This window comes from Hyaena hyaena, unplaced genomic scaffold (assembly GCF_003009895.1).
Source record: "Hyaena hyaena isolate Hyena2069 unplaced genomic scaffold, ASM300989v1 scaffold_673, whole genome shotgun sequence".
Classification (NCBI taxonomy): Eukaryota; Metazoa; Chordata; class Mammalia; order Carnivora; family Hyaenidae; genus Hyaena; species Hyaena hyaena.
The window spans coordinates 399,084-687,441 of NW_024081308.1; the positions used below are offsets into that span (position 1 = coordinate 399,084).

Genomic DNA, 288,358 nt, shown 5'->3' on the forward strand with positions numbered 1-288,358 from the left:
GGACCCTGCTCCCGTCAGGTTCCGGGGCTGCTGTCCCCGGCCCACAGCCTCCAGCACCTACCCTTCTCGCGGTAGGAGCGCAGGGCGGGGTTCAGCGTGGAGCTAGCGGGGCTGTACTCGGGGCGGGGCCTCGGGGCGGTGGGCGGGGTTTGGCGGGGAGCGGACGGCCTCGGGGCGGGGCCATGCTTGGCGCAGGTCGGGAGGGGTGCGGCTCGGAGAGGAGGGCGGAGTTAGGGGCGGGACCGGAGGGGCGGGTAGAGGGGCACGAGGCGAGGAGGAGTCCGGTTCTTCCAGGGGCCCAAATCCTACCCGGGGGAGGGAGGGAGCTGGGTCCTGGAGGGGCTGGGCTGGGCTCCGGGAGTGGCTGGGAACGGGATGGGTGGTGGAGAGGGGCGGGGCTCGGCGCTGGGTGGGGGGGGGGAGCGGGATGCGCGGCGGAGAGGGGCGGGGCTCGGGGCAGGGCCGGGGCGGGACGCGGGACGCGCCGCGCGGCTTCCCCGGCCGCGGCCCGCTCCCTGCCCTTCCCGCGGGCACAGCTGTGGGGTGGGTGGCGGCCGAGGCGCGGAGTGGCGAGGCGAGGAGGAAGCAGTACGGAGCCAGGTTTCGGGGCGGCGGGAGCCGGTGGGGGTCCGGCGAGGAGGGCTGGAGGTGGCGGGGCCCGGCGAGGCCACGATGAAGCCGAACGGCGAGGACGAGGAGGCGCCCGCCGGGGGCCCCTGGGAGGAGTGCTTCGAGGCGGCCGTGCAGCTGGCGCTGCGGGCGGGACAGGTGAGCGTCGCGGCCCTCCTCCCCCGCGCGGCGGGGTCCGGACGAGCACAGCCCCAGCGGGCCAGGTCGCGCCGGGCCAGGCGGCGCGCCGGCCGTAGGACGCCCACTCGGAACTTGGCAGAGTCCGAGCAGAACTCCTGTCGGACGGAAGGAGATCTTCCCTCGGGGCTCGGGAGAGCCGGGCCCGCACGGCGTGCGGCCGCGGGGCGGGGGACAGCGGCCGGCGCGTGCGGAGTGGGTCCGGCGCGGCCGGACCGCGAGCGGTGGGCGTCTGGTATCCGCGGACCGAGGGTGCTAGGGCGCGATATGGTGAAAGAAGTCTTTGTGTTTGTTTACTGCACAGACCGTCCCTCTCCCTTCTCCATCCCAGGAGCCGGGGGAGGTGAGCACCTTTCTCCCGTGGCCGGGGCGGCCACCTTTGGAGCATGCCTGACACGGCCCCTCTCCTTCGGCCGTGTTGAGTGTCTAACTGTAGGTGACTAGACCTTTGCGTTGGAGAGAGCAGGGCAGAGTATATGGGCTATGCAGTCAGCCCTAGAATTTAAAAAGCCCTCCCAGGCTTGAATGCCGCAGCTGTTTGTTTTTTACGGACCTTCGAATAGATCCTGTGGCCAGGACGTGGGTGTGGTGGCCTCCGGGTTTAAACCCCTGCCTCCGGAGATCTGGCCCGCTCGCTGTTTGATGGTCTTTCCTCAAGCAACCTAAATCTATACCTACTTGGGCCCAACACCCGAAAAGTGGTTCCATTCAGTGTTTGGAGGAACTTGTTAACGATGACCGAAGAAGGATGAAAATCAAGCAGCAGAGCTAAAAAGAACCTGCCGCTTGAATTTGAAAAGAGAGTGCAGCTGCTCTTTTCTCACTTTCATTTTTGCGTCTCGTTCCCCACGTTTTCCTCCGTACCCGTACCCGAAGCGCGGTGCCTGACACATTGTAGACTCCAAGTCCTTGTGCAGTGTGAATGGATGGTGTTGGTGCTCCCAGGACGGCCAGGGTCGGGTTAGACCGAGTGGGAAGGTGGCTTATTCCTGCCTGGCTTGTTAAGGTACATGGCTCTGTTTTGGTGATTGGAGGGTGAAGGTGGACAGAAGTAGCCGCGGGAGCAGATTGACTTTTTAGATCCGAACAGCACTTTCTTTTTCAGGTCTAGCAGTATGAAAATGCGCTGCTGGTTTTCCCTAGGTGATAAAGCCAGGCTGTTTCCCAACCGACTTGTCACCTGCACAGTGGATAGTGCTTCACCTTGGTATGAATCCTCTAATCCTCTTTAAAAGTTCATTTCAACACTGAGTAGACACATTTTGTGTTGGAGGGCCCTCCCTCTGTGGTTTTAAGGATGCACGATTCAGCCTGTAGGGAAGGCATGACTTAAAACGTGGGTTGCGAGACTTTATCCTTTGGCTCTGTCCCCTTCCTAGAGGAAAGGGAGGACCCCCAAACCTTAAGTGCTAGAATGCTGAAGTTTGTAGCTGCAGGACAAGCATTCTTCCTGGAAAGCATATCGACTATGTACAGGGAGCACTTGCACCCTCCCTCCCAGGCCCCCTCACTTCCTTTCCAGAATGAGCATCATCAGGATATTTAGCAACTTTTACATTCCACCATAAAACTCTTCTTCCTTGAAGCTTTAAGAAGCCAGTTTAGGATTTGGACACTACTGTGTAAGCCCTGGTGAGTTTTCAAATGTAGATCCCTGAAGAAACAGAAGGGTTTTTAAAAGATTTATTTTGTTTGAAGAGATGCTGACATAGAACTTGCAGTATGGTAGGCACAATTCTCAGGGTCTGATTAAGAGATATCTTAAGTTTTAACAACTTGCCAATAACAAAACAACTTTTTTTTGAGAGTGGGGGAGGGGTAAAATAAAGATTCTGCCATTAGGAGTCCGGTCAGGGAGCCCAGAGTCCTGGGCTCCCTCTTGGGCATTATGTGATGCTTCCTGCCTGCCGGGCAGTGGAAGGGAGAGAGTGGCTGGAATGGTCTATGGCTGGAACAAACAGAAGCCACACAAGGTCACTGCAACCTATGTAAAGTGGGCCAGATTGTATTATTAATGTTCTCACAGGAACGGGGTGCTGATTGGAGAAAATCTGGCCTTTAGCCAGAGAGCCCAAAGAAGGCTGAAAAGGTAGTTGGTGGCGATCCTTTTCTGAGTCCTCCTTAGCTAAAGGAGTGTTTGGCACAGTTACAGTGGCCTTGCGGCCCCACATGCCCACCCCCTCACGGGTACCCTGCATTCGGCTATTTTTAAAAATTTTTTTAAATATTTATTTCTGAGAGCGAGAGAGAGAGAGCAGGGGAGGGTCAGAGAGAGAGGGAGACACAGAATCCAAAACAGGCTCCAGGCTCTGAGCTGTCAGCACAGAGCCCAACGCGGGGCTCGAACTCACGAACCGTGAGATCATGACCTGAGCCAAAGTCGGACACCCAACCGACTGAGCCACCCAGGCGCCCCGACCCTACATTCTGCTATTTTAAGTCTGCTTCTCTCAGCTTCTTGCAAGACAGCTCTGTGCGCTGATTTCCCAAGTCTGGGTTCTTTATGCTGAAATATACGCTATAGATGTTCATATATGCGTATTGATGTTCTACCTCCTTGGGAGGTAGAGGAGGGCCTCCCAAGAAATAAATGTCGCTGCCCCTCATCTTTCAGACATTGGTTTGGGTCAGAGCAGCCCTACACACTTTGCTGCCACCTCCCTTTGCCCCATCCTGAGATGTCTCCACAAAAGGAACCTGCCCCAAAGGGCTGGCTGCCCTCACCACCCAGGCCTCCCCGCCTCCTCCTCCTTTCCCCTTCCTTCCCTGTGCACCGCCCATTCCTGCAGGGCCCCACCACGCATGCTGGTGCCACTGCAGCAACCCAGTGCCCAGCCCTCCCTGCTCTCCCCCCCCACCCACCCCCCGCCACCTGGCTGCTGGGCTTTGGGGAAGGGAGTGACTTGAGTCCCTCCATTATCACCACCGCAAATACAAATAGTAATAGTCATCGGAATGGGTGTTTGTCATCTTTGATGTGTGAACAGAAGTATCTTAGAAAACTAATTGTCCCATAGGGGTAGATCCAGGTTTTGTTTGGGCCTGAAAGTCAGACAATTTAGGAGCCCTGTTTAAGAAAAAGATACAAAAATTACAAATTCAAAATGAGGTGTAAACACCGTTTAGAATAAAAAAACCCGCAACGGTATGAATTTTAAGATGCTAACAAATATAACAAAATACATAAGGGGCACCTGGGTGGCTCAGTTGGTTAAGTGTCCGACTTCGGCTCGGGTCATGATCTCGCGGTTCGTGGGTTCAAGCCCTGCATCCGGCTCTGTGCTGACATCTAGCTCAGAGCCTAGAGCCTGTCTTTGGATTCTGTCTCCCCCTTTCTCTGACCCTCCCTTGCTCATGCTGTCTCTCTCTGACTCTCAAAAAATAAATTAAAAAACATTAAAAAATTTTTAAAAATACATAAAAATAATTCTTTAGCTGCTTCTCAATCTTCTGTACTACTTTTCTCACTTTTTTGGCCTCCTGCTCTTTCAAATGACTATGATTTTGTAGTACTTTCTATGAGCCAAAAGGAGTATAAGTTCAGGCTTTCTAGTAGCACGACTGATTGGAATTGATTACTGATGGTTTAGAAAAGTTTATTTAGTCTTCAAACTCATTATGGGTAGGGTTATACACATTTTTAGGATTGCCATCAGATTTGAGAATCCTGTCGGTTTTCTTTTATATGTTGTGAGAAGATACAGAGGAATTTTCTGCAGACTGGCTTCTGGTTCCATATGGTCGCTTATTTCTTTCCACGGTCCCGTGTGCTAGTTGACGCCGTGCACACTCACGTGCTCCCCTGGCCCCTGCCCTTTATGTCACCATGCCAAGCCACTCGGCGTGGCGCACAGTAGAAGCATTTCTGGAAGCCATTCCTATACAGGATGGCTAATAATAACTTACAGACAAATGTGACTGCAAACCCCGCAGATATATTCCATCAAACCCAGAGTAAATTTCATCTCCGCTCAACTTGCCTTTAGCCAAAAATGCCAGTACCCACTCCGGTGCCCCCGGACACAAAATATAATGGAGGTCACAGTGCAAGGAGACAGCAGTTATATCTGCAGTTAGAAGAGCTGACTGTTGCAGACTTAGAAAAGGTGCTCATGTGTGATCGTGTGAATGCTTTGCTAAGGTCCTTCGCGGAGCCTCAGGGAGCCTTGAATCCTCCGCTTCATTGAAGCTTTGCAGTAAATTTATCTCTGCTTACTCTCCATCCTCTTTGGTTGGCCTTACCTACCCAAAGCCCCGGCTGGAGAAGTCAGGGTGTTGTCCCCAGAGCCCTGCGCGGACCAACCCTTTGCCCCCCTCCCCGATTGAAGTACTTGGCCTTTTCAAAACACATTGCATTTTCCTGCCCTTCTTATGCTCCTTGAAAACCATACCCTCCCTCCAGGGTTCAGCTCCTCAACCCTTTCCTTCACGGACCTTCCTATGTGACTCTCCTCATCACTCCTGTGCTGCTTCCCAGCTTTGCTCATCTCTAGTCTGGTTGGTGTGCCTTCCCTGCAGAGTGCCCTGAATGTAGACGCTCTTGTGTCCCCTTCTGGCTCCCCAGAGCAGAGAATGCACATCGGTGGGCTCTGACCCAGTATAACCCCCCTGGTCCGGCTGGCGCTGCCAACGCAGTGTTGTTTTTGATTTGTGATTTTAATTTTTATCAGATATAGCCTACAGGGAATGTAGTAAGTGAAATGCCCCCGAGGAGACTGTTATGAAAAACAGCAGTGCCCTGTCCCCTATCGAGCTCATCCTTTTCCCCAGAGATCACTGCCTTCAATTTTCTGATATTTACACGTCTTCTGAATCACAGGCTTCCACCGTTCCCTCTGGAGTTGTCTTAGGCACTGCATTTTATGCTGTGAGCTGCATTTCCCGGTCGGTTCCCTCGTCATCCAAGCTCACCTTCTGTTGACTATACAGTTGTAATGCATGGATGGGTTGGATATTATAGTTGTATTACATATTTTCTTTCTCGTGCAACATGTCATTTCCTTTAAAAAAAAAAGTGTATTTTTTCATTTGCTTAGCTTTCTGTGTATCTATCAACAGTCATCTTTGAACTTCCCAACAGAATTTTTAATGATCTCCTTAGGGTTGTTAAACTCAACAGATTCATGGCTATAGAGAAAAGGTCTTCACTGTCTCATGCATCAGAAGCACCCGGAAGGCTTGTAAAGGCAGACTCAGTCCCATCCCCAGCGTTTCTGACCCACTAGGTGAGGAGCAGGGCCGAGAATTAGCATTTCCACCAAGTTCCCAGCTGATCCTTTGGGGCTGCAGGCAGCACTTTGCGAACCACCGCTGCATTTTGTTATGTGAATAAATGACTGTTTATTCAACTCTTGAGGAAACTTTGGACGATGTCCAGTTTGGAGTTATGGATTAATGTTGCTATAAACATCCTTGCCTGTGTCTTTTCGTTTCGTATGTATGCCTTTCTGCTGGGGATATTTTAATAATAGGAGTGAAATAATTGCTGCGTCATCAGGTGTGAAATTCTGCCAGGTCATTTTCTACAGTGGATATACCAATTTACACTCCTGCCAGCACGGGGGAGGGTTCCTGCTGCTCCACGCCATGGTCAACACTTGGTATTGTCTGTCTTTTCCATGGCAGCCAGTCTGATGGGTTAGAGGTGGTATTTCGTTGCTTTAATTTGCATGTCCCTTAATGACTAACAAACTTAGGTGTCTTTTCATGTGCTTCTTGGTTATCTCTTGTTTTTACAATGGTGGCACTGAAATGCTGATTGCAAATGTGTTCATCCACTGAACAAATATTTATTGAGTAATTCTGGAAAGGTCTGTACCTTTACTCTGAGTATGGTAATGAGGTTCTGGGCAGTCCTGTGTGGGGCCCTACAGGGTGATAGGGAGCTCACCATGGCTGCTGTATGGGGCCCTACAGGGTGATAGGAAGCCCATGCTAGCTGCTGTGTGGGGCCTTAGAACGCCCCTGGGGATCAGAATTGGATATCTGATAGGAAGCTGTTCACATAGTCCAAGTGAGAAATGAGGGTGGATTGACTGGGCTATAGTGAAGAAGGTGGTAAAACAGATGCATTTCAAAGGCTGAACTGCCAGGCTTGCTGTTGGATTGAGGCAGAGTGTGAGACCCGGAGAAAAGGCAGGGATGCCTTCCAGGGTTTGGGCCTGCAAAACTGGTTGAATGGATTTGCCATCTCCAAGATGGCGAAAGAGCAGGAGGAACAGGTTTGGAAGTGGAAGTCAGATGTGTTTCGAGCACGTCCAGCTCGAATTGCCAGTGGATTTCTAAGCGGAGGTGTCGGAGTTTGTATCAGAGTTCAGGGGACAGGTTGAGGGTGGAGACACCAATCTGGGAGCCCGAGGTCCCGGGATGAGGGTTAAGGCCAGGTTCCTGGACCAAGAGAAAGCAGGTTTGTCCACCCAGGGACTCCACCTTAGGGTGATCCCAAGTCAAGCTCCTGGATTTTCTCTGGGAGATTCCCAGATGTCAGTATGTGGAGGTCTCGGGTCACTTGTTTCTTTCAGAAGAGACTCCCTACTCCTCTTCCACCAGGACTCTGGAGGAACAGAGGTGGTGGGTGACGGTTTCCCCACTTCCCGCCTCCCCTTGGCCCCATGTAGCATTTTGTGCCTCAGGTCCAGGCCTCCTGTTCCTGATTAGCTCCACAGCGGGGTCAGCCTGCACTTACAATTGTAAAACTTTTGCCAACGTTTGAAACCTCAGCCAAGACAGAACTCCTGAGAGACAACTGGCAAACGTAGAGTAGCAGCTGCCCTCTGTGGGGCACATGTGGTCCAAGTGCCCTGGGCCCACCCCTCCCTGACCCTGTGTGTGAGGCCAACTGCCTTTATGTGCTGTTGTAAGGAAAGAGGCATGTTTCTTATGCCCATTTTGCTAACAGAAGCTGGGGTAGGGGATGAGAGGGAGCACTTTGTTTCAGAGGGATTTGCATCTGCACTGGCATTTGGAGTCCTTGAAATCCCCCATCTTACTAAAGGGATGGAAGCAAAGACTGGTGTCACTGCCACGTGAAGGTCGATCAGCCTCTGTGGCCCTGAGATATTTACTTGCTCACCCAAATGAAGCACTTGTTAGTGGAGATTACAGTCTTTGGGGCTGGGGAGAGAGTAGGCTGAAATCTTACCACTTAGCCAGAGAATGGAAATGACGCTAGTGAGTTCCAGAGCTCCTACCCCACTCCCCAGCCTTAGGAGTGGGGGGGGGAGGGGGGAGGCTGAGCTCTTCCAGCTAGCCTGAGGTTTAGAGAGAAGGGGATTTTTGTATCCAGGCTCTCCCCTGTCTCTCAGCCTCATCAGGCTGGAACTGAAGGCTGGCAGGCTCGCATCTTTCTCCCATGGGAGATGGGGAAAGAATTCAGCTGAGTAGTGCTGTCACATCCTTGTAGCTAAGCCAGTTTCAGGGTCTCTGTGTCCACTGTCCCAGCAGTGCCTGGGTTCCCTAGGTGGCGCACTCAGTATGCAGCAGACATTGGAGGACACCCCCGGCCCCGGCCCCAGCCTCCTGGGACAGCAACTTAGCCGATGATCACAGTAGCATGTAGTATGGCTGTGGTGGCAGTCATCTCAGGCCTTGGAAGATGGGGGTCAATTTTCTGGAAGAAATTTACACCGTGGTTGTAAAAAGAGCAGCAGGATTCACTAGAGAAGTTGGGTGACAGGCTTGGGAAAGGTGAGGGTGTCAGGGCAGAGGGAGAAGATGGACACCCTGAGGGGAGAAAGCCAAGACGGCACTCAGGAATGGCAAGGAGGGCACGTTGGCTGAAGCTGAAGTTGGAAGAGGAGGGTCAGGCCAGTGGCTGGGCAAAATCTGGTGGGGGGGGCTTGAGGAGGCCCTCAGTGGACGGTGGTGTTGCAGGGTCATGTTCAGGCTCACCAACGTGAGTCTCAGTGGTGGTGTTATTAGTGGCCTTGGCCATGAATTGTGAGGTGAAAGAGGCCTAGTTGTGAAGAACCTATGGGCTTCTGGCGCCGGCAGCTGGGTGCATTCCACTGCCTGGGACTCCATACCCAATAGGGATTCAGGAGTCCCTGAGGGGTTCGGCTCTGATCAGCGTCAGAAGATGTGGAGCACCTGCCATGGAATCCCTTTCCCTGCACTTCCAGCTGTGATCTTAGCAACTTTCCCCATTTCTTTGTGCCTCAGTCTCCTCATCTGTAACATGAAAAGATAATTATCACTACATTGGAGTTATTTTGAGGGTTCACTAGTTGGTACGTGTGAACTGCTTGGAATGGTGCTGGGGCAGAGTGGGCCCTCAGCAGGTATGAGCACCAGCAGGGTGACGGCGGCGTGGCCAGCAGGCCACAGGCGGCGGGCTCTGGGGAGCAGCCCCTGCTGGCGGGGCCCAGCCTGCCATCCTGGACGCACCTCTTGTGAGGAATGGTCTGAGGTGGGAGGGTCAAGTGACACAAAAGGCAGCTGAGGTGTGGGCGAAGGTGTCCTCAGGATGTGGCACATGAGGTGGCCAGGCGCCTGGCGGGGCTGATTCAGAGGAGTGCCAGGGTGCAAGGAAGGCAGTGGGTGACGGTAGAGCTAGCAAGTTGGAGGAAACTCGGCTGTGAAGCTGAAGAGGGAGGCAGTGACACTGGAGAGCTCTAAGACTTGCTGGCCTGTGAGAATTCGGCATCCATGGCCCACATCTGCTTTAACCAGCTCCTCCTCCTTCCTGTGATTAGGTTCATTTGTGAGTTATTAGCAGATGTTAACACCGACCCCTGGGCCACAGGATAGCCACATGGAATTCACTTTGTAGGGTTTATTGATTGTCCTGTGTATTCGGATTCTCCAGAGAAACAGAACCAACCGGAGGCCAGCAAGTCCAGTTTGCAGGGTGGGCTGGCAGGCTGAAGACTCGGCCCAAAAGCCATAGGCAAGAAGAGCCATTGTTGCAGACCAAGTCCAAAGATAGTCTGCTGGAGACCTCTCTCAGAGAAGGATCAAGTCTTTCCTTCTATTCAGGCCTTCAACTGATTGGATGAAGCCCACCCACATTACAAGAGCAGTCTGCTTTGCTGGTTAAAATGTTAATCTCATCCAAAACACCCTTGCAGAAAAACCCAGACTACCATTTGACAAGACATTTAGGGCACCCCATGGCCCTGTCAAGTTGACTCATAAAATTAACCATCACATCACACTCACTTGTGTTCACATATGTCTAGAACCTGAAGTGTATAGTCAGTATCATCAGGACTGCACATCCAGTAGCCACACTTTCCCATTCCCGACAGCGGAAAGCCCTGTTGCCTATTAGAAACCCGCTTCTGGCAGAGTTTTTTGGGTGTGCTGGTCCCTGGGTTCTGGAACACACACAAGCTGCTCTGCAGTTATGGGTACTAATTGTATGGCAGACTTGGGGACCGTAACACAGAACCAAGATGGTGTAGAGACAAGAAGGAGGCTTTGGGACACATCCCCGAATGACACCTCTGACACTGAAGCCAATGGTGTCCCTTGTTTTAGATTTGAAATTCAGGCGTCAGTGACTAAAGGCTCGTATTTTATATATTAAACATTAACAGAATGTTATCTGGAGGGAAAGACCCAGGCCAGGGGATCTGGGAGTGCATGCCTAGTTAGTGAGTAGCTGAAAAACATTAATTAAAAACCAGCATACACTAACTTACTGATGGCAGAAGGAACGTGTTTACAGTATCTAAGATCAGAGACAGCTGTGGTAAAGGGCTTAGCGGGGAAGTGTCCCACAGCCTCGCAGCCACCCCTGTAGATGGGACTATGGTGAAAGGCAGGGGCTGTGTGAGTCTACTGCTGATTGATTGGAGAAATACAGCACTCTCTCGCTGCCCTTCCTTGCAATGGAGGAACATTTAAGAATTAAACCTTTCTTATTTCTTATTTTAGCATCCCATTTGAGATCTGCCCATTGTGTACAAGGTTTTGGATTTTGCCGTAAGTCATTAAGCTCTGTCAGGTATTTGCTCTCAAAAATAACAGTGGTGCAGGTCTTTGTGTACATAGAGATCATTTTGTGTCCCTTGACCATGACCTAGGGTTCCTCATTTAGTTCTTCCAACAACCCAGTGTCTGCGGTGCTGCTGTAATTACAGACGAGGAAACAACGGCTCCGGGAAGCTCAGTGATGCCCCCCACGGTCTCCCAAGTGGAGCTGGAATTCAGATCGCTGTGATTCTAAACTGTAGGTTTATCATCTGTGCTCCCTGCTGATATTATGAAATGGGTGCAAGTAGGAATTGCATTCTAGACCGGGGGATTTTTCATATGCCTTTCCTCCCCGAAGAACTAGCATTTCCAAGTCATTGGTGACTGAAAGGCGAGTTCGGATAGCTTTCCCAAGGTGTGGGAGTCCACTTGATGAGGGTGCAGCGTCCCACTACAATGCATATTGCCTTGCTGGGCCTAGAGCCTGAGGGGCAGTGTGGTGTGGAGGGCTGGGTCCTGGACCTGCCAACATGAAAGGCAGAGCTCCTGCCCTCCAGACACTTACCATCTAGCCAAAGAGGCTGGATGTGCTTTATAGTGATGAAGCAGTGCGGTGCATGCAGTAACTGAGCTGTGCTGTCGGTGCTGTGGGAACCACTGAGCCAAGAGGAAGGGCCTCACCCAGGGTGAGTGGGCGGAGGGCTACACAGGCAGTTTCCTGGAGGAGCCGGGCATGAGCAGGGTCCTCAAGGACAAATGGGGTTGGCCCTTGCAGGAGGAACGTCCCGTCCAAAGACAGAGTTGCTGCAGAGCGCGCAGCGGAGAGTAACCGGGCACGGCAAGGGAGATAGGTGCTGCCCAGGCTGGCCACAGACGTCCTCACACACAGGACCTGGGGCCTGCCATCCCCCCGGAGGCGGCGTGGGGTGGGGCGGGGAGAGGACAAGTCACAGGGAGTGCCAGGAGATAGATCTGTTTTCCGGAGAGGCTGCTGTGCTCCGGGTGGACAGCGCTGCAAAGGGGCAAGGCAGGAGGTTTGGAGGCTGAGCAACATGGGCAAGTGAAGGCAGGCAATGTGAGAAGGTTAGCGAAGTTCTGGGAAATAATTGAGAAATGGGATCTATGTATCTGGGTGTGTAACCCAATGAGAGGGAGGAGCTAAGGTGTCCCAGTGGATGGGATCCAGGGCCTGGAGGAGCAGCAGCAGGGGACAGGGGGCCGGGCCGGCACCGCATCAAGTTGCCAGTGAACACAGAGGGCGGTGTGGCCTGCTCTGCCGCTAAAGGACACGGGGACATTCAAGCTCCATGGCTTTCCTTGTGACACATGCCCACATCGAAACAGTCATAGCGAAAGTCATAAATATTAATAGACATAGACCAGAAATATTTTGAAAAAGAACGTGATTCGACCCCTTTCTCCTGAATACATAAATCTCCCCCTTTGTGTGATTTTGTAGCTAGGGCCTGGGTCCTCTGGAAAGTGAGCCCAGATGACATCAGACATTCCCCAAACTGCCCACACAGGTCCCTGAGCATGCATCTCCTCAACATATGAGAGTTGTGTATAGTTTGGATCTGAAAGACCAAATGTATACATACCAGGGCAATTAGATATGGCCTCCCAAGGGCACCAGCAAAAAAAAAAAAAAAAAAAAAAGTCTTCCAGACTTTAGTTACCTATGAGCTCAGTGTGTAGCAGCCAAGAAATCTTCATTCCGATGTCCACCAACACCTGACTGTGTAGCAGCCCCTGTGTAGGCCACAAAATTCACCGGTGGCGGGTGGATACCGAGGAGGGTCTGATGGGGCTTCTTCACCGCATGCACTGACGTCAAATCCCAAGAGGCCAGCTGTGTGGGTTTGCGGAAGTGCCCTAGCAGCACACTGAGAGGGTGAGTGCCCTCCCTGCTCTGCCTGCAGATGTTGGAGACCCATCATAGAGGAGGTGACATCTGAGCTGAGTCACCAAGAAAGGGAACACACGGGCCAGAAGAAGGCTCGTGGTTCTGTCAGAGGGGAGGCTTAGGCTGGAGCCTAACCGTCATGGCGCAGGGAGGGGAGGGAGATGGGAATGTAGAGGTTAGGTGAGGCCCGTTTGTTAGGTTGGTGGCTTGGCTTCCTTCACAGACCAGTGCCAGAAGCGAGGCAGGTTTCTTTCTTCCCCACAGCAGCCCCGGCGCTGGGAGGTGGGGCTGTGTTTCTCCTAGTCACCCAGGGACCCAGGTTCCTTAGCACTTGTTGCTTTAAGGAGGTGTTCTCTTCCCACGTGACCAAAGCTCACCTCTCACCCCCACAGCTACGTCACCAGCTGGTGGCAAAGGGGAAAAGGACAGGAGGGAGTAGTGTGCAAACAGTGGCCTTTTACGGGTGTGACTCAAGTTGCACGTAGCCCTCTGTTCACATCCCAGGACAGGGCCACACCTACCTGCACGAGAGGCAGAGAGGTGTGGACTGTTGAGCCTTGCTAAACTTGGGCCTTCTGTCCCTGAAAGGAAGAAGAGGATACTGGCTATTTGGGATTAAACAGTCTCCGCCAGGAGACCAACTCTCAAGAGTATGGTGTGCCACCTTGGGGGGTTTGTGTCCTCAGAGTGCTGGGGAGCCCCTAAATGCTTTATGCTGGGAGATGCATGATTAAGGTCAGGGAGTTGGCAAGCCCTTCTGGCTGTGGTGTGGTGAGTGGACAGGGGGCCATAAGGTAGATTCAGGCTGGCTCCAGGAGGGGGGACCCGTGGACGGAGGCTGGAGGAGGAGACTCCAAGCACATCTTCACTTTCTCACAGGACAACCAAAAACCCACAGTGAAACAAAACGAAGAGACCAAGGTGGTCAGTGTTTAGACAAGCACTAATGATCCCGTTGGAAAAAATGTGCAGAGTCTGTTCAAGCAGTCTCATGTGTACTTTCTTCATGACTCAAAGACTTCTGTGCACCTACTCTATGCCAGGTACGGTTCTAGAGGCTAGGGGTGTGGCAGGGAACCAAAGCGCTCTCCCGGGGGAGACGTACCATCAACAAAGGGACGCGTGAGATGATTTCAGATGGCAAGAAGTTCTGGATAGATTAGAAGATATAAAGTCCCTGGAACAGAAAGAGATTTGGCTAGGACCGGCCAGAAAACCAGAGTGGCAGAAGGATGGCGAGATTGGGAGTGGCCTATGGGAGGGGACGTTTGTAGGTCTGTTTTTCCTGAAAGCCGTGGCAGTCTTTGCGTGGTGCTGAGCATTGCAGTGATAGGAGCTGATGGAGGTTTAAAAATCGTTCTGGGGGGGGGGGGGGAATCGTTCTGGCTTCAGCACAGAGGCTGCAGGGCGCATGGTTGGAATCATAACCTTGAACTGTATGAATGCTTGCTATGCGTGCGGGGTGGGGGCAGGTGTAACGTGAAGCTTGGGGCCTGCGTCCTCTCAGGGTGGAGATCCTAGGACTCCTGTGTGGTGCTGGGTCAGAACATCCAGCCCCCAGGAGACCCCTCCTCATTCTGGGGTTTGACACCCTGCTCTCAGCCTGACACTCCGACTGCTCCAGTGTGGCCCCTGCATCGGTGTCACCACAGAACTTGTCAGAAATGCAAACATCAGACCTCAAACCCCACACCTACTTAACCACCCAAGTTTTCACTTCAGCAAGACCCCGGGTGACTCATGCATAGTGAAGTTGGAGAAGCATTGGTGGCATGTCCTCTGGTCTGGTCTTCCTCTCTCCCTCCCTCTGCACGCACACACACCCCACAAAAAACCACACAAGCTCCCTTCATACCACCCCACACACTGCATACATCATATACACATGAACCACACACACATCACACACGCACAAACATAAACCACACATCACATACACAAATACATCAACCACACACATCACACATGCACATGTATAAACCACACAGACATTGCATACATGCGCATATAAAACACACACATGCACATATAAATACACACCATGCCCCTCCCATACACATACCACACTAAATTGCCATACAAAGTGCAAGCTTACTGCCAAATGGCCTACAGATAGGAGGTGTGGACTAGCCCAAAATTCAGGGATCTCTGGAGGACAAGGGCAGATGCTCCATGAGCTAGATTTGAGAAGTTTCCAGCTTATAAACAATGAGCCCATGGAGATTTGTTTGGTGGGAACTTGCTGTGTGCACATTGATGTTTTAAGGAGATTAGCCTGACAGTGCTAAGCAGAATGCTGCAGACAGAAGGGACGGGAAGGCCCCAAATGGCAGACAGTCGGAACCAGCACAGAAATGTTAATGGGTTATGCATGAGTGCTATATGCATTGTCTTTCGCATTATTTACAGAATCACACTCCACGTTTTCTGTAATATGTATCCGTTTGCAACCAAGAGGAAAACCTGAACAAAACCTGTCTAGGCTCAGTGCTGTTTGGGCCGCCTCTAGGATAAGGGCAGAATTTGAAGATTGCTCAGTGTCTCGGCGTCTCCTGCTTATTCTTTAAAATTCCATCTGAGGTCCTCTTCCTCTCTGCAGACTGGAGGGTTGTCTCCTCCTGCCCTCCTCCCCTTCAGCACCGTTAGTACGAAGCACAGACTGGCCGTGAAAGGCACTCGGGAAACATGAAGGTAGAAGGATGAGTTGAAGGATGTCAAGTCTGTCTAGCTGCATGATTGGTGGTGCTTTGGAAAGAAATACAGGATCTTGGGATGATAGCCAGTGTGGGAGGAAAGGTCTGAAGTCGTTTTCAGGTGTCCTGACTTTGTCATCATGCTGAGGGAGCCACTGAGCCGCTACAACAGACAGCAATGAAAAAGAAAGGCCTGGGCTGGAGAAGGAGTGTTTTTTATTTCACAGAGTCAACCGGCTCCTTCCCACAGTGTCCTGTGACTGATTAACCATTCCGCACACCTTCCTGTTAGGGCTGTCCACGGGTTCCTGGAGCCAGACTGGGCCAGGCTGGAGGCGGCTCCAGGAGGCTCCCTCCACACCTCACCTCTGCATTTAGCCGCAGCAGGTTTGGACCAGATGTGCCGGGGCTTGCACATCCACGGAACCCACCTGTGAGCCCAGAACCGGGGATCAGTGAGGTCCTGGCACCTAAGCCAGCCCATGTGCTCACCCCCTTGGACAGTCAGGAGCGCCCTGACCAGAGCATCAGGGAGAGTGGGACCCCCTGTTGGTGAAGTGCCTCCTAACCTCTCCCAGGCCTCAGTGTTTGAGCATTTGTAATCTGGATTCAAGAGCATAGTCCATTCCATGCGATGCATAAATGAATTAGGGAAGATACATTTTTACACAGAAACCGAATTCCCGGGACTCTCTGGGACAGAGGTGTCAGTTACATAATCTTCCACTGGATGACGCTTCATGCTCTTGAGAACCACCATGTTTCTCTTTTCCTTCAAAGAAGAATTGCTCCACAGGCAGGACAGGATAGCTTCAACCAATGAACCTATCTTTCTGGTGAAAGAATAGCAGGTAGTTAGGTTCACTGGACGCCCAGACGGTCTCGGGTGTGATGTTGAGTCCCGAGGCCTGCCTGTGTTGGAAGCAGCTAGTGGCCCTCACACCCACGCCCGCCACTCCTTTGTTCAGAGTTGCCCACAGGAGGTGGGACTGCCTCTGTCTGGGAGATGAGGGAGCTCGCCAGTTTAACCACCTCCTGTACTTTTTATGAACTTTCATTTCAGATCATCAGAAAAGCCCTTTCTGAGGAAAAACGCGTCTCAACCAAAACATCAGCTGCAGACCTCGTGACAGAAACGGATCACCTTGTGGAAGGTTTAATTATTTCCGAGCTGCAAAAGAGGTTTCCTTCGCACAGGTAGGTGTGTTGGTCGGGAAGACACCCCAGTAACATGCTGCCAGGGTCTGACTTGGAGTGCCAGGGCGCTGGTCTCCGGGGGGCAGACGTGAACAGGGGGCCTTACCATCTGTCTCCAAAAGAGCATGGTAAACACACAGTTGTTTTCATTCATCTTAGTGTCATCTTGACGACCCTCATGTCAATATGTTACCTTACAAATCCTGAGAAGGGTCTACTTCCTATAAGGTGCCCAGGGGAAGTGCTCTGCTGCCCTTGGCTGAGCCACTTGGCATATTTCTGGAGGGACTTGGAGCAAGTAATGTTCCCTGCTTGTGTCTGCTTGGAGGCCCCCTGCAGATGTTCCAGGATGGACATGGCCCCAGGTCCACAGGCTGATGGTGCACCCCTGCCGGGACTCAGTGATGCATCCTCGCCTGCCAGGCCAGGCCAGCAGACCCAGAAGGCCCTTATGAGGACTCGACTCTCCTCTCTAGACCAGAAGTTCTTAACCTTTCTTGTGTCACCATGTGGAGAATCCAATGCAAACCACTAATTTTTTCCTCAGAAAAGTTCAAATATGTATGCAGCATTTTGCATCTAGCTCCAGGGGAACCCTAGACCTCAGAGGAAGACTCCCCTTGAATTCTGAGTGGGGCTCAGGCCCCTCCTTCACCTCGAGTTCTGCAAAAGAGAGTTGGAAAACCATTGCCTTGGATGGGAGGGGTCCTTCTCCTCACAGAGACTGGAATAGGGGATCTTGGATTTCTGGGTTTGGATCTCTATGATTGCGGTAAGGTTCCAAATTTGATGGGCTTACACAGCAGGGACCTGGAAGGTGGCCTCCCTGAGCATCCACGGGCACAGGGTATGCACAGTGGCATTTTCCCCCATGAGTGATGAAATGAAAGAAGGGACAAGCCAGCCTTCGCACATACCTTCTTTTTTCCCTGTTGTTTCCTCCTAGCTGGTTAGGTCACCTCAGGGTCAACAACTCTTGAAGTTCTCTCTGCCAGTGGGTCATGTTTGTTTTGTGTGAGCGTCTCTTGTTTCCTATTTCCTTATTCAGCGTGAAGTCAGGATTCCTGACATCTGTTAGAATATTTATAAGCTCTAAATGTTTATGATTTTCTTTTAACATTTTGAAGTATAAGTTAAATGGCAATGTCAAAAGGATTCGGTGGATTGCTTTTATTCTTTGAGAGGAAAAAGGCTGCAGTAACCAACCAGCTGTTTCTGGTTGAGGAACTATTTTGGTTCTTGAAGTTTCTGTGGTATTGGTCCAGGTGGCTGCGGCAGAAGTGAGGGCTGGCTTGGTTACGTGGTGAAGGCCTGGAGGTCACTGCAAGACCAGACATATTGACGTTATCAGGGCTTGGCTTCTGGCGTGTTTCAGTTAGAACACTCTTGACAAACTGAATTCTGAAATCACATACCTATCGTACGTGTTAGCAGCAGTTGCTGAGTGTTTGGGTCCACTCTAGCAGACTCAGGTCAGTATGGGGCATGGATTCCATTTGTACAAGGTGTTATTTAAATCTTTGTTGCTACATATCCCAGGATAGAGGTCAAGGTGTTATATCAGTAATTGTACCTCCCTCCACCCCACGCCCCATCCCTGCCCCCCTCTACCCTGCAGCCTGGCGTTGCCGGAGATCACCAGACTCTGAAGCCCCTTTGGAAAACCATTGACGTAGAGCAGTGGTCCCTACCTAGGGTGTACTCCAGGCCCACCTAGGAGCTTCTCCAACCTGCTAATGCCAGGCCTCCATCTCTAAAAAGGCCCTGGGAGATGAAGATGCACATACCTGACCAGGAATCCGTGATTTAGGGCGGATGGTTCCCAAACTGTCATGAGCTAGAGGCGGCCAGCCTGTGAGGGATGAGCCGTGGCTGCCCCGTGGTAAGCCCCGGCTTGTTGCCACCTCCTTCTCAGCTCTGAGGGCAGCGCCTAGGGCGGGCGGCTGGACGTCCTGCTTCCACTCTGCTCAGTTTGCCTAGAAAACTCAAATAGATGGAATCATTTCTCAACATATCTAGGCTAGGTTTGGTGTGGTATTTTTGTTTTTTTGTTTTTGTTTTTTTTTTTTTGCCAATGATTAGGATTTAAAAGAATTTGGGAGCATTTAATTTTATTTTAGATCACAGACAAATTGATAAATTTGCAATGAGAAAAAAATTACATACACATTATAAACAAGTGTACTGTAATTTTTCTGCATTCAGAGTATTTAAATATATCCCTTAAATAATTAGCATAAAGTTGCCTATGATCCTTATTTAGGAAGGACTCCCTGTTATTCTGAACTTATGCTCATCCTCATTTTATGTCTTTCATGAAACGATATTAAAGATACATCGCAACTGTTTTGTTTTTTAATAAAATAAGAAACAACTTGGTGTAGACTCCATGCTTTTATTATCTAATTGTACACATTTGTGAAACCCAGAGTCTGGTCCCTGATCTGTAAGACAGGAGTACACTAAGACAAAGAACTGTGAGACTTAAATTTGCTGCTGCCCGTGGCTCTGGCAGATCACCCCAAAGTACTCAGGGTCTCAGCTTTCTCTTTTTTTTTTTTAATTTTTTTTTAATGTTTTATTTATTTCTAGGAGAGAGAGAGAGACAGCGTGAGCAGGGGAGGGTCAGAGAGAGAGGGAGACACAGAATCCGAAACAGGCTCCAGGCTCTGAGCTGGCAGTCAGCACAGAGCCCGACGCGGGGCTCGAACCCACGAACCGCGAGATCATGACCTAAGCGAAAGTCGGACGCTTAACCGACTAAGCCCCCCGGGCGCCCCAGGGTCTCAGCTTTCTCATCTAGGACTGAGGAACCCAGCCAGGGTCATCGTGTGGTGGTAATGACAGAAAGCAAGCCAGCAGGTTGAGGCTGACAGGTAAAGCACAGCATTGGCATGGACCACAATCAGCTCAGTCTCCATCCAGGCCTGCCTTTGTTGGGTGCCTAAACCTGTTTTTAGCTGACGATTTTTGAGTCAGATCCAAGTTCCACGACTTTGGAAATCTGTAGTAGCACCACTGAACCGTACTTATAGCCACCTCGTCCTTGTCCTTGTGTCTGGATTGGCACAGGCGAAGAGAGGAGAGCAGCCTGAGCTGGTTGGTGCACCCAGCTGCCTCCTCTGTCCCAGGCTGGGCTCCCCTTGGCAGGACACGGCCTCAGCCATCATGGTGACTCCCCTGCCCTGCAGCATGCCCAGTGTGCGCTGAACTTGGAAGATGGGCGTTTCTGGCCACCACTGGCTAGACACGCGCTCTCCGCCGCTTTCCCACCGTGTTTTGCCCTGGGTGCCCATTGTCCTCGGGCAGCAGAGCCTGCTGTGATGCTGGCGAGGCCCAGAAGCATTAATTGCCTCCCTAGTGGACCGAAGGATGACCCTGATCTTGTCACGGTGTAGACAAACTAGCCAGAGAAAAAAGGCCTAGATTCCCTTGGCCATCAAAATTCTAAGAAGGGTTTGTTAGGACTGTAAGAAAAAAACGGCAGTCGAGTTATACAGCAGAATGTATCGTTCTAGTTTGTTACCAAGCTTTGAACCTTATGCCAGGGGCCGTTTTCCTCTTGTACGTTAGATGGACTTATGAAAAGGCCCTGGAGCTCCCTACAGTTAGGTGGATTGGTTTTTTCTATTTATGTTAAGGACTTTACATAGCTGTCCCAATGCTTTTATTAAGGTCTCTATGATTTCACACCTCCATGTGTCCAACTTGATGTCCCTGTGGAGAGCTGAAGAATGTTCTCTCCCATTCTGTAGGTACTAGTTTCCCACATGTGGAAAATCAGGTTTTGGTGAATAAACTATAGCCCTTCTCACATACCAGGGAAGTATTTGGGGCGCCTCAGAAGAGTGGACATGGTCCAAGGCCCTGCCCCAAAGTGCTGCCTGCGGGCAAGAAGCAAGTAGGGACGTGACAGACACTCCTTGCACCCCCGTTCACTCGGGCAGTTAAGTAGAGAAGAAGAGAACTCTCTGGCACGAATAGTCAACTGAAAAAATCTAGGGCTTGGGGCGATTACTTTGAGTGATTCCTACCAGAAATGCTGTGCATAACAGAAGCTGTGCCAACAGAAGCATTGTGGCTGCTGCTTTAAACAGGCTGCCTGGTGACCCCCTGGACCACGTCCATCCCACCCCCTGGCCCCGCGTGGTGCACTGCAGGCTCTGCTCCCTGACTCAGGTGTCAGCTGCCCGTCCTGCAGAAACTCTCTCTCCTCTCCTTCCCAGGACACGCCAGCAGTTGGCCCTCCCACTCTAGAAGATGCCCACTTCCCACTTAAATCAGGTTTAAAAAGGAAGAAAATCCCACATTCCTCTGCAGTTTCTGGGAATTTATATTTGGATGTGAGACCTTTCCTTTTTTTGAACATTTATTTATTTCTGAGAGACAGACAGAGCAGGAGACGGGGAGGAGCAGAGAGACAGAAAGACAGAATCTGAAGCAGGCTCCAGGCTCTGAGCTAGCTGTCAGCACAGAGCCCAATGCAGGGTTCGAACCCACGAACCGCAAGATCATGACCTGAGCTGAAGTCAGACACTCAACCGACTGAGCCACCCAGGCACCCCTAGTCCTTTCCATTTCTATCCTAGTAATGTCTTCTCACTGCTCTATGAACCTTGTGCCCAATTGAAGATTTCAGGGTGTGGGTTCCTCAGGTGTCTCACTCGGTGCTCCCCAACCCCAGTGCCCTGCCTCTCCTGCATGGGTTTCTCCAGGGGACAGTGGCTAGGGGTGGGGGGTGGGGTGGAGTGGAAACACTAACCTGAAACTGACACACATTCACTCATCATACACACTGACAGGTTTCAGATACTTTATCCGATAGGGGGGAGGTGACTCTGTGCGTACCTGTAGAGCATGAGTTTCATAGTTTTCCATAAAATGGAAAATGATGGATGGCCCCAGAGTTGTCAGGGGACCCTATGAGTTACAGGGCATGTGACATCAGAATGCACAGCGCTTGTTCCTCCTCAAGTGTTACGGACGAGAACGACACTGGAAATGCGTCTAGTGAGAGTATAGAACTGACTTTTTAGTTTTTTGAAATTGCATTTAATTTAAATTATTTGCGTGTAAACAGCCACAAATAGCTAGTTGGTACCGTGTGGGGCAGAGCAGTTACAGAGCTTTCTGGCTCAGCCTTTTATTTACAGTATGATGTCCGTCTCGGCTGCAAGTTCATTGGCACGTATTAGGATAGACGCACAGCTCTCTGGAGCACGTAGAGGCTGCTCTCCTGCTCTGGCCTCTTCAGGCGCTAAGCAGTCGCCTCATGACCACAACTGACCACGTATGAGGTGCCAGCAGGAGGATGTGCAATGTTTCCGGTTTTCCACTCACGTATCCTTCTTGATAAAAGCATATTGTCTTCAGGCCGCCTTTTTCTCTGTACAGACAAGGGCAGAGCATGAGAACCTGACAGGAAACCCTCCACGAGGCCTTGCATTCCTGCATAGAACAAGTGTCTGCTCAGCGCCTGCTGCGGACCAGGCCCTGGCGACACGGCGGGACACGGGGCAGAGGCCCCACTCCTGGTGAACCTGGGCTTGTTACATGACAGTTGGAGACACGTACCAAGCACTCTGTGCGCCAAGCCCTGGTGTGTGAGTTTCAGATAGGACGTGTTCTTGACTCTTGAGAGCAGCTCCAGGAGACCTGAGCAGAGACTGGCTCTGCAGGGACACCGGCTCAGAGGTGGCGGCCGTGATGCATAAACCAGGCTGTGGCGAGCCCGTGTGGATGGATGTTGGTGGGGGGGCGGTGAGGACAAAGGGAAGAAGTAAGGGCGCCTTGTCTTCTTGGCCCGAGCAGCTGGGTACTTGATGGTGCCTTTTGTTGAGCCACATGTGAAGAGGGACAACCAGGAGCTCCCTTTTGCACAGGTTAGGTGTTGAGATGCGTTTTTCTTATGTGGGTTCCTGACAGGAAATAGATGGCTTGCTCAAGCGAGGATGGCTCAGGAGGGCCTCTCTACAGAGGACTAATTATAAAGGAGGGAGCCGGGGACAGGGGTCCACTCTAGCCAGTGCAGGGGGTACACAGCCTCAGTCCTGGGTGCACGTGTTCTTACCAGTGTGAAGGAGAAGGTGTGGCCCACCCCAGGGCCTCTAGGCCAGAGGCCAGGATGGAAAGGGCCTCTGAGGAGAAATGGGAGCTCCTGTTGAGCCCAAATGGTGGGTGGATACGGTTGTCACCTTGTCTGCAGTGCAGAGGAGGCCAGGCTGGGTCCAGGCCCGGGAGAGGTCAGCTGTCGGTGACGTTCAGTACCTCAGATCAAGTGAAGCAGTCCACCCCAGCTACAGCACTACTGGTGGGAGAGCAAAAGCCCGAGTCCTGGGCCCTGCCCCCTGGCCAGCATTCCGCATGCTCTTCTCTGTCATTTGTCGTCAGCCTTTTCTCCTCCAGACTAAAGTTAGAGCAGAGTCCAGCCTTTGCATTATAAAATCTATTCCCCAGTATTCTTTTTAGTATTTCTCTACCTGACCCCCTCACACTCCTTGATGCTTTCCCAAAACTCCTATGTTTAGGTGTCACTTCGTGTGTTCTAAATCCTGCCAAGGAAGCTAGCAGACAGAAAAGCAGATGGTCTCTTGTAGATTCTGCCTCTGATCGACCCAGAGAAACCATCATGAAATCTCTTTGATGGGTCTTCTTTGTCTTTGATGGGACCAGAAGCAGTTTGAAGCGCTGTGTCTTGAGTTCCTGGCGAGTTTTCTCAGGCTGAGCTCCCGCCCACCACAGGTTCATTGCAGAAGAGGCAGCAGCCGCCGGGGCCAAGTGCGTGCTCACCCCCAGCCCCACCTGGATCGTCGACCCCATTGACGGCACCTGCAACTTTGTGCACAGGTGAGCATAAGCACGGGTCAGCCCCATTCAGGCGCCTAAACCTTCCTCAGAGCCCTCTAAGACTTTGTCTTTTCCAAAGCAGCATTTTTTGAGGCCGGGGTATGTGAACAAACCTCTAGTAGGTTGATAGTCTCATTAAAAATGTGACCTAGTATTGATATTTTTAAAAAATAAGGTTTTTCATATTATTTTCCTTACTGTGAAATACTCAGAGCACGTAGGGAATCTTCATTTGTTTAAAAATATTTTGTTTCCCGTCTTTAAAATGGTTTAAATTAAGAAGGACCCCTTAAGGAAGCCCCCGGAGACACAAGCAGGGTTATAAGGCAGGTGCGTGCAATCCAGCAGCTCAGGAGCATGGGCCTGGACGGCAGCCCCTGAGGGGTAGCCTTCCAGAGCTTCCCTCATAGACGGGAGCAGGCCTCATGCTATGGTGAGGTGGATCAGGAACCCACCAGCAGCGGCAGCCTGCCGGGCCTAATCTGACTGAGCAAATAACAGCCAAAGAGCAATCGGTTTCAGGGAGGTCAGAGAGGCCCTTGTGGAGAGGGGAGTGAGCTGCAGAGCTCAGGGAGGGGATAGGGATGTGGCCTTGCTCCAGAACCTCTGACTGATGGGATGGGCGTCAGAGGTGTCCGAGGACAGAGGGCACTGAATTTGACACGCTTTCCACGGACGGTTGGTTCTCTGACGTGAACATGCACAGGGCCGCCGGAGAGCTGGTTGGCACAGGCTCTGGGCCCTGCCTGGGTCCCTGTCCAGGTTGGGTGGCCCGGGGATGTGACTCCGCACAGGCAAATGGGCGACGCCAGCAGTGTGGGACCACACTTTGAGAGCCCCTTCCACAGACGGCTAGGAAATACTCCCGTTTCCTTACGTAAAGTGAAAAGCGTGAGCACAGCCAGACTAGGGGGACTCTTCTCTGTGTTTTGGCTCAAATGGTGAGTTTATGTGTAAGTATGTAAAGTAATCCTGATCCGTCATGTCAGTCATCATCCTTTTCCTAACCCCTTAACGCCGGTTGTCTTGAGAATTTAGTCGTGCCCACACATTGCCTTCTGAGGCAATGGAATAGTGCCATCTGGTGACAGCAACAGTGTCACCAGACTAATTTGAACTAAAGCATGACAACCCCCCACCCCCACCTGGGGCAGGGATTCGCATAGAGCCTCCGGTCTCCCCTTGTCGGTGTGTTTCACCGAGTGGATCTCCTGTTCTTCTGTCTCACTTGTCATCACAGTGTGCCGGTAATGGGGACAGGGCGGGCTGGGCCCCGTCGTGTGGGGAAGGCCACACATCCACCAGAGGGCCTCTCGTGGGTCCCAGCAGTTGCTGGGCCTCGCAGAGCATGGAACAAGAGACAGCTTAGAGAAGAGCATCCTTTAGAAAACCAGCTGTGGTGCTGGCTGTCCGCTTCCAGGACACGTTCAAGGGTCACAGCGTAGTGATTCCTGTGGCCTAAAGACATGGGACGCCCGTGACCACTGCAGCTCAGACAGGATCTGTTCATTCCTGTGTCCGACAGCGTCAGGGCTGAAGCACGTGGGAGAGAGCTTTCTAAATTACCTACAGCGGAGCCTGGTGTGCGGCGTGCTTGCCCAGCGAGCCACCCACCAGACGGCCATGCCGACTGCCGCAGCCTCAGCCAGGGCCCCCGTCTGTGTGGGACTGCTTTCCTAGTTTTCCTGGAGGTTAGCAGTACCCAGCTCCTCCTTCCTACCTGCTGGTAAGCTCTGCTGATCTGTACATAAAAGAGATTTTTTCGAAGAGGTACAGCAGCAACAAAATCACAAAACAAAAACACAGGGAATCTGCGATGTCACAGCCCCCCTCCAACAGCTGTGGCCCACACCCGCACAGGAGCCAGGGAGAGGAGGGCCATTGTTGTCACCCAGACCTGACCTCTGGGTGGAGGCTGCGATGCCTCCTCCTGGGGGGCCCCTCCTCACCTCAACTGGGACGTGGGTCTGGCCTTTTGGGAGGTCCCTACTGTCCCTTTATGTCTCGGAGAACCAGCAAGCTGATTATCAAAACCCCTCTCTGTTGGGTACTTGATGGTCATTGTTGAATTACGTCAGTCTTACATGACTTTCCGAATACTGCTTTCTTTCAAGGTCAGCTATCTTACAACGTGGTCAGTTAAGCTTGTTTGTCTTGGAAGCAGTTAGTGAAATGGTGGGAAGTAATTTTTTAAACAAACGAACCCACCCACACTGTAGAACGATCCTTCTGTGCCTCCGGCGACGATGCTACATAGCTGCACAGAGGCTCCTAAGAGTTTGCATGAGATCGTTTATGTCTTAGAGTGTAAACCATTCTGTGTTTCTTTGCAGGTTTCCCACCGTGGCAGTAAGCATTGGATTTGCTGTAAACCAAGAGGTACGTCGCCGGTGGGGGTCCCCCCTGGCCAGTGGTCCTGAGCCCCCGGGGTCTGGTTTAGCCTCTTCCTTTTTGGGATCGATCCCAGTACTCCTGTTTTTCTCTCTTTGTCATGTGCCCTAATCACGACTAGTAAATCCAAGCATGTATTTTTCAAATCCAGGAAAGTAAACAAGTGAAAACTGGTTTTGGAGTGTGCAGGTTTGGGACTCCATGGCCAGCCCGCCCCCATGGTGGCCGACCCTTGTTCCTACCATGGTCTTTCTGTGAGGCTGCTGGAGAAGCATGGAAGGGGAAGTTTTGAGCAAACGTCCACGTTAGTTTCCCTCTGACCCCTGGGGCGTGTGATCTAGTCACACATGGAAGAAACTCCTATTTTTGGAGGACATTTGTAATCCCGGTATTTCATTAGTTCTTCTTCATCTCCCTCTAGCCAGCAGCATGAGAACGAGGCCGCTGCAGGGTTCCCATTGCCCAAAGAGCGAGGCAACATCTAGGCCCATAGGACGCATAGAGGGCGTTAATCAGTTTAAGCCGTAACACTTAGCACTTCCTGTCACCACAGTATATTTACATAGGACTTGGGGTTTGTTTTTTCCAAAAGCAGCCGTCCATCAGAGCACTGTTTTCTCATCTTCACCCTCAATGCTAGCATCTGTTCCCTAGCGTGGAGACTGAGAGAAGTTTGTATCCGTGTGACAGTGCTTAAGGTGAAGATACGTAAGAATTTTAAGATGGAAATCTGGTTGAGTTACGTGCTCACTTGTTTCTCTGCCAGGTGTCATTGAGACCGAAGGAGGCTGAGCAGTAAGCTCAGAGGGTGACGCTCATGACCACATGTCAGTAACTGGGTTTGGGGGACAAACTGCTGTGGGCGGGCAAGGTCTCTGAGGGCAGGGCCCGCGGCCCCGATGGGCCTGGTGTGAGTGACTGCACGCAGGTGGTCTGGGCTGGTAGTGGAGGGCTCTGGTCAAGGGCGGCACCCCAGCCTTCCTCACCCTTCCCTCCTGCCAGCAAAGGCCTCCAGGCCACCCAGCCACCCCAGGGGCACGGGGTCTAGAGGCTCGTGTGGTTCTAGGACTACCCTGATTTGGGAACCCCCTGAAAGCTAGGGTGGGAGGTAGGGAGGAAGATAGGGAAGTATTGCTGGAAGGCTGGCTGAACGATCCTCCCCAGAAACAAACCTTCTTCCTGCATTGTTGGGGAGTCCATTCCACAGTGGTCGAGCTGACCCCAGACTAGCTGAGACTCTCCCAAGAGATTTGGCCTGGGTCTTTCTTCATTTTCCAAGGGAATGAAAACATGGCCAACCCCCAGACCACACATAGCTGCTTTTGTTCACCCCAACTACTGACAAGTTGGTAGAAGAAAGAAGGCAAAGAACGTGTGTGTCAGGCAGCATTTTTTCCCACCCTCACCTCTTATTTTTACTGTACCTAGTGGGAGGCTGCCATCTGAGGCCTTTGTCACCTGGTTTACTCCAGCTGCAGTTTGGCGCTCTGCCTGCTCAGAGATGCGCCCCTCCTTGGTGAATCACCTCTCCCCCTGGGCCGTCCTGGACATGTGATTCTATCATCAGCTTTCCAGATGTATTCCTAATTCTTCACAAGTCAGCAGCTTGGAGGGTTTCCTGTGGGGATTAGTCACGAGGAGCCTTCTCCACCCCCCAACCCCCAAAACAGAGGCCTTTCTGAAGAATTAAGTTTTTTTCAATAGCTTCCAGTTACTCATGCTTGATTATGATGTTAATTTTTAGCAAAGCTGTATTAGTTTTAGTATATTTTTAGAGCATGTCATTTTCGAAAAGACCGTTTGCTTTCATGTCCAGTTTTGAATGGAGACACTGATGTGTTTTAGTTCCCTTTTGTAAGGGAATTTCCATCACACTGGTCATAACACCAAGAACACCTTCCCCTTTGAATTTCTGTCTTATTTTCTGTGTCAAATAAGTGAAGCATTTTTGTTTTCCATCCCGCCCCTGTACCCCACAGCTGGAATTTGGAGTGATTTACCACTGCACAGAGGAGCGGCTGTACACGGGCCGGAGGGGCCGGGGTGCCTTCTGCAACGGCCAGCGACTCCGGGTCTCTGGGGAGACAGGTGGGGCTGCGCGCGGCTCGTCTCAGCTCATTTCAGATGGAGAAATGTGAATGGAAAATGCCAGAATCTCCATGCTGGGAGACAGTGCTGGAAATCTCCTGCTGAGGGTTCAATTTCTTTAGGGACATTGCGTCCCTGATGACCTGGAAATCGAGCCAGTTCTGTGTCTTAATGTTTTTGTGGATGTGGCCAAGAGCTTTAAATAGTCTCTTTCTGTTTTACACTTGCATCTTTCATCTTCAGTGCTCAGAGAGACCCAGTCACCAGTGTGGTGTGGCCTCTAGCAATCCAGGGACGAGGGCAGGGTCAGAAGTACGCTCTGGCCCTCAGAGTGTCCAGGTAGAGGTCAGTCATCCAGATGTCACCAGGTTGACGTCACCCAGGTGCAGTCTGTGGCTTGCTGGGCATAGACTGGCTGCCTGCCGTTGGCTTCGGGGTCTGTGAGAAGACGGTGGCCATGGGAATGAGCCGTGTGAACACGTGACGTTTCCACACACCACAGCTGTGTCTCCAGCGGCATTACTCCTAAGGCAGAATCTCAAGGACAGCCAGTAGCTTTTATAAAGCAGCTGTGTTGACGCTGAAACTGCGCAGAAGTACGTATCCTTAACAATAAGCTGGTTTTGGTTTTTTGCGGGCTTTCCCGCCTTGCTCTCACACTGATTCAATCCGTGATATTTTATCGCATTGTGGGACAGGTACTGTGGGGGCAGAAACAGAAGAAGAGCCACAGCCTAGAAGCAGCTAGGTTAGGAGACTTTGAAAGCTCCCTCATGTCCATGTTTGAGTGTGAAAAGGTAGAAAAGCGCAGTGGCTGCTAACTTGGAACTTGCACATCTCTGCAGCAGGACGTTGTGAGGTGCCCTCCCCCTCATGGCTTCCATCTGTGAGTGTCAGCGCTCTGCCTTTCTTCATGGGCCTTAATTCTGCCTTTTCTTCCTCCCTGGGTGGCGCCTGTGTGCCTAGGTGGCCTCAGAGGCAATGAGAAGAGCGGGGGGGGGGGGGGGGGGGGGTGGCTGGCCCTGCCCTCCCGCTGCTTCTCACTGAGTGAGGAGAATGAGTTCTCCAGCTCTGATCTGCAGCCCGAGGACAGCACCACCATCAGGGAGCCCTCTGTGCCTGCAGCCCCGTGGGAAGACCAAGGGGGCTCCCTGAGGCGCCCATGAGGGTCATGAGCATGCCCGGGGAAGTGGAACGTCATGCAAGGCTTCAGACAGACGTGGGACCAGCAGGACACACTAATCATTACTGCTTCTAAGTCACAGAGAGATTCCAGAACAGCTTCCAGCCTTGCCCCATGTCTCCCTCTCTCCCAGAAATGTTTTGTTTGGCTGTGTAAAGAGTAGCACTAATTGTAGGTACACACGCCAAGAGGTAACCACTCCGGCCAGATTGTGTAACTCAGTAGTGAGGAAGCATGTCATTAAACATGCTTACGTGAACTTTGCTCTATATTCGTTTGATTAGAACACTCGGCTCCATTCACACACACTTGGCTTCCTGGTCGGTTGCCTACGTGGCTCAGTTGTGCATGACTATCTCATGTCCTCAGAGGGGCTCTCAGACCCACGTGCGCAGGGACATAGGGTCACCTCTACATCTGGCCCGTCGTCGGCCCTCCGGCCCCGTGCAAGCCTTGTCACAAACCCCCTCTATAACACAGCTGGGACTCCCACTTCTCTCAAAACTGCCCAGGTTCTGGAGCCCCCTTTTAAAAAATTGTGACTTACAAAGAGTCCGATGTAACTGCTTTCAGTGGTCATTTTGTACTTGTCGGGTGCCTAGATTTCTGTGGAGGCGACAGAGCCATCATCTGTTTCAGTCCTGATTCTGCCACCTTCGGTGTGAAAGCCAGCTGTCACTAAACCCCCCCCCCCCAAACCTCCACCCTCACGTGGTAGGTGGGCTGGTGATGACGGTAACTGAGGATTCAGTGCAGCCCTACAGAGAAAGCGCCCAGTAAAATCCCTGGCACACAGTACCCAAAGATGAGCATCGTTACCAAAGGAAAAACTTCAGTCTTTGCACAAAATCATTAAAGTCCATTGTGAGGATCGGGGTGCATATCTGGAGGAAACAGGACACGCACCACTGATCTTTCTCCTTCCCTTATTCCGATTACCTTTCCAGAATGTCTTCCATTCACAAAATAAAAAAGCAAAAAGAACCATATCAGATGGGGTAAAGGATTAGATTGAGGCCAGAGTTTCCTGAGTACCTTTTTCTTGACCTCCCACCGTGCAGAATTTAAGACCTGTACAAAGTAGAAAAAGTACAGTGAGCCCACATGACCCACCACCGTCCAGTATTGTCAACTCGGCCACCCCTGCTTCATCCATACCCCCACCCTGTTCCCACCACCACGAGCAAGTCCCTGATACAAATCCCAGACTTAATATCATTTCCTAGTCGGCATTTCAGTACGCGTCTCCAAAACATACGCGTGTTTCTCTAAAATGCGTTATCATGCACACCTCTCAAAATTGTCAGTCATTTCAAAAGTCATTAAATATCCGGTGTACAAATTTCCAGTTGTCTCATCCTGTGGAAAACAGCTTTTCAAGGCCCCACTCAGTTTTCAGGGCTCCTTGTGGCTCCTGGTCAGTCTTCGTCACTCGCCCTCTCCGTGGACAGAGCTAGGAAGTTGTCTTTAAATATGAAAAACATCATGTGTTCATACTGGTGTCTTCAGTTCATATTCATGACTACAAGGCTGTCTCCCTAACTCTTTGACTGGTGTCTCTTCTGCCCACACTGGACCCCATATGCACAGTGACGTGGGGAATGATACATTCAGTAATGTCACACGATCACTTTTCCTCTTTATCCCACAGCACACAAAAGATACCAGTTTCTGAATAGTGATACTAGCCAACTGTCAAGAAACTTCCCCAGAGCCCTTGGAATGATGTTTTGTGTTGCTTTGCTTTGTCTTTTCCAGTCTACAGAGTGGTTCTTTACTCCCTTTGCTTGTGAGAATAACCTCTTAGATACATTTGCTACACTTTGTTTTTAATTTGGGAAGACTACCTTTTTAAAAATTGATTTTGTGTTGTAACTAACTATACAAAAAGCTACAGTGTTACAAAGTCAAGTCTATAAAACAAAGTGTATTTCAGGAGGTGTGGCTTCTGTCCCTGTCCTTCACCCTATTCTCAGTCCCCTGTAGAGACTGCTGTTTAAAAATGATTCCATTGCTTATTTTAGGTGTATTTTTTTTTTAAATAAGTGCTGCTTTGTTTGTTTTTATTCTGTCTTGATATAATTTTTGGTATTTAGAAAGTTTCTATTTTTGTTCCAATAATTTCCTTTATCTAAAAATGTTTCTATTCTGTCCTAGTCCTCTCTTTTTTGGGGGGTTATTGTCTCTTGGTTCTCTTTTCTCAGTAATAATTCTTAAGTGAGCTTGTAACTCTTCTTCCCTTTCCTCATAATGTACTCCAATACATAATTAAAACACAATAGTTCAGTTATGACAAGGCCATTGGCTGCTTATTGTACTAGCCATACCCCCTCCTCATTACCTTTCCACCCCCGGAGGGTTGTGCCTGTGTGTTGACAGGGCAAGTGGCCACGTGTATGATGCTCTCACCCCAGAACTATCAGTTAGTGCATAGTCTTGGTTCCACTAATATACTTAATATCCAATAAGTATATTAGATGTGGTACCCGCACCAGTCCCATGTGCTGATGGATCTCCATTGGGTGAAGCTCAATGGAGCAGCATTCCCCACACTTTTGATCCTATTTATACAACCAAAAGAAATGATTGAAGACCCCCAAAGAGCTTTCCTTTATGTAAGTTATACCTATTGGTGTTCATGTATTTGGAAGTTAAGCAGAAACTTTAAAAATACTTATTAGTTTACTTTTAAAAGAACTCATTACATGTTAACATCAGTACTATATATTAATGAGAAGCAACCATGTTTTCCAAAAACAATTTTTCATGATTGGCCTTGGTTTACACTTTTTTAAATCTCTTTGTAATGTCTGGCTTAATCAAAGACAACTGGATTCTAAATATCAGCTTCTGTATTCAGTCTGTTGTAATGTATCACCTTGATGTATGAAGAAGATCTCACTTTACACAGCTGAGTAGTTGGAAAAAGTGAAGAATATTTTAATAGACTTTCAGATAATTGGGGATATTCTTCTTTGATGCCACACCAAAACTCACGAAATGGTGGTTTCTTAAAGGTTAGTCACAACATGAAACATAATGACATATTGATGAATTTTTTGGTACTCTGTGACCGTGAAATCCACTGGGCAGGTCTCCTACTTTGAAGGGATCTTTTGCTCATGAATGATTTTGTAACATCATGCCTTGGTCACTTGGAAAATATGGGTTCACTGAGATTTTCAACCACTTTTAAATGTTGACCTGTTGACTGATTTCATCTTAAAATACTAAGCAAGTTGTACTCATTAGTATTACCACTCTTATGAGAAATCTTTAAGTGCTGGGAAGGTGTCACGCTTTTAGGTGTAGATACAAGCCTTCCCAAATCCCAGCTTCTGCTTCAGACCTTGAATTTTATCATTGGCAGCCTTAGCACTTGAAGTCATGAGCTCACTGCCTTCATCTTCAAAAAAATCTATCCACCTCTGAATAGCTTTGGTTTAACTAAGCCCTCCACCTGTACCTCCCATCTCATCAGACAAAATATTGAAAAGACACGTGCTTAGGTTTGAGACTTAATATGATTCATAATTTTTGCAACTTTTTCATTCTTAAGTAAAACTGACCCATTTACCCCCAGAATGTGAGTGTGGCAGAGAGGACTGCCCTGACCCCCAGAACGAGGCGTGCCCTGCCTGGCTGTGTCTGCTCTGTGCAAATATTAACACAGTGAAAAGGGCAAATAATGTCTTCGTTTTATTAAGAAAATGATCGTAACCTCGCAGACTTCTGGAAGAATCTCAGGGACCACACTCAGAGAACTTCTCCAGTTGGTTTCTCAAGGAGGCCTCCTGGGAACAACATTCTCTTTGTTCTTACATGGGTGTCCGTAGTAGCTTATCAGTGGCTTTTATACCTGGAGATCCAATCTTCTGGTAACAAAACACATGGCTCACATTTTCTTGTGCTGAGTGTCTTGAGTTGTCTTCAACATCTTCTGGCGTAATTATGTTGCTGAAAAGTCTAAAGATGGTTTTGTTTTCTTTCCCTGATAAGGGAGTTCAGTTGTTTGCTTGAGTGCCCAACAGACTTTTTTTTCTTTTTCTTTCAAGTCCAGTAATTTTAACAGAGGATAGCCCAGTGTTTGTTTCTAGTCGGTTTTCTAAGGACATCATGGTACACCCTTTCAATGTAGAATTTCAAGTCCTTTTTTTTTTTTTTAAGTTTATTTATTTATTTTGAGAGAGTGGGGGGAGGAGCAGAGAGAGAGAGAGAGAATCTCAAGCAGGCTCTACCCTGTCAGCGCAGAGCCCAGTGTGGAGCTCAGACGCATGAACCTTAACATCATGACTTGATTAAGCACCAGGCACCCCTCAAGTCCTATTTTTAATTTCAGAAAAGATTTCTTGAATTATAGTTTTTTAGTATTTGTTCATTTCCAAATTCTTTTGCTTTTCTTTTATCTTCTGGGTCTTCTGTTATTATTATGTTGGGTCTTTTCTGCTTATCTTTTCTATTTGTCACTTTCTCCTTAATCCTTTTTACTGGTTCCACTAATTTTTTTCACCCTTCATTTCTTATAAAGTACAATTTATTCTGTTTACTTCTACTTTGTTCCTTCAGTTTAATCTTTGCTGAAATGCTTTCTTTTCTAATTTGTTCCTAAGTTGTATCCCCTCCACTTTCTAGTCTTTCTAGTTAGGCTTTTTTTTTTTTAGGCATTCTTTATTTTATATAAAGTACTTCTGTTTTGTGGACAAATCTTTCTTGCAGTCCTTGATTAACTGGAGAGATGTTGTTCTCTTTACTCTTTCTTTCCATGTAAGCGTGGGGGGGATTCACCCGTCATTCTTCTTAGTTACTTATTTCTGCTTGAAATCTGTATTCCTAAAATGGAATACAGGCTTGTGGAGGGTGCAGGTGGGGGTGAGTTCAGGACATTTCTGGTAGTTTTGTAGCTCTAGAGTTCTCTCTTCTGTTGCTTTCTTGATGTGTTAAAAAACCTGGCTTTACCTTAGGTTTGTTTGTTTTTGTTTTTGTTTTGGCTTTGTTCTCCTTAACTCTTCCCTGGATCTTATCTTTCCTCCACTCGTATTATTCCTACCTAGTGAATTTGGAGTTTACTCCCAGTGCTGGCCCCTTCCCATAAGAGGTCCTGGTAAGTCAGTTATGAGAGATCATAGGGGTGGTGGCTTCCTCCCTTCAGCCCTTATCAGGCGTCTGGTGCCAGGGGCTCCTGAACGGGTGCGTGCGTGGCCCCTCTCAGCGCACCTTTCTCTCACCTTGGCCCACGCTGGCTTCCAGGGAGGGGCCGCTGCAGCCCAAAGATGCCCCCTGCTTCTCTCTTCTTGATGCCACCTGGCCTTGTAGCTGTTGGTCTGCCCCACCCACTTGTATTTTGTGGTCTGGATGCACCTCGTGGATGTAGGCTTTTGTAGATGATGTCTACAGTTTCGCTTTCTTCTCTCCTAGTTTGCTTGGCTTCAAGTTCCAACCCTGTGTCCATCGAGCCCCCTTTCCCCACACTCTGCCTCTCCCCAGCCCCCACCAAACCACCAACCTCCCATCTGTCTAGTACTTAGGTTTTTTAAGTTAAGTAAAATTTTATTTTCATGTGAGTAGCTCTTAATGGTCTGTAAGAAGTCTGAAAGAATTAGGACATGTGTGTAAAAATACCTGCTGTTCTAAATATTGTCATGAGAGGTGGGGGGGGGGGCTCTGTGTTCAGCAAAGCAGCTTGTGTTCATGGGGGATTTTCCCCAGACTTTAAAGCAAACTCGCTTCTCTCTCTGTGAGTACATATTTCAGCATATACAGATGACTTCTCTTACCTTTAAGTTGTAAAATTTCTCTTATGGCAGCAATATTCTATGATACTCGGGGTATTTCACCCTTACTCAACCAGAACAAGGGTTTTCAAACTGTTGGAAGTCTATTAATGGACAATTTTTTTCACCCTAAAATCTGTTCATTAAAAAAAGTATATGGAGATGTCCTACTTCAAAATCTATTAGATTTTTTTTTATTGTGGTAAAATATATAGAACATAAAATTGTCATTTCAAAGTGTGTAATTCAGTGGCATTAATTACATTTACAGTGTTTTCCCACCACCACCACCATCTGTTTCCAAAATTTTTATCTCTCCAAATGAAACTCTGTACCCATTAAGCAATAAGTCCCCATCCACCCCCCCCACATACCCATGAAGTCACAGAATGTTTTAAATTACAAAATATATACATTACCTTTGGATTGAGTTAAAATAGTATGGTAAATATAGTATAAAGGGTAATAAAATGCAAAAATCATAGTGATTATGGGTAACTAGTTAGAAATAACCATAATATAAATATTAAGTAGAGGGGATGGTTTTATCTGCCTTAAAACTGTAGAAAGCATTTTGCCTGTAGGTGGCAGCACTCAGGCTTCCTTTTTCCTTGTTCCTCATTTCATTTGGGAAAAAGTGTTTTAGCAAGAGTGAGAAAGAATGGACACATTGCAGCTAGAAGAGGAGGAAAGAACTGGATACAGTGATATCTCTTCCCAAATTTAAAAACCATAGGAAGAAATGCTGTCTTTCACATAATCACTGGACAAGCTTGAGTTGAAGTCCAGGCCTCACCACCTAAGGGCCACAGGACCGCGTACTGGTCACCTCTCTAGGCTTGGTTTCTTCATCTGTGAAACACAGGCAGCAGTGAGATAGTGAATGTCATAGAGGAGTGGAAGCATAAATGTGTCATGAGTGTAATAGAGGAACAGAGGCATAAACAGCAAGTGTTTGGCATGGGCCTGTCTGGAGAGAGATTCAGAGCTTGGTAAATGTGAGCTACTGTTTCCACACTTCGCTTAGTGAAATAGCCTTGTGGCACTTAGTCTGAAACCCTCCGCTCTTCCTGCACCAGCCCTGCATGCGGGGTATCTGCTTGTCTGGGCTGGTACTCTCAGGACTTTTCCACTCACCCTGCAGCCAGCCCACCCCTCTGATGAGGACAGACTGGGCCAGGCCTTGGCCTGAACAAGTAGTCCTATTTTTTTAATGAGGCATAATCACCATATAGCATTATATTAGTTTCGGGTATACAACATCATGATTCAACCTTTGTGTATATTGCAAAATGATCAGCACAGTAAGTCCAGGTGACATCCAAGTAGTCCCATCCTGTGGACCTGATTAAATGTAGGTGTTTATCTCCCCGTTGAAATTGTGTGGCTTTCTAGTTCCCGACGGAAATTCATCAATGTTTTCCTTAATATCCTACCAGTGTGACTGAGATCCTAGAGCCAGGAAATGCCCTGAATGTACGGATATTATCTCTCTTGATCTTGGCTCTCTGAGAAAATCACTCTTAAAGTATAACCTTGGAGTAAGGGAATCCTGTTCGGGTCTGGAAATTAGTGCAGGATCTTATCTCAGTGCAGAGGGGGCGGTGGTACTACTCATACAGCTTTTGGGGGGGAGGCAGTTTGAAAAAATTTTTCAAAATCTTAAATATGCATACTCTTTGATTCAGGAATCCATTTTTTTTTTTTTTTTGAGACATGAGCAGGAAAGAGGGGCACACGGGGAGAGAGAGAGAAAGAGAGAGAGAGAGAGAGAGAGAGAGAATGAGAATCTTGAGCAGGCTGCACACTCAGCACAAGCCTGATGCAGGGCTCGATCCCATGACCCCAGGATCATGACCTGAGTGAAAGTCAAGAGTCAGATGCTTGACCCACTGAGCCACACAGGTGCCACCAGAAATACCTCTTATATCATTCTATCCTGAAAATACTATCAATGTTGGTGCACAAAACTATAGAGAAAAAGAGATAGCATTGTTTATAACTGCAGGAATTGAGAATGCTTATCGGTGGGGGATAGTGGAGCCAATAGCAGTTTTTCTGTGGGAATAACATGTAGTCCTTACAAGTAGAGAATGATGGAGAAAGATGTACGTGATATATTGTTTTATCAAAAAAGCAAGGAACAGAATGAAGTTTTTTAAAAATACAGTGTTTGGAGTACCAGAGTCGCTCAGTCATGTGAGCATCTGACTCTTGATTTCGGCTCAGGTCATGATCTCGGGGTCATGGGATCCAGCCCCATGTTGAGGTCCGTGCGGTGTGGAGCCTGCTGAAGATTCTCTCTCTTGTTCTGCCGCTGGTACTCTTTCCCTACCCTTTGTCTCTCCTCTTCTCTCTAAAAAACTAAAAAAAAAAAAAAAAAAAAAAAAAAAAAAAAAAAAAAAAAAAAAAGAATACAGTGTGTGTGGGTGTGTGTAAGATTTGAAGTCAGATAAGGAAATTAGGAGCAAGATCAGACAGCATACCCTGCTTCACTTCCGTTTTCCCCGGCGGCCTCTTCTAGGACCGCTCATTCTTTTTAATTTAACAGTCACTTCCCAAATTTTGATATGTTATCTTTCAAGAGTGTTTTATGGGCACCTGGGTGGCTCAGTCAGTTGAGTGTCTGACTTATGCTCAGGTCATGATCTCATGGTTCATGAGTTCGAGCCCCGCATAGGGCTCTGTGCTGACAGCTCAGAGCCTGGAATCTGCTTCGGATTCTGTGTCTCCCTCTCTCTCTGTCCATTCCCCCCACTCATGCTCTCTCTCTCTCTCTCTCTCAAAAATAAACATTAAAAAAACTTTAAAAAGAGTGTATTTAACAAAAATATTTGTCATTCAAGAACTCATCCACCCCCCAAATAATGCTCTTATACATAGTTATTAGATTCTTACACTAGCCAACCAAATTCTACGTAAGTCAAGTATTCCTTCCATAACTTAAAAAGTGCTACTGATTTAACAAATTGGCTCAAACAAGAAGACTCTTTTTTTCTCTTAAATAGTTTATTGTCAAATTGGTTTCCATATAACACCCAGTGCTCATGCCAACAAGTGCCCTTCCCCATGCCCATCACCCCCCTTCCCCTCTCCCCCACCCCAATCAGCCTTTAGTTTGTTCTCAGCATTCAAGAGTCTCCCATGGTTTGCCTCCCTCCCTCTCCCCCACTATTTTTCCCCTTCTTCTCCCCCATGGTCCTCTGTTAGCTTCCTCCTAATCCACCTATACATGCAAACATATGGTATCTGTCCTTCTCTGCCTGACTTATTTCGCTCAGCATAACACCCTCAAGTTCCATCCATGTTGCTACACATGGCCAGACTTCATTCTTTCTCATTGCCATATAGTGTTCCATTGTATAGATAAACCACATCTTCTTGATCCATTCGTCCGTTGATGGACACTTAGGCTCTTTCCATGTTTTGGCTATTGTTGAGAGTGCTGCTATGAACATTGGGGTACATGTGCCCCTATCCATCAGCANAGACTTCATTCTTTCTCATTGCCATATAGTGTTCCATTGTATAGATAAACCACATCTTCTTGATCCATTCGTCCGTTGATGGACACTTAGGCTCTTTCCATGTTTTGGCTATTGTTGAGAGTGCTGCTATGAACATTGGGGTTCATGTGCCCCTATCCATCAGCACTCCTGTATCCCTTTAAACAAGAAGACTTTTACCAGTGTTTCCATAATGCTGGTGTTTGCGGAAAAGTGCTCATTGCTTCCGTGACTATTTATTGAGCACCTACTGTGTGCCTGGTTCTGTTGAAATTTTATCTCCAAAAGAGGTCTTCTTTCCTGCCCCTGGGGAAAACGCCATCTCAGTTTGCAGCCCAGGGAGGGAATTAGGAGGTGAGCTCGGGCAGTGACCTGTCCACGGGGATCCTGGAGCCATCCGGCCCCACGGCCCCTTGTTTTGGGCAGAGCCCCTCACACACACTGGAGACGGGGGAGGCACGTCATTAGCTCAGCTCCGGTTCTGGGCGTGCCTGGCAGGGAGTGATTCAGACCCCTCCAAGGCAGGTAGCTTTGATGTGGAGCCCAGCGATGTTCAGAAAGTGCTTAAAGTAGAAAATGAGAGCCTCTGGTTTAAAAGGGGAAATAGATATAGAGTGTGTCTCAGAGGAGATGGCCCTCTCACGGCCCTCTGGTCCCTCAGAGAGTCTTGGTGTTGACGTAGGATTGGGCCCGTTGAGTGATATAACTTGTGGAGTCTGTTTTTCCTCTAGTTCATGGAGGGACTTTGTTCTGTTATCTGAGTGAATACACCTGGTGCAGCTGACTCTGCTCAGCCCGAAGGCCTGACCAGACATGACAGACTGAATTGGGTTGTATTTGGGTGTGTAACAAAGCAAAAACAAACCGCTCGTGATAACCTACCTGTGAGTCAGGCAGGGGAAGGGAGCCCAGACACATCCCCTGGCACCCACGGGCCAGCTTCCTACTCCTGTCACAGGAGCAGTGTGGTTGGCCTGAGCTCCTCACCACTCCACACTGGGGTGACCATACAGCCCCCGCCTCAGCCTTCCTTACGCCCAGTAGGGTTACTCCTGAGAACTCCCTTTCCAAAGACATCCTGCTTTCTCTTCAGGGATGCTATTTCCGTCTCCGTGATCATAGCAATTAGAAGAAGATTTTTAAAGACAGATTTATTTGAAGCTTTTTTAGTCGTCATTTTGTTTTTATTTATGACTCAATGATGGTGATTTTCATTAGCCACCTGACTCTTCCAGGTTCTGCATGCTAACTATCCCTGAAAAGAGAGAGACCTGAAAATCTGCTCCCTCTGAAATCTGAAACAGGAAGCAGCCTTAACAGAGTGATGAGGAAATAGGTGTGGGTTTTGTACATTGCTGCACAACTGTCGGAAAAGCCTCATAGCGCAAACCACTTAACGGATGGTACTTGTTCTGAGAGGGAAGGAGAGGCTGATATTTGAGGTTTGCTTCAGAGGGAACCCCGAGTATTCAGTTAGAACCAAGTCTTGATTTTTCTGATCATGGGGCATTCTTTCTACTGCAGATATCTCCAAGGCCTTGGTTCTAACGGAAATCGGCCCCAAACGTGACCCTGCCACTCTGAAATTGTTCCTGAGCAACATGGAGAGGTTACTCCACGCCAAAGCTCATGGGTATGACATTTCAGTTCCCAGAACATCCCGGAACCAAAGGGGAAAGTGCCAAGCACACAGTCTTGCTCACACCTCCCCAGGGAAAGAGGAAAAGATCCCGAGTGATGGGAGGTGGCGTGCATGAGCCCCATGTAGAGGCCAGGAGAGCCATGTGCTGCTCCCCCCACCGGTGTGCTATCTCGTGCTGGTGTGCATCTTGTGTGGTCAGCTCTTAGGAAGGCGATAGGGGACCTTTGTTCCAGAAGCCATGTGACTGATCTCAAGCCCCACAACCAGTGAATCCTGTATAGGCTTAGAGCCCTTCGTAAATGATACCACTCCAGCAAATGTTTAGGAAAAAGAAGTCCTAACAAGTCCACGTGAATCTTCTCCCACCTCCCACCCTTCCTAGGTCTGTGTTGTACCTGCTAGCCACATGAGGTGATTTAAGTTTAAGTTAAAGTTCAGTAGAGTTAAGGCAAGTTCTTCGGTCGCACTAGCCACATTTCAGGTACCCAGCAGCCACAGGTGGCTGGTAGCTTCCACGTTTGCAGAGCCTTTCCATCCTCACAGAAAGCTCTCTTGGATGGCAGTGCTCTCCACCACAGATCTTGAATCTAGAGAGCTTACTAGAGCAGCTCTGTGGCTCATTTTAATGACTGGGAATGCCCACCAGAGGGTTGACTTTGGATGATGTCAGCTATTTAAGAGAAATCTGACTTGTGCACAGCACCACTCACAGGAACCTTTGCCCTCTCCCCTCTCTTCCAGGGTCCGAGTGATCGGGAGCTCCACCTTGGCACTCTGCCACCTGGCCTCAGGGGCTGCGGACGCTTATTACCAGTTTGGCCTGCACTGCTGGGACCTGGCTGCCGCCACAGTCATCATCAGAGAAGCAGGTGGCATCGTGATGGACACTTCAGGTGAGCCCCTCTGACCCTCAACCTGCTGTCAATCCTCAGGGGAATGACAGCAGACTAGAGCAGTAACACCATCAGACCCAGTGTCCCCCAGTCTAGACCTGGTAATGCCACCAGACCCAACGTCCCCCAGAAAGGACCAAGTACCACAGACCCAACATCTCCCAGACTGGACCAAGTACCACCAGACCCAACATCTCCCAACCTAGACCAAGTACCACCAGGCCCATCATCTTCCAACCTAGACCAAGTACCACCAGACCCAACATCCCCCAACCTAGACCAAGTACCACCAGACCCATCATCTTCCAACCTAGACTAAGTAACACCAAACCCAACATCCCTCAGACTGGACCAAGTACCACCAGACCCAACAACCCCAGACTAAGTACCACCAGACCCAACATCCCTCAGACTGGACCAAGTACCACCACCAGACCAAATGTTCCCCCTACTTCCTCAGACTGGTCTATTGATGAGAGACCATGTGAAGATGTTGGAAAAATAGTGGGCTAGTGCCTTCTTGGCTTTTCTGCATTCCTACACTATGCCTCTAGGCATGAAAAGAAACCCCAGGATCAGGATATGGCCAGATAGGAATAGCACCACCACTGTACACTTAACATAACATTTGGTGGTTTTCTAGCATACGCATTCTGCCCCACCAAATCTGATGAGATAGGCAGAATAAGCATCGTGTTCCCCATTCTATGAGGAGGAGGCTAGCACCCCCCCACACACACACCCTGTAGTTCAGCATGGGGTCAGCTTGGTGTACAACGTGAGCCCTGTGAGGTTTTTAGGAGAACAGACTCAGAAAGGTGACTTGTGTTCCTTCTACTTCAAGGTCATCATGTCCCAGTGACTGACCCCCTGGGGGTGAATCCCATAACATATCTGCCCCCATAACTCCACTCAGCTTCAGGCAGACCCCTCATCTAACATTTAGGAATAAGGAATCTGAGACTGGGTGAATATTTTTAGATCCCTTTCTCTGCTTTTTAGTCATGACTTGTTAGCCAGCCTGCACCAGGTCACTGCCCAGACAGGTCCCACTCAGACCCGCTGAGTGAGGACTTCCATCCATCACATGGGGTCCCCAGTGCCACCCAGGCGGCAGACATTTGAGAATTGCTCTCCGCTGTGGTGGTCTAACCGATCATGTGAACCTCAGTCCCAATGGCTGGACCTTAGCCTCCATTCCCCCAGCACAGCCTCGACTGCTCCCTTCCTGGGGCAGCAGAGGGGCTGCTGAGAGGCTGCACCCCTGCTTTGGCCGGGCTAACGTCCAGACCTCCCTGTTTGGTCCCGCCTCCAGCCTGGCCCGAGACCTTGGTTTTCCTTGGAGCAGGCATGTGCCAAGTTGCCATTCAGGACTGTTCTGCCCTCTCCAGTAACTCGGGCACCCTCTCTCCTCTCTCTGTCCTCAGGTGGACCTCTCGACCTCATGTCTTGCAGAGTGGTGGCTGCGGGCACACGAGAAATGGCGACGCTCATAGCTCAGGCCTTACAAACAATTAACTATGGGCGGGATGATGAGAAATGAAAGGGAGCAGAGGGGCAGAGAAGTGTGACCCGAGGACCGGGCCCTCCTGGGAACGCTGAGGCTGGCGGCGAGCCCCGGAACAGAGATGCCTCCAGCAGCCAGCACATGTCAGGCGTCTCTGACCACCCCCACAGGGAGGTGTTTTGCTAAAGTATGTGGCTTTCTGGTTAAATCCACGTCCTTCACCCGGATTCGGTGTTTAGCTGGTGTCCCACTTTAATCTCACATAGCCTTTATCAGGTTAGTACACATTCTTCAATCAGGGCCCAAACCCAAATCTCGTGTGACGTACATATTGAAAATTGAGTCGATTTTTTTCCTCCAGAGCGTAAATCTCAGGTAATAAGGCAACTGCTAAGGAAGTGGACTTGTTCTCAGGCCCTCCCCCATGGTACTTCAGAATGCAATAAATCAAAATAATAGCGCTCTGCCTTTCTGTTTCCCTCCATGAGTGTGTCGCCTGTTTCCCCAGACAACCCACAACGCCCACAGCTGTAGATCCGGGCTCTTCGGGAAAGTTCGCACATTAAAGCCCAAAGATAGCAGTGTTTGCTGTCTGTCTGCTGCTTTTGATAAGCACTGTGAAAACTACCTTAGTAATTACCATGTGTTAATAGATAAAGTGAGCCGTACAGACATCTTAGGAATTTATTTGAGCAAAAAACAACTCAAATCAGGCAGCACCAAAGCAGAAGTGGTGAGAAGTGCCCCGTCCACGGGAGCTGGGGAACAGCTGTTCTAGAGAAAAGGCCAAAGGAAATTCTCGGTTGGCGGTAGCTTAAAACCTCTTTGGCTGTTGGTGATGGGTTGTCCTTAGGTTCACTCTTGTAACCTTAGGGTATTTACAGGCTTACGCTTTGGTTTGCTTATGCGGTGCTATGGCATTAGAGCCACTTCCGTCTGATGGCCTCCTTTTTAATTGATTTAACAACCCCCCCGCCCCCTTTCTGGTTATCCTGTCGTACATGAGAGATTGCCCCAAACTTTGGTCTTAGCACCACTCTCTGCCACCATCAGAGTTCAGTCACTCTCGTCTCACTGTGAAACTCCCAGGTTATGATGTCAGATCCGTGGAAGAATTGCTTTTGCTGGTTTTCCCAGCGTTCGCCTTGTTTTTTGTTCTCCACCCACACCGAGACCATCTGCTGTGCCAGTGGCTGGGAGCACACACGTAAGACCTTTGAGAGAACACAGCACACCAGATTGCCCGTGATACTGACGAAGAGGAAGGTAATACCAAGCGACTGCAGTATACTTCTAGCCGTGGCTTCCATGAACCCAACCAGTTGCTATCAAATAAATCAAAGAATGTACCAGAATCAACCTGTATAAGCCAAGGAGCATGTTTGTTAATGTCTTGTACTGGAATTTCTACAAAACCAGAGGTGTTGGCCTAGGTACAGCAGGAAGTATTTGCTGTGGCACAGACTCCCCCAACAAGTAATCTAAAGCAATTCTATTATCGAGGCACCTGGGTGTCTCAGTCGGTCAAGCATCTGACTCCGGCTCAGGTCACGATCTCACATTTTCATGAATTTGAGCCTCGCATTGGGCTCTGTGCTCATAGCTCGGAGCCTGCTTCAGATTCTATGTCTCCCTCTCTCTCTGTTCCCCCACTGCTTGCACTCTGTCTCTCTCGCTCTGAAAAATAAATAAAGATGAAAAAACCCTTTTTTTAATAGTTTATTGTCAAGTTGGTTTCCATATAACACCCAGTGCTCATCCCCCCAAGTACCCCTCTCCGTGCCCATCCTCCCCTTCCCCAACCACATCCATCAGTCGTCAGTTTTTGTCAGCATTCAAGAGTCTCTCATGGTTTGCCTCTCCCCCTTTAATGGCAATGTCATGGGGTGCCTGGGTGGCTCAATTGGCTAAGCATCCGACTTCAGCTCAGGTCATGATCTCACCATTCCGAGTGTGAGCCCCGCATCCGGCTCTATATTGACAGGTCAGAGCCTGAAGCCTGTCTCAGAACCTGTCTCCCTCTCTGTCTCTGCCCCTCCCATGCTCATGCTGTCTCTCTCCCTCTCAAAAATAAATAAACATTAAAAAAATTGTTTTAAAGCAATTCTATTTTCTAAAACCACCTCAGCAGGAGAGCCCCTAGGGACTTTTGTTGTGCAGCCAGGACATTAGCAGTAGACGTGGCAGTGGTTGCCAGAGTTAAGGGTAAGTTTCTAATCATACTTCTGTTTGTAACAATTCCGAGCCAAGGAAGAAGGGACCTTCCAAATGATGTGCCTCCAGAGGGGTTAGCGGCTGCTAGTAAACTTCTCTTTGGTAAGTTCAGGAGAGTGGAACAATGTGGAGTTTTCTGGGGTGTTATGAAGGGACAGTGGGACAGTACTTACAGGAAGGGTGCATTGTCCTTACGTCCTCCAGACAAGGAGCTTCCCAAGCATGGAGGCCGCTGCCCAAACTTCCACGTGTAAAGGTGTAGCCAGGAGGTGCATGGAGGGCTCCCCCAAGTATTAGCATTCATGGAACCATTGCTCCATATAGAGGCATTAGCATCATTCATCCAAGACTCCAATACTGCATTATCACATATTAAAAGACCACCCAAATGTACTGGCCTAACAGCAAGCCTACAAATGGTCTGGTTGACACCCACTGCTCTGTGGCATCTTTTATGTGTTTATTCAGTGGCTCTTGCTGTCCCCTTCCAGGATTGGAGTAAACTGAGATAAGAAACAAGGATTCATAGATCTAGTATTTTAACTTTATAAAAGGGACCTGCAGAACAGTGGCGGCATACCATGGTCCTCAGGATTCCCTTCACAACTTGATTTTGTTTCAGCATGACAAATCCAGCAGTTAGTTTAGTTTCCTGAGGTAACTATTGTTTGTGAAATCCTGTCTTCCTCTGCATTAACAGACAGAAAAGGCAGATAGCAAATAGGCAAAGAGATAAAGGTTTCATGCGGGAGGTGAAGATTGGATCCATGATCTTGAAGAGCTGTTCACCTCAAGCTGTCGTATGCTTCTGAGGAGGAACCTCTGGTCAGTTTCAACTTCACATCTCCAGGTGGTATACGGTTCCAAGAGCCTGGAGGAGCCCTTTCAACTAGGAGCTGTGGCTTCAGGGTTCAAATCCCTGAAGTTGAGCTGGCATCTGGGTAGTGGGGAGAACCTGGTATGGTCCCTTCCAATGAGGTTCATGGGCAGTATTTCTGAGGTGTCGTTTCCAGAAGACCTACTTTCCAGGTTCTAAGTTGTGGAAGGTTCAGCCAGCTGTAGGAGAGCCATGGAAAGCTTTCTTTTCCTGGTACACTTTGGCATAAGGCATTAAACTTTACAATACTGAGTCACATCAGAATTTATGAGTACAGTAGACACGTGGCCTATCATCAAAAGCATAGGTCTTCCTGTTGCTGTTTCATGAGATATTAATTTGGGCTTTCCCATAAGTGCTGATCTAACTGTCATCAAAACCAATGGTAGACCTTTTTGCCTGGCAATCAAGTTAATTCTGCAAACTTAGCCAGCTTCAGGTTTAAGATACCATTTGTTCACTCAACTTCACCAGATGACTGAGGATGGTTAAGATGATAGTAATTCCACTGTTTGAAAGCAACCATCTTATTTGTTTAATTATTTGCCTAGAGAAAAGAGTTCCCATCACTGGAAATCTCTCTGGGGGATACCCTCTAAAGAAAATATCTTTTCTAAAAGTTTCTTAGCCATGGTTGTGGCATTAGCCTTTCTGCATGAGAAGGCTTCAGTCATCCTGAGAAAATACAAATAATTACAAGGACATATCAATAACCCATTGTAGGAGCAATTGAATGAAATCTATTTGTAGATGTTCAAATGGCCCAGTAGGTGGTGGGAATGCTCCATCCAATGAGCCATCTTAACGGCCTTTCCAGGGTTAGAGACATTGCTCATGAACCAATTATGCAACTTTGGAGCACTCACCCACCAATTCTTTTTCACAATTTGGGTCATTTTTTCTGTGCCCTGATGAATTGCAGAATACAAAGCTTCTAGTAATGGCAATTTTAAGGGCTCAGGAAGAACCAGGAGGCCATCTGGGCCCTCAGGGTGTCCTCTAATATAAAATTTGTACCCTCGGTCTCAACATTTGTTGTTCTAGTTCAGGTGCCTGATTTTGTCTTTTATATAGACTATCATAAATCATTTGATTAGAATCAGTCTTACAGACTTTATTCAAGTAGTACAGTGGAAGAGGTTAAGTGCTGGCTGATTTAGCATGGAAGCCTGCTACTCGGGTTCTGTTTTCTAGTACGAGCTTCATTTTTAATAGTTCCAGTTCAGTTAGGCAGTAGAAAGGCAGACAGCAGTTCATTTACTCAGAGTAAAACCCAGTTTTGATTAGTGAGGAATTCTCTGTTTCCATAATGTAGCAAGGTCAGAGATCAACCCAAAGACACATGTGCTATCGCTATAGGTGTATGTGCTATCACTATACATGTTTACTGATTTTCTGTTGGGTAGCCAACAAGCCTGAGTGAGGGCATGTGACTCTGCTGGTTGCAGACTTAAAATGGGGAAGATACCCTTTCGGGTAGTTCATACCGACTTATTATAGCATATCCTCCTTGATACCTCCCTTCTGCATTCTTAACATAGGACCCATTGACGCAGAGTATCAAATCTGGGCTTTCTAATGAATTGTCCTATAAGTCATGCGAAGGGTCAGCAACTGTGACACCACATGTACACATTTATGGGGCTCTGTACCATCACCAGGCCTGCGCAGCAGAGTTGAGTGAGTCACAGCACTTAAGACGGAGGTTAGAAGGTAGAAGGAGAAGGCTCTCACAAGATGCTCATCTACTTGCTGAAAGTGATCAGCTGATCAAGGTGTAACAGTACTGAGCAGCAATACTACAGTACTTGTATTATGTCTGAATACCAGGTCAGCTGAGGCTTCCATCAGCTTAGTCACTGTGGCTCCCACTTTCCCAGTTTGGACGTGCTCCGGCTGCCAGGTCTGACTGTAAGCTGCACTCACCAGGTCTGTGTTTTCCTCCATGCTCTTGGGTTAGAATTCCTAGAGCCTGGTTATCCCTCCCATGGACAAATAAGATGAAAGGGACTAGTGCATGGGGTTCTAAGTCTTTGGTTAATTAAGTCTTCTACTGTTAGTGGGAGCCCTTCAGTAGCTTCTGGTCTTTGTAAATATTGAGACAATTTAGGCAGAGGTTCAGAATGATCTACTAGGATTTTTATGGGTTCAGTGCTCTTCATTTTGCCTGTGTTGGTTGAGGAAGAAGCTTCTAGGCATGTAGGCACTTCTGAGAGATCAGGGCTTTCACACTTTCAAGTCTCAATTTCATCAAGTCCTGCTTGCAGAGAGCAGAGCAACTCAGGTCATCTCTCCTTCTGAGTTAAATTTTATATGATCCCTCAATTTAAAAAAATTTTTTTTACTGTTTATTTATTTTTGAGAGACAGACAAAGCGTGAGCAAGGGAAGGGGAAAGAGAGATCTGAAGCAGGCTCTAGGCTCTGAGCTGTCAGCCCAGAGCCCAACACGGGGCTTGAACCCACAAACTATGAGATCATGACCTGAGCCGAAATGGGATGTTTAACCGATTGAGCCACCCAGGCTCCCCATGACTCCTCAATTTAGAAAGCTTATCTCCTCCTAACAGGTTTGCTGGGGCAGTGCCATGAAGAGGGAATGTACAGTTTCCTGGAAATGGCCCTAATATCATCTGGACTGGTTTAGATACAGGTACCCTTTGAATTTGGTTAGAGACCCCCTAGACTACAGAAATATTTTCTTGATTCTGAGGGATTTTTTATTTTATGAAACTGGATTTATAGTTGATAAAGTTTAATGTAGACCCACCAACACTGTAAAGGATTCTCCACTCATTTTTTAAAAATGTTTATTTATTTTGAGAGTGCACATGTGAGTGCTGGGGAAGAGCAGAGAGAGAGAGGGAGATAGAGAATCCCAATCAGGCTCTGCACCATCAGCACAGAGCTCAACGTGGGGCTTGATCTCACAAACTGTGAGATCATGACCTGAGCCGAAATCAAGAGTTGGCCACGTAACCAACAGAGCCGCCTATGAGCCCCTCCATTAATTTTTATCTTTATTTCCCCTTGCTAATTTCGAGGTATCATGAGGAGCAAATTATTAGAGAATCCCTTAGAAATCCGTCAATGCTGGTTAATTATTTTGACAGTGAAATTTTTAAAGACTTGCCCCCATAGAAAAACAGTGTGTATTAATAGGTGGAAATCTACAAAATGATGGGTTCAGCAGGGGGCATTCCTTTTTTCAGTGCCCTGATTGTTTACACTGAAGGAAGACATCTGGGGACAGAGTATTCCTGAGTTCTAGGTTCTGGCCTGAAATGAATACATGGAGGTCCTCGGCCCTTGGAACTGTTGTAACTCTAGGGCCACAAGTTCATTGGCTCTTTAAATAGTATCCTGGCCCTAAGGTTTTTTCAAAATGTTTAACTAGGGATCTGGGGGGTCTGGAAGGCTCAGTCAGTGGAGCATCTGACTTCAGCTCAGGTCACGTTTCTGGATTTGAGCCCCACGTCAGGCTCTGTGCTGACAGCTCGGAACCTGGAGCCTGCTTTGGATTCTGTGTGTCTCTCTCTGCCTCTCCCCTGCTCACACTCTCTGTCTCTGTCTCTCTCTCAAAAATAAACATTTAAAAATTATTTTTAGGGGCACCTGGGTGGCTCAGTCAGTTAAGCATCCGACTTCAGCTCAGGTCATGATCTCACGGCTCATGGGTTCAAGCCCCGTGCCAGTCTCTGTGCTGACAGCCAGCTCAGAGCCTGGAGCCTGTTTCAGATTCTGTGTCTCCCTTTCTCCCTGACCCTCCCCTGCCCACACTGTCTGTCTGTCTGTCTCTCTCTCTCTCAGAAATAAATAAAACATTTTTAAAAATTATTTTTTAAATGTTTAGTTAGGGCTGTTAATTCAGCAAGAAGAGCCACTGCTCAACCCAGCGTGTGCCACTTTATTAGGCTGCTTTTAGGCTAGAGCCCTGTAATAAATAAGGAATTCGGGGCATTTTCTGTGCCTGCATTTAATGAAGAAGAAACAGAATGTTTCACACACACAAAAAAAAGTTTCCAATCTTGTCTGTAGTCTGAGACTGGTTTGTCCTTTTTCTGTTTGCAAGACTGAATGATAGAGGCCAGTCTTTTGAAGAAGTGCCTTATTAATACTTTCAAGTAGGTCTGGGGCTATTTTTATAGTGCATTTTGGTCCATCCCTGGCAGAGTAATTGTATGTGGGTATTACTTAGTATTGCTCCTAGCAAATTCTCATTTGGCTTCACCTACCCATTTCCTAATGCCATATGAATAAATCAGTAGAGATTCAAGAGCCCCAGATCATAAGCTCCAGTCAGAATTCCAAATTCCTTAGGGTACCTGGCTGGCTCAGTTGGTAGAACATGCAGCTTTTGATCTTGGGGTTGTGACTTCAAGCCCCATTTTGGGTGCAGAGATTGCTTAAAAATAAAATCTTGTTTAAAAATTTTCCAAATTCCTCATAAAATTTTTGAAGACTCCCCAAGAGTTTGGATAATCTTTGATAATGGCCCCAGTTCAGCCTTTGACCATGGAGAAAAGTGGTTAGATCTGGTATTCCAGGGTCTGCAGAGAATCTTCCTCTAAAAGGCATTGATTTAGGGGCACCTGAGTGGCTCATTCAGTTGAGCATCCAACTCTTGACTTTGGTTCTGGCCATGATCCCAAGGTAGTGGGATCGAGCCCCACATTAGGCTCTGTGCTGAGCATGGAGCTGCTTAAGATTCTCTCTCTCTCTCTCTCCTCTCTCTCTCACCTCCCCTTCTGCCCCTCTCTCCTGCTTGCACACTCTTTCTAAAATAAAAAGGTTTTAAAAGGCATTGGTTTAACCTCTAGCTCATCTTCAGAGTGAAAAGGCAATTGAGTGAAAGGATTCATAGATTCAGAATATTTGGGGAGGGGAAGGTACAGGGAAGAACACTCAGACAAGTTAGTCAATGTGCACTTATTTGTAGACTCACCACCATTACTGCTTAAGCTTTTCACTTCCCTTTTGTAGAGAATCTTTTAAAGAAACTTTTCTTTTATTCATTTAGTTTCTTAGGAGATTCTGCATACAAATAAAGAAATGCATTCCTTTGTTTTGGACAAATTTGGAACTTTCTTTTCTCTAGAGCACTTCATAAATGGATAGGCTTATCTAGGTTAAAAATTCCCAACTGTGACTACCATAATTCAAGATAATCTTGGGTACATATAGGTAACCAGGATTCCCAGATGGAGGAGACCCAGATTATTTGGACTCAAAGGCACCCATTTTTCTCCCCTCATCCCCTTATTCCATTAGACCTTGGTCTAGACCCAGTCCAGCTTAAGTTGGACCTGGTTTGACCTTGGACCTTGTGTGGTTTCTTCTTTTTTAAATCAGCCAATCCCAGACCCAGTCTGTAAAAAGAATGCTCAAATAAATTCAGGGAGCTCTTTAAAGAAAAAAAATTTTTAATGTTTATTTATTTTTAAGAGAGACAAAGCATGAGCAGGGGAGGGGCAGAGAGAGAGGGAGATAAAACCCGAAGCAGGCTCCAGGCTCTGAGCTGTCAGCACAGAGCCTGATGTGGGGCTTGAATCTATGAACCATGAGATCATGACCTGAGCCAAAGTCAGCCACTTAACCAACTGAGCCACCCAGGCACCCCTCAGGGAGCTCTTTTAAATGTGAAAACTGCAGAATTTCCCCGTAGCCTCCAGATATAGTGAGTAAACAGTGAGCTCACTGGGGCTGCTGGTGCTTGTGTTTGGTGGCCCCTTGCTCCTGGGGGCCATGGAGAGGTGGAGCGTCACCTTTGGATCATACTTCTGACACCAGAACTGTTAAAAGTTAAACTGAGACATGTTCAATTTTTAGAAGAGTTTGAGTAAAAATGGATTCCAACCATGCAGTACCAAACCAGAAGTGGTTAGGAGAGCTCCGCTGACAGGAGCTGGGGGGTAACTTTTACAGGGAAAAGGCAGAAGCAAAGTGAGGAGACATTGGCTGACTATAGCGTAAGGCCTAGCTGGCTGTTTGTGAGTGGTTGTCCTTAGGTTTCACTTTTGTAACCTTGAGGCAATTACAAGGTTAGTGTTTGATTTGCTTACATAGGTGCCCTGGCATTAGAGCCACCTCAGTCTGATGGCCTCCTTGTTTCATTAACCTAATACATGTCAGTATTTGAAATCCAAGACATGGGACAGACTGAAGAAAAATGAATAACTCAAAAACATATCTCCAAAATTATGCTGTTCTTGTGATCCATTTATTTAATTAGCAGAAATTGTATTTTCTGGGCTTCATTTTTCCCTCTGTAGGAGAAAGAATTATGCAAAGAATATTCACTGACCAGCTAGCCAGGTATCTTTTCTGAAATTTTAGAATTGAGAAAGTCAGTCTTTAGATGGAGGAGACTGTAACCCACCCTTAACATTTTCTCTCATGTTCCTAAAGTACCATCAACATCGACAAATACAGAATATTTGAGGGCCTCCATGGCATCTGCTGTCTCTGGCTCCTAAAATTGAGAGCTTGGCCTATACAGTAACCCCATCACTTTCACCAGACTATACCGCTGGGGAGTCCTCAGCAGGCCCCAGGCCAGCCCCCAAGGTCTCTCCTCTCTGGACACTGGTGGACCCTTCACTGCTAACTCGTGCATGCCACCCGCCTCTCATAGGCCTACCTGCATGCAAGCCCCAGCTCACTGCAAATAGTAGAGCTCCCAGTGGACTTCCCCAGGGGATTATTCCCTTCTGGAGTAGATTATCCAGATGCCTTACCGCCACTTCCGCTTGGGTTATTAATTGGTAAATTAAAACTATCAAAAAGGAGTTTCCTTTTCTGATCTGAATGGGGTGACCAGGAAAATCCCCAAAAAGTACACAGTTGAGGGGCTTGGATGTTTGAGGACTGGGTCTCCTTTGGGACTAACGAGTCTAATGTGTACAGGGGCCCTCACTTTTGATATCTGCAGGAAGTCGGCACATGGCATGCAGAGCCATAGAACTTCAGGGTCAAGGGCCAAATTTCTCCACCCCTGGGAGTCTCGAGTCTCCTGCACGCCCTGCTGACCAGTGTCCAGTGTCTTGCTGACTCCCAGGAGAGTCACGCCGTTCCTCCAGAGAGCACACCTACACCAATATCTTTCAGATCATTAAGTTGTCCTTTCTATCTTCAAGTTCATTTTGGGCAGCTGAAATATGTCAGCACTTAGCCAAGATTTTTCTGAATGAGATTCATTTTAACACATTTTGAAGATTAGTGACATAAATGGAGATAAGCTACTTTAGCTAAGGGGAGCAGGCCGTGTAGATCCTGGTGGGGGGATGAGCAGATGGGGTTCCTGGAGAGCTCAGGACTCAGACTGATAGAATAACTGACCAGAACAGAGCTTTCCCATTCCTACTAAAAATGGTTATGTAAGCAAATGAGACACTTTGTAAATTTAATTTCTAAGTGGCATAATTTTCTTTTTTTTAATTTTTTAATTTATTTTTAAAATTTACATCCGTTAGTTAGCATAGAGTGCAACAATGAGTTCTGTTTGTTCTCCATATTTAAGAGTCTCTTTTGTCTCCCTCCCTGTTTTTACATTATTTTTGCTTCCCTTCCCTTATGTTCATCTGTTTTGTATCTTAAAGTCCTCATATGAGTGAAGTCATATGGTATTTGTCTTTCTCTGACTAATTTCACTTAGCATAATACCTTCTAGTTCCATCCACATAGTTGCAAAGGGCTAGATTCCTTTCTTTTTGATTACCAAGTAATACTCCAGTGTGTGTGTGTGTGTGTGTGTGTGTGTGTACCACCTCTTCTTTATCTGTTCATACATTGATGGACATTTGGGCTCTTTCCATACTTTGGCTATTGTTGACAGTACTGCTATAAACATTGGGGTGCACGTGTCCCCTCTGAAACAGCGTAAGTGATATATAGTTTTCCAACTTAATTTACTAAGTTTTCCAGAGGACATGACAGTCATTTTTTAAAATTGCTTTAGTGAGTCCCCTCCCTAAAATATACCTCATGCCATGAACCACCCCTGCCATCATCATGGTAACAGGTTTCTCTCCTCAGGTGCTGGACCTAGTTAAGCAGACACTTAATAACTTGGATGTGAAATACCAAAGATGCAAGTTTTGGGGCTGTCAAAGAGTGGGAGTGTTTTTCCACTGCCTTTAGGAGAAACCTGGAGGGGTGCCTGGGTGGCTCAGTCAGTTGAGTATTGGACTTCGGCTCAGGCGCAGTTTGTGGGTTCAAGCCCTGCTTTGGGCTCTGTGCTGACAGCTCAGAGCCTGGAGCCTGCTTCAGATTCTGTGTCTCTCTCTCTCTCTGCCCCTCCCCTCTCACTCCCTGTCTCTCTCTCTCTCTCAAAATAAAATAAAGACATAAAAATTTTAAAACATTAAAAGAAAATTTTTAAAAAATTAAAATTTAAAAAAAAATGAGGAACCTGGAGAAAGGCTAATACCTCAATAGGCTTCAGATATGTGTGTGAGATCATTGCTTTATACAAAAGCGCCAGGGGCAGAAATAAATGATATTATTATGCTAGAGGCAGGCTCAAAGGATAGCGGCCCCACCATCCTTGCAGTGATCGTATCCATACTGAATATATGTGAAGGCCATGGTTAATAAAAGCAAGCACCACTTACCTACCCTCTTTGTTCTCCAAGCTTCCTGAAAACTGCTGTGCACTAAGGAAAGTTGCTCTTTCACCTGGTCTCAACATATGTGGTGTTGGAAGAGACTGTCTGGTGCCCTGACAGTGATCATTTAAAAACGTGTTTTCCCTAAGTATCAGCCTCCTGATCTGTAGGTTACATTTGCATGTGCACGTAGACAACTTTTAACTCTTCTTATACTGTCTCAAGGGAACCTACTTGTGATATGAAGATACCCTTAAAATGAACCGTAAGGGGGCGCCTGGGTGGCTGAGTTGGTTGAGTATCGGACTTTGGCTCAGGTCATGATCTCACGGTTCATGGACGGAGCATCATGCCAGGCTTTGCCCTGACAGTGTAGAGCCTGCTTGAGATTCTCTATCTCTCCCTCCCTCTGCCCCTCCCTGACTAGTGTGTGCACATGCTCTCTCGCTCTTTCTCCATCTCTTAAAATAAATAAATAAACTTAAAAAAAAAAAAAAAAGAACTGTAAGGGAGCCTTCCTAGAAACCCACATGTATTGGAAGGAAAAAAGAAACTTAAAGAAAAGCAATACTTTACCATAATGTTCATTATGTTATTTTGAACATAAATTAGTATCTTTTAGGCATATATCGGTGACCTTGAAAACACTGACGTGGATTATTGAGCATAAATTTATAATGATTAAGGATCAAGGGGAAGTGTACAGAAGTGTGGGTAGCCCACTGGACAGGGATCAGAACTGGTTCTGTGTTCAAATTCTGACTCTGTACCAACTAGCCACGTGAGCTTGGGCAAACCACTTAAGGAAGCCAAGGCCCCGAGTGGGCCCTAACACTTGCGCATTAACGTTCTCCAGGACTCTTTCCAGATTCTGTTCCCTCAGCCTGTGAACTAGTAAACACCACACCTGGCCAAAGTTCCCAGCAAGAATAAAGAAGTATGTGTTATCCAGCTGGGATAGCAAACGGATTTTGTTGTGAGTCACTCGGGGCTTTTTGTGTGTTTACATAGGTTCACCTTGTGAATGCTGTAGCTTAATCACATTTTGTAATAGTTGTGTCTTTGAAGATATGGAGCCTACTCCACATCGGACCACCCTCAAGAAAACCCAGAACTGGTCTGAGTGCTCTGTCCTCATGGGCCTGGGTCCCCGGAGCTTGTCAAGCTACGGACTAGTTCCTGAAGCACAGTACATCTTTGAGGAGACTAGGTTTTCTCTCACCTCTGGAAACAGCCTAATTTGCCATTTTATCATCGTGCTGCATGGGACTTTCTAATAAATGGCATAACTTTTTTGAATGAAGGTTTAAAATATACGCTCATGTTTCACTAAATTGTTTGCAAGATTTTATTTTCTCGGGATATGCCCAAACCGTTCTGAGTATAAATGCACACAAGAAGCTCCTTATGTTCTTCAACATGATTTTGCGGCATAACATTCATTAATCATGTGATGTCTTTAAGTGTCTACTGAAAGGTTTCATTGGAGAAATAACTCTCCACAGGAAAAGCTTGGAGAGCACTCTACAGGCAGCATAAAACCCTGGAGGATGCACCCTAAATAAATGGCCGCAGGCACCTATTTGTTTCTGCATTCTGCAGTTGCTGAGAGTCCAGAGCTGGCTTTGGTGAGCTTATGGCCTGAGCATTGTCACCACCTCTTCAGGAGAAGTGGAGAGAACCCCTGGAGAACAGGGAGGTGCCCGAGACCCATAGGCCAGGTGAGGGCACAGAGCCCCGCCCACCGTGGAACCTGACACCCAGATGCCACTGCCAAGATCAGCCTCCCAGAAGCCAAATGAGCTGCCTACTTTGTGATCTTCACAGTCAACCACACTGCTCACCGTATCATTTTGACCTCCTTTCAAAATAATTACTCTTACTCTCTGATGATCTAGCCTGAAATAAAAGGGAAAACATTTGTCTTGGTACATCACTAAGTGTCACTATCCAAACCAGAAATCAGGAAGCATGAGTCTGGTCCCAAGTTCACAATAATGTAGCTGTGTAACCTTGAAATCACGTCCCCCCCTTTCAGTCTTTGGTGAAATGTGTAACGTGGAACCTGTCCAACCCTCATCCCAGTTTTATTGTGAAGATGTCACAGGACATTATGTGAACGCATCTAGGGCTATGACATGCCAGGTGATGTTTTTTACAGTTAAATATTCAAGAGCGAAAGGATCACGTCACGGCCAAATGGAATGGTGCAACTATTGAAGAAAACTAGAAACATTTAGTCTGATTACACTAGAGCTTAGACAGCCCTTTGCCTGACTTATTAAACCATTTATGATCAGCTCTATAATTATTCTGCACCCAACACCCGAGGCAATCTCAGAAAATACCTCCCCTCGCTTTCATCAGTATTAACCACATTAAAGTATACAAAACACTTTAATCATCATGCTTTTTTCCATGTAGGCAAGGTATAAATAGATAGACAATTTTTTAGTGTTTTATTATTTACTTATTTTGAGAGAGAGCAGGGGAGGGGCAGAGAGAGAGAGAGGGAGACAGAGAATCTGACGGGGCTCAATCTATGAACCACAAGATCATGACCTGAGCCAAAATCAAGAGTCAAACATTTAGCCAACTTGTATTTAGGCGCCCCTAAATACAACAGACTCTTAAAAGCATAAGCAAAGACCAAATCAGTGGCCTAAAAATGTGGATGGTTTCCAGAAGCACCAGGCCCTCTGAACCAACACCTTGGGCTCCCAGTAGATGGTGGGAACAGCAGGGGCCTGTGGGCCGGGGGGGGGGAGGGGGTAGTGACCAGCTGGGCGATCCCGAGCTACTCATGGAAACTCTCTGGGCCTCTCTGTGAAACAAGTTAAACGGTGCTGCTCCCAGGGTCGGGCAGATTATATGAAATCGTGTGGTTGCATCAAACAGATGAACCAGAAGCACAGATAGACTTGCAGAAGCCAGAACAGAGAACCCAAGGACAAGGTCTTCCCACTCAGCTGCTTTGACCTCTCTGTGTGCCGCAGCCCAAGTCAGGCTTCCCTTCCTGCTGGTGAGTCCTCAGAATGGAGTGCCACTCAGTCACCTCATCAAGACCTCCTATAAAGGACATAGGGAGACAAAAACCTGGATGTCTGGGTCGTTCTGTACGGCGTCCTCTGGAGGTCACCTTGAACACTGGTGAGTTGTGTGGCTTCCCGGCGTTGGCCCTGGGTCCCCCCTTCCCCCACCCCCGGTGTCGCTCAGTCATCACACATCAGCACAGCAGCAGCCCCATGACTGATCCAAAACACCATGCTGGGCTGGACAGGCCAAAGAGCCCAGGCCCGGAGTTGAGGGGAAGAGGGAATCGGATGGATGGGGGCAGCAGGTGGGACATGACTCCGGCCTCGGGGAATGCTGTGACTCAGAACATGCAAGTTCCTACAGAGGGAGCACCCCAGCTTCCTCGTGTGGCGTGTGGCCCAGGCTCTTGGAGGTCAGAGGTGCCTGCCCCTGCTATTCGTGTATCTCATCCTAACATCCGCCTCTGGCTTTGCTTCATCTAGGGCAAGAGTGAAGGCCATTCTCAGCAATCAGACCGTCGACATTCCAGAAAATGTTGACATCACTCCGCAGAGACGCGCTGCTGTTGTGAATGGCCCCTGAGGAACCTGCAGGGGGACTTTGATCACATCAGTGTAGAACTCCATCTCCTTGGGGAGAAAAAGAAGAGACTCCAGGTTGACAAATGGGGCGGAGACAGAAGGGAACTGGCCTCTGTTCGCACTATCCGTAGTCACGTACAGAACATGACCAAGAGTGGTGTCCTGGGCTTCCGGGAAAACACAAGGTCTGTGTGTGTTTACTTCCCCATCAGCATCGCTATTCGGGAGAATGGTTCCCTTGTTGAAACCTGAAATTTCTTGGGTAAAAAATATATCTGCAGGGTTTGACTGAGGCCCGGCAATGCTTGTTCAGTATCTCAGGCCCAGAAAGAGGAGTTAATTCTTGCAACGACATTGAACTTGTATCCAATTCAGCTGCTCTGATTCAGCAAGTCACAACAGAAATAAGAATATCAGAACGTTTGGGGACGGTATCTGTTTCTAAACAAGAAATAGTTCGGCAGATGGCTAATAAGATTTAAATTGTCCAGCTGCAGAAGCAGGAAGATGCTGGACGATTCCTCAGGCTTATTTGTGGTATTTTATTTTATTTTTTAATGTTTTTTATTTATTTCTAGGAGAGAGAGAGAGAGACAGCACGAGCAGGGGAGGGTAAGACAGAGAGGGAGTCACAGACTGAAACAGGCTCCAGGCTCTGAGCTGGCTGTCAGCACAGAGCCCGACGCGGGGCTCGAACCCACGAACCGCGAGATCATGACCTAAGCGAAAGTAGGACGCTTAACCGACTAAGCCACCCAGGTGCCCCATTATTTGTGGTATTTTAAAGACGCAATAAAAGCTATGTCTTGGGGGCACCTGAGAGGCTCAGTCAGTTAAGCATCCAACTCTTGATTTTGGCTCAGGTCATGATACCACAGTTCGTGGGTTCGAGCCCCACATCAGGCCCTGATGCTGATAGCACGGAGCCTCCTTGGGATTCTCTCTCTCTTCCTCTCTTTCTCTCTCTCTCTCCCCCTCTCTCTCCATCTCTCAAAAATAAATAAATAAACTTAAAAAAAAAGCTGTGTCTTGATGTGAGGAAAAAACAAACATATGTCTCCATAGCTTTGGAGCCCCTACCCTCCCGTGCCCAGCACCAAGGGGATCCAGGAGTGGGCTGGCAGGAGGCGCTTGCACAGGGCTCCCGCTGCACCTGTGAGCATCAGTGCAGGCTTCCTGGAGGAAGTGATGTTGAATCTGAGTTTGAGGCAGTGAGTGGAGGTTAGGTCAAGAATCAGGGCGGGGCATTCCCGGTGGAGTGAGAGCACTCACCACGGGGTTGCCACGAAGGAAGGCTCTGAGTGCCGCCTGGTTGGGCAGGGGCATGGTGTCACCCAGGAGAGGGACAGGAAGGTGTTTTTCAAGATGCCGGGGCCAGGGGCACCTGGGTGGCTCAGTCAATTAGGCATCTGACTTTGTCTCAGGTCATGATCTCAGTTTGTAGGTTTGAGCCCCACATCGGGCTCTGTGCTGACAACTCAGTCTGGAGCCTGCTTTGGATTCTGTGTCTCCCCCCTCCCACCCCCCCTGCCCCAGCCCTTCCTTCACTCTTGCTTGCTCTCTTTCTCTCTCCCTCAAAAATAAATAAACATTTTTAAAAAATTTAAATAATAATAAATAAATAAGAAAGAAAGAAAGACACCGAGGGCAGTTCAGAGGGCCTTGGGCACTAAGCAAAGCAGTGAGGACTCTGTGCTGAAAACACTCAGTACTTTTGTCATGGGACAGGTTAGCATGCCTACCAGAGAGCTGCTTGTAATTTCGAGGTGAAGAAAGGGACCTCTCAGGCAGGTGGTAGGTTCCATGAGGCAAATTCATCCTTCATCGGTCGTGCGACAGGGTTATCCTCTAGTCAGTAGGATGATCTGACACATCTATGCATAAAGTAACTGGGGACTTTGACAGCGTCCCCTGGAGTCTTGTTCAACCTAACAAGGGAGTCTCCCAGGTGGGGGCGGGGGAGGCTTAGGAATCACCTGGTCCAACCTCCTGCAGAAGTGAGTGACCTGGCCTCTAGTCTGCAGGTCCCACCGGTCACTAACCTTACGGTACACTGTAGGTATGCCTGACGTGTTCAACGGTATCAGTCAATTAACTACCCCGTCTGCTTCCGCTCAGGGCCAATGCTGTGCACTCTTCCATCCACCGCTCGGGTCCAGATGATCTGACTCAGCGCAGCCATGTCTTCTGTTCCCTTCCCATCCCTTGGGATGGCCTCGCTTCTCACCCCGGAGCTGGCCAAGTGCTGTGCACATGTGGCACCTGGACCAGATTCACGAAAACCATCCCAGTAAGGGTCAGGATGATGAAAAGCCCTTTCATCCTTGTTTGGGGTTTCAGCCTCCAATTGCTGCTGACCAGAAGTGTTTCCATGTTGTGACTTCTTGGTTCTTTGGTTCTCAAGTGCACCATCAGCAGGGTGCCCCCAGCGCGGTTCTCTGTGCCCCTGGGCCTGGGGCTTGTACTCTCGGCAGCGGCTCTGGGTAGATCTGCGCCCCCTGCTGTCCGCGGTGGTGAACTGCGCGGTGCCCGCGTTCTTAAATGTTGGCGCCCTGCAAAAACCATTTGCGTTCAGAGTTCACCCTGAGCCCTAGGGTGTGATTCCAGATGTTTGTCCCTGGAGGGCAGGCATGCTTAGCCGCTGTGATCTCCCGTATCCATGATGGTGTGGACACAGGATTTAGGAATCATGACAGAGCAAATGTCATCATTCTGTGTAATATGACATAGCATGTGTATAACCAAAAAAAGTCAACATATTTTTGACATACGTTTGGCCATGGCCAAAGTAAAGATACGATGTAAATTTTAAGTCCAATTAAAAAACAAGATGTAATTGAACTAGCTCATCCAGAGTTTAATCAAGTTTTTGACAAGAGATTGTTTTGTTTTTCAAGGCTGCAATAACAACTTTAGAAAAGCCATTTAATAATTTTTAGGTAGATTTAAGATGTAATTGAAGCTATACTTCTGAACATTGACATGCGCAGTTTTGTGATGGCAAAGAGTGTTGCGATTAAGTATTTCAAGGTCAGGGACCCTGGCTTTTATTTTTTCGACATCTTCCCAGAATAGAAAACAATCTTAATTCAACTCAATTCAACATTCTAATCATCATTTATTTAACACATCCCAACAGCACTACTTACTAGCTGTGTAAGACCCGAGGCTTCTTATGCTCTCTGTACCTGTTTCATTCTCTGTAAAATAGGTAATAATATTACCTGCTCATAGAGTGGGAAGTAAATGAGATATATCCATTCCTGGCCAGATTGAGGGCTCATGTGAAAGGTCTGTTATTATTTTTACATTAACTATGGTTAGGTTCTGAGCTGAGTGCTGGGGTTATGTATAATAAGACATGATTCCTATCCTCGAGAAGTTTACGATTTGAAGTAAAGATGGACACAAACAGCCGTATAAGATTATAAATTATCACTGCTGTACAAAGCACAAGAACAAGGTTCTGGGGGACAACAGGCAGGAGAAGTATATTACGTTGGAGGGGAAGGACATCAGAGGGTTTTACAGGATGGGTTACATCTGAGCTAGATCTTGAAGGATGAGTTAGGATGTAGAGAAACAGCCTCATCAGAAGAAAGCACAGGAACAACAGTGCTGAGTCATCATGACAGAGTGTAGTAAATTCAGCGCCAGCCAGTGGTCAGTATGACCCGAAGCCGGGATATAGGAGTGGGGGTGGCAGGCAGGGAGGCCAAAGAAATTATCTTAATCAGTACCGAGCATCTGGTAAAGGCTTACCCAATGCCAGGCACCACAGACTGGAAGAAAATCACAGGCCACCAGAGCCACGCTGAAGACTGGGTGATTTGTCTTATAGACAATGAGGCACCATCAAAGCTATCTGAGCAGATCCCTATCTGCAGAAGGACGAAGCACACAGAAGACTCTAGGTACACACCTGTTGGATTAAATTGAACTGGATGGTGGTAGAGTATAAATAGTGGCAAGTCCCATACAGGCCTAAAAGGTATAAACTTAGGGGCGCCTGGGTGGCTCAGTCAGTTAAGTGTCCGACTTCAGCTCAGGTCACCATCTCCCAGTTCACGGATTCGAGCCCCATGTTGGGCTCTGTGCTGACAGCTAGCTCAGAGCCTGGAGCCTGCTTCTGATTCTGTGTCTCCCTCTCTCCCTGATCCTCCCCTGCTCACACTGTCTGTCTCTCTCTCAAAAAATAAACAAAACATTAAAAAAAAGAAATTGGGTAAAAAAAAAAAAAGGTATAAACTTAGTAATGAATAGTTCAAATGGACTTGATACCCAGAAGGAATAAGTAGGTACAACATTCAAAACACATGGCTTTAGAATCAATGAAAACTATATAGGCAAGTAGGGAAGCAGTTTCTATCAAAAGTCACTGCTCTACAAAGCTGGAACATAACAAGTATAGAATATCTAAATGTAGTATCTTACATAAGAGACTCTTTTTTTTTAAATTTTTTTTAATGTTTTATTTATTTCTAGGAGAGAGAGAGAGAGACAGCATGAGCAGGGGACGGTCAGAGAGAGAGGGAGTCACAGACTCTGAAATAGGCTCCACGCTCTGAGCTGGCAGTCAGCACAGAGCCCGACGCGGGGCTCAAACCCAAGAATTGCGAGATCATGACCTAAGGGAAAGTCGGACGCTTAACCAACTAAGCTACCCAGGTGCCCCACATAAGAGACTCTTAAATATGGAGAACAAACAGAGGGTTTCTGGAGGGGTTGGGGGAGGGGCTAAATGGGTAAGGGGCATTAAGGAATCTACTCCTGAAATCATTGATGCACACTATGCTAACTAACTTGGATGTAAAATTTAAAAAAACAATAAATTAAATAAATGTAGTATCTTATTCCTGAGCCAGTAGGGAGGAGATTAACTCTCAGGCTATGACAGGAAGCAGTCATTCTGGGGCCATGGCTGGAGGCGATGTGCATTCCCCTGTCCGATTGGAAGGAAATGGGGAAATGGCATTTCCAGTGGAGGCTAAATCCCTAACTTCCCAGCCTGTGGGTGCACCTGGAGCCGGTTTCGCGCTCTCAGGCAGATTTGTAAGGTCTTGTTTGCTGTACCTGTGCTGGGCCTGCGTGCAGGGCCTGCAAAATGACATACATTGGCCACAATCTTGTTTTCTCCAGAGCATTACAAAATATACAGGCTTGCAAACCAATAGACGTGTGTATGATCAGTGCTTCCCCAGGGATATTCCCAGACCGCCCGTGGACAGCTATGGCTAGCGAATATGCAGAGCGTAGAACGTGAGAAGGCTGTCTGGGGCGGGGCAAGACAGAGGACAGCAAGCAGTCGAGAAAGCCAGTCGTGTGGGCAACACCCTCTCTGGGTCCCACAGCGCCTGGGAGAGTGGAGCGTCTGCTGCCACCGCCTCCTTCTCTCCAGCTTCCTGCTGCACCTCCGGGAAGAGTGGAGGGCGAAGAGAGGAGCCAAATGGGGCTAGGAGTTGTTGCGTAAGAAAGTTAGAGCCACCACTCCTGACAGTCCAGAAGGTCTTGTCTCTGGGCACACGCAAAAGATGACCTTTGCTGTCTTTTGGCTTGGACTAACCTCCAACTCGATTTCTGCATTGCCTCCAAAGGCACATTTTGGGCTTTGCGAAAAGCATAGGCTTTTGTTCCCACAGGGTCACTGTCGGGATTCAATGCTTAGTATGGGTGTCATAGGCTGTTACTGCACTGGCCTCTGATGAACTTCTGGTCAGCAGCAAGGTCAGTGCAGAAAAGGAGGGGAAAAGTGAAGCAAGACGTTCTGTGCTACCCTTTATATTTTTTAAAACACTGGGGCACCTGCTTAGCTCAGTCGCTTGAGTGTCCAACCTGGTTCAGGTCATGATCTCAATGGTTTCTGGGTTGTTTGTTTTCTTATCATTGAGTTTGAGAGTTATTTATTCTGGATACAAGACCTTGATCACAATATGTGATTTGCAAACATTTCTCCAAATCCATGGCTTGATTTTTCATTTTCCTAACGATCCCTTTTGAAGAGGAAATGTTCTTTGATAGAGTTTAATTTATCATGTTTTTTCTTTTATGGTTTATAACTTTGATGTCGTAGCTAAGAAATCTCTGCCTAAGCCAAGCTCAGAGCATTCTTCTCCTATTTTATATTCTAGAAGTGTTATAGTTTTAGGTTGTACATTTAGGTCTATGACCTAGTTTGAGTTAATTTTGTATATGGTACAAGGTATAGATCAAAGTTCATTTTTTCATATGGATATCCAACATTCCAGAATCATTTGTTGAAAGACTATCCTTTTTTCATGGACTTCTCTTTACGCTTTGTTGAAAATCAGTTGACCACATATGTGTGGATCGGTTTCTGAACTCTATTCTGTCTCATTTGGATTGGTGTGTCTCTCACCAATACCATACTGTCTTGAAGACTGTAGCTTTATTACAGAAGTCAGATCGAGTGAGTCTTTCAATTTCATTCTTTCTCAAAATTCTTTTGGCTCCTTTGACTTCCCATCTAAAGTTTAGAATCATCTTGTTGATTTCTAAAAGAAAACAATCCTGCTAGCATTTTGATTGGGATTGCATTGAATCCGTAGATCAGTTGAGGGGAATTGGCATCTTACCAATACTGAACAATATTGAACCCACAAACAAGTTGTCTGTTCCCGTTTATTTATATCTTCCTTGATTTCTTTAATCTGTGTTTTGTGGTTTTCAGAATACGGGTCTTAAATGTATTTTGTTAGATTTTTACTCAAGTACTTTTTGTTGTTTCTGCTATTTTTTATTGTGGTAAAATATATACAATGTAAAAATTTACCAGTTATAGCTCGAATTTTCAATTTCTTAAGATGAATCTTAAGATTACTGTTTGAGGGGCACCTGGGTGGATCAGTTAGTTAAGTGGCCAGCTCTTGGTTTTGGCTCTCAGTTTGTGGGTTCAAGGCCCATGTCAGGCTCCCTGCTAACAGCTCAGGGCCTGCTTAGGATTCTCTCTCCCTCTCTCTCTGTCCCTCTCCTCACTTGTGCTCACTCTCTTGCTCTTTCTCTCCCTCAAAAATAAAATTTAAAAAATTAAAGTAAAATAAAAAGATTATTGTTTGATAAGCAGAACATTTTAAAATTTAATGAAATCCAGTTTATCAAATTTTTGCTTGGTAGTTAGTGCTCTTTGTGTCATGTCTAAGAAATCTTTGTCTACCCTAAAGTTGCAAAGATTGTTTTCTATTGTTTTATTCTAGAAGTTTTATGGTTGTGGCTCTTATATTGTGATCTGTGATCCATCTTGAATAAATATTTGTAGATGGAGTGAAATATGGGCCAAGCCTAAGTTTTTCTATATAAATAGCTAGCTGTTCCAGCCCCATTTGTTAAAAAAAAAAAAAAAGAAAGAAAGAAAGAAAGAAAAGAAAGAAAGATGTTCCTTTTGCCCACTGGATTGATTTGGTCCCTCAGTCAGGGTTACCTTTCTTTTAGGATTTCTCCATAATTAGGTCTGTATATTTACAGAAGCAATTGAAGAAATTTGGAGCTAAATTTAAAAAAAACAACACTGATTACTATTCTGAATTGGTAATATATGTATGTGGTCTAAATTAAAAGGTACAAAATTCTAGAGGTACAAAAGATTATAGAATAAAAATTAAATTCCCTCTTCATCTTTGTCTCTCTTATCCCCAGTGCCATCCACTAGCAGTGCAAATGCCACTAGTAGTTTTCTGAGCAACTTAAAAAGATGGGCTTCATGTAAGTCAACATTGAGATTCTGATCAAGGCCTGTGAGTGTGTGTGAGTGTGTGCACATGTGTCTGTCACAGGTACAAAGTATGATTTGGGTATTACAAATCATTCCTAGCTCGTTCTAAGGGACTCACCTATTACACCATAAGCAGCACTTAAGAAATTTTTATAGACTCTATTTTTTTCCCTTTTCCTCACTTATATAGATAAAGACAAATAAGATATGACTGAGTTTTAAGCTCACAAATAAGAGGTGGCAAGCTTTTTTCTTTCCTTTTCTATTTCTGGCAATATTTATTGACCAACTCATCAGATCCATATACCAAATGGCTATCAGAAATTGCAAATTTAATAGAAAAAAAGTGGAGGGGTTCCAGAAGCCAATAATAATTAGGATACATCCATTAAAAAATAAAAAAATATTGCATGTTGTATATCAATTATGAATGCAATCTGTAGACAACAACAACAAAAAAAACCCAGTGAATTCCTGGGCTTTTTTTCTCTCCTTTAAGTTATTGTCATCCACTGGCATGATCTTTGAGATTCCACCATCACAAGTGGGCTTCATTATAAAGTGGAAAGGAACTGCCTGTCGCTAAGCCAATCCTAGGTGTTATGTAATAATGAACTAGAGAAGCTTTGGAAGATTCTGCTTTAACACAATTCCTTTTATTGTTGTTGATTATTATTAATTATTATTATTATTATTACCACAATGAGTGTAGTCACCATGTGTCACACGCAACGTTGTTACAATGTTATCGACTCTGTTCCCTATGTTGTACTTTTCAGCTCAATGATTTATTTATTTGTTTCATAGCTGGAAGTTCCTACATCTTAATCTCCCTCACCTATTTCACCCACCTCCCCACCCCATCCCCCTCCCCTCTGGCAAACACTAGACTGTTCTCTGTGTGTAAGAGTTTGTTGGTTGGTTGGTCACAACTTCTTTTTTATGAAAGCGCCCCCCTTGTCTGAATGCTTGGCCATTGAATCCAGATACCTCCTTTAATGAATGCGCTAATTCTAAAGTGAAAGAGCTTGAAACACAGGCTTTATTTAATGCGCTATGATAAATAATCCTCCAGCGTCACAACGGTGTCCTATTCACACAAGGTCTTGTTTGTTGTTCTGGCGCAGCGCTGCAGCAGGGCTTGGCCCAACCCCCTACAGACGAGAGAGTCTGTCCCAAGAACATTACCAATCCCACAAGGGGGCTGAAGCCCTGAACCCTCACAGCTGGTGCGCTCCTCCCGGCAGGGGCCTCCCGGAGTCCCAGACGTGTCCCAGGTGTGAGTCCCCTCCTCCCCAGCCAGAGCTCCGCTCCCCATCTGTCCCCTAAGTCACTGAACCATGCCAAGGAGGGGGCGATGGCAGATTTCTGATCGCGACACATCACCAGACCGGGTGGAAGGAGGATCATTCCCGCCAAGTGGAGGTGGAGGCCCCGGGGGAGCCGCGGGCTGGTGGCTGCAGAGGGCGAGGACCCCCATAGGGAAATCACAGGGCCACTGCCATGGAGGGGGGGGCTGTCAAGTCACGGGAAGCTGCAGCCTTGACTGGGTGGTGCACCAGGTGGGTCTGTGCAAGCCGCAGGGAGCTTATAGGCCAATGGAGAAAACATTTTACATGATACTGGTGTTTGCCAGAATACATTCCCTGAAGCAGAATGAACAGATCAAGGGTAACGATCATTTTTTTCATGTCCATGATACATGTCCTTGAATTACTTTCCGGAGAGACGGAACGATTTATATGCCCATCAGCAGAAAGAGTATAAATTCCTATTTTACTGCACCTTCACCAGGGCTGGTTTAAAACAACAACAACAACAAAACAAACAACCGTTGCTAAAGGACAGGAGGCAGAAGGTGGCAACTGCTTCTTTTTTAAATTTATATTCCTTTGGTCATTAGTGAGTGTGACATTTTCTTAAGCATATACCTCACAAGTCACTTGCTTTTCCATTTTTGAAAACCTTTATTACATGCTTTAAAAAGGTATGCTTTGGGGATACCTGGGTGGCTCAGTCGGTTGAGCGTCGGACTTCGGCTCAGGTCATGATCTCACTGTTCGTGGGTTCGAGCCCCGTATCTCGCTCTGTGCTGACAGCCTGGGGCCTGCTTCTGCCCCTGTCTCTGCCCCTCCTCTGTGGGTGCTCTCTCAAAAATAAGTAAACATTTTTAAAAGGCACATTTTAAAATAAGTTTTGAAGGAAAGCATAAGTGACAGCTATTAAATTCTATTGTAATGATGACAGTTTAACAGAAGCCGGAAGAGGGGCTGTCCAGGGAGGCCTTCCAGCCAGTGCAGGAGGGACACAGAAAGGGCCCACAGAGGGGCCAAGAAGCTTGCAGGCATGTTGGGAATAAGAAAGTGGTATCTACTTGAGAGAGAGAGAGAGAGAGAGAGAGAGAGAGAGAATCCCAAGCAGGCTCCACACCCAGTATAGAGCCCCACTCAAGGGCTCAATCTCACAACCAATGGTGAGATCATGACCTAAGCCGAGATCAAGAGCTGGTCACTCAAATGACTGAGCCACCCAGGTGTCCCTCTACTTGAATTTTTAAGTGTACGTATTTTGGGGCACCTGGCTGGCTCAGTCGGTAGAGCATGTGACTCTGGATCTCAGGGCCGTGAGTTCAAGCTCCATGCATACCCTAGGAGCCAGTGTTCTCATTTCTTGGTGTGATACCCCCGAGGAAAACACCCATGCACACAGGATGCATTTATGAGAGTGATTACTTAGCACAGCGCTGTTTCTACTCACGAACAAATGAAAACAGCTCAATATTCAGCAAGAGGGGAAATGCTGAGAATAATATGTTTTATCTGTGTTGTGAGACATTATGCAGCAGTTCAAGTCTCGGGTGGATAGATACATACTAAAACAGGAGAAACTACATATTGGTGAATGAAAAAGCAAGCTGCAGAGCCTTACATATAATACAACACCATTTATGTAAACAAACATACAAAGTAATACTTGTATATATATAATCACATAGAAAACGGCATAGAAGGATTTGCATGGGACAGAGGACCTAGGCAGCAACAGGACCAGAGCTGGTGACGATGGTCTGGGATTTTGCCTCTCTGTAATGTTTTAACAAAAATGTCTCCTAATGACAAGGTATTTGTGTATGACTTGTAGACTTAAGATTTCATTAAAACCTTTATAAGAGACCAGGACACTTTGTATAAAGAGTCTGGGGCTGGGGCATCTGGGTGGCTCAGTCGATTGAGTGTCCTACTCGATTTAGGCTCAGGTCATGATCCCAGGGTTGTGGGATCGAGCCCCACTTAGGATCCTCTTTCCCTCTGCCCCTCTCCCCTGTTATCTCTCTCCCTCCCCCCTCCAATAAAATTTCAAAAAAAAGAAAAGAGAAAAAAGAGTCCAGTGCTGATCTCTATAGACATGTTGTTGATGATGTCGGCACATCTCGTTGCGAAAAGCAGAGCTCTGCTCTGCCCTCCTGCCCAGTTGGGAAAGGCAAGGACTACTCACCCTGGAATTAGCCAAAACACAGGCTTTTTTGGGCACTTTCTTCAGACAGAAAAATTCAAATCAAAGTCAGCAGAAAAGAACATCACCTTTGTTCCTATATTTGGAAGGAAAAGAAACATCCACACCCAGTAATGAGGACAACCAACCTGAGTGTCAGGGAGGCACTGGGGACCAGTGACCCCAGGCTGTCCCCAGCCTGCTCACCGAGGGCCAGCCTGGGGCTGCAGGGATGAGCCATTCCTCCCAGCTGAACAGGCCTGCAGCCTGCGGCACGTGGAGCCCCACAATGTGGGTTGTTTATATGAGACTTTCCGGAGAAAAGGTCTATAGCTTTTGTCAGCTCTTTAAGGGATCTGGAACCCCAAAAGGGTGAGAATCACTGCCTCGGGGTGACATGGTGTCACAGGCAGGCGGTCACTCAACATTGAGGTTTTCCTACAGGCTACACAACGAATCATGAAAACCTTAATGTCCATTCCAGAACTCAAAGGCACTTTTACTTTTAATCTGGTTGGAGAAACAGTTGTCCAGACTGAGGACTCCTCACTCAGATCCACAGCTCCGCCTTCAGACGCGGCATGCAAGGGAGATGAATCTTCACTCAGCCAGTTCTGAGTCACCGTAGCTAAGCCTCAGGCAGGCTTGGTGGCTGGTCTGGGGTCTCACTCCCAGCAAGTGGCAGAGCTGGGGCACACCCCGCAGCATCCCCGAGAACTGTAGAAAGACTGTGCTCTGGCTTTCCAGACACCCCTTCCATACCAGTGGGTTCGGCAGCCCTGGGACTTTAAAGTGTGAATTGGCAGATGGACCATCCGTAGCCCTGCCCTCCTCACTAAAAATGCACCTGCCTCATTTTTCCTAATTGTGATTCCTGGTCCCATTAGTTAAAGCGTGCAAAAAAGATTGCAGAATCGACCACAAGCACTACTCCCTGGTTTTATGAAAATTCACCTTGAGTCTTTGTTACCCGGCTCATGACCAAGGCAGAGTTCTCTGTGTTTGTGACTTGGTTTCAAAGGCACTAGAACCCCAGACCCACACTGGTGGAAATACAGACCTCACATACAAGCACCAAATCACATCTGCCCGCTTGTTCCTGAGAGAGGACATCTTTCCTTCAGAACCATGTGCCTGAGATTTGCAAAGTCTTCACTCTGTTCAAATGTGTCTCCTCCCCACAATCCCTCTGTCCCTCTGCTCTGCCCTCCATCCAACTAAATGACCCACTTCATGTACAGTGGGCCATGTATTTCATGCGCCCATGTCTTTAGATGCACTATTTATGCCCCTTGGATGGCTCTTCACTTTTTTCTAGATAACTCCTCCATACTGTCAAGACTCAGCTCCCCTCTCTGAAATCTTCCCTGCTTTCTAAGAGGGAAAAAAATGTGTGCTTTCTTTACAACCCCCCCAGCCCATGGCACCCTGTGCCATAATTGCCTGTGGACACGTCTGTGCCCTCAGAGTGAGCTCCTAAAGGGAGGGTAGTCTCTTACTCATCTCAAAAGCCTAGTTCCAATGGCAGAAACTGGAATACACAATGTAAATCTACTTGGTTGTAATAAAAAATGAGCAAACTACTAATTTATGCAACGATGTGGATGAATTTCACCAACACAATCGGGAGCAGATGAAGCCAAGTATAAAACAGAAGTTGAGGGGCGCCTGGGTGGCTTAGTCGGTTAAGCGTCGACTTTCACTTGGGTCATGATCTCGCGGTTCGTGGGTTCGAGCCTGAAGCCTGTTTCAGAGTCTGTGACTCCCTCTCTCTCTGACCCTCCCCTGCTCACGCTGTCTCTCTCTCTCTCCTAGAAATAAATAAAACATTAAAAAAAATTTTTAAAAATAAATAAATAAAAGAGAAGTTGATGGGCACAGAGGAGGACTCTTGTGGGGATGAGCACAGGGTGTTATATGGAAACCAAACTGACAATAAACTATTTTTTAAAAAATTAAAAAATAGAAGAGAAGATCCTGTAGGATTCAGTTTATCTCAAATTCAAAAGCATGCAAAACTAAGCTGGGGTGATAGAAGACAAAATAATATTATTGCTGGGGTGGGGGCTGGGGGGCTACTGCCAAGAAGGAGCAAGGGGGAGCCTACTGGGTGTTGCCAATATTCTTTATCTTGATCTGAGCATCCTGTAAACACACAAATTCTATGAGTTGTACAATAAAGAATGGTGCACTTTACCATTTGCATATTATTATGCAATATAATTGTTTTTAACTTTAGAAAAAGGCCACCAGTGCCTCCCATTAATGAAACCAATTAGAAGCCAAAGGGCAAGGCACTGCTAGTGCAATCCCAAGGGTCAGCATCCTGGAGCCCGGGGCTGGGCAAAGAAAAGTAGAGAATGGGTTGGGGGTGGGGGAGGGGAATAACTAATGTGATGCTCAGTAAATGTTTGCTGAGTGGGACAGCAATCATTTACACCTTAGCATAAATAAATATATGGTGTGTGTGTGTGTGTGTGTGTGTGTGTGTGTGTGTGTGTGTGTTTCTAACAGTGAGCGTTACTGGGAAGCAATATGGAAATAAGAGAACACTGGACACTTTGGTTATGAGAAATAGTGGAGCAAACTGAAAAAAATTCTTTGCCTTCCTGACAGTTCTGCAGAAGCCCCGGTTATGTGGTCAGTAGTCTGAGTTAGCTCTTTCCCAGGGCTCAATTTCCTTATCAATGCCATACGAGGACCTAACACTTGTTACGGATTGACAGCTGACAATGTATTTCAAAAGTTTATCCCAATTAACCCTCATTGCAACCCACTGAGAGTTGGTAAGGAATACAGATGGTCAGAGTTATTAGAAATAAGGAAAGTGAAGCTCATAACAAGAAAAGAAATACAGAGAAAACTTGCCCACAATCCCAGAATCTGAAAGTTGCAAGGCCAGGGTTCTGACCAGGTGTTCATTGCTTTATCCACTTTGCTATAAAAAAACAAAAACAAAAACAAAAATATCCCAGGAATCGGGTTAGATGCTTGCCCAAGTTTCTCTGACCTTTAAGCAACTATGTTCCCCATAAAGTAGCCCCGATAAATGAGAAGCAGCTTCCGTACCAGGTAGTGACCCTCGTGGCTGGGAGCTGAAGTCCAGCTGTCCGGCACCTGCATCGCGGGGGCCCCGGCACCCACACTGATGGCGCACTCTGGCCGGTGCCCTGCGCCTGGCCAGCCTTTCCCTTACAGGACTTGATCCTCCCCCAGCGTGAGAAGAGAGAGGCAACTCTGTATCCCAGAAAGCTACCGCCTTTTAAAGGGCTGGAATTGAGGGACCGTTTCGTTCTTAACCTGCTCAAGAGATTTCTGCTTTGATTTTGTAGGTAGGGCTCCGTGGAATCCCTGACATGCCCCTGCCCCTTCTGAGGTCCCAAGCAAGCCGCCTTGCATCTTCCGGAATGGTTATCAGTGCAAGCCAGACGCCAACAAAATCTCGCTCAGCCCTGGCTTGGTTTTTCTGTTGCCTCCCTTACTCTGAAAAAGTCTCTTACCTATAGCTAAAGGATTGTTCACAGAGTCCAACGGTCCCTTTACTTCTCCATTCTAAATACCCTTCTTCCTGCCCCCAGACGCTCAGGATAGAACCGCGAAGCATCTAACAGGAAGGGGGGCCACCCCCCGCCCCCACTTCTCGAGAATCTAAAAGGGCGCGTGTCCAGGTGTCTGCGGCACCTCCTCGCCTTGCCAGCGGGCTTGCTGAGCTCAGAACGGGACGTCTATCGGGGGCTGCAGACCCGGCGCCCCCCAGTGTGGCCCTCGAGGTAACTCGTCCCGCACCCCATTCCACCGCCCCCCCCCGCCCCCCTGCCCGTGGGCCCCGTGGGTTTGAACACAACACATCTGCCCTTTCCCAGCCAAAGCCACGCTGCAGGCTGGCGGATGTCGCCCACTGCCTCACCTCTCAGAACGCGCAAGGCCAAAAGGCTAACGAGGGCCATCAGGGGACCGCCGTCTGCAGCGGTCCGCGAGCACCGCTTCCCCTCCGGGGGCCCCGAACTGGCCCTGACCCGGCCTCTCCCAGGCGGCGAAGCCGTGACCTTCCGCAGCCGCGAGCCCTCAGCCAAGGTCCTCGCCCTGCGCGGGGCGGGACGGCCCGGCCGGGGCGGGGCTGGCGGCCGCGCTTTAAGAGGAGGGCGCGGGCGGCGGCGGCCGAGCCTGTGAGGGGGACCCTAGCGATGGAGGCCGCCCGGGACTACGCCGGAGCGCTCATCAGGCGAGTGCCGCGCCGGCCCGGCTCGGGGCCACGCCCCGGCCCCGCTCCCTCCCGCGCCCCGCATCGCGGAGCGCCCCGCGCCCCCGCGCCACACACTCCCCCGCGGCGCGCGCGCTCCGCACCCCCCTGCGCCCCCCGCCCCCCAGCGCCCTGAGCGGTCTGCGTCCCCCGGTGCCTGGCTTCTCCGTGAGTCCCTCATTTCCCTGCGTCTCGCGTCCGCCGCGCGCCCGGGATCCCCCAGCACCTCTTGCGCCCCGCAACCGGTCCCAGCCCACACGCGCTGCAGCAGCTCCGGTGCCCACGCCTTCAGGCTACGCGGGCCGGCAGAGCCGGAGCCGGCCGCGCGTCTCCTTCCCTCGTCCAGCGGCCGCAGGTGCCGGGTGCGGCGCTCCCGAGGCGCGCGGCATCCGCCGCACAGGTGACAGCGGTGAGTGCGGGAGCGGCTGACGTTCTTGCTGCTGCTGCAGCCGCCGGTGCCCCTGAGGACCCCTTCCTGGGACACCCGGGCGACGCCTCCACGGTGCTCCGGCACCGGGCTTCAGGGGGACCTCCGGGTCGCGACGGGAGCTGGGGCGCTGCTGGTGGGGACGCTCGGAGGCTTTGGGATGGTCCGGGTTTACCCCTAAAGGCGAGCGCGGGCTCTGGCTCCAAGGGGAGGGAGTGACCCTCGGGCTCTGAACGCCTCCCGACCCCTGCTTGATGAGCACACCCGGGCTTGTAAGGGGGTGCCTAGGGGGAAGCGCGCCCCCTCCTCGCCGCATCTGAGAGCGCTGACGCTGCCCGGGGACCAGGGACCCTCTGAGGCTTCTTAGTCTTCGCTCCCCTCCCGGGCATCGCCACCCGCTGCGGGCGGGGGCGGGGGTTGAAGACCCCGAAACACTTCCCCCCACCCCCACCCAGCTGCCATTCATCTTTATATCTCGACATACCCAAACCCGTCCAGGTTGATAAAATCCTACAAATATTGCATGGAAGTAATTTTTAAGTAGATTTATGGAAGGGAAAGTGCTTCTCTGAAGACCTTCAAAGTACTTCAGAAAGGATCGAGAAACCCTTTTGAGTTCCTTAAAATGCGGGTTTTCAGAGGCGACGGATCCCATTTGTGCCAAATGGCAGGGTAGGTTGAAGGGGCAAGGTGGGGAGGGAGAATCACCTTACAAAACTAGTGTGATCTATAGGGGGCTGAACTTGCTGTGTGCTATACTCAGGGTTAGAAAAAGAGCTTCCAAAAATGTAAAGGTGGTCTGTCCGAACAGCACTGGCTTTCTCTTTTAAAAACTAACAAAAACGAACAAACAAAAAAACCGAAGTCAGATAGTAAGGAACCAGGGAAGGTGGGAAACAGACTTGTTTCCTGCATCTTGACTAACTCATGTAAGCATAAAGGTAAGCCTTGGGTTTCTTTGCTGTTCTTCTCTTCATCCGCCCCCCTCCCCCCCATCCCAGTCTCCGGGGATAACAATTGTTAACAGTTTAGAATCCATCCTCCACACTTCTCCCCCTCAAATATGCAAATGTACCCATTCTGCCACTTCTGTGAACCCTGAAGAGGTGGCAGGCTGATTTAAGGACTGGTAAGAAGGCAGGAATTCCCAGCTGGTATTGCCTGGAGGGGGGGGGAGGAGGCGGCAGAACCTTCGGAATTGAGGCTGACCTTGCCCTTCCACCTGATCCCTGTAATAGGATACCGCAATCCAAAATGCATCTGTATGAGGTTTCCACTGGGTCACTGTGTATGAAAGGGACTTGCTTGTGAAATATTGGCAAATCAAAGCATAAGGAAGTGTTTCCTCAAAGACACACTCCTTCTGAGCTTGGCAAACTCTAAAAGTGAGTGACTATTTGTCAGGGACACACAGTGCAGTTCTTTGAAAAGTCTACCTGCTTCCAAACTAAACTGGAAGAAAATTGACCCATATTGTTGAAAGGAGAACACTGTCCTTCCCTGCCCTTCTTTAAAACCATGTAAAGGCTGAAGACCCATGTGAGCCACAGACAGGGTGAAGGCCATCTTTGTTAGTTACAGACTTGCTGCACTTTTGTCTCCTCCGTGTTCCTTAATATAAACTAGCTGGCCTTAACTCTGTCTTTTATTAGTAGATGATTGCATTTTGCTAAAGAAATAACTTAATCCACATATACATCTTTTTTTAAAGTCAGCAATTCTAAAGTCTTAGGCTAGTCATTAGTTTGTTAATCGTCTGTGATCCTTCGAGGCCTTCGTCATGGTGAAAGTCATCTGAGGTCTCTCAGCAGAGCTCCGGACATCAAGGATGCCCACACCAGTGTGTTATCGCCATAGGCAGCGCTGCTCAGCCTTTGTGTGTATTCCGGATAACATTCATGCCGACCTTGAAGTTGTTACAGAGCTGATATATATTATGCCCTGTGCAAAATCACTGCTTTTGTTGCTATTTTGTTGTACATCTTTCCTTTCCTTGAACAAGGAACCCTAGGTTCTCTATAACTGGCATTTCAGTACACAGTTTACCACTGTCTTTGTGACAGAAGCAAGGAACTGCATTTTCTACAAGTAAATCTCCCAGGTTACGGATGCTGACTCCTTCCTGGGTCTAAACTGTTATTTTAATAACATTTCCAAGTGTTCAAAGACTTCACGGTCCTATACCGAACATACTCTTACTACATCAAGCATTTCGATAGGTTGGTCAAGGCACAGGTGTGAGCCAGCCGCAGTCGCTGGGGAGCAGACGTCCCGATGTGTGTAGCCTGTAACGTGGCTCCCACGCTGCTGGCGAGCAGGAAGCATCACTGAGGCCATCGTTCCTCCAGCTCCTGCCTTTGGGCTAGACCCTGATACTGTCCCGACCGCTCCCTGAGACCCAGCCAGTCCAGAGAACGCTTTTCAATCCTATTTCTCTGCATTGCTGTATTTGACGCCACCACTTCCTTTCTTAACGTGCTCTTTGTCACTAGGCCTTGATGGTAGTGCGTGGTTGGCTTGTCATACCTGCGTGTTCACTTACTCTTACTTTCCACCTAACAAGGAAATGGGGGGGGGGGGCCCTTCTCTCCAAATATTCCTCGGGGCAGTACCTTACGGGCCTTACAGACCCGCCTCATCGCTGCTGAGCCCCACATGTTTCTCTCTGGGGGAGGCTTTGTTCCCAGGCCTGCGCTTTTCCTCTTATTCCATTTCTGGGATAAATATCAGTCCATCCGGTGGCATAAAAACATTCCTGTGTATAACTCGTGGAGGCTAAATTTGTTTTACCGGAGTGAAGTTCACCTCTGCTGTCCGTCTGTGGCCTGTTGCTTTATTTGCTACACTTTGATAAGTTGTGACTTCCCAGTTCACTTGGAGAAAAATACAAAGGCTTCTCTGTTTCCCTCACTTCTGGGAGCTATGCCTCTTCACAGTTTTGAAGAATGTTCTATGAAGCAGACTTCTCTTTTTGTCTTGATTTCCGCGAAACAATCTATTTCCTCGAACAGCCTGTTTCCTGGTTTTTCTTTTCCTTCTAGTGAGCTATTTCCTTCATATGGTTGTCTGCACTTGCCCAGGGATGGGAGGGTGTCTAATGTGTGCCGTATCTAATCCAAGCCTTCTCCGAGCTCCGGTCTCAAGTTTGATACATTAAAATATTGAGGGGAGAAGAGCAAGACATTTTAGGCCTTGCACTAATAGCCAGTGACATAAATTACCCTATCAAGAGGACCAGGAGTGAGTTGGATCAATATGTTGCTTTGTTCATTTAGCTAGCTCGTTAGCCTTACTGCTCCTTTTAGCTGGAGCAAAGTAAACACTCATGGGGCACCTGAGTGGCTCAGTCATTAAGCGTCTGACTTCGGCTCAGGTCATGATCTCACAGTTTGTGAGTTCGAGTCCTGTGTCAGGCTCTGTACGGACCACTCAGAGCCTGGAGCCTGCTTCAGATTCTGTGTCTCCCTCTCTCTTTGGCCCTTACCCGCTCACACTCTTTCTCAAAAATAAACATTAAAAAAACTAAACACTCCTATAATAGTTATTAAATAGGGTTAGTGTACATAAAATTTCATCTAACTCCTTTTTATATTATCTACAAGATGTCTGGGTTTTATATAATTTGACACATCAAATCACGCATCCTCTTCCTTAAAAAGAATGGCAGCGTTTAATTTTCATGCCTTCAAGGATGTTTTTAGGTGTGCTCCGTAAGCCTTTTCTCCCACAAGTGACCCAGTTCCTGGTTAGAAAATGTAATGGGTAAGAAGAACGATAGACTGCATATCCTTTTTTATTGAGGTTGGCTGTCCTGAGGGCGACGTGGAGAGCGAGGCCCAGAAATGACAGCCAACACTTATCTAGTCAGAAGTTAAAAGACAATAGGACTTTGTATAATCAACTGTACTGTGTAACTGGAGCCCTGGTGCTTACTGAGGCGTGATAGTTCACATTCAATGAGGAGCTACGGGACCACAACTAACTAGGTCAAAGCTACTCATGCCCTCAAGGTGTGCCATTGGCCTCTAGCACCTGGGCCTAAGACTCCAGGACATGAACTTTGTTCTCCCATTTCTCTGATTTTTGTCCTAGCCTGCCTTTTACTCAGTGAATAGATCCCATGCCAACAGCAGGCTAGGTGCTGTGGGGAAGTAAAAAAAAAAAAAAAAGGCATAGAAGGCATAGAAGAACCCTGGCCTCAGTGAGTACAGATTCTAGAAGGGCTCGTGGATCCTGGCAAGGAGTTGCTGCCTTGCAGGGGGAAGAGAGGCTCTTGCTGGTGAGGGTCCAGGGTTCCCCTGCAATGTAGGAGGCTTTTCACCTTGTAGGGCAGGCACCGTGGTGCAAAAGTGGGAGCTGGATTCAAACCCCTGTTCTAGCACTTGCTAACTCTGACCTTACTCATTTTTTTAACTTCCTGAGCCTTACTTTTATTCATCTGATGTGCCTGTCTTGTCAAGGTATTAGGTAATGCACTAATGCACACGAGTCTGGCATAGAATAGAACTATTCTCTCTCTCCTCCTCCTCCTCATACGGATCTCACCATTGAGTTTAAGTTTCGGGTGCTATGATTAGGTTGCCAGCATAGCCAGATTCTAAGGGTAAAGCATCATTTGTAAAATCCTCACTGTCCCATCTAGCAAATCACCAGACATGGGACCGTAAGTGGGTCTGCGGCACCAGCTCAGCAGAATGTGGGCATCTGGTCCGTCAGGTTGTGTAACCAAGGAACCTGGTGTAACTCCTCGGAATCAAGGCAAAAGTTCAGAGGCTGTCTGCCAGCCTTCCTGCGGTGTCAGTTCAAGGCTTGGATTCATTTGGTGGGTCTCTGATCCATCTAATGGGGAGCCCACCTCAGAGGCCAGTGACCTGCCACAATCCCCTTGCAGTTGCCTCACTGGGAACAGAGTGACTCTGGAAGCCTAGAAGGGAAAGGAGCTATCGGTGTTCACAGAGACCACTGTGGCCCTTTCATCCAGAGCAGCCCTGGACTGACGATTAGTTATGTGTATTGCTTGAGGTTTGAAGTTCAGAGATATTATGCCCCATTTCTTTTCCTCGTTAACTTAGTGACCTTGAGAAACCACTCTGAGCCCCAGTTTCCTATCTGAGAAATGGGGTGATACTTTCCTTGTAAAGTTGTGATGATAATTAGTTAATATGTTTAAAATTTTAGCATAAGATGGCCATAGCAAGCATTCAGATGTGAGCAGTTAGGAAGAATTAATGTGATGCTAGCTGAATACACTTCAGACCAAACCTGTGCTAACAATCTAGGTCTGATTCCTAGAATACCATTTTTTTTCCCAAGGCCTAGATTTAACCTATGGAGACCTTCCTGAAACTGGCTGATCATGCTATGAGCATTATGGTTTTTGAGAGCCGGTTCATTACTACACTATGAGTTTTTCCTATAGAAAATTACTTGGTAGATCATTGAATTTTCACTTATGTCTATTTGTAGAACTTCAAGTTAGACCATGTACTATTGAAAACCTATATGGCTAGCACGAGGCATTATGGGAGACACAACAAAGAAGCTTTTTCCCTTAAGGAAATTCCAACCTATTTGGGAAAATAAAGCATAAATAAATGAATGACAATATGTACGTGTGTAGGTGTGTAAATGTATGTGTGTAAGTATGTGTGCTTATATATGTATAAAATAAAGTGCTAAATCCTAGGTGATAGGAATTCACAAAAAGACAAAAGTCCCCACAATTTTAGCCTTCATGGGGTTAATCTAGACAATCTGTTTTATGTGTCAGAAATCAGTGATGTCCTCACTTTGTATCTTCTATAAGGTTGACCTAAAAATAAAGACCTTTGTTTCATTCCCCAGAATGTCATTGCACAAGAGTTTGTCCAAACTGTCAACAACTACTTGAGTGCCTGTGGTAGGTGTGGGGCCAGTGTGGCTGTAAGTGCTAGTCCCTCAGAAGCTGTGGAGGTTATGTGACTTTATTGTCAGTTCTCACAGCACCTGACATGAAGCAAGAGCCACCTGAAGTATTGACAACTTATGATATTCTTTAAAATAATTTCTTTGTGGGTATATTCCCAAACTTAAAGAAGCCCACCGTCTTGGGTGAAAACTAAGCATTTCTAGACTGGTCTCCAAAGAGACTGAACGATCTCCTAGTGCCACCAGCAAGGTGCATCTGTTGCCCCTCAGGGAGTTATTTTTAAGTCACTTCTTGCATGTGTGTTTAAAAGCATGCAGTAAAAGATAAATCGAGATAGCAAGCTAATAAAACTCATTCCTATGGGGAAGAAAAGGGCATGCAGTAGTGTGTCAAAGGTGCTTTTGCATTTCTTTAATTGCTATCAGAAGCCTCATATGCTCCTGAATATGGAAACTTTTCTTATTCTTTAGCGTGTGGCATGTAACTAAGCTTTATGAGGCAAAGAACGGGTGCTTGGGTCATAATACCAGCTCTGGCTCCTACCAGTCATGAGGCTGCTCTCTGGCACAGCCTCCCTCATCTGTCAATTGAGAGTTTTCTGAGGATTAAGTGAATTAATATCTATAAATCAAAATTTGTGTTTGTGGGGATGCCTGGCTGGCCTAGTTGGTAGAGCATGCGATTCTTGATCTCGGGGTTTTGGGTTCGAGTCTCACACTCAGTGTAGAGATTACTTAAAAATCAAATCTTAAAAAAGGTGTTTGTTAAATAACCACTAAAGCAGTAAGCTTCTTGTTTATCCCCCATTTTATATATATACATAAATGTATAATAAATATATATTTACATACATGAATACATGTAACACATGTACGTGTGTATATGTGTGTATATATATATATATATATATGCATGTATATATAATAGTATTTTCCAGGTAACTAAAATTTTATAACCAGAGGTCAGAGACTTTTTTCCTCAGAAGATTGTCTTCATTTGGTTTTGTTATTAGTTATTTTCCTTCTCTGTTAGTTTTTTAAATTTTTTAAATAATTTTCAAAATGTTTGTTTATTTTTGAGAAAGACAGAGTGCAGATGGGGGAAGGGCAGAGAGAGAGGGAGACACAGAATCTGAAGCAGGCTCCAGGCTCTGAGCTGTCGGCACAGACCCCAATATGGGGCTTGAACTCACGAATTGTGAGATCATGACCTGAGCTGAAGTCAGTTGCTCAACTGACTGAGCCACTCAGGTGCCCCTGTGTTCGTCTTTTTAATAGTGAGATTTTGAATGAATTCTTTGTTCAATGTGGAATTTACTCCAAAGTTCATATGACATATGACCCAAAGTTCTTTTCCTTCTTGTTATTCCAACTATTATTATAGTGTTCTGTTGTTCCCCATCTATCTTAAGTCAGTTTCTAAAAGTTAGTTTATTGCTCTAGTGACCAATATCTGGCTTTTCAATTCCTGGCTCAGTCTTACCGTACAATATGTAACTTGTATGTGTGTACCCTAATTCTTTAACTCTACTTGGCTAACTCATGACCTCTTAAGATTTTTAAGCTATAAAACTCATGTTTGCAGAATAGAATTCTTATTTCCTTTTTGAGTTTGATGCGCTTACCATTTCTTTCTCACATAGTTACTACAAGGACTTTGAATGTTCTAGTAAAATAGGTGTAATGATGGCTGTGGCTTTTAATTGTGTGTGTTATTTGTTTCTTGGATATCAGGATTTTCAATAATCCCCAACTACTGGTTTTCTTTCTTTCAGATGTAAATATGAAAATTGTTTTAATTTTTTATACTTCGAACCTCTCTTTGAAGATTCCTTCTTTGAAGATAATGTCAAAGATATTTTTTACTTTTTCTCCTCAATTTCCAGGCCCCTGACATTTATGAGATCACAGACCAAGAAAGTCCTACTAACGCCCCTTATGCACTCGGCGCGCCCTTTCCGGGTCTCCAACCATGACAGAAGCAGCCGGCGAGGGGTGATGGCCAACAGTCTGAAGGAGCTTCTCAGCAAGGTGCCAGGGACCCTGGGGCCTCCCCGTCCCTCACAGGAGGGCCCCTGACCGCATGCAGGGCAATGGGCTGGGAGACTAACCCAGGGCAGAGACAGAAATGTCGCTGTCATGGCCTCGGAGAGTCTGAGGGGAGAAGAAAAGAATGAAAGGGATCATTATTGCAATTCTGTACCATAAAGGATTTAGCTACAGACACGAAAGCCTTAAAAACAGTCATCAATTGATAATACAGCCTTTCTTCTTTGACAAGGGAGAAAACAGGGAAGCAGCAGGCTTTGGAAATCTGTTTTTGGTTATAAAGCCCAGGGAAAAATAGTCCTTAATCTAAAACATTGTCCTAGATCACCAAATAAGGAAGAATCACAGACTCTCTGGAGTGTGTAGAGTTGGGTTAGGAGGCATAACCCAGACAAAGACACCTATGAAAAGAACAGATGAGCAACCAACATGCAGACTCTGAAGGAGGAGACGGTTAGATATGTGACCTGAGACTGAGGCTCTTTAAATATCATTCTGTTGCATTATTCATTTGATTTGTCAAAATAAGTGAGTAATTTTAGAAACTGTAAATATGATTCAGTGTCTTCATTTATCTCATGTCCTTGAAATCTCTGAAGAAGATTGATCCATTAAAAATCTTAATTTTTCTTTTTCCAACCCAAGACTGAATCAGAGACGCCAATTAAGGTACATCTTTACCATTAAAATTTTAGCAAAATCAGACGACTTCTGAAACGATAACTTAGTCAATGGCCTTGAGTGGTCAAAATGGAATCTCTTCCTTTATTCCATGTCTCTGATGTGTCTTCAATCTAGACCCTGGATGCCTTAGTTATCACCAGTGGACTGGTCACTTTGGTGCTGGAGGAAGATGGAACTGTGGTGGATACGGAAGAGTTCTTTCAGAGCTTAGGAGACAACACACATTTCATGATCTTGGAGAAAGGGCAGAGGTGGACACCGGTAAGCAAAAACAGTTATCCAAACAGCTACTGGGTAGGTTTTTTTTTACCCACAAAAGTGCATTCTCTACTTTGGTGTTGGCTTGTCCTCTTTCTGAATATGAAACTTGTACTCACCTAATACCTGCATCTGCTACCCTCAACAGGATTCTTAGAAGTATTTCTAGGGAACTTAGCACCTTAGTGAACCTGGGCTGTATGATTTAAAGCAAGCAGTTCTGGGAAACAGGTTAGGCCAGTAAGTAGCTGTGGATCCTTTTAAAGCATACAGATGTGTCCTGTCCACCATTCACTGTCTGTGTCCTCAGGAGGCCAGCAAGCTAACAGCACCAGTGAAATTAGGTATGGGTGTGTGTGTGTGAATGTACAGTGATTTAGAAAGGTAAATAGAGGGCCTAGCTGGCTCAGTCAGTAGAGCATGCAACTCTCAATCTCAGGGTCGTGAGTTCAAGCCCCCCAGTGGGCACAGAGCCTACTTTAAAAAACAAAAACCGAGTGCCAGGGTGGATCAGTTGGTTAAGCATCTGACTCTTGATCTTGCCTCAGGTCATCGTCTCCCAGTTCGTGGGATTGAACCCCACATTGGGCTCTGTGCTGCCAGTGTGGAGCCTGCTTAGGGTTCTCTCTCTCCCTCTCTGCTTACATGCTCGCTCTCTCTCTCTCTCTCAAAAATAAATAAATAAACATTAAAAATAAATAAAAATAAAAATAAACCAAAAATAAAGAAAAAAGGTAAAGAGATGGAATAAAGACTTCCATATCCAGGAAAACTACAGATTATATATATCTTGGAAAACCCTCCCACTATAAAATACCTAAAAAAGCAAAGTAAAATTTTAAAACCTATTTTATATGCCTAACTGACCTTCCAGAAAGGGAAATCTTTAGAGGCCAAAATCTTCATGGGAGCCAGAATCTAAAGAAGCAATGTCTTACCCATGAGCCCCTCACCCGTGGCCATCCACTGACCTCAGTGACTTAGGGCTGCAGTTTTGACAGGTGCTGGCAAGATAGGAGACAAAGTCTTGGGCTGACACAAGGTAAGGGGCCAGATTAGAGATGCCCACATAAAACAGAAAAATCTTAAAGGTCTCTCCCAAGAATCTGTGGCCACAAGCTGCCCTCATGACGTTTTAGGGACTGCTGATTCCAAAAACACCCAACCTAAGAGCTTTTAGTATCCAGAGCCCCAGGAAGAGAAGCATCAGTGGAAGGAGTTTGTTCATTGAGTTCTTGCTCCAGTGTTCCCTCCCTCTAGCCCCAGTGACTCAGGGTTGACCATGTCCCCACATAACCAGCAGGAAAAATAGGTTCAGAATGAATCAAATCACAAAACATAAGGACTTAAAGCAGTGTAAGTGAGAGTAAGCAGAAATAATAAAGTCAGGCCTCCAAAGACCTCAGACGTTGGAATCATTGGACATAGAGCATAAAATAAGTGTATTTAAAATATTCAAAGAGTAATCAAAAGTATCCAAAAGTGAGAAGGGACAAGAGATCATCAAAAGGACAAGGTAGACTTGAAAGAATCAAATAGAATTTCTGGGAGTGAAAAACATAACAATTAAACAGAGACAGGTAGCACTGAAAATAATCAGAAAAAACCTGGAAGATCTGTCTCAAGAAGGTTCCCATGATGTAACACAAGAAGATAAAGGTGGAAACACAAAGGAAGCTTGGAGACATGACTGAGAAGGTCTAATATGTGTTTGACATCCTTAGGGTATAATGGTTTTTTGTTGTTTTAAACAAGATCATGCAAACACCATTTTTTAGTTGTTATTGTTGTTTTCTTTTTAGTAAGCTCTGCACCCAACATGGGGTTTGAACTCAAGACCTTGAGATCAAGGGTCACATGCTGACTGAGCCAGCCAGACACCCCTGCATAAACCATTTTTTAAATGACAAATACAACTCCATTAACAATTTTTTTCATCAAAAGATACTATAAAGTATGTCAAATAATAAGCCACAAGTGAGCAGAAGGTGTTTTCAACATAACCCAACAAAAGATTAGTATTTGATAAAATTTGGGGAACTCACAGAAATCAATTATGAAAACAATGGGCACTCTATCGGAAAATGGGAAAAAACCAGGAACTGGTATCTTCAGAATGGACAATAAAACATAGTAAAAATTTTTTGACTTCACTGGTGATTAGGAATACATAAGTTAAAACCACAATAAGATACTCTCTTACACAATTAGATTTGGTGTCATTAGTCTTTTCCTTTTTTTTTTTTTTCCATTTTTTAAGATATAGAACAATGAACTCTCTTATACTCTCAACAACAGCTATTTAAAACAGTTTACCTTTTCCCATAAAACTGAAGCACCACCTATGACCTGACAAGCCCTCTCCTAGACATACACCCAGCACACAGACACCCAGCCATGTGCTTCAACATAAAAACATGTAAATAAATATACAGGTGTCTATTCATTGAACAGAAGGGTCATCAGCTGTGAAAATGCATGAAGTACAGCTACAGGCATTTATATGGATAAATCTCATCAACTCTGTTGGGTGAAAACATCACGGAATAACCCATTAAGCAAGGAATCTTCTAACTTTTTGACCTCAGGACCCCTTTACACTCTTAAAAATTAATGAGGAGCTCAAATAGCTTTTGTTTATGTGGATTTCAGTGGAGGCTATAGATATCCGTCAATCAATCAGAGGTTCTCAACCGGGGGTGATCTAACCCATTGGGAAGCATTTGGCAGTGTCTGACGACATTTCTGGTTGCTACAACTGGAATGAGAAGGGTGATGCTGGCATCTACTGGGTAGAGATCAGAGATACTATGAACTATTCCACGAGGCACAGGATGGCCCCTGTGACAGAGTTATGTGGCCCCGAATGCCAAAGTGCCAAGGTTAAGAAACTATAAGCTATAGGGGTGCCTCGGTGGCTCAGTCAGTTAAGTGTCCAACTTTGGCTCAGGTGTTGATCTCATGGTTCATGAGTTTGAGTCCTGCATTGGGCTCTGTGCTGACAGCTCAGAGTCTGGAGCCCGCTTCAGATTCTGTGTCTCCTTCTTTCTCTGCCCCTCCCCTACTCATGCTATCTCTCTCTCTTTCTCTCTCTCTCTCTCAAAAATAAGTAAACATTAAAAAAATTTTAAAGAAACTATAAGCTAGAAGTATAGATATTATTTATATTTGAACTTAAAACTGAAAAAATTTTAAATGCACATTTTAAATTAAAATTAATTTTTAAATTAAATTTATTTTAATTAAATGTAATGTTTAAAATTAAATTACTAAAAATAATAACCCAGTACTGATTAACTTAGATTGTATATTTTTATAAAATAACTATTTTCCAAACCAAAAATATTTAAGGAGTGACATCTTTTTACATTTTTGCAAATCTTTTTAATGCCTAGCCTAATAGTAGAAGATGGCTACAGTTTCATATGTTTCTGTATTCAATCTGTTGTAATACATTGTTTTGTGAAGAAAATATGACCTCCCACAGATATGTCATTGGAAAAGGGAGAGTATTTTAATGGTATTTTCGGATAATTGAAGATATTCTTCTTTGATATGACACCAAAATCCATTAAGTGGTAGTTTCCTAAAGGCTGCTGCAGTGTGGAATCTGAGGCATACCAGTAAAGTTTCCTGTTTCATTGGAATCATTGGTTTATCTTGTGCTTTGGCTGGATATTTTTCCCAGGGGTGATTTTATAACATCATGCATTGGTTCTTTAGAAAATGTTGATTTCATTGAGTTATGCAAGTTTCTCAGATGGATAGTAGAAAACGTCCTCCACTCATGAGAGAATGAGAACAAAAAAGGCAAATTGCACCTTGGTGTTTATTATGAAAATAGTTTTGACCTCTTCAACCCCCTGAAAAGGCCTCAGGATCCCAGGTGTCTCTAACGTACATTTTGAGATTCGCCACATTTAAGCACTTATAGATAACTCAGAAATGTACAAAATTAGCAATATGATGTTTGAGACTCATGTGTGCTAAAAATAAAACTAAGGGAATGATTCACAACTTAGATGGTCTCCTCTTGAGATGAGGTGGAGGTATATAGCTGGGGAGGGGCACGTGGGTGATAACAGGTTGGTAACGTTTTCTGTAGTGGTGAATATACCTGTCACTACCCATGATGCATATGTATCAGTATGTATACTAATCTCCATATCAAATATTTCACCATTTTTCCAACTGGAAGAAAGACTACAGACCAGTTATAAAAACCATAAAATTTAGGGCACCTGGGTGGCTCAGTTGGTTAAGTATCCGACTTCAGCTCAAGTCATGATCTTGTGGTTCGGGAGTTTGGGCCCCGCATCAGGCTCTGTGCTGACAGCTCAGAGCCTGGAGCCTGCTTCGGATTCTGTGTCTCCCCCTCTCTCTGCCCCTCCCCTGCTATTGCTCAGTCTCTTTCTGTCAATAATAACAAATAAATGTTAAAAAATTTTTTTTAAAAGCATAAAATTTAAAATACAGTATCTGTAAAGCAGGTGAGGAGGTCACACCATTAGATTAGAAGAAGAGCATGGGGTGAATTAGACATCTTTTATTTATTTTTAATTTTAGCTTTTTTTTGAGAGAGAGTGGGCAAGAGTGGGGGAAGGGCAGAAGGAAAAAGATTGAATATTAAGTAAGATCTGTGCTCAGTCATTGAGGAGCCTGATACAGTGCTCAGTCTCATGACTGTGAGATCTTGACCTGAGCCAAAATTAAGAGTCAGTTGCTCAACCAACCAAGCCACCCAGGTGCTCCTAGACAAATCTTTTAAAAGCCAATCTTGAGCTGGACTACTTCTTGTTTGAGAAAGATGTTGTGAGCACTATAACAGCCTCCCAAAGAGGTCCACCTCCGAATCCCTGGAGTCCATGGAGAGGCTACTTTACTTGGCAAATGGATGTAGCAGGTATGATTAAGTTAAGGGTCTTGAGCCAGGGAGAGTCGCAGATAACCCAGGGACCAGTGTCATCACAGGCTCTTCACAGAGGGACAGGAGGGTCAGAGTGAGGGCCAGAATCAGAGAAAGAGGAGGGGAGATGTGAGGAGCTGCGGAGCGAGGGCAGTTCCAGAAGCTGGAGAAGGTGAGGGGGCCATGTCTCCGCAGCAGCTTCCGGAAGGAACCATCCTTGGCAGCTGGTAGTGGACTGCCAACCTCCAGAGTGTAAGGGTCTAAGTCTCTGTTGTTTCAAACCACAAAGTTTGTGGAAATTTGTTAAAACAGCAACAGGAAACTGGCTCAGAAGGGAAGGGTAGTTTCTGTTTGTTTTTATAACAGACACTCAGTTAGTGGGCCCTCAGCGTGGGTGGGTGCCGGGAGACTGAGCCAGAGTGCAGGGCACTGAGCCGTGATGGGTGCAAATCATACCATGGGGAGGTGTGTTCAACGGGGCAGAAGGCCTTTCAGCAAGTTGGGGTCAGCGTCTTATTTGACATAGGCCTTTCAGCCATCTTCCCTCGAGTGGAAATGGGCACCTCAAAGCTGATTATAGATCCTACTCTCTTTGTAGGTGTTTCTTTTCATCAGTGGGTCCAATTGTATTTGACTCTGACGAGAACATCCAGCCAGGGGACCCCCCTGCATCTTCAGTCTGAGTGCCTCCGAGGCCTGTGAGGAAGCAGCAACCTGGAGCCCTTTAAGGATAACTCAGGGGGGCAATCATTTCTTCTTCTTGAGCCAGCGAGCTAGAGAAATCTAGGTCACCAGCAGATTAGCTTTGTGAGGGCCGGGCTTTGATTTAAGACCAGAGTTAAGGAAGACATTTAGGGGGAATAAGATAAAAACTTCCATATGTCAGAAAGGAGCACAGCAGTAAGAAAGAACAGTGGCAGGATTATAGGTAAAATTCCCCTTTTCATTCTGTAATCTTAATTTTTACTTTACTTTTTCATTTTTATTTTTTTATAAGAGGAAAAAATATGAGTGGGGGAGGGGCAAAGGGAGAGAGAATCTTAAGCAGGTTCCACACTTAGTGCAGAGCCTGATGCAGGAGCTTGATCCCACGGCCCCAGGATCATGACCTGAGCTGAAATCAAGAGTCAGATGCTCAAGCAACCGAGCCACCCAGGCGCCCCTATAATCTTAATTTTTTTCCCTATAATCTTAATTTTTAAAAATAGTGTTTCCTAACTGCTAGACAGCACCCCCTAAAGGGGCAGCAGAAACTCTTGTGCATTAAACATCAGGTTTTACTGTCAGTGTCTCCTGTCCTCTGTAGGAGGAGAGAAGAGTGGCTCCATCAAAAAGAGTTTGGGTACTTTTAGGGGGAATTTATGTTTTAACTTCACATATAGTTGGTAATTGGCATTGATGGATTTAACATGTATAGCCTCAACTACCCCCAACCCCAAAGGTTCCAGAGACATAGTAACTGTGCTGGTTGTGTAAATTGGAATCCTGAATCCTGCAAGATCCATGTGTGAAGGAGCCCATAGGGAGAGGCGCCCCGGGCTGACATTTGTTCTCTGGCATGACTTCGTTCTCTTCTTGCTCTCTGCAAAGCTTTCTGTGGGGAAGACGCTATAGCGCTCTTTATAAACCTGGCGATTGACAGAAGTCTCTGGCTCTCTCCTCTCACCTGAAGGGTCTACCGATGTTTCAGGAGGACCTGGAGTGGCAGTTGTAATTCATGTCCTGGGAGGTCGGTTTTCATCCAGGGTGGTGACTAGAAAACAGAGGAAGCCCTGGGAAGTTCTCACCTGCCCTTTGCTTTAGCCACTCAATTCTGAAGCTTTCTTCCTGGCAGCCTCTTGTAAAATGGAAATAGCGCTGCCTGTGCTACAGTCCTGAGACCGTCCGTGTCAACCAAGTAACCACGGGTGGCCCTAAGTGACCGGGGTGCGTGCATTCAGTACCTCATGTCTATAGCACAACCATCCACCGAACCCCTACAGTCCAGCCCCGGAGCCACGCTGCATTCATCCCGAGCCACTAACCCAAGAGTAGCTCAGGAAAGGACACTTCCTCTTGGGTTTGGACGTGGTAGCAGTATGAACATATTGATGGGCTGAAAACATTCCTCAAGTAATCAGCAGCTCAGTCATTAACAGATTTAAAGCCACCAGAGTCAAAACTACAAAAACCCAGAAGTGCAGAATGTGCATGTCTTAGACGGAGATGCTCCTTACGTCTCTCCCTCCCTTCCTGGTTCTAGGGTGGTAACCATGTCCCAGCCCGTCAGCAGCCGAAGAAATCAGGAATAGCAAGAGTCACCTTCGACTTGTACAAGCTGAATCCCAAGGATGTCATTGGCTGCCTCAATGTGAAGGCCACCATGTATGAGATGTATTCAGTGTCCTATGACATCCGGTGTACGGGAGTCAAGGCCCTGCTGAGGTAACAGACATCGGGGTCAGCTGCGTTCTAGAAACTGCACCTGGGCCATCTCCAGCCTGCTGCTTTGCACTGCCACGCCCAGCCCCACGGAGGCCCCAACCCACCCAGTAGCTGCTGGTGCTCACTAATTCACACTGCCATACAGTAGTTTTATTCTTACACCCAGACTTTTTTAAAAAATAGTTTATTGTCAAGTTGGTTTCCATAATACCCAGTGCTCATCCCCACAAGTGCCCTCCCCCATGCCCATCACCCACCTTCCTCTCCCCCCACCCCCATCAGCCCTCAGTTTGTTCTCAGCATTCAAGAGTCTCTCATGGTTTGCCTCCCTCCCTCTCCCCCACTATTTTTCCCCTTCTTCTCCCCCACGGTCCTCTGTTAAGTTCCTTCTAATCCTCCTATATGTGCAAACATATGGTATCTGTCTTTCTCTGCCTGGCTTATTTTGCTCAACATAACACCCTCAAGTTCCATCCGTGTTGCTACACATGGCCAGATTTCATTCTTTCTCATTGTCATGTAGTATTCCATTGTATAGATAAACCACATCTTCTTGATCCATTTGTCAGTTGATGGACACTTAGGCTCTTTCCATATTTTGGCTATTGTTGAGAGTGCTGCTGTGAACATTGGGGTACATGTGCCCCTATGCATCAGCACTCCTGTATCCCTTGATAAATTCCTAGGAGTGCTATTGCTGGGTCATAGGGGAGTTCTACTGTTAATTTTTTGAGGAACCTCCACACTGTTTTCCAGAGGGGCTGCACCAGTTTGCATTCCCACCAGCAGCGTGGGAGGGTGCCTGTTTCTCCACATCCTCGCCAGCATCTAGAGTCCTCTGATTTGCTCATTTTAGCCACTCTGACCGGTGTGAGGTGGTATCTCAGTGTGGTTTTGATTTGTATTTCCCTGATGAGGAGGGATGCTGACCCTCGTTTCATGTGTCTGTTGGCCATCTGGATGTCCTCTTTGGAGAAGTGTCTGTTCATGTCCTCTGCCCATTTCTTCACTGGATTGTTTGTTTTTCGGGTGTGGAGTTTGGTGAGTTCCTTATAGATTTTGGATACTAGCCCTTTATCTGATATGTCATTTGCAACTATCTTTTCCCATTCTGTCGGTTGCCTATTAGTTTTATGGATTGTTTCCTTTGCCGTGCAGAAGCTTTTAATCTTGATGAGGTCCCAGTAGTTCATTTTTGCTCTTGATTCCCTTGCCTTTGGGGATGTATCAAGTAAGAAGTTGCTGCGGTGGAGGTCAAGGAGGTTGTTTCCTGCTTTCTCCTCTAGGATTTTGATGGTTTCCTGTCTCACATTCAGGTCCTTTATCCATTTTGAGTTTATTTTTGTGTATGGTGTGAGAAAATGATCTAGTTTCATTCTTCTGCACGTTGCTGTCCAGTTCTCCCAGCACCATCTGTGAAAGAGGCTGTCTTTTTTTCCATTGGATATTCTTTCCTGCTTTGTCAAAGCTTAGTTCACTGTACATTTTTGGATCCAATTCTGAGTTCTCTATTCTATTCCATTGGTCTATGTGTCTGTTTTTATGCCAATACCATACTGTCATGATGATGACAGCTTTGTAGTAGAGGCTAAAGTCAATGGTGATGCCTCCCATTTTGGTTTTCTTCTTCAATATTACTTTGGCTATTCGGGGTCTTTTGTGGTTCCGTACACATTTTACGAGAGTTTGTTCTAGCTTTGAGAAGAATGCTGGTGCAATTTTGATTGAGATTGCATTGAATGTGTAGATTGCTTTGGGTAGTAATGACATTTTAACTATATTTATTTTTCCAATCCATGAGTGTGGAATGTTTTTCCATTTCTTTGTGTCTTCTTCAGTTTCCTTCATAAGTTTTCGATAGTTTTCATCATACAGATCTCATATCTTTGGTTGGGTTTATTCCTAGGTATTTTATGCTTTTTTGTGCAATTGTGAATGGGATCAGTTTCTTGAATTCTCTTTCTGTTGCTTCATTGTTGGTCTTACACCCAGACTTAAGTCAGAAAACAGAGAGTCTTGAGCCAAGATGTATATGTATTTTTTTCTTCAGAGACCATTAAATACTAAATGGAAACAAGAACTAAGTAATAAATAGGAGGAGAAACCAAATTGCTTTTAAAAACTAGGGCTGTGCATTTAAAAACCTTTATTTGAAGCAATGGCAGCCAAAATGGAGTCATGGCAATTCTGACCTGGTTTGTGCAGAGTAGCCGCCCAACCCTGGACCAATACTCTTTTGCATCTTCTGTATTACTGCTCACTCGAAGCCAGCAATGAGGTGGCGCGGGTGTGTGCCTTTTCCACATACGGCCAGGGCACCATCACCCCACAGGCTGGGGCTGGGCTGGCTGTGAGGCCTCACAGATCTGGGAGCCTGTAGAAGATAGATCCCCATTCCATACCCCGCACCTGTATGAACAAATTCTGTATGTTCACCAGGAAAACTCTGTGATTGTAACCAGGCTGGCCACCCTGCTCTCAAGGCCTGGCCTGAGAGGGACATCCACGGTCTCACCCAGCCTTGCCACTGAGCAACCAGCTGTGCGACCTTCAATAGGTTGCTTAATGTCTCTGAGACTTGGTTTCATCATCTTTTAAATGAGAAGGTTACTTCTAAGTTCTTTGATTGCATAGGCTCTAAACACATCTACTTCTGTTCTCTAATAAATTCGTATCAATCCCCTAAATAACCAATTCCTGTGGAGAGATGGATGGAGGGTAAGAGACTGACAGAAGGTCTAAAAAGGTCGCAGCTGCTGACACCAGGGCTCTCTGCACCGCCCCTCTGGGCAGGGGCCTGCTTGCTTCTTGGAGGGCTCTGCTCTGGCTCCTTCTCTCCACTGGCCCCATAACCACCACTCTGGTCATCCTTGGGCATAATTCAGGGAAGGGGATGCTTTGGAAGTGAGACTGGTCTCCTCTCATCGGGCCCCAGGCCCTGGGACGGAGTGAACTCAGGTAGTGGCTTCTCAGGGGCCTCCGTTTCCCTCTCAGAACCATTAATGGCCAACTCATAGACAACTGTCGCTGAGGCCATGTTGAAATCTTGACTCCCAGGGGAGCTTTCTCTTTTGGCTGACATGTGAGAAAATAGCTTGATTGACTGGTTTTCTAAAGTGAGACAGGAGAGTTCTAACAACTTGGGAAAGTATAATGAAGAAAGTAAACCTCACCCAAAATCCCACCTCAGCCAACTCTTTAAGAGGCATGTTTGGCCTTCTTATCACTAATTCTTACCATCTGAGATCTCATGGCACCACAAGCACCCACAGAAGTCCCCAAGGTCCCTACATCAACGGCATCACACCAGGGTCCTGTTGTGGGATCCCAGGGCAGGGGGCTCTCTGACCAGTGCAGCCGACCCTCAGGCCTTGTGACATGACAGACCTTTGAAACTGTAATGAAATCCTTTAATGCTGGACTTGGTAGAGAGTAAGAATTTGAGGCAAAGACACTTTTTTAGTCTGAAATAACAGAAATGCCAGCCTCAGCCCTAGGGCTTAGAGGCCACAGCAGGGCCGAGATGGCATGTCCTGGCCACCCAAAGCAAACTGGGTCACGGGATCAATCTCCTTCAGCTTCTCCTTTCACACCCGACTTTGCCTGATTTTAGTAACAAGCCCCACACACCCATGGTGGCCAGAGCAAGCAAGCTGCCCAAAGGGCAGGACCCACTGTGTGCTATCAAGAGCACAGTCAGCCTACTCAGGGCTTCCTAGTTCCTGAACAACACGCCACGTTTGGAAGCAGCTAGAGGGAAGGTGGTCCTCGGCCTCCCGAATCAGCATGTGCATTGTAGCAACCCTGGCGGGCTCCGGGGGTTCCCTCATTCCTATGTGAGCAGCACCTGCTCTGTGCAGATGTTTGGGGGTGGCAAAGGATCCCCACACTGTCTGCCCCTCGCTGGTCCAGAGCTCCAAGCCTGACCTGTGCCCTGTCCCCTTTGCCGCAGGAGCCTGCTGCGGTTCCTGTCCCACGCCGCCCAGGTGACCGGACAGTTGCTCATCTACACCGGCACATACGTGCTCCAAGTGCTGGGTGATACGGAAGAGCAGAGTCCTCGCTGGTCACACTCCAGACGGGGGGTCACAAGTGGATAAGGATGCATGCCCCCAGGGGACCCAGCCGGCTCTTGACCCAAACATTCGCTCTCAGATGATGAATTTTGAAGATGCTTCTGTTCTAAACCATACACACGTGCACAAGGCTGGTCATGTGTACCAGGGGGTGACACCCAGGGGAAGGTGAAGGCACACGAAATGGGGACTGCAGAGTGGAACGCCCTGAAGGGAGGAGATTCGTAGGGGCTCCCGTGGTGACCAGGAAGGACCAAAGGGCAGGCTTGTGTGGTGGCTCCGGAGCCACAGGAACCTGTGTCAGGCCTCTCAGCAACTCACCTCCTGCAATAAACCAATCAATCGCAAGAGCTACTTGTAATATGGGTAACGCTTCCTTGTGTCTTTTCCACGGCCCCAATAAACAGCCCTCAATAAACAGGATAAGCAGAAGCCAGCCAGGCGTGCCCTGCTGGCAGATCATTTTTAAGTCTCTGTTGGTACTCAGTGCCGCTAAGCTAACAAGCTGTCAAATGTTACTGCGGGGGGCAGGGGAGGGAGTTCTAATGTGGGTCCTGAATGAGCCCAGAAGCTTAAGAACCTGAAGGTCTGGAGGTCTTCAGCCAGTGCTTATAAGCCTTTTAAAGAAAGAAAAAGCAAAACAGCCCCCACAAAACTGCTTGAACACTGGACCTGATGCATGGCACTAGCGGACCATGCCTTCAGTTCCTAATGTCACCCAAGTTGTCAGTTGGGACCCACGGCTGTGAGTGGCAGGACGCTGACCCAGGCTGAGTGGCTCTAGCTGCAGGCGCTGTGGGGTGCAGTCCTCCAAGGAAAGTAGCCAGGGATCTGTCTTTTCATCTTTTTTTTTTTAATTTTTTTTTTTATGTTTTATTTATTTCTAGGAGAGAGAGAGAGAGACAGCGTGAGCAGGGGAGGGTCAGAGAGAGAGGGAGTCACAGACTGAAACAGGCTCCAGGCTCTGAGCTGGCAGTCAGCACAGAGCCCGACGCGGGGCTTGAACCCACGAACCGCGAGATCATGACCTAAGCGACAGTCGGACGCTTAACCGACTAAGCCACCCAGGCACCCCTTTTTTATTTTAATTTTTGAGAGAGAAAGAGAGCATGAGTGGGGGAGGGGCAGAGAGAGAGGGAGACACAGAATCTGAAGCAGGTTCCAGGCTCTGAGCTGTCAGCACAGAGCCCAACATGGGGCTGAAACCCACGAACTGCAAGATTATGACCTGAGCCGAAGTTGGATGCTTAACCAACTGAGCCCCCCAGGCGCCCCTGTCTTTCCGTCTCTCCCTCCTGCTTTCCTCTGGGTTGGCATCATCTCCAGGCCTGCCCACCCCCACACATGAAAGTGAGACGCCAGCCCCACAGCAGGAGGTCCCGGGGCTGTGTCCTGGGGTGAGGGTGTGACACACAGGGCCACACACAACCAGTCCTGCAGACAGGGAAGGATGTCCCTTCCCACACAGACGGGGTGAGGACACTGGCTCCCCAAAGAAAACGGGGGAGCTGTCACTAGAAGAAGGGAGAACATGATTTGTCTCCTAAGACTACGGACGACCAATGTAGTCCTACTCGAGATTTGTGATTTTCCTCTTAGGAAACGTTAGCATGGAGGCCTCTCTCTCCCGGCTGACAATTCAGGCACAGTGAAAAAACCCCAACCAAGAGGGCCCCACACCCTCCCTGCGGCTCCTGCCCACGGCCCAGGCCTTCGCGGGGGGAGGGACTCGGCCTTCCCTCCCTTCACCTGGCCCAGAGCCCCTGCCCAGTCCCGGGGGTCAGGTCTGCTCGGTCCTGGGCACTCACCGGTCCCGAGCTGCCCGCTGAGTGAGGCAGGAGTAAGGGAACCACAGAGCATTCGTCAGAACACAGCCTGTGCCTTTAGCATCGTGACAACAGAGCCATTTAGCCCCCGCTTTCCCTTGCCCTTTCTGGCTCCTTCCAGAACAGGCCGCCGCTGCTGTAGAGAGAGTTAAGCCTCAGATGCAGTGCCTGTGCGGCCGCAGAGAAGCGGCCTGGGCAGAACGTTTCCTATATAAGGAGGTCTCTGCCCAAAGCCCTGCCCTCGGCGGGGGGCTGGGGCTGGGGCTGCGCAGAGCGGCCCGGGAGGAAGGCGAGGGCCCCACAAACGGCTCACGTCTCAGCCTGCCCCGTCTTTCCAGCACCTTCCGAGGAGGAGCGCAGCGCGGGGCCTCCCGCTGACTGAGGGCTTGCGTCACTTCCCAAGGATCCCGCCGTCCTGGAAAGCCACTGCCTGGCTTCCAAAAAAGGAATTTTCACTGAAGTGCCTGATGCTGTTGACTCAGCTGGCGCCCTCGCCCGGCGCTGGTCCTCACCAGCGGACGCCCTGGCCCGTTTTGCAGGGAGTGGATTAACCAAAGGAAGGCGTGGAAGAGCCATCCCATCGCGAGAAGGGGGATTCCTTCAGAAGGACTACTTCGAGTTTGGGGGTTCTCTTCTTCTTACCCCGTGTGGCGCTTCACGGGGACGGCCCGGGGTGGAGCGGCCTCCCAGAGCTCTCGGGGGAGGCTCCCAGGGCCTCTGGGCTCCGATGGGCTCCGATGCGCAAGGCCCGTGGAGAAGGGAGGCAAAAGCCGATTCTGCAAACATCAAAGGCTTCCGAGGGCGGTGATGAGGCTTTTGATGGGCGCGAACCAGCAGAGTAAAAACCTGCCTCGTGTCTGGGCAGGGTCCCGACAGGTGCAGCTCCCTCTTGCCTCCGGTGTGAATTAGGCAACATGCATTCCAAACGGACACCTTCTCGCCCTGATCCCAGTGTCTCCACGGCCCGCGCCCAGTCCACTAGCTGGGAGAAAGGTGCGGTCCCGTGGTCGGCAGGAGTGGCCGGGCTGCTGGGCAGAGGAGCTGCTGCTGGCTTTGGGATGTCACCAAAAGCTAGGTCGGGAGCTAAATCTGTGCCAGTGGCCTGTGTCCCTTTCAAGGGCTCACGGTCTTTCCATGTGCCCTCAGTTTACTGACTTCTAGAAGCACAGTTCAGAAAACAGGAAGTCATCCCTATGAGCTCAGAGTTCATGACCTCCCATTTCTGTGTGCGCCCCAAAGTTTGTTCATGTGGCCCCTGTCTCAGTCACACAGGGCTCCACGTCCCCACCCATGCTGGCATCTCCACTGGGCAACCAGGTGAGCAGGGGACAGAGGACAGGCCTGGCACGGACTGAGCATTAGCGTGAAATATTCCCAAAGTCGTTACCTCACGGCCAGAGATGGCCTCCGCTTAGAATCATCCTGCTGTGAACAAACTTCCCTGTCACAAGATTCTTTGTCTATAAAATTAGGATCAAAACGAGGTGGGTCAGGGGCACTGGGTGGCTCAGTCTGTTGAGTGTCTGACTTTAGCTTGGATCATGATCTCACGGCTCTTGAGTTTGAACCCCGCATCCGGCTCTGTGCTGACAGCTCAGAGCCTGGAGCCTGCTTCGATTCTGTGTCTCCCTCTATATCTGCTCCTCCCCCACTCTGTCTTCTCTCCTTCAAAACTAAATAAACATTAAACAATTATTTAAAAAATAAAAATAAATTTTTTGTAAAACAAGATGGGCCAGGAAGTCAGTCCATAGTCCCATACAGGTCTTTCTTGGCACAGGTTTAAAAAATGTAGGGGGCTCCTGGGTGGCTCAGTCGGTTAGGTGTCCGACTTCAGCTCAGGTCACCATCTCGCGGTTCGTGGGTTTGAGCCCCGCGTGGGGCTCTGTGCTGACAGCTAGCTCAGAGGCTGGAGCCTGTTTAGATTCTGTGTCTCCCTCTCTCTCTGACCCTCCCCTGCTCATACTGTCTCTCGCTCTTAGAAATAAAAAAAAAAAAAAATTTAAAAATGTTAACAGAATGCCTTTGTTCAGCCTGGCACTTTCCAGTTCACCAAGTTTCTCCTCTTCTGCCTAGCCCTGGAGAAAGTATCTGTCGCCTGCTGGCCCCGGGACCCCAAGTCAGTGACCCTCTGTGGGCTTTGTCAGACAAGGATCTTAAAACTGGAATCCACTTCCTCCAAGGAACGTTCTCTTTCTCCTCACACAGCGTGGCACCTATAGGCGTTCCTTCCTATGCAGCGAAGGTGTGCACAGCTACTCCCCAGAGCTGCCGCCCTCACAGACAGAGCCACAGCCTGGCCCTGCGCCTGCCCCACCTGGGGACATGAGGTTGCTTTCCTTCAGAGCCCAGACCTGGGAGAATGTGGCCTTTCTCCAGGAAGCCATGCCCGTTGTGCTGGTGGCCCACGGACAGTGACCTGCCCCCGAGTCTGAGGGAGGCTATTCCCGCTCAGCGGGGTCTCCTGCCTCAGGCTCCCAACTCCTCTGTGATGAATAAATCATATATGAATAAAACAGGGCACAAGGGTGGGGGGAATCCCTCTCCTTTCTCTGCGAGGACTCCAGCTCCTCGCTACAACTATCTCAGTTCCTACGAGGGAGCTGGGTCCACCCTCACATGAACAATCTCAAACACTGGCTCATTCTGGGGGTCCTTATGTTTGTCACACCCCGAGAAAAGCACATCTCCAAGGGGGCTCCCTCCCCGGCCTTGGAGACCGGTCAGGTCGAAATGTGCCCAGCTGCACAACGGGCCCCAAACTCTTTAAGCAGGTTTAAATCCCAGGCCACAGATGGAGTGGACAAGAAGTGAACCTTTTTCCCCTCGGCGTTGTGGGGGTTGCAGACTGGGGAGATAAACCAGACACAAATTTCAAATAAGTGTGGATTCTTTCTTTTTCACTTCGTTCTCTCTCTCTCTCTCTCTCTCTCTCCCTCCCTTCCTTCCTTTCTTTCTGTTTATTTTTGAGAGAGAGAGAGCAGGGGAGGGCCAAAGAGAGAGGGAGAGAAAGAGAATCCCAAGCAGGCCCCCCACTGTCAGCACAAAGCCTGACGTGAGACTCAAACCCATGAACCATGACATCATGACCTGAGCCAAAATCAAAAAGTTGGACACTTAACTGACTGAGCCACGCAGGTGCCCCAGAAGTGTGGATTTTTATATCTGATTGTCAATTCACTACTTTTTACATCAAGCCTCTGTTCCACTGAGTGGTCCCCCCACCTCACACCCAAGGAGTGCCAGGCGCTCTAGGAGCCAATATGTCAAGCCACCATCCTGGATTGTGTCCCACCCAGGTCTCTCCCCAAAATGCCCACTGGCTACAGTCTTTGGAGCTCAGCCTGTGAAGGTCATACTGAATCTTCCCCGCACCCCCTCCACAGAGTCTTCACGCCTCCTCTGCTCAGAACCAGGTCCTCCCTGGCTTGGCCAGGACATGAGAAACCCCCACCCCGCCCCACCCATACAACAATTCTGTCGAGGCTCCTGGTCTGCGTGGACAACCGCAAGGTGTGCTAGCTTCCAGGCTCCACCAGGAGGGGGCGTACAGGTCCACGCACGTCTCCACACCCCAGTTCTTCTGACTCCAGGATCTTGGATCCAGGATCCAGGATCTGACCCTTCCTAAAAGCACTCCATCTTTTCTAAGTGAACCCAGCCTCTGCTCCTAGTACTTCCTTAGCAGAGCAAAGACCAGACTACAAACCCGGCACCCCCTCCCTGGAAGGCTGGGGCGTGGCGGGGGTGGGGGGGGTTGTACACGCAGAAAAACTACCCTTGAAATCACCACCCTGGTCACAAATGCTGTGCCCCACATTCTTCTTGTCCACTTGGACATGATCCACCGGAACTCAGAGAGGGGACAATTGACATGGGATGGCATTCAAGCCTGCCAACAGCTGCGTCATCCGTGTAGTTAGGCCCCAAACGGACAACATAAAACCTCAAAGGATGTTGCTTCCACTCCTACCTGTACCTAAGTCACCAGGGTGAATTGCCACTCCATATGGTATTTGCTTCAGAAGAGATCGCCTCTCTCCTCCAGGGATGTATCGTGCCCAGAAGAGAGCACTTAGGTTAGGATGATGGCTCTGGAGGGCCAAGCAGTGGCCTCAACATGAGTCACAAACATCATGACGTCATGCATGTGTGCAGAGACCCTCCCACCCCACTCAGGTCTCCTGTGCTCTGTCCTCACCCTTGGTATGAACACTTTGAGGGCTTAGCTCATCCTATTTGTGAAGGGTTTTGTTAGTTTTTTGTTTTCTTTTTTTAGCCAGATATGTGGGTCCCTAAAACTTCCGCCCCGCACAGGTTCTACTTCTGTCCTCTTGAGTTATAAAGAATAAAACCTACCTACTTCCTGAGGCAGTGCCTTTGATCTCCCCGGGGTCCCGCAGTCCCTCCCAGTCTGCACCCGAGCCCTGGACCAGCTCTCAGGCGCCCCAGCACCAACCCCCAGCCAGACGGGAGCGCTCCTGGCAGCGCAGGCTCCTTCCATCAACTTCCACTTCTCTGCCAGAGTAGCTGTGATGAGCAGCTAACAGTACAGGCTTTCGAAAGGGGCAGAATGAAGGCAAGATGGGGTTGCTGACTTGGTGGTCCCGGCTCAGAGTGCACTGCTGGGGGGCGGGCGAGTCTGGGCAAAGGGTGGGAGAGGAGAGGGCGTCCTGGAGGTCAGGGCGTCTGAAAACAGCCAGAGGAGCTTCTTGGGGCGGGCGGGGGAGGGAGAGGTGTCTCAGCTGCCAGTGCAGGAAGGATATCTCTGAAATCCTCCCAGGGCGACTAACTTCTAAACCTCAGGGACAGCGAGAGGTTCCCCTGCCAGGCTCCCTGGTCCTGGGGCCCTGGAAACTTCAGCGCGGTCTCTGGAGTGTGTGTGATTATGCATGCTGTGTACATGTTTGTGCGTGTGTGTGTGCGCGCGCGCGCACGAGTGCTGTGTGCACATGTGCATAACATGTACGTGTGCGCATGCGGTGTGCACGTGTGCACCTGTGTTGTTAGGAAAACAACCTGAAACTGCCGAAGAGTTTATGTGAGAAGGAGGAGAGGAGGGAAAGCCCAAAGGTCTATTCTTTTCATTATAACATTATTTATATATGTACAAACACAAAATCAGATATGAATCCTTTATTCTGATTTCTTCTGTACAAATTTTCTTTTTCAAATTTACATAACAAATACAAACAAAACTGGGCGGGGGGAATGCTAAATTCAATTCAACAGCATTAATTTCATGTAGATGAAATTAAACTGGGGGGTGGGGCGCCTGGGTGGCTCAGTCCATTAAGCGTCTGGCTTCTGCTCAGGTCATGATCTCACGGTGCATGGGTTCGCGCCCTGCGTCAGGCTCTGTGCTGAAAGCTAAGAGCCTGGAGCCTGCTTCAGATTCTGTGTCTCCCTCTCTCTCTGACCCTCCCCTGCTCACGCTGTCTCTCTCTCTCTCTCTCTCTCAGAAATAAATAAAAACATTTTAAAAAATAAAAAAAAATTAAACTGGGGCTTGGAATGGACCTCTGACTTGCTGTATGAGGACTCTGTGTTTGCTCAGATCACTACAAAGCTTGCCTTCATACAATGCTGCCCCACCGTCTGCCAGTACCTAAAACAGCATCTCCACATAAAAAGTGCCCAAGGGGCAACTGGTGGCTCAGCGGGTTGAGCATTGGACTCTTGACTTTGGCTCAGATCATGATCTCAGAGTTCACACTCCCTCCTCCTACCTCCCCTCACCGTCGGGCTCTGCACTGGCAGCATGGAGCCTGCTTGGGATTCTCTCTCTCTCAAAATAAATAAATAGACTTAAAGAAAAAAAAGACAACAGGGGTGCCTGAGTGGCTCTGTCAGTTAAGCCTCCAACTCTTTTTTGTTTTTAAGTCTATTTATTTATTTTGAGAGAGAGAGAGAATCCCAAGCAGGCTCCATGCTGCCAGCGCAGAGCCTGACGCAGGGCTGGAACTCACAGACTGTGAGATCATGACCTGAGCTGAAGTCAGAGGCTTTAACTGTCTGCACCACCCAGGCGTCCCTAAGCCTGTACCTCTTGATCTCGGCTCAGGTCATGATCTCACCATTTGTGATTTCAACCCCCATATAGAGCTCTGTGCTGATAGCATAGAGCCTGCTTGGGATTCTTTCTCTCTCCCTCTCTCTCTGCACCTCTTCTGCTCAAAACAAACAAACAAACAAACAAACTTAAAAATAGACATCAAAAGTCTTAGGGTCATTTGTTTTGTATGGTTAATATAAAAAACATATTTAAAAATTAATTTTTAGGTATGATAATTGTTATGTTTCCAAAAGAACTCACTACCTTTTAGAGCTACAAACTATAATGTTTATAGACGAAGTAAATGATATCTGGGGTATGCTTCAAGATACATTGGAGTGCGGCAAGAAGTAAATGAGAATATAGCTGACCCAAGAGTTCTCCCGGATCGACCATTGCTGAAGCTGGGTAATGGGTCCACAGGGGTTCGTTGTGCTATTTTCTCTACTTTTCTTTGTGTTTAATACTTTCCATAATAAAGTGTATAAAAATCAAGTGTTTGCAGACAGAACGTATGTTATAAAACTTTAAGAATACATTGATATAGATTATGGTCTTCCAATGAACTGTTTTCTTGATTTGGTTTTCAGAGAATGGAGATACAACAATTTTGATTAATGGTCTTGCTTCTTCCAAAATGTCTAATATGCCTGGCAAGCTGAGAACCGAAGTAAGAAAACTGATCGGGCCTTGATGGGCAAGCTGTGGGACTGGAGCTGGAAAAGCAGTGTGAAAATCGCATCATGCTGTGTGTATTCACTGTAGTAAAAATCTGTGGAATGGAGGTCCTTAAAATTTTGGAAAAGAAAAACTTTTTTTTTTTTTAGAAATTTGGAAATTAGAAATTATAATCTGGGAGAAGTGCCAATACTTCCTTTAGTTTTATCAGAAAGAACATTTTCAGTTACTTAAAATGACAGATTAATTCCATAAATTCTAGAAGTGATCAGATATTTAAAATAAACTGATCTTGGGGTGCCTGTGTGGCTCAGTCCAATATAAACACTTAAACAACATTTTAAAAATATTAAAAAATCTTTTCAATTAAAAATAAAATAAATAGGTGCCTGAGTGGTTCAGTCAGTTAAGCGACCAACTTCAGCTGAGGTCATGGTCTCACAGTCTATGAGTTCAAGCCCCATGTCAGGCTCTGTGCTGACAGCTCAGAGCCTAGAGCCTGCTTTGGATTCTGTACCTCCCTTTCTCTCTCTGCCCCTCTTCTGTTCACACTCTGTCTCTTTCTCTCTCAAAATTAAAATAAAACATTAAAAAAAGATGTTTAAAAATAAATAGAGATAAATAAATAAATAAATAAATAAATAGAATAAACTGACTCTGAAAGAGAGAACACAGTTAAAATGGAGGAACAAGAAATACCATTTGGAGATAAACACAAAGAAACTTCAATTCCAGGAAAATTTTTTAATTTTAATGATTTTTTAATGTTTGTTTTTATTTTTGAGAGAGAGAGAAAGAGAGAGAGAGAGAGAGAGAGAGCACAGAAGCAGGGGAGGGACAGAGAGAGAGGGAGACAGAGGATCCAAAGCAGACTCTTCACTATCAGTGCAGAGCCCAAAACGGGGCTCAAACTCACGAACCATGAGATCATGACCTGAGCCAAAGTCAGACACTCAACCAGTAGAATTGATTTTTCCCCATTGATTACGTCTAATCAATTACATTAAAATGCACTGTGGTTTGATGACAAAACAAAAAATAACAATGTTTTACATTACTTCAAGTTATTGAATTATGAAATTTTGCCCAACGACATGTATGGGGCTCCATGGCTTTAAAATGCATAAAAATTAATAAGTTGGAGCCAACCTACTAAATAATGGCATTCTAATAAAGTGTTTTCATGGCTTGGTTAATAACAAAGATATTGAATAAAATCCTAGGCAGTGTTACAGAAGTCTAGAAGTCCTTTAAATGGGACTACTGCTGTTTTTCTAGAACTAATGAATACCATCAGTAGTTTTATTCATGTGAGGGGTCCTCCATACATGTCATCCAATGTCCACCAAAGTCATTGGGAGAATTTGGGGCATTTTCCCTGTGTCACACCATGGCATCACTTAGCTAACAGCCACCAAGTCATTCAGGGAGGTCATGTGAATATTTCCTAAAAATCAAAAAGTGATTGGAAATTACCAAAAATATTTGACAAGTTATACTACAAATTATATCACATGATTGGCAGTTTTATAACATATAGTTTTGTTTGGCTAGGAATAAAAAGGAGTCATTTTGCATTTTGATTGATTGATTGATTAAAGTATTATGGTACTAGCTCTTGGCACTTTTTAATATCACCCTGTGTTTGCTGGACATAGGTGTTTTCCTGAAGGCTCATACAATATATAGGTGCTAGTTCCAATTCTGCTATTTTGCTAGCTGTGGTGACCTTAGGGCAGTTAACTGATATTGCGAAGATTTAATGCTGTCATCTGTAAAATGGGTATAATGTTATTTTGCCTTCCCCAGAGCAATGTTACAAGAATTGAATAAGACAATAAATGTTAAGACAGGGCACAAATATCAATATAAACACAAACAGTAAGTTTCTACCAAATAATGGCAGGAATACACATAGTTCTTGATGGTTGGAAAAAATGACAAAAATAATAACAAAAATATCCAAGGCAGGTCACAAATGAGAAAGATAGTAATAAAAACACTCAGATTAACTCAAGTCATCAGACCTAAGAAACAATTTCCTCCCTACCGTTCTCAGAGGAGACTGGTCTCTTAAGCTCCTGGGGAGAGGGGGTTATTTCCCTCTGTTTGGTGCACGAGGCCATGCTGGGTGCGGGAGCCCCAAGATGGCGGATGTGGCATGTTGGTGCCACGCCTCAGTGTGCGTGCCTGGCCTGGCCCCAGCCACTCTCCTGGTTGCCAAGACGAAAACCTGGTCAGGTAGCCACTGCCCCTTCGCCAGGACTGACCCTGCCCTACAGCCTGGAGCCACATGCAGATGACCTGCAGCCCCGAGCACAGCTGCGCAGCCAGGTGGCAGCCACAGGAGCAAGAAAGGAGAAGAAATACCCGTGGCTCAAGCCACTATGTTTTGGGGCTTCAGCAACAGTAAACGCAACCCCCAGATGCCAGAGTCCGGTGCTTGTCTTGGTTGTCCAGACCCTGAGTCTCTGTGGCAGGAGACCCTTCTCTCTGCAGAGCATCCTTCCTTTCCTTCAATTAAGGCAAACACACCGTTTAAATTTTTGAATGTTTTTATCATTATGAAATACTTTCCTAGGTTGAAGATAGTCCTATTTGATTTTCGTAACAGTATGGTTAAGCTCGTCATCATTATGATTACCCTGCAGACGATGAAGCCTAGGATCTAGAATTTAGGTGCCTTTCTCACACTCCCAGCAGTGCCAGCTCAGGGCTCCAGACGCCTGGACCCCAGGAGCCAGTGGACGCCTGGCATGGGGCACGGCAGGAAGCAGGCCTCCTAAGTATTTGGGAAGGAAACACCTTTTACATTGAGGAGAAAGAAAGATGTAACAAAAATTCAATATACTATCTTCAAAATATCTGACTCATTTATTTTCCTGCTTCTTCCTGAAAAAAGGCAAATTAAGCCTTTACTATATATCTGACACAAGAACACCCTTTTCTTGCTTTTCTTTTGTCAGGAAAGAGGTGTACTGTCAAGGTTTAAGAAATACAGTGGGGAGGCGCCTGGGTGGCTTAGTTGGTTAAGCGTCCAACTTCGGCTCAGGTTATGATCTCACGGTTCATGGGTTCGAGCCTTGCGTTGGGCTCTGTGCTGACAGTTCAGAGCCTGGAGCCTGTTTCGGATTCTGTGTCTCCCTGTCTCTCTGACCTTCCCCTGCTCACACTGTCTCTCTCAGAAATAAATTTAAAAAATAAAAATAAAAAAAAAGAGAAATACAGTGGGGCGGCTGGGGTGGCTCGGTCGGTTGAGCATCCAACTCTTGATCTCGGCTCAGGTCGTGATCTCACGGTCTGTGAGTTTGAGCCCCGAATCAGGCTCTGACAGCACAGAGCCTGCTTCGGATTCTCTCTCTGCCCCTTCCGCTCAGGTGTGTGCCCTCGCTCTCAATAAATAAATAAATAAACTTTAAAAAAGAGAAATACTTCCGCGTGAAGCTGGGTTTGTTAGCCCATGTCTAATTTGCATATATTTAAAATTTTCTGTAATGAAAAGGGGGTTTTTATTGATTGGTTTTCAATGCTGCCTCTGTCCTAGGGCACTGTGAGCGAGGCAAGCCCTTCCTCTAACCACAGATCTGACCACAGCCGTGCCACTTCATGTTTCTGGAGAGAAGCCCCACCTGCCCCAGGCTTAGCTTTCAGTCCAGGTGGGCTGAAGCCCAAGGCTTCCCCTCCACAGAGCGTTTTTGCTCTGCCCTCTCCTCTGATGGCCCCGAGGCCAGCAGGCGGCCAGATCAGCGGCCCGCCACACTGTGCTGCCCGCCCAGCCCTGACGCCTGCACCGGGCAATGGCAGGGTGGTCTTAGAAGTGGAAAAGGACCCGAGGGCACCCACGTCACCCACCCTGTGACATGAAAAAGACATTCCTTTTCTCTTGGTATCCTCGCACCACACTTCCAGTGTCCCCACAACAGTCAGGGGCAGGGCTGGGCATCCTCAGCTGTCTGGGCGTCACCCACCTGCTGTGGCATTCCTCAGGCCTGTTGCTGCCTGCCAGGCCTGGCCAAGAAGGCAGATGGCCACATAAAAATAGTTGGGGAGCCCTTGAGGTGCCACTTCTCCAGCTGCTCTGTTGAGTGGAAGCCAAATGAGAGAAGGGACAAGGCATGGCCTCTGTCAGGACTGAGAGGCTGCCTGCTCAGTGTGTCCACACGGTGGGTGAGTGTAGGCTCTGGTCCAGCGAGGATGCACAGGAAGGGCAAGGCCAGGGAGAAAGTCTCACCCCTCAAGGAAAGCCTCACGGCCCCCAGCTCTCCCTGGAATAAGCACTGGACAAAATTGTCCCTCCTGTTTCATCAATTTCCAATCAATTCTATTGCAGCTGAAACAGTTCTGTTGCATTATGCCAGTGTAAATACAGCTGCCGAGTTCCGGGCCGCACTTCTTCTTTAAGAAGCTAGGATCTAGGGGCACCTGGGTGGCTCAGTCAGTTAAGCCTCCAACTTGAGCTCAGGTCATGATCTCACAGTTGGTGACTTCGAGCCCCGTGTCGGGCTCTGTGCCGACAGCTCGGAGTCTGGAGCCTGCTTCAGATTCTGTGTCTCCCTCTCTCTCTGCCCCTGCCCTGCTTGCGAGCTCTCTCTCAAAAATAAAATAAAACATTAAAAAAAAAAAAAAAGCTAGGATCTAGGCAATGAGGAGCCACTAATCAGCAGGCATGAAGTTTCAGTTGAGCAAGATGAGTCAGTTCTAGACATCTGCTGTACAACCTTGTTATCTACAGTCAATAAATGATACAGTGTATGCTTTGCTAAGAGGGTATATCTCACACCAAGTGTTGTCACTACAATCTAGTAGAACTTAAAAGAAGAAAAGAAAAAGCACCAGTTAGAGCTAAGAAGAAGCCAGGGGCCAGGACAAGTTACTTGGCCTCTCTCAGACTTGGTTTCCTCATCTGTAAAAGAGTGAATAATACCTGCCTTGAGAAGGATGATTCTTTTTTTTTTTTTAAATGTTTTATTTATTTCTAGGAGAGAGAGACAGCGTGAGCAGGGGAGGGCCAGAGAGAGATGGAGCCACAGACTGAAACAGGCTCCAGGCTCTGAGCCGGCAGCCAGCACAGAGCCCGAAGCGGGGCTCGAACCCACAAACCGCAAGATCATGACCCAAGCGAAAGTCGGAAAGTCGGACGCTTAACCGACTAAGCCACCCAGGCGCCCCAAGAGAAGGATGATTCTTAAATGAGATGCATTGAATAAAGCATGATGCCCCCTGCCTGGAGCACCGGGCACACAGCATCAGATGGCTTGATCTCTCTTGATTAAGTGAACGAGCCATATAGCCTATATTTGGCAGTTAGTCACAGATACACTTTAGTGGGGATGGGACAGAACCAGGAGATGAGCCGTCAGGGTGAGTGGAGGGTGATGCCTTCTGGATCACAGGGCCAGCTGAGACGCAAGGGAGGGGCTGCCACAAAATTCCTGAGAACAGCTGAGGCAGCTGAGAGCTGGTGGGCTCCCGTTTGAACTGAGCTGAACTCTCCAAATAGCCTTCTCTTACCCTAGACAAGGAACAGTAAGAATGGCACATTGTTTTGGTCCGGAAGTTCAGGGTTTGCAGGCATCTTCCCGCACCTCATCTCAGGTGCTCCCAACAAGCCTGTCAGGTGGAAGTGCTCCCCTCATCCCAGAGCCCTGGAGCAGGGGCCACAGGGCTTGTGAGAAGGCGGGGGGGCTGGACCCCACAACCCCACCTTCCAGGATGTCCACCACCTGGATGAAAACTCAGTTCCTGACTAGACCAGAGGGAATGACTAACAACGGAACCCAGGCAAATAACTCGTTGATCAGAATCAGTTGTGAACCATTTTGACTCTGTTTTTAAATGTTTATTTTTGTGAGAAAGAGAGGGAGAGCAAGGCGAGAGAGAGGAGAACAGAGGATCTGAAGCGGGCTCTGCACTGACAGGAGACAGCCCGATATGAAACTCGATCTCACGAACTGTAAGATTATGACCTGAGCCAAAGTCGGACACTCAACCGATGAGACACCCAGGCGCCCCCGACTCTGTTTTTATAAAAAGCCATCTGGGGGCACCTAGGTGGCTCATTTGGTTGAGCATCAGACTCCGATTTTGGCTCAGGTCATGATCTCACGATTTGTGGGTTCAAGCCCCCCATCAGGCTCTGTGTCGACAGTGCTGAGCCTGCTTGGGATTCTCTCTCTCTCTCTCTCTCTCTCTCTCTCTCCTCTCTCAAAGTAAATAAACTTAAAAAAAGATAAAATGCCACCTGAATTTATATTTAATTCTGAGAAAACCCTAGTGGAAACGTTTTTGTTCAGGGAGGCATTACTAAATTTTTCATGATTTCTTATCATGATATTCTTGGTCCTCCCTCCAGAGAAGGAAAGTCCTCTGCACTGGAAATTTTCTTGCACTCTTATTTTCTTCATTCATAATTATTTACTGGGTGTATTGACATATTAAGTAGTATCCTGAGTATTGTGGACCCCAGATAGGAGGTCTAGTCTCTAACCTTGGGAACTTTCAATCTGGTCCAGGAGGTGAGACTTCCAAATGAGGAACACCTGGAGAATCTGGTCATGGAGACATTCGGTGAGCACATAATACTGAGGTTGGTGCAGACACACAGGACAGACTGAAAGTCCAATCCTGACATAACTGTGTAGTGATGTCATGTCCAACTAGAATCTGGGACCAGAAAAAGAACACATCAGATTATTCCATCCTAGAGGTCGGGATGATGTACATTAAGTTAATCCATCCCACAGGGGTAAATAACTGGAACATTCCAGGTTGTGCTTTTCATTGTGAAAATGCAGTAGAGCTTTAACTATCTTTCTTGGCACCATTTCATTATGTAACAGCTGAGTTAGTGATAGGAAAGGCTGGAAAATAGATGACCAGGTCCAAACAATGCGGACGCATCCCGAGGCAGGGAGAGGCAAGCTGACACACACCAGGAGGAGGTGAGGGAAATGGCCCAAGGGGGTGACGGGCAGAAGTCCCAAAGGTGGATGGAGCATATTGCCTGGGAGTGCCAAGCAGAAGACACAGGTGGAAATCAGACCAGCAAACAGAGGCGGCACTGAAGGGAACAAGAAACTAGAAGCAGGAGCTTCACCAGGAGAGGCTCAGCTCCTCAGAAAGCTTGGGCTGAATTAAGAAAGCTCAGAGACTCAGGGTAGGGGGACGCACAGCCAAGCCAAATCATGGGGAGGGAACAAAATTCTGTGGCTGAACCAAAGGTCAAGGTTCAGTGCAGGGATAAATTAAATGAAATCTTTTTCCAGCCACCAATGGATGCAAGTTCAGGCCTGTAGGATTTTTATCACAAAAAATGTATCCTGGCAACGCATACAAATGCTCGTTGGATTCATTACGAGCAAGACGCTAGAAACTACTGGTCAACCTCAGGAGGAGAAGCCAGAGGTCGTAGGAGGTCCCCAGGAAATGCCACTCCTTGGGACTCGGGCTCCTTGCCCCAAAGCTGGGTTTCATTATGTGGTCACCTTCACTACTGGGGACTCCCAGCCTTGTTGGGAGACCCCTCATCTCATTAGAATGGGCCCTTTGAGTCCTGAGCGTCCAGTGGATCATTCTCATGCTTTCCGGGGGGGGGAGGGGGTCTGACTTCTGGACACACTCATTCATTCACTTCCATCACTTTCTTCCTTAATATTAACATGAAACAGATTTTTCCCAGTCTTTTAATAGTAAGAATGGCAGCCATCACTGTTAGTTTCCAGCACATCACATCAGTATAATTGTTACTTCTTTATCTGCTGCAGAGGTTGCTAAAACTTCATGACAATTACAATTAGAATATAGCACAGTGTCTGGGATGTAGTAAGCACTCAACATTTGTTGAAGAAAAGAGTGAGTAAATCAATGAATCATCAGCACTCAAAATAGTGTCCTACGACAGAACCAGACAACAGCCTGATATGGCTCTGACCTTGGAGCTCTGACCCCCCAGGCCCTGCCTAGGAGCGGGTCCAGTAGGCAGAGGGAGAGCCCAGGCAGAGCCCAGCATGGTATTTCCACTGGCACATACGTTGGTGGAAATGCATGGCCCGTTTTCTCTAGGTTTCTCCTTCTCTCTTTTCCCATGGAAGTCTGTCTGCCTGTCTGTCTCCTCCCGTTTGTCTTCTTCCTGTCCTCTCTTTTCTCTTCCTTTACTAACACGTAGAATTGAACATTTACTGTTTATCAACTAGGTAAACATTTGTTTGATTTTACATAAAAGGTAATTCAGTATTTTGCTCTCACACATACTCACACACACACACCCTTCCAAATCACATAATCACTCGAATCAAATTTTACTTAGTACAAACTTAATTTTTTATACCCCTATGACTGCAACAAAACAAGGTTGTCTTCTGCAGTTCGAGGACTGAGAGATTAATTGTTTATATGGTACATACTTTAAGACAAACGTGCTGAGTGCCTGTGGTATGCCAGACATCAAATGAAAAGAACCTTTACATTCCCAACACACAGTGTGCCCAACGACCCTGTAAGGCTGGAATGATGTCCCCCATTTCCCCACGTGGCAGAGCTGAAATTAAACCCACTGTCCAATCTCCAAGCTCCATGACACACTAATCCCAGCCGCTTCACTTTATTAGCGGGAGAGTTGGGTGCTCTACCATTCCCAAGGAGAGGACACTGCAGAAGCCACATAGAAAGGGACAGAGAACACTTTGCAAAGGAAGTTGTCCTGGCAGGAGGAGCACCAGTAAAGTGTCCCCTTGGGGTCCATAGAGCTGTATTGGCAAAGCTTCCTTCACCCAAGTGCAGACTCCGGGTACAGCTGGCCCGAGTGTCCTTCCCTTCCTCAGTGGCATGTGGGGGCTCCCAGGGATCCCACCATCTAATGGGGCAGGGGCCCCCCACCTTCATTCACACACACCAGACCTCAAGTCTCTGCCAGCTGCACCTCTAAAGCATTTCTTGCTTAAGGAAAAAGCACAGGCTTTGTCTCTCTGTCAAAGAATTCCAGGCATCGGAAGACCAGGAGAGGAGGTTTGGGGGCTGGTGAGGGTCTCCCTCCTCATAAATAAATTCTCACCCTCAGGTTGCAATGAGATTTTCCCAGCACAGATACTCTCTGGGCCTCTCTTCTGGAAAGAGGACTGGCATCATGGATCTAAATCCTTGTAATCATAGCATTTGATCCAGTAATTGCGCTTTTAGGAACAAATCTTCAAGTCTAAATTCAAAACTACTTCATGCACAAAGATGTTTGTTGAAGCATTATTGATAGTAGTGGAAAATAGGAAATGACTCAAAGAGCCAAACAGGAGGAAATAATTCGAAGAATAATTAGAATAATAATTAGAATACTCTATAAGATGTTGTGCACCATACAAACACGAAGAAGCTACGTTTACAAAGTTCATTTGTTTTGAAGCAAACAGGCAACATGAACCTAATGAAATTTAAGGAAAGTAGTTGTAGAATAAAACACTGCCAGGAAAGCTTGCTGGAGGGGAGGTGGGCAGGGGAGGGGCTAGATGGGTGAGGGCCATTAAGGAGGGCACTTTTTGGGATGAGCACTGAGTGTTACCTGTAAGTGATGAATCTCTGAATTTGACTCCTGAAACTAATATTACACTATAGGGGTGTCTGGGCGGCTCAGTTGGTTAAGCATCTGACTTCAGCTCAGGTCATGATCTTTCGGTCTGTGAGTCCGAGCCCTGCATGGGGCTCTGTGCTATGGCTCAGAGCCTGGAGCCTGCTTCTGATTTTGTCTCCCACTCTCTCTGCCCCTCCCCCTCACACACTGTCTCTCTCACTCTCAAAAATGAATAAATGTTGAAAATTTTAAAATATATTATACTACATGTTAACTAAAAAAAAGACTGCCAGGAAATGTGTCAAAATGTTAACTAATTAATTAATGGTGTTTGGGATGTAGATTTTATCTTTTGTTTACTTTTCAGTCTTTTCCAAGTTTTGTCAAGTTGTCTATTACTACCCCTCCCCTTTTTAAATTGTGGTTTAAAACAAGTGCATAACGTCAAATGTGCCACAGTCACCATTTTTAAGTGTACAATGCAGTAGCATTCAGGACATTCAAAACGTTGTGCAACTGCTCTCCAGAATTTTCATCTTGCAAAATTCATCTACTAGTTTTTAATGGAAAAATATCATAAAGATTCTTTTTAAAAATATAAACTGCCCAAGGCGAGTCCTAAAAATTGTTGTGCTTCAGCTGGTTTTAAAAATCCCTAGATGAGTGGCTCAGTCGGTTAAGCATCTGACTTCAGCTCAGGTCATGATCTCACCACTCACTCCAGAGTTCAAACCCTACATCAGGTTCTGTGCTGACAGCTGGGAGCCTGGCGCCTGCTTCAGATTCCAAGTCATCCTCTACCTTTGCCCCTCCCTCGCTCACACTTTGTTTCTATCTCTCTCTAAAAAATAAATTAAAAAAAAAATCCCTAGATGAAGGTGACTTTCCTTACGTCCCCTTGTCTCCAGCCTAAGTCACCTGGCTGGGATATATCAGAGCCCCTTCTCCTGGGCAGCTCCCCATGAAATGCTCCTCCCAGCACTTCTCCCCCCTCCTCCACAGTGCTGGGCTGATTTTTGTGGCCTCAGCCCCTAATCCTGCACACCCTGCCATATGTCTATGTATAAGGGGCCAGGGTGGGGGAGAGTGAGGGGGCGGTCCCATAAGTGTGGCCTGGGGGTGCTGGGGGAGCCCTAGATGTTTGCACTCAAGATCTTTGCATCTGGTCACTTCCCGTCCGTTCCCCCATCCCCCACCGTCATGTTGCTGAGGAAGTAGCTGAAGCTTACAGGTCACATCAGGCAGGGATCAGATCCTAGGGTTCTGTCACCTCATGCAGAGCTCTTCCAGAACATACTGAAGACTTCTATTGTGCACAGTATCAAAGAAAATGGTCAGTGTTAGAGCTGATTCCATGACTGGGAAAATAACAAATTTAGGTTGGGCTCTGGGTAAAGCCATTTGACTACAGCCAGATGTGCTGTGCATTTTTCCCTCATTGCCATACAACATGGCAACAACTCCATTCCCATCAGAGAGATGTCACATCATATTTGTGACACAGTTGATTTACTACACTCAGTTCTATGCATGAATGTTTATTCTTCATGGTGTACTTCATGGATATATGCTCACTGCTTTCTTAGAAATAGGTGACACGGGACAATGAGGTCGCGTTCTAGATCAGCTGGCTCTTGACTGATTTAAGTTAGGACAGGTATTGATCAGTTACAGGAAGTGAGAGCCACAAGGGAATTTTAAGATCATCTGGTCTTACTCTCTCACTGGCTAATGAGAAAACAGATTTTATCTCAGCCTAGAACTTCCAGGATGCAGGGTTAAGGGTCACAGTTAACTTTCTGATTCATTTCCCACGTAGAACAGAACAGGCTGCAGGGAGCCCCACACCACATGCTCTTCCTCTCACACTCCAGGAAATTAGCGATTCCATAAAAACAAAGATATTCTTAATCACACTTCCCAAACCTGTCTTGTCTAGCAAAGGTACATAAAACAGGATCTTTATTTTTGTTCCCAGCCCAACACAAAAGTGGCCAGAGAGGGAGCGTGGGTGGGTGTGCCTCGTCACCTGACCATTTCCCCTGTCCAGATGAACTCATAGAAACTCCAAGGGGGATGGGGACGGAGCTGCGTGTGAAAGCCAGGCCCAGCCTCCTCAGTTCTTTGGCCCTTGGCTTATCCATCTGCCTACAGCTGTCAGGCAGCTTTAGCAGCTTACTGGCTCCCAAACGAGCAGGGCACAAGCACATGTGGCTGTTCGGTTCATGTTGGGGGGGCTGGATTAGATCCAGAAGACCTGTGGTCCTAACTGCCCAGCCACTATTGCGGGGGGGGGGGGGGGGGGGGGGGGGGGAGGGGGGAGGGACCCCAGAGCTCTCGAATGAATAGGGACTCACATCTTCCCTCTCTCATCACACTCGACTCAGAATGGGTTAGAGAGACTGTGCCCAGTTTTCAAAGACCTCCAGCCTTTGGCAGCCCTTCCTGCAGGTCTGCTTCCTCTCTCAGAGGCCCTTTTTCTCAGCCACATGGAACTCTGTACTCATCCGTCCCTTCTCTGTGCCCATGAAGGGAAAGCAGCTCCCTATCATACCTTCAGCGGCAGCTTTGTACCAGCAGAGGCTGAGACTGTGGCCAGGACGTCTGTGTCCCCCGTTCCCTGGACTGTTTCGTTCACAGTTCCTTCCCAGCCAACCATGGCTGCATCTGAGAAATTTACAAACCTATGGGAAAGTTGAGAAGATAAGGCAATAATAACATAACACCTATTGTTAACAGCTGCCACACACCAGAGGACCCAGGCCTCGGGCTGCACCCCTTCCTGCATGGCCCCTAGGATGTGCCCACTGGGGGCCCGGACCACTGCTTCAGCACCCAAGATGGAGGGTGCCCTGTGCAAACATCCCAACCTGCTTCCAGGACCCCCATGCCCCACGGTTGACGGTGACATTCATGCGCACGAAGGGGTGGCCCAGGGATGGCTGTGTGGGGATTTGGGGGGACTGGGGTGTTCGCAGCAACACAGGAGGTTCTTCCCAGTGTGGGATGGAGGTAGAAGGGGAAAGGGGGGGGCAAACTGAAAGTCGGGGCTGGAGGGTGGAGGCTGGAGCCTGGGAGCGTTTACTTGGAGTCGATAATTCAACTGAGCAATGGCAACAAACAGCCTAAATAAGGTGCTGAGTACTCAGGAGAGGACAACCGGCTCATCTCAGGCTTAACGTGTGATGGTGGAGTGTGGACAAGGCTGTGAGGCCCTCACCTGCTTCCCTGGCATTACAGAGGGTGAGGGAGGGGGTCAGGGCCAGGGACCCAAAGGTTAAGGAAATTAATCCTTAAAACTGGAAACATTTGGAAAACTCCAAAAAAGAAAATGTTTAAAGTTCTCTACCTCTTTCCAAGCACAGACACACATTAGGACTTTCCCAAAGTTTCCGTGTGTCTGAAAAGAAACTGCTGGTGCGGGTAGAAGAGCATTGTTGCTTCCTCTCTGCGTGGCATTTCCATTCGGCCCGGGAGGGGGTGCGGTCCAGGCTTTCCGGAGTCTCCCTACCTAAAGTGCTCACACAGGGAAACGCATGCAAAAGTCTCTGGTGGATGTACATTCCAACTGAAGGTGCCGCAGAACCAGAGCCCCTGGGATAATCCTTTCATTTTACACATGAATACATGGAAGCCCAGAGAATCTGAGTGAACATAAAGCTGATTGGGAACAGAACCGGAATTGAAATCCAAGTCACCCTGACTCACCACCCGGTGGTCATTCCTTTCTACCACACAAGACCGCCTGGAAGAGGGACGATTGCTCCCCAAGGGCCTAATTCATGCCCAGAAGTAACCATGATTTCCCCCGGGAAACACTGAGTATCTGCCACACGAACGGGCACAGGAGTGAGTGAGCTCTGCCAGCTGGAACTGTCCGCAGGAGTGGACTGGGGAGAGTTCTAGGTGTGGGTGTCAGCGGTGAGCATGCCTGGGGGCGGGCAGGGGGCGCAGCAGCAGAAGGGCCCAGGCTGGGTGGAGCAGACAGTGGGGGTAGGGAAAGAACCAGGGCAGCTGAGCAAGGAGGGGAGGGGCCAGGGCCTAGAGGGCCGGGAAGGCAGGCCCTAACAAGTGGGGGCTGTTACCTCCTGGAGGGTGCGAAGGAAACAGGTGTGGGGGACGGGGGTGAGCGGGGACGCTGTCCTGCAAACCCTGGGAAGCAGGAGGAGTGGAGTTCAAAGCGAGGTCAGGGCTGCACCAGGTTAGAACAGAAATTTGGAGCCATGCTTTGCATAGGCAGAGTCGTCTCCTGGTGCCCAGAGACGGCTTAGTTCATTCAGTTGGGAATCCGCCTGACTTCTGCCGGCCCCTGGAGGATAGAGAAGCGAGACCTGTATGATTAAACGCTCCTAGCGTCCTCACTCCTCCAGCGCGGCGCTGACTCGAAGAACATCCGCACAGGCACACCTACCTACCCCGCCAAGAGCAAAAGGGAGTCCACGCGGCACCCGGGAGGGGGGAAGGTTAGGGGACCGGCTGGGGTAGAACCTGGCCCTCTGCGCCCTCCGGGGGCCTAAGAGCTTTTCATCGCTGATTTCCAGTGGAGAGGCTTGGGAGACGACTGTGCAGTGTGTGTGTGTGTGTGTGTGTGTGTGTGTGTGTGTGTGTGTGTGTGTGTTCATTGTCAGATGGAGTCAGGTATTCGCTTTTAACTAAATCCCACTACGAACGATTCGGAGTTGTCGAAATGGAACGGTATCTGTATTTCCAGACGGAGACGCAGGAAAGCGAGGACGTAAGAACCAAAGCCCGCGGTTAGATGTGTGTGTAGGGGGAGTGGCGGGGGGCAAGTGTTACAGTCACACTGAAAAACTCCGCCTTCATGTCCCAAAGCACTCTCGGGCAGGGTTTGACCCCGCGGCGCGGGCGGGGGGACGGCGGGGACCGAGCGCACCCGAAGCTGCGGAGCGCCCCGCCAGCCCGCGCGTCCGTGGAACCCACCCCGAGCGGCTCCGGGTGGGACCCCGCCTGCCCTCGGCGGCTCAGCGGAAACGGTCTCCCTCCGGGAAGGGCCAGCGACAGGGGGCAGCTAAGTGGGGGCAGGGAGGGGCCGGAACCTGGTCCTTCCCGCCTGCCTCCCCACCTTTAAAGTCTCCACCATCTCACCCTATCTCCACTCCCACCCCGCTTCGGTGGGCGCCCCAGGGACCCGCTCATTTCCAGGCCAGGCTAGGCTTCCCCAGTAAAGGGTCCCTCAGCCCCCCTTTCTGTTCTCTCTGCTAGGACTGCGCGGTGTCGAGGCGGCCCAAGGAAGAGGGCGCACAGCGGGGCGGGCCTCGGTGGGGCACCCGCGGCGGCGGGCCGGGGTTAAGAGGCCTAGGGGACGAGGAGCGGGAGCCGGGCGGAGAGGAGGGAGGCGCCAGGCCCGCCTGGACCGGAGGAGGCGCGGCCCCAGAGGGCGAGGCCGGGGGTGGGGGCGCGCGACGAGCCGGGGAGTCGGGGTGGCGCGGGGACCGCGGGGGCGGAGGGGGCGCGGCCGGGGAGGGCGAGGCCCGCGGCTATTGGTCGGGGAGTCCCGGGTGGGGGGTGGAGAGCAAGCTGAGGGTCGAGTCCCGGGGAGCGCGCCGCCGGCCCGCAGTCGCCGCCGCGGTCCGAACAGCAAGTGCCCCGAGCGCAGAGCCAGCGCCCGCCATGAGGGAGATCGTGCACATCCAGGCGGGCCAGTGCGGGAACCAGATCGGCACCAAGGTGGGCCGGGCGCCGGGCTTCCCTGCGGGTGGGCAGCTGGCAGGCCGTGGGTGTCGGGGCTCGAGCCCTCGGTGCGAACGCTCCGGTGCGCACCCTCTGTGCCACTCGGTCCTCGGAGCCCAGCCCGGTCCTGCGCGGCACCCGGGAAGTGATCGAGGAGTGGCGCGGCCGCGGAGGGGGCGTCACAGCCGGGGACCCCCTGCCCCTCACCCCATCCCCGCTCCAGCTGGGAGCGGCCGCCGGCGGCTCTGGCGCGCCTGGAATTCGGCAGCAGGGCCCCGCGCGCCCTGCCCCGCCCGGCCAGCCCTGGAGTGAGCCGCGGGGGAGGGCGCCCTAGGCTCCGGGTTCTGACCGTCTGTTCCCCACCCCCCGCCTCTCCCTTCCCAAGTTTTGGGAAGTGATCAGCGATGAACATGGTATCGACCCGGCCGGAGGCTACGTGGGTGACTCGGCGCTGCAACTGGAGAGAATCAACGTCTACTACAATGAGTCATCCTGTGAGTAGCGCGGCGCGGCCGGGACCCCGCCCTTCCCGGTCCGACCCGGTGGTCCCCCTCCTAGACCCTCGGCCGTCCCCGTCCGTCCCTGCCCGGATCCCAGCCGTCTGCTCCTCGGATCCCAGCCATCCCGGCCCCCCGCCCCCCGGGATCCTAGCCATCTCCCCCGGGACCCTCGGCCAGCCCCGTCTTAGACCTCGGCCACCCCTTTTCCTGGTTAGGCCTTCCCCCTCTAGGACCCCGGCGTTCTCGGCCTTCTCGGGTCTTCTCCGCCCGATCCCAAGTTGGCCATCTGGATGCCGCCCTCGAGCGAGGGTAGTTTGCTCTCGGAAAATTTCCCGGGGTACAGCAGGATGCCCGGGTCCTTCCTCACTCCCCCTGGGGCGGGAAATCCGCCGTCAGTTTATTTCAAAAAGCCGAATTTGGCCTATCACGCGGGTCTGAACTCTTGAACCTGACAACCCGTTAGTGTTGTGAAATCACTTACTGGGTCATGTCCGACTTTCTGTTTTGCTTTGTTTTTCAGTTTAAAATGTTATCTCTTAACGGAGATTCTTGGCTAAGAATTTGAAAAGCACTCCTTTAAATGACTCCTCTGCCCCCTTACCAACCTCTAGAAACTCTTGATGCTCCCTGGAAGCTGAAACTACAGACAGTTCTGGGTAATTGGTGAAGTTCAGTAAAAATTGCAGGCTGTCGTTTACCCAAGGTTGGGAATCATTTCCCCCTTGACCTGGATACCTACATATATACTGTGGCCACGTGTACCCACTATTTCTGTAACAATTTTATTATAAAATTGGATATGTGCCCTTCACAAAGCAACGAAAAGTGAAGATGTTGAAACAACCCTCAGAAAATGACAGATGCTACCCTTCCACATATGTGACACATCGCCCCAGAATAATTACTCTGGTTTTTGGAGTTCCTTGCTCTTTGTCCACACAAGAGCTGGGAAGAGCAAGATACATAAAGCACTGGGTTTTATTCACTCAGCAGCTATAAGAAAAGGTTTGGGAGAGCAGGACGTACAATATGACATTTCTAGATAGCACTAAAAATTCCAGTTATACATTGCATTTCCTGTGAACCCTTGGGTCCACTTTGTTTACATCCTTGCTTCAGTGGGTGTGTGCATCACAGGACCCGAGTTGTAGAGCAGGTCCTATGGGCAATCATATTAACCCCATCCTCACTAGGGAACAATTTCCTGCCCAAGAGGCATGAAAACGTGCTTGCTAACAACAAGGCTGCACAGCAAATGTCATTCATAAATGAGAGTGTCTTCCGGAAACAGCCTTTAGGCTGGTGCCTGCAACGCGGTGCTTAGACTATAGCTTGGATCCATTAATGTGTGTGCATGAGGGATGTGCCAAAAAGTGGAAAGAACGGCACAGCAGCCCAGCAATTTGCTGCAACAGATACGGTTTATTTCCATGGAGCTATAAAAGTAAAACCGCCCAGCAGGAAAGAGGTGTCGGGGTGAAGTGGAAAATACAGAAGGCAGGAAGTCAGGAGACCGGATTTCTCATCCTGCTTATTCCTGGAACTTCCTCTGCCCGTTCATGCTTGGGTCGATTTCCTCATCTGAACAATTTAAGGTGGGAATGGGTTGTTCAAGGTCCCTCCCAGTGCTAAGGTTCTGTGATTCGAAGAAAGCCAGGTCTGTCTCTGAAGAAAGCTTGTTTCATAGGATCCAGGCAGCTGTGCTGGGGGAACTTGCTACGGGGAAGTTGATCACTCTGGAAGCCAGAAAGTGACCTTTGTGGGTGGGCTCTGTTCTCTTCCAGCTCAGAAATACGTGCCCAGGGCTGCCCTGGTGGACTTGGAGCCAGGCACCATGGACAGTGTGAGGTCCGGGCCTTTTGGGCAGCTCTTCCGGCCTGACAACTTCATCTTCGGTGGGTTCCATCTTTCCTACTTGCTTCTGTTTCTCTCCTCCCCCCACTTTTTTTTTTTAACATCAAACTAATTTATGTGCAAGATTAAAAACATCACTTGGCAAAGAAAAGCTTAGAATGGAAATCAACAGTCCCATGTCACAGAGGGTACCCCTTTTAATTCTTGTGTTTTCTTTAGGAAAGTAATGTGTGTATCTCTAAATGAAATGATTATATTGATAGTTCTTTTATTTTTAAGTTTATTTATTTATTTTGAGAGGGGGAGGGAAAGGGGCAGAGAGAGAGGGAGAGAGAGAATGCTAAGCAGGCTGCACGCTGTCAGCCCAAAACCTGATGTGGGCCTCGAACCCACGAACCGTGAGATTTTGAGCTGAGCCGAAATCGAGAGTCGATTGCTTAACCAACTGAGCCACCCAGGTGCCCCAGCCAATAGACATTGATTTAACAAATTTTTTAGACATTAATTTCTTTCTTCCCCTTATAAATTATCATAATATGATATATTACACATTTTTTTAACTTCCATGTTTTTATACCTGTATTTCTCTTCCATTACCTATAGAGAGTTATTTTGCTTTCTTTCTAAAGGCTGGCACCATGTGAATTTTGCTTTGTCAGAATTGGGCAAATCTTTCCCTCCCTTCTTCCACCTAAAACATGATAAAGCACCTGTCCCTCCACACATTCCTAAAGAAAATTATATAACAGTAGATGAAATGGTACCATTAGTGCTACCAGCCTTCATCACCCAGTAGTCATGGTTTTTAGAGTCAAGGTTACTTGACCCAAAATATTCAAAGGGGGAATGTTCAAAATATTCAAGAAGAGACAGAATCTTGAAAGATTTTATTCTGCTACAAAGTAGCAGGCTACACCTGTTGTAAAGGTGACTCAGCAAGATGAACGTTCACAGAGTTTATGAATCTTTCAGGTATCATCCCCACTCCCCGATCACCCTGACAACAGACACAACCAATAAGGTAGGCAAAGTTCCCAATAATAACTTGTTCAGGAGTTGGAGGAAAATTGGCCCTAAGCAGAAACTCTTTTGGATCCTGCTGCCCAATGTGGTAGCCACTAGCCACACATGGCTATTTAAATTAAAGTTAATAAAATATTACATGAAATCATTTCACTTCCTCAATTGTACTGACTACATTTCAAGTGCTCAATAATTAAATATAGCTAGTGGCTACCACTAGCTTAGTGGTAGATACTCTTAGTAGAGATACTCTCCCAAATTAGGGGAATGAAAAGAGAAAACAGAAAGGCACTGTGCAAACGTGGTCATATGTAGCCATTTCTATCTTAGGAGCCAAAGTAGAACCTACAGGGTGTGTAGCAGATGTGAAAGCCTTCCACTCAGCAATTGTATTTTAATGTTAAATACCACACATTCACTTCACTTATGTTCTTTTCTCAAAAATTACCAATGTAATAGAATAAGAAATATGCCTGGAGGGAAAACTATTACTTGTCAACCTAAATACCTCAATCAACAACAAACAAAATTTCAGTGCCTGTAAAAGGCAAAGTGTCTTACAAGGATATGAGAGACTCCTAAGGCTGATTTGTGGCTTGAAGTTACTATTGTAAATGTATCAAAGATCTACTTTCCAACCCCTCCCATAAAAGGCATGAGATAGAGATAGTTTCACAAGGGTAACAGATAATCCTCTGTTATTTAAACCCTATATATCTAGAGAATCTCATTCACAGTAAGTGCTTGATATGTATTAGCCACATCCTAGGAATGCAAGGATGGTTCAGCATTGAGAAGTCAGCTAATTAAGAGAGACAACACTTTAATAGGTGCCCAAAAATATTTGATAAAACTCAGTATGTGTTCCTGACTTGTAGAAGACAAAAACACTTATGTACAAGATGGAAATAGAAGGAAACTTCCTCTATTTAAGAATTATCTACCAAGGGGTGCCACGGGGCGCCTGGGTGGCTCAGTCAGTTAAGCATCCGATTTCGGCTGAGGTCGTGATGTCACTGTTCCTGGGTTTCAGCCCCGCATCAGACTCTTTGCTGACAGCTAGCTCAGAGCCTGTAGCCTGTTTCGGATTCTGTGTCTCCTTCTCTTTGTGACCCTCCCCTAGTCATGCTGTCTCTGTCTCTGTCTCTCTCTCTCTTAGAAATAAATAAAACATTAAAAATTAAAAAAAAAAAAAAAAAAGAATTACCTACCAAGGGGTGCCTGGGTGGCTCAGTCAGTTAAACGTCTGACTTCAGCTCAGGTCGTGATCTTGCAGTTTGTGGGCTCAAGCCCCACATTAGGCACTCTGCTCTCTGTGTAGAGCCCGCTTTGGATCCTCTGTCTCCCTGTCTCTCTGCCCCTCCCCCACGCACTCTCTCTCTCACTCCCTCTCAAGAATAAATAAACATTAAAGAAAAAGAATTATATACCAAAATACATAACAGTGTCATACTCACCGGTGAAACATTAGAAGCATTCCCAGCAAAGTCAGGTATGAGAAGAAGATGTCCATTGCCTCTTCCATGTTCTATGTTTTAAAGGTTCTAGCCAGTGCACAAAGACCAGAGGAAGAAAAGAGATATAAATCACTTAAAGGAAAATACAAAATTGTTTTTTGAAGGTGGAGTGATTCTCTTGGATTTTCCAGATAGGCTGTCCAGTGAACAGTGATTAGCGTTTATAAGACCTCAGTAAGGCAGCCAGACACAAGATAAAAAGACTCAGACGTTATTGCTATGAGTGGCCAACTCTCTTGATTTGCCTGGGACTCGGAGGTCTCCCAGGACACCACAACTTCAGTGTTGAAACTGGTGAAGTTCCAGGCAAACTGGGACAAATTGATCTCCTTAAAAACAATAGTCAATTATAAAATATAATGGGGAGATACCCTCTTCGTACTACGATAACAAAAGCTGTGCCTAGGGACAAAATTTACTAGTAGTTGGGAATGAGGAGGAGTCATTAAAACAAGATATTTTTTTGTCCAACACACTGGCTAATACTTTAAAATCTAACAGCTAGTGTTGGTGAAGTTATTTGGGGCAATGACAGTTTTAAGTGTTGTCAGAGAACAACTTAAAGGATTCAGCAGCTCAAGAATTTTGATTCGACAGTTTCAGTGCAAGGAATCTCTCCTACAGAAATGCTTGCTCGTGCATCCTTGGGCAACGCATTCTGGTTTCTGAAGAGCTGAACCCCTTTGCCCACCCCCATCTCATTGCCCTTACCACCACCTCCCTCCGGGCCTTGTGATACATAGACGTGACTTGGAGAACAATATTCTGCAGGCTCAGGAGGAAATAAGGATGACTTCCCCATGCTTGCTTTATATAGATCAGCTCCATCTTTCACTTTTTCTTAGTAAGAAGGTATAGATTCTTAGCAGCCATAGACCCTATGTAACCGCTTCGAGTTGGATTAGCAGAAAAGAGAGAGCACTGAATGGGGACAAGGGAAACTCGGGGGCTGATTTCAGCTCTGCCCACCTCTGGTGCTATCAGTCCCCTTCTCTGGGCTCCTTCAGTTTCACACTCTGTGGAATGAAGGGCCCCCCAAGCATCCGGGCCTCTGTAAGAATCTGAGAGGATGGCTAAGGCTTCTTTTTTATTATTATTTAAATTTAATTGAAATTTTAGTTAACATACCGTGCAATGTTGGTTTAAGGAGTAGAATTCAGCGATTCGTCACTTATATACAACACCCAGTGCTCATCACAAGTGCTTCCTTAGTACCCATCACCCATCTAGCCCATCCTCCACCCACCTCCCTCCATCCACCCACAGTTTATTCTCTATCATTAAGGGTCTCTTGTAGTTTCCCTCTCATCTCTTACTCCCTTCCCTTATGTTCATCTGTTTTGTTTCTTAAATTCCACATATGAGTGAAATCATATGGTGTCTTTCTCTGATTTACCTATCTCGCTTAGCATAATATGTTCTAATTCCATCCATGGCATTGCAAATGGCAAGACGTGTGTGTGTGTGTGTGTGTGTGTGTGTGTGTGTGTGTGAAGAAGATGTGGAATATATAATATATTCAGGAGGATAGCTCACTGAAAGCTAGTTGAATTACAGTTGGCTGACTCTACCTCAGTCAGTAAATGTTACCAAACAAAATTAGTAGACTTCATGATTAACAAAAGTATACAGTTGACCCTTGCCAAATGCAGGGGTTAAGGGGTGCTGACCCCCCAGGCGTCACAAGTTTACTTATAATGTTTAACTCCTCCAAAACTTAACTACTATCGACTGGAAGTCTTACTGACAATATAAGCAGTCGATTAACACATATTTTGTATGTCGTATGTATTCTATGGTGTATTCTTACAATAAAGTAAGCTAGAGAAAAGAAAATGTTATTAAGAAAATCATAAGGAAGAGAAAATACTTTTACAGCACTGTAGTTATTGATCAAAAAGAATCTGTGCATAAGTGGACCCATGCAGTTTAAGCATGTGTAGTTCAAGGGTCAACTGTACTTCTTTTCTGATGGTAGGAAATTCAAAAGAACTGAAGGCATATACAGGGGAAAGCTTGTCCCTCACTCCTCTTCCACTTGGTTCCCTCCCAGGAGGCCGGCTCCTGCTGCTGACCTTGTAGCTGCCATTCCTGAGTCATGTGCACAGTAGAAGCAAATACATGAGTTTGTGAGTCTAAATATGAAACTGCTGTTTTATGTTTTAAACTTTTATTTATGTTTGAGAGACAGAGTGTGAGCAGGGGAGGGGCAGAGAGAGAGGGAGACACAAAGTCTGAAGCAGGCTCCAGGCTCTGAGCTGTCAGCACAGAGACCAAGGCCGGGCTTCAACTCACAAACTGAGAGATCATGACCTAAGCCAAAGTCAGATGCTTAACAAACTGAGCCATCCAGGCGCCCTGAAATGTGGCCATTTAAAACACAGAGTGAACTGTGAGACTTCATTCAGTTGCAGCTGAGAATTCATTTAAGCCATGGGTTTCTGGCAACTAAATTCAAAAAAGGAAGCCCATTAAAGGACACAGTGGTCATCATCATAAAAGGGAATATACCACTCTTTTAAAAAGGGAGATCCCCCTTCATTCTACATTATTTATATTTATTTTCAATTTTTACTTTGCCTTTTTCAACAAAAGCTAATAAAGAACCATGTTATTTAAAACTAAGAAATAATTTTTAATAGTTACATAATGTGTAATTATTTATTTCATAATGGCTAATAATCAGGGAGTCATTTCTTACCTAATTTTGCTCTAAGAAAGAATATAGTAAGGGGCACCTGGGTGGCCCAGTCGGTTTAGGGTCTGACTTCAGCTCAGGTCATGATCTCACGGTTCGTGGATTCGAGCTTCGTATCGGGCTCTGTGCTGCCAGCTTGCTCAGAGAGCCTGGAGCCTGCTTCAGATTCCGTGTCTCCTTCTCTCTTTGCCCTTCCCCAGCTTGCACTCTGTCTCTCTCAAAAATAAATAAAATGTTTAAAAAAAAGAAAGAAAGAATATAGTATTCTGGCTCAGTCAGTGGAGCATGCGACTTTTGATCTCAGGGTAGTGAGTTCAAGCCCCACCTTGGATGTAGAACTTAAAAAAAAAAAAAAAGGAATATAGTAATATAGAATCTAGATGTTTGCACCTTGGTTCACATAAATTGGTCTGTGCTTCTAACTCTGATCACAGAATAGATTCTCAAAAGTAGAGTTATTGGGTCAGAGCCTATTTGAACATATTTAAGCCCATTATACATTTTGCTTTAACTGGGTTAATGCCACTAGCAGTGTTTGAGGACAGAGTTTTTGCTCTGTTTTTCCCTTTTTGAGAAATGTATCAACTGAGGGACTCTGAGCAATATAATTGAAATTGTTTTAAGAACTGCTGTATAGGAAATGGAAAAAGGTCTCTGAATCTGGAGAGTCTGTATAAATTGCATAGACTGTCAGTTCAAGGAAAGAGAAACTTGCACACACATAAACAGGATTCACACATAAAGAAACCTGAAAACCCAATATTAAAGTACAACTCAGTGAACCCTGTTGCCATGGGGAGGAGTGGTTAGTAGAAACACACACACACACACACACACCTTGTTGCTTCTTGCAGAGGAGGGGGGAACAGAAAAAAAATTATCCAGTTGTACCTTGTTTACATTTAAGATGTCAAACTTATACTTGTTACATTGGGCTTTGTGTAACATTGGTCTGTTTTATTTCTTAAAGTGGGTGGTATATAGGTATTTATTGAGTATGTTTCAGATGACTTTACATGCCTTAAGGCTGTCATCAGAAAAATGTTGGTGTGGATGAGGCAGTATCTCTTGTTTCTGCGCTTTCTGGAGGTTTCCGATAGGACTCAGGGGGCCATCCACCTTCTCTGGCTCACTTGTCCCCCACCCAGCCCAGATGTCCACTCAGGGTCAGGCCTCCCTTCGGCCATCACTCCCGTGCAGCCAGGACCCATTGAGCTTTTAGAGTCTTTATGAAACTGGATCAACTATTGAAGCCATGGTGAGCTAGTTTCCCTTGGCAGCGGCTTCAGTGAAGGTGGAGGTTTTCTTTGGTTTAATGTATTTGAACTGAAGACTGAGAGAGCCTAAGAAAGGTCTGGTCTTGTCTTTCTAGCTGTCAGTAAGTGGAACAAAAAAGATTAAGAGCAAATTAACATAGACCTGTGATGACCATTTAATTATTGAATGCACTGTCCCTGTAAACCTTCAAGAATATTAGAAATGACATCTGGCATTTAAATTGTCTCCAGAATTCTTTCTGATTTCTTTGCTAGAACATGCGTCCTTAATTTTGACTCAGAATATTTAAAAGTTTTTAACAGATTGTCCTGATGTGAGATAGCTTTAATAGTAATTTTGAAAGCTGACACTGTTTTTAATTCAGAATTGCAAATTGTTTAAATGAATGTTTTTCTTTTGTTAAAATAGCACGCTCGTTATGGGGAATGGAGAGGTGTCCCGGATGTATGAACACACTATACTGTGTGGTGAAATGGTTGTTTTTAAGGATGCTCCAGTTAATAAAAGAGGTGGAATTGTCTATGAATGGGAGAGGCTTCATTCCGCATTAGCTTTAGGGCTCATTTTTCCAGAGTTGGCAAATACAGTAAACCGGTGTTATTCATTTCTAGGTATGAGGTAAAGTGTTTTTTTTTTCTTTTTTTTAGTTTTTATTTCTTTATTCTTGAGTGGTTTAAAAAACACACACTTGAAGTAACTATAGCTTTAAAAGCGTAAGTTTTCTGCATTTAAGTTTTGAACATGAATATACTTGAAAAAGAAACCCTTTTTTTGTTTAATATGTATCGTTTTTGAGAGAGAGAGAGAGAGAGAGAGAAAGAGAGAGAGAGGGAGAGGGAGAGAATGAGCGGGGGAGGGGCAGAGAGATTGGGAAACACAGAATGCAAGCAGGCTCCAGGCTCCGAGCTGTCGGCACAGAGTCCGATGCGGGTCTTGAACCCATGAACTGTGAGATTATGACCTGAGCCAAAGTCAGACGCCTAACCGACTGAACCATCCAGGTGCCCCAGGAAAACCCTTTTTCATAACGAATTGCTCGTCGTATAGCAGTCATGCCCAGGGACAGTAGGAGAGAGTTTTGTGGGAGAAAATGGAGTCACAGAAAGCCTCTTTCTGCACATGTAACTTTCCCTTCCAGATTCGGGGTGAGAGGGCTTCAGGGAGCACTTAATCCCTCACCCAGTGTGAGCAGGAGGTAAACCAGAGGGTTGACTCCGAGAAAACCCTGGGGACCTGTTGTGACCCGCCTGCAGCCTTGTGTTCTACAGTCCCGAGCCGCTGATTAATGTCACAACATCTCATTACAGAACATGTTCAACTCATGACCCCCAAATATTTAACTGGGAACGTCTGTTGCTAAGAGACAGGGGCAAAATATTTTGAGAAGTCACTAGCTTCTTTTTTGTCAAGAGCAGAGAAAACCTTGTGGCTAATCGTGCTGCAAATACTGAGGAAGCTGAGTGAACCGTGCGAGCTTGACTTGCTGTGACTGCGCGTCTGCCTGAAGCCACCTACCTGCCGTCGGTTGCTGGTTTCTGATCTGTGTAATGAAATAATCTCTGGCCTCTTTTTGGCGATTGCATTCATGTCCTTTCCGTCACGAAGGTGCGCTGGTCCTAGACTGAGCTCATGACCGAGCATAGATCCCAGCCCTTGCTCTTCCTGGTCCCTCTGGTGCGTCTGGCCGGCCTGCTGCCTGCTAGCTTGGGGGTGGGGAGAGGTGGACAGCAGTTAGTGGGGGCACAGGAAGGCAATGGCCATTTTCGAGCCAGCTGAGCAGGAAAAAAGAGAATCTGTGCTCGTAAGAGAGAACGCAGTTGCCTCCCAGATGAGGAAATGGCCACCAGGAGGGCTGGGGTGGCCGGCGCCCTCGGGGTGAGCTGCAAGCGTGGGGGGGGAGTGCCCCGGGCCCACGGGGCATGTGGAGCACAGTGCCGCCATGCCTGTCATCTTCGTGCCTTGGACCTGTAGACGGGGAACAGACAACAGGAGTGAGTGGCTAATATGCCTTGTGAGGTGGCACTGAGACAGACAGCAAGGGGCCGCCTGTACCTCGTTTCTATGCGCGGTCCTGCCCCCCTGGACACATCACTACTTAATATTGAAATGTGTTTCATGTTTTCGTCACAAAGTTAAAGCTGTTTGCACCTGTTCTCTTCAAACGCACAGTGTGTGGCATAAAAATGGAACCCCCTCATCCCTAGTACCAGTGACCCTGAGATTTTATTCCCTGGGGCTAACTAGTGCTGGACACGGTGCAGATGTGTCCTGCCTGACTCTTTCCTATGTATGCGCGCGCGCGCGTACACACACGCAGTTGATTCGGTTTTCAGAAGATGGGATCATGCTACTCATATTTTGCAGCTTTTTGAGAAGTTCATTAATGTTTAGGGACATTCCCTGTGACCATCACCGTGCCTTTATGCCGCATGGGGGTCCTCATGTAGTAATCCCCCCACTTACTGATATTTTTGAAACTTCCCTTAAAGGCATGTTTTCATATTTTAATTTTCTCTTGATTATCATAAGAGACAGGTTTGTTTAAAAATTTTTATAAGCAATATGTAATATGGAAAGTTAACTCTCCTATTATCCCGTCCTTCAGACAAGCACAGTTATTGGTTCGCTGTATATTTCTTCAATTTATTTCCGAAATGCAACTTTAAGTGGTTTTTAAAAATATTTTTATTTATTTCTGAGAGAGAGAGAGAGACAGCGTGAGCAGGAAAGGGTCAGAGAGAGAGGGAGGTACAGAATCCGAAACAGTCTCCAGGCTCTGAGCTAGCTGTCAGCACAGAGCCTGATGTGGGGCTCGAACCCACGAACCGTGAGATCATGACCTGAGCCGAAGTCGGGCGCTCAACCGACGGAGCCACCCAGGCGCCCCTACGTGTTTTAATAAAGTCTAAAACATCCATTTTGCTAGCTAGGTAAAACATTTGCTTGGCCCAGGGCTCCAAGGGAACAAAAGGGTTCACAGTGAAAACTTGGCCTCAAGCTGGTGCCCACGCAGGCTCCTTCCCAGAGGCAGCACTCCAGGACTCCTGTGGTTATTCCATGCCTATAGCAGCAGATACATACCTGTTACACACATCAATGACAGCCAACTGCATACACCATTTGGTCCTTTGGGGTTCGTTTTTCCCCCCTTAGCAATATACTCAGTACTAGGGCTGATGGCTGATCGTATTCTGTCACATAGATACCATCACTGATTTAAGCCCTCTGTTAAGAGATATTTCGGTTGTTTCCTTTTTTCTTTACTATTGCAAACCGCTCCTCAGTGAGTACTTGTCTCTATGTCATTTTCCACGTGTGCGGGTGTATCTATCTAGGCAAATCTATAGAAGTAAAATTGCTGAGTCTAAGGGGACGAATTCTGATAGATATGCTAAGCTGTTCTCTGTAGATGGGAAGCTCTGTTATGCCTCTCTGCAGCCTCACAGTGTGGAGGGAGGCGGCTTCCCCCAACTCTGGCCAACAGTATCCTCAAGCTTTCGGATCGCTTTCAGTTTCATAGGGGAGAAACTCCTGTGAATCTCCCTGTTTTCATGTGCATTTCCTTTATGAGGAATACATCAACTATTTAAGTTATTTGAATTTCCTTCCCTGTGAATTGTTTATGGCCTTTGCCCATTTTCCTAAAAGTTACTGTTTTCCGTACTGATTTGTAGGACTTCTTTAGATATTAAAGGAGGGCGTCCCTTTGTATGTGATACATGTCACCGGTAGTCAATCCATTTTAAACTTACTGAAGAATCACAGGATTTGGGTTGCTTTTCTTGTTTTACAGACTTCCACTTCACACCCACAGTACTTAGCACTGATAAAAGCTGTGGAAGCTTCAAGGAAGTTTGAGATAAGACTCCTGTCTCCCAAAGTAGGCCCTTGTGTAAGGCCATGCCCGCAGTCCCCTGCAGAATCCAGGGGGCTGGCAGCAGACCTCAGGGAGAGGGCCTTCGCCCCAAAGTGCACGGCTGCCTCCCATCTGCTGGTCTCCCCTGACGTGGCACTGGGCTGCTCCCGAGAGGCAGCCTGAGCGCTGTCACTGCTCCCCAGCACAGCTCGACGCCGGTGTCTCTGGCGTCAGGTATGAACCTGCCCCCCCAGAGCACAGAAGCCGGTCTCTGGATGGTGGTTGTGGTGGTTACCACCAGCTGGGTAGAGACAGAAATCAAGTGAACATCTTTGGAATAAGTGGAGAGAGGTCCCTATAGTGTGATTCCTGCACTGTCTTAGCTCTGAGCGGAAGGACAAACAGGCCTTGGCATCTCTTCTTCCTCTGTGTCCGCTTGACACAGATCACCTGCCAGCCCCTATGGCACATCCTGGTCCTTTCCATTCAATAGGTAGGGAAAGTTGGATAGGGATGCTAACGAATTTTTAAAAAATCTTTTATACATGAGTCTTTTTAAAACTAGATTTGAGGGGCGCCTGGGTGGCTCAGTCGGTTAAATGTCTGACTTCGGCTCAGGTCATGATCTCACAGTTCGTGGGTTTGAGCCCCACGTCAGGCTCTGTGCTGACTGCCAGCTCAGAGCCTGGAGGCTGTTTCAGATTCTGTGTCTCCCTCTCTCTCTGACCCTCCCCTGCTCACTCTGTCTCTCTCTCTCAGAAATAAATAAAACATTAAATTTTTTTTAAAAAATCTAGATTTGATATACACCTGCTTACCAAATAAACACTTTTTAATAATCTTCCTTGCTTCTTTATTTTTTTAAATGTTTTATTTATTTCTAAGGGGGAGAGAGAGAGAGAGAGACAGCGTGAACAGGGGAGGGTCAGAGAGAGAGGGAGTCACAGACTGAAACAGGCTCCAGGCTCTGAGCTGTTGGTGAGCACAGAGCCCGACGCGGGGCTCGAACCCACAAACCGCGAGATCATGACCTAAGCGGAAGTCGGACGCTTAACCGACTAAGCCACCCAGGGGCCCCTAATCTTCCTTGCTTCTTAAATAACTTTAGCTGTATATTACATTGCCTTGTTACCAGTTAAAATAATGAGAAACAGCAGTGCCTTGTTTCTACAGTTTATTATTAAATAGTTATAGGGCTGCCTGGGTGGCTTGGTCAGTTAAGCGCCTGACTCTTGATTTCTGCTCAGGTCATGATCTCACAGTCGTGGGATCCAGCCCCCTGTATGGGGCTCCGTGCTGGGCGTGGGATTCTCTCGAGAGGGATTCTCTCTCTCCCTCTCCCTCTGCCCCTCCCCACCTTGGACGCTCTCTCTAAAAAAAAAAAAAAAATTTTTAAAGATTTTAATGTTTATTTATTTTTGAGAGAGAGAAAGAGCATGAGCCAGGGAGGGGCAGAGAGAAGGAGATACAGAATCCAAAGCAGGTTCCAGGCTCCCAGCAGTCAGCCCTACTGAAATCGTGTGCCACTCTCTTGTGCTTTGTCCCAGGACAAACCGGCGCGGGCAACAACTGGGCGAAGGGGCACTACACGGAAGGGGCCGAGCTGGTGGACTCGGTGCTCGACGTGGTGAGGAAGGAGTGCGAGCACTGCGACTGCCTGCAGGGCTTCCAGCTCACGCACTCGCTGGGCGGGGGCACGGGCTCGGGCATGGGCACGCTGCTCATCAGCAAGATCCGCGAGGAGTACCCCGACAGGATCATGAACACGTTCAGCGTCATGCCCTCGCCCAAGGTGTCGGACACGGTGGTGGAGCCCTACAACGCCACCCTGTCGGTGCACCAGCTGGTGGAGAACACGGACGAGACGTACTGCATCGACAACGAGGCCCTGTACGACATCTGCTTCCGCACCCTCAAGCTGACCACGCCCACCTACGGCGACCTCAACCACCTGGTGTCCGCCACCATGAGCGGCGTCACCACGTCCCTGCGCTTCCCGGGCCAGCTCAACGCCGACCTGCGCAAGCTGGCCGTGAACATGGTGCCCTTCCCGCGCCTGCACTTCTTCATGCCCGGCTTCGCGCCGCTCACGGCCCGCGGCAGCCAGCAGTACCGCGCGCTCACGGTGCCGGAACTGACGCAGCAGATGTTCGACGCCAAGAACATGATGGCGGCGTGCGACCCGCGCCATGGCCGCTACCTGACCGTGGCCACCGTCTTCCGGGGCCCCATGTCCATGAAGGAGGTGGACGAGCAGATGCTGGCCATCCAGAACAAGAACAGCAGCTACTTCGTCGAGTGGATCCCCAACAACGTCAAGGTGGCCGTGTGCGACATCCCGCCGCGCGGCCTCAAGATGGCCTCCACCTTCATCGGCAACAGCACGGCCATCCAGGAGCTGTTCAAGCGCATCTCCGAGCAGTTTTCCGCCATGTTCCGGCGTAAGGCCTTCCTGCACTGGTTCACGGGCGAGGGCATGGATGAGATGGAGTTCACGGAGGCCGAGAGCAACATGAACGACCTGGTGTCCGAATACCAGCAGTATCAAGAAGCCACGGCCAATGATGGCGAGGAAGCTTTTGAAGACGATGAAGAGGAGATCAATGAATAGAGGCGCATCCCTGTCTCACATACCACAATTCAGATGTTCTTCCCTTAACTCCGGAGCATCGTGACCCTAATGGCCACCACATGGTGCTCTGTTCTAACAATGTGGGCATAGACCCCTCACCAATGCTACAGAATTGCACTATCAGTCATCTGGAATGAAGAAAGTACAGCGGAATAGCTGAGAATTGGCAGTCCTACCCAATCAAAAGATCCGACGACAGATTTTCTACTGGGAAGACTTGAAACAATGAACGGGCCATCGGTGAAGGGCCAAACGAATTGACCTCACCTTCTGTTTAGTGTTCGACCATGCTGAAAATTAGCAAGGAAGTTAGAAACGGTGTTTTTCACCCTTTGTGATGAAGCCTAAAGCTGTGCAGTGTTGCCTTATATTGAAAATGCAATATGGAACTTGAAAACAACGTATTCATAATAAAACGCTAAAACTGTCCCTTTGCCTTTTCCAGCCTCTGTGTCCTTGATAGATTTGTCACTTTGTGTTGTTATGATGGCTCCTTGGGTACCTTGTCTCTTTCTGGGGGGAATTGCCTCTGCCACTAAGTGAATAAGATCAAAGGAAAGACTTTTCTTGAACCGCAGGCGTTAAGGGTGGCAGCCAGAATTCTCCAGAGCGTAAAAGTAGCACACGCATAAATAAAAGCCCATCATCCCCATTTGCAGCCAGCACTTAGACCTCCCACAGAATCAGCTCCCTGCATTCTGTCCCAGTCAGCCCCAACCTTCCCTAACAGCTGGGTTAAGATTTGCCAGCGAAGCTACAGAAAATGACCTCTCTGCTTCCAGCCAAAGCCAGAGCGGTGTGCAAGCTCTTGGCGAGTTGAGGGGACACCGGGCACGGCCAGCTTTGAGAGCTGTGTGCTTCTTTCCAGGAGCACTCAGACCCAGGGCAGAGACTGAGGGCCGTTTTCTATATAAAAAGTCACCACTTTACAGTTTCTATAACTTGACACAGCTTCTGTAAGATGTCTTGTAAAGCCAAACTCCACACAACATGACCAGGCCAGTCTTACTAGTAATTAGACATCACTGGTCACTCGTGTCTGGTTTTTCTTTCTGCCCCTTTGAAGTTAGCTGTGAACATGTGACTCTGCTTTAGCCAAAAGAATGTGAGTGGCATCTCACTTCCACGTGGAAGTGTCTAAACGCTGGTGCTGGACCCTCAACTCTGCCTCTGCCTGTGTCCTCCCTCAGTCTGGGTCTCAGTAGCTGCGGAGCACAGTCCTCTCTGATGTTTGTCAGACAAGGAGCAAGAAAGAAAAAACCATCATGTGGAGCCATTTGGATCTGGGGTTACCCCACCGTGTAACCTAGCTCCCCTGACAGGCGGCCTGAGCTCTGCGATGCCATGGCTTGCACCCAGCACCTATTTCTTCCGGGCTGAGCCCCAGCCGTGGGCAGGCAGAAGAGGAATCCTTAAACACAGAACGACTCGAACGGCAGTGAAGACAGGCCTCACTTTTGCAGAAATCTGAACTGCTTTGTGGGTGAGGCCCCATGTAGCACCCGACACGGGGACGCTCACCACAGGTGCTGTGGGCCTCCTTGTGCAGAATACTTAATTCCTTTCCATTATGTTTTCTACAAGGAAACATCCCAAGCAGAAAACAGTGACCCTTTGTTGAGTTCCAAAGAAAAAAAGGTACAATACACTTTATTTTTTGATGTAAAGAAGCCGTATTTACATAATACATTCATATTTGTAGATATGTTACAGCTCTCCGTAGAAAACCATTCCATTAAAAGGGCAACATGTGGTCTGCATTCAATCTTTAAAGTATTAAGTCAAATTAAAATATTTTTATCAGGACTCCAATGTGATTTCACAGCTCATCCACAGAGGGAAACTCTGAAGGGAAACGGGAATGAAGAGTGGGTGATGGAAAGAAAAATACACCCTCTCCCACACTGGCAAGCCTCCATGGATGGTCAATCCCCAACATGTCAGCTGGCGCCACGGAGGGGGGAGGGCGCAGCGCTGGGGGCCATCGCCACGCTCCCAGCCACTGTCTGAGGGCCTGACAAGCTCGTGGACACATTCTCCTGGGCCTTCGGCAAGTCACCCTGTCACCTGGCTATGACTTCAGAGGCTGAGGACTAAGGACTCCTCTTCCCAACATCTCAACCAGGTCAGCAGATGGTCTGATCAGCCTAGCAAAGTCCTTATTTCTCTGAGAAAGCCAGGCGACCACAAAACAACAAGCTAAAACGGCCTCCCTCCTTGGATCTGGTTGGCGATTTTCTCATCCTGGGACTCCTCTTTTTCCTTTTCTCGTTCTTTGTTCCAGTCCTTAAGGCCCTCTGGAAGCGAGGTGTCCTCATCCAAGCTTCCAGTGCCTTCCACAAATTCTTCATAGGTAGATTTTTCTGCAAATGGTCTGGGGCCCAAAAGTTCAACCATGTCATTCTTATCTAATACTTCTTTTTCTAATAATAGAAGAGCAACCTGAAATATGAACAGTTCCCATTAAACACAATTAATCAGTAAAGTCTTTTCAAAGCTAATCATTTAGCTAACCCCATTCCAAAATTGGATTTAAGGCCACTGAAAAAGACATGCATAAAGCCCCATGATTTTAGAGTAAAATATACAAAACATTGGAAAAACAACTGTTCACTAGTAAGGGAGGAGCTAAATACATTGTGATACATTCACAAAGGTACATTTACGTGCCTGTAACGAATCTCTGTTCTACATACATCATGAGGAGACATATTCAGGGAGAAAAACTAGATGCAACCTTTGTATGGTATGCTACACTTGCTTTTAAAAGGAGAAAGTTATCTTTTTATGTGCTTATATATATGTCAAGAAGTTCTGGAAGGATACATTATAAAGTTATGAAAGTAGCTGGGAGGGCAAGTTGGGGGAGAGGGGAGAAATAGGGTAAGCAGGAAATTTTAATCGTCGGAAAAAATAAAGACAAGGGTAGAGATACAAAAGGAAGCCAGGAAGATTTATAGGAAAACATGTCTCTTGAAGTTGTCATTTATATGCTTGAACTACAAACTTGACGGTACACCTTTTAACAGGCCACCAAGGAAGAGACACCCGAGCAATTTTGTGTATGCAGGGGAGTGATGGTATCAGGGAACAGGGCAGAGTGGTTACATTAGAGCATCTGACCATTACAAAGACAGTGAAATGGGTTAAAATAAAATTGACCTATAAAATACATTTAGTTCCTGAAGTAACTCCCTACTTAGAAATTTAACTTATCTGTACCTACACTAAAGGCTATGTGTGTAAAGATACCCAATAATAGAGCAATTTTATTCTGTCCTCTCAATTTCCAAAAACTTTATTATGGAATATTGCAAACAGGCACAAACATTGTAAATGGATAATGTATTCCCATGTAGCCACTATCAACAGTTAATTGATTTAGGGCCATTTTTGTTTCATCTACTCCCCAGATTATTCTGAAGAAAATCACAGCTGTCATTTTAACCACATATATTTTTGTTTCTATTTTTGAGAGAAAAACTCTTTTAAAACACAACCAGGTTTTCTTCTTAGACCATCATTATTTCTCAATTTGCCTATTTACACAGCTGTGGCTCATCACTTAGGTTGCGATAATGTTACTTAATGTCTCCAGGTACTAGTTTCTCCTTCCGTAAAATGGGACGACAATGAGGCTGCAGGGCGTTTGGGAGGAGATCGTGCATCTCGGGCAGTACCCAGTGCACATGGGACAATGAGTGAATGCTAGCTGGTTACTCTTATTCTCCTAAAGCGCAGCCCTTACGTATTATCCTGTCGATCAGAGGAATACCGTGAGGCCCAGAATGTGGAGGGCACTAGTCTGAGCAGCAAAGACTCCAGCCACCTGTCCTCCTGATGGCTCCCTCTCTCCCAGCTGGCTCAACATCACCCTTAGCGGATTTAATTTTCTCAAACGGACCAGATGGTACTTCAGAACTCTCAAGTGTTTCAAGATCCTCACTCTGTTGAATCACTTTCTCTTTCCCAAACATGTCTTTGTTACCACTGTCAGTACATGCATCATACATGACCCGCTGAAACTCCCGGGATGTACGGCGTACGGCGTGCATCTATGGCATGCGGGTCGGAATCCTCCTCTCGAATCCCTGTACAGTGTCCCGCAGCCAAAGGTCTTCCGTGGGCTCCTCCACTGTCTCTCACCGCTCAGGTCCTTCCTTCCCACAGCTGCCTCTGGGGGGCACCACCAAGAGATCCCATCCCCAGCCTGGACCTCCTACCCAGATCTCATTTGCAAACACCCACTGCCCGTGTTCTCTTGGGTAGCAAGACTGACCCCATCCCTTGTGTTTGCCACCAGGAGTCATCTCAAGGGCCTCTTCTTGTTCATCTGTACATCTGACCAATAAGTCTTGGTTCTTCAGATCTGCCTGTGCTTTACTTTTGCTGCTACTCCCAGGGCCATGCCAGGAATACAGAAAAGACCCACAGCAGCCTCTGAACCAGTCTCTCCCACAACCCTGGACTGGCACACGGCTGCCACGCTCTCCTTCACATGATGACCTCCACCACTTCCACTCGAGACTCTTTAAGGACTCACTACTATAAAAAAAAAAGGGGGGGGCTGGATAAGATCATTTTGAAGGTCACGCTCACTTCTAAAACCGTGTTCCTAATCTTCCTAGCTAGCTTTTGAGACCTCAGGCCACTGCCGCCCCCTGCGCCCAAATACCTGCTCAACGCTGCCCTGCTCCCCAGGTCTCCATGCAGCCACGTCCTTCTCTCTGCTTCTCCTCCTCTCCTTGTTCACTGTAACTTGATTTCTAGGTAAAACCGTGTTCTAGCTCCTATAGGAAGCCTTTGCTGACCACACTAATCTTCCTTTCTCAGAGCTCTTATGTATGCTTTCCAGTGTGCCAGGGCACCAGCTCACTCCACCTGCACTGAGCACTTTTGTAAAAAGACATCACAGATGCTTCTGGATTGCCTAGCATGGGGCAGGCTCACAGGAGGCCTCTCTGAAGACTTACTGATGGAATAGCAATCCTGGAATATTCTTTTACCTGTGTCAACCCCTCATAAAAGGCTTTCTCATTTGTGCATCAGGAGTGTGGAAGGTTCAAAGAACGAAAAAATTTAATTTTGGCTGCATGGATTCTGAATAATTAAGGGTTTACTGGATGCAAGAAATCCACTGAATTTGGGAAGAATCCCTCCCTTTGGTAGGTGCTATCCTATGAAGTACAACAGAAAATACAAAGCACGTTTATTCACAAACCTCATAATTAGGCCAAAGGTAATTCGCACGTGCCGATTCCTACTTATCTAGTTGGGCTAGCTTTTGTTTGCCCTTTCATCACTAGCTGCTTATTCCTGGGGTGGAAAACAGTGGTAAACTCCCGCCTGTCTGCTGAGCTCCTTACTGAGGAGTACAGGTCAAACACACGGTAGGGAGGAGGGCTGATGCAACTGTGTAGTCTGCAGTTACGAACAGATGCGATTAATCCTGCACTCACATTCCTAAAAGCCACTGGGACTGTGTCCTACTTTGCTCACTACTGCATTCCCACCTCCTCACAGAGACAGAGCAGAAGCAGAGTCAGACTGAAGAAAGGAACCCAAGAGTTAGCCAGTTACAGGAAATGCTAGTATCTATACACCAACCCATACAGTCAAGTCATCACTTTTACCTTCTGTTTCCTTCAAAATCGTACAGTGAGTTATTTGTACGACTAGCACCTACCTTCTCCACATCAGCCTTCTTTTCTGTGAGAAGAGCCACTGTTCTTTTATAAGCATCATTAATAAGTATTCGTACTTCATCATCTATCAGTCTTGCGGTGGCTTCACTATAAGGTTTCTCTAAAACCATGTCACCCTGACGTGGGAGGTCAAAGGAGATCTGCCCGACCTTCTCGTTCATGCCAAACTGAACAATCTGAAAAAGACACGTGATTAATGGTGGGCATCCAGTGCTGCTGACAGGCTGATTTATAAAATGGTAGTAAAAGTCTTTACAATGGCGTTAACCCCGCACATTTCACTTCACTGCTCTAAAGAGTAGTGGCAAAATCCACGGGGCAGACCTGGGTTGGCTGAGGGGACAAGGGTGTTCTGTGTAGACAGTGGCAGCGGCGGATAGTATTTTCAACTACTCAGCTAGACACACATGACAAGAAGCCCACAGACAACATCTGAGACCTGTAAGAGCCGCATCTGACAGACCCAGGAGGATAAAAGCCAAGCCCTCCAGGCTCTTTGTGGGAAGGCAGGCGTGCCAACCTGGGAACAAGTGATCCTGGGAGTTAGCTTTTTCCTGTTCCCTGAAACCATGGGTTCCAGTCTGGAGCCCCCAAAACTAAAAAGCCCCACGTTAAGAAGTTTCTGAAGTAAAATCCAAATGGATTAGAAAAGAGAGGCCCAGATGAAAGTGGGGGAGCAGGAACAGAGCCAAGAGAACTCGGAAAGCAGGAAGCAATGTTTTTAAAACCTTCATGAAACAATAGAAAAGGGAATTCTAAAGCTATAAAACTTGAAAAATGGTTTTAATCTTCCCCCTTTTAAGATGTCAGGAAAGCAAAGTTCATGTAATGTGGGCAACAGAAGAATGTCTAAGAAGTTATCACAAGAAAATAGGAGAATACCATCTCCATACCTAATGGCAGCAGGATGGGAAGACACCCATAAAAAGATGAAAACTGTAACCTACAACTTCAAAAAGCCTAAAAGAAATCAGGAAAATAACAGAAAACATAAAAGAGTAATACAAATCAGAATCAAAAAAACTTGGATGAGGTGCTAAAACACAGAAAAAAGTTATATACGAAAGAAAACACTATTTTAAAAATGAACATTAAGATACAAAGAACCCCAGAGCAAACAACCAAAACAATGTCCTGAGAAGCAGAAGGTAAAGAGGACAACTGTTAAAAAAGTAAAGATTAAAAAAATATATATATATGTCATTAAAAAAAAATCCTGGGAAAGGGAGAGACCAGAGGGCTGACAGATGGGTGTCAGGAGTTCCCAAAGAAAGTCATCTGTATCAAGTTCCAAGCAGCAAATTTTGTTTGGGGCTGTACCCACAGGGGTAAAGAAACTTAGCGCTGGATGCTAACAAGCCTGGAGAGTGGCTGGCCTCGCAGGAAGGGAGGGGACTGAGAAGGGACGCTCTTAGGGACAGCCCAGGGCACGGGCAGTGTTGCACCTGCACCATTGGGATCACAGAACTTCGCACTCTGCATGCGTACTTGCGGACGGTAGCCATCCCCCGCCTCTCCAAAGTTCGTGCTGTGCCACTTGCTTTTACAAAAGAGCTACGGCAGTACCTGCTCTCACCAACCCAAAGAAATTGGAAGAGGACTTTCACATTTACGAAAAGAGGGGAAAGGGGCGCTCCGCATTTGTTCTGCAGCGGGCTGTTACAGACGCAGCACACCCAGAGGGCGCTGCAAGCAGTGAGAGGCACAGCCGGGCTCCCTCAGCAAGACGTGTCCTGAGCTCTAACAGCCTACCAGCCCTTTTGGGAGCATTCAGAAATTTTTCCATATAAATTAACAGTAAGCGTGCTTCCTCGCTTTGAGCCAGTTCAGCTTCCGAAAGGTTTCACAGGAATGCTCTACTCTCAGATAGCAAGAGAAGTCTGTAGGCTTTAAATACGGTACTACTAAAAAAACCAAAAACCAAAAAAAGGGTTTCTTATGGAAAAAGGGTTACTTAATGGATTTAAGAATTAATTCTTGCCTGAAAAGTGTCAGCCAAACACAACAGTTGTTTCAGAGATAACCTCGGATGTCCATTTCTCGTGCAAACGTGAGAAAGCAAGGAAGGAACACTCCGCCGCACACACTTACTTGAGCATATGCACTCTGAGTTACTTTTCTCAAGTCATCTTGAGCACCCGTTGTAATTCTTCCAAAGAAGATTTCCTCTGACACTCGGCCACCCAGAGTCATGCACATCCTGTCCAAGAGCTGCTCTTTGGTGTATAAGTATTGCTCTTTGGGTAAATACTGAGCATAACCTAGTCCTTTGCCCCGTGGGATGATGGAGACCTGGCCAGTAGAAAATATGCAAAATGCTGACAATTCAGAAAAACACACACACACAAACCCCAGAAATGTTGAGGATTCTACCACTAAATGGTGACCACAGTGTTTACCTACACGTAGATAAGGTCGCTGGTGAAAAGTAAGCATGACGGCTGAGCAATCCGTCAGCCTTGGCAAGAGGAGATCCGGTGGGAGTGACTGTTAGGGAGGCTATTTTTTCTTAGGATAACTTTGTCTTTTTATAAAACTCAAATGAAATTATTCAGTCTTGAAAAAAGGACAGCTGGTGAGTGAGGACTCCTCTGAGAGCTCAAATATGGCCTAGGTGCCCTTCAACTTGATTGAGCCCCATCCACAAACTCCTTTACGGAACAAAGGGGAAAGCAGATCTAGATGCTCAGCAGGCTTCATTTTTTCTTCTAAGCACTTTTTGCCGCTGAGTAAATTCCTTAAAATTTTTAAAAATCAACTTTATTAGGGATGGTTTATATTCAGTAAAATATACCCATTTTCAGCATATAGTCCAGTGAGTTTTGACAAACATTGCCTACTGCAACAAAGATACAAAATCCTTTCTTCACCTTACATCTGTTTGTATTCCTTTCTGGTCAGTCTTACCCCACATCTCCCCTCTAGCCCCAGGCAGCTGCAGATATGCTTCCAGTCCCTATGGTCAGTCACAGTTTCTGGAATTGCATATAAATGGAATCATACAGTATGTACTTTTGTGTCTGGTTTCTTTTACTGTTCCTGAGATTTGCCCACACTGCTATGTGTATTAATAGTTCATTCATTTTTACTGCTGGGTAGCATTCCATTGTGTAAACATACCAAGCATCCATTTCATTCTTGAGGGACATCAAGGTTGTCTCCAGTTTATTGCTATTATGAATAAAGCAGTAAAAGTTTTTGTGTGAACATGTGTTTATTTTTCTTGGCTGATTATATTTAGGAGTGAGATCATTTGGTTGTATGGAAACATCTGTTTACCTTTATAAGAAACTGCCAAACTGTTTTTCAAAATGGGTACACCAGGGGCGCCTGGGTGGCTCAGTCAGTTAAGTGTCTGACTTCGGCTCAGGTCATGATCTCACGGTTCATGGGTTCGAGGCCCACATCAGGCTCTGTGCTGACATCTAACTCAGAGCCTGGAGCCTGTCTTCGGATTCTGTATCTCTCTCTCTCACCCTCCCCTGTTCACACGGTCTCTCTCTGACTCTCAAAAAAATAAATAAATAAAAAACATTAAAAAAAATTTTTTTAAATGGGTACACCACTTCCCATTCCCATCAGCAGTGGATGAGAACTCCAGCTAGACTGACATCTTACCAACACTTAGGACTGACTTTTTAACTTTAACCATTCCGACGGTTATATGGTGGTATTTCATTGTGGTTTAATTTGCACTTCCCTGATGACTGATGAAATGAGAGTATCTGCATGTGTTTAATGTCCATTTATATACCATCTTTTGAGAAGTATAGGCTCAGATCTTTTCCCCATCATTTTACCAGGTTGCTCATTTTCATACGGAGTTAGATACAAGTCCTTTGTCATAAATGTACTGTAAGTTTTTTCACCGTATGTGGCTTGTCTTTCTTTTTTTTTTTTTAATGTTTATTTTTTTTTTACTTCTGAGATAGACACAGCGTGAGCAGGGGAGGGTCAGAGAGAGAAGGAGATACAGAATCTGAAGCAGGTTCCAGGCTCTGAGCTAGCTGTCAGCACAGAGCCCGACGTGGGTCTTGAACCCACGAACCGTGAGATCATGACTTGAGTCGGTCCAATGCTTAACTGACTGAGCCACCCAGGTACCCGTCTTTCATTTTCTTAACAGTGCCTTTCAAAGACAAAACATTTTCAATTTTGATCATATCCCATATATCAACTTTTTCTTCTGTGGTTCATGCTTTTTGTGTACTAAGCCATTTTGCCTAAGTTTACAAAGATTTCTGACCTATGGTTTCCTCTAAAAGTTTATTGTTTTAGCTTTTATAATCTCAAATTAATTTTTTACATTTGATGTAAGGGTCAATGTTAGCTTTTTTCCCCCACATGATCACAGAGTTGCCAGAATCATTTGTGGGTAAGACCATCCCCAGCACCTTAAATTACTCTGGCACCTCTGTTGAAAATCAATTATTTAACCAGTTATGTGTCATTATTCAATAATTAAACCAATTATTGATGTGGGATGGAATCAGTTCCATCCCAGTGATCTGTTTAGTCCCTTCTGCAATACTAGTGTTCGTTACTATAACTATATACGAAGTCTTAAAATTGGGAGTGTAACCCCTTCAAACGTGTTTTGGCTTATTCTAGTTGATGTACGTTTCCATAAAAATTTTAGATCTGCTTATCAATTTCTATTAAGAAAGTCTGCAATATTTATGGCAGAGATTGAGCTGAAACTATACACGAGTCTGGGGAGAGTGGTGATCATGACATTTCATGAACACAGTGTGTATCTCTTTTTATTTAGGTCTTGTTTAATTCAACATACAGATTCTACAAATACTTCAGGAGATGTATCCTTAAATATTTCATGTTTCTGGATGCTGCTGTAAATGCAATAAAATTTCTAAAAATTCATTTTCCAATTGTTCACTGCTAATATACAGAAATACAATTGATCTTTATATACTGATCCCGAATTCTATAACCTCGCTAACTTCACTTGCATGTTCTAATGGCTTCTTTAACAGACTATCTAAGATGGTTTGTTGCAGTTATTGGTTTTTAATTTTTTTTAATGTTTACTTATTTTTTGAGAGAGAGAGAGAGAGAGAACGTGGGGGGGGGGGGCGCAGTACAGAGAGGGAGAGAGAAAGAGGGAGACACAGAAGCCGAAGCAGGCTTCAGGCTCCATGCTGTCAGCACAGAGCCCAATGTGGGGCTCAAATCCATGAGCCATCAGATCATGACCCAAGCCAAAGTCAGATGCTTAACTGACTCAGCCACCAAGGCGCCCCAGTTATTGTTTTTTAAGTAAACTCTACCCCAAACTTGGGGCTTGAACTCATGACCCCAAGATCAAGAGCGGTATACTATACTGACTGAGCTAGTCAGGTATAGGCCCTCTCTAGGATGTTTTATGCTCACTCCTCTCCTGCAGTTGCCTTGTTTCAGGGGATCCCCTCCATTTCCAGTGGTCCCCTGACATCACAAGTCAGACTGCTGCTTCCTGTGGTTCATGCTGTACCGGTCTGGGGACTGCACTCGGTCAAAAAAGCAAAAATTTAACAGAATCACTTGGTGCATTCATCCTTCAGGAGATTTCTCTTTGGTCTCTTTCTTTTTTGCCAGGCTTTCTGGGGTCTCCCTGTGCAGGCATAGTTTAGTGGTCAGCCAGGAAGTTGGGCAGTTTCTACTCAGACCTGGCTCTCATTCCTCTGTAACTTTCTTGCTTCCAGGCTTTTCCTGTTAAATTTCCAATAGTCTTCAAATCCTGAACTCTCTCCTCTGCCACCTCAATACAGTAAGGCCAGCCTTTTCCATCACTGTGGCCACAGAAAAACTCTCAGGCAAGAAAAGTCACTAACTCCCAATTCTAACCCACTACAGCTACTGCTTTTCAAAAGTAAACTCTCCTCCAGCTTTGGTCTGCCTTGGACACTTTCCAGTCCCCTTAAATAGCAGTCTTCTTTCCAAACTTTCTAACTTATTTGCAGGAAGGTTTGTTAGCCTTATCCCACCATCATTACCAGACTTCCTGGCCAAATTTCTTGATATATTTATCTTTTGTGGGAGTGCAACTTTCTCCTCAAGTAATTGCTCACACAATCAGTTGGTTTGCCTACTGTTCCACACAAACTGTTTTACCTTTAAGAGTGGGTCTGCGTGTTCCAAATACCACCCGGCAACCGCGTGGCCAGCCTCATGGTACGCCACGGTCTTCTTCTCCTCAGGCTGCAGAACCTGGGTTTTTTTCTCTAAGCCTGACAAGATAATAAAAAACCAAAACCACGAACTCAGTGGCACTGACATTATTCAATCTACACACTGCCTTATCCGAAATGTGATTTAGAGACTAAGCTGCCTGCAACAATCCAGAAATTCCCAACCACTGTCACACTAAGAGCAAAGGACCAACTTCAAAATACACCCAACTACTGTGAAATGCATTCACTACCCCTAGGACTATTTTTTCTTAACTCTCCCACACTTTTGAGTCGTATATTTTGTTTTGGGAACTAGAAATGCAAAATAAAATTCAGCATTTAGGTCATAGAAAGCAGAGGTCTGCAATGACCTCCTGCTTAGTCCAGGTACTTGGAATTATCAAGCGCAGCAGAGTAAACAAAGATGAGACGGCCTGCTATCTGTTCCTGACAGAAGGCAAACGGGAGTGGAAAAAGGGAGCTGAGTGAAGGTCTGAAAACGCCTACTCAGCAAGTCGGCCAGGCCAGTGCTGCAGCAGCGGCACACTAATCAACTGGCCTAGGGATTCCAAGAACCAGCAGCAGGGCAAACCTGAGAAAATAAACCCAGGACACCCCTTGTGCTGGGCCCGTGTGCTGACTACACAGCCGGGGGACCCCTAATCCAAGTACGATCCCTCTCCAGTCCGGATCAAGGTGGATGCTAAACCTCGTCTGCACCTCTGTACCGCAGACGCTACCGACACATCTTGTACTCATACAAATCACTGCACTGTGATGAAGTAGTTTCGTTGTGTTCAAGGAAACACATCTGAGAGAATTTCTCAAATAAAGTATTAAGGAGTCTGAAAAACTAAAAAAAGAGAGAGTGCTATGTTCTCAATGACACAGCCCAAGACAAGACCATACCACAGAGCTGGAAGGGTGAAGATTTACAGAAGGCAAGCCCACTGTTTTCCACAGATAAGCAGTTCTTGCTCGTACGAGAAAATATGAATCCCACCCCCCACCAAGTTTATCCCTGGAATTTTTCATTTTCCCAGCACGCTTCCTGCAGAAGAGCTGCTCGTGGCTGGTTGACAGTGGCTGAGCTGTGTGCAGGCAAGTGTCTGTCCACCTCAGAGCGAAGGCCCCTCCTGGACTTGCTGCCCTGACCCCTTTCACACTGAGCACTAACTGTTCCCCCAACTAAAAGGCATAGACATGCAGCTTTCACCTGCCTCTACAGTGAAATGTTTGTTTTTTTATGTTTATTTATTTAATAGTTTATTGTCAAGTCAGTTTCCATATAACACCCAGTGCTCATCCCCACAAGTGCCCTCCTCCATGTACAGTGAAATGTTTTAATTCCACTCACAACTCTATCAACTTACTTTTTTTTTCTTTTCAGTTAACAAATTTCTAGGGTAAGTCGTCCATTCGTTCAATGGCTAGTTATTTATTTAGCACCTAACCCAGGTTAAACACATTACTATACTAGCCTGTAGATCCTCGCTGGAATCTCCATTAATCTGGCTTCATATTATTCACTCAATTGAAACTGTCATGCCAAAAGATCCCAAGAACAGTCTTGCTGCCAAATCCAACGTCATGCTCCTCAATGTCCCACATCACTGGACCTTGCTATTAAGTCCTCTATAAATGTGTCTTTGCCCTTGTCTCCCATTTCTTCCAACCTCCTGGGTTTCTTTAATGGCATCCATTGCTTGTCTTATTGGCTGATGCACCTCCTGGGCCTGTGGCACACAAGCTCTGGTGACCCCACGGGCTCACTGTTCCCCCCTTCGCTCCAAATACAGGCAGTGTGTACTGTGGGCCCCTGCCCCCAAGCCTGCTCACCCACCTCCACACCACGGGAACCACAGCCTGCGGCACTGTGGTGCTGCCGAGTTCCACGTGGACAGCCCTGGTCTCAAATTCTGAACATCCCATCTTCCGCCGAACCAGCGGCCTCTCGAAGCGCCCCATTTTTCCTATGGCCTGTAAGGCTGTCCTTTTTTTCTGGCCTGTTACTGCTGGGACCATCCCTGCTAAAGTTCACTACCTCACATTCATGACTACAATGTTCTCTGCCTTCAGATGCTTCCTTCTTCTTCAATGTCAGATTCTCCTTCTTAAAGTATCACGGCTACTCAGTGGCTCAGGAGAAATCCGTTAGGTTAGTACTAGCCACAGGACAACAGTTTAAAAAGCCCCTGAACTCAACATTTAAGGCTTTCTAAATTCTAGATTTAAGTAATTATTTTCAGCTCTGCCTTACTTCCCAAAGAAGTGGGATCTGACTGCTTTAGTTTTCCTCCCCGAAACACAGGATGTAACCCAACTCCCAACTACCTTCTGTTCCTGCCGCTCTGATGCCACACCCTCCCCCTTGCTACTGAAACTGGTTTAAACCCCCCCTCTTCTATAGAGCTGTGCCTGATCATACTGCCCTTCCCTTCTGTGAATGCTCCTCTGGAATTGTTATCTTTTTATGGGTATTAAATTATAAGCTCCCCAGAAAGCAAGGAAAACATGTACATCCCCTACCGTGCTTGTGGGGTGAGGATTTCCTGGTTAAACAGCTGTGACAGCTGTTTATCCATCATCTATTCCTAGCACAGAGCACATTTATGCAATAAAATTTTTGGAAACAGGAAAGTTGTGACCAATTTCAAAACACAAGATCGGTATAATTCAGGGGAAGACACCTTGCTGCTTGCTGCCCATGCAAATGAGGGGTAGTCTGGGCTGCTGTCTCAAACTCACCAAAACCAACAGCACCCACCTCCACAAGACCACGCGGTGGGGTGGGGAGGGAAGGTTCACAGTACTGAGGGACACAGCAGGTGCATGGTGAGTGAGCCCCAGGGTTGGGTGGATAGGCTTTTCTTTCCTTCTAGATCCTGCCAAAGCAGAGAAACCTGTAGTCTCATACGGATTTTATCAGCCTTTCAACTTGAATTATATTCAGTTTGCTTACCACCAATCACTCGCTCAATTGCTTGTTCAAAGTGTTTCTGATTTATGGAATCCGAAAGGTGTCTTGCAGCAATCAGAGCCGCTTCATTACAGACATTAGCAACATCAGCTCCTACAAAATGAATACAGAAAAGTTTACCACCAAATATACTTGAACTGGTTGGTCACACGTGCTGGATGATCATATCCACAGTCAGTGTCTCAATCAGCAGTAGACTGAATAAAGGTTTAATGTAATACGATTCAGTCTGACTCCTGATGACCCGAACCTGTTCTAGCAGTCAGTAATAGCCTGGTACAATTCTGGCCCTTTGAACTGAGATGCAAGTATCAGTAATAGTAAATAATTACACACAGCTCCTTGCCTTTATAGGCAATACAGCTTATGTAACAGCAGACTAAGATAGTCTTTAAAATTGCCCATTAATTAACTCAGTTCTATCATCTCTGTTGGGAGAGTGACTAATAGGGATGTTAGGCAATATACTGAAATACAATGAAAAACATAAGCACTAAAAATAAGTGCAGTTAAATACCAAAAGTTAAATCGTGAAGCTTGCCAAATGCTGTCTAGATCCGCAAGTCTCTTTATTTATTTTTGATGTTTATTTATTTTTGAGAAAGAGTGAGAGCGTGTGTGCAAGGAGAGGAAGGGCAGACAGAAAGGGGAACAGAGGACCTAAAGTGGGCTCCGCACTGACAGCAGACTGTCGAATGCGCAGCCCAAACTTACAAACCTGTGAGATCATAACCTGAGCTGAAATTGGGTGCATAAGCAACTGAGCCACCCAGGTGCCCCCTCAAGTCTCTTTTAAAAAAAAGTTTCTTTAAAGATTTATTTATTTTTGAGAGAGATTGAGAGTACAAGCAGGGAAAGGGCAGAGGGTGGCGGAGACAGAAGATCCAAAGCAGGCTTTGCACTGAAAGCAGTGAGCCCAGTATGGGGCTCAAACTCATGAACTGTGAGATCATGAGCTGAACCAAAGTCAGACACTCAACCGACTGAGTCACCCAGGTGCCCCACGTGTCTTAAATTAACTTTTCAGAATAAAGTATATGGTAAGTCAAATAAGCTATAACACATGTATGTACTCAATAAACAAACATTAAAATGTTATAAATTCCAAAGTCCAAAGATACAAAACAAGTAAAAAGTTAGGACCCTGGGACATTTAAGATGCCTATCTTCTTCTAACCATATACTTATATATAATCCTTTCAGACTTTCCAAATGTTCCTTTTTATTTCATTTGGAGTTTGGAAGAAAGATAGGGAGTGAAAAAGCTCACATTTTACATATTAAAACTCTTGGTATAAACACATGCAAAGATACTCAACATCACTGGTCATTAGAGAAACAAATCAAAACCACAAGACGCCACTAAGGTGGCTGTGATCAAAGAGACGGACAATGACCAGTGTTGGCAAGAATGTGGAAAAACTGGAACCATCTTACACTGCTGGTGAGAATGTAAAATGGTGAAGTCACCTTGGAAAACAAATTGATGGTTCCTCAGAAAGTGATTCAGCAGCTCTACTCGTAGGTATATAATCAGAGAAATGAAATGTATGTCCATATAAAAACCTGTACATGGATGTTCACAGCAGCATTATTCACAACAGTGAAAAGATGGAAACAACCCAAATAAAGAAGATGTGGTCCATCCACACCATGGACTATCACCCAGCCAGGAAAAGGAACGAAGCCCTGACACCTGCTGTGACATGCCTGAATTCACACTACACCGAAGTGGAAGGAGCCAGGGAGAAAAGATCATATGTGGTGTAATTCTTTTTCATGAAATGTGCAGAATAGGAAGATCTATAAAAACAAAATAGGTGAGGGGTTGCCTAAGGCTGGATGTGGAGGGAGTGGCTGCTAATGGATTCTTCTGGGATGATGAAAATGACCTAAAATCAGACTAGAGTAGTTACAGTGCAAACCTGTAAATACGCTTTTTAAAAACCACTGAATCGTACACTTTACAATTCACAGATGAATTTTATGGTACGTGAACTTTATGTCAGTAGAGCTGTTTAAAAAAAAAAAACCCCAAAAAACAAAACAAAACAAAAAAACCCAACCACCCACCTACAAATAATCCAGAGGCAGCAGGAAGAGGGTGGGCTACATTTGAAATAAGGTCCATCATGAACTACAAGCAGTTCCTGAAGCTAGGTGGTGGGTGCCGAGGGGTTCATTACATGATTTTCTCAATGTCTGTGTATGTTTGAAGTCTCCCACTGCAGAGGCCCCATGTTGAGAGGTGAAAGTACACTGGTGGCTGGTAAAGGTCACTGGTTTAAAGGACTTCTGACACAGGACAGCAGGTTCTGTTCCACTCACCTGAAAACCCTGGAGTTAAGGAGGCAAGTTTCCTTGCCAGCTTCTCCTTTTCCAAGGAGCTGTCCAGTTTCAGGGGTCTGAGGTGAACTTTGAAAATAGAGGCTCTTCCTTTTATGTCCGGTGGTCCTTGAGAAATTATTTTTAAGTTAAAAAAAAAAAAAAATCAAAGTGAAACAGTTACATCTCTCCTCTTAAGAACTGAACTGAACACAATGAAGGTCACCTCACCAATAAATATTTGCCTATCGAAGCGCCCTGGCCTCAACAGTGCCGGGTCTAGAATATCTGGTCTATTGGTGCCCGCCAAAATGACGACGTTGGTTGTTGTGTTAAAACCTAAGGACGTAAAAAAAACAAATGCCAGACTTAAAGCTTTAAGCATCATTTCTCTAGACACAAATACCAAAGGGGTGCCTGAGTGGCTCAGTAGGTTAAGCACCTGACTCTTGGTTTCGGGTCAGGTCATGATCTCAAAGTTTGTGAGTTCAAGCCCCACATCGGGCTCTGTGCTGACCTTGCAAAGTCTACTTGGATCCTCTCTCTCCCTCTCTCTCTGGCTCACCCCCACTTGCATGTTTACAAGTGTGTATTCTCTTTCTCAAAATAAAACACACACACACACACACACACACACACACGATTGTAATTTACAGAACTATAACTAGAGAATATGTTGTTCATTTTTTAAATGTTTTAAAATTGAGATAAAACTTGTGAACGATGTGTCTAACCTCCCTGGACCACAAGACAACCCACTGAATATTTGAAGACTGGTATCAACCTCCAACTCCAATCCCTTCACCAGACTCTGCTTGGTTCTATCGGCCACTTCTCCAATGTCAATGCCTTGGCTACAGGAGCCTCAGGACCCTGGCCCCAAAAGAGCTTTGGTGCTAATATCCTACAAATATGGCTCTTCAAGGACTAACCACCACAGAGTGAGGGGAGAGCTCTCTACCTTCTTAATCTGGATATAGGCAGACCTCATTTCATTGCACTCTGCTTTACTGCACTTCACAGATACCATGTTTGTTTGTCTGTTTTACAAACTGAAGGTCTGTGGCAATGCTATGCTGAGCAAGTCTGTCGGTGTCATTTTTCCAACAGCATTTGCTCACTCTGTGTCTCTATCACATTTTGGTACTTCCAGCAATATTTCAAACGTTTTCCTTATTATATTTGTTGTGGTGACCTGTGATCAGTAATCTTTAGTGTTACTATTTTAATAGTTTGCAGGCAGCACACACTGCACCCATATAAATGAAGTTAACTGATAAATACAGCGATGGACTGTTCCCTCTCCCCTCTCCTTGGGCATGCCTGTTCCCTGAGACACAACAAAATTGAAATTAAGCCAATTAACCCTACAGAGACCTTTAAATGTTCAAGTGAAAGGAAGAGACTCAAGTCTCTCACTTTAAGTCAAAAGCTAGAAATGATTAATTAAGCTCAGTGAGGAAGGCATGTTGAAAGCTGAGATAGATTAGAAAGCCAAGCCTCTTGTGCCCAACAGCCAAGGAGTGAATACAAATGGAAAGTTCTTAAAGGAAATTAAAATGCTACTTCAGTGGATATGTAATGATAAGAATGCAAACAGACTTACTGCCGATATGGATAAAGTTTTAGCGGTCTGGATAGAAGATAAAACCAGCCACAACATTCCCTTAAGCCAAAGCCTAATCCAGAACCAGACCCTCACTCTCTTCATATCTATGAAGGCTGAGAGGTGAAGAAGCTGCAGAAGACAAGTTTGAAGCTGCCAGAGGGTGGCAGAGAGAGGTTAAAGAGGCCATCTCTATAACACAGAAGTGCAAGGTGCAGCACCAGGTACTGATGTAGAAGCTGCAGCAAGTGATCCAGAAGGTCTAGCTAAGGTAATTAACGAAGGAGGCTACACTAAGTAAAAGATTTTCAATGCAGACAAATAGTCTTGGATTGGAAAAAGATACCATCTAGGACTTTCATAGCTAGAGGAGAGAAATCAGTGCCTGGCTTCAACGCTTCAAAGGACAGCCTGACTCTCTTGTTTGTGTCTATTGCAGTTGATGACTTTAAACTGAAGCCAGTGCTCATTTACCATTCTGAAAATCCTAGGGCCCTATAGAATTATGCTAAGACTACTCTGCCTATGCTCTAGAAATGGAACAAACCCTGATGAGAGCATATCTGTTTATAACATTTGCTGAATATTTAAAAAAAAAATTTAATGTTTATTTTTGAGAGAGCACGCAAGCGAGCATGAGTGGGGGAGGGGCAGAGTGAGAGGGAGACACAGAATCTGAAGCAGGCTCCAGGCTCCAAGCTGTCAACACAGAGCCCAATGCAGGGCTTGACTCATGAACTCATGTAAGATCGTGACCTGAGCTGAAGTTGGAAGCTTAACTGACTGAGCCACCCAGGCGCCTCTGGTTTACTGAACATTTTAAGCCCACTGTTGAGACAGCTGCTCAGAAAATACTACTTCTCACTGACAACGTCTTGGTCACCCAAGAGCTCTGACGGAGATGTAGATTAATGTTGATTCATGCCTACTAACACAACATCCATTCTGCAGCCCATGGATCAAGGAGTAATTTTGACTTTTAAGTCTTATGATTTAAGAAATACATTTCATAGGACTGCAACTGCCACAGACAATCTGAAGGATTCCCCGTTCTGGCTGCCACTAACATTTGTGATCTATGGGAAGAGGTCAAAATATCAACAGTGCCAGGAGTTTGGAATAAGCTGATTCCCACAATCATGGATGAGTTTGAGGGGCTCAGGACTTCGGTGGAGGCGATGACTGCCAGTGTGGTGGAAACAGCAAGACAACTAGAATTACAAGTGGAGCCTGAAGATGGAACTGAATCTCTACAATCTCATGAGAAGATTTGAACGTCTGAGGAGTTGCTTCTTACGGTTGAGCAAAGAAAGTGGTTTCTTGAGATGGACTCTAATCCTGGTAAAGTTGCTGTGAAAATTGTTGAAATTACAGTAAACTGTTGAGACAATGACAAAAACTTAGCTGGCAGAGCAGTGGCAGGGTCTGAGAGGACAGACTCCAATCCTGAAAGAAGTTCTACGGCGGGTGAACAAAGCTATCAAACAGCATCGTGTGCTACAGAGAAACTGTTCGTGAAAGGGAAAGTCAGTCAAGGTGGCAAACTCCACTGCTGTCTTCTTTTAAGAAACTGCCACAGCCGCGCCAGTCTTTAGCAGCCACCACCCTGATCAGTCAGCAACTATCAACACTGAGGCAGGACCCTCCACCAGCAAAAAGATTACAACTCACTGAAAGTTCAGATGATGGTTAGCATTTTCAGCAATAGAGCCTTCTTTTAAAATCTTTATTTATCTTTGAAAGGGGAGGGGAGGGGAGAGGAGACAGAGGAAGACAGAATCCTAAGTGCGCTCTGCGAGAATTGCACAGATGTGGGGCTTGAACTCAAGAACCATGAGATCATGACCTGAACTGAAATCAAGAGCTGGAGGTTTAACCAATTGAGCCACACAGGTGCCCCAAGCATTCTTTAATTAAAATATGTACAACATTTTAAGACACATACTGCACACTTAATAGTCTCAACATAGTGTAAACATAACTTTTATATGCACTGGGAAACCAAAACATTCCTGTGACTCGCTGTATTGCGATGGTCACTTTATAGCGGTTGTCAGGAACTGAACCCGCAGTTATCACCGAGGATGCCTGTACGGTACCCAGCTCAGTAATGAGCACTGTGCTTCCCTTTCTGGGCGCACAACAGCATCCGCGTATCTTAGACCAGGAAGCATTCTCACAGCCCACAAATTGGTTTTCCTAATAAAAGAAAAAGCTGGCTAATGTGGAAAGACTGCTACTCTCTTAGTAATAGTGCTTCAAATCTGCCAAATTCACACACTTAGTTATGCATGGGTTTTCCTGATGCTTCAGGATCATACGTGGTTTTAAGAATGAGACTACAATTCTTCTGCAATCATTTCACCAGTTTTTCTCTTATTCAGCACCAGGTGCAAACACCATCTTAACACCAAAATATTGTGACGGCAGGCTGCCAGGTAAGAATATTTTGGCATTATCCATACTGGTACAGAAGAGCCTTTAAAAAGGGCTGTTGTTTTACAAAATACTTTTTTAAAAATTTGTACTCAATATCAGCACAAGGATTCTCACTTTAGCTATAAGGAAAACAGTTAGAAAGTGCAGTTTAAAATACAGAAGACTTGAATACTCACCATCCATCTCCACAAGCAGCTGGTTGAGTGTATTCTCCTGTTCACTCTGCCCCCCAAAGTTGCCTCTTCCTCTCTTCCTTCCCACGGCATCTATTTCATCAATGAAGAGAATGCAAGGGGCATTCTTCCGAGCAAGGGCAAATAAGTCTCGGACCTGGATAAAAATATAAACACTAGAGTCATCTGACAACTGCAAATTATTTTCCTCCTAATAAAAAATAGACGTCATGCTTCCATCCAATAGGAAAATGATCTTTTTATGTTCCGTACTGTACACTACATATTTAAAAACAGTTATAAGAAGCAAAGAGATGACAAATGATGAGTCAGGTGGTGGGTAACTGCTTTTAGGTGAGTAAATATTATTTCTATAATATCATAAGTTACCGTATATATCAAAAGCGCCAATAATATCTTTATAGCAACAAATTAATACTACACATTTTCACCCTACAAAAAGAGAACACTGTAGAGCTGCAAACTTTATATTCAGTTTAAAAGTTCAAACTACTCTGGCCCGAGGCAGGCTGTTAATAAGCACTTACTAACAGATCTAAGTGACATGTATACACACAGCAAAGGCAATGACCTAGGCAAGCCCACGCAGTGATCACCCCAGAGCGTAAGACGGTGCCCTGCCGCTACAGGAGCAGGTGTGAGGCCCGTGCACCTACCTTCTGTCCTGCTAATAAGCATGTGCCCTCAGGCCACTACTCTAGATGGGATGAAGAGTGGCCATCCCCACAACTCATTGTCAGCCAAGAGTTCAGGGTCTCCGCCTATCACCTGCCCCTCCTAAGAGATTCAGAAACAATCTCCTATGCCTCACATCCCCTTTTACTTCACTCATCAGAAGTGCCAAGTTTCCCCATCACCCTTTTCTGCCTAGACTTCCTGGTTCTTCCTATACTCCTCACCTAAGATAACTCATGTCCTTCCAGGGCCTCCCCTTCTGAGCTCCAGATCTGTGATCAACAGATCCCCATACTCTCACACTCTTCCCTATACACCTCCTTCACCCCCTTGCCTGTCCCTGCAAAGCTCTCAACTGGAAGGGGTTTTGTCTTTCCTTCCGAACCAGTGGGAGGTGAAGTGCACCTCACTCACCATGTCTGCTGCCAAAATAATTCTGCCGTAAAACCCCTGCTCACAGAGGTTCTCATCATTTGGCAGACACAGTGCCCTCCTGGTTGTAGTACTTCTTGGGCCTGATTTCCCACTCTCCCAGCCCTCCTCACCCCTCCCCAAACTGGGCACTATTTTCTTAGTGGTTCTTGGTTGGTCAGTCCCCTGACCCACATCTTTCAGTCACCTTCTGCTCCACTCTGCCATGGCCAGCAATGCCAAGGTTTCCCTACACAACCAGCTTCCCGTGGTCTACTCTGATCCCCTCCCACCGATCTGGCCTGCTCATCTGCTCAAGCTTCTCTCACAGCCAGATCCCCTTGGCTCTCCAGCCCATTAGGCGCTCCACTTACCCACCACCCACAGCTCCGCTCCCATTTTGAGCCAGCCCCCATGGCTCCCACCCATACCAGATTCCATGATCCATCATCATACACGCTCAGGTCCCCCAGGCTTCCCCAGCTATCTGACAACACTCCTATGAATCCACCTATCATAGCTCATTTAACCTACGATCCCATCAACGGTAAGACTCATCATTAATACACTTCCCATTGACAAAGAAAAAATGCTACCACTTGGTAGCACAACACTTAGTTACTGACTGTAAGTTGTATCTGATGTTTGGAAAAACAACTGTGATAGCACTTTGCACTTCTACAGTCTTAAAAAAAAGGTCAATATTTAGATTGGTGAAATATGCAAGAGTAAAAATTTAAGTGCTTCTTAAAACTAACCCTACTCACAATTCCTGATTTCAAAACTTGTTACAAAGCAACAATCATCAAGACTGTGGTACTAATATAAAGACAGACATACAGGTCAATAGGATAGAACCGAGAGTCCACAAAGAAACCATGTATCTATCTATAGTCAAGGTGCCAACACCATTCACTGGAAAAATCATCTTCCTAACAAATAGTGCTGGGAAACCCAGATATACACATGTAAAAGACTAAATGAAGATGGATCCTTACACCTCACATCATATTAACATAAAATGGATCAAAGACCTAAAGGTAAGAGCTAAAACTTTTAAAACTCTTAGAAGAAAACACATAAATATTTATGACCTTGGATTTGGTAACAGTCTGAGAATATGTTGCCCAAGCAACAGCAAAAAAAAAAAAAAAAGAAGATTGGTCTTCATCAAAATTAAACACTTTTATGCTTCACTATAAAGAAAGGGAAAAGACAACCCACAGATTGGGAGAAATTATTTTCAAATAATGTACGTGATTAAGAGCTACTATCTAGAATATAAAGAACACTTACAACTCAACAACAAAAGGAAAACCCATTAACAGACTGCACCAGTCTGGTCCAGGGCCATCTTTACCAACTCAGTATTTGGGGAGGAAGAGCAGGGGGAGACAGAGGAAGCCGTGCCATCGAAACAGAGCAAAAGACTTACTCTAGCTGGACCCACACCAACAAACATCTCCAAAAACTCAGATCCACTGACAGTGATGAAAGGGACGTTGGCTTCTCCAGCTGTGGCCTTAGCTAGCAGTGTTTTCCCGGTGCCTGGAGGACCAGTGAGAATGGCACCCTTCAGATATAAAAAAGGAAAAGTACATTTAGCTAGAACTTCAGAAAATTGTATTACATACCCATAAACAATTCTAAGACATAAATCTGTCCATAAACTCTATAATAAATGTTCCTTAAACATCTGAACTATGGCAAAACATTTTTATACAGAGGAGGAGGAAAAGGATTAGAGACGATCTCGTTTTTAAAAAATGTAGTAAGAATGTGAAGTCTTACACACTTCGCATTAAGATTTTTAGCACTGGGGGCACCTGGGTGGCTCAGTCACTTAAGTGTCTGACTTCAGCTCAGGTCATGATCTCACAGTTTGTGGGTTTGAGCCCCGTGTCAGACTCTGTGCAGGAAGTTCAGAGCCTGGAGCCTGCCCTGAATTCTGTGTCTTCCTCTGACCCTCCTCCGCTCACGCTCTATCTCTCTCAAAAATAAACATAAAAAAATTAAAAAAAAAAAAAAAAAGATTTTTAGCACTTTGTTAGCTTTTCAGATCTTTAGACTTAAGCTGAATATCTATTAACAAACCAACTGAGGTTAGGGCATCTGAGTGGCTCAGACAGTTAAGCTTCCAACTCTTGGTTTCAGCTCAGGTCATGATCTCATGGTTCAAGAGATCAAGCTCCACACTAGGGTCTGTGCTGATACTGCAGAGCCTGCTTGAGAGTCTCTCTCTGTGTCTCAAAATAAATAAATAAATTTTAACAGGTAAGTATTAAAAAAAATAAAATAAGCCAACTAAGGTTTAAATAATTCAAGGAGACACAAACACCACTTCTAAATTACATTTTGCTTATTTTCTTCCTTTAAAATTTCATAAATGAAGTAAAACTCTAATGACCAACTTTGAATGTAGTTAAAAAGAGAAAATGTGTTTGCTCAAACATTCTAATTATTCAAGTCGTATAGATGCTTAGGTATGATGTACACAGGTATTACATAAGTCATAGCAAATTTTAAGATTATCAAATATGACTTTTCATCCATACAGGCATGATACAAAAATCAAGCAAATGATGACGTCCTTACAGGAAACTTTACTAATGGATTTTTAAAGTAATTAAACATTTTGGAGTCATTTACTTAATGACCAAGCCTGGCCCTGGGAGTATAAGGATCAATAAGGCCAGCCTGTCACCAGCAGCAGGCACAGGAACATCTCCTGGGAGGAGGGGGCTAGAATCAGTGCTATCTCTTCTCCACCAAATCCTGTGGCATGAACCCGAGTGGCAGGTCCAGGCAGACGGTCTGTTGAAACCTGCTGAGGGAGGGACAAGTGGGTGACAGCAGGGGCAATGCGCTCATGTGCAAAGCTGCTGAGAGATGGGATATCCAAATCAGATTGGAGGGAGAAGGCAGGCAAATCAGGGAAGGCTTCCAAAGGGAGAGAACACAAATCTTTTTGGGAACATACATACTACATGCAAGCAGACACATTCCTACAGAACTGACCTGAAAAAATCCTGGAGTAAAGCAGAGATAAGAGATAATAAGACAGAAGGAGAAAAACAGCTACCTTATCATAAGTAATCAAACTTCATAAAAGTATAATTTCAGATAAGTCAGGCAGAGAAGGACAAATATCATATGTTTGCACGTATAGGAGGATTAGGAGGAACTTGATGGAGGAACAAGGGGGAGAAGAAGGGCGGAAATGGTGGGGGAAAGGGAGAGAGGCAAACCATGAGAGACTCTTGAATGCTGACAAAAACTGAGGACTGATGGATGTGGGGGGGAGGGGGGATGGGCATGGAGGAGGGCACTTTGGGGATGAGCACTGAGTGTTATGTAGAAACTAATTTGACAATAAACTATTTGTAAAAAAAAAAAAAAAGTAAAAATTTCAGAGATTAATTCAAATGAGTTTGAGGTTTAATAAGCTGAAAATAATCTGAAAATTCACTTTACCTTTGGGATTTTTGCTCCCAGGTCTTGATACTGCTTTGGGTTTTTCAAGAAATTCACAAATTCCATGATCTCTAGCTTGGCCTCCTCGCAGCCAGCCACATCTTTGAACTTCACATCTATCTCATCCTTCAAGACTTTGGCAGTGGTTTCTCCAACACTGAAGAGTCCACCCATCCCCCGGCCGGTCCGGCCAATGCCGGCAGGCCCTCTTCGTATGGTGTACAGTAAGAAAGCGATGATGAGCACCGTGGGCAACATGCTCAGGAGAAATGAGCTAAAATGAGAGAAACCACATACAACACCGACAGTTTTTAAGACTGTTACTCTTTGGCTTTTTAAATGTTTTGCAGGATACACTTTTTGGTAACGGCTTAGGATACAGTTGTATACAGTTTTTATTTTTATTAAACCTGAATATTCTAATATTTTATTTGAGGCACAAAGACAATCTTAGTGTCTCAATATCACTGACGCAGAATCTCAGAAGAAAAAGCTGTTCTTAACGCATATGCTGTCTACTGAGATTTTATTTCTATCCCAATAATCACCATTTATGCACAATACAGACCTAGCTGTGATTTACTATCATCTTATCTGCATTTCAAAGAAATTTCTTTTGGATTACTTAAAAGTTTTAGCCTGGGCAGAAATTCCAATTCTCTTAATTGGTATGCGTCGACTTAACTCTAAAGAGACGTCTTCCAAATATTAAACCCTTTTGCTAAGTTAACGCAGACCAGTTTCAAAAGTCTTGTATACAATGGCGACGGCAATCTGTTGGTGAGCGCCGCGCAAGCCACTCCATGCAGCTTGTGCGGACTTAGCAGACAGGCTCCCAGGGGAGCAATCGGTTGTACTCCAAACCCACGCCTGCTCTGGAGGGCGCTGCTCAGATAGAACTTAAAGCCTGGGAATGCTTTTCACCTGTCTTAATAAAGTTAATTTCAACAAAACTATGGGTACAGACATATACTCATATTGGTTAATATAATGCAATTTAGCTGACCTTACCCTAAGAAATTAGGACCAAAACCTTGTACATGGTTTAGCTCTAAAACAAAACAAAAAACCAGGATCTACTTTCTAAGTTTTCATCTTTCACAGTATTTTAAATGCCCCCCACAGCAGGCAGTAAGAACCTAGAAAAACTTACCTTTGGTTCACTTCTAGAGGAGAAAAAAGATACACACTGACCATAAAAGTTTGAAGAATGGTGCAATCAAACTTTCCATAATGTTTCAGCAGCAGCTATACAGTTCAACGATTTTATAACAGCCCCAGGGGCCAAGGGATATAGCATATCTGAAACAATCTCGACAGCTACCTGGATCTAAATACCGAGGTAAACTGCAGGTCTACACAAACCAAGATGCAGGAAAGTCTCTAAAACAGAGTAACACTACCAGCTCAATTAGCACACTAGCAATCAGTTTTTCTGCTCTTTTATTCAGAAAAATTAAGATTTACTTCTACTTTCGCTCTTGAACTGCTAACTCCATAGCAAGGTACACCTCAATGCGAATGGAGTAACCACCAGGAAATCTACCTGGTGTAGTACATGGATGAGTACTCAAAGGCCATAGGTTTCCTATAGAAACTCAAGGACAAGTGACTCTTGAAATCTCAACGGGCCCTTCTTGGAAGACTCAGACTTCTAAATGGTCTTCTAAAAGATAAATAACCGCTAGGGGAAGATGAACGCTCTGACAAGAGAGAAAAAAAGAGCTACTTAAAATTCTTGGAAAACTGAAAAATAAATGTAAATGATAGTTAAAAGGTGGCAATGCCATTCTTTAACACAAAGGGGCTCTTTATGCTAAAATCCTACTAAAGGATATTAATACCCCCAAACTATTGCTTAATCAAAGATAAATATAAATGTGTAGAAAATCAGTCATGAGCAAAACCCAGTAAATTACCAACAATTTAAAAGACCTCTGGTCAAACTGAGAAAGGCCTGTTTGAGAACGTCATACGTCACCTGCCACCTGGTGACAGAACACACAGCAAACCACACAGAGCACAGTGAGCAGTCTTCTTACCCGTCACTTTCAGCAATGTAGACGACAGGAACCCGATTCTCCCCTTCTATCCCCAATTCCTGCTGTAACGTTTCCAGATTCCGCTCAAAGGTGTCCACACTGCCAATATTAAACCAGACGTACTGCTATAAAAACACAAAACAAAATATCCTAAGAACAAAGGGGAAACAAAGTTTAATTTACGAGAAGGTTCAACTTTGAACAAATTTTTCAGAAATAACTGAAAATTTAGAAAGTGAAAAACACCCCACAATAATAAGGGTCTGGTTTTCATGATACAGTGATTAAGTTTCACTCAGTGAGAGCACCTGGCAATCCTTGCAAATAAGCATTTCCTAAGCAATATTCCTTAGTGATTCTACAATTTATAAACTCAAATGAAAAATCTATTTAAAAAGACAGTCCTCTTAATGAATATGTGTCCTTTTCCGCCTCTTCATTTCCCACGTATTTCTCAGCTGCCTATTTCCAAACTGAAAACTAATGTGATGCAGGACTAACAGCCAAAGTTTCCTGAGCACTTACTGTCTCTTAGTCCCTTATGTACATCAACTCATTCGATCTTCAGAACCACCCTAAGAAGTAGGTACTATCACCAGGAGCATGAGAAAGGCACCCCCACCATCCAATGAGAACAGAAGTATACCTGGCACATTACTCTTCTATTCACTGGATCTGGTGAGTTACTGAGGCCCTAGGGAGGCACCGCCGAAGGATTCCAGCCCAAAGTATTCCCCATTGTGCTAGCTGTTTACTGGCTGAATATCAGCCTGGACTCTTACCATTCCCATTTTACAGATGAGAACACTACAGGGGTGATTTCATAGATTTAAGTATAGTAGAAGGCTGGATGTGAACCTGAGCAGTCTGGCTCCTGAGCCCGTGATCCTAACCAGCATGTCACACTCCCTCCCCCTCTTCTACAACCACAAACCTACTTATCACAACAGCTCATATTCATGGAGTTTTACTAATATGTTAGAACCCGTTCCAAGCACTATGCAAGTATTAGCCATGTTTGACAGCACAAAAAGACTGTTCCTTCTTTAACATGCAATCGCTTTAAAAAGTTTTTTTTTTAAATCAATACAATAAATCTATGACAGAAAACACAGACAATCCAAAACTGTACACAGAAGAGAGTAACATGTCATCCCAAAGTCCTCCCACCAACCAGTGCTACTGAGAGGAAAATATCACTCTGGTATCTTTCTCCAAGTATCTAAAAGCAAAAGATGGAGAGTAAGTCTTATAACACATATATTATTTAAAGGTGTTTTTTTTTTTAATAGTATTACATGACAACAGCTCTTGGTAAGTTGTTCACTAACAAACCTACAAAATTCCTGCTGTTACAAGCCCAAAACAAGTCAATAATAGGTTAACGGAATGTGACTAAGCATTCCCTTCCTTAGCACTTATTATCAGCTGGACATGTGCTACATGCATGACTCAACCTCAGAGAAATGGGACAGATAAAAAGGATCAGCAGCGTGAGATTTGGGGACAATATCTAGACAAGACCTTCTGGGGGTGGGTCCCAGCTCTCCAAGCGATTCTTACACACAGTGAAGTTTGAAAACACCCACTGACATTCAAGATCTCATTTCAGCACTAAGCCCTAAAGCATTATTATTGCCCTTCCTATCTTAGTGATAAAGAAACCCAGGCTTAGGCGTGTTGGGCTAGTAAAGAGCAGAGCCGATCTTTGAAGCCACGTCTGTCAAACTCCAGAGTCTGTGCTTCTACAGCTGACACTGCAACTGACACTGCTGCTCCATAAGCAGCAGGACACCGAAAATCATCTACCCATTTCTGAAAGCGCAAAATAAAGTTTTTATTAAGCGGGTAATACTTATTCTTTGTGGAAAATTAAGGTAATATAAACATAAACGAAATAAAAAGCATCTGTAACCTCAACATCCAAAAAACAAATACGAATAGCAATTTTGATGCTATTCCTTCATAATATCCCCTTACAATCTTGAAATACACACACAATTTTGAAATCGATGTAAGACCTTAACTGTAATATAAAAAAGAAATAAGAAGAAAGTAATTTATAACAAAATAATACAAATTTCACTACATGTTTGTGCACGCCAGTACTAGGTGTAAAAATTGCCCTCTAGGGAAGAGGACTCTCCTGCTGAGCCACTGCTGCAGCGGCCAGATTAAAGCAAGAGAAATGAGGAGCCCTTATTATTAACCAGGTGCCTAGTGTGGACATTGACTGATTTCCAATTTTCTGCTCTATAAACAATGTTTGGAGGACATCCTGCATACACATCTTTACACGCATCCTTAATTCTTTCCCTAGGACATAGTCCTAGAAGCAAAACTACTGAGTGTGTGCGTACTTTCAAAACTGCTGATATACACACTGCCAAACCGTCCTCCTGAAAGGGACTGCCTATTTAATTCCCAGCACTAAAACTAAGGAATAGTTCTGAGGAAAAAAAGGAGCATGGTTATTAATGAACAGTTCATCCTAAGGTAAAAAGAAAGGGAAGTGGGGCAGAAATGAAGACAATGGAAATAACTTATTCCTAAAAGTGACTGAAATACCAAAGCCACACAACTTTACAGACATTCCTCTATTTACTGACACGTTTCAGACAGATGATCACCATCGGTTCTAGTTTTCCTTACACGTTGCCCCGCCCAGGCAGGGTGACTAGGAAATGGTTAAACAAAATCATCTGGAAGGAGGGATGCAACATGATAAAGGAGGTCTGATCCTGGGGCAGGGGGGAAAGACAGCAGGACACCAAGGGACTAGAGATGGGCCCATGGGGACAGACCCAGGGAATCACCTTGGAACTGCCTGGGAACCTCACCTGTCCCTCTGCTGTCCTCCCCCACAACCCCCTCAACCCGGTCTAGGGTATCTAGTTCAAACTGGTTGGACAGGATTTACAAATCAGAGGTGCCTGGCTGACTCAGCTGGTTTAGGCGGCTGACTTCAGCACAAGTCATGATCTCGCGGTGCATGGGTTTGAGCCCCGCGTCGGTTTCTGTGCTGACAGTGCAAAGCCTGGAACCTACTTTGGATTCTGTGTCTACGTCTCTCTCTGCCCCTCCCCTGCTTGTGCTCTGTCTTTCAAGAATGAACATTAAAAAAATTTTTAGTAAAAAAAAATTTTTTTGAAAGGATATACAAATTATTTTTGAATGGGGAAAAGAAATGGAAATTAAAATAATATACAATCACAAAACAGCTGGGAGAGATATGATCAGAATGCTTCTTAAACTGATTTGAAAAAAGCTGTCTCGAGGCATAAAGCAATTCAGGTTTAACACTTTTTCCCTGACCAAAACAACTGTTTTCTCGGCCTTGAAGAATTCACAGATGATACCGGAATACTGAAACTGGGATTTCACCATTTCCTAAATGTACAGCACAGTGATGACCAAATCCAAATCGGAACAACTGACCGTCTTCATAAGGCAACTACATGCACTGCATTCGCACTCTCTGCATGCGTTCGGGAGGTCTGTGCGTGCTGCGCCGCCTGAATCTGGTACAGCCGGTGCACACAGCTGCTGCAATGTGAGGGAATGCTTACTTTCCGACTCTAAATCTGAAAAGTTAATTAACAGCTAATCCACATCGATTAACAAAAATCATTTACCCCATCAACGGGAGTCTTCCCTGGTGTAAAAGTCACTCGAACAAAACGCTTGTTGACGACTTCCAGTCTGTCTACCTGGAATTTTAAAAAGTTAAATATTCAAACATAAATTTACAGAGACGACTTGATACATTCTTTTAAGTGCATTAAAACTGCACATGGTATTTTAGACGTACAAACAACAATGGTGAACAACGCAAGGAGGCCCCGTTGTTCCCCTTTTCGCTTGAAAAATAAAACATCACAAATACTGTTGAAGCCACCAGTCACACCCTCTTCCCCGAAGCGGACGCTCCCCACGTTAGGTGCTGACTGTCCCAAAGCCTGTCCCAGTGCCTGTGCCACACACAGATGTAACCCTAAACATATACTCACTGTTGCCTGATTTTAGGCTTTAAAAATGGTCCTGCTTCATGTATCTTCTTCTACGACTCTTTGTCCCTTCCTGTCATATTTGTGAGGTTTATCCCTGCAGACAGGTCAGTTCTGCAGGGTACTCCACTTCGGGAGCACACCCCAAGTTATCTATCCATTCTCCTGATAGACATTTAGGGTGTTTCAAAACGTTCGCTACTATAAGCAAAGCTGTCATGAACATTCCTGCAAATACTTTCTTGGGCGCGTCTTTTAAAAGTTCCTCTGGACATGTAGCTGCAGACAGGTCCAGTAAGGCTGGGTTGCAGGGTATACGTACTTTACTAGACACTGCAAAACTGCTCTCCGAAGTGGCTCTCCAATTCACACCGCACAGCAAAATATTCTACATCCTCACATATTGGTCTACCTCCTCACTTGCCATTTGAAGACTTTAATTTTTGTCATTCTACGGGTATAAAATAATATAAACTTGGTTTTTCTCCTGTAACATCCTAACTACACAGGATTCTTAAGAACACTTTTAAAGAACCTCTAAGTTCTTTAACCTTAAGTTCTAGGTTGATCTGGAGCATGAGCCCTTTGGAAGAGGCTTGCCTTCTGCTGCTATGAAGTCTGTAATGGCAGGAAGTTTGTGAGGGAGCCCTGGATAATTCCAGGAGGAGGTGACAGGGGACTACCTGTTCCTAAAGGCACGCCATCTGGAAAGTATTCTACCCCCACATAAAACTGCTGGAACAATAGTAGACAGATTCCAAAGAACCAGTAGGTCAAAAGGAGATGCCTCTATGGAGAATCTTCCCCGAGGCTCTGTCACCACTCTTCGAAGAATGGCCGCAGCCCCCTCCACAACCAGACAGGAGTTACTTCTTAAAAAGCGGGCTCCCTACGACATCTGGGTATTATACATAAATATCCTGGCTTCCACAACAAACGTTTGCCTCAAAAGTCTGAGTAAGTAATCATTTCTATTTTTTCCATCCTCACTTTACTGGACAATCTTTAAAAATGACTTCTGCTTTTCTATGCTACCAGTAAGTATTACTGTCTTACCTTTATTTCACCTATCTCACTGCTGAAAAGCCCAACCAAGAGGTTAAATAATCTCCCCATGGGGACACAGCAGGCCTAACCTGGTTTCTCACTATCATTTCATTTCGTCAACTCTTAAGATGGACACTTTTTATATTTTAACATCCAAGAAATTAGAGTATGTTTGACAACTAGAGGGGCGCCTAGGTGGCTCAGTTGGTTAAGTGTCCAACTTTGGCTCAGATCATGATCTCACGGTTTGTGGGTCCAAGCCCCGCGTTGGGCTCTGTGCTGACAGCTCAGAGCCTGGAGCCTGCTTCCAATTCTGTGTCTCCTCCTCTCTCTGACTCTCCCTCACTCACATTCTATCTCACTCTGTCTCTCAAAAATAAAAAATTAAAAAAAAAAAAAAAGAATATGTTTGACAACTAGTACTATTTTCTAGTTTCAAAGCAGCTTACTAGGTTTTTCTTAGGAATACATACAATAGCGCATCTTATAGGCCACAGCATCTCAAAGATGCTGGAGTAGAGTCTCACTGGGTGAAGCCCAGCCGGTAGTGACAAATGCTCCCAGGAGCCCTGTGTGGGCTCCCACTTAGAGCCCATCCGCTCTCACTTGCAACACTCAGAGTTGCTTATGCACCCAATTCCAAGCTCACGGGAGGTTAAGAGCCGTGGAGGCGTAAAGGTGCCAGGAGAGGCTGGCACACTCTAGCAGGGGGAAGGGGTGACTGAGGACACACAAGGCAACCAAAGCAGACGGAGGACAGCTGGAGAAGACTGAAAGCTAGGTTCTAGTAGAAGTGAAAGAAATAGATTTTGTGGTAAGTGGGGGGCCTGCTGGGCCAAAACAAATAGGGCTCTTGGTTGCAGTGCTTTACAGCATTAAAAAAAAATCAAGATGAAAGCAGTAACTTTACAAGAGACAAGCTGGCTAACTTGCTGACTGTTACTTTGTTGGCCCAATCTACTGAATTTCACATTTTGAATGACTGTAAAGCACCAATCACATAAAATACTTACTACTCCTTTGGAAAGATAGTTATTGACAAAGTCCTTCCATGTGATTTCTCTCCCGGAGCTCTTGAACAGGAAATAAAACATGACTCCACCCCAAAACAGAGCAGTCCAGAGAAAGTACATCCGGAATTCCTTGTCATCCCATGGAAAATCCCCCTGCGCAAAGGAGACAGTCTCTGTGAAGAATGAACGGTCACAATAGGATCTAGGCTATACTGGACACAAATCCCTCCCAACCTCTCCTGGGGCCGCTCCAGATCCTCCAAATTAACACACAGTCTGGAATCAAACCTTCTGGAATCTGGACCACCAGTGAGAATCATCTTTCTTGCCACCTCGTTTTCCACTGCCACCAACTCCTCCTCCGGAAGGGCGCGGGGTAGCTGCTGGCTTTGATTCTGTTCATAAACAGCGAGCACATTCAGCAGCACAATAGCATTTTACATCTCTCGACAAAGTTTTCATTAATGCAGCTTAACAGAAGACTTACTGCAAAAGTTCCCACAATAACTTGTTAATCTTTTTTCATTAAGAAGTATCTAGAGCCAACTATTAACAGCTGTGACCTCACTGTGTCATATGCTTGGAAATGTATACCTTTTCTTTCTGGAAATCAGAAATGAGAAATCCTTTAGCCCCCCCCTCATCACAGCTACTCATCAACCAGCACACATTGTCCGTGATACCCACACAATACACCAATAACCAGGCAAGTATACTACTATACCCATTTTACAGATGGAAAGGTGCAGTTTAAGAAACTTGGTAAATAAGTGGATGCAGTGTTAAGTGACACTGAGTGACAGAGTTGTGGCTGGAATGAGGGTAAATGAATTCCTGAGTTCCCACTTGAAGGCACAAGGTAGGTGCTCCCATTTCCCACTCCCATGAAGTGAACACTGTTAACAGTGTTTCTTTCTTCTGCAGGATTCTGATAATTGACTAAAAAAACCCATCTTACCCACATAAGATTAGCTTCCCAGAATCTGAAATTAGTCACTATTACGGGATAAACGGTGTCCCTTCCCACCCCCCCCAAATTCACACGTCAGGAGTCCTAGCCCATTATGATCTTATTTTGAAATAGGGTCTTCACTAAAAAAAAAAAAGTCAAGTTTAAAATGAGGTCCTATGGGTGGGTCCTGAGCCAATATAACTGGCATTATTATAGAAAGGGTAAATTTGGACACGGACATGCACAGAGAGAAGGTAGTGTCAAAAGACACAGGGAGAAGACAGTCATCTATAAGGCAAGGAGAAGGGTCTGGAACAGATCCTTCCTTCATGGCCCTCAGAAGAAATCAGCCCTGCCAACACACTGACTTTGGGCCTTCAGCCTCCAAAACCATGAGGCATACGTTTGTGTGGCTCACGACACCCAGGTGTGGTACCCAGCGCCAGGAATGTATTCATCATTAACACCTTCCTCCCCGCCCCCTTCCATCCTCTCAAAGAATCACAACTACTACTCTAACATCTTCAACTACCACAAAGCGACCCCTCTACTGTGTAGGATGGGAAGCTGACATGTTCACCCCCCATGATGCATACAAGGGGCTTCTGCACCCGTCCTAAGCGAGGCAGGGTCCGAGAGAGGCAAGCCCTGTCTGTATGAGGCACAGCACTAGGAAACAGAGTAAAGTGCGCTTCTGAAGTTGTTTGACAATATTCCCAGACACAGGAACACATATGCAAAAGGTACCCACTTGGTTGTTTTTTAAAAACGGACCTATTATCATTAATTTGCCCCAAACCAAGATAAAAAAAAAAGACTATCCACCACACCCCTGGGAAACACTGCACAAATTAGTGCCCCAGGTCACCAAAGCTCCAATCAGACCACACTGCGCTTCTCCTTTCTCTTGGCCTTGCTCTCACTCCCTGCATTTTCTGAATATGTATTTGTTTCTCCAACTGGTCCAAGTTCATTTAAAAACAAGGGCTGAATTATATTTTTCTCTAAAATCAAAGATGCCAACTGAAATATGTCAGGCATTGTGCTAAATGCTATCACATGTGGGAAACAGGGACAGGAGACTCAGGGCCTACACAGTCCCCTCCAACCACCAAGCTCTAAGAAACCCTATCTGAAACCCTATAGATAGGCTCTAAGGAACAATTTGAAAAACACTGAACTACACCAAAATATGTATCAGATAAATTGCATGTATTAGAGTTCTAAGATTTTTCTCAGTGATTTAGGTTATGTGTCAAATATATTTACCAAACATGATATAACTGATCCTGACCAGTCAATTATCTCTAAGGTAACGTTATATTAATTCAATTTGAAAAGTGACAGAATATATGAACATAAAATTAAGGTGAAATGAAACATAGGGTCTGTAGAATTTTGTATATACTTGTAACCTCTCACTTCAGAACTGCCTTAAGAGAACATGTGCTTTGTTCAGTAATTGTCACCAACATCACATACTAGAAGACGACAGTTCAAACATAGTCTTTTTAAAAGGTACCTTTTTAAAAAAAAAAAAAAAAAAAAAAAAAAAGGTACCTTTTTTTTCTCCCATAACTTCTTTAGTTTCACTAGCTTTTTTTCCATTTTTTCCATTAGGAAAGTATTTTTCAAATCCTGTTAGAAAAGGAAAAAAAAATACACACTCTCAAAGCAAAATTCATTAGATTTTACGTATGCGTGTTCATTTTTAAAGCTGATATGTCATTAAAAAGTATAAGCTAAAAGTACAACATTTCTTTTATAGGAGTAAGTCAAGATCACAAACCAGAGCTTTTAAAGAAAAAAGCCTCATTTACAAGCCAATTTCATTACCTACAAAACTGTTATAATCGAAGGGGATACATTTACATCACTGCAATCAGACAAAAGGAGGTAGGGGCTGGATCACAGGAGGAGACAGAAGTTCAGAGTCAACCTGGAACAGCACCTATACATCTATTTAGTAAACACCTGCTGCCGGCACATCTTTAACAAGAACACAGAACATTACGATCCCACCTAAACATGCTTACCTTTTGGAGGTCGAGAACAGAATCTTTGATAAGCAGCAATTACATCCGTCAAGAGAGAATTTCTGCTGGTTGTTGCTTGGGTTGTAGCATATCGACAAAGCTGCATCGTCACATAAATAAAAGCATAAAGGTTATATCAAAATAAAAAAGTTTAGAAGAAGAATCTCCTTTCCTAATATCACAAAGTGAATGAAATGTTTCTCCCTTCAACAGGTGGTTACAGACTAGCACATCATCACTCCCTTTTAAAGGGAGAAAGGACTAGGGTTGCCTGGGACTGCGCCACTCTATTCCACTAAGCGAACCAAGAGACGTTAATTATGATCCAGAAGATGAAAATGCTTCAAAATCACGCTTAAGTTACAATCGGGGTTCCATTACTATTCTCTGCCAACGCATTCGCTTCGGCATTGTTTACTTAATTTGTAGCATTCAAAAGACAAACTGACGCTGAAATCTGCTCCTCCGTGCTGTCTCATGGGCAGGGTCTATAAAACTGCAAGACTATTCGCCAGAAATTACAGAACAGCATGCCTTGTAAATATAACACTACATTCCTCTTAGTTCCAGGAGAAGGGACTTATGGTCCCACATCACTGATAATCCTTATTCTAGTAACACTTGCTAAAGATATATTGTTGTCCTGGTGAGAACCATGTGATACAAGTGCCATTACAGATACATCTCTGCTTTAAAGAACATATATTGCTAAAAAGTTACTTTCTTACAATATGATCTAGGTAAATCAAAGTATAACATAAACGCACTGAACAAGCTCCCTATTACATTTTTAGGCGCACAATTAAAAGCAGGGTGCACTGAGAGGATACATCCAAATCTGGCAGTGAAAAACTTCAAGTAATCCTATCCTTTTGCAAAGTGAAAACTCATCACCAGTTTTGGGGAGGACAAACTTATAAACACAGATGAGAATGTCATCTGTATTAGCAGCCACCAGCATCGCTACCTTTATGGTCCGATGAGGAAAACACAGCATCGGAAAACCACTTTACATCCGTGAGGGTGACTATAATCAAAAAGACAATAAAAAGCGTTGGTGTGAATGTGGACAATGTGGAGAGTGGAGATTTCGTGCACTACTGCTGGGAATGGCGAGCCGTGCAGCCACTCTGGAAAAGTTCAGCATTCTCATAACATTAAATGCAGAGTTACTGGATGATCCAGTCAGTTCACTCCTACCCAAGAAAATGGAAAACCTATGTCCACACAAAACCTTGTACATGAATGTTCGCAGCAGCATAATTCACAAGAGCCAAAAAGTGGAAACCCAAATGACAATGAACAGATACATGTGGTATACTAAAAAAAATATATATATATATATTATTCAGCCATAAAAAGGAATGAAGCATTTGATACATGCTACCACATGGATAAACCTTGAAAACATTGTTAAGTTAAAGACACCAGACACACAAAGATTGATTAAATGAGCTATGTTAAATATTTTTTAAAAAAATAAAAGACAAATGGCCACATATTATATGATTCTACTCATAGGAAATGTCCAGAATAGGCAATCTAGAAGCTGTAGATTAGCAGTTGCCTAGGGCTGCAGGAATGGATGGTTGGGGAGAAATGGAGAGTGGCTCTAATTGGTGACAGTCTTTGGGGTGATGAAATATTTTGGAATTAGACAGTAGTGAAGGTTGTACTACAGAACACTAAGTTGTACACTTTAAAACGATTAATCCTATGAGATGTGAATAACAAAATGTTAATAAAAAATAAAGAATGAGCTGATTTTACATCAAATTAATATACCATTCTACACAGCAAAATAAGACAGAAACACTGACAATGATCTTGGTTGACAGCAATGCTGGTCTGACAGAATTTGGAGCTTCTGCTGTGTTAGCCCTCCCTGACCCCTGGGAACATTTGGCCTATGAAACAACCACTAATAACAAATAATAATGTATCATAAGCGAATAAAGTTTCCCAATACCAAATCATTCAGGGTATACATTAAAATGATCTGTTAGTCAAGATGGACAAGGCAACAAGTCACACTGATTCACTGAGCCATCTACTCCTGGCCACGCACTGCTAAGTGGTGGGGAGTCCCTGGTGGGGCAGGTGTGGGGGGGTCAGAAGCAATCCCTACCTCCAAGAAGCTCAGAAGTGTAAGTCCTGGGGACAAGTCTATTACAGGATGGTGTAATACACATAACAATATAAAACCTCTAAGTACATACAACAGAGGTAGCAAAGAGGAAGTGATTACATGTTCAAGGGACCTATGGATGTTCCAAGTAAAGTGACATCTAGGGGTGCCTGGGTGGCTCAGTCGGTTAAGCATCTGATTTTGGCTCAGGTCATGACCTTGTGGTTCATGGGTTCGAGCCCCACATCAGGCTCTGTGCTGACAGTGAGGAGCCTGGGGCCTGTTTCAGATTCTGCTCCCTCTCTCTCTCTCTCTGCTCTTCCCTTGCTCATACTCTCTCTGTCTCTCAAAAATAAATATAAACATTAAAAAATTTAAAGAAATAAAATAAAATAAAGTGACATCTAGGCCTGGAATCTGAAGGAACCATAATCACCAGGCAGACGGTGTCACAACTTTTAATTCTGTTAAAGCTGGAAATCTGAATTTTTTGACTGATGATCTTTAATGCATCTCGTAGGAACTTCAGTTATGCATCTATGATGGGAGAAAACGACTAGTTCGCAGGGATGCTACCATGAGGATCAAACATAATAATGCATGTAAAAGCACTGTTAAAACTGTACGATGATACTCAGATTTAAATGATCATTTCCAATTACTCTGAAAGCTCCTATCACCGTATCAGGTAAGTCTTTATGTCACCATAAAGCACAGAATTGGACACAGGGTATGTGCTCCATAAACATTTATTGACTAATAAACCGCCTTCAGGCTCTGTCTTCAATTGTCTTGACCTGGAATACCTCTAGCAATAATCCTGTAACTACTTTAAACGCTGAGGTTATTTTCTCTACAGGTACCATCGATGAAATTTTTCTCTGCTTATCTGATCCAAGCCCATTCAAAGGATAATATAAAAAATATAAACTCTCAAAATTTAAGTTTAGAGTACCTCATTTTAGAGGATTAGCTTTTATGTTTGATAATAGGAGCACTTTTTAGCTGCTTTATGGTCAGTCTTAGTTCTCTGAGCATAAAACCTGAGAACGGACATCTCACATCAAAATATTTTCCCCAGGAAAACTGAGAGAATCGTTCTGGTCTCTGACCTTCAACAGCAGCACAAACCTATAGGACAAAGTCCTTTCAGACTCTCTAGCAGGTAGCACAAGAATGCCCTAATGTCCTCAGGGAATGTGTCACAGATCCTCCCCCTCCAATCAATCAGCTATTGCTATCAGCACAGGGGACTTCCTTATACCTCAGCATCAAAGACTCACAGGACAACAGTGCCACTCCAAAGAGAAAGGGCTCAGACAAGATTCCTGACATAAAAGCTGCAAACTCACAAGGCAGATCCCTACCTGCTCATTACAAGTCTGAGTCCAGAACTCACCAGGGGCAAAAGGAGAGGGCAAGGTAGGATGGCAAAATGGATGCAATGCAGGACACTCTAGGCCTAGTGCAGGGCAGGAAAGAGTAGGAAAGAAATGAAGATATCCAAGACAGGCAAGATAGCTTCGAAGAAGAGTAAAAATCATGAGTGCAGGTACCATTAATATGCCCTTTTAAGTGGAGAGGCTCAAAGTGTTTCCTCAAGGGCATCTGGCTAGTTAAGTGGCAGGCTCCTGTGACGGACTCCAGGGCCTTAACCACCATGCTCTTTTGAACCTATGCTTCCAAGTAAACCCATCCAACGCTGGTCTCTAAAAAACTGGCTCACAGCAAGAAACTGTGTCACTGAAATAGCTGATACCGCCTACCCATTACATGAACCTATACTTGACAGATTACAGCCACGGTTCACTTCAGGAAAGGGTACTACCATAGCTCACACGTCTGGAGGCCTGCAACTGCTAGTTACCACCAACAGAGAAATAGCCTCCCACTGAGGACAGGACACTTATGCAACTAAAATCATTCTCTACTCTGAAGAGGTGACGTTATTAATAATCATAGTTAATAGTCATTATCTACTACGGGGAACAGATAGGGAAATGGGGGCTCAGAGGTGGCGTAGCTTACCTCCAAACCCTGTGCTTTCATTAAATCATGCTCAGGCTGCCCACCCTTAAATCACATGCACAACACCTGCTTTCCATTTTTCCAATACCATGAAAGCAGGTCAAAGTAAGGCAACCCATGCTGGAGATATAACAAATTCCTCAACGTTTTTAGGTCTCAGCTGCTTTATCTGTAATATTGGGTTGGCCCTGAATGAAGCCAGGGGACCCTCCCGGACCCTCCCAGATAATCACTTTGAAGCTCCCTGACGCATAAACATCTGATTCTACCTGTTTTCAAAAATCCAATTCTCTACCCAGGGTTGGTTTGACACGCACAGCGTGCTGACGGGAACCACGGGATAAATGATCTCAAAAGCACGGCGTCCTGACATCGAACACGCAGCACACGCGGCCTCACTCACGCGAGGAACACGCCCCTGACGCCCGGACCGCCGCGAGCGCGCCCAGGGGCCGGTGACCTTGACGCCCTGCTCTCCAGGGCCGGAAGCGGGCCCGAGGGCCAAGCCGGGCCGGAGGCAGAGGGCGCTGGGCCTCCGGGACTCACCATGCGGAGGCAGGACCGCTCGGTGGGGCCCATGCGGCTACCAGGCACGAGCAGCGGTGGCAGGCCGCGGGGCCAGCAGCCGCCCCGGCCCCACAGCCGCAGGCAGCGGTGCGCCATGGCCGCCAGCACCGCCCGCTCGGGCCAGGGGCGCTGCGCAGGCGCGGCTGTGCGGCCGGCGGCAGGCAGGCGGCGACGGCTGGTCTCGGGCCGCGGGAGATGGCTCGGCGAACACAGTCCGCGAACGGTGCTGCGGGACCACGACTCACAGGCGAACCCACACTCCCGACGCGCGCGTCTTCCCCAGGCCCCGCCCCTCCCGGCGTGCTAACGTCAGCCGTAGGGCGGGCGCTCCGGCCCAGGGTCGCTCCTACGGCTCCGCTGAGTCCTCACTCCACCGGGGCTAGAGGCGGGGCCTAAGGAGGAGGAGCGTGGAGGGCGAGTGGAGGGCGGTGGGTGGGGCAGAAGGAAGGGAGGGGGGGCAGGGCTAGAGGCGGGGCTTACGGGAGAAGGGTGGAGGGCGGGTGTAGAGGCGGGGCCTAAGGGGAGGGTCGTGAGGGTGGCGGGCGGGGCGAGAGGGCGGAGCTGGAGGCGGGGCCCAAGTGAAAGGGGGAGAGCCTGTAAGGCGGGCGGAGGGAGGAGCTGGAGGCGGGGCGCAGGCTGAAGGGCGGGACCAGCCGGGAGCTGTCAGGAGCCCCTAGTCCAGGCTTCTGGGCCCCAGACAAATGGACATCTCGTTGTCGAAGCGCAAGGCTATTCTCGACATTTTGGGCATTTACACTCGGTAAGTCACTCGTGAAGCATTTTGCTGAGCGCCTAATTAGTGTCGGCAGCGTTCAAGGCTCTGGAAATGCCAAAACACACCTCCCCAACACTAGGAGAGCAACTCAAATAATCACAAACCAGTGAGCTAAATGCAATAATAAAAGTATTAAGACTGTGACGCCTAGCTTGGGCCCATCAGGAACCGTTTCAAAGAAAAACGATTCTCAAATGAACTCAGTGGAACTGCACGCTGTTTCGCACACCATGACCGTGGAGTAGAAAGAGGAGTTTGGAGCTTTACACGTCCCTCTGTTTTCTATTAGCTCTACCAGTAGTATGTAAAATGTAAATGGTAGTCAATGTTATGGATGGGGAGGAACAGAAAGGCAGGAGATGAGGTTGAGGAGGGGTACAAAGGTGGCATCAGAAATGTAGTCATATATGCAAATATACAGATGGGAAAGATCTGGAAGAACAGACATTAAAATGGTAACAAAATTTCTCACCTGTCACAGTGGCAAAATCCAAATATTGACAACTCACTTTGCTGGCTAGGAATTCTCAGAAATAACTGGTGAGCACACGGAATGGTGACAGCCTATAGAAAGGAATTTGGCAATGCCTGCCTAAATGTTAAATGCATGTATTCTTTAACCTGGATATTCCACTTCTGGAAATGTACCCTAATGATAAGCTTGCACACATATAAAATTCTGTGAGCACAAGGTTAATAATTACAGCATTATGTGTAGTCACAATTATTGGATATAACTCAAACATTTATCTATAAGGGACTGTTTAAAACAATAGTAAGTTTGGGGCACGTGGGTGGCTCTGTCAGTTAAGCATCTGACTCTCGATCTCAGGGTCATAAGTTCAAGTTCCACACTGGGCATGAAGCCTACTTTTCAAAAAATGGTAAATTCATATCATTATTAAAATTGTTTGGAGCACCTGAGTGGCTCAGTCAGTTGAGCGTCCGACTTCTGCTCATGATCTCACGGTTTGTGGGTTCGAGCCCCACGTCGGGCTCTGTGCTGACTGCCAGCTCGGAGCCTGGAGCCTATTTCAGGTTCTGTGTCTCCCTCTCTCTCTAACCCTCCCCTGCTCACGCTGTCTCTCTCTCTCCTAGAAATAAATAAAAATATTTAAAAAAATAAAACAATAAAGAAAATATTTTTTAAAAATTAAAAAAAATATTTTCTATTGAAGTATAATTGACATATAGTATCCTATTAGTTTCAGGTGTGCATGATAGTGACTTGATATTTTTATATAATATGAAGAGATCTCATTATCTAATTACCATCTGTTGCTATACAAAGTTATTACAATATTATTGACTATATGCTCTAAGCAATACATTACATCCCCATAACTTATTTATTTTATAGTTGGAAGTTATACTTCTTTATATACTTTAAGTATATACTTAAGGATTTAAAAAATATATATGTATGTATACACATATATATGAGAGTTTGTACTTCCTAATCCCTTTCACCTATTGTACCCACCACTCAATCCTTCTCCATCTGGTAACCATCAGTTGGTTTCCTGAATCTATGAGTCCATTTCTGTTGTGTTTTGATTGTTTTCTTTTTTGATTCCACATATAAGTGAAATCAGACAGTATTTGTCTTTATCTGACTTATTTCATTTGGCATAATACTCTCTAAGTCCATCAATGTTATTACAAATGGCAAATTTTCATTCTTTTTTGTGGATGAGTAATATACCACATCTTTATCCATTCAGGAAAGAGAGAGACAGGTCCCAAAAGTGCAGTGATGAGAGAATTAAGAAGCAGGGAGCTAAGACTCTCCAGGAGTCGAAGCATCAGTCTTCGGGCTCAAGCCTCTTTCATCTTGCTACTTGTCTGATAACAGCAAGCACATACAACATAGTATTTGTCATCTTGACAGTCATGCACCTGCAGTGTATTCCATACTGGGTCATGAGTATATCTGGCGCCAGACAAAACATTCTTATCCCTGGCCTGGCGTCCATATGATGTCCTTCTGGAGAGAACGAGCAGTTCCAGTGGCTTTCCAACCTGGGAATGGAACTGCTTTCAGTTCCTTGCTGCTCCGTCCCTTTCCTTAGGGACATTTTTACAGTGCCTCCGGCATATTGTTCTGCAACACATTCATCTATGACACTTAAGCTACTTCCATATCTTAGCTATTGTAAATAATCCTGCAATGAATATGGGGGGGGGGGGGGGTTGTATAGCTCGCCCAATTGGTGTTTTGTTTTCTTTGGATAATACCTAGAAGTGGAATTGCTGGATCATATGGTAGTTCTATTTTTAGTTTTTGAGAACTCCACACTGTTTTCCACAGTGGCTGTGCCAATTTACATTCCTACCAACAGTGTATGCACATCCTAACCAACACGTATTATTTTTTGTTTTGTTTTTTTTTAATAATAGCCAATCTGGCAAGTGTCAGTTGTATCTTATTATGGTTTTGGTTTTCACTTCCCTGATGATTAGAAATTTTGAACATCTTTTCATGTGCCTGTTGGCCATCTGTATGCCTTCTTTGAAGAAATTTCTATTCAAGTCTTCTGCTCATTTTTTAATCAGGTTATTTGGGGCTTTTTAAATATTAAGTTAGAGAAGTTCCTTATATGTTTTGGATATTAACCCCTAATCAGATGTATGACTTGCTAATCTATTCTCCCATTTAGCATGTTAACTTTTCATTTTGTTGATGGTTTCCTTCACTGTGCAAAAATTTTTTAGTTTAATGTAATCTCATTTACTTTAGTTTTGTTGCCCTTCTGCCTGAGGGCACAGGTCTAAAAAGTTATTGCTAAGACTGATGTCAAAGAGCTTACTGCCTATGGTTTCTTCTAGGAGTTTTATGGTCTTACATTCAAGTCTGTAATCCATTTTTATTTTATTTTTGTATATAATGTAAAATAGTAATCCAGTTTCATTCCTTTCCATGTAGCTGTCCAGTTTTCCCAGCACCACTTATTGAAGAGACTGTCTTTTCCCCATTCTTGCCTCCTTTGTCATAGATTGACCATACATGCATATCGGTTTTTTTTTTGTGGGCTCTCTATTCTATTCCATTGATCTGTGTTTGTTTTTGTGCCAGTACCAAACTGTTTTGATTATTACAGCATTGTAGTATAGTTTGAAATCAGGGAGTGTGATACCTCCAGCTTTGATCTTCTTTCTCAAGATTGTTTTAGCTATTTGGAGGTCTTTGTGGTTCCATACAAATTTTAGGATTCTTTGTTCTTCATTCAAAATGCTATTAGCATTTTGATGGTGGTTACATTAAATTTGTAGATTGCTTTGGGTAGTATGGACATTTTTTTCTTTTTTTCATGTTACTTTCAGTATAGCTAACATGCAGTGTTATATTAATTTCAAGTGTTCAATACAGCGAGTAAACAATTCCATACATTACCCAAAGCTCATCATGACAAGTATACTCCTTAATCCCCATCACCTGTTTCACCAATTTCCACCATCCCCCTCAACCTCCTCAGTAGTATGGACATTTTAACAATATTAATCTTTCCAATCCACGAGCATGGAATATCTTTCCATTTGTGTTGTCTTCAATTTCTTTCATCAATGTTTTATATTTTCAAAGTACAAGTGTTTCATTTCTTTGATTAAATTTATTCCTAGGTATTTTACTCTTTTTAGTACAAATTTAAATGAGATTGTTTTCTTAATTTCTCTGATAGCTCATTATTAGTGTATACAAATGCAACCAAATTCTGTATGTAATTTTTGTATCCTGAGATTTTATTGAACTCATTTATTAGTTCTAATAGTTTTTTGGTGGAGTCTTTAGGGTTTTCTATGTATAGTATCGTATCATCTGCAAATCATGAAGTTTTACTTCTTCCCTTCTAATTTCAATGCTTTCTGTTTCTTTTTATTTCCCAATTGTCATGGCTAAGACTTCCAATACCGTGTTGAATACAAGTGGTGAGAGCCGGCATCTCTGTCTTGTTCCTGATCTGAGAGAAAAAGCTTTTAGTTTTTCACCATTGAGTATGATGTTAGCTGTAAGTTTGTCATATGTGGCCTTTATTACATTGGGATACATTTCTTCTATATGCACTTTGCTTCTTCCATACCCATTATGTTGAGGTACATTTCTTGTATACCAACTTTATCATATGGATGTTTAATTTTGCCAAATGCTCTTTTTCTACATCTATTGAGATAATCATATGGCTTTTATTCTTCATTTTCTTAATGTGGTGTATCATATTGATTGATTTGTAGATGTTGAATCATCCTATATCCCTGGAATAAATCCCTCCTTGATTAAAAGGAGTGTATGCTCCTTTTAATGTGTTGTTGAATTCAGTTGAGGATTTTTACATCTATGTTCATCAGGGATATTGGCCTCTAGTTCAGTTTTTTTGCATAGTGGCTTAGTATTTTGGTATCAGAGTAATGCTGGCATCATAAAATGAGTTTAGAAGACTTGTTTCCTCTTTAATTTTTTTGGAGTAATTTGAGAAGAATAACTACTAACTGTTAATATTTAGCAGAATTCATCTGTGAAGCTGTTTGGTCCTGGACTTTGGTTTTTCAGGAATTTTTAAATTCCTGCTTCAAAGTAATTACTTATAATTGGTCTATTTAGATTTTTTTATTTCTTCATGATTTAGTCTTGGGAGATTTAGTGTTTCTAAGAATTTGCCGTTTTTTCTTGATTGTTGAATTTGTTGGCATATAATTTTCATAGTAGTCTCTTGTAATTCTTCATATTTCTGTGGTGTCCATTACAGTTTCACCTCTTTCACTTCTGATTTTATTTATTTTGGTCCTCTCTCTTTTTTTTCTTAATGGGCCTGGCTAGAGTATTATCAATTTTGTTTATCTTTTCAAAGAATGAGGTTTTAGTTTCATTGCTCTCTTCTATTGCTTTTTAAAGTAGAGTGCCTGGGTGGCTCAGTTGGTTAAGCATCAGACTTCAGGTCAGGTCATGATCTCACATTTAGTGAGTACTAGCTCCACGTTGGGCTCTGTACTGACAGTTCAGAAGCCTGGAGCCTCCTTCAGATTCTGTGTTTCCCCCTCTCTCTGCCTCTCTCTCTCAAAAATAAATAAACATTAAAAAAAACTTAAAAATAAATAAAATCTCTATTTTATTTATTTCCGCTCTGATCATTATTATTTCCTTTATTCCACTAATTTTGGGCTTTGTTCTTTTTCAAGTTCCTTAAGGTGTAAGTTTAGATTGTTTATTTGGGATTTTTCTTGTTTCTTTTGGTAGGTCTGTATTACTATGAACTTCCCTCTTAGAACTACTTTTACCGCGCCCCATATATTTTGGAAAGTTTTATTTCCATTTTCAATTGTCTCAAGGTATTTTTTGGTTTCTTCTTTCATTTATTTACTGACTCATTTGTTGTTTAGTAACATTATTTAGTGCTCATGTGTTTGTGGTTTCCTCTTGTATCTGATTTCTAGTTTTATACCATTATGGTGGTTAAAAAAGATGTTTGATATTCCGGCAATTTTTTAAGTTTATTTATTTATTTATTTTGAGAGAGACAGAGACAGTGCAAGTAGGGGGAGGAGTAGAGAAAGAGGGAGAGAGAGAATCCTAAGCAGGCTCCACACCGCCAGTCCAGAGCCCAACATGAGGCTCAAATTCAAGAACCCTGAGATCATGACCTGAGCCAAAACAAAGAGTCAGACACTTAACTGACTGAGCTACCCAGGTGCCCCACCTCTATTTTTTTTTTAATTAAAAATTTTTTTTCTAACGTTTATTTATTTTTGAGAGAGAGAGCAAGTGGGGGAGGGAGACACAGAACCCAAAGCAGGCTCTGAGCTGTCAGCACAGAGCCCAAGGTGGGGCTTGAACTCACAAACTATGAGATCATGACCTGAGCTAAAACCAAGAGTTGGAGGCTTAACTGACTGAGCCATCCTGGTACTCCTTAAATATAATTTTTAAGACATTGAACATTGGGCAATGAAAGACCGTAATCACTGAGAGACAGGGGACAAACAAGATGAGCCCTGGGATTACCCCAACTTATTATAGGAGATAGCCTCCAGGCAATGAAGCTCAGAGGGGAAACCAGGAAGAGCCTAGGGGTCTTTTTGAGTTGAAGATATGGATCTAAGAACTTGGGAAGACCAATCATTAGGAGAAAAAACAACCCCAAAATGACATAGGTGACATAGGTGATAGAATTATTAGACAAGGGTACATAAAAAGAATTATTATAACTATTTCCTGCTGTAATTTGATGTGTGTTACTGTATGTGCAAGAAATAAGAGGAAATATTGAACATAGTAAGTAGGCACCTGGAACACAAAAATATAAAAATTAAATTGAACATCTAGGAATGAAAAAGATACTGAATGACATTAATAGCAGATGACATTGCAGAAGAAAAGATTACTGTGAATTTAAAGACATAACGGTAGAAACTCTCCAATATAAAACAGAGAAGAAAAGAGATTGAGCAACAAAAATTAACAAAGCATCAGGAAGTTGTGCAATTCCTGACCTAATATATGTGTAATTGGAGCTTCCAAAGGAGAGGACAGAAAGGGAGGGATGGGGGGCGCCTGGGTGGCTTATTCGGTTAAGCATCTGACTTCGGCTCAGGTCATGATCTCACCGGTTTGTGGGTTGGAGCCCCGTGTCAGGCTTTGTGCTGACAGCCAGCTCAGAGCCTGGAGCCTGTTTCAGATTCTGCGTCTCCTTCTCTCCCGCTCCTGCTCATGCTCTCTGACCCTCCCTTGCTCATGCTATCTCTCTCTCAGAAGTAAATAAAACATGAAAAATTTTTTTAAAAGAAAGGAAAGAACAGGAAAAAATATTTTCAGAAATAATGACCAGAAACTTTCCAAACTTTATGAAAACTGTAAACCCATAGATCTAAGAAGCTCAATGAATCCCAAGCACTGGAGACATGGAAAAAGCTACAGCAAGGCACAACATAATAAAATTGCTCAATATTAGCAATTTTAAAAAATCTTAAAATCACCCATAGAAGGAAAACATAGATACAGAGGAACAAAGATAAGGATGATACCTTGTGGGGAACAATAGGAGCCAAAAGATAGTAGAACAACATTTTTGAAGTATGTTTTTTTAATTGTCAACTGAAAATTCTTTATCCATTAAAAATTAAGAAACAACGGCAAATTATAGACATTTTAAGGCATACAATACCTGAAAGAATTCATCACAAGATCTACTAAAACAAATGATAACAACAACAAAAAAAAGTCCTTTGAGCAGAAGGAAGATATTCTCAGATGGATATCTAAATCTACACAAAAGAATGAAGAACACTGTGAAGGGCAACTACACAGGTAAATAAAAAGTTTTTATTATTATTTAAATCTTTTAAAAATATATTCTACTGTTAAAGTGAAAATAGTAACAATGTATTGTGGGTTGCATAATATATATAGAAGTAAAATGTCTGTCAAAGAAAGTGGAATGTCCAGGAGGTGAAAAATGGGCATATAATGTTGTAATGACCTAATACCATATGCACAGAGGTATATTATCACAATATTGTGATAAGTTAAAGATATACATATACTGTAAAACCTAAAACAATCACTAAAACAACACAACAAAGAGTTATAGCTTAAAAATCAACAGAGGAGATAGAATAGAATAAAAGAATACTTATGGGGCATCTGGGTGGCTTAGCCAGTTAAGCGTCTGACCTCAGTTCAGATCATGCTCTCACGGTTCATAGGTTCAAGCCCTGCATAGGGCTCTGTGCTGACAGCTGAGAGCCTGGATCCTGCTTCAGATTCTGTGTCTCCCTCTCTCTCTTCCCCTCCCCTGCTTGCGCTCTGTCTCTCTCTTTCTCTCTCAAAAATAAACATCAAAAAAAATTTTTTTAATAATAAAAGAATACTCAATTATTCCAAAATAAGGGGGGATGGAGGGGGGAGAAAATAAAGAACAGATGAAACAAAGAGAAAGCAAATTGCAATACGATAGATTTAAAATCAATCATATTGAGGCTCCTGGGTAGCTTGGTCGATTGAACATCCAACTCTTGGTTTCTGCTAGGGTCATAACCTCAAGGTTCATGAGTTCAAGCCCCACGTTGGGCTTCACGCTTGTAGTGAGGAGCCTGTGTGGGATTCTCTTTCTCACTCACTCTCTCTGTCCCTCCCCTGCTTGCATGCTCCTTCTCTATCTCAAAACAAACAAACAAACAAACAACCTTTAAAAAAATAAAATAAAGGGCACCTGAGTGGCTCAGTCAGTTGAGCGTCTGACTTGGGCTCAGGTCATGATCTTGCGGTTTGTGAGTTCAAGCCACACATTGGGCTTGCTGCTGCCAGCACAGAGCCTGCTTCAAATCCTTTGCACACCCTTCCGTCCCACCCCCACTCATGCTCTCTCTCTCTCTCTCAAGAATAAATTTTTTAAAACATTAAAAAAATAAAAGGAATCATTCAATAATCACATTAAATGTAAACTGTACAACCTAGTTAAAGGCAGAGATTTTCAGTATAGCAAAAAGAAAAAAAAATGCAGCCATATCTTTATACAGAAACCCACTTTATGGATTTTTTTTTACTTTTTTTGAAAGTAATTTTTTGCTGATTATTTATTTATTTATTTTGAGAAAGAAAGAGAGCATGAACAGGGAAGGGGCAGAGGGAGAGGGACAGAGAGAAATTCCAAGCAGGCCCTACACCATCAGCTCAGAGCCAGATGTGGGGCTCAGACTCACAAACCGTGAGATCACGAACTGAGCCAAAACCAACAGTCTGATGCTTAACCAGCTGAGCCACCCAGGTGCCCCTAGAGTCCCACTTTAAATAAAAAGACAGACAGATGGGAAATATAAGAATAGAAAAGATATACCATGCTCACACTAATCGAAAGAAAACTGAACTGACAAGGTAGATTTCAAAGCAAAGAAATAGAAGACACTTTCAAAGCAGGCACCAGGGATTTATAAAAAGTATAATTTTTCATGATAAAGAGGTGAATTCATCAAGAGGACATAATAATCCTAACATCTGTGCACCATTTAGAGAGCTTTAGGATGAGTGGAGCACAGCCTGACAGAACTACAACTTAACAAGGTTTCAAATCCTTCTTTCAATAACTGAAAGAACTATTAGAAAATCAGCAAGTATACAGAAGATTTGAACAACATGATTAACCAATTTAACCTATTTGGCATTTATAGAAAATAACCCCCAACAACAGCAGAACACATATTATTGTGAAGTGCACATGGAGCATTTAAGTTAAACCATATTCTCAGCCAAAACAAAAACAAAAAACACCTTAAAAGGAATCAAGCTATACAAAGTGTATTCTCTGACCACAATGGAATTAACTTGGGAATCAATCTCAGGAAATGTATCTGGAAGATATATGAGAAAAATACTTGGAAAGTTAATAATATACTTTAATAACCCATAGGTCAAAGAAGAAATGAAAAGGGAAGATACAAAGTTTTTAAAACTGAATAAAAACTGAAGTACATCAAAACCTGTGGGATAAAGTTAAACCAGTAGTTAGATGAATTTTTGTTGCCCTAAACCTATATTAGAAAAGAAAAAATTCTCAGATCAATAATCTTACCTTCTACCTTAGGAAATTAAACAAAGAAGAGGAAATAAGATTCAAGAAGAAAACAGAAAGGAAAAGAACAGAGTGAAAATCAATGAAATTGAAAATGGGTTGGGAGAGCATGGAGAGAATAAATGAATGAATGAATGGGAATAAAAGCGGTTTCTTTGAGAAAATCAATAGCCTGACTGACCAGGAAAAAAGAAATACAAATTGCCAATATCAAGAATGAGAGAGTTGACATCACTTCAGATTCTACATATATTAAAATGATAATAATGGAATATCATGAACAACTTTAGGCCAATAAATTTGACAAATTAGATGAACTGGACAAATTATAAGATACAAGGTACCAAACCTCACTTTTCAGATAAACTATCAAGCCATATATTTATTTTTTCTCAATCTTTTTATTTATTTCTGAGAGAGAGAGAGAGAGAGAGAGAGAGAGTGCAAGCAGGGGAGGGTCAGAGAGAGAGGGAGACACAGAATCCAAAGCTGGCTACAGGCTTGGCTCTGAGCTAGCTGTCAGCACAGAGCCTGATTCAGGGCTCGAACCCATGAACCATGAGATCATGACTTGAACTGAAGTTGAATGCTTAATGACTGAGCCACCCAGGCACCCCCAAGCCATATACTTATTAAAAGAAGTGATTTTTTAGTTAAATACCTTCCACAAAGAACAGTCCATGCTTAGATGGCTTGGTTGGGGAATTCTACCAGACAATTAAGGAGGAAATAATACCAGTTCTACAGAATATTCAAATGAGGAAATGTTTCTCAATTCTTTCTATGAAGCTAACATTACCCATATCAAAATCAAAGGCATTACTGAAAGGGAAAGAAAACTACATACTAATATCCCTCATGAACATAGATACAAAAATTCCTAACCAAATTTTAAAAAATTGAGTCAAACAGTATAGAAAAACATTAAACATATGACCAAGTGGGGTTTATACTAAGAATGAAAGGTTGTTTTAACATTCAAGTGTCATCACTATAATTCACCGTAGTAAAGACTAATATATAAGGATGATAGGGGCACCTGGGTGGCTCAGTTGTTTGAGCATCCAACTTCGGCTCAGGTCGTGATCTCATGGTTTGTGAGTTCCAGTCCCTCATTGGGCTCTGTGCTGACAGCTCAGAGCCTGGATCCTGCTTCAGATTCTGTGTCTCCCTCTCTCTGCTCCTCTCCCACTTGCTCTCTGTCTCTCACTCTCTCTCAAAAATAAACATTAAAAAAGTTTTACCAAAAAAAAGAAAAAGAAAAATAGATGCAAAACAAAAATATTTGACAAAGCCCAACATCTATTCCTGATTAAAAACAAACGTTGCAACTCAATCAACATGATACACCACATTAATAAAAGAAAGGATAAGAACCATATGATCCTCTCAATTGATGCAGAAAAACCATTTGACAAAATATAGCATCCATTCTTTTTTGTTTTTGTTGTTTAAATATTTATTTACTTTTGAGAGAGAGAGAGACAGAGTGCAAGCAGGGAAGGGGCAGAGAGAGGGAGAGGGAGACACAGAATCCAAAGCAGGCATCGACCCAACTCACAAACATGAGATCATGACCTAAGCTGAAGTCGGACACTTAACCAACTGAGCCACCCAAGTGCCCCCATTTTTTATAAAAACCCTCAAAGAGTATGTATAGATGGAACATACCTCAAAATCATAAAGGCCATATATGAAACACCCACAGCTAATATCATCCTCAATGGGAAAAAACGAGTTTCCTCTTTTCCTCTAGAGTCAAGAACAAGAAAGAGATTCCACTCTCACCATTACTATTTAACATCAACTGGGAGTCATAGTCTCAGCAATCAGACAACAAAAAGAAATAAAAGACGTCCAAATCACCAAAGAAGAAGTCAAACTTTCACTATTTGCAGAGGACATGATACTCTATACAGAAGACCTGAAAGGCTCTACCAAAAAATTGCTAGAACTAAGACTTGAATTTGGCAAAGTCATGGGATATAAAATCTGTTGCATCTCTATACACCAATAATGAAGGAGCAGAAAAAGAAATCAAGGAATTGATCCCATTTACAACTGTACCAAAAACTATTAGGACACTTAGGAATAAACCTATCCAAAGATGTAAAAGATCTGTACTCTGAAAACTATGGAACACTTATGAAAGAAACTGAAGAAGACACAAAGAAATGGAAAAACATTTCATGCTCATGGGCTGAAAGAACAAATATTGGTAAAATGTCTATACCACTCAAAGCAATCTACATCAAAATAGCACCAGCATTCTTCATAGAGCTAGCACAAACAATCCCAAAATTTGTATGGAACCACAAAAGACCCCAAACAGCCAAAGTAATATTGAAAATGAAAAGCAAGTCTGGAGGCATCACGATTCCAGACTTCAAGCTATATTACAAAACTGTAGTCATCAAGACAGTATAGTACTGGCACAAAAACAGACACATAGATCAGTGGAACAGAATAGGAGACCCAGAAATGGACCCACACTATACGGTCAACTCATCGTTAATAAGTAGGAAAGAATATTCAATGGAAAAAAAGATAGTCTTTTCAACAAGTGGTGTTGGGAAAACTGTACAGCAACATGCAGAAGAATGAAACTGGACCACCTCCTTAGGCCATACACAAAAACAAACTCAAAATGGATGAAAGATCTAAATATGAGACAAGAAACCATCAAAACCCTACAGAAGAAAATGGGTGGCAACCTCTTTCACTTTGGCCACAGCAACTTCTTACTAGATACGTTGCCAGAGGCAAGGGAAACAAAAGCAAAAATGAAACATTGAGATTTCATCAAGATAAAAAAAGTTCCTGCACAGCAAAGGAAACAATCAACAAAACTAAAAGGCAGCCTGAGAGAATGGGAGAAGATATTTGCAAATGACATATCTGATAATGGGTTAATATCCAAAATCTATAAAGAATTTATCAAACTCAACACCCAAATAACAAATAATCCAGCGAAGAAATGGGCAGAAGACACGAACAGACATTTTTCCAAAGAAGACATCCAGATGACTGACAGACACATGAAAAGATGCTCAACATCACGCATCATCAGGGAGATACAAATCAAAACCAGGATGAGATACCACCTCACACCTGTCAGAATGGGTAAAATTAACAATACAGGAAACAATAGGTGTTGACAAGGATGCAGAAAAAGGGGAACCCTCTTGCACCGGTTGTGGGAATGCAAACTGGTGCGGCCACTCTAGAAAATGGTATGGAGGTTCCTCAAAAAGTTAAAAATAGAATTATCTTATGATCCAGCAATTACACCACCACATATTCACAAGGATACAAAAATACAGATTCAAAGGGGTACATGCACCCCAATGTTTACAGCAGCATTATCAACATTAGCCAGACTATGAAAAGAGTCCACATGTTCATCGACTGATAAATGGATAAATAAAATGTGATGTGTGTGTGTGTGTGTGTGTGTGTGTGTGTATACAATGGTATATTACTCAGCCATCAAAAAGAATGAAATCTTGCCATTTGCAACAACATGGATGAGCAAAATAAGTCAGTCAGAGAAAGAAATACCAGATGATTTCACTCATATGTGGAATTTAAGAAACAAAACAGATGAACATATGGGAAGGGGAAAAACATATATACCAATAAAGGCATAAAGGTACTTTAGTGAGAAAAGAAGAGACTTTTCAATAAAGGTCCTGGAAATTTTGGATATCCCCATGCAAAATGAATGGATTTGAATAATAACTCACAACATAATCAAACCTTGACTCAAAATGGATCATAGATCTAAAGCTCCAAATTGTAAAACTTCTAGCAGAAAATATACTTTCAAATCTTTGTAATGTTGGGTTAGGCCAAGATTTCTTGGCCTATAACACCAAAGATATGACCTGTAAAAGAAAATTTGATAAATTGGTCTTCATCAAGGGGTGCCTGGGTGGCTCAGTCGGTTGGGCATCCGACTTTGGCTCAGGTCATGATCTCATGGTCCATGAGTTTGAGCCTTCTATCAGGCTCTGTGCTGACAGCGCTGAGCCTGGAGCCTGCTTCAGATTCTGTGTCTCCCTCTCTCTCTACGCCTCCCCTATTCATGTTTGGTCTCTGTCTCTGTCTCTCTCAAAAAATAGATAAACATTAAAAAAATTTTAAATCAGTCTTCATCAAAAATTTTTAATACTTTAAAAAAATGTTTTATTTATTTCTGAAAGAGAGGACAGCGTGAGCAGGGGAGGGACAGAGAGAGAGGGAGACACAGAATCTGAAACAGGCTTCAGGCTCTGAGCTAGCTGTCAGCACAGAGCCCGACAGGGGGCTCGAACCCATGAACCGTGAGATCATGACCTGAGCTGAAGCCAGATGCTTAACCGACTAAGCCACCCAGGTGCCCTAGGTCTTCATCAAAGTTGAGGACTTCATATCTTTGAAAGAATGAACGGATCATTACAAGAATGAGAAGACAAGGCATGTCCAATATTAACAAATCACCTAAGAGACACCATTGACAGAAACGTTTCCTAAGGAAGCCCAGATATTGGCCTTACTAGACAAAGACTTTAAACCAACTGCCCTGAGTACCCTTAAAGAGCTAAAGAAAAGCATGTACAAAGAACGAAACAAAAATCAAGAAAACAATGTATGAACAAATATGATATATTAGTAAAGAGACAAATTATAAACAGGAACCATTAGAAATTCTGGAGCCAAAAAATACAATAACTGAAATGAACTTTTCACTAGGGCAGTTCAATATCACATTTGAGCATGCAGAAATCTGTGAACCTGAAGACAGAACAATTGAAATTCTGCAGTTTGAGAAGCCAAAAGGAAAAAAGAGTGGAGAAAAATGAGCACTGTGGGACACCATCAGTGGATAAAATTATGCATTATGGGAGTCACAGAGGGAGAAAAGAGAAAAGGACAGAAAGAATATTTGAAGAAATAATGACCCAAAACTTCCAAATGTGGTGAAAGTCATGAATCTATAAATCCAAGAAACTCACCCAACTCTAAGAGACTGACATGAGATATATTATAATCAAACCATGGAAACCAAAGACAAAGAAATAATCTTGAAAGCAGCAAGGGAGAAGCAACTAGTCACATATAAGAGATCAGCCATAAGATAAACAGCCAATTTCTCATCAGAAACTATGGAGGCTGGAAAGCAGGAGGATAATATGTTTATATGACATTTATAGCTACAAAATTCTCTCTGAGCAGTGTCTTCACTAAATTCCAAGTTTGGTATGTTGCATTTTTATTAAGGTGTAAATGCCTATATTTTAAAAAGAAGAAAGACATCAAATCAATAACGTAACTTTACACCTCAAGGAACTTGAAAAAGATGATCAAACTAAACCCTAGCCTGGAAGAGTAATAAAGATCAGAACAGAGATAAATAAAGTATAGAATAGAAAAACAGCAAAGAAAAATCAATGAAACAAAGGTTGGTTCTTTGAGATCAATAGAATTGATGAAACTTTACACTGATAAAAAAGAGGAGACACAAATATCAAATATCAGAAGTGAAAATGAGTCATTACTATCAAATTTACAGGTAAAAAGGATATAATAGTATGAGCAATTGTATGCCAATAAAGTAGATAACCTAGGAAAAATACCTAGAAACAAAAATTACCAATACCGATTCAAGAAAAAAAACAGAAAATGTGCACAAACCTATGCAAGTTAAGGGACTGAACCAGAAATCAAAAACCTTACAATAACAAAAGACCAGAATCAGATGGCTTTTCTGGTGAATTCTACAAAACATATAAAGAAGAATTAACCTGGGGCACCTGGGCGAGTCAGCTGGCTAAGCCTCTGACTCTTGATTTCAGCTCAGGTCATGCTCTCACTGTTCATGACATCGAGCCTCACAACCAGCTGCTCACTGACAACATGGAGACTGCTTGGGATTCTCTCTCTCTTTGCCCCTCCTCCCACTCATGATCTCTCTGTCTCTGTCTGTCTGTCTCTTTTTCAAAAATAAATAAAGTTTTTTAAAAGGGCAAAGTATCTGAACAGATACTCCTCGAAAGAAAATATACAGATGGCTGATAAGCGCATGAAAAGATGCTCAACATCATTAGTCATTAGGAAAATGCAAATTAAAATCACAATGAGAGGCATTCGGGTAACCAAGTAGGTTATGCCAGACTGAGCTCAGACTGTAGATTTCACCTCAAATCATGATTTCATGGTTAGTGACATCAAACCTGCATTCAGCTGCTCATTGACAGCACAAAGCCTGCATAGGATTCTCTCTCTCTGTCTCTGCCCTTCCCCTGCTCGTTCTTTCTCTCTCTCAAAAATAAATGAATAAACTTTAAAAAAATTTTAAAAAGTAAAACCACAATGAAATATTACTTCACTCCTACTAGAATGGCTATAATGATTTTTTAAAGTGAGAATGTGGAGAAAGAACTCTCATTTATTACTGGTGGGAATGTTAATTGGTGCAGCTGTTGTGAAGTTTAGCATTTGCTCAAAAAGCTAAACATTGAATTATATATAGTGCAGTAGTTCCTTTCAGAGGTATATACCCAAAAGAATTGAAACAGGAATGAAAACATACCTGTATTGCAATGTTTATTGCAACATTATCACAATATCCAAAAATGGAAATAACCCAAGTGTCCATCAATAGATGGATGAATAAACAAAATGTGGTTATATACAATGATGGAATACTATTCAGCCATAAAAAATAACAAAATTCTTATACATGTTCCAACACGGATGAACTTTGAAAACATTATGCTAAGCGAAAGAAGCCAGACACAAAAACCACATAGTTATGAACCCATTTATGTGAAATGCTCAGACTAGGCAAATCTATAAAAATGGAAGTAGATTAGTGGTTGCTTAAGGCTGCTGTGGGGAAGGGAGAGAGATTAGAGTGTGATGGCTAATGGGTATGTATTTCTTTTTGGGGTGATAAAAATGTTCTAAGATCAGTTGTGCTGATGGTTGTACTACCACCCTGCAAACAAACTGAAACCATTGATTTATACACTTATTTTATTTTATTTTATTTTATTTTATTTTATTTTATTTTTAGTAGGCTCCCTGCCCAGCATGGACCCCAGTGTGGGGCTTGAACCCATGATCTCAATATCAAGACCTAGCTAAGGTCAAGAGTCAGATGCTTAACTGACTAAGCCACCAGGCATCCCAATTTATACCCTTTAAATGGATGAATTGTATGTTATGTGAATTATATTTCATTAAACCTTTTTAATGGGCAAAAGATTTAAATAGACATTCCTCCAAAGAACACATACAAATGGGGGCACCTGGCTCAGTCGGTTAAGCGTCTGACTTCGGCTCAGGTCATGATCTCACAGTTCGTGGGTTCGAGCCCTGTTTCGAGCTCTGTGCTGACAGTTAGCTCAGAGCCTGGAGCCTGTTTCAGATTCTGTACCTCCCTCTCTCTCTGACTCTCCCCTGCTCACACTGTCTCTCTCTCTCAGAAATAAATAAAACATTAAAAAAAACACACACACACATACAAATGGCCAAAGAGCACAGTGAAAGATGCTCATCATTAGCCACTGGGAAGAGACAAATCAGAACCACAGTGAGATTCTGATTCACATTGTAGGATGGCTGGAATAAAAAGAGACAGTGAGTAAAAGGGTTCAGTTTCTTTGGAGACTGTGTGGCACTTCCTCAAAAGGTTAAACGTACAATTAATTACCATATAACCCAGCATGTCTACTCTTAGGTACATACTCAAGGAAAATAACATATGTCCACGCAGAAACTTATACACAATTGTTCATAGTAGCATGATTTATTATAGACAAAAAGGGAAAACATCCTAAATGTCCATCAACCAGTGAGTGGATAATCAGCTATGGCATATCCTTACAATTGATTATTATTCAGCCATAAAAAGGAACAAAATACTGATACATGCTTCAATGTGGATGAATCTTGAAAACATTATGTTTAGTGAAAAAAATCCAGTCACAAAAACCACAGATTGTATGAATCTATTTAGATAGAATGTCCAAAATGGCAAATCCATAGTGATGTAAATTAGTGATTGCCAGCGGCTAAGGACTGGTTGATAGAATACAAACCTAAGAAACTAATAAATGTGCTTCTTGCTTATAGATGGGAGGATGGCATAGATATTCTGAGACTTTTTTAAAAAGTAGGCTCCATGCTCAACAAGAGGCTTGAAGTCACAGCCCTGAGATCAAGACTCAGACACTCTACTGAACCAGCCAGGCACCCCTGGGACTTCTTAGGGTGTTCTTTTTCATACTGTTTCCCATTTTTGAACCATAGTGTTTTCAGATAAAATATAATAAAACTTAAAGAATGTTAAAGGAGGTCTTTCTCTATGGGCTGAGGTTACAAGTAATTCTTTAAAAAATAATGCTTATTTCTATTTTCCAAATATTCTGTAATAAATACATATTAATTTTATAATTAAGAACAAACAAAACTTGTAATTATAAAAAGTTCAGGACAAGTTTTTTTTTCCATCAGTATAAAGTTACAAAGTTGAGGGTAAAAGTCTCTCAATCTCTTACTCTTACTGTTTAAAGCTAACTTTTTTTCTGTCTGTCTATATATTTTATATGTATTTACAAGCATATAAGACGTATTTTTACATGAATAAAATCATACTTTATACACCTTGATTTTTTAACATATATTTTTGTGTGTTAATAACATAGTTCCACCCCAATCAGCTCCATTGTATCCTGTGGTAAAGGTGTGACAGGTTTTAACTAAGGGTTGTTTAGACTGTTCCCAATTTATTTGTATTGCAGATGCTACAATGAACATTCTTAGTGACGTATCTATATCCATATCCATATCTATATGTCAGTATCTATTCAGAGGATGATTTCTTAGCAGAGAGATTGCTTGGTACGCACTGTTTTAAAAAAATAATTTACAAATGCTGGGGACTAGGCCCTCAAGACAGTTCATGCAAGAGCTGTGCTGCATATTCCCCACTAGGTGGCGGGAGAGGTCTATCAATCTCTAAGACAACTGCGCTTTGTGCATTTCAAGAAACCTGGTAAAGAAACCTGGCGACAAAATATTAGCATCTCCTACATGATAATGAATAATAGAAGGAATCATGACATTGACACAAATTTCATGAACGATAATAGCAGAACATTTAGAATATTCCTAATCACTACTTCAACTTGATAATGATCAAATATTTTTCTAAAAGTGTTGGCCACAATACTGTAACAAATCTGAAATTCCTAGATTTTTCCCAGTCATATCTTCTTGTGAGAAAACTGATAATTGTTTTGGATACCAGTCCCCCCCGCCCTTAGTCATAAGCCATCCTTTGCAATGCCAGCGGGCATAATGAGAAAGGGGTTTGCAAGCTGGGAAGGAAATGGTGTCTTAGGTTTCTAATGAAAAATCATGTAAGCTATATGGGATAAAGTGCTCAGAAGCAAAAATAAGGAGCAAAATTTAAGCTATGTATTGGAGGGACTTACCTTAGAAATTGTATGTAGGAGTTGAGGGGCGCCTGGGTGGCTCAGTCAGTTAAGTGGCTGACTTCAGCTCAGGATATGATCTTATGGTTCATGTGATCAAGCCACATGTTGGGTTCTGTGCTGACAGCTCACAGCCTGGAGCCTACTTCAGATTCTGTGTCTCCCACTCTCTCTGCCCCCTCCCCTGCTTGTGCTCCGTCTCTCAAAAACTAAATTAAAATGTTAAAAAATTTTAAAAAAAGAAATTGTATGTAGGAGTTGAGAAGAGGAATTAATTGTATAGAAACATATACCACCGGAAGTAAAAGGTCACAGAGATATACTCTATTTTAGTAATATGTTAGAATATCTTGGCTGTGTAAGTGTCCATCAACAGATGAATGGATCAAGAAGATGTGGTTTATCTGTACCATGGAATACTACATGGCAATGAGAAACAATGAAATCTGGCCATGTGTAGCTACATGGATGGACCTTGAGGGTGTTATGCTGAGCGAAATAAGTCAGGCAGAGAAGGACAAATATCATATGTTTGCACGTATAGGAGGATTAGGAGCAACTTGACGGAGGAACAAGGGGGAGAAGAAGGGCGGAAATGGTGGGGGAAAGGGAGAGAGGCAAACCATGAGAGACTCTTGAATGCTGACAAAAACTGAGGACTGATGGATGTGGGGGGGATGGGGGGATGGGCATGGAGGAGGGCACTTTGGGGATGAGCACTGAGTGTTATGTAGAAACTAATTTGAGAATAAACTATTTGTAAAAAAAAAAAAAAAGAATATCTTGGCTGTGTTGAGGTCGTCTTTGAGTTTAGTTAGAGAACATGTCTTTGGATTCCAATAATATTCTAAATGTAGGATCTTAGAAGATCTAGACACTAATGGCCTTTTGCCATCTTATTTGGACAGCATGACAGCATGAAGTCTCTATAAATCCAGTCATTGCTGTCACTGTATTTGAGGATCAATTAAATATCAGAGCCTAATGAGCACTGGGTGAGGTATGGAACTGTGAACCACTATCATGTACACCTGAAACTAATACGATATTGTATCTTAACTACCTGGAATTGAAATAAAAACTTAAAAAACCATCAGAGCTAATCTTTGTTATAATCCTGGGATTTTGAATCAATATCCAAGGCAAACAGGAAAGAAACAGCTCCAAAAGTTCTTCAAAACTTCTTGCCTGCTGGGAGATTGATTTTCCCTCTAAATTAAAAAACTATTCTGCTACAGCAGCTTTCAAACTAATTTATTTTTCACATCAGACTCTTGTAAAAATGAAATTTTGACACAAGATTTCAATATATAGAATCCTAACTGATGAAATGAAAAGTAGGATTATCAGTTGAAAGCCTCTCAAAAAGAGGCCACAGGGCTTCCAGGAACTTCCCTGGATAGTTACTGCAGGTGGAGCCCCACCCACCCTGCGGCCAGACCACTCCCTGGTTCATGACTGCCTTGGAATCATCCTTGACTCACTGAACAAGCAATTATCAGGTGCTTACTGTTTGCCAGGCCCTGGGACAGATCCTGTCTACACAAAAATGAGTAAGGCTCAGTCCCCATCCTTGAAGATCTCACAGTCATGTGGATGACTCCTTTCCACACTTCAGGGAGGCTTATAATTGCTGAGGCTGTTCATTAAAAAATGCCTATTTCTGGGTCTCCCCCCAGAGATGTCTATTTAAAAGGTAAGAGGTGGATGGGATGCCTGGGTGGCTCAGCTGGTTAAGCATCCGACTTCAGCTCGGATCATGATCTCACGGTTTGTGAGTTCCAGCCCTGCATCTGTGCTGACAGCTCAGAGCCCACTTCAGATTCTCTGCATCCCTCTCTCCCTGCCCCTCCCCTGTGCTCTCTTTCTCAAAAAATAAATAAACATTTAAAAAAAAAGGTAAGGGGTGGAGCCCAGAAATCTACCTCCTTAATAAGCGTCAATCTAGTGGGAGAGTCAGAAACACAAACACTGACAGTCATCATGGAACAGCTCCCTGAGAGTAATGGAGGAGGCACGCACAGGCAATCACAGGAGGGCAGGAGTGAGGAGCGCCCAAGGGCAGTCAAACACCGCTTCGGAGTGGTGCCACATAGGCTGACAACACAGGAGTGACGGTTGGGCATGGGAATGGCACCATTCGGAGGGGCTGGCTGAGTGGCAGTGAGACCAGTTCTGGGCCATTAGAGTAATTCAGAAGAGAGGTGGTGGAGCGCTGGGCTAAGACAGTGGTAGCAGGTGGTAATCCAGTCCTAACAATGAGAATGGCTGACACTTGTTGTTACTGCATGCCAGTTGCTGTGCTAAAGGACTTGCCTTATATTCTCAGTTAATTCTCCCAAGTACTTTGGGGGAACTACTGTTAATATCCCCATTTCATAGATCATGACATGGACGTTTGCAGAAGGGGAGCCAGAGCTGGCACCCAGGTTTGTTCATCTGCAAACCTATGCCTTCAATTATGACTACTAAATCACATTGTCTCTTAAAGTATATAGAAGAATGAATGGATTAAAACAATGTTTAAGAGGTGAATTCTAAAGGACTTGATAAGATGGGTTGGACAAAGAGGGTAAGGGGTTAACTCTAGCTTGGGGCACCCTGGTGATACCAGGAACCTGGACAGTGAATTCTGAAAAGGGATTTTCTTAGGGTGGAAGATGCCTGGGCTACAATGAGATTGAGGTATGGACCCAGGGAATATCCCCTGGGTAACCAGGTAGATGGGTGTGAAGCTTGGGGTAAAAATGAGATCAAGACACAGGCTTGGGAGTTGGTAGAAACCATGAAGCTCAGTGAGTTCGCTCAGGTAGAAGGTGTAGAGAGAGAAGAGCAGAAGAATGAAGAGTGAGAAGAAGAACCTGCAAAGGAGACGCGGAAGGAACATGCTGCAACAATGAGATGGCGTTGGAGCAAAGCCAAGGTAGCAGAGTTTCAAGGAGAGAGTGCTCAGTAGTTCAAGTGGACCAGAGAGGTCTGCACGGAGCGGGGCTGAACAATGCCCACTGGATTGGAAAACGTGACCCTAATGAGCAGAGTCTCAGGAGCCTATCCCAACATGTGGAATAAATAAGCAGCAACAGAGAGGGAAGAGCATACACGGACTCTTAAAGATCGAGATGAGAAGTGGGGAGAACAATTTCATAATACTTATAGGGGAGTGTAGTAGCCGGAGGTCAAGTTTCAAATGCTTCACATACACAGCTTTGGCATTTACCACCATAAACTTCTAGGATGGCACGTGTACCTCATCATTTCCCTCGGGTGCTTCTGTAATCACGCAAGTGACCCCGGTTTTCAAGCCAAAGAAAATGTGGAAGAGGCATTTCAGCCCAAGATAAAAGTGAAGGGTGACTTTTGCTCCTAAATGCTCCATCCCTGGGGAATCATTCCTCCGTTCCCACAGCTGCCATGACCACAACCAGCCCAGATGTGTGCTGCTGTGATAGGTTCAGTCAATAGCCGAATCTATCATCCCATCTCTGATAACTATTGGAGAAACGGCCATATCCTGTGCTTGGCTTAAGGTTGCTCTGTTCCCTGGCGCCTTTCCAGTTCTACAGAAACCATAAAACTCAAACAACAACAAAGAAGCTGTTGGGTGGCACTGAATCAGCCCCATGTGTCACCTGGCTGTGAGCACAACCGCCACACCTGCCGGAGTCTGTCTTGGCTGCTTCACCGAGTGTGTGGCACCTCCCGCTAAGTGTCCAGGAACTGTTCAGGGGCGCAGTGGGTCTGCTCAGCACCCCCTAAGCTGGCCTTCGTCTCTGCTTGAACATTGTTTCATCTAACATTTAATTAAAAATAACAAATCTTTGCCTTTTAAAGAGGAGGGTGAATAGGGATGGCTCCTCTGTCTTCTGCAAACCTCAAGTAAGGAAAAATCAACCCACCTGGTTTGTTTGGGATAAGCAGGGGTGAGGTAAGGGAAAGAGCTCAGGTCCTGGGCTCCTCTAAAGAACACACACACTGCTGTGATAGAGACCCACGGCTGCCTCAGGGCAGGCAGGCTCCCTGGAGTCAGGGTGGCTCCCAATACAGACTAAACAGACAAGGCTCTTTGGGAAGGTGTAATGTAGCATCTACATTTCATGTTAGCACCCCCAGAGCCAGCCAAGTATGCTTCCCAAATCTTGCTTATATTTTTAACTGTTTTGCCTCAGAGATCTCAAACTCAAAAATCTGTCAAAACTCCACTGTCTTCAAAATAAAATCTAAACTTCTTGGAATGAAATATAAGGCCCTTTGCGATATGGCTCCTTGTCTACCTTTTTAGCTTCCACTCTAGCCACGTCCCCCTGGGACTCCACAATCCAAACGCTCGAGCAATTTAGAGCCCACTAAGGGCACCGCCACCCCCTCATGCTTCTGGATTTTTGCATACAGTGCTCTCTTCTAGGACAAGCATGGCAGAGCACATTCTGGCTGGAAGAAATAGTATGAGGGAGTGGTGGTGATGACAAGGAAGCTCCTTGCCTGATCTAGAAGGTGGACAGGTGGATCTGAGACAGTTGGTGTCCGTCGGCATCAGAGTCCCTGGGAGAACTTGTTAAACCACAAATGCTTGTCCCCACACTGGCCTCCCACTGCATGGTGGGGCTGAGGTGGGGCCTAGGGTTTCCATTTCTAAGAAGTTCCCAGGTGATGCAGCCGCTGCTGTTCCAGGAGTGGACTCAATGTAACCGAGCGAGCGCAAGTGTGGACCCTGGAGGTATCAGGATAGGACTTCAAGCGGGGATGTGACTTGTGTTCATTGTTCAACAATTCTTCATTTATTGTGTACCTACTAGGCCTCTGGCTCTGGAAATACCAAGGATAATGATAATCTACTTCCTGATCTCAAAAGATTTTTAGCCTGGCGGGAGAGGCAGAAAACCATGGATGATCATAATCCACTGTGGTGAGTCTCAGAGGGGGGTGTGCGGGGGCTGTGATGCAATCGCAAGGAAGGCGCTGCACAGGACGGATGACACCTGCGCCAGGTGTGGCTGCCTGGGAGCCCACGGCCCGTGTAAGGTGGATTTGAAGACGAGGCAAGGGCTGGTGATGGTGAGACTGTGCAGCAATCATCCAGGGACAAAAGGTGGTCTCATTTCTCCCCTCTTCTTGGGCGCTCAACCCCACCGCTAAATAGCATGTCTCTATATCAAGGTGCTACCTCGTTAGGGTCTTAGTTCCCCACTCGGTGAGATGCAAACTCAGCAGCTGATGCCTCTCAGACCTGGAGGTACTTACAGAAGCGGTCTCACCTAAAGTGTTTTCTAACTCACCAGCCGGCCCCGTTCTTTAAGCCTCATGCTCAGAACACATTTGTGGAAAATGTTGATTGTAAACGATAATGCCTTTTAAAAACCAAAATGAGAGCCCTAACTTCCTAGTGCTGGGCATATAGAAAGTGTTCCACACAGGCCTGATCATAATTGTGAGCCCTGCAGCACAGGTGTGAGGGGGAATCGTGCAAACCCCACTGTCCAGCCCTATATGGGTAGCTGGGGTCTGTCAGCAGCTCAGCCTTCCACCAGCCCCCAAAGGAAGGCCCCCCACCCAGCCCCCTGCTTTGGCAGTTCCATCACAGGCTCATCAGCCAGGTGGCCCCTGAATCCAATAGACTGCATTGCTCTGTGAGTTCTCTACCTAATGGCCCCTAGAAAGGACAGAGCTGGCTCTTTTTTTCAGGATGCCAAGGTCGCTGTCTGGGAATGGGAATGGCCAGTGCCAGGTTTCAGCTCCATCCCTTAGTGTGTGAACACTGAGAGAGCTTTTATACTTTCTTAAACCCCAGGCTGCTCATCTATGAAACAGGTATAGTAGCATCAACTCTGGAAGATTACTGTAAGGTTAAAGCCATAGGTGGTAAAGGTCAGCATAAGTAGATGATGGAGCCAGGATCCTAACCTCGGTCTTCTGGCTGGTTCTGTGTTCTCTTTCCACTTCACTGGCTCATTGCACAAACAGGCTCTGGATGCCCACTCAATGCCGGGTGCCGTGCTAAGTCCTGAGATTCAGTACTGAACCGGGTGAGGTCCCTGCCCTCATGCAGGTCACCTTCTTCACAAAACAAGCGTCAGCTTCTTTGCACTTGAACTTTGGTTGTGGTAGTGCAGGGTGAATACAAATCTAAAAAGAAAAAAAACTGGTTTCTCCCTGATGCAAAAGGAAAAGAACTGCTCCCTTCCCTTCTTAAAGAGCATTTACTCTAGAAAACTTCTAAGTCCTTTGTCCTTTTGAGATGCGTGTAAATGTTTTCAAAAGCTAAGTAGGCCCCTTGCCAGTTTTACAACCCAGAAGTGTTTTCTGTCAAAGTCCTGGGAGCCATCTCTTTGAAATGTTAGCTTAATTTTCAGGAGCACCTGGCTTCAAGCCTACCTTCTATGGTAACGACAGGAGAATTTTATTGCTCCTTTGGATAAAGACAATTAGCAAATAAAAACAGCCACTCTAATTGCTAGGTAACTTTAGCATGAACTCTGTGTGACAAACGGTGTTGTCAAGTCCTCTCACTTGAAAACATGGATGGAAGGTATTGCACCTGCCTGGCTATATATAGAGGGTGGATTTCTTGCTGTCTTTGCAATCTCTTTAGGGGACAGCCTGTGACACGCATTACATTCTGGCTTAATGCTTACTCAGTAGTAAAACTGTTTCTCTTCTATTCCGGTAGAGAGTTTGGGGGGGGGGGGAGGCAGGTGGCTGACAGGAGATTTTGTTTTTCTTTATGCTTTCCAACAGTAAAAACCAGCCTGACTGGAAAGAGCTGTGGGAGAATGTGGTCAACCTGAACGATGAGAATTAGTCCCTCACCTCCATCCCTGCATCTGCAGCTAGTGCTATCCGCGCATCTCCTTGCCGCAGCGCAGGTGCCCCGTCCGCGGGGACAGCTGAGTCCCGCATCCCTATTTTTAGCGACCACAACCGCGGTGGCCAAGTGACAAGCAAGCAGGCGGCGCCGGAGAGCGCGGGTGCCGGCCCCGCCCGCCGCGCGCGCCCCGCCCCCGCCCCGCCCCCACGCGCCGCGAGGGAGGAGCCGGGCGCGCAGAATCGGGCGCGCGGAGTCCGAGCGGTGAGCCCGCGCCCTGCGGCCGGCGGCCGGCGGCGATGAAGATCTGGAGCTCGGAGCACGTGTTCGGGTGAGGTCGGGCTGCGGGCCACTGTGGGGTCCGGACCGGCACCTGCTCCCGCCCCCAAGCCGCTGGGGGCGGCCGAGGAAGGCTAGACCCCAGACCGGGCCTCGCAGCGCCCGCCCAGCCCCGCACTGGCCGTTCCCAGACTGCGGCCCCGGCATCCTAAAAAGAGGGGCAGGCCCTGTCTCTTCTAGGACGACGTTAGGCTGAGAACCCGCCGAGTGGTGCAGTCTGTTTGATGGAGGGGCCGCCTGACTGACGGAGGCCCGTGGTGGGATTGCTAAAGCCGGGGGGCGGAGGGCGGCCTTTCCTTTGGGGGCTGGCGGAGGGCTGGAGACGGATCTCAGTTAGCCGTCGAGGGCCGGACGGTGGGGGGCCGGGGAGTGCCTTCCGCGGCAGGGCGCACGGGTGTGCAGGGAGGCCCGGGTGGACGTGGCGGGGAGGAGACCCGGCGAAGTGACGGTGCGCACTCCCCAGCCCACCCGGGAACAGGCCCGATCTCGCCTGCACAGGGCGCTCTTTGGGGCAGGGCGCATGTCGTCCTGGGGAAGAACAGAGGCCTGGAGAGCTGGCCCCGTCCTTTGCTGAGATTGTACAGGGCAGTTGAGCACGGACGCTAAGCTGTGAGCCCGGGAGGAAGCCCAATGTGGAGAAGGCTCGTGGGGGTCTTTCACCCTGAATGCACTTGTGGGCATGGAAGGCCTCCAAAGCCGGCATGGAAAACTGCGAGCTGTTTAAGAGTACCCCGATGACCTAAATGGTATCTTCTCCTAAGTCGCTTGATCTGTGACACTATGAAATCATCCTTTAAAGATTCCTTGACCCCACTTAAGAGAAGCGTTTCGTTTATTTAAAAAGAAAATACTGCATGAAACGGAATGGTCATTCTTTGCCTTTTTTATATACATTATTATTATGTAAAATAAAAATTTATCAAGTAGTTTAAAACCTCTGAAGTTATTTTTAATGAGATCTTGAGACTTTATAGGATCTAGATTTAGTGTTGATTTTTGTTTGTTCCGCCTGCAGCCTTTCCCAACTGGGGTTCCTTGAGAGACCCAGAGATTCTTTTCTCAATTCTTCCAAGGATGGGACATAAGTGGCACCATCCAGATCCAGAGGGAAGTTAAGTCACTTCAGACTGTTTGCCCAGGCAGTGGGGCTCCGGTTTGTCATTGAGCACCGGAGAAGGACTGCCCTAGAAGTTGTGAAATGTTGGTTGACAAGCAGAAGTGAATGGTCAACTGTGGAAAGTCACTTGATGAACTCCACCCATTTAAAGTGTACAGTTCAACGATTCTTAGTGCATTTGCAGAGTTACACAACCATCACCGTAGTCCAGGTTTAGAACATTTCCGCCATCCTGCAAAGACCCCTCGTGCCCATTCACGGTGACCCGCTGCTTTCATCCTCAGCCCCTGGCAACCACCACGTGGCTCTTTCTATAGATTTGCCTTTTCCAGACATTTCATATAAATCTCCTCATACAGTATGTGGTCGCTTGTGTCTGGCGTCTTTTATATGTCTGGCACATATTTTTTTTGAGCTTCATTGGTGTGGTAGCCTGTATTAGTCCTTCATTCCTTCCTTCCTTCATTTTTGTGTCCTTGGCACTCTGCCAGTGCCTGGCACAGAGTAGGTGCTCAGTGGGGGGCAGAGGAACCTCCAGGAAACCAGGTGCCCTTGCAAAACGAGGGCAGCTGGCTACCCACCAAAAGAATTCAGTGAGCCTCCAAGGTGCAGACTAGGTGCTGATCCTCTGCTCCTCACTCCTTTTCTTTTAAATAAAAGAAATTGAACATTACAGACAAAAGTTGAATGCCTCCCAGTGCTGCTCCCTTTTTCCCTACAGGCAGACAAGATTATGAATTTGGTGGGTATCCTTCTGAAGGTCTATGTTGCAAAGGTCCATTTGACTGCGTTTCTGTGTGTGTGTTCCCGTGTTTATCCATAAACAGCATGTGGTGTCATCTGTTGTTTTCAAATAGAAATCAGTATCACTTGGTACAGATCTTTTGACCATTTCCCTTTCTTCACAACACAACAGTGTGCTCATGAGGTGTATGTGTCTCATAGCTGCATGATATTCCATTGTATGACTACGTCCCAGTTTATCCTGTCTCTTATTGAAAGATCATTCATTACATTTCTCCCTTAATTCCATATCATCCACCCCTGTGCATATTTCTGATCCATTTAATATCAAGGGCCCACTTAAGTTAGTGATTCTCAAACTCTTCAGCCATAGGACCTCTTTACACTCTTAGAAAATATTGGGTATCCCAAACAGTTTTTATCTGTGTTACATCTATCGATATTTATCATATTAGAAATTAAAACTGATAAATTTAAACATTTATCAATTCATTAAAATTAATAGTAGACCTGATCATTAATATAAATAACATTTTTATTAAATAACAAACCTGTTTTTTCCAAAAGCACAAAAATTTGTAAGTGTGGCACTGTTTGATTTTTTTTTTTTTTTTCTTGCTGATTTCTGGCTTAATAGAAGTAGCTTGATTCTCATGTTTGCTTCTGTATTCAGTGTTTTTGCAGTCTGTTGTTTTGGTTCAAATATATGAATAAAACCCAGTCTCACACAGTATATGAACCAAACCCATTTGGAAAAGGCAGCAGTATTTTAATAGTCTTTTTAAGTAATTGGGGCTATTTGCTACTACAAGAAGACAAATAGTAGCATCTGTCTGAACTTTGTTGCGATGTAAATGACCAGAGTCATCTGCCTGGGTCTTTCACTCCTGTATGATTTTGTGACATCACGCACCAGTCACCTGGCATATATGGATTCATCAGGTTTACAGTATGGGGAAGTCATCATATGGGGCTTATGGTAGACAAGTGTTCTAAAATTCCAGTCTGCACTCAGAAGCTCAAATTTTATCTTTGGCAGCAAATACAATCAGTTCTTGAAGTGATAGGCTGACTTTATTAATTTTTTAGAAAATGTCTGCCATATGCCTAAGTCTGAATAACCAGAGGTCGTCCATCTGTGTTTTACTTGGAGGGCTGGGCCGGAAAGAAGCAGCCACCTGGGCCCCCACCCGGCTGCTGCCCTGAGCTTCCCCAGCCGCCACGGACCCCCACGTGCAGCTGGACCACGTCCTGCCTTCGTCCTGTTCTCTCGGTCAGAATATCAGTAAACGGGTGGAACTTAGGGGTCTAATGTTGTAAAATTAAGTCTTAACTATTTAACAATGGATGTTCTTAAGAGACACCGGCATTGTTTTCCTGAGTGCGTGTACAGCAGGGGGTGCTGACCCCAAACCCAAACCAAGTGTGGTTTGGGGTCAGGGCTTTAATTAGTGGGGGGAGGCCACAGCTTTACCCTTTGTTACTTTTGCAGCATCGGGGTAAATGTCAATATGGTGAGAGAGGCAAATCATGTCTCAGTAGTGTTGAGACAGTTTGGTGGACCTGGCTGACCTCTCCCCGCCAACCCCCCGGGGTGTGGACCGCTCTGAGAACCTGGGGTCTGGTTCTCGAATCGCTTTGGGTGGGTGCAGGGGTGCGTTGCCTTGGTTATGGCAAGTTATATATATATGTATATATATTTTAAAAGCTTGTTATGGAAATTTTAAAAGTATGCAAAAATGGAGAGCTGAGAATAGTGAGTGCCCACTGCCATCTCCCACACTGACAGTCACCCTCTTGCCGCCAAGCTTGGCTTCACGTGTCCCCACGCACTGCTCCCCACCCTCCCCTTCCCCCGCTGCCGGGTTATTTTAGGTAAACCCCAGGCATCCTATAATCGCATCCCACTCATCTTTCTGCCACCCTGGCTGTGTGTAGACAGATGCCTCCGTTACTCCTTTCTGCTCCCCAGTGTGCCAGGTGGGCCCAATGTTGTCATCTTCCAGGCGCCGCCGGAGAGCTGCCTGGCCACAGGTGGTGGCACCGTGCTCTGAGGCAGCCGCTCTTCGGTGGGGGCCTCCCACCCTGGGGCCGGGTTCCCACTGCACCCCGGTCACCGTGAGTGACCCGAAGCCAAAGCCGGGGCCACGCCCCCGAAGGATGAACTGCAGCCGATTCCCGTCCTGCCTGACCCAGACCCCTGCACCCCAGCCCTGACATCACGGTACCTGCTTGCTCAGCGTCTCTCAGGGCCTGGGCCATTGTATCACTGACAGCTCCGTCTCCCCCCTTTCCCCTGTCCTCTCCAACACCATATTGCCAGGCTTCGCCGTTTTTGCCAATCGACTGTGAGGCTATTGCCTTTAACCAGGAAGCATGTACTTAACTCTCGTTATTTAAAAAAAGATATTTCCTGCATCTGTTGATGTGTCTATTAATGGGTGTGGTCATTCTATAATCAGTGGGATTATTTATTTATTAAAAAAAATTTTAATGTTTTATTTTTTTCTGAGAGAGGGAGAGAGACAGCATGAGCAGGGGAGGGGCAGAGAGAGAGGGAGATACAGAATCTGAAACGGGCTCCAGGCTCTGAGCTAGCTGTCAGCACAGAGCCTGACGTGGGGCTTGAACCCACAAACCGTGAGATCATGACCTGAGCCGAAGTCAGATGCTTAACCGACTGAGCCAACCAGGCGCCCCTCAGTGGGATTATTTATTATGTGAGTGTCATAAGTGACTTGTATTTAGTTTAAATCATCAGTGAGAAAGATGTAAGGTTTCTATATAAAAGAAAGATTATTGCGTAAGATATGCTTAATACCAATATTTCTTCAACTTTTTGATAGTTATAAGTAGTTTTTTTAATGTTTTATTTATTTCTGAGAGAGAGAGAGAGAGAGAGAGAGGCAGCATGAGCAGGGAAGGGTCAGAGAGAGGGAGATACAGACTCTGAAGCAGGCTCCAGTCTCTGAGCTTGCTGTCAGCACAGAGCCCAATGTGGGGCTTAAACTCACGAACTGTGAGAGCCGAACTCGGATGCTTAACCGACTGAGCCACCCAGGTGCCCCTATTTTTTTTTTTAATGTTTTATTTAGTTCTAAGAGAGAGAGAGGATAGTTTTAAGTAGTTTTAAGAGGCAGTGCCTATTCTGCTTAAAGAAGGGATTTTTTTCCAGGAGCAACTCTTAAGACCTTAGCCTGTAGCATCTGCAGAGTATTTTGTTGAGAAGGACCCCCTGTAAACTAGGTCCCTCGCAGCTTTTATGTGTGCCCAGATTCTCCCTCCTTCCCTAGATCTTGGGTGACATACCCTTGACTGTTCTTCCTCAGAGGAGGCTCAGCTGTCTGGGTCCTACAGAGTGATCAGTGCAACCACATCTCTATCTCTTCATCTGTTTATGTTACAGTTGGTAGATGCATTAACTCAGTGCCATGGTTCCACGGTTTCAAAAAGCATTTCTTTGTCTAAGAGAGGGGATTTTAGACCAGTTCCTGCCAATTTAGAAGCCATGGAATGCAATGGAAAGAACATAGGGGAGGGAGCCCTGCTGCAGACTTTCGGAGCTGGGACAGATTTTATGAGGATAAAGTAAATTAATGATCAGTAACTTTATTTTATTTTTAAAAAGTTTTTAACGTTTATTTTTGAGAGAGAGAGAGACCGAGTGCGAGCAGGGGAGGGTCAGAGAGAGAGGGAGACACAGAATCCGAAATAGGCTTCAGGCTCTGGGCTGTCAGCACCGAGCACGATGTGGGGCTCAAACCCACAAACTACGAGATCATGACCTGAGCCGAAGTCAGAAGCTCAACCGACTGAGCCAGCCAGGCACCCCAGTAAGTGATACTTTATTTAAAAAAAATTTTTTTTAATGTTTTATTTATTTCTGAGAGAGAGAGAGAGACAGCATGAGCAGGGGAGGGTCAGAGAGAAAGGGAGACACAGAATCTGAAACAGGCTCCAAGCTCTGAGCTAGCTGTCAGCACAGAGCCCGATGCGGGGCTCGAATCCATGAACCATGAGATCATGACCAGAGCCGAAGTCGGCCACCCAACCGACTGAGCCACCCAGGCACCCCCAGTAAGTGATACTTTAAAAGGATGTCAAATATGGAACAAAACCCTTCAATTTTGTCATAATCTTTGATACTTGATTTAGTAATTCCATTTCCAAGAATTTATCTTAAGGAAGAATTATATAAATGAAAGATGAGTGTCCCCCAGTGGCCACTACTGTCTTTATTTTGCTGAGCAAACTAAATAACTCACCAGAGGGAGGCACCTGGGAGGCTCAGTCGGTTAAGCATTTGACTCTTGGTTTTGGCTCAGGTCTTGAACTCAAACTCAAAACTGTGGTTTGTGAGTTTGAGCTCCACATCAGGCTCTGTGCTGATGGTGCGGAGCTTGCTTGGGATTCTTTCCCTCTCTCTCTTCCCCTCCCCTGCTCGCTTTCTCTGTATCTTTCTCTCAAAATAAATAAACTTTAAAAAAATAACCCACCATAGGGAATTGGTTAAATATAAATGTCTGCAGGGTAACCTATTGCGCAGCTGTTTATAATCACATTTCTGAAAATAGGTTCATGATGAAGATGTTCATCATCAATTACATATACAAAGCAGACAATATGATCTGAGTATGGTTTGAGCCAGATGCTAGTTCAATCTTTTTAAGGTGCATGTGTGTGTGTATTTTGGTTTTGAGTCTGGGCTTTGTCTACCCATGCTTTTTAAAAAAATTTTTTTAACGTTTATTTATTTTTGAGAGACAGAGAGACAGAGCATGAGCAGGGGAGGGGCAGAGAGAGAGGGAGACACAGAATCCGAAGCAGGCTCCAGGCTCTGAGCTGTCTGCACAGCGCCCATCGCAGGGCTTGAGCTCACAGAGTGTGAGATCATGACCTGAGGCGAAGTCGGACGTTCAACTGACTGAGCCACCCAGGCGCCCCCTACCCATGCTGTTTAACCTTGTCTGGGTGTGTCTGAAGAATGATGGTGTTGTTGACGCACCCATCTTTGCAGGGGGCTCAGATGCCTCCTGGGGGCACGCATGTTGGAGGAAGGAAGAATTAGGGGAATAAGGACTCGGGGACGGGCCACCCTCAACATCTGAAGGTGGTGCTTGACATCCTGTGGACTACCATCAGGTTTCGAGCCTCAACTAGCATTGAACCAGCCTTGCCCCAGCAGTGGGACAGCTGTGGACCTGGCTTGCGGCCTCTCTGATAGCAGGAAACAAAATAGGGACAAAGGTGTCCACCCCCCACCACAAGGGCTCAGGGCGACACAAGGAGAGGTAGCTTCAGGGAGGACTGGGGACACCCTCGGGGACTCCACACAGGCTGTGGTCATCGTTGGGTAGTGGAATTGTGGATGGTTTTATTTTCATACTTTTCTTTGTTTTTCAGTATTTTGGGCACTTATTTTTTATAATCAGAAGAAATAGGTTGGCCACTTCCCATCACCTCCCACTTAGAAGTTGGAACAAAGTACAGTTGGCCCTTGAATAATGCGGGTGCTTAGGGGGCGCTGATCCCCTGCACAGCTGAAAATTGTGTATAATTTAAAAAACAAACTCTTTCAGTAAATGGCCCAACTATCCACACAGTTGTTCAAGCCAAAAACCTGGGCATCATTCTTGAATCCTCCTCTTTCCTTATTTCCAGGATTAACACCTAATTTATCATCTAATTTAGGATGCCTTTGAAAGCAAAAGGGGAAACTCTTAGTATGTGCAATAGAACAAAAGGCAAAAACTGGAACTGTCCTGGGCAAACTGGAATGTATGGTCCCTTTACTTTTCTTTCTCTAACAATTAGTTACAAAGTACTACTACTTCCTAAATACCCTAAATACCTTTTTTTAAATTGAAGTATAGTTAACACACAATATTACGTTAGTTTCGGGTGTACCACACGGTGATTCAACACCTCTGTACGCCGTGCTAGGTTCACCACAGGTGTAACCACCATACAAAGTATTACAGTACCGCTGACCACATTCCCTATGCTGTGCCTTTCTTTCTTTCTTCCTTCCTTTCTTTCTTTCTTTTCTTTCTTTCTTTCTTTCTTTCTTTCTTTCTTTCTTTCTTTCTTTCTTTCTTTCTTTCTTCCTTCCTTCCTTCCTTCCTTCCTTCCTTCCTTCCTTCCTTCCTTCCTTCCTTCCTTTCTTTCTTTTCTTTCTTTCCTTTCTTTCCTTTCTTTCTTTCGAGTGAGACAGCACAAGCAGGTGAGGGGCAGAGAGAAGGAGAGACAGAATCCCCAGCAGGCTCCACGCCATCAGCGCAGAGCCCAATGTGGGGCTTGAACTCACAAACCGTGAGATCATGACCTGAGCCGAGATCAAAATTTGGACGCTTAACCAACTGAGCCATCTAGGTCCCCCTGTGCTGTACCTTTTATCCCCATGACTTACTCATTGTACAACTGGAAGCCTGTATCTCCCAGTCCTCTTCACTCATGCTGCCCACCCCCTCCCTTCTGACAACCACCAGTTTGTTCTCTGTATTTATGCATCTGTTTCTGCATTTTACTTATTCCTTTGTTTTGCTTTTTAGATTCCGCATGTAAGTGAAATTCTATGATATTTTTCTTTGTCTGACTTAGCATAATACCATCTAGGTCCACCCGTGTTGTCATAAATGGCAAGGTCTCCTCCTTTTTTATGGCTGAGTAATATTCCATTGTATATGTAGACCACATCTTCTTTATGCATTCATTTTGTCAGTAGATACTTGGGTTGTTTCCGTATCTTGGCTATTGTAAATAATGCTGCAGTAAACACAGAAAAGCAAATATCGTTTTGAACTAGTATTTTCATTTTCTTTGGGTGAATACCCAGTAGTGGAATGACTGGATTGTATAGTAGTTCTATTTTTAATTTTTTGAGGAACTTCATACTGTTTTCCACAATGGCTGTACCAATTTACATTCCTGAACAATGTGTGAGGGTTCTTCTTTCTCTATATTCTTTTAAAAAAATTTTTAATGTTTATTTATTTTTGAGAGAGAGATTGTGAGTGGGAGAAGGGCAGAGAGAGAGAGGGAGACACAGAATCAGAAGGAGGCTCTAGGCTCCAGGCTCCGAGCTGTCAGCACAGAGCCTGACATGGGGCTCGAACCCATGAGCTATGAGATCATGACCTGAGCTGAAGTCGGACGCTTAATCGACTGAGCCACCCAGGTGCCCCTTTTTTCTCCATATTCTTACCAACTTCTTGTCTTTTTTATTTTAGCCATTTTGATAAACATAAGGTGATAGCTTCTTATGGTTTTGACTTTCATTTCCCTGATGGTTAGTGATCTGGAACACCTTTTTGTGTGTATGTTGGCCAACTGTATGTCTTATTTGGAAAAATGTCTATTTAGGTCGTCTGCCCATTTTTAATTGGATTATTTGGGGGTTTTTTTGGTATTGAGTTGAATAAATTCTTTATATATTTTGGATATTAATCCCTTATCAGATATTACATTTGCCAATATCTTCTCCCTTTCATTAGGTTGCCTTTTTATTCTGTTGATGGTTTCCCGCACTGTGCAAAAGCTTTATTTTTTAATTATTTTCTTTTATTTTCGGTGTCGTCCCAATAATTTATCTTTGCTTTTGTTTCTCTTGCCTTGGGAGACAGCTGGAAAAATATTGCTACAGCCAATGTCAAAAAACTCACTACCTATGTTTTTCTCTAGGAGTTTTATGGTTTCATGCCCCACATTTAGGTCTTTAATCCATTTTGAATTTATTTTTGTATATGGTGTAAGAAAGCGGTCCAATTTCATTTTTTTAAAATGTATTTATTTATTTTGAGAGAGATAGCACGCACACGTGCACAAGCAAGGGGAGGGGCGGAGAGAGAGAATCAAGCAGGCTCCTCACTGTTGGCGCAGAGCCTGACGTCGGCTTGATCTCAGGAACCATGAGATCATGACCTGAGCTGAAATTAAGAGTTGGGAGCTTAACTGACTGAGCCACCCAGGTGCCCTTTCCAGTGTCATCCTTTTGAATGTAACTGTTCCGTTTTCCAGCATCATTTACTGAAGAGACTGTCTTTTCCCAATTATATTCTTGTCTCCTTTTTGGTAGTTGACCATGTAAGTGCTGGTCTATTTCTGGCTCTCTATTCTGTTCTTTTGATCTGTGTTGTCTATTTCTGTGCCAGTACCATACTGTTTTGATTACTACAGCTTTGTAGTTAACCTTGAAATCTGGGATTGTGATACCTCCAGCTTTGTTCTTCTTTCAGAAGACTGCTTTGGCTATTCGGGGTCTTTTGTGGTTCCATACACATTTTTGTGTTATTTGTTCTAGTTCTGTGAAAAATGTTATTGTCATTTTAATAGGGGTTACACTGAATCTGTAGATTAAATATTATGTAGAGCTTTTGCTTCCCCCAAGAAATTAGCTTATGCCTACTATGGACTGGAAGCCTTACTGATAACATGAACAGTTAATGAGCACATATTTTATACATTATATACTGTATTCTTACATTAAGCTAAAGAACAGAAAATGGTATTAAGAAAATCATAAGGAAGAGAAAATACAATTACAGTACTTTTCTGTATTTATTGAAAAAAATCCACACGGAAGTGGACCCGTGCAGTTCAAACCAGTGTTGTTCAAGGGTGAGGTGGCGGAGGAAGGGGAGGTCGGGAAGGTGGGAAGTGGCTCGGCCAAGGCCCCAGCGATGGGGTGGCCTGTGAGTGCAGCACCTGGGCGGGGAATGCAGACACACCGAGCTCGGTGCCAGCAGCCAGAGACCTCTGCGTCCTCAGTGTCCTGCGAGTCCTCCCAGGCAAAGCCTTCCGGTTGCCTCTGGTCAGCCCAGAAGGATCACAAGATCCAGGATTTGGGTGTGGAGCCGGATGCCTTAGACAGATTTGTTTGAATACACCTTTAATTAAAGCCAAAAGAGAGAAGCTTTTAATGAGCATTAACCTTGATTCACTTCCCTGTGTGGGCTACCGCGTCTCTGGCCCTCCCGCGCCACTGTGACACACTTTACAGGTGTAGGGATTGCCTGCTTATGCTGAGTGATTGTATTTTCCCCACCAGCCACCCATGGGACACTGTCATCAAAGCTGCCATGAGGAAGTACCCGAATCCAATGAACCCCTGTGTCGTGGGAGTTGACGTGCTGGAGCGCAGCGTGGATGGCCGGGGCCGGCTGCATAGCCACCGCCTCCTCAGCACCGAGTGGGGGCTGCCCGGCTTCGTGAAAGCGGTGAGCCTGCACCTGCGCCCCCGCCCCGCCCGGGCCGCCCCCGCCCCGCCGCAGAGCCCCACCCCGCCAGCCCGCGCGCGCCAGCTACACCCGCCTCTTCCCGCTGCACCCACCTCTCCCCGGCTATTCCTTCGTCGTCCCCACTGCACCCGCATCGCCCCCCACCCCCACCCCAGGCCCGCATCACCCTGCCTGGGCTATACCTGCATCGCACGCCTGCCCCCTGCATCACCCGCCCCCCCGCCCTCCCCCGCGCCCGCATCACCCTGCCTGGGCTATACCTGCATCGCACCCCTGCCCCCTGCATTACCCCCCCTGTGCCCGCATCGCCCTGCCAGGGCTGTACCCACACCACCTGGCTGCTCCCTAGTTGTTCCTGCTGCACCTGCATGTGCCCTGCGGGCGCCCATCTGCAGGAAGTGACAGCCTTCCCTTAGAGCACCCACTCAGGACTTCAGAGAAACCTGAGAGCTGGTTTGTTTCTCTGTAAACTTCACTAATTTTCTATCTCTGTGGGTCCTGAGGTCACCTGATGGGTGGCGTGGCTCCCCGGCCCTCAGGTCTGTCCCCGCCTCCACAGGCTCCTCTCCTGCGTCACCCCATGGCCCTGGGCCTGACCAGATACCGCAGGCTGGGGGGGGAGGTCCGAGATCAAGGCAGGGGCAGGCTTGGTTCTGCCGAGGACCGTGAGGGAAGGGTCTGTCCCAGCCCCTCTCCTTGGGCAGACGGCTGCCCTGCTTCCTCTGCAGGTGGTGGTCGCTGGACCCCACGCAGCCCTGGTGTCTCCCTCAGTGTGTTCTTAGCTCCTTATAAGGACACTGCTCGGACTGGGTTAGGGCCCATCCTAATGACTCCCATGTAAACTTAATTACCTCTCAAAAGACCCTGTTTCCAAATACAGTCATATTCTGAGGTGTTGGGGGTCAGGGCATCAACACATGAACTTTGGGGACACATTCGGTCCTGACAGGTCTCTTCCATGGAGCCATCAGGGAGGTCATTGACTGTGTAAATCTGAGCACAGCTTTCCCGTGCCCATGCAGACCCTGTCTTCTTCTCAACAGAGTCCAAGCACCCCAGTCATGCTGGCCTCTCACTGCCAGGAGCTCAGTCTGTCAGGTCTGGCCCTGGGAGGTGACTGCAAACTGACCTGCTAAACCCAGAACCAGAGTTCATGGCGCCCTCCCTCCCTGGGTTTGCCCTCCGGAAGAGGGGCCTTCCCCACGCTGCCCGCCCCTCACCATTCTCTTTTTCATCAGGGCATTTATTACTGCCACACACTCAGCTCTACCTGAATCCATTCATTTGTTCGATGTCTGCCTCCCCTGCTGAGGCAGAGACCCCCGGAAGGAGCTGTGCAGGGCCTTCCATGGCCACGTGCCCCCTTGTGTCATTTGTTGAATAAAGGAATTAATTAGTAAATGAAATGGCATTTTGTGTTTGATGCTACAGAATAAATTTTTGACACGTTACTATGCCAGTTTTGCTTTGTTTTTTAGATTTTGGGAACCAGTCGGACTTTGACATACATCAAAGAACATTCTGTTGTGGATCCAGTAGAAAAGAAAATGGAACTTTGTTCCACCAATGTAAGCAATGGCCTAAGATGAGAAAGGTGCTTGATATTTCCTGGTGATGGTGTGTAATGTCTTCATTTAATTTTATTTCCAGCCCACTTTTGGTCTAAGTGGTCTTTTATTTTTATTTTTATGTTTTAATGTTTTTTATTTATTTCTAGGAGAGAGAGAGAGACAGCGTGAGCAGGGGAGGGTCAGAGAGGGAGGGAGTCACAGACTGAAACAGGCTCCAGGCTCTGAGTTGGTAGTCAGCACAGAGCCCGACGCGGGGCCTGAACCCACGAACCGCGAGATCATGACCTAAGCGAAAGTCAGACGCTTAACCGACTAAGCCACCCAGGCGCCCCAATGATCTTTTATTTTTAATAGAAAGTTTAAATTTATTTAGCAGTATTGTATTGTATTTATCTTTTTATCCCAGTAGAATAAGTGCATAGAAAAAATGCCCATAATGAATTGTCACAAAGTGAACACACCTTTGTAACCAGCAGATGATTTTTAGCACTAATTTTTTTTTATTCTTTTTTTAAAAATGTTTATTTCTTTTTTGAGAGAGAGACAGAGCATGAGCGGGGGAGGGGCAGAGAGAGAGGGAGACACAGAATCGGAAGCAGGCTCCAGGCTCTAGGCTCTGAGCTGTCAGCATAGAGCCCGGGGTGCGGCTCAAACCCACGAACCACGAGATCATGACCTGAGCCGAAGTCAGACGCTTAACTGACTGTGCCACCGAGGTGCCCCTTTAACGCTAATTTTACAAGCACCTTTTTCCCTTCATTCCTCTCAGAAAAATTTTTATCGGCCTACTGCATATTCAAAAAAATATGTTGGGGAAGATGCAGGAGCTAGAAACATGGCTTGTTTTATAAAATCAGCAGCTTCATGCCTATTTACCTGGATGCTGACCTTCAAGTGTGAGGCTTTTGTACGGCTGCTGATGGTTTGGCAGTCTGAAAGTGCCTAAGGCCAGGCCAGACTCTGGTTCGGGTGTGGAGGACGGGCGACGGCCGCAGGAAGGGGTGGCCAGGGCTACGTTTCCCTAGGACGTCATGTGTCCTCTGTTCTGGCTTCAGTCAGTGGTGAATTGAGGATGGAAGGGGAGGTTGAGCAGGTTTGGGAAGAAATGCAAGAGAAATAAAACCTAAAACCATTTTGTTGTTGTTTCAAGATCACACTCACAAACTTGGTGTCGGTGAACGAGAGGCTGGTATACACACCCCATCCGGAGGACCCTGAAATGTAAGTCATTGCGTCCTGGGATTGACACGTTGAATTCCCAGGTCAGGATGCGCTGGGGCCTCCCCTGCTCAGCCCCTTTACTTGCTGCTCTTCCGTAGGACTGTGCTCACACAAGAAGCCATCATCACCGTGAAGGGGATCAGCCTCGGCAGCTACCTGGAAAGTCTGATGGCCAGCACGATATCATCCAATGCAAAGAAGGTATGGACCTCAGTCCCGGGCCCTGTGTGCACCCCACATGTTCAGTGCCAGCTTCAGGGGGTGAGATGTATAGGCCCTTAAGTCCTGCGGAGCGCTGCGGCCCTCCATCGCCCGCTGAGCTTGTGCTGGCTGTCACAGCATTTTCCCCGTGACATTGAAAACTGGCCGCAGGGAGGGCTGGCCCAGGCCTGCGGGGGAAGTGCTGGGTGAATCTGGAACATACGCCCAGCGGAAGCAACCATCACTTCAGAGAGCCAAAATAGCGCAGGCTCAGTGAACAGAACAAACCCCACACGTTAACATCTTCAGGCAGGGTATTCGGGAATTGTAGTTTCCTACTGAACAGGCACCTAGCGGCTTTGGCTGAACCTCTCGTCTGCGAAGTTCCCCGGAGTCAGCTGCCGTCTTTGCGCCTCCCCTCTGGCAGGATTTGGGAGTAAGCTTTGTGGAGGTGACAGGAGAAAGGTTGGATCGCAGGCGGCCGTCCTCCCCAGGTCCCTAGCTGGAGGGCCGCCTTAGGGAGGCGGACACTGCTCACCGAGTCCAGGTTGCCCCTCCTCTCCAGCACAGCTGACGGAAAGAGCTTGGATGCGTGGAAGCCGTTATTCGAGTTCAAGGTAATGTCACTCGAGTTCAAGGTAATGTCACTCGCTAGAGCAGGGCCTTTGCTGACGTCTTCCTGGCTGTCCTCCCCTCCCCCGCTCTCTCCTGGTTTGATTTGGTCAGAAGCAGTTCTTCTTTCCGGGGATCCGTGGTCGCCTGTTATGCTTGGCACAGTTTAACTGGAAAGCCCTTCTGGCTTGCATTTAGCCTAGGCACTGATAGAAGAGCCAGTTTGCCTTGTTTTAAAACAACAACAACAACAACTTTTTTTTAATATTTATTTTTTGAGAGAGAGAGACAGTGTGAGTGGGAGAGAGGCAGAGAGGGAGACACAGAATCCGAAACAGGCTCCAGGCTCTGAGCTGTCAGCACAGAGCTGGATGCCGGGCTCAAACCCACAAACCGGGAGATCATGACCTGAGCCAGAGTTGGACACTTAACCGACTGAGCTGCCCAGGTGCCCCGAGTCTGCCCTGTTCTTAAGAAAAATCCTGATTCAAGAAATGTTGGCAATAGCTCAGCTCAGTTCAGGGGAGGCGGGGGGAGGGGGGTATGCAGTGCCTAGTGTCCTCACTGCGAGCCCTCCTAAGAGGAGACAGAACCTCACCTTTGTGTGGCCAGTGTCTGCCCTAGGACGGGCGCCCTAAATGTTTACTGAAAGAAATAAGTTCTAGAAGGAAGGGACTACTTGGTGAGGCCAAAGCCACCTGAGACCTCTTGCGAGAAAAGTCTGGGGAAACTGAGCGAGGCCAAATGATGTTATTTCACTTCCTGTTAGGGACTGCCGTGCTGACTCCCTTCTCCCCCGAGCTGTGTCACCGTCTGAGAGCATCCCAGCAGCTGGGAAGATGCCCAGGACAGGACACAGGAGGAGGAGGGCAGGTCATCCTGGGATTTGGGTGGGACAGGCCATCGAGCAGGCGGTGAGACTGCCCCCTCGTCCCGCACTCAGGAGATGACAGTGCAGATGGCGGGTGCCGGTGTCGGTACAGCCCGAGCCCGTGTGAGAATTCCAGGCAGAACACGTACCACCTGATTTCTGAGCTTGAGAAGCTGCCTGCTTACGGAGAAAGATTGTTCACAAACGGTTACTGCTGTGTCTCCTCTAAAACCACAGCGCTTTCCTTCTGCCATTTAAAATACAGGTCGTGGCTTGCCGTCTGCAGTGCGAGAAGCAGCACTTCTTACACCGTGTTGAACCCTTTCTGTGTTGCTCCAGGGGTGGGCTGCTATTGAGTGGATAATTGAAAATTCTGAGCATGCTGTGAGCTAACGGGGTCTGCACCCGCACCTTGTGATGAACAGTGGTAACTATGGTATTCTTTAACCCAGTAGAGAACCTAGCATCTTGCTGACCGTGTGCATGGTGTGTGGTGTGGGGTGTTTACAGGTGCGGCTGCATGCGTCTCCGGCCCGGTGCTCCTTAGTATCTTCTGTAACGGAAACAGTCATTAGTTCATCCTCTTCCTAACTCATCTCCTTGTTTCATGGCAGGATTTATTTCCCAGAGAGACTTGAGCATTTGTTATCTGGTCTGTGATGGAGGGAGCTCAGCTGGTCCCAAGCCGTTCTCAGGTCCTGCTTGCCCAAACATTTCCTGTAACTAGTACACTGCCAGAAAGAGGCTCTCACTAGTAGTTCAGACAGTGTTAAAGGCTGATCAAACGGGAGAATTTTTTCATTTGGGGCAGGGTCCGAGTATTTGCACATGTTCTCATGAAGAATGCTCTGTGCCCTTGCGTCAGCGCGGCGGGGCCGGGGGGAATCCTGCCCCGGCCGTGTTACTGCCACTGGCTCTTTCCTTTTAGTGGCAGAAGCCATTTCTAGCATCTTCTTGAGCTTCACAAAAGTTCCTTGGTTTCCTAGGCCACCAGTGGCTAGACCGTCAGGAAGGGATTTGACACTTAATTGGTCATCTTCATACTTTGTAGGAAAGTCAGCGTTTCCTGCTTCCCTCTGTTTAGTGAATCCTTATACTCCTGCCTTGAAACCCCCCACCCTATTGACTTTCCATACTGTGCTGCTCTGGGTCCCACTTCCCACGGTCGGTCGGTCTGTCTGTGTGTCTGCAACATGTGCGTGTCAGCAAAAGGGAGCTGCTGTGTGGTTCAGGCTCCTTTAAGAGCTTCCTACTGGAGCCCAAATTTGCCAGAGACCTTCACCTCGAACCCAAGGTCGTGATCTGCCACTGGGTCTCTCTTCTTCCGTGGACGTACCACTAAGGTGGCCACGCGTAGAGAGCCCACCCGCCTGGTGGGCATAGAGTGTGTGGGCAGTGTGGTGTGTGTGATGTGTCACTCTGAGTTTTGGGACTCTGTCATGTTCTGTTTCCTCATAAACTAGAGCTAAACTGCCTCAATCTTTGATCAGATGCCTCACCCAAAAAGTCAAAGAAGAAAGAAAGAACAAAAGAAAAAAATGGAAGGAAGAAGGAAAGGAAGAAAGAAGGAAGAAATAAGCGAGCCTTGACTATGGTTCGCCCAATCTGGGAGAGGTGTGGAACCTTCTGGAATCTGCCACTTCCCTGGTGACAGCCTCCACCGGGCTCTTCGGTCGCGACGTCTCAAGACAGGAGGACTGTCTGTTGCAGAGTGAGACCCAGAGAAGAGAAGACCCCTGTAGCAGGAGGAGGGCAAGGGCCGCAGAGCTGCCACTCTGCCGTTGCCCACGGCCCCACCCCCGCCGCCCCCCGGCCGGCGTTGTCAGACTGCTCTTGTGCCTTGTCTGTCCTCCCCTCGGTAGCAGCTCCCGGCAATTTTCTGCTGACTCTTGGGACCTTACTAAACCACTTTTTTCCTGATGACACCCTGTGTTCCACCCCTGCCCCTTGATCACCTGTCTACACCGTCGGCCTCCTTACACGTATTGGGACGCCATCTGTCCCATCAGACGCCACTGCAGTGCGTCCTTCTCACCACTGTTAGTGCAGATCTGCCCACGCTGGGGTAGGGGCGTCCGCCCCCACAGTGGCGTGTGTGGGGACAGTACCGTGAGCTCTCCTGTCACACAGATGGAATTGGCCAGGGCAGCCGCCCACTTGAAATGGGTTCAAGCGCTGTGCCCCAAGCTGCAGCCGCTTGTCCTGCACTCAGACCAGAGACCCCAGGGGCTGGAGGCCTGTGTTACTGGTCACCGATCCGACCTGTTTGTGGGGACGCTCACTCACACTGAGCCGCTGTGACGAGGTGGTAAAAGTGCTTATGAGCATGAGCTGTCCTGTTAGCTTTAGGGTCCTTCCAGGTGGAAGTTTTAACGTTCCTGTGTTCAAAAGTCCAGTGTAAAATCTTTCAGTATGCTTCGAATTCTAAAAACTTGAGAGAAGACCTCCTCTATGAACAACGAGTAGAACTGTGTTCTGCTGTTTTTTAGGTAGTGTTTCTTGTTTGAAAACAGTACTTCTAATCCAAAAGGAAATGGTATTGTGTTATGCATAAAGCTTATGGGAAAACAGAGTTAAAAGATTTATGGTAAAAACAGCCCCCCTTACCCCTTCCGCAACGCATGTCTCTAACCTGCTAGGGGAATGCCCAACTCTTTTGTCAGTTTTTGGTGTTTACTGCTAGATTTCTAAATTAATAAGCATACCCTGCTATTTCTTGATCTGCCAAATTTAGACATTATCTAGATAATTATTTACTGGTTTGGTAGATTATTATTTTCTCTCATATCTTTCTCCCCTCTCCCACTCCCCCCAAAATAGCTATATCGTTTATGGTTGAAAGCACATTTAGAGTTTCCATAATTTTGAAAATACAAATGCCTAACTTGTTTATTGCCAAGCTAGAATTGCATTTTCCTTCTTATTTCCTCTCGCCTTGGGCATAATAATTCTTTTCATCTGTTTAATTTTATTTGCTAAAAATCTCTGGCTGAGTCCTTCCATACTCTTACCCACTTTTGGCAGTACGTCACAATGCTGTCTTCCACAGGTCCGTCTTTTTGGGCAGCACACCCATTCCCCGTTTCCCTGGCAACATCCTTTCCGGAAGCCGGGCCTCGCTCTCTGACCAAACAGCCACATGGCTGTCATCCCCTCTCCTGGGCATTTCCTTGGCCTTCTCTCATGGAGCCCTTGTTTCCCTGCTTCCCCGCCTTCCTCTTTCTCTTTCCTGTCACAAGATGGGGAAGGACATCTCTTTGTGGCTTCTAAGACTTGGCACAACTGAAAATGTCTTTTCTGTTTTCATACTTTGTTCGCAGCATCGCTGGACATACAGTTCTATAAAAAAATGTTTTTCACTCAGAATTTTGAAGGCATTGTTCTCTTGTTTTCCGCTCAGATTACCAACCTCTGTATGTGAATTATATCTTCTCTCTCTGAAAGCTTTTAGGGTTGTTTTATCCTTGATGTTGTGAAATTTCATGTGGTTAAGCCTTGTTTTAATTGATTTTTAAGATTTTTACTTTTAATTTTTTTAATGTTTATTTTATTTTTGAGAGGGAGGGAGAGAGACAAGCACAAGCGGGAGAGGGGCAGAGAGAAAGAGACAGACACAGGATCTGAAGGAGGCTCCAGGCTCCGAACTGTCAGCACAGAGCCCGACGTGGGGCTCGACCTCATGAACTGCGAGATTGTGACCTGAGCCAAAGTCGGACGCTTAACCAGCTGAGCCACCCAGGTGTCCCATTTGAAGTGATCTTTTAAAATTCATTATGCTGCACTGTGCATGTTAAATTCCTGGTTTTGATAGTTTAAGTGTGCATGATGTTATTAGAGGTAGAGGGTAAAGGGTACATGGGACATTCCTGTATTATCTTGGCACCTACCTGTGAATCTATAATAATTTCAAAATTAAAAGTTAAAAAAATGTAAATAGTAACATCATGGAAAATGGTAGAGGTGGGTGCTCCAAGAATCTGTCCCTCCACTGAAACAACCAATAAGCTGGCAAAAAATAACAGAATCAAGTTTTGTAGAACTGTGGATTCTAATAGAATACTTCAACTAGGGGAGCACTTAATGAATCTTGATTAATCTACCTTGCAGATTCTGGACTTGTGAACCTCCATAATTATGACCGCCAGTCATAATTAAAATAAATCTCTCTCTCTATTTACACATTCTATTGGTTCTGTTTCTCTGGAAAACCCTAACCAATACATTATTAGAGCTAAATTGATACCAATTCAAATTATACTTTTCTGAATTTAGGATGTTAATTATAATCACCAGGGTAACTAATAAGAAAATAACTAAAAAATATCGAGAAAATAAACAAAAGGGGAATGAAAATGGTACATTAGAAAATAAAATCTAACACAGCAGACGAGGATGGAAACAATTCAGGAAGACAAAGTTATGACATTCATAGAAAACAACTAACTGTAAAAAGTGCTGCTTTAACAGTAATTACTTTAAAAGTAAATAGATTAAATTCACCAGTTAAAGGACAGAGATTGGCAGAATAGATGAAAAAACATGATCTTACTATATATGCTGTATATAAGAGACTTCAGATCCAAAGACACAAATGGGTTTAGTGTGAAAGGATGGAAAAAGATATTCTATGTAAATAAGAACCAAGAGAGCTGGAGTAGCCATACTCATATCAGACGTAATCTGCTTTGGTGAAAATTTGTTACAAGAGACAATTAAGGACATTACATATCAATGAGAGGGTCAATTCATCAAGAAGATAAAGATTATAGCCATTTACACACCAAGCTGCAGAATCCCTGAATATATAAAGCAAACATTAGCTGAACTGAAGGGAGAAATAAAGAATTCTACAATTATAGCTGGAGACTTCAATAACCCACTTTCAATAATGGAGAGGACACCTAGACAGAAAATCAATAAGGAAATGGAGGACTAGAACAACACTATACACCAACTTCACCTAACAGATATCCATAGAACACTTCACCCAACAGCAGAGTACCCATTTTTCTCAAGAACACATGGATTATTCTCCAGGATAAACCATGTGTTAGGCCAAACACCAAGTGTCAATAAATTTAAGAAGAATGAAATCGTGCAAAATATCTTTTGTGATCCCAATGAAGTGAACTTAGAAACCAACAGTATAAGGTAAATGGAAAATTCAGAAATAAGTTGAATTTTAAAAATATATTTCTAATAACTAGTGAATCAAAGAAGGAATTACAAATGAAATTATAACATTTTGAGATGAACATATGGAAACTTATGGGATGCAGGGAGAGCAGTGATCAAAGGGACATTCATAGCTGCAAACACCTACGTTAAAAAAAGAGGAAAGATCTCAAGTCATTAACCTGACTTTAAGGAGCTAGAAAATGAAGAACAAACTAAACCCATGGCTTACAGAAGGAAAGGAATGATAAAGATTAGAGAGGAGATAGAGAATAGAAAAATAGAATCATTGAAATCAAAAGTTTAGTTGAAAAGATCAACAAAGTTGACAAACCTTTAGTTGACTGGCCAAGAATAAAAAGGATTCAGCATAAAAATATTAGAAGTGAAAGTGGGGCATTACTACACATCTTTCAGAAATAAGAGGATATAAGAGAAAACTATGAGCTGTTGTATACCAACAAATTAGATAATCTATATGTGATGGAGAAACTACTAGAAACAAATTCCCAAAACTGATTTAAGAAAAAATAGAATCTCAGTAGATCTATGACAAAAACACTGAGTCAGTAATTAAAAATCTTCCAACCGAAGTTTCTCAGGGGGCAGCATAAGAAGAAAGCCCTGCAGTTTGTTCTAACTGCAACCCAGGTAGCTGGGCTACAGGCAGGCATCTAGTCTGCTGACACTGCCCAACAAGAAGCCTGCATTGGCTCCAGACTGGCATGCTCTAACAACACAGGGATCGAACCCTGCCTACTGAGCCCACAGCAGGCAAAGAGAGCCATTACAGATGAGTGATATGAAGACAAATGTGTCCCAGGCAGAACAGTAGGGCACACGTGGCCCACATAGGAGACTTCCCTGAACTGCCTGGCTCTGGTGAACAGGAAGCATTGTATTGCAGGGCACTGTGGGACCTCTTTTTCATAAGGCCACTACTTTCAATATCAGGAGATGTGGCAGCTTTCCTAACCCATAGAAACAAAGAGAGTCAGACAAAATGAGGAGACAGAGGACTATGTCCCAAATGCAAGAGCAGGACAAAAATCATAGCACAAGAGCTAGATGAAATCAGCTCAAGGCAATATTCCTGATAATCAGTCAAGGAATTCACAAAACAAAAAAAGTAAAATGTATACCTAAAACATGGGGGGTGAGGGAGTAATAATTTAGTGTTTTTAGGACTTAAGCAACAATCAACTTAATAAGATAAACTGCTGTACGTGTAAGATGTTATAGAAGAGCCTAATGGTAAACAATCGAAAACCAAAATAGATACACAAAAAAAATAAAGAGAAAGGAACTCAAGCATAACATTAAAGAAAGTCTTCAAACCAGAAGGGAAGAGAGCAAAAGAAGAGTGGAACAGAGAAGAACTACAAAAACAACCATAAAACACATAACAAAATGGCAACAAATAAAACCTATCAATAATTACTTTAAGTGTAAATGGCCTAATGCTCCAATCAAGACATAGGATGAATGGATAGAAAAGAAAGACCCATCTACACGGTGGTGATAAAAGACTCAGTTCAAACCTAAAGATACCTGCAAATTGAAAGTGAAGGGACAAAAACCATTTACCATGCAAATGGAAGTGAAAAGAAGGTTGGAGTAGAATACTTACATTGGACAAAATAGACTGTAAGAGAAAGACTGTAATGACAAAGAAGAACATTACATAATAATGAAGGGAACAATCCAACAAGAGAATATAACAATTGTAAATATGCATCCAACATAGGAGTACCTGAATACATAAGGCAACTATTAACAGACATAGAGGAAGAAGCTGACAGTAATATAGCCATAGTAAGGGACTCTGCCATCCCACTTACATCAATGGATAGACCACCTAGACAGAAAATCAATTAGGAAACAGTGGCTTTGAATGACACATTAGATAAGATGGAGCTAACAGATGTATTCAGAATATTCCATCTGAAAACAGCAGAATACACATTCTTTTTTTTTTTTTACATTCTTTTCAAGTATACATGGAATATTCTCTAGAATAGATTACCTGTTAGGCCACAAAATGAATCTCAATAAATTTAAAAATTCAATAAATTAAAAAATATCATGCATCTATGGAAACCAACTTGACAATAAACTATTTTAAAAAATATCATGCATCTTTTCCAGCCATAGTGATATGAAATTTGAAATCAATCACAAGAAAAAATGTGAAAGAACACATACATGAAGAATAAATAACATGCTGCTAAACAATGAATGGGGTCAACCAAGAAATCAAAAAGAAAATTAAAAAATACATGGAGACCAATGAAAATGAAAACACAGTGGTCCAAAATCTTAGGGATACAGCAAAGCTGTTCTAAGAGGGAATTGTAGAGCAATACAGGTCTACCTCAAGAAACAAGAAAAAGCTCAAATAAACAACCTAAACTTACACCTAAAGGAGAAAAAGAACAAAGGCCGAAGTCAGTAGAAGAAAGGAAATAATAAAGATTAAAGCAGAAATAAATGAAGCAGAGACTAAAAATACAATAGAACAAATCAGTGAAGGCAGGAGTTGGTTCTTTGGAAAGATAAAGAAAATTGACAAACCTTTAGCCAGACTTATCATGAAAAAATAAATAAAGTCATGAATGAAGGAAAAAACAGAGCAAAACAAAAAGAAAATCTCCCAACAAAGAAAAAACCAGGACCAGATGGTTTTACTGGTGGAGTCTACCAAATGTTAAAGGGTTAATGCAAATCCTTTGCAAACCCTTCCAAAAAAGAGAGAATACCAAATACTTCGATATCAAAGTTAGGCAAAGACCCCCAGTCTAGAAGAAATCTAGACTAATATCCCTCATGAATACTGATGCAGAAATCCTCAACAAAATAGCAGGCGGAATCTAACACACCATGACTAACTGGGATTTATCCCAGAAGCAGGAGGGTGGTTCAACATACAAAAATCAATCACTGTTATATACCTCATTAATAGCACTACAGGAAAAAGCCCCACATGATCATCTCAGTTGATGCAGAAAAAACACCCTTTCATGATGAAAACACTATTCTGGGAACAGAAATAGTAATTCTAGAAATTCCTAGGTATAGGAATAGAAAAGAACTTCCTCTACATGATAAAAAACTCACAGTCAACATTCTATTCCAAGATGAAAGACTGCAATCTCTCCCTAAGATCAAGAATAAGACAAAGATGTCCACTGTCATCACTGCTATTGAACATTGTACTAGAAGTTCTCGCCAGAGCAGTTAGACAAGAAAAAGAAGTATTAGGCATCCAAACTAGAAAGGAAGATATAAGACTATCTACATTCACAGATGGCAGATCCTATATGTAGAAAACCTTACCCGAAAGCTAATAAAAGGAATTTAGCTAAATCACTGGGTACAAGATCAACACACAAAAATTGGTTCTGTTTCTTTACACTAGCCATGAGCAACCTCATAAGAAAATTAAGAAAACTATGGAATTTACAGTTCCATCCAAAAGAATAAAATAAATGGAAATAAAGTGGAGGACTGCACATAAAAATGACAAAACATTGCAGAAAGAAATGAAAAAAAAAACCCATAAATTAACGGAAAGACATCCCTTGTTTATGACTGGAAGACTAATAATTGTTAAGATGGCACTACTACCCAAGACATTCTGAAGAATTAAGGCAGTTCTTATATAAAGATTTCCATAGTTTTTTTGTTTTTTTCAGAAATGGAAAAGCCCATCATCAGATTCATATGGAATCACAAGGGATCCTGCAGAGCCAAAACAATTTTGAAATAAATTTGGAGGACTTACTTCCCAATTTCAAAACTTTTTTTTTTTAATGTTTGAGAGAGAGACAGAGAGACAGAATATGAGCAGGGAAGGGGCATAGGGAGACAGAGACACAGAATCTGAAGCAGGCTCCAGGCCCCGAGCTGTCAACACAGAGCCTGACACGGGGCTTGAACCCATGAACCACAAGATCATGACTGGAGCCAAAGTTGGACGCTTAACTGACTGAGCTACCCAGGTGCCCCACCAATTTCAAAACTTCTTACAGAGCTACAGTAATCAAAACAAATGTGACACCAGCATAAAGATAGACAAATAGGTCCATGGAATTAAATTGAGAGCATAGAAGTAAACCCATCTATCTATGGTTAATTGATATTCAACAAGGGTGCCAAACAATTCAGTGAGGAAGAACAGTCTTTTCAACAAATGGTGCTGGGATAACTGGATATCTACATATAAGAGAATGAAGTTGGACCATTACTTCACACCATATCCAAAGACTAACTCAAAATGAATCAAAAACCTGGGGCGCCTGGGTGGCTTAGTCGGTTAAGCGTCCGACTTTTGCTTAGGTCATGATCTCGCGGTTCGTGGGTTCGAGCCCCGCGTCGGGCTCTGTGCTGACTGCCAGCTCAGAGCCTGGAGCCTGTTTCAGTCTGTGACTCCCTCTCTCTCTGACCCTCCCCTGCTCATGCTGTCTCTCTCTCTCTCCTAAAAATAGATAAAAATATTTAAAAAAAAAAAGCAATCAAAACCCCCCAAAACTCTTTTCTACTACATGTATGAAGGCTTTAAAATCCAGCCCCACATGACCTAACCCAAAATTAGTTCCCCATTTCAGGTGCCATTTTCTTCACTGTTAACTCACAACAGNAGTCTGTGACTCCCTCTCTCTCTGACCCTCCCCTGCTCACGCTGTCTTTCTCTCTCTCTCCTAGAAATAAAAATCTTTAAAAAAAAAGTGAATCAAAAACCTATAAATAACAAAAACTATGGGGTGCCTGGGTGGCTCCATCTGTTAAACATCCTGTTCTTGATTTTGGCTTAGGTCATGATCTGACAGTTCATGAAATTGAGTCCTTTGTCTGGCTGTGCGCTGACAGTACGGAGCCTGCTTGGGAGTCTCTCTCTCTGTCCCTTCCCCCTCAAAATAAATAAATAAACTTAAAAAACAAACAAACAAAAACTATACAACTCTTAGAAGAAAACATACGGGCGTATATTCATGATCTTGGATTTGGCGATGGATTCTTAGATACGACAACAAAAGCATGACCAACAAAAGAAAGAATAGATAAACTTGACTTCATCAAAATTAAAGTTTTGTGCATCAAAGGACACTATCAAGAAAGTGGAAGGACACGTGACATAATGGAGGAAAAAATTGCAAATCATATATCCAAAAAGGGTCTGTTATCCCAAATGTATAAAAAATCTCTTTACAACCCCATAACAAAAAGACAACTCAATTTAAAAATGGGTAAAGAATCTGAATAGACATTTCTCCTAAGATATACAAATGGCCAATGAGCACAAGGAAAAATGTTCAACATCATTATTCATTCGGGAAATGCAAATCAAACCGACAGAAACCACTCACAACCACTAGGATGGCTGTATGTAATAAACTAAATGGAAAATAAGCATTGGCAAAGAGGTGGAGAAATTGGAAACTTTGTTCGTATTGTTGCAAATGTAAAATGGTACCGCCACTCCACCCCTAGTTGTATACCCCAAAGTATTGAAAACCAGTACACAAATATTTGTACCTGAATGTTCAGAGTAGCACTACTCAAAATAGCTAAAAGGTAGAGACTCAAATGTCCTTCGGCCCATGAATGAGTAAACAAAAGATTGTCCATACGTATGCTGGGATGTTATTCAGCTATAAAAAGGAATGATCCACACTACAACATGGATGAGTCTCTAGAACATTATGCTAAATAAAAGAAGTCAGACACAAAAGGCCACATACTGTATGATTACATTTATATGCAAAAGCTATAATGGATAATCCATACAGACTGAAAGCAGATTGGTTGTTGCCAAGGGGAGAGGGGAGGCGTAAATGAGGAAGAATCTGCTTAATGCATTTGAGATTTCCTTTTGGGGCGATGAAAATGCTTTGGAACTAGACAGAGGTGGTGGTTGCACAATAGTGTGAATGTGCTAAATACCATTGAATTGTTTACTTGAAAATGGTTAACTTATGTGAGTTTCATTTCAGCAAAAAAAAGAAAGAGAAAAATATGAATATATAGCTGTAAATACATACATACAAGTATACATGCACACACAAAGCTTAGGTCAGGTCAGCAAGACATCAAAAACACACAAACAAATAATTCATTGTGTTGGGAATTTGGTGGTCCCTTTGGTTCTGGTGATTTTTTTTTTTTGATGATTTCCCCACCATTCTCTCTTCTCCTTTTCTGGAAGTCCACTTGGTCATATTGGATTGATCTCATCATTTTCTTCTGTTTTCTCTCATCTTCGTTCTCCCTTTTGGGAGATTTCCTGGACTTTATCTTCCAACAACTTCATGAATTTTTACTTTGGCAAATTGTACTTTTAATTTCTCGCTCTTTCCTTTTTCTTACGGCATCCTGATCTTGCTTCACAGATGTCGTGTCCTCTCTCTTCTCTCTGCAGAAGTGAATGCGAAGTGAAGCTTTCTTCTGCATCTCGCTGTCTCCTCTGTGCGCCTTCGCTTGGGGGGCTTCCTCAGGTGTCTTTCATGCTGCTGTGTCTGACACAAGCCAGACTGAGGGTGGGGAGCGAGGCTTGCTGGCCGTCGGGCTCACTGCAGGGCATCACTGGAGGGTGTCCGGTGGCTTTTTCCTTGACCCTCCAATTCCCTTCTCTCTGAAGTGGTTCAGCTTCTCCCAACAAGACTCCTCAACCTTTTGGGGAGTGGGGGTGAGGGGGGAACCCAGGCATCTAAGAGCCAGGCTGTTAAGTGCATTTTCAGCCTGTCTTTGGCTGTCCCTTGTGTGTCCCCTCTCTCCGGACGTCCCTTGGGCTCTGAACGGCTTATGTTGGACCCTGTCTACTGCGTCACAGCCCGTGCCTCTGCTTTCCAACTCTCGCGGGCAGTGAGGGTGCTGACTCCGAGGGTTCTGAAGTTTTGCTCCAGTTTTATTCTTGATAGTTTTAGGGAATTTTCAGCAAAGGGCCAAAGGTTTTTTCCCCCCATCATCTTGAAATCAGAGTTTTGCTCGCTTTTATAAACAGTATTCTCTAAAAAAAAAAAAAAAACAACAACAGAAAAGCAATCCATGTTTATGGTTAAAACAAAATACGGGAGAGTCTGTTGAAGAGTAAAAGCCTCCCCTTTAGAGGAAGGGTTCCTCGCCTCTGCCAGTTAACTCCCGATTTTTACAAAGGCTTTCAGAAGTGTTTTTGGCAAATGCCAAGGATATATGGGTTTGTTTTCCTTTTCTTTTATTAAACACAGATGGAACGGTGTATACTGATTTGTGCTGGTCTTTTTTTCTGCTTTTAAGCAACATTGTCTTAAAAAGTTCCCTCTTGAAGTTTAGCTGTACAGCACTGAGGTCTTACTTAATTCCTCACGGATTTGTGGGTTCCTTGCAGATAAACCCTGGATTTGCAAAGGCTGTGGGTGCAGGGCAGAACATCTGTCATTCTGTGGCAAACTGCACTGTGTCCCCTGGCCGTGCATCAGCCTAGACACGGAATCCTTTCTCTAGTGACAGCCTCTTGTTCCACTTGTAGGTAACTGTTCCACTGACTGTATCTGTATAACCTTGTATGGATGATGGTCTAGAAACTGTCATGTGCAGAGTTCTGTTCCAGAGGAGAACACGGAAATTTGTGATTCGGAAAACCACATTTGGAAACAGGGATGAGTATCAGAAAAAGTAGATGATCTTGATTCCTCTACAATGTGCAGGGGGCCCCAGTGCAGTTTCAGAGGAAGATTCCATTTTTAGGGCAAGTACATGTAAATGTCAGTTACTCAGCCACCTCAACTTTTTGGTGGATTGAAGTGTGATAAAAATAAGCGTGTTCGTGTGCTGGTTTTTTATTCTCCTATGCTATCATAAATTAAACAAATTTTAAGATTGTCATTAAGAAAGTGGTAGTGATTATTTTCAAAATTTGTTTAGTATAATATAGTTTGGTTTGGTAACTTTCATTTTGGTCTGGGAATGAATTCAATACTGATGTGTGCCACGCTTCCTATTTGAATTCACCATAAGCACCAAAACAAATGCCGTACGATAAAATACCATGGAAGCTGGGTGGCAAAGCCAGGTGAAATTAAACCCCTTTAGTTTGAGAAAATGTCCCCAACTTTAATTATAGAGCATTACATCACAGTGAATACCTGTCATCACTACTGTGGCGCTGGTGTTCAGTAGGTACCCCCGCACAGGAGGGGCCTCATGTCCTGAGATGCCCTCTGGCAGAACTTGGAGAAGATAAGCGTTATGGGACCTGAACAGCGGCTGTCTTCGTCTCACCGGTTCAGAGGTGGGCACAGCCCCGGCGGCTCCTCAGTGCTGTTCTCTTGGCAGGGTCGCGAGGCCTTGGAGTGGGTGATCGGCCGACTGAACACGGAGCTGGAGGGCCTGGCAGCCCCCGCCTGCGCCAGAGCGTGACGCACCAGCGGAACCCAGGACCCCGGACGTGCAGGTGGACAGCAGGTGGCCGGTGTTCACCACCCACCTCCTAGCCCCTACCCCTTCACGCTCCGCCCCCTGCAGTGGGGCTGCGCACTCGCTCCACACTTGGTCTGTTGGAGTGAGCACTTGTGATCAGTGCATGGCTACTCTGGAAAGAGTGAGTTTGCCAGATCTTGGTCTATAGCTTACCTTTACCTTCTTTGTGTTTTTAAGTTAGCTCCATGCCCCCCTAGGTGGGACTTGAACTCACGACGCTGAGATCAAGGGTTGCATGTTCTGACTGAGCCAGTCGGGTGCCCCTAGCTTACCTTTACCATTATTATTATTATTATTATTTTTGATGGAAGGTTTTATTTACTAAACAGGTTAAATCTCTGATATCCCTTCCCCAGAAGCCAAGATATCAGAGTGCAAAAGTGAATGGCTTTCTCCCATCATTCAAACAGAAGTTTCTCTGGGTTTTGGTCCTGAGTCAGCTGTAATCACAGACCATGGATATTCCAGGTCTGGCTGTGGCTCCTTGGATCCAGCATGAGTGCTCCAGGCGGTGGAGCATCATGCTTCCACCCTGCACTGTGTGTGGGGCCTCCACGCCCGCCCGTGCTCACGTTAGGTGACGTTCCACAAATGTGCCAGCTCTTCTGCATGCACACCCAATCTACTGGCCAGGTTTTATCTTCCACTGACCACAGACCCTAGATTTAATTTAGGAGATGGGTTTTTAATTACATGTATACAGCAAAGAACATAAAACATCCTCATTTCATTTTAGTTTCTGAATAAGACATAGGATACTTTTTTTGGTTTTAACCAAACCAATCAGCCTAGGTTTTTTAGAAGAGAAATGAGTTATCAGGAGAAACTAGTTATTTTGATGATGTCCTGTTACTTGCCTAATGCTTTTTTTTTTTTTTATTGCCTAAAGCATAGAAATAAGTCCAGAATCCTGCTGCCTTTCCTTAGTTTGCAGCGTTACATCCCCTGTTAATGTGGCCTTTGAGTTTGGTAGGAATAAAAGTTGAATACACTAGTTACTGTGTCAATTCTTCATCTAAACCAGAAGTCACTACAGCTAAACAACAAGTTTCCTCTTGGAGGCTGGGCTTCCCAGAGCTGTGCGAGCGCTCTAGGCCATCCTGTGGTCTGTGTACTGGTACTTGTCTTCTAGTTAGGTAGCTACTTCCATACTATTTTTCTAGAAGCAAAGCCAGGAGCTCTCTGAAAGCAAGGTTTCCCTTTTTGTAGGAAAATTGGTCGTACTGAATATTCTTTTTTTTTTTAATATTTTATTTATTTTTGAGAGAGAGAGAGGCAGCAGGAGCGGGGGAGGGACAGAGAGAGGGAGACACAGAATCCAAAGACAGGTTCCAGCCTCTGAGCTAGCTGTCAGCACAGAGCCCCACGCGGGGCTTGAACGCATGAACTGTGAGATCATGACCTGAGCTGAAGTGGGATGCTTAACTGACTGAGCCACCCAGGCGCCACCTGAATATTCTTTTAAGACTATTCCACCTACTTGGCATTAGAACCAACTATTAAAACTGTATCTGATTTGTGCCAGTGGCTTTTTGGCTTCTAAAGAGTAGATGACAATTTGCCTCCAGCATTTCTGTCTAAGGAAGTAAGGTTAGGCATGCTTTGATATAGGAGTTAATTGTTGGGTGTCTCTGTTAGAAACTTCATCTCCCCGCCCCGCCCCCCCCAAAGTCTTCCCTAGCAGATCTCTCCATATGGCTGAGCCTTAGTGAATGCCTACTATATTCAGAACAGGTGTTCCTAGGTTCTGCTACAACTCCAGTATCCAAAGAAGCAGCAAGGTTATTTACTTGGGTGACTTCGGTGGCCGAGGAGATGACCCTTTGTGAGCCAGCTGTTGGATTCTAGGTATGCAGGAGCAAATCTGGGCAGTATGTGACCACATCATACTGCTTCAGTTTCCTCATCATAAAACACAGACACTGAACCTAGCTCCAGGGGTCGAACCAGGGAGCAGCTGGGAAGCACCTCAGCGCAGGCTGGTGGCACCTTGGTCTATGATGCTGTTACCACTGGCACTGGCCCACATAAATCAATAAATTTGTTCCCTTTCACCAAACTTTCAGCTCCCTCGTTTCTAAGTAGTGCTGCTTCCCATTTTCCAAATACAAAACCTGAGTTGTTTAAGACTTGTTTGTCCTGCTTTCTTTCTGTAGCCATATGCGAACCACACATTCCTTTCAAAGGTCTCAGATCAGTTCTGTGTCTCCTCACTTCCCTCCTCACTTCCCTAAAGTCTGCTTTAGGTCTTATCACCTGGGGTGGCCAGCTTCCACGACAGCCCCCAAGGAGGCTGCCTCCTGGTGGCCATGTCTACAGGTGGTCTCTTCCCACACTGAGTAGCGTGTGACCAGTGGGATACTGCAGAATATTCCACGATGCTCTGTGACTTCCCAGGCCAGGTCATAAGAGATACTGTGACTTGTACCCTGCATCACCTGCTCTGGGGCAAGGTGATGACTCTGGTGATGAGTTTGTGCATCACCTGCTCTGGGGCAAGCCAGCTGCCATGTCACGAGATGCTGGAGGAACCCAACGAGGAGGTCCATGTGGTCAGGAGCTGTGAGAGGGAGCCATCTTGGAAGCGGATCTTCTAGTCCCAGGAAAGCCTTGGGCCCAGCTGTCGTCTTCACTGCAACCTCATGAGATGCTGGGCCAAAACCACCCAGCTAAAACTGCTCCTAATTTTCTGACCACGGAAACTTATTAGATAATAAATGTTTTTTGTTCCATGCCACAGTGTCTTGGGGGTAATTTGTTATGTAGCAACAGGCAGCTAATCTTCACTTTATATTAAATTTATGCAATCACTCTTTAATTTCAGTTTCCTTCAGTTTCACTTCTTGTCAATTATTCCAAAGTAACCTCATCATAATTTTCCTTGATTTAAAGACCTACAAAGGTTTTTCATTCCTTTTTGGAAAAAGCCCAACCCAAGGCCTAGGCATTGGCCCAGATGACTCTGATGCAGGTGGGCATCAGATTGCCACTGTGGGCAATACTGAATCCTCTTTCTCCCCAAACCCACTTTAAAATCAGTTTCCAGGACGCCTGGGTGGCTCAGTCAGTTAAGCGTCTGACTTCAGCTCAGGTCATGATCTCACAGTTTGTGAGTTTGAGCCCCGCATTGGGCTCTGTGCTGACAGCTCAGAGCCTGGAGCCTGGAGCCTGCTTTGGATTCTGTGTCTCCCTCTCTCTCTGCCTCTCTCCAACTCGTGCTCTGTCTCTGTCTGCTCCTCACCTCAGTCTACTCATGCTCTCTTTCTCTCTCAAAAATAAATGTTAAAAAATAATTAAAATCAGCTTCCATGAAGGTGTCCTTAACTAATACCAGTTTATATCTTACTATATATTCCTAGACATTACTGCTATCTTAGACCAATTTTTAAAACTGTTCACATATTTGATCAGTTTACAGTTCCTCAGGAGCCAAGATCAGAAGTTCTGCCCTGCACACACAGTTCCGGGCATTCCTAAGTGCTTTGGTGATGTGAGGACTGAATTCAGAATCCCGGCAGCTAATAGGAAACACAGCTGGAAATTAGAAGGGCTCTAAGCACAACTTAGGAATTAGACCTCAGGCTGGATGCTGGGCCAGTGGTTTGACCTCAGGCATGTGACAACCTCGTTATTGCTGTTTCTCACCTGGGAGAGAGGGTATTAATGGTACCTACTTCACAGGTGAGGATTCAGGGAGACAATGTGGCTGAGAATGTTTAGCACAGTATCTGATATAGGATATGTGCTCAATAACTGGTAGCTATTAGTAGCTACTGAAAATCAGCAAAATGTTTTTTAAATTCTGTGTTAATAGTAACAGCACAGAATATCTAAGATCATAATGCTTATCTTCATAGCTTTCTTTATTCTCTTTTATTGCCCAAATTGTTTTAATATGAGAAATTTGAAATACAGTTGACCCCTGAACAATGCAGGAGTTAGGGGCACTAATGCCCCCCCACAATCCCCATACAGCTTTTGATTCCCCCCAAACTTAACTACTAATCACCTATTGATCAACAGTCAATTAACATATTAAATATATATATTTTATGCTGTATTCTCACAATATAGTAAGCTAAAGAAAATCATAAGAGAAGGTACACTTACAGTACTTTACTGTACTTATGAAGAAAAAAACCAATCCACATTAAGAGGACCCACTCAGTTCAAGCCCATATTGTTCAAGGGGCAACTACAGTTTTAATATTTTAAAAACTCCAGTTGGCACATAAACTTTGATCAGAATGTTATGATTACTACTAAGAGTGAACTCCCATAATGTAAAAGAGGCAAGTGGTAAAAAAGTTAATGAGTACAAACTCAGTACTGATAAATATACCCTTTGCATTTTTATGTAGGAGCTTCAATGATAGGTCTTCAGGGTCTCTGTACATCTGTACATCCACTCGTTAGTGGGAGAAAGCTGGGTCAGGGAGGCAGGGCTGTGCACTGTGCACAGTGGCTCCACCCAGGAGCTCCAGAAGAAGAGGGCCCAGAGAGGACTCTGTGGTGCCATTAATCAGAGGCAGGTAGCAAACCCAGATTGGCAACTCGGGTTTCTGGAGCTCCAAGTCGGTCATGTTAATGGTGTGAGCTACTGCCTCAAGCTTCTCTATTCTGATTAGCTGCAGTGACTTGCTGACTTCGAGGAAAGACACAGGGGCTGTACGCGGCAGCTGTCCGTCAAAGAGCACAGATTAAAACGACACTGATTGTTTTGAAGACATCTTGATGGTTCCACTTTTGTCTTTCTCACTTATTCTCATTTCCATACTGAACCTGCTAATTCATTCGTTAATTCCCTCCACAAATATTGAGCATCTGTTACACGCCAGGCATTTTTCCAGAAACTTGAGATATGGCAGTGAAGAAATCTGACAGAGATCCTCATCTTCATGGAAGAGTTTAGTAGGGTGTCAGGTGCTAAGTGCGATGGAGAAAAAATGCAGGAGGGAGGAGGGAGAAATAGGAACGGTAGCAGGTAGACAGGAGAATTAAGAGGCTATTTAAGGCAGCCGCTTGGGAGAGGAGGCACATTCCGTAGAGCCACATGAGACAGTACCAAGGGGTAAACAATGGGAGCAAATTACATGATGGCTAAACTTTCCAACTATGAGAGCTGTTCAAAGATAGAACTTTGCAGAAATAAGTATCTCCCTGATCCTGAACATGTTTAAACAGAGCCGAGAGCTTGCCGTTCGCTGGAGTGAGGATCGAATGCCTTCTTGGATCACTTTGAGCTCTGAAAGTCACTAGTAGAGATCAAATTTGGTGGAGAAGAGAGACAGGCAGGGGATCCCATCATTATTACTACACTGGGAGGTATATATATTGGGGACTCCCTGTAGCTGTGGTAACTGGTCCTTTGACCAAGCTGGATAACAAGAGTTCTCCGTTCGTTTGCTGCCTCTTAATGCAATGAAGATGGTCTGTTATACGTAATTGCCCCAATAGCTGCCTGGTTCTCTTTACATCTCTGACAGGAAAACACACCACCCTGTGGGAACAAAGACTTGCCAGGGCTGACAGGGTCTTCCATTGCATACGGCTGGGAGATGAACCATCAGTAACCAGATGTTGTTGATGTAAAACGCTGGGTGTTTTTGTGCTTCTAATATATATCAACATCTTTCTGAAATTTTTCTTTTACATTTTGGGAGATCTACTCAGGATTTTTTTTTTTTTTTTTTTTTTTTTACACTGAGGTACAACTGACACACACAGACTGATTCTTGATAGTAGTTAGGAAGGCTGACTTTTTGCCTCCCCAAGTTTCAAATAAATGGGGCATCTTTTGCACTTTTTCTTGCATTTGTGTATTATACATCATCAGGTTCATCATCAACACAAATACTGCTTGGAAAGTACCAGTCATTTCACGTTTCACTTTAGTGAAAGGGAGGGCTTGGATGCACAAAAACGTTTCTCAATTTCTCGTTACAGTTGGCTCAGGCTCTCCACTATTTACTGGCCGATACCTATTTGGTACTGGTTGTTTGATCCAGTGTGTTGAATGCCTCTTCTGGATAAAACTGACCTTAGAGACCACTTCATCCAACACCCTTGCTTTAAACTGCAAGAAATTGAAATCCAGAAATGTTAAGGAACTTTCACAATGTCAGGCAGCTCTTCTGCTTTCGGGCTGGAGCATGGTGAAGTTAGAACCATTTCAAATACTTGAAACCAGGTACTGCTGAAAGTTTGCTTCACTGATTACAGACTAGTTTTTTTCAGTTATCGGGAAGAAAGTTCATCTTGAAAAATCCTTTTCGCTAGCAAATCCCATTTTGGAACAGAGTAAGGTCCTGTTCTTACTGAGAAGGAAGCGTGTCTACCATTGGCTACACCTGGAGGAATATTTTAGGCTGTCCTGGGAGTCACTTGGAGGTGAAATGCGCACTGTGTTACACACACACTGCCAGTCCAAATTTATCTCCCGTGAATCTGACTTCTGAAATGACCTTGCTACTGTGCTAGGAAGACTCGAGGCTTTTTATTTCATCATGTTCCCTTTCCTTGGTAGGCAAGTTGAAATCTTCTTAGGCTTCCTTCTTTCTTTGGGATGTCTATTTCTTCCTTTTAAAAGTAGAAGTTATTCTGATCTTCGTTTACGCCTTCAGCTCTATACTGCAGTAGCTATGTTGTTTCAGAGATAGCTGTGCAGAGCCTTGCTGTTCCTTCCATTTCTTCCACAGGCTTCCCTATAGCTTCTATACCATATTTGCTTAGGAACTTGATATTCAGGTTAGCTCTACAGAAATCCTCATCTTTGGCATTTCCACTCATCTGAACACTACTGCTCCTGGGAATTGGGATGTGACGTCCTCTCTGTGTCACCCTAGGGAAAGGGACTGACAGCCCATTCCTGCGGCCACAAGGGAACACCAAAGCAAAGAATATATGGAAGGGCAAACTTGAAGTGAGCAGGCTTGCTCAAGGTGGTCCCTCCTTGCCAGCCACACCCAAGGCGAGGGAGTTCCCCCCCTTATTTCAGTCCACAGACAAGGAGATTCTTTAGTGCAGCTCATGAGAGCGCTCCTAGTGCAGGACCCACAGGGCCAGGGCCTCTGGGAAGCAAAAGAAATCTGAGCACTGAGTTGTGTTGAACATGGCGTAAGTTTAAACATTCAGAGGATCTTCAGTTCTTAAGCTGCTGGACATAAAGGAACTTTTGATGTACTTTTCAAGAGCCATGCCTTATCAGTTCTGAAGCCCTTTTATTTCCATTGCTTCAATAATGCTGAAGTGGCTTGGGTTTTGCTGCAAGCATCAAAATCCAACAGTACAAAGAGAGTTGTGGAATTTTTGCCACAGTAACATCTATTCTAGATACATAAATTATACATTGAGGTGATCTAACGGCTGTGAGATTGAGCCCCCGCATCGAGGCTCCGAGATGACAGCACAGAGCCTGCTTGGGATTCTCTCTCTCCTCTCTGTGCCCCCTCCCATGTGCATGCACACATGTGTGTGCTCTCTCTCAAAATAAACTTAAAAAAATTAAATACAGAAATTATGCATCGTAGACATTTTAGTGGAATGAGCCAGAATAATACTGGAATGAGCCAGAATAATACTGCAGATTCAGTCTGCCAGTTTAACTGCACCTGAACAGTTAATTAGTGTAGGCAGAATTTTATATTACGTAGGCTCTTAATTCCTAAGCTTTTTGGGTGGACAAAAGGAAGTTTCTACACACGGGCCTCTGGCTAACATGGGAGAAGGAGCATACCCTATATGAACATTATAATGAATCTGTGTGTGTGTGTGCATGTGTGCAGCTGCACATTCTGCAGAGAGACAAGAACTGGAGTCTTTAAACACATCATATGTGCAATCAATCCCTTTCCTAAAAATAGTTCTCATTACATAATGCTACATTTTGCCGATTTACAACTATTTTCCTTCACTGGAGCTGGGAGGGGGAAAAGACAGATACAGTTATAAGAGTTACACAAAGCTTTCCTCTTTGTGGTATCCAAGTTTTCTATACCTCTAGGGTCCAGGAAGTACAAGGCTAGGACTCTGACTTGGACTGAGAAAGTCTGAGAAGCCTGGAGAAGAGTGAGCCGGACACACAAAAGTGTTATATTATACATACCTTGCAGAGAAGCTTCAGTGGAAGGAGACCCTAAAATATGCCTGACCAATAAGGGGATAGATAGCTTGTGTAAATGAGTATCAAACTCAGTATCGGGTAATATTTGAGACAGATAAATACCTTAAAATGATGCTCTCTCTCTAGTAACAAAAACATAAGAGCTTCCCTAAGTTCATTCTGGGTTTAATCTTCCTAATTTTCTCCTCAAGCAACTTACATCCTATGACAGGAAATTTTCTTATCACAGGACATGTTAGGAATGTATCCCTTGAGGAATTCTATTTAGAAAAAATACAGAAGAACTTTATCTTTCTATACATAGTTTGTCTCCATGCATGTGACTTCTATGATGAAATGGTATATACTATTTACAGAATTTTAATTTCCTGTACTGTTGAGGGTTAAAAAGAAGTCGCTGCTTCTTGGTACAGAAGAGTTATGGCAATGGCTCCATTTTTAAAAAATTTTTTTCTAGCGTGGTCCTTGTCAGGTTGTGTCTCTCAAACTGATCATAACTTGCAGATGATGCAGGTGTCTTGCCTTCCTAACCTAGATGGCTTCTGACAGCTAGTTACCGAAAGACATCACCATTTTACAACAGGAACTCAACACAGAAATTACGATGGAAAGCCATTTTATTTTTCCCTAAATTTATTGAAAATAAAAGACTTGAATGGAAAACGTTTAGTACTGTCATGTCACCCTGAATGCCAGCAATACCTTGACTTATACACACAGGAAGCCAGGTCAAAGTCCAGTTCGTGTACAGATAGCTCGCTGGCCCTTCAACAGTTTTGCAGGAACAAAATTTTCTGCCATTTTGCTTTAGCAAATAGCAACATAATTTAAAACTTTCATGTCTCCTGTATGACACCTAAAATCCAGTCCTATATTCATTAATACATTTAGAAAAATAAAAGCCTTAAAAAATTCATGGTATGAGTTCATGGTGCTAATCACATCATCTCCTCAAAAGAAAGATCATTTTTAAAACTCCTACATAACAACCTTCTGGTTTAATTTGAAAGGCTTAAGACTTGAAATCTAGTAAGACTGTTAAGTCAGTGGACATTATCAATTATTTGACTTAATGTTTACTTGCCCTTGGAGAGTTAATTCCCATTGTCCACTGGATGAATGCCTTTCAAATATTAATAAATATGTTACACTATTTACAAGCATTCTTAACCACTCTGACACGGGGAGAAAGCTAAGCCGTGGGGAAGGAAGCCCCTCCCAGCAGGGCGAGCTCACCAGGTCCGGGACAGGAGGCCAGGGCTGGGGGCGCGCGAGGGCGCTCTCACACACACCAGGCTCCTTTTGAGGCCAGCGAGCCACCACTTTGTTGTTGCTAGATCAGGTATAAATGCCGAATAGCCGGAAACCAGGAAAAGAAAAGGAACACTGTGAAGGTATGTTATTTTAGTCGTCAAGAAGAGGAAGGCAGGCCCAACGTCAGACCGGGCTAAGGACGGTGAATCCCCCTCTGCGGATTACCTAATTTAGTCGAGGTGATGGGTACATGTCATGGGTAAGGGAAGGGTGACTGTAAGAAATTGTTTTGGCAACAAAAAGTGATGTTAATCCGACGTCTACGAGTTTTCTGCAAACGGTCTCTTGTAGACATACCATCCGCTTGACAAACCTCGCTAATGCTGCTGAAGGAGTTACATTCTAATGCTCTGGTAAGACTGATTATGATACCCAAGTCAGCCCATACAGTATCATAAACCTGAAGAGGTGAAGCCAAAGACTGAGAGAGGCTAGATATCTGCCTTGTGAACGCGAATGAAATTCTCATTGTGGGGGCTTAGTTTCTTACATTTTAGTAACAGCAGTAAACTATTCATTACTTTAAAAAGCACACTATCGTAGGTCATGTCTGCATACATACACACATACCGTTCCTTTTCTTGGTAGTCATTTAGAGGTCCAAGCCTGGGGCCCTCAAAGGGTATGGCTTCCACCAAACCTTCTGGGGTACAGAATCCAAATAGTCCCTTGGAAAATGTTATAAATGAGATTCACACAATATAAGGTTTAAACCTCTTAAACAAGAGTCTTTAAAATAATTTAAACATTTGCAAACTCAATTAAGGTTCTCTGGTGGCCTGCTTTTACATGCAAATACAGACGAACTGTTAACATGCATTATTTTAGTCAATTGGTAAAGTTTATTTCGTAAGTATAAGTAATTTTAAGCCATTTACTAAATTGTAAATTTCAATCCATTAAAAACTACTACCAGAGCAGTTCTGAGGTATTACTGTTAATCTAATATAGAAATGTTACTCTACTCTGCTGTGGTATGAAATGTGACTGCCGTGCCTCTTACGTAATGGTGCTGTTGCAGTGCTGACTACAGGCGTGTCCTATAGCTTTCTGGAAATTATAGCATATGTGCGTTCACTGATTTTCCAAGCATCAATGGCAATCTGATTGGTCATTTGTAAGCATACTAAAATAATAAAGTATAGCTCCTGGAATGGGACAAACAAGTGGAGAAATTTCAGGTATATAATGCCACCCTCCAACCTACCTTCATCAAAAACCCACCCTACTCACTCCAGTCGTTTACAAGGAAAACTTGTGCAAAAAAACATCCAAAAAGCCTACTGGCAGGTTAATTTTCTTGTAATTTTCAAAGAACTAGACAATGTTTTTTCCCCTTAAAATTCATTTATAAAAATAAGTTAATTTCAGCTTGAGACCTTAGATACCAAATTGTGGCTTAATTTAGTCGTGATGGCTAAGACTACAAAGTTATGAAAAATGTAGTTGAAAACGGAAGAGCTCCAGCTCAGTCCCTGGGGCGCGGCAACAGCTGGCACCCTATGCGGTCACAACCCTCCTCAGAGTTACCCAAAATACACTCAACTTCTTGACAGACTTTTAGCCTTCCTTTGTCCCGAAACTCCCACGAAACTTTAATTCTTAGACCTCTGTTGCAAAACTACAAGTAGCCATAATACATTCAAGATAGGGAATGAAAACCTGTCACCCGCTCAGAAGACACTGATCCATTGCACTGGGGCAAACACAGCAGCTAAGAGGAGACGGTCACCCACTTGGGTGTGCGGTTTATCCAGATGTGTTGCACTAGAATGCAGGTGTGAAGTCCCTCCCGGAGTCTTTATCTCAGAGCAACAATAATTTATGATCAGTTTGACAGTATGAGCAAACCCTTCCAGGTTTTGTGCCGTGAGATGATGAGCAGCCTGGCCCCGCCTCCAGGTACCTGGTGCGTGGCAGGGCCTGGTCACTATGTACATTAGATAGGAACACTGTCAGGTGGAAGTGCCAATATGACTTACTGCTTAGAACTGTGCTAACATCGACGCCTTTGTGAGGCTGATTTCTCACGTGAGAAGCTTTTTGCCTTAGTCCGGAAATTGTCTGAGGGAACGGTAAGGAATTGAACTAAGGAAAAAGTTTCTGGCCTCCAAATCCACACACACACACACACACACACACACACACACACACACACACAGGCAAGTTTCAAACTATTGTTCTCTCTCAGTGCAAATGAGCAATTGGCTGACCTGTCACGTACCATCAATCGATATGAACACAGCATTCAGTCTGTGGAACAACGTGATGCAGCAAAAACCTGATCTAATGAGAATTCAAGCCTATTAGCTAAGACCGCAGCAAGGAGACAGTGCAGCTCAGTGTTTCTCCCATGCTCGTGCCGACTCTGAACACAAAGCAACCGAAAGGCACAGGCTCAGATTTCATTGATAGTCCTTTCTGAAGGGCAGTATTCCGAGGGGCCCGGTGAGGACATATAGAATGACTGTGTTTTCCTTTTTAATCGTGCTCTTTTGTTGGCCAACACCAGGCTGCGCCGGCTCGAACTGATGATTTCCGAAATGAACTTTTTGCAGTCTACGCACACCTCCATAGTACTCCAGTCCTCCATCAACTCTTTGGGAAACTGTAGTTCTTCATCTGATTTGTCCACAGACTTAGATTTTGAGGAGAACCTGGAACAAAACAAAACATTTAGAATCCAGTATTGTCACTTACAGTTCTTTCACAATCCTAAGAAACTAGGTGCAAAAAGAAAGTAAATCTGCTGCCAAAACACTACTGAATGGGCGAGTCACCTCATGTTCTTCCAAAGGAAGAATTTTTAACTGAAGATAAAATTCAAAATATTTTTTTTAAAGAGGCCGGGAAACACACTTTATTAAAAAACAATAATACTGAAAACTCTCAGTATCCCTTTTAGAATTTTTAGAAAAAAGGATATTCAGGGTATTCACCTGAGTACCACACATGATGTCTAGCGGACTTTAACAACTAAAAGGAAACAAAGTACATGTTGCTAACCTCCTCTTGGTGATTCAGAAGGAACTTCAAATTCTTTCTCCAGTGGCTCTGTGTCAGGGTTGATGAACATTACTTAACTATGGACTGTGGGGCAGACTACAGTAAGCTGAAGTAAATGTGTCTTAATCTGCAAAGTTATCTCAACATTTTTACATTTATCAAATACACTTTCCCCTCCCCCAAACTTCTCTACATTAAGATGACTAATTATTTGGATTCCAGAGAGCTGGAGTTCACCAGACCTCATCATAATAATTACTCTGGGTAATCTTTTTGAAAGAACTGGGAATCATCTACTCATTTACTACTTTAGTTAAACCAAACAGGAACGTAAGTGAAGAGTATGTACAGAAAGGAACAACAACATGTCCTGTGGTCTCGAGCTCACAGGTGACGATCGACAGTCGGAGGCTGCCATGGAGCAGCAGTGTCTCAGAGCAGAGTGGACAGCACAGGGGGTGGCAATGCCGGGCACACGTCACCTGCTGGGCTCAAAGCTTCCTTGCCTCACTGCCCACAGCTGCTGTGTGCAGGAGTGGTGCTGCCCAGCACTCAGTGCCAGTGCCATGTCCCTCCCCAATGGGGGGCAGCTGGTGGGTAAAACCCTAGCCTTTCTGGCCTGAGTATGTGAGTACGTGAGCCGAGCTGCCCTGATCTCCATCCTTTCTCAACGACCAACACTAACCTTACCCTGCATTAAATGCAAAGGGACTGATTTCAGGTTTTATTTTTTTTAATTGCCATAAAGCTCCTGGCATAAAGCTTTATTTCTGCCTTATTTAGGAAGATAAACCAAAGTTCTTGAAGACCGCTGGAAACCAAGAACTAAACAGATTTGCTTTCAAAACTAAGGAGGAAAAAAAGATTAAACTTTATGTGTAGGTTTTCAACTCCCCTGATGATAAGGTCAGTTTTAAAGATGACTTTAAAGGACATTACAAAAGTAATGATCTCTAAAGTAGAAAAAAAAATGATGACATTTCAGTATGCTTTAAGTGGCTAGCTATTATCCCTTGACAAATTACCTTTGGCAAGTTTTGGAGATCTGGGTGCAAGTCAAGACTATATTAAAACCAACCACCCAGCCACCCAACCTAAAGCACCCTGAGCCCAAACCCTACTTTGTCACTGGTCCTCAAAAGGAGCGTTCTTCCTTCATACAGTGAAGTCTCAGGCCTCTTGCTCACCTGGCAATGCTCCGGAGTGGCCGATGGTGGCCAGTGGGGGGTTTTTCTGACCTCAAGCAACTTTCCCCTCTTTGCAAGGTAGAAGGTCCCAAAGAAAAGATGGGAAGAGTGGAGTATGGTTTAGAGGGCAGCCGCATCTATGATCCCAAATGAAACCAGAGTGAGCAGTACTGTTAAAGAGATAGACTCCTTAAAATTAACACAAGTTTTAATTTTGCCAAGCTTAGCTTACCTTTTTACAACACTGTGAACACACGGGCCTGTATATAAAATCAGAAGTGTTACTCAGCATCGATGTGATGCAACCCGAGAGTCAGAGAAGTCAATGGCTGCGTGGTTGTGAATTTCTATAATAAACTGCAAAATCTCTGGTCCTTCCACCAGAATGTAACGGACTGACACAACCATGGATTGCCGAGGAGACAATCTGTGAAACTGAACTCTTATATTGTTTCCTGTAAAAGGATCAATTCACATCTGTCTGGGATTTCTTACTTGTGTATCCAGGGAAGGATCACGTGACAATCACATCTACTTTTTCTGTTTAAACAGGACATATGACTATTACGATCACCTTAGTTATGTAAAAGAAGTACATACGGAGAAACATTTTCCAGCTTTAACACTAAGTGTCTGCTCTACTCTTTTGAAGAAATCAGTATTACTAATCCACAAGTACAACATGATGTGATAATGAATGGGGGTAATTTCTAATACTGTTCCTGTGTGGAAAAATGACTAAACAGTGAATGTAACTGGTATTTATTGGACTACTGTCATCAATTACAAAAAACCTTACCTCTTACAGAACTGACAGGTATAAGACCAGGTGAAGAAGGAAAATCTCCTGGTTCGGCAACAAAAGCAGAGCTAAAAAATACAAATTTAAAGGGGAGAGAAGAGCATTGCCAACAATTAATTTCCTAATTTACATGACTAAATATACTTATACATATTGGGGACCTTTAGTAGACAGAAGGAAAAAGAGAATTCAGAAACCCTGTTTTCAAGTTTGGCTCTGTGAGAATTATAATTTGGCTCTGTATTTACTTTTAATTCCACTTTTAAAAGGTAGTAAATGGCTACAGCTCTCAGAGGCTCACCATCATGGAATCAATCTGAAGAAGGTTCTGAGACAGTCTCTTCCATTTTTCAGATGTATTTTCTTTATAAATCCTTTAAAAGTATAACAACTAAATGCAGACATGATTTTATGAAGGCATGCCACTATTTATTATGGTTGTTTTTAAGTCTTCCAAAGTTTTTGATTTCTCAGGGAGAAACAGAAATATTCCCTTTTGTAAGCAAAGCAGAACAGGAACTGTGTAGTAGAGAATAAGCCTCTTACCTCCTGAAATCTCCTAAAAGTCCTGTACCATCTGGCTGCCAGCAGACCACTCCCTCAGGAGGCCAGGCCTGGGACTCACCATTCCTCTAACCCTGCTTATCAACCAACTTTAAATAGCTCTACCTTTCCTTTTTTCAGGGCGGTGTAGACATCTTTATACTGTTGGTATTTTTCCAGCTCTGCCTTCACCAGGACCTGACGAATATGCATCACTTCCTCCACAGTAAGAGCGAGGCATTCCACTGGATAGCAGAATTCCTCCTGAAATTCAAAATTCCACATGAATAAGAAATCCCACCCCCCCTTTTCTGGCACTGCACAATTTCCCTTCAGATCAGACACCTGGTTAGTAGCTTCAGAGAAGAAAAGAGGTTTCCCAACGAACACCGGGACAGAGCTGGCTCACTCTGGGGACCACATAATTTCTAATTACACTAAGACAACAGATGGCAGAAAACTTCTGGGGACCATGTCAAACATTATAGCCTACTGAAATTTCCAGGAAAGGAAAGTTCCTCACATCAGGGTATATATTTTGCCTCAAGTTTCTATTCCATTAAGCAGAGCTATGTATCTATGTAACAAAATCTTGAAAGAACATTTTCTTGTTCTAAACCAAATTGATGTCTATTTTCTCCTACAATTATGCAAAGACATTGCTTCCTGTTGTGTTGTATACTATATGCTAGTAGATAAATAACAAATCTACAACACTGGTACTATTTACAAAACTGGTCTGTGGTACCCAGAATAGCCAAAAGGAGGTGGTTAGTAATTTATACTGAGAAGCATTATTTAGTGGTAAGTTACATCAGCACATCAAGAAACATCCTAATGGTATGAGCAGAACTGTAACATGTAACTACTGGTGCAGTTTCCAGCCAAAAGCAACCTCTACAGGCTGCCCCACGGTTCTCTAGATTTCTGTTATTACTTTTAAACAACTGCTGAATGCACAATCAGCACTGGAAGGACGTGGAGAAAATCTTAAGAATTTCACAATAAATATTTATGCTGGCTGTCTTATGGTAACGGCTTCCCTAAAAACAGCTGAGGAAGATGTTGATGTAACTGATCCCACTGAATAAAGAGCCTCACCCCCATCTGCTCCCCATCCGGCCCTGTGCTTGATTGGTGGGTCTAATAGAAAGACAGAACGGTCTTGTGCATTCTCACCCTGCCAGGCTTCACAGGGGCCATTGTGGCGTAGGGACACTGAGACTTAATGTTCTCAGTACAAACACATTATAATTCACTCCCACACACACACAATAGCACTGCTCACAGGCATTCTGGAATCGAACAAGCCAAATGAGAAAGCACATGACTATGAATGCAGTCAGTTTATGGAGTTTTAACATTCAGTTCTGTCTTTCAATCAGAAAAAAACAAAAACAAATCTAGGTTGCGAACTTGATAAACATTAGCATTTACTAAAAAAAAAAGTAGTTTGAAGAACTGCTTCTTACTAACGATCAATACAAAATCATGTCTGGTCAGGCTCACTTAAAAGAAGGTTAAATTTGCTTAAAAATGTTTTGGAAAAAAATCCTGCAACTGAATTTTTAAGAGGATACTAAGCTGAATCTGGAGGGTGGGAAGGTAGTCAGTTCAGGAAGACTGTATCTTTTGCTCTAAGATGTCTAAAATACTTTTTAAAAAATCACCATCAGATAATTTTCTCTTTCAGTGGGAAAAGCTTTCAAACATAACAGGATTAAATTGGCTTGTCCAATATCCACTCTGTTTTCTTCCACCCTGAGAAAACAGCTTAGTGTCAAGTGGGAACAATGCACTGCTTGTGTGAAGGTTAGGCCACTACAATTCTGCAGGAGATAAGTACTGTTGGCTGCACACGTCTGAATGATGGCTTTTCTCAGCTTTTATCATATTTCATAAGAAGTTTTCCTATGGTCTTTTTTATTCATTTGCTGAGTATGATTGTGGTGCATTTTCTGATAGTTAACTATGTGACAAAACTGCTGAGGTGGAACAAAATGATGTATGAATCTAGCAACTAATCAGAGAATCACTACCTGAGATTTGTTGCTGTGAGAAGCGGCAAATAGTGCCAATTTAATTAACTTTACAACTGGGATGCCTGGGCCGGTAAACATTTCCGGTAGATGGGGATCCTTTTTATTTGCAGGGAGAGCCTAGCACACATAATAGACCTGACAGGCTCTACTTCCCTCTTCTCAGTCTTAAATCACAAAAGGCCTTAGTCAAGCATACTTTCAACTTCCTGCTTTGAACCATATGCAAATCTAGTGCTTCACTGGACATAATTAGAAATTGTGTTTTCTGTGGGTGTTCTTGTTCTTTCTCTAACTTTCAAGCAGATTACTGTTTAGTAAAATAATTTCCATCAGGTCAAATGCTAATGTTTTAATTCTGGTGCTTTCCCAAGGACAACAAAACTTTAATGCAACATGAAAGAAAATAATAGTTACTAGAATAGTTTTTATTTTTTCAATTGAAAAAAAAAATTAAACATCCCCAAAGCCAAATTAAGCCTTAACCTTAAAAGATCTTGCTGGGATATCAAAGCTCCAAAATGTAAGGAGCATTCAGGGCTTTAACAGTGAGTGAAAGGCCTTGGTCATTCCTCCTCATGGACAGAGCTCATTGTCACAGCCAGACATGGACTCTAAAATACCCTTGCTTCTTTATGCTTCAATCTCACTCCTAAATTTAGGAGAGGGAAGCTAAATCTGAAAGAGTTTGATAAAGGTTACAATATGCTATAGGAACGATGAAACTTTAGAACTTACTTTTGATGTATGTCACTAAAATTGCTAAGTTTTTGTTGAATATTCTGGTTACATTTACCATGGGTAAGGGTTAGAATTAGGTAGCACAGAAATTAGAGAGCATAATGTATACTCTGGTTACTAAGCCACAGAGAGAATGAGAGTAGTCATATTTTATACAGGATTCTTAATTAGCAAAAACTTTGTAAGTAGCAGATATTTGAAAATTATCCCAAACGACCATTGTTTGAGTTTTTAATAAATCAAAGGCAGATTTAAATTAAAATAGCACCTATTAAGTTTAGTCACTCTTCTCTTTTTTCAGGTTCAACTTTAAAAGTCAAAGTGAACTGTTTGCCTACAGTAATATGTAGACTTAGTATATAGATATCTCTGTTTGGGGAGGATTGCTAATAAAAATAAAAACGTTAGCAGATCTCCAGTAATAGCAGTAAGACTGGTAGGAATTAAAGTGCCATCCCTGCACCTGACCATGTACTGCCCAAACGGCCACAATCTAAACGGGGAAAAAATAGAGATCTAGCCTCTATTTCATAACAAATAAGAAGAGAAAGGATTTTGTTATATTTCATTTACATTCAGAGTCTCTTTTCCAAACCAAGATGAATAATAAAGAATAAAAAAGAAACCAGCTCCTGGTTCATTTGTCAAGGATATTATTTAGTAAATAAAGGACCTCAAAGAGCCAGGACCCTATATGAAGGAGAACGGACCAGGCAGCTGCAAACACTAGTCAGCGGCACATGCTACTCTAGGGGCAGGGGAAGCTTTGGCATAGTTTGAGGGCTTTTTATTTCAATGGAGTTTGGAAAGTATTATGTTTTCTTTAAAAAATAAATTTTGTATGAAAATCTAAAAAATAATGAGATGCATAATTATTTAAAGTATGTAAAATAACCACATCAATAAAAGGAAAGCTTAAAACTTCTAGGAGCACTGGGTTGTCCTAAAAACCATGGCACACCCTGATGAACACAATGCAGCTGTATGAAAGGTGCTGGGGAGGAGAGATTCTCGGAGCTCAGGGCGGGGTGTGTGGGAAACAGGGAATGACATGGTTCCATGGGTGGAGGAGTCCCTGGTGGCTATGTGGCCGGGCAGGAGGCTGCTCTGGCAGCTGAGTGAGGGAGCAAATGTCGTTCTGATGGCGGAAAGGCCCTGGGAGGAAAGCACCCAAGGCTCTCCGAGTGCCCCTGCGCATGGAGAGGAGATGGCGTTCCTCCTGCCGTACGACTGGGTCCCTCTAATCCGATGCTGCATTTTGAGTTTGTTGTCCTTTCAAGGTCATGTTCCTCTCAACTGAGATCATGGTGTAATCTATGCATTCTACAAATGACTGGAATCAACGATCAAAAGCAAAGTGCCCATCTAAGCTGTTAATTGTTCAGAGTGCAGTAGCTGAGGTACCACTGTCAAAGAGATAGAGTGAAATAGTTCCCAGAACCAGCAGAAAGAGGCCAACCTTTGGGGATTTCCACCTGCTGGTAAAAGCTCTCTCACACAGATAATACATAGCCCCTGCTACCCCAAACATGGCTGCTTCAAAAGGATGGGAGCTGAGCAGAGAAGCTGTTTGTATGGTAGAAAAAAGTGGTCGGAAAGGCGTCCTTGGCCATACACTGGTTATCCTAGGAACCTGAACAACAGATAAGGGAAAAGAAAATGGCAGGGGGAAAGAAAAGGAGAAAATAATGCTGAACATGAGTGACCTGAAAATAGTAGTTACAGAGCATGAAAGAAAAACAAAACAAAACAAAAACACCACAGAAGACGTTAACGGTAGATTCCACACGTGTATGTCCACACCAACATCTGCTTCCATATGTGTATATCAGTAATCATACCATGAAGTCATTCCTAGGGAACCTCGGAGTTCACACACCAGAGACCTAAACTTAAGATGTTTCTAACTTAGCTGCCCTCTGAACAGGGCTCACCAGGAGGCAGGACAGAGGCAACCACCTCTGGGGGGCAGAGGTATGGAGTGGAGGGGATGGGCAAGTGGCACTCTGGGGAAGGTACTGAAAGACAAGTCGCCTTTCAGTTAGATGGGCAATTGTCTTCAATCATTTGACCAAATGATGAAAAAAAATTACGTTTTAAACATCCTAAGGAAAGAGAGGGAGATACAATAAAAATAAAAATGAATACCAACAAAGACATTTCTGCCATTTTCAGTGAAAGGGTTATAAATACAAAAGTATTCCTTGTTTTCTTAAATATAGCTAAAGTTTTAAATTAATTGTCATACTTTTAAAGTACTTACCAAGCTAGAGAGCACTACCACGAGACAAGTGTGACTATGGATTTCTCAAGAGAACTAGTGAGAGCAGTCACTACTCTGTCTGACCGGAGGTTACTTTGTCTCAGTTGGCCCCCAGAGGCCCTTCCAGTGAGCTGTGGTTCCCTGTAGAACCTGAACGCCATGTAGCACCGACCGAAGTGCTCTCCCACTGCCTTTCACTGAGACTCTTCTCTGTGACTGCAAAGGGTTCTGTCTCACTCTTCTCCACCAAAAACAACTCGGAGACTGACCTACCACACACTACGGGTTCCCCTTTGTCAGGAAATACACTTCTGGGCCCTTGATGTCAGCTGATGGTCTTTCTTCTATTAATTCTATTGTATTTCTTCTATTCTATTCAAAACTTCTCTTACTAGCTGAAATTCCTTTCAACTGATCTGATAGTTCCTCCACATTCATAATTTTAAAATTTAACATCAACAACGGTGTCATACGATCACAAGGCCAGGTACACAGCTGAATGATAAACTGGCTTCTGAGAGAAAAGTTGGGTGAAGAGAAGAATTTCCAGATTATTGGATTTGTGATCTCTTACATACATTTAAGTTGTGACAATAACTACATTTTGCTAAAGCAGTTAAGTTGTTCACATTAACAAAAGTCTTTGGATTTTAAAGTTTCAACCTGTCTGGTTAAGAGTTCTGTTTTTCTGCTGATAAACTACTGGTGAGGCTATACTTAATGTTTCAGTGATTATTTAGGAGTTAGAGGAATTCTATCAGGAACTGACATACAATCATTAGTTCTTTAATTGAACCTATTTGGGAGCAGAAATAAATGATCAAATTTCAGCACTATAAAGCTCTGTTCAAACGTGGTATCTTCACAAGAACAACACTATCTTCCTCTACTCTGAGGGAGGGAAATCAGTTATTGCTTCATTTGAACCACTGATAATTCAAGACAGCCTAAAAATATGGACTAAAATATAGAGAAGGCATATTCCAGTGCTTTTAATTCAGGAATATCTGAAAAAATATTAGATATTAGGTTGTTGGTAGAATTACTGATTGAAGCCTTCATCTCGCCTCCAAATATTTCTTAAGTCAAGTGGGACTGCAAAAGAATCTTTGCAGACCTCTTCTAGTTAGAGGGTCTGTTACTTTTTTCTGGCAGGGTCCTGCATATTACTCCTATTGTCCTGGGAATCAAAGCCACTACACCAACCTGGAAACCTCAGGAAAATAGCAAAACCATCATCCAGTACAAAGAGCAGCTTTGGCTCCAAGATCATAAACCATACTTGAAAACAATGTACAACGGCTTGTAACGGATCAAAATTCTCCACTTGTCCTTCTGCCTCAATAAAATAGTGTACTGTAGTCAGACTTTGCTAATTTTTTGATGAGTTTTAACAATTTTTAAGTGGACTTTGAAAAGAAGAAGGCATTTTCTTTAATAATAATACATACTTTCAATCATTGATAAGTCTTCTGGGGGAAAACTACTTTAAATGAACAAAGAATGGTCAAATTTCATTTAGGTTACTGTCAGAATTGGTTTTCTTTAGATATTAAAAACAAATAAAGCTATTTAAAGATCATTTTAAATTTGGAAGATTTTTTTCTCCTAATCATGGTCTTACGAAAGCTAATGATTCCAGGCCTCTCACTGTTCCTCAAGTTTCGACGCAGCTTTCCGGTTACTTACAAGAGATCGGGAGCTCTGCTTGGAGGGTGGCAGAAACTGTCTTACATTAGTGGGGGTTTCCTTTTCAATGGAATGTCGTCTCTGGGGTGGCTGCCGTCTCTCTGGCTGGGGTGTTGATGAGATGGGCAAGAATTTTGGAGGCTCTAAAGAAATGAAATTAACCAAACTGAAATGAACTTTCTTACAAATAAAAGTCTTATATTTGAATTTCTGACAGAACACCCTTTGTCATTTGTGACAAACACTGGATTCAAAGATGAAATATTTATTTTGTTAGAGGTTTTTATTAAGATTGGAGGTTCGTATGGGGATACTGTGAGGACTGTTATAGAAAAATCTTTGCAAGATAAACTTGCTTACAGAAATAGCAAGGAAAAAAGAAAAATATTTTGTGTTTTTAATATTCATTCAAATATATACATAAAACAAAATTACAGTCTCAGATTTGTTCATACAAATGCCTTCATGTTATATACAACAAAATTTTACAAGTACAGAGTCTTAGGCATGTAAGATATGTAAAAATGTGTATTCTCTGTGTCCAAAAAGACTCCCACATCATACCAAAATTCTCAAGTGTACCAAACTTTTATATTCTTCTCTTTAGAGATAAAATATGAGGCGCCTGGGTAGCTCAGTCGGTTAAGCATCTGACTTCAGCTCAGGTCATGATCTCATGGTTCGTGGGTTCAAGCCCCACGTCAGGCTCTATGCGGACAGCCAGCTCAGAGCCTGGAGCCTTTTTCAGATTCTGTGTCTCCCTTACTCTCTGACCCTTCCCTACTCACCCTGTCTCTTTCTCTCAGAAATAAAACATTAAAAAAAATAAAGATAAAACATAAAAGCTCTTCCTTTTTGTTATATATCAAGACATTCTGCCCTTAGGTTTAAATCAAGCTCCATTTAAATTTGAAAAAATAAATTTCAGTTTTGATAATACTGTACCACTGTTCTCCTTCACCTAGTAATATTTTGGGACAGAGTTTAAAAGGAGAATGTTTGAGGGGAGCCTCAGTATATAGAGCACATGACTCCTGATCTTGGGGTTGTGAGTTCGGACCCCATGGTGGGTGTAAAGATTACTTAAAAAATAAAATCTTCTAAAAAAAGTTTATAAAACAGAATGTTTTATGATTTGAATGGTTCTGGATTTACATTCTGAAAACATAAGGAGAACATTAGAAATAAATTATGTTGCTGACAGTTTTATTTAATACTTCCTCCTACTCTCTCTGAAAAGTAAGCCTGCTTCCTTCAATGTAACAGGTGAGGAACGTGAAAGTCAACACCAAGTTAAATGTGATCCATCTATCTGGACTGTCCTCCCAAAAGAAATCACTAAATTGAAACAACACAATTTCCATAATCAAGAACGATACAGAAATCCATTATGTGATTTAACTGAATCTCTATAATATTTAATGGGCCTGACCAAATACCAATTACAGATAATAACCAAGGTCAGCTCCTACTATTCTTGATACAATCTGATTAAATAAATCAAAATACTAATTAAAGAATTTTAATCACTAAAAACTCCACGTGTACAGGAAATTAAGTCAATGTTCTAAGAATACTTTAAGATATGTTTTTCTCCTGGTAAGTTTTTTTTAATTGCAGTAAAACATACATAAAATATATTTAGTGTGTCTTAACTATTTTTAACTGCACAGTTCAGTGGTATTAAATATTTACACTGTTGTGCAACCATTCCATCCCCATAACTCTTGATCTTGTAAACTGAAACTCTGTAACTTCCTATTCTCTACTACCTACAGCCCCTGACAACTACCATTCTACTTTCCATCTCTCTGATTTTGACTACTTTAAGATTCTCATATAAATGGAATTATACAGTATTTGCCTTTTTTGTACTTGCTTTTTTCCTTTAGCAAAATGTCCTAAAAGTTTGTCAGTATTGTAGAATTTCCCCCATTTAAAAAAAATGTTTTATTTATTTTCGAGAGAGAAAGAGAGACAGTGCAAGAGTGTAGACAGGGGAGGGGCTGAGAGAGACACACAGAATCTGAAGCAGACTCCAGGCTCTGAGCTGTCAGCAGGGAGCCCAACAAAGGGCTCGAACTCACAAACCGCGAGATCATGACCTGAGCTGAAGTTGGATGTTTCACCAACTGAGCCACCCAGGTGCCCCAGAATTTTCCCCATTTTTAAGGCTGAGTAATATTCCACTGTATGGATGTTCCACATTTTGCTTAGCCATTCAGCCACTGACAGGCACTTGGATTGCTTCCACATTTTAGCTATTGTGAATACTGTTATGAACATGGATGTACAAATATTTCTTTGAGATGCTTTCTTTTTTTTTTTAATTCTTTTGCATATATAGTCAGAAGCAGAATTGCTGGATCATATGTAATTCTATTTGTAAGTTTTTAAGGAGTCACCATACTGTTTTCCACAACACCTGTACCATTTCACATTCCTCACAGCGCACAGGGTTCCAATTTCTCTACATTCTTGTCAACACTTGTTGCCTGCTGGTTTTTGTTTTGATAGTAGCCATTTTAATGGGTGGCAGGTGGCATCTCACTGTAATTTTGATTTTCATTTTCCTCATGATTAGTGATGCTGAGAATCTTTTCATGCACTTGTTGGTCATCTGTATGTCTTCTTTGGAGAAATGTCGATTTGAGTCCTTTGCCTATTTTTTAATTAGGTTGTCTTTTCTGTTGTTGAGTTTCAGGACTTTATATATTCTGAATATTAATCCTTTATTAGAGATATGATCTACAAATATTTTCTCCTATCCTGTGGGTTGCCATTTTACTTGGTTGATAATATCTTTTTATTTATAAAAGTTTTTAAATTTTCATAAATTCCAATTTATTTAAAAAAATAGACAATTTTTTTGTCTATCTTTGGGGTCATATCCAAGAAACCACTGCCAAATCCAATGTCATGAAGTTTTTGTCCTATGTTTTCTTCTAAGAGTTTTATTATTTTAGGTCTTACATTTAGGTTCTTAATCCATTTTGAGTTAATTTCTATATGTGGTGTTAAGTAAGGGTCTAACTTCCTTTTTGCAGGTGGACATATAGTTCTCCCAGCACCATTGCTGAAAGACTACCCAATGAATAGTCTTGGCACACATGTCAAAAATCTTTTGACCACATAGGTGAGGCTTTATTTTGGGCTCTCTATTCTATTTCATTGATTTATATGTCTGACTTTATGTTAATACCACATTGCTTTGATTACTGTAGTTTGTAGTAAATTTTGAAATCAGGAAGTATGAGTTATCCAGATCTGTTGTTTTTCAAAGTTGTTTTGGCTATCTGGGTCCCCTAAGATTCCATATGTATTTTAAAACGGGTGGTCTTCTATTTCTGCAAAAATGTCATTGACATTTTGATAGAGATTGCACTGAATCTGTAGATAACTCTGGGCAGTATAAACATTTTAACAATATTAAGTCTTCCAATCCATGAACACAGTATATGTTTCCATTTACTTATGCCTTCTTTAATTTCTTTCAGCAATGTTTTTAGTGAGCAAGTCTTTTACTTCCTTGTTTGATTCCTAAGTGTTCTATTCTTTTTGATATTATAAATGTAATTGCTTTTGTCATTTCCTTTTCAGATTTATTGCTCGTGCATAGAAGTGCAACTTTTTAAATGTTTATTTTTGAAAGAGAGAGAGAGAGAGAGCACTTGCCGGCCTGTGAGCGGGGGAGGGGCAGGGAAAGAGAGGGAGACACAGAATCTGAAGCAAGCTCCAAGGCTCCGAGCTGTTGGCACAGAGCCCAATGCTGGGTTCAAACTCATTAACCAGGGGTTCAGGACCTGAGCCAAAGTCGAACCCTTAACTGAGCCACCCAGGAGCCCCGAAATGCAACTGATTTTTGTGAGCGTTTTTATATTTTGCTACTTTACAAAATTTGTTTATTCTAACATTTTTTTTGGTGTTTGGAATCTTTTAAAGTTTTTTTACATATGAGATCATATCATCTGCAAAGAGATAATTTTACTTTTTTTCCTGTCTGGTTGCCCTTTCTTTTTCTAGCCAAACTATGCTAACACTTTCAGTACTATGTTGAACAGAAGTGATGAAAGTAGACATCCTTGCCTTGTTCCTACTTCTTATAGGAAATGTTTTCAGTCTTTCACCACGGAGTATGATGTTTGAGGTAGATTTTCCATATATCGCTTTTATTACATTGAGGTAGTTTCCTTTTTTTTAGATTAAATTTTTTTTTTAATTTTAGAAAGAATGAGCGTGCAAGCAGGGAGAGGGGCAGAGGGGCACAGAGAAAAAGAGATAATCCCAAGCAGGCTCCACATTAAGCACAGGGCCTGACACAGCTCAATCCCACAATCCTGGGATCCTGACCCGGGCCAAAATCAAGAGCTGGATGCTCAACTGACAGCCACTCAGGTGCCCCAAGGTACCTAGTTTGTGTTAAGTGTTTTCACTATGAAAGGGTGTTCAATTTTGTCAAATGCTTTTTCTGTATTGATTGAAATAATCTTGGGGTTGTTTTCCTGTTAATGTAGCATATTATGTTACTCAATTTTTATATGTTAAACCATCCTTGCAGTCAGGGATAAATCCTGCTTGGTCAGGGTATATAATCCTTTCACTATAATGCTGAATTCTGTTTGCTAGTATTATTTTTTATTTAAAAACTTTTTAAAAAATATAATTTGTTGTCAAATTGGCTTACATACAATACCCAGTGCTCATCCCAACAAGTGCCCTCCTCGGAAGTGCCTGGGTGGCTCAGTCAGTTAAACCAACAAGTGCCCTCCTCAATGCCCATCATCCATTTTCCCCTTTCCTTCACCCTCCCACCCCACCCTCAGTTTGTTCTCTGCATTTAAGAGTTTCTTGCGGTTTGCCTCCCTCCCTCTCCCCAACTATTTTTCCCCTTTCCTCCCCCATGGTCCTCCATTAAGTTCCTCCTAACCCACCTGTACGTGCAAACATATGGTAACTGTCCTTCTCTGTCTGACTTATTTTGTTCAGCATAACACCCTCAAGTTCCATCCATGTTGGTACACATGGCCAAATTTCATTCTTTCTCATTGCCATGTAGTATTCCATTGTATAGATAAACTACATCTTCTTGATCCATTCATCAGTTGATGGACACTTAGGCTCTTTCCATGTTTTGGCTATTGTTGAGAATGCTGCTATGAGCATTGGGGTACCTGTGCCCCTATGCATCAGCACTCCTGTATCCCTTGATTAAATTCCTAGCAGTGCTACTGCTAGGTCATAGGGTAGTTCTATTTTTAATTTTTTGAAGAACTTCCACACTGTTTTCCATAGTGGCTGCACCAGTTTGCATTCCCACCAACAGTGCAAGAAGGTTTCCATTTCTCCACATCCTCACCAGTATCTATAGTCTCCTAATTTGTTCATTTTAGCCACTCTGGCCGGTTTGATTTGTATTTCCCTGATGATGAGTGATGCTGAGCATCATTTCATGTGTCTGTTGGCCATCTGGATGTTTTCTTTGGAAAAGTATCTATTCATGTCTTTTGCCCATTTCTCCACTGGATTATCTGGTTTTTGGATGTGGAGTTTGGTAAGTTCCTTATAGATTTTGGATACTAGCCCTTTATCCAATATATCATTTGTAAATAATTTTTTCCATCCCATCAGTTGCCTTTTAGTTTTGTTGACTGTTTCCTTTGCAGTGTAGAAGCTCTATATCTTGATGAGGTCCCAATGGTTCATTTTTACTCTTGATTCCCTTGCTTTTGGGGATGTGTCAAGCAAAAGACTGCTGCAGCTGAGATCAAAGAGGTTGTTGACTGCTTTCTCTTCTAGGGTTTTGAGGGTTTCCTGTCTCACATTCAGGTCTTTCATCCATTTTGAGTCTATTTTTGTGTGTGCTGTGAGAAAGTGATCTAGTTTCTTCTTCTGCATGTTGCTGTTCAGTTCTCCTAGCACCATCTGCTAAAGAGGCTGTCTTCTTTCCATTGGATACTCTTTCTTGCTTTGTCAAAGATTAGTTGGCCATACATTTGTGGGTCCAATTCTGGGTTATCTATTCTATTCCATTTGCCTATATGTCTGTTTTTGTGCCAATACCATACTGTCTTGATTCCAGCTTTGTAGAGTCTAAAGTCTGGGATTGTGATGCCTCCCACTTTGGTGCTCTTCTTCAATATTACTTTGGCTATTCGGGGTCTTTTGTGGTTTTATACAAGTTTTAGAATTGTTCTAGCTTTGAGAAGAATGCCAGTGCAATTTTGATTGGGATTGCAGTGAATGTGTAGATTGCTTTGGGTAGTACTGACATTTTAACAATATTTGTTCTTCCAATCCATGAGCATGGAATGTTTTTCCATTTGTGTTTTCTTCAATTTCCTTCATAAGCTTTATATAGTTTTCAGCACAAAGATCTTTTACATCTTTGGTTAGGTTTATTCCTAGGTATTTTATGGTTCTTGGTGCAATCATAAACGGGATGAATTTCTTTATTTCTCTTTCTGTTGTTTCATTATTGGTGTATAAAAATGCAACCAATTTCTGTACATTGACTATGTACCCTGTGACTTTACTGAACTCATGGATCAGTTCTAGCAGGCTTTTGGTGAAGTCTGTCAGGTTTTTCATGTAGAGTATCATGTTACCTACAAAAGGTGAAAGTCTGACTTCTTCTTTGCCAATTCTGATGCCTTTTATTTCATTTTGTTGTCTGACTGCTGACGCTAGAACTTCCAACACTATGTTAAACAACAGTGGTGAGAATGGACATCCCTGTTGTGTTCTTGATCTCAGTTTTTCCCCACTGAGGATGATATTAGATGTGGGCTTTTCATATGTGGCTTTTATAATGCTTAAATATGTTCCTTCTATCCTTTCTTGAGGGTTTCTATTAAGAAAGGATGTTGCATTTTGTCAAATGCTTTTTTTGCATCTGTTGACAGGATCATATGGTTCTTATCGTTTCTTTTATTAACGTGATGTATCACACTGATTTGCCAATACTGAACCAGCCCTGCAGCCCAGGAATGAATCCCATTTGATCATGGTGAATAATTCTTCTTATATGCTGTTGAATTTGATTTGCTAGTATCCTGTTGAGAATTTTTACATCCATGTTCATCAGGGATACGCAGTTCTCCTTTTTTGTGGTGTCTCTGTCTGGTTTGGGAATCAAGGTAATGCTGGTTTCAAAGAATGAGTCCGGAAATTTTCCTTCCATTTCTATTTTTTGGAATAGCTTGAGAAGGATCGGTATTAACTCTGCTTTAATTGTATGGTAGAATTCCCCAGAGAATTCTTTATTTTTGAGAGAGGGAGAGAGAGAGAGTGTGAGCAAGGGATGGGCGGGTGGGCGGGCAGGCAGACAGACAGACAGACAGACACACACACACACACACACACACACACACACACACACACACACACACACACAAGCAGGCTCCAGGCTCTGAGGCATCAGCACAGAGCCCAACACAGACCTTGAACGCACAGATCACAAAATCATGACTTGAGCCAAAGTCAGACACTAAACCAACTGAGCCATTCAGGAGCTCCTGTTTGCTAGTATTTTTAAAAAATTAAAAAAAAATCAGTGTATGTAAAGGTTCTGGTCTATAGTTTTCTATCCTTGTGGTGTTTTAGCTTTATTATCAGAGTAATGCAGTCTCATAGAATGACTTTAGGAAATGTTCCCTCCTCTTCAATTTTTTTGGAAATGTTTGAGAAGGATTGGTAATAGTTTTTTTTTTTGTTTTTTTTTTGAGGCATCAGATTCTGGCCTCTTCTTTGTTGGAGAGTTTATGTTTGCTAACTCAATATCCTTTCTAGTAATCTGAATGACTTTCTATTTCTTTCTGATTTAGTTTTGCTAGGTTTGGCATTTCTAAGAATTTGTCCATTTCATCAAGGCTATCCAATTTGATGGTAAGTGTTCATGATACTCTCTCATAATTCTTTTTATTTCTGTAGAATAAGCAGTAATGGTTTCTCTTTTCACTTCTTATGTTAGTGTTTTGAGTCCTTCCTTAGTCCATTTTGTTAAAGGTTTGTCAATTGTGTTGATATTTTTGAAGAATCGATTTTTAGTTTCACTGATTTTCTCCATTGTTTTTCTATCCTCTTATTTCATTTATCTCTGCTCTAATCTTTACTATTTCCTTCCTCTTTCTGCTAGCTTTGTGTTTAGTTTGTTTTTCTTTTTCTGGTGTCTTAAGTTGTAAATTTAGGTTGTTGGTTCATTCATTCGTTCCTTCCTTTCTTTTTAAAACCAGAGCATTTACTGTGCAACTAATCATTGAAATTCCTTGTTTTTAATATAAGTGTTTATAGCAGTAAGTTTCACCTTGCAGTGTTTTTACTGTGTCCTATATGTTCTATTTTTATTTTCATTTGTATTTTCTTTTTTTTTTTTTTTAATGGTTTTATTTATTTCCAGGAGAGAGAGACAGTGTGAGCAGGGGAGGGACAGAGAGAGGGGGAGTCACAGACTCTGAAACAGGCTCCAGGCTCTGAGCTGGCAGTCAGCACAGAGCCCGACGCGGGGCTCGAACCCACGAACGGCGAGATCATGACCTAAGCGAAAGTCGGACGCTTAACCGACTAAGCCACCCAGGCGCCCCTTCATTTGTATTTTCTAATCTCTGTGGTGATCTCTTCTTTGATCCACTGATTTTTAAAAAGTTCATTGTTTAATTTCTATAATTTTGTGAATTTTTCAGTTTTCTCTGTTACTGATTTCAAACTTTATCCCATTGTAGCCAGAGGAGATATTCTGTATGACACCTATCCTTTAAAATCTATTGAAACTTAACTTGTAGCTTAATAATGGTCTATCTTTGAAAATGTCCCATGTGCCCTGGAGAAGAATGTGTATTTGTTATTGGGTGGAGTGTTCTGTATATGTCTGTCAGATCTAGTTGGTTAATTGTGCTGTTCAAGTCCTTTATTTCCTTATCTTCTATCTGGTTATTCTATCCATTATTGTGAGAGGCGTACCGAAGTCTCCAACTATTATTGTAGAACTGTCTATTTCTCCTTCATTTCTGTCAAGTTTTATTTTATGTATTTGATTGTCTGTCATTAGGTGCATAAATTGTTCTTTCTTCTTTCTGCACTGAACCTTTTATTAATGCACAGTCCCCTTCCTTGTCTCTTGTAAATTTTTTTTTTGATTTAAAGTCTATCCCAGATTTCTTTTGGTTACCAATTGCATGGAATATCTTTTCTACACTATCACTTTCAATCTGTTTGTATCTTTGAATCTCAAGGGAATCTTTCCTAGCCAGCATGTAGTTGACTTATGTGTTTTTAGCTATTCTGCCAATCTCTAGCTTTTGATTAGAGAACTTAATTCATTTACATTTAAATTAATTACTTCATTTCTTTTATGTTAAAATGATTTTTTTATAATGAAACATTTAAATTCTTTTCCCATTTTCTTTTGAATATATATTCGGTAGCTATTTTCTTCATAGTTACCATGGAAACTACATTTAAGAGCCTAAAATTATAACATACTGATTTAGATGTATAGCAGCTGAATTTCTATAACACACAAAACTCTGCTCCCATCCAGCTCTGTCCTCCATTCCTTTTGGTTGCTGGTGTCACAAAATTACATTTGTATATACAGTCTTCCCCAAAATACAGACTAATAATTCTTTTAAATATATTAGTCTCTCAAATTATATAGAAAACAAAAAGTGCAGTTACAAACCACTGTTACAATAATATTAGTTTTTGTATTGCCTATGTATTTGCCTGAGATCTTTATTTCTCCCATGGTTCTGAATTATTACCTATTGTCCTTCGATTTCAGCCTGTAGGACCTCTGAGCCTTTACTGCAGGGAGGGTCTAGTGTTTATGAACTCCCTCAGCTTTTGTTTATCTGGGAATATCTTCATTTCTCTCTCACTCTGAACAATAGTTTTGCTGGACAGAAGACTGTTGGTTGACTTTTTCTTCTTTAAGCACTCTGAACATACAGAATTCCCCAACTATCCTGAAAGGAGAGCCTTCCTACAAAACCCTTTGTAAGCTGAAATGGCAAAAACAAAGAAGCAACTAAAGCATTTTGTAGAAGTGAAAATCCTCTTTGGATTTCTTTCAGTTAGCTAAAACAGATATTAATGTTGGTCTTTAAAAAAAAAAAAAGTGAAGTGGTGTAAAGAAAAATTTCAGAGAGTGGGGTGGAAAGCTGTATTGGCCCATTGTCTTCTGGCCTCCAAAGTTTCTGATGAGAAATATGTTGAAAATCTGATTGAGGATCCCTTGTATCTAGTGACTTAATTCTCTCGTTTCTCTGTCTTTGGTTTTTGAAAGTTGGATTATAATGGATCCTGGTGAGGGTCTCTTTGAGTTCATTTTAGTGGCGCTTCTTGGATGTTTATATTCATGTCTTTCATCAAATTAGGGAAGTCTTGGAAATTATTTCTGCAATTATTCTTTCTGTCCCTTCCTCTCTCTCATCTCCTTTGGGGACTCCCACCATCCATGTGTTAGTCTGGCTGATGGTGTCCCACAAATCTCTTGGTCTCTGCTTTACTTTGGTCTTTTGTCTTTCTATTCCTTAGACATGATGCCTTCTATTGTCCTAGCTCCGAGTTTGTAGATTCTTTCTTCTGCCTGCTCAAATCTGCCCTTTAATCTTCTAGTGAATTTTTCATTTCAGTTAAATAGAATTTTCAGCTCCAGACTTCCTTTTTGGTTTCATATTAGGTTTTCTAGCTCTTTACTGATCTTTCCATTTTGTTCACATATTGTGTTCTTGACTTTCTCCACATCTTCTTTTAGTTCTTTGAGCATTTTAAAGCAGTTTTTTGAAGTCTTTGACTGGCATATCACCTCCGTTTTTTTTTTCCTCCCCTGGGACAGTTTCTGTTGATTTATTTCTTTACTCTCAATGGGCCATACCTTTCTGTTTTTTTGTATGCCTTGTGATTTTTTTGTGTCGTGTGTTTTTGTTTTGTTAAACATTGAACATTTGAATCTAATAATGTGGTAACTCTGGAGATTAGATTCTGCCCCTTTCCCAGGAGTTGCTGGTTTTTTTATTGTTTTTGTTTACTGTTTTCTTGACTGCTGTAGACTCTCTTTGTGCTGAGGATCAGCCTGAGATGTAAAATTAAGATCTCAGGTCTTAATAAGCCATTCTCTGGGCATGCATAGTCACTTTATAATTTTCCTTGTATATGTAGTTGTTTTTTAATATCCTAGTCTTTAATGTCTAGCTCTGGAAAGGGAAAAAGCTAAAAATGAAGCAGAAAGGGGAAGAAGCCAGCCCTTTAAATCCTCTGGAAGTCACTTTAGCATGCAGGGAGCTTGCAACAAGGAACAACAAGGAACAACAATGACTGCACGACTCTTTGTCTACACCTTTGGAATCATATGGAGCAATCAGCAATGAGAGGACAGATTCCCAATATTTGGAGGACAGGGTCCTTTTTGCCCACCCTAGCTCCTGTAAGCTGTGTGCAAGCTGCTTCAGGAAGAGTACACTGCCTTGCGGCTGTGGGGTGCCTTGTGAAGGTGGGGCAGGAGTAGCTGCTACTGTGCTAAGAGCTGAAAGTGACTGAAAATTAACCACAATTTTTCATCTAAATCTTCCCCTGGAAGTTACAGGCCTTCAACAGACTTCAGAGCTCCAAAGTAGTTACATCAGACAGATTCTGCCAACGCAATTATTGTCTAGGTGGGAAATGGATTCTTGGTGCTTCCTGTTCCACCATCTTCCCAGAATCTTCTCCTTAAATGTGTAATTTTTAATCTTTCATAATAGTCTTGTACATGAAAAAGACTATTAAAAACATTTAGAAATCACTTAACTTTAGATTCTGTGTTCAGAATCTCTGAAGAGCTACAAAGGCATTTTTACTATCTATGTATGTATTTGGGTATGGATATGTGTATATGCGTTTGGGGGTGGGAATGACAACACGGGTGATTATTTAGGGCTGCGCATTTAAACTCAGACAAGAAGGTAATCTAAAAAAAACAAAAAAAAAAAAACACAAAAAACCCCCCATACAGTTGACTTATTCCCTACAATCCAAAGGTGACTGATCTGTTATAAGAACCCAGTTACCAGTTAAGCCCAACCTTAACAAGTCACTCTAGGAATATAACAATATTTCTGCTCCTGACTAGTGAAATTCCAGGGTTAATTCTTCTACCCTAAAGGATCACAATGCACTCTGGGATTCCCTATTCTAGGTCTACTGTGTTTCTGAAGTTATCTGACACTATCTCTCTGTATCACAAATACTCACTCTTCCTTGTGGACACAGCGTCTGCTGAGGGATCTTCAAGGAAAGAGGGAGACACACTGCTGCTGCTGGCTGACCTGTGCAGAGTTTCCTCCTGAGAAAGGTGGGGGCAGAGAAACAGAGATTAAGAAATTAGTGCTCTCGTGCTAATCACATTTTACTACTAGAGATTTATTTTACTGTGAGGCACCAAATTATAATGTCAAAGGTTCAAGGCAAGTAGAAGACAAACTAGATGGGATCTAAAATTAGATGACTCTGGGTTTGTATCCCTCCTTAGAGTGATGGGACATGGAGCAAGTTTCTCATCTAGGTTTCAACATCTGGTATTTAATACCATCTTTACACCGTATTATTGGATCAGATAACACAGTCAAAACCCAAAATGCTTAACACATTACCACGCACACAGTAAATAGTGGTTAACATTATTATTAGAGAAATATTTAACACATTTATAGAAGTAGATTGGGACCTGCATGAAGGTACATGCTATGTGTCTCATTTGTTGTTGTTAGTAACAAACCCACTGTTAGTAAGTAATGAATAAATATTAATCTTTGTTGAATAAAATGAAAATAAACATTTCATATGAATTTAGGAAAATATCTACATTGTGCAAAATAAAATTTATATTCCTATGACCAGCGAGAAGCGACCTTCTTAATTTATTTTTAATAATAATACCATGATGAAGTACATATTTATTCATGAAAATTTTATTATCTACTACATGACAGTATACACATGAACTAAACAACTTATTTCCATAATATCTATAGAAAAGTGCTAAATATTTTTTTTTCACATTTTATTTTTTTTTGTTTTTTGTTTTTTAATATTTTATTTATTTATTTTTTTACAAATAGTTTATTGTCAAATTAGTTTTCACATAACACTCAGTGCTCATCCCCAAAGTGCCCTCCTCCATGCCCATCTCCCCCTCCCCCCCACGTCCATCAGTCCTCAGTTTTTGTCAGCATTCAAGAGTCTCTCATGGTTTGCCTCTCTCCCTTTCCCCCACCATTTCCGCCCTTCTTCTCCCCCTTGTTCCTCCGTCAAGTTCCTCCTAATCCTCCTATACGTGCAAACATACGATATTTGTCCTTCTCTGCCTGACTTATTTCGCTCAGCATAACACCCTCCAGGTCCATCCATGTTGCTACACATGGCCAGATTTCATTCTTTCTCATTGCCATGTAGTATTCCATCATATAGATAGATAAACCACATCTTCTTGATCCATTTGTCTGTGGATGGACACTTAGGCTCTTTCCATGTTTTAGCTATTGTGGAGAGTGCTGCTATGAACATTGGGGTACATATGCTCCTATGCATCAGCATTTCTGTATCCTTTGGGTAAATTCCTAGCAGTGCTATTGCTGGGTTCTAGGGGAGTTCTATCGTTAAATTCCTGAGGAACCTCCACACTGTTTTCCAGAGGGGCTGTACCAGTTTACATTCCCACCAACAGTGTAGGAGGGTGCCCGTTTCTCCACATCCTCGCCAGCATCTAGAGTTCTCTGATTTGCTCATTTTAGCCACTCTGACTGGCGTGAGGTGGTATCTCAGTGTGGTGTTGATTTGTATTTCTCTGATGAGGAGGGATGCTGACCCTCCTTTCATGTTTTTGTTGGCCATCTGGATGTCCTCTTTGGAGAAGTGTCTGTTCATATCTTCTGCCCATTTCTTTACTGGGTTGTTTGTTTTTTGGGTGTGGAGTTTGGTGAGTTCCTTATAGACTTTGGATATTAATCCTTTGTCTGATATGTCATTTGCAACTATCTTTTCCCATTCCGTTGGTTGCCTATTAGTTTTGTCGGTTGTTTCCTTTGCCGTGCAGAAGCTTTTAATCTTGATAAGGTCCCAATAGTTTATTTTTGCTCTTGATTCCCTTGTTTTTGGGGATGTGTCAAGTAAGAAGTTGCTGCGGTGGAGGTCAAGGAGGTTGTTTCCTGCTTTCTCCTCTAGGGTGTTGATAGTTTCCTGTCTCACGTTCAGGTCCTTTATCCATTTTGAGTTTATTTTTGTGCATGGTGTGAGAAAATGATCTAGTTTCATTCTTCTGCATGTTGCTGTCCGGTTCTCCCAACACCATCTGTTAAAAAGGCTGTCTTTTTTTCCACTGGATATTCTTTCCTGCTTTCTCAAAGATTAGTTGGCTGTATACTTTTGGGTCCACTTCTGAGCTCTCAATTCTGTTCCATTGGTCTATGTGTCTGTTTTTGTGCCAATAACATACTGTCTTGATGATGACAGCTTTGTAGTAGAGGCTGAAGTCTGGGATGGTGATACCTCCCGTTTTGGTTTTATTTTTCAGTATTACTTTGGCTATTCGGGGTCTTTTGTGGTTCCATACAAATTTTTGGATAGTTTGTTCTAGTTTTGAGAAGTATGCTGGTGCAATTTTGATTGGAATTGCATTGAATGTGTAGAGTGCTTTAGGTAGTAATGACATCTTAACTATATTTATTCTTCCTATCCATGAGCATGGAATGTTTTTCCATTTCTTTGTGTCTTCTTCAATTTCCTTCATAAGTTTTCTATAGTTTTCATCATACAGATCTCTTGTATCCTTGGTTAGGTTTATTCCGAGGTATTTTATGGTTTTTTGTGCAATTGTGAATGGGATCAGTTTCTTGATTTCTCTTTCTGTTGCTTCATTGTTGGTGTATAAAAATGCAACCGATTTCTGTACGTTGATTTTGTACCCTGCAACTTGGCTGAATTCTTGGATCAGTTCTAGTAGGCTTCTGGTGGAGTCTGTCGGGTTTTCTATGTAGAGTATCATGTCATCTGCGAAGAGTGAAAGTTTGACTTCCTCTTTGCCAATTCTGATGCCTTTGATTTCCTTTTGTTGTCTGATGGCTGATGCTAGGACTTCCAGCACTATGTTAAACAACAGTGGTGAGAGTGGACATCCCTGTCGTGTTCCTGATCTCAGGGGGAAAGCTCTCAGTTTTTCCCCGTTGAGGATGATGTTAGCTGAAGGCTTCTCATAGATGGCTTTGATGATGTTTAAGTAGGTTCCTTCTATCCCAACTTTCTCGAGAGTCTTTATTAAGAAGGGATGCTGTATTTTGTCAAATGCTTTTTCTGCATCTATTGACAGGATCATATGGTTTTTATCTTTTCTTTTATTGATATGATGGATCACATTGATTGATTTGCGAATGTTGAACCAGCCCTGTAACCCAGGAATGAATCCCACTTGATCTTGGTGGATGATTCTTTTGATATGCTGCTGGATTCGATTTGCAAGGATCTTGTTGAGAATTTTTGCATCCGTATTCATCAAGGATATTGGCCTATAGTTCTCTTTTTTTGTTGGATCTCTGTCTGGCTTGGGAATCAGAGTGATGCTGGCTTCATAAAATGAGTCCGGGAGTTTTCCTTCGACTTCTATTTTTTGGAATAGCTTGAGAAGAATTGGGATTAATTCTGTTTTAAATGTCTGGTAGAATTCCCCAGGGAAACCATCAGGTCCAGGGCTCTTATTTGTTGGGAGATTTTTGATCACTGATTCGATTTCTTCACTCGTTATGGGTCTGTTCAGGTTTTCTATTTCTTCCCGTGTGAATTTTGGTAGTGAGTGTGTGTTTAGGAATTTGTCCATTTCTTCTAAGTTGTCCAATTTGTTGGCATATAATTTTTCATAGTATTCCCTGATAATTGCTTGTATTTCTGAGGGGTTGGTTGTAATAAGTCCATTTTCATTCATAATTTTGTCTATTTGGGTGCTCTCTCTTTTCTTTTTGATAAGCCTGGCTAGAGGTTTGTCAATTTTGTTTACTTTTTCAAAAAACCAACTCTTGGTTTCATTGATCTGTTCAATTGTTTCTTTGGTCTCTATGTTGTTTATTTCTGCTCTAATTTTTACTATTTCTCTTCTTCTACTGGGTTTAGGGCGTTCTTGTTGCTCTGCCTCTAGCTCCTTTAGGTGAGCTGTTAGATTTTGGACTTGTGCTTTTTCTAATCTCTTGAAATAGGCCTGGAGAGCAATGTACTTTCCTCTTAGGACTGCCTTGGCCGCATCCCATAGATTTTGAATTGTTGTGTTTTCATTTTCATTTGTTTCCATATATTTTTTAATTTCCTCTCTAATTGCCTGATTGGCCCATTCATTCTTTAGAAGGGTGTTCTTTAACCTCCATGTTTTTGGCGGTTTTCCAGACTTCTTCCTGTAATTGATTTCAAGTTTCAAAGCATTGTGATCTGACAGTGTGCATGGTATGATCTCTATTCTTTTATATTTATTGAGGGCTGCTTTATGTCCCAGTATGTGATCTATCTTGGAGAATGTGCCATGCGCACTTGAGAAGAAAGTAAATTCCCTGGCCTCAGGATGTAAAGTTCTAAATATATCCGTCAGATCCATCTGGTCCAATGTGTCTTTCAAGTCCATTATTTCTTTAGTGATTTTCTGTCTGGTTGACCTATCCATTGCTGTAAGCGGAGTATTAAAGTCCCCTGCTATTAGCACATTCTTATCTATAAGCTTGTTTCTGTTTGTGATTAATTGTTTTAGATATTTAGGTGCTCCCATATTCGGTGCGTAGACATTTATGATTGTTAGTTCTTCCTGATGGATGGACCCTGTAATTATTATGTAGTGCCCTTCTTCATCTCTTGTGATTGTCTTTAATTTAAAGTCCAGTTTGTCTGATATAAGTATCGCTACTCCGGCTTTCTTTTGATTTCCTGTAGCATGATATATATTTCTCCATCCCCTTACTTTTAATCTGAAGGTATCTTCCCGTCTAAAATGAGTTTCTTGTAGACAGCATATTGATGGATTTTGTTTTTTAATCCATTCTGCTACCCTATGTCTTTTGATTGGAGCATTCAGCCCATTTACATTCAGTGTTATTATTGAAATATGTGGGTTTAGAGTCTTTGTATCTTTTGTAGGGTTCATGTTTGTGGTGGTGTCTCTGGTATCTTTGTTCCTTGCAACCTTTCCTTCAGAGCATCCCCCTCAGGATTTCTTGTAGGGCTGGCTTCGTGGTGACAAATTCTTTCAATTTCTGTTTATTTGGAAAGGTTTTTATCTCTCCTTCTATTTTGAATGACAGGCTTGCTGGATAGAGGATTCTTGGCTGCATATTTTTACTGTTCATCACATTGAAGATTTCCTGCCATTCCTTTCTAGCCTGCCAAGTTTCAGTAGATAGGTCTGTCACCACTCTGATAGGTTTCCCATTGTATGTTAGGGCCCTTTTCTCCCTAAAACTGCTAAATATTTTTAAATGTAGAAGAATATTTTTAAATGTTAAAATATTAGCCTATGATTACATGTGACAAGTAGTGAAAATTCTCTCTGACCTACTTAGTTAAGATGGTTTTAAGAATTAGCCATTCACAAAAAATGGCCTCACCTAAAACCTACTGTTGAAAGCTGTGGTTTCAAACACGCTGTAATACAAAGGATCTGGTCAAAGCAGTTCAAAGAAAGAAGGTTTGAACAGTGATCTCCACACTCTTGGTACACACCATGAAGAACAAATCAAGCAATGTAACTAAAGCTTCAACCCCAGACATGGTGTAGAGGTCACACAAATCTCTGGGAAAGCTAGCAAGCAACTAGAACGACCTCCTTCTGCTTATGGAAAGTCAAAAGGAAATAAAAGCCAAGAGTACCTCTTAGGAAAAGATAAAGGGGCCATACACAGTACTGCCAAAAAATTATGAAGTAGGTGCTACCTTGATTTAAACAGCAGAAACCATCCCCCAGCCTGACCTACCTCAGGCCACTTTCCTCAGAAACATTTTTAAAGTCTGGTTTTACAGAACTCTGAGCATGTCCACACCTTCCACACCACTCTTTACTGATTTCACTTGCTCCCACTGTAAAGAACCAAGAACTTGTTCTGGGGCAGTCAGGTGAGTGTAAGCCAATCAGCAGGAGACAGAGAAGTGGTGGGGACAATGGCATCATTCAAATCCTTTTGGGATTTTCCCTCAAAAGCTGTTGATGGTCCTCTGCCTCTGCATGCCAACCACAGGCAGCTGGACCCAATCTCTCACTATTTACAATGTGAGGAATCACACAGACACCCAGAAGAGGCCACGGGAATTGGAGGTTGGGGCTGAGCAACAGGAAATGGGTGTAGAATCCTGCTCAGCTTGCCCTGTGGTGCCCATTCCCCAAACTAAGCACTTTCTTCTTGGCTGGGGGATCCTGACGGTCTCTTTTCTCTGAAACCCCAGTCTTCTCTATTGCCAGGCCTGCTTTCTAAAACTTGCTTGCCTGTATTGTCTGATGCAGTTACTAGACTGACACTCATGAAGTGAGGCCTTTTCTAGTTCTACATCCTGACCAGTGACTCTTAACCATATGTGCTGGCAGGAACAAGGTCACTTCCAGAACTCCTGCTGCTCCTTTACTGTTGCTTTGCTCCAAGGGGGGCACTGTCACTGAAGGCTGCCAGAATTGTCTCAGAGACCGGTCTGGGCAATTAAAGAATAATTCCTTAATTCTAACTTGGATGAACGTGGAGCGGATGGAGCCAGCAACCACAAGAGCAAACAGAAGACAAGAAGCCGGCTGTGTGAGAGTGTTGTTTGTCTGTCAGGGCCTGAGGGAAGAGGGAGCCAAGGGGCGCCTGGGTGGCTTAGTCGGTTGAGCGTCCGACTTTTGCTTAGGTCATGATCTCACAGTTCGTGGGTTAGAGCCCCGCGTCGGGCTCAGTGCTGACTGCCAGGTCAGAGCCTGGAGCCGGTTTCAGTCTGTGACTCCCTCTCTCTCTGACCCTCCCCTGCTCACGCTGTCTCTCTCTCTCTCTCTCCTAGAAATAAATAAAACATTAAAAAAAAAAAAAAAAGAGGGAGCCAAGCATGTAATTTCATTCCATACAGTGGAGATACACAACACTGATGCTGCAGACAAAGGCTGGGGAGAGATTCGGGAAGTACCAGCACCCTGACTGTTTCTGGAAACCAGGGAGGACGTGAGATCTTCCTCCAAAGGGCAGCAGGGGAAAGATGAAATCTGGAGACCCTTAGCAAAGTTTCCTTTTGCAGACTTATCTACTGGTATTATTACAGAATGAACAAGCTTCACTATGGGTAGGTGTGTGTGTGAGAGAGAGAAGAATCCATGGAAACATATTTTTCTTTTTTCCTTCCGAAAGGAAGGGAAACATAATGAAGATCATATGTTTGCATTTATTTATTAAAAAAAAATTTTTTAATGCTTTTATTTCTGAGAGGGAGAGAGAAAGACAGAGGGGCAGCGTGAGCAGGGGAGGGTCAGAGAGAGAGACACAGAATCAGAAGCAGGCTCCAGGCTCTGAGCTAGCTGTCAGCACAGAGCCCAGCAAGGGGCTTGAACCCACAGACAATGAGATCATGACCTCTGCAGTCGGATGCTTAGCTAAGCCACCCAGGCGCCCCTGTTTGCATTTTTTAAAAAAAACTTATTTTAACAGCACTATAATCTAAGACCATGTGAATATTTCAGAACTTATTCTATTAACTATGGCCACTATACTGGTCTCTACTGAAAAACAATAAGTAATCCACTGTTTCACTTCCTGCCAAAAAAATGAATTTCAATCCCAACTTTATTGATTGAAAAATGGGAAGAGATAAAGCAACAACTGAGGCAACATGATTAGTGAACTTGGTCAGAGAGGGCTGGCATTCTGAACATGGGAGTCTAGATTGGACAGCCGGGACCTTATGGGACTCACCTCAGAGTCCGAGCTGTCCAGCTCAGCCAGAGTTGGGGCTTTGAGGAGCTTCTTCCGCTGCACAGGCACCTGCTGTGCAGCATGCAACCCATTCTCTTTTGTTTGTGATGTTAAACCTCCATTCACCACTGATGATTCCACAACGTTCTTTGGAGATTCAGGAGTAGTTACATCTGGTGAAAGAAAGGCGAAAGCTTACCTTTTCTCAAGCTAAGAAAGGTAATCAGTAGGCTGAATGCACTTTTCTAGGTACCTGGGCTTGGTAGCACACACCAGGTGACATGGCATTTCCATGTCACACAAGTACAACACAGAGGCTTGATACAATAATGCCTATGTATATAAAACATTTTTGTTAGACATTATCTGTCGGATTCCTTTAAAGAAAACCTTTAAATGAATAATTATATATTCACATTTATACATTAGAATTTAGAGCCAAAAGGAATTCTATAGATATGACTGTAACTTCTGTATCTGCCAGAGAGGTTAGTTTTACATCACAGTTTCCAAAAAGCTAGTGATAGACGGACCACAGTGGTGGCATACACAAAGCTAAAGCAGGCATATAGCTCAAAGATTTGAAAATGGTTTAATTTAAAAATCAAAATAGTGAATAATCTATATTCATATAAACATGATCTCAAAGAATCTGGGATACATTCCCTCTGATAAAGCTGATTTATGATTTAGATTATTCAAAGCTCAAATCTGGGTGGGAAGGTAATACAACAGATCAAAGAAATGTGGCAGCACAGAGTATACAGTTATTCAGAGTACAGAGCATAGAATATATAATAGAGTACAGAGCATGGAATATATAGTATAAAGCACAGACTATAGAACACAGAGATTATAGGAATCACAGAGCATTAGTGCATAGAGAGTATATAGTATACAGTACAGACTATAGAACACAGAGCAGTGTAGAGAGTACAAAGCAGGGAGTATATAGAGTATGCAGTACACAGTAGAGACTACAGAGTACAGACAGTACATTTTTTTAGGTGAAAGAGACTTTATTTTGAATATATATATCATTCATTCAATTTAATTTTTTATAGTGCATAGCTATGTAAGGAAGTATACAGAGAAAAACAAACATTAGAAATACCTAAGGATGGAAGCATACAGGCAAAGAAGACATCTGATACATACCCATGAACAGACTTAGAAGCATCATAGATCAGCATCCATTAGAAAAGAATGAAAGCCATGCAAAAAATCTATCCAAACCATGGCAGGCAAGCGCAATCAGTACAAGTAATAGTTTCTCATATAGTACAAAAGTATACATGTTCTTTGGATTGAAAACATAAATAAACGGCTTGGCGCTTATGTCCAAGTCAAAAATCATCTATTAGATGTGGATGCCACATGTGACAATAAAACATTAAAGGCCACAGTATATAGTACAGAGTATTTAGTAGAGAGGAGAGTACAGAGAGTACAGTATGTAGTATAGAGAAGAGTCTAGAGTAGTACAGAGTAGAGACTACATAGAGTACAGAGTGTTTATTATATAGAGTACAGACTACAGAGTATGAAGAGTACAGAGCATAGAGCACATAGTGTATACTGTATGGAGTACAGGGCATAGAGTATATGGAGTATATAGTATAGAGTACGGGGAACAGAGTATATAGAGTATAGAGTACAGGGCACAGAAATATATAGTATAGAGTACAGAGCACAGAGTATATATAGCATAGAGAGTAAAGAGCACAGAGTATATAGAGCACACAGTATAGAGTACAGAGCACAAAGCATATAGAGTATATAGTATAGAGCAGAGTACACACTACAGGGCACAGAGTATATATAGTATAGAGAGTAAAGAGCATAGAGTATATAAAGCATATAATATAGGGACTACAGAATATATACAGAGATATAGTATATACGGTATATAGTTAAGTATGTAGTATAGAGCAAAGTACAGAATATATAGTACCGAGTACAGACTAGAGAGCACAAAGCATTAGAGTACAAAGTACAGATAAGAGTATTGTGTACATAGTATAGAGAACATAGTACAGAATATATAGAATATATAACATAGAATACAGAGTACAGAGTATATAATATAGTAAGATGCAGATGATTTAGGTTCAAAGTCTAGTTCTGCTGCTAGCTGTCTGACTGAGCAAGTTACCTAACCTCATTATCTGTAAACTGGGCCTAACTAACTACACACATGAGCTCATTTTGAAGAATAACAATCGCATATACAATACTTACTACTGTGTGTAATAATGACAACACACAATAAATGTTGGCAATTATTAACACCGATTTTTATCTCCATTTGTAAGAAAGTTAAGGCTCAGAGTGACTTAGCCAGTCACACATATAGTGTGTTGCACAGCTGCTACTTGATTCATTAGTATTATTGATTCTCAAGGCCACTTTTTTCTCCCTGTACCCTGTGGAGCTAATTAGTGCAAGTGGAACTAATTTTCTTCAGTATTTCAAATGAAGTGTTAAACACAGACTAAGTTTAATAACCATTAAATTCGAGCATTTAAAAGGGAAAAAAAGCAGTCACTGCACAATTTAATTTACAGACCAACAACATGAAACTGATCTTTGCACATGAGCAGTCTGTGAAACTCCTGTGGTTGAAGGTAAGGTACACTAAGCATGAAAGTGAAGAAGACATGAATGATTAAAGCTCCTTTAAGAGGAAAAGCACTTGTAACTGCAGTTATTATAAAATACAGTAGTTTCTCTCCCAACATACAATATTTATATGCTTGAAGTGTAAGGGCCGGATTTCTAGGAAACATTCAGTGAATACGTGTGTTCTAGTACAGACTTCCTTGACAGTATTTAAAAGTCACATAAATTATTATCAATAATATGTATCTAGTTTAATATTTACAATTTCTGCTTACTTTTAGAGATGAAGAAGGTCAGAGCACATGTCCTTGTGAACGAGAAGAAAGGGTATGAGTAAGCAAGGAAAGAGGGAGGAAAGGGAGAAAAGGAAGACAGACAGATCTGTCCATCAATTGTTTGTTTTACATTAAATTCTTAATGGAAAACTTGACAACACATGTGTTCATCTTATTACCTTTCCAGATGTTAGGCAGCTGGAGAAAAAACATAATTAGGGAAGGGGCTGCACTGAAGGGGGACAAAAGGGCAAAAGCAGCAAGTTTTTACACAAATTTAAAGGTTGACATATTTAAATAAATCTTTCCTATGGGGGTGTAGAGAGCAGGAGGCTGCCACACCTAAGAGTACAATTAAAAGTTTTTCAGAAAGCAAAGAAGGGAATAATCGGGCTAACTGGTAAATCCATTCTTTAAAAGGTCTTGCTCAAATATGGTCTTGAACATATTTTAAAAGATCTTATTCTATAGTGTATCTTCTTTTATACACTACCTATAGAATTTCTCAAGTTTTTGTAGGAGTTAGGCTTTCAACAGAAAGCATGAAGTTAAAACGCACACATCTTTGTCCTCTCCTAGCTGCCCAGATTCCAACTGCGGTGCTCCCACTGCAGGTACCGTTAGAAGAGACTCAGTCAGCTTTGCGAGGTGGGTCTCACATTTCCGATCCTCCAAGTCAGAGCTTCCCCAAGGGTGAGACCACTAGTAGTGCATGGAGGAACACTGAAAGTTTTAATGGTTATGTATTTATTTTAATGCTTCAGGAAAAATATATCAGATACATGGCTTTACGGATGTTTTTGCTTAAAAATTTTTAGTAAACCACTGATGATAAATGAAAACAATTTAAATAATACTGGTGGTACTTAAAGCCGGCAAAAATAGCGAGGGTGGCATCTGACCTGAAGTTTAGGGAATACTGTTAAGTGACAGTGGCTGCTATGAGTTCATTTCATTCTCAAAGCAGGAGACTTGAGAAATTACCTAAATAGCTTTCTACTTGTCTGAACACCACCATGAGATTGAGAACTATAGTTGAGCTCATTCACTAAACTACTGAAATAAACACCTTGTATTGAATTCAAAGCTTTGATATAAATGGGGTTGATAAAAAAATACGAAACAGGTTTCAAGATGATCTCCACATAGAAGACAAAGCACTGTGTGTGATTTTATCTCATACTACATATTTGTAAAAGACTCAGTTGAACATATTTTTAAGAGAAAATTTTAAGTAGTTTGATTATGGCTTTAGAAGTCACATGCCTCATGTTCAGAATCTAAAATGCATAACCATGATATTAAATACTTTATGTAATAAATTCATGTGTGTCAGATACACCCAACTGCTGAATTATTTAGTTGGAGGAAACAGGACGGTGATACAGATTACATATGTTTGCTTTAAAAAAATAAATTACTTACCTTAATTAATGTTGAATGGATTGCTATGATTTTCCACTAAGCATTAATATTTCTAAGACATACATTAGTAGCAGAATATACTTCATTATATCTTATTCTATACTTAAGTTCAGAGGCATCATCTATACTACATATTTAAATATTTACTCCTTAGTGTGTTAATATTCCAACTTAGAGAAGAATTGTAGTCCAGTCTTTGCATTTAGGTTAAAAGAATGGATCGATCTTTTTCCATTTATGACTTGGGACATTTTAATTGATTAGTCAAAATGCAACAGTGCAAACATAAAAGTAGCTAGCACAGGAAATTGAGAATGAAGCATGTGGAAATTATGAAGCGCACTAAAGTAGCAAAATGATAAGCAGTTGAAAGCAAATACATTTTTTTGCTACTCTTTTATATCAGGGAGGTTAAGAACCTTCTTCCCATATCGGAAGCCACCATATAACCTGTAAGAACGTATATGGTGTGTGTGGGCATGCATACCATCCAGATCAGCCTGATTTATGTCAGCTACTAGTCAACATGTTTGGGTAGCCAGCTGCTCCCTTAGAGTCCCGCTGGTAGAAACATCACCAGAAAAAGAGACACAGTCTCTGTGATATATACTGCCAACTTTGGGAGATTATCAATAACAAATATGTACCAAAACATTTCTGAGTTTATTTTCCAGATCAAAATTTTTACAAGGTTTTTCTTTCTTTCTTTCTACAACATTTATTCTGCACTCTGCAAATGGTTGATAAAATAAAAATTTTCAAATGAATAAAGAAAATAGAAAAAGCTCTTCAGTGGTCAGTCAAAAGTAGTAAATGAAGATTGTAAAATATTTATCTGAGTTTTTAAAAGCACAAATAAGTGACACCTGAGACCAACAAATATAAGAAATTTAAAAAACAGCCGGGAACTAGTTTAGCAGTTGGAAGATACTCAGTAAACAGTCATAAACAGAATAAGATACTAGAACTCTCTGGCTCTTTAAGTATGAATTTGTATATATGGTATGCCAACGATGCTACAGCAAATCAAAGAAAACCCCGGAAGAAACTATTAGTGCCAACAACTCATCTCATCTTAAAATAGCAGCTTCCAAAATGAAAAATTCTAACTTGCAAAATATTTTTGGGGGTTAAGTTGGCTTTGAAAATTCACTCATACATATTTTAAAAACCCAATTTAAAAAGGGGCTTGATTTTAGGCATCGAATCTAGTCATTAATGGTTACCTGTTTCACTATTAATCCCTGTCTATTTAACAGCAGGAATCTAAACTTGTACTACAAACCCAGGATACATTAATTATACAGTTGACTCTTGAACAAGGCAGGAATTAGGGGTGCAGATCTTCACCCCAGCTGAGAATCTGCAAATAACTTTTGAGCCCCCTGCACCAAAACTTAACTGCTAATTAAGTGGACTGTGGAGTGAAGACCTTACTGATAATATAAACCATCAATTAACGTATGTTATATGTAACCCCCCCACACACACAGAGTATTCTTAAAATAAAGCTAGAGAAAGGAAACAAAGTTTTCAGAGAAAAGAAAACATTAAGAAATCATAAGGATATGATTTGCCTGGGTGGCTCAGTCAGTTAAGAGTCCAACTTTGGCTCAGGTCATGATCTCGGTTCATGGGTTTGAGCCCCACGCCAGTCTCTGTGCTGACAGCCAGCTCAGAGCCTGAAGCCTGCTTCAGATTCTGTATCTCCCTCTCTCTCTGACCCTTCCCTGCTCACGCCCTCTCTGTCTCAGAAATAAAAAATTAAAAAAAAAAAGAAATCATAAGGACCATAAAATGGCATTTATAATACTATATGCATATTTGCTGAAAAAACAAACCAACCAACCTGTGTATAGACAGGTGAGGCCAGGCTGGAGGCAGCAGTGAGCCTGGTCCCATGAAGACAGATTTTGCAGCCTGGAGGCCTTAGCAGAGGCAGCTGTCTGGTGGGTGGGCAGCCACAGTGGCCTGGGGGTACAGTGGAGCTGCCCCATCTGCCTATAAGTGCCCCACCAACCGGTGGCCATTGGCAGCTAGGGCCACTTGGCCACTCATAAGTGGGAAGGGAGGGGATGGCCCCAGGCTTGAGCCCCAGGGGGCAGGGGTGATGGGTAGGTGGAGCAGCACCATCTCACCCTCTGGGTACATTCCTTGCTTCAGCTTGGCATCCTGACCGCCAGCTCTGGGTGCAGACCCTGACCACCTTGCAGCTCTGCTCATCGCCTCAGTCCATTGGGTCCTATAAAGCCAGGGTGGGCAGCCGTAAATAAATCCCTGTAGCTTCTGCTGTCAACTCTAATGTAAAAAAATCCTCCCACAAGTGGACCTGAGCATTTCAAACTCCTGTTGTTCAGGGTCAACTGTATTTTACAATCAAAGCCATTACAACACATCTGCATTTTTATGCTCCCAATCAGCACTCAGAATCATTTATCATCAGGTTCTATCCACAGGGAGCACGGGGACACAAAAGACAGCTCTTGCTTATCAGTGGTCCTCTGAAGTAGCGGACAGCTTGGAGTCTAATTACTTAAATAACAGAAGGTGCTTTAGAGAGTAATTAGTGTCAAAACTTTGTTTCTTGAAAGTCTTTTCTATTCTCTTAAGGCAAAGTTGTTTTAGATTTTGACATCATTGCTTCAGAAGAGAGTGAGCGAGACAGAGTGACCCTAAGGATGGTCAGCCAGATTCTACAACCACAGGGATGGCGTAATGGCTCGTCTACAATTCCTTGGTAGGCAACAGATTTATTATCGTGGTTTTAATTTTTTTTAAGGGTATCGTTTTCAAATAAGCAGAATGCTTTATCTTACTGACCACAGCTTAGAAGAAGCCTTTCGATTTTCTTCTTAGACATGTTTGGACAAGCAGATGAATGAAATGTATTTCACAGAAACCACAAAACCCACGTCAGGTGTGAAAGTGTTTTGTTTTGTTTTGTTTTGTTTTTTACCTGACAAGTCAAAACTGTAAGACATGCTAAGTGGCCGCATTGCTGAAAAAAGAAAACAAACAATAAAAAGAAAATAATTCAGCTGTTAGGAATATACAGGGAAGACAAAAAAGGGGGCAGGATTCAAGAGGACCTGTAATGGCATATTTCAGACTTGAAGGCAGCGAATAAAAATCTGAAATACAATTAAACCATGAGTCTTAGTTTCAATTATATCACTAAGACTTGAAATGGAGTAACAATAAAAGAAAAAAATAACCCTTTAAAGAACATGTTAAAAATGAAAGCATGATAAAGATATAAACATTTTAAAGAAACACAGTATAGGATTTTGGCTTAAATGTGATTTTAGGGTACAAAACTTAAGAATAAATGCATTCTTAAGTAATTTATTTCAGGACGAAAATCTGGCCAAAATCTCTGCGAAAGGTGAAACATTTTATGAAAAATCTCTGCTAGGAACTAGCATCACACTGTATTACTATATTGCCCATTGCAGGCAGTGTAACATAGTAAAGAGAGGCCTCAGGAGCCAGAATGTCGGAGCTTGAATCTCAGCTCTGCCAGTTACTAGCACTGTGATTCTGGGAAAGTTACTTAACCTCTCTGTGCCTCAGTTATTTAATCTGTAAAATGGGAAGAATGGTTATCTCATGACATTGCTAGGAAGATTAAATGACCCTACCAAAAAGAGGTGCTCGCACATAGTAAACAGTACTTTGCATGCAGTAAAGGCTCAATAATTATGACTTCATTTTTTAAAAAGGTTTTTATTTTTTAAGTAAACTCTAACCCAAGGTGGAGCTCGAACTCATGACTCTGAGATCAAGAGTCACTGCTCCACCCACCAAGCCAGCCAGGTGCTCCAATTTCTTAAGGATAAACTTATTTATTTCCTGTTGAAATAATTTGTCTTAAAATTGTTATTACTACATGCTAAAACCCACTGAATTGTATACTTTATATGGGTGAACTTTATGTTAGATAAATTATGCCTCAGTCAAGTTTTTTTAAAAGCTTACTACAAAGATCTGATTAATTTAGGTATTCATGACAGTGAGAATTAACTATTTTCATTGCAGCTCCAAATTCTTTCCAGTACCATCTATTCTATAACCTAGGCTCAGGGAGGACAGCAGCTCAGAGCTATAGTGGGGACAGATCTACAGGCATAATGGACAGAATGTCTCCCTGTTTGCGTTTTCCAAAGTGGACTGCCTGTAGAGTTCCAACACCTAAATTTAAAAGAAAGTATCTCTCAATTTTTTTGGGTAGATGTTTTTAAAGGAATAATTTATATTTACAATCTAAAATCTCAATACACTATTTTTAAAAGATGATGTGAAGGTAAAGCATTGAGTGACATCCCAAATATATAACTAGGCAAGATGTCAGAATCATATGTAGATGGTTTTAAAAAGGACTTATATCAACATTGAAGATGTGTATCTTCAATGGGGCAAATAAAGCAACTATTTGTTGACAATCATACTTACTGTTTGATGATGAGGAAATACTTTAAGTATTTCATTCTAATATACAAATTAGGATGTAACTTTTAAATAAGCATTTTACTGTATTTTAGTTATCTCACAGAAAAGTAGTTAGGAATTTTATGTTGAGGAAAACAATCTTCCACTCAACATTCAAAAAATCCTATATTTCTTGTAGAAATACTTTTCTTGGGGCGCCTGGGGGGCTCAGTCGGTTAAGCGTCTGATTTCGGCTCAGGTTATGAACTCATGGTTCATGGGTTTGAGCCCGGCATCGGGCTCTGTGGTGACAGCCATCTCAGAGCCTGGAGTCTGCTTCAGATTCTGTATCTCCCTCTCTCTCTGACCCTCCTCTGCTCATGCTCTCTCTCTCTCAGAAATAAATAAAAAACATTAAAAAAATTAAAAAAAAAATAAATACTTTTCTAGATAGGTCTCTTCGGGCAAGGGAAATAAGCAAAATTAAACTCTTGAGACTACATCAAAATATAAAGCTTTTGGACAGCGAAGGAAACCATCAACAAAACTAAAAGGCAGCCTACTGAATGGGAGAAGACATTTGCAAATGATATGACCGATAAGGGTTAATATCCAAAACATATAAAGAACTTCTGTAATTCAACACCAAAAAAACCCCAAGTAATGCAATTAAAAATGGGCAGAGGACATGAATAGAAATTTTTCCAAAGAAGACATCCAGATGGCCAACAAATACATGAAAAGAAGTTGAACATCACTTATCATCAGGGAAATGCACATCAAAACCACAATGAGATATCGTCTCACACCTATCAGAATGTCTAAAAACATAAGAAACAGCAAGTGTTGGTGAGGATATGGAAAGGAACCCTTGTGCAGTGTTGGTGGAAATGTCAACTGATGAAGTTACTGTTTCCCAAAAAATTAGAAATAGAATTACCATCTGATCCAGGAATTCCACCACTGGGTATCTATCCAAAGAAAAGGAAAACACCAATTTGAAAAGATACAGGCACCTCTATATTTATTAGAGCATTATTTATAATAGCGAAGATATGGAAGCAGCCCAAGTGCCTATCAACTGATGAATGAATAAAGAAGATCGGGTATACACAATGGAATATTGTTCAGCCATAAAAAGAATGAAATCTTGCCATTTGCAACAGCATGCATGGATCTAAAGAATATGATTCTGAGTGAAAGAAGTCAATTAGAGAAAGACAAACACCCTATGATTTCACTCATACTCTGAATTTAAGAAACAAAACAAAGGAACAAAGGAAAAAGAAACAAGCAAACAAAAGATGCTGGTGGTTACCAGGAGGCAGGTGGTTGGGGCGACGGGTAAAATAGGTGAAGGGGACCATGGGTACATTTATCCTGAAGAGCACTGAGAAATGTATAGAATTGTTGAATCATTACACTATTCACTTGAAATTAATATAACACTGTATGTTAACTATACTTGAACCAAAAAAAGCCCACCTATCTAAAAAAGCCTGCATTTCTGAATTCAAATCCTATTGACTCTACATTTCTCTAATTATGCATAGCAAATAAAATACAACAGAGTCTCAGAGCACTTGTCAGCCTTCTCTAATATCTTCTCATTCTGTACTTCTCTGGTACGCGAACCTTTCTTTTAAAATAAGACTGACTATTGAATAAGAAAGGAATGCTATTATTTCTTAGAAGATGAGGTTTGGATCTTTTCCAAGCTCTATGTATTGCAAACAGGAGAGAAATCAAGCATAACAGCAATTAAGAAGTTTAGGGAAAAGATGTTTTAAATTTTTAAAAATGTTTATTTATTTTTGAGAGAGAGAGAGAATGTGCACAAGTAGGGGAGGTGTAGAGAGACGGATACAGAGGACCTGAAGCAGGATCTGTGCTGACAGCAGAGAGGCCGATGTGGGGCTCAAACCCACAAACCGTGATATCACGACCTAAGCTGAAGTTGGATGCTCAACTGACTGAGCCACCCAGGTGCCCCAGGGAAATAGGTAAATAAAACACAATATAGCCATATATCAGGATATAACGTCCTTAGGAGTCATACTAAATGACATGGGAAGATGTTCATGTCACATACAACATTAAATGAAGAGAGCAGAATGCTTTCTTGTCTCCATTTAATAATGCACAAGTAGATTCACAGTGGATACCTCTAGCTGTTGAAATTACGGGTAACATTTATTCTTTAAACATTTATACATTTCCCCAATTTTTATAGTAGGATTCTGCTTGCAATTATGAGGAGGGGAAAGGTTTGTAAAAATATTTAGGGAAACTTCTCTTCAAGTTCATTCTGCCAATCTTATCAAACCAAACTCCCCAAAGCAAAATTATATAGTAAGAACCAATGTAGATCTGCAGAAATGAGCCCAAATTCCTTACTTTCAAATAAAATTCAAGATCAGTTTGAATGCAGAATTGTAGAAGGGAGACTCTCACAAAATGAACAATCACTTTCTATAACAGCTCAATTCTGGTTGTTGTGAAACACCAATGCATAAGATTAAAATAAAAAATAAAATAATAAGATATTCTCACAACACAAAATTGATATTTATTCTAAAGTAGGTTTCCTGTTATTGAGCATCTAATTTGTTTAAAATGAAAGACAAGAATATATATGTAGACAAAGACTTATGATGTCCCTTCCAGGCAATGAGAGTGTCCCCGTGACACTGACAAGGACTGCTTAGTCTCTCCCTAGTCTCCCTGGCCTCACTAATGCCTTGTGACTGGGTGCGATTAATGGTCCTGTAACATGAACATGCACAACACTCCAGTCATTGTTCCGTAAGCATTTGTGGGCAGGCACTATGCCTTGTTCACCTCTGTACCCCAGGAGATGACATGGTTGTTTACTAGAAAATAAAGGTTCAAATAAGTATTAGAAAAGCGAAGAAACTATATGTCAAATATCATATGCATTGTTGATGCACATTATGCCTATCTTGCTCCTCTCTTTTTTACTGCATTTCCACTAAAGTTTACAACCCCTCAGCCTAATTAATAACTCTGTATTCCTATAAATCATAAAGCTTACTTTTATCCTGGTAATATATTTGTTCTGCCTCATACTTTTGTTGAAATCTATTACCCCAGTATTCCTTTCCTAGGTATAGTGATTTTTTAAAAGTCCAATCTTAAGCTAGCATTATGTAACACCACTTCCTTATTCTTCCACAGTGGTTCTTACTCTTTTGAAGCTGTGGACTCTTTAGGAATTTTAGAAAAGCTATGGACCCTCTGTCCAGAAAAATGGACATACTTATACTTTGTGAAATAAGCACACATTTTTTTTAGTGCAGGGGTCATAGACTCTCCTCAGGCCCATTCAAAGACTCTCAGGATAAGAACTCTTGGTATACATGGCTTATATGCTTTAGTTTGTTATTATACAAATGCTCATATGGATTTGTCACTTAGCATGCTTTCAACATTATTTTTAAGAGATAATACTTGCCGTCATAAAAATTAGACAGCAATAAACTCATACAACCCATATTCTCTGTAGCTTTGTAACTGGAAGGTACATTCAATTATTTCAGCACCTATGGGAGCCCTTCTCCAACCATGAACAAGAAAGAAATGGGCCCTGCTGGCATGGAGGTCATAAGGTAACAGAAGAGCCAAGAGTTTAATGAAGGAGATCAACATGGAGTGACTGAAGAGTTCAGGGTTGGAAGCAGAGAGGGTAGCCAAAGCTGATGTGATAAACTAGAAAAGAATCTTCGAAGATGACAGGCTAAGTTAGGATAGTATTAGGCTAAAAAAGGGGGAGGCTAGAAAGATCCAGAATAAGAAACATCAACAGGAGTCAGCTGCTAAGCAGGAGTCAGAGATGATGCTGAGGTTCTGCCTTGGGCACACTGCGATGGAGGAAGTTTGAGGAGAAAACAGATGATTTCACTCACCCTGCTGCAGGCCCTAGCTAGCAGATAGCTGGATGAATGGGTGTGAACTCAGAGGGATCAGTTGGTAGATGGGAGCGGAAATAGCTTGAGCAAAAACCATGGAAAAAAGGGTGTGGTAGCTCAGGGAGAAGTGTGCCCAGAACAGAATCTGAAGGACCAAGTAGAGTCTGAAAGAGGCAGGAAAAAGAGATGAGAAGAGAAAACTAGGGAGTGTGTCGTTCCTTTTCTGTTCAGATGCCATTATAATCTATTTTCCTAAAGGAAGTTCTCTGAATTCTTTGGGCATCTTTAATCTTACGAATAGAAGGAGAGTTGTATGAACAATATATTTACAAACATTTTATAATATGGTCTTGCTATAAGTCAAAATTAATGTGTGTTTATAGGATACGTTTAACAATATTAAATATAACAAATATAAAAGAAGTTCGAGAATAAGTGATGTAAGATAATAATTAATGCTTTCATTACATAATACTCTATCTTTAAATCCATAATTAAGATAACAGTAATGTACAGTAAAACTATGTGTCATTCATATTTCTAAAACATAATAACTTTGTATGTGTATTACAATTTGTGAAGTATTCTGACAAGAACCCTATTTAATTCTTACATAAAAGCCATAATGAAAGTGTAGAGGATTTCTAACCCCTTCTGCCAACGAAGAAATCAACACTCAGAGAGGTATAGGGACACTCCTAAAACCACAGTCTAGAGAATGGCAGAGCAACTCCTACTGAGCTGTGATGCTCTCATGTAGTTCAGTATCACATGGGGAGAGAATCTCTTCTTCCGTGAAATTTCAAGTACAAATTTAAATAAGTGTGAAGGGGTGTGAGTGTGTGTTTGAAAGACAGAGAGAGACAAAGGGAGAGAGGAACAAACACTAGTTTTACTATATCACTATTTTTCACTGGGCTAGTTGTATGAAGACATTGCAAGTGGATGAGGCTGGACCAGTGTAGTAAGCAGCTGACTCACCTAATCTGCCCCGTCTAATTTCCTCTGGTGAGACAGGCCGCAGCTTTCTTTCTGCTTTGATTTCTTCTAATATTCTTTCATGAAGGCTCCGTGGCCGTGGTGGAGTGGGTTTCAGTTTTCTGGCTGAGACCTTGGGGGAAAAAAAAAAGTAATGGCTATAGACTTGAGTAGCTGTCCTTAAACAATTTTTACGGAAGTCCATTCCTCCAGTACAGTATAGTATTATGAAACTGTATTTCATTGACTGCAACACTGCTTGATAAAAGACTATTTTACGCAATAGGGAGATTACTGGATTTCAGAGTAATTAAGTCACATGTACTCGACCAATTTTAAGGAGTCAGTTTTGTTAAAGTCATAATTATGTTCACAATATGCTACCATGATAGGTAATCAATTGAAATGTAACCTATGCTTTACATCTTATTATTGTTTTTAAAAGCAACTTTTTAAAATGTTTATTTATTTATTTTTGAGGTGGGGGCATTCACGAATGCGAGCTGGGGAGGGACAGAGAGAGAGAGGGAGAGAGAGAATCCCAAGCGAGCTCCGTGCTAACAGTGCAGAGCCCAACTTGGGGCTCAATCTCATGAACTATGAGATAATGACCTGAGCCAAAATCAAGAGTTGGATGTTTAATCAACTGAGCCACCCAGGTGCCCCTAAAAGTAACATTTTTGAGCAAGTCATTACAATGTTCTTAGATTATTACTAACTTCTTTCTATAGTTGAGGGATAAGGGCTCACAGAGGCTGATTCATTTGTTCAGGGACATGTGGCTACTAAACTGCACCATGACTTGGGTTGTTTTTGAGTTAAAACATCCTAACACAACCTTGTACTGAGTAACTATCAAGTATTTTTCTCTGACTGAAGAATATAACCTACATTTAGGCTTCACCATTTTGAGAATAAAAGCTCGGTGTAAAAACTACTTTGAGAGTTGAGTTCCAGAGATCACATCCTAAGAAGAGCACGTTGCTACCTGACCTCCAGCCAAAGGGAATGCCTCAGATCACATACCGGATTTAAAGGAGGTCTTGATCTGATGAAGTCCAGGATGATTTCATGAGCACTTTTTTTTAACCGAGGGGGAATATCACCATTCACCTGAAAGGAGACATAAAGTACAAGATTGATGTGACTATAGGATTATCATTATCAATTTCTGGGTATAGCTGTTATCTCAACATATGCCACAATATTACTGAAGTGTACTCTGGCTCTACTGAGGATGCATTTCAAATCAGTACAACGCAGAGTAAATGGCTGAGTGCTCTAGAGCAAAAATAACTATGTAGAAATGACAAAAATAAAAGTTCATAAAATGAATCTATGGTTCTACCATTTTGGGAAAATATATATTAGATTCATCCCTTCCAACAAAAAAGTTTCTAAAATGAATATCGATGGAATAAATGATACTATGGTTATTAATTATTTTATAACCTATAAAGTCTTTTTACCTTTCATTTTTATCCTTGTACAAAACCCAGGTAACAGAAAGGGACGGGTGACCTGAGTCACATTCTGTAGATAAAACTCAGGCTCACATCAAGGAGGGTATCTGCGACATTCACACAATTAGTAAGTATAAGAGTTTTGGTAGAGCCCTCATCTGTCTCAGACTGCTGCTCTAATGTCCTCTCTTTCTTTTTTATAAATGTTTATTTTTGAGAGAGAGAGAGAGAGAGACAGAGCCCAAGCTGAGGTAGGGCAGAGAGAGAGAGAGAGAGGGAAACAGAGGATGTGAAGTGGGCTCTGTGCTGACAGCAGAAAGTCTGATGTGGGGATTGAACTCATGAACTATTAGATATTGACCTGAGCCGAAGCTGGATACTTAGCCAACTGAGTCACCCAGCTACCTCTAATGTACACTCTTTTTTACGGCAATGTGTTACAAAAAAAATTTTTTTTTTATTATTTTCTCCATAGAGACCTTTTATTCTTTTTTTTTTTTTTAATATTTTTATTTATTTCTAGGTGAGAGAGAGAGAGAGACAGCGTGAGCTGGGGAGAGTCAGAGAGAGAGGGAGACACAGACTCTGAAAAAGGCTCCAGGCTCTGAGCTGGCAGTCAGCACAGAGCCCGATGCGGGGCTCGA

At 44.3% G+C, this 288,358-nt stretch overlaps 6 protein-coding genes and 1 pseudogene across 17 annotated transcripts in view; 5 read left to right on the forward strand and 2 right to left on the reverse strand.

Annotated features, from left to right (window-relative positions):
- The first annotated feature begins 478 nt into the window (after positions 1-478).
- IMPA2 (inositol monophosphatase 2) lies at positions 479-42,816 on the forward strand. The gene is made up of 8 exons (XM_039217252.1): positions 479-768; positions 16,388-16,521; positions 23,263-23,367; positions 25,701-25,746; positions 27,738-27,846; positions 39,831-39,939; positions 40,690-40,841; positions 42,269-42,816. The coding sequence occupies exons 1-8, from the start codon at positions 673-675 to the stop codon at positions 42,382-42,384; spliced, it is 867 nt and encodes a 288-aa protein (XP_039073183.1). The 5' UTR covers positions 479-672; the 3' UTR covers positions 42,385-42,816.
- A 13,766-nt stretch (positions 42,817-56,582) lies between these two features.
- LOC120220206 lies at positions 56,583-58,248 on the forward strand (annotated as a pseudogene).
- Positions 58,249-73,025: 14,777 nt separating this feature from the next.
- CIDEA (cell death inducing DFFA like effector a) lies at positions 73,026-94,210 on the forward strand. Of its 2 annotated transcripts, none has more exons than XM_039217254.1 (5): positions 73,026-73,100; positions 81,339-81,483; positions 82,300-82,446; positions 89,592-89,773; positions 93,726-94,210. In XM_039217254.1, the coding sequence occupies exons 1-5, from the start codon at positions 73,063-73,065 to the stop codon at positions 93,871-93,873; spliced, it is 660 nt and encodes a 219-aa protein (XP_039073185.1). In that variant the 5' UTR covers positions 73,026-73,062; the 3' UTR covers positions 93,874-94,210. The 2 variants fall into 2 exon arrangements, with proteins under 2 accessions (XP_039073185.1, XP_039073186.1); XM_039217255.1 differs by lacking the exon at positions 73,026-73,100 and adding an exon at positions 73,424-73,527.
- A 23,294-nt stretch (positions 94,211-117,504) lies between these two features.
- Positions 117,505-133,455, forward strand: TUBB6 (tubulin beta 6 class V). Of its 2 annotated transcripts, XM_039217235.1 has the most exons (4): positions 117,505-117,652; positions 118,041-118,149; positions 119,940-120,050; positions 131,929-133,455. In XM_039217235.1, exons 1-4 carry the CDS (start codon positions 117,596-117,598, stop codon positions 132,990-132,992), a joined length of 1,341 nt encoding a protein of 446 aa, XP_039073166.1. In that variant the 5' UTR covers positions 117,505-117,595; the 3' UTR covers positions 132,993-133,455. The 2 variants fall into 2 exon arrangements, with proteins under 2 accessions (XP_039073166.1, XP_039073167.1); XM_039217236.1 differs by lacking the exons at positions 117,505-117,652; positions 119,940-120,050 and having other exon boundaries at positions 118,061-118,149.
- Positions 133,456-134,635: 1,180 nt separating this feature from the next.
- AFG3L2 (AFG3 like matrix AAA peptidase subunit 2) lies at positions 134,636-175,099 on the reverse strand. Its single transcript, XM_039217234.1, has 17 exons — positions 174,792-175,099; positions 170,090-170,189; positions 169,614-169,691; positions 167,390-167,496; positions 167,102-167,254; positions 164,670-164,744; positions 161,035-161,159; positions 158,993-159,266; positions 156,954-157,091; positions 154,415-154,568; positions 150,425-150,532; positions 150,197-150,322; positions 147,851-147,961; positions 144,830-144,945; positions 140,810-141,010; positions 138,700-138,894; positions 134,636-135,455 (listed from the first exon to the last, which is right to left on the reverse strand). The coding sequence occupies exons 1-17, from the start codon at positions 174,906-174,908 to the stop codon at positions 135,213-135,215; spliced, it is 2,421 nt and encodes an 806-aa protein (XP_039073165.1). The 5' UTR covers positions 174,909-175,099; the 3' UTR covers positions 134,636-135,212.
- A 434-nt stretch (positions 175,100-175,533) lies between these two features.
- PRELID3A (PRELI domain containing 3A) lies at positions 175,534-231,173 on the forward strand. 8 transcript variants are annotated; one of them, XR_005525491.1, is made up of 7 exons: positions 201,685-201,759; positions 212,675-212,843; positions 214,343-214,432; positions 215,586-215,656; positions 215,755-215,857; positions 216,285-216,474; positions 218,831-218,856. XR_005525491.1 is itself a non-coding variant. In XM_039217250.1 (7 exons), the coding sequence occupies exons 1-6, from the start codon at positions 201,728-201,730 to the stop codon at positions 217,731-217,733; spliced, it is 519 nt and encodes a 172-aa protein (XP_039073181.1). In that variant the 5' UTR covers positions 201,685-201,727; the 3' UTR covers positions 217,734-217,767; positions 218,831-218,858. The 8 variants fall into 8 exon arrangements, 6 of the variants coding, with proteins under 6 accessions (XP_039073182.1, XP_039073181.1, XP_039073178.1 ...); XR_005525492.1 differs by lacking the exon at positions 218,831-218,856 and adding an exon at positions 217,606-217,678; XM_039217250.1 differs by lacking the exon at positions 216,285-216,474 and adding an exon at positions 217,680-217,767 and having other exon boundaries at positions 218,831-218,858.
- A 10,054-nt stretch (positions 231,174-241,227) lies between these two features.
- Positions 241,228-288,358, reverse strand: part of SPIRE1 (spire type actin nucleation factor 1) — a 220,844-nt gene continuing 173,713 nt past the window's right edge. Inside the window, exons 7-17 of one of the 3 annotated variants that reach the window (XM_039217237.1) lie at positions 287,278-287,364; positions 286,255-286,384; positions 272,595-272,767; positions 264,904-264,994; positions 252,676-252,818; positions 250,183-250,356; positions 246,070-246,207; positions 245,398-245,468; positions 244,831-244,858; positions 244,599-244,735; positions 241,228-243,062 (exon numbers count right to left, since the gene is read on the reverse strand). In XM_039217237.1, coding sequence (XP_039073168.1) covers positions 242,804-243,062; positions 244,599-244,735; positions 244,831-244,858; positions 245,398-245,468; positions 246,070-246,207; positions 250,183-250,356; positions 252,676-252,818; positions 264,904-264,994; positions 272,595-272,767; positions 286,255-286,384; positions 287,278-287,364 — 1,431 coding nt within the window. In that variant the 3' untranslated portion in view covers positions 241,228-242,803. The other 2 variants (XM_039217238.1, XM_039217239.1) reach the window with 2 other exon arrangements.

Coding starts and splice junctions, on each gene's coding strand:
- IMPA2 (XM_039217252.1), top strand. CDS start 673: ATGAAGCCGAACGGCGAGGACGAGGAGGCGCCCGCCGGGGGCCCCTGG. Junction 23,368..25,700: donor ACCTGCAACTTTGTGCACAG/GTGAGCATAAGC, acceptor GTTTCTTTGCAG/GTTTCCCACCGTGGCAGTAA. Junction 25,747..27,737: donor GATTTGCTGTAAACCAAGAG/GTACGTCGCCGG, acceptor TGTACCCCACAG/CTGGAATTTGGAGTGATTTA.
- CIDEA (XM_039217254.1), top strand. CDS start 73,063: ATGGAGGCCGCCCGGGACTACGCCGGAGCGCTCATCAG. Junction 82,447..89,591: donor AAGGGCAGAGGTGGACACCG/GTAAGCAAAAAC, acceptor TCCTGGTTCTAG/GGTGGTAACCATGTCCCAGC. Junction 89,774..93,725: donor GGAGTCAAGGCCCTGCTGAG/GTAACAGACATC, acceptor CCTTTGCCGCAG/GAGCCTGCTGCGGTTCCTGT.
- TUBB6 (XM_039217235.1), top strand. CDS start 117,596: ATGAGGGAGATCGTGCACATCCAGGCGGGCCAGTGCGGGAACCAGATC. Junction 117,653..118,040: donor GGAACCAGATCGGCACCAAG/GTGGGCCGGGCG, acceptor TCCCTTCCCAAG/TTTTGGGAAGTGATCAGCGA. Junction 120,051..131,928: donor GCCTGACAACTTCATCTTCG/GTGGGTTCCATC, acceptor GCTTTGTCCCAG/GACAAACCGGCGCGGGCAAC.
- AFG3L2 (XM_039217234.1), bottom strand. CDS start 174,908: ATGGCGCACCGCTGCCTGCGGCTGTGGGGCCGGGGCGGCTGCTGGCCC. Junction 154,569..156,953: donor TTGGTGTGGGTCCAGCTAGA/GTAAGTCTTTTG, acceptor ATTTTTATCCAG/GTCCGAGACTTATTTGCCCT. Junction 150,323..150,424: donor CGATAGGCAAATATTTATTG/GTGAGGTGACCT, acceptor TAATTTCTCAAG/GACCACCGGACATAAAAGGA.
- PRELID3A (XM_039217246.1), top strand. CDS start 201,728: ATGAAGATCTGGAGCTCGGAGCACGTGTTCGG. Junction 212,844..214,342: donor TGCCCGGCTTCGTGAAAGCG/GTGAGCCTGCAC, acceptor TTTGTTTTTTAG/ATTTTGGGAACCAGTCGGAC. Junction 215,657..215,754: donor CATCCGGAGGACCCTGAAAT/GTAAGTCATTGC, acceptor GCTCTTCCGTAG/GACTGTGCTCACACAAGAAG.